The 253,565-nt window shown below is 37.5% G+C and overlaps 3 protein-coding genes across 3 annotated transcripts; all 3 read right to left on the reverse strand.

Moving 5' to 3' along the window:
• Positions 1-3,768: 3,768 nt before the first annotated feature.
• Positions 3,769-31,046, reverse strand: lzts1 (leucine zipper, putative tumor suppressor 1). Its single transcript, XM_087794706.1, has 9 exons — positions 30,882-31,046; positions 14,298-14,603; positions 14,083-14,220; positions 8,963-9,113; positions 7,539-7,927; positions 6,054-6,227; positions 5,854-5,985; positions 4,545-4,739; positions 3,769-4,474 (listed from the first exon to the last, which is right to left on the reverse strand). The coding sequence occupies exons 2-9, from the start codon at positions 14,565-14,567 to the stop codon at positions 3,932-3,934; spliced, it is 1,992 nt and encodes a 663-aa protein (XP_087650832.1). The 5' UTR covers positions 14,568-14,603; positions 30,882-31,046; the 3' UTR covers positions 3,769-3,931.
• Positions 31,047-81,546: 50,500 nt separating this feature from the next.
• Positions 81,547-185,561, reverse strand: LOC148088158 (GDNF family receptor alpha-2-like). The gene is made up of 8 exons (XM_087794717.1): positions 184,964-185,561; positions 183,716-184,039; positions 157,691-157,774; positions 126,781-127,159; positions 103,374-103,486; positions 101,953-102,093; positions 93,253-93,389; positions 81,547-82,630 (listed from the first exon to the last, which is right to left on the reverse strand). The coding sequence occupies exons 1-8, from the start codon at positions 185,013-185,015 to the stop codon at positions 82,493-82,495; spliced, it is 1,368 nt and encodes a 455-aa protein (XP_087650843.1). The 5' UTR covers positions 185,016-185,561; the 3' UTR covers positions 81,547-82,492.
• A 12,714-nt stretch (positions 185,562-198,275) lies between these two features.
• Positions 198,276-218,440, reverse strand: bco2l (beta-carotene 15, 15-dioxygenase 2, like). The gene is made up of 12 exons (XM_087794718.1): positions 218,272-218,440; positions 214,173-214,350; positions 213,015-213,226; positions 212,537-212,652; positions 212,370-212,472; positions 208,327-208,467; positions 203,992-204,152; positions 203,565-203,735; positions 201,846-201,983; positions 199,088-199,270; positions 198,806-198,916; positions 198,276-198,598 (listed from the first exon to the last, which is right to left on the reverse strand). The coding sequence occupies exons 1-12, from the start codon at positions 218,297-218,299 to the stop codon at positions 198,482-198,484; spliced, it is 1,659 nt and encodes a 552-aa protein (XP_087650844.1). The 5' UTR covers positions 218,300-218,440; the 3' UTR covers positions 198,276-198,481.
• Positions 218,441-253,565: the final 35,125 nt, after the last annotated feature.

Here is a 253,565-nt window from a genome sequence, read left to right on the forward strand (position 1 = left end):
TGTAGCTTTTATTCTGTGCGCCTTATAATCCCGATGCGCCCTATTTATGAAAACTGTTCGAAAATAGGCCAATCATCGAAGGTGTGCCTTATAATCTGGTGCGCCTAACAGTGCGGATAATACTGTAGTAATGATGGGTCAGTAAAGCAGTGTCATGTTGTTTAAGGCTCAGTAGGTGGCGCCATTAGTTAAAGATTACATGATTTTCTACTAGAAAAGTTGTTTAAAACAAAGGGAGTGCAGAGACCGCTATCTAGTGGACTCTGAAAATAATGACACTGCTTCATGAAGCATCATAAGACCATAACTATTATTTAGGAAAACTCTGTTGTTACAGTAAAAAAGAAATCATAAACGAGAATTTGTTTCTCCCAAATTCAAACACTTAAATCTAAACTTTATTTGCCTCCGATTTATTAATCTTGTTGTATATATTCTCCCCCTCGGCTTCTGTTCAAAGCACCAAAAGTTAAATTTCTTCTTCCCTTTTTCTATTATTGGACATTGACTTAAAGCTGTTAAAGTCTTATCACTTGCCAGAGTTGAAGCACATCGGCTGAGTGTTCTATTCCGACTGCCCGACCAATCTCTCCTGACCTGTTTTGCCAGGGTAATAGAATAGTAGGTGGCTGAGCAATCTCGGCCTCATCACAAAGTTTGCCACACATTCTTGACCAAGGGTAGTGTGTGTGTCACGCTGACAGAGTGTTGTGTAGGTGGAATAGTCAAACCTTTGCTTCATAAACTCCTCTGCCCTTGTGGGTGGTGCTGCTCGAACTGCAAGGAAAGGGTCATTTGTTTCAACTTGTTTTTCACCGAACAGGAAGTTGGATGAACGATTTTCACAAAGTTTAAAGAGTTACCGGCTTGAAAATACCTCCTTTTCTTTGAACTCATTTGAAACCCTATTTGAGTATGCCGGCTGAACACTTTCTAACAAACGCATCGCAGTGTGAGGCTCTGAATTTACATTTACCCTTGCTGGCCGGCCGAGGTTTGACGTCACAATGCTTGCAGTTAAAAGAATCTGCGTGATACATTGAAAGGAAAAGGAAAACGTGGCTTGTATCAGGTAATTACAGCATTTGAATTATGATGTGCAAATTCTGAAATTGACTTTATATTTCAAATAATAGCAGCCAAAGTGAGTATTGTTAGACATTTAATTCGATAAGTGACAGAAATTCAAGAACAAGTTGATGTATTCCCTGCACATTTGTGGTTTCTTTTGGTGTCATTTATAGCATTAACACATACACCTGTGAATAAAGTGATAGAGAAATCCCTTTGATGCACTAAATATTGAGCTTTAGATGATTTTGGTGAAAAACAAAGAAAGTTCACCAGGAGTTGATGATGGTGTGTAATTCTGAGTAGTTGTCAAAAATAGAGATGATTTTCGTCAACAGTTAGTATATGTTTGCAGCTGCTGGGTTCATTTTCAGATGTTCTTGTATTTTAAATATATATATATATATATATATAAAAAACAAAAACAATCACATTTTCAAATCAATACCAGTCTTTAAAAGGCAAAACAAAAATGTATTAATTGTAATCTAATTTTTGTAACCAAATTCATATGAGACTAGCTGAGATACCTATCATCACCTTGGTAGATCAGGTACTTAGGTTTGATTTAGAAAGGGTATGAAGAGAACTAAAAAAGGAGATAATAAAATTAAATAATTATTTAAAAAGGAAATATTTTAAGAGGCAGGAAAGAAGAGCGTACATTCTGGAGGATTAACATTTGCTGGAAGGAGATGGAATTATGGAAATCATTGTTGTTTCCTACGTATTAATCATGGTATACATTTGATTTTGTTGGACTTTTTTAAATTTTCATTTTAGTCGTCTGTCCGCTCTTCCACTTACAATTAACAAAATAAGCATACAATTCTAAATGATATCTTATGGATGATGTAATACAGATGGTCTTTATTTTATTTTGGACCTCTTTGTTTAAATTTGGGTCTTCTGCCCCCCTTGTCTGAGCTATACTCTCCCCTGAAACCTTCACTGAGACGTCAATAGTCTACATGATCATTTTGTCAAGCAGTTTGAAAGTCTATTAGACATTAAGATCAGGCAAAGTCACACAGACAGATAGACCTGCTATCATAGTATGTGTTCAGTCGATTATAATTTTACTCGGATGATGCTGAATAAATACCGTTAAATTAATGCGGGAAAGGCTGCTGAGAAATCTTCTTATCATTCATGTGCTGTTATTACAAATTTGTCTGGTCTTTCTCAGAGGCTGCGAGAAAACTGGGAAAACTCTTTTCACATGTCACATTTCTGATCTTTAGCATTTGTCTTAGATTGGAATTTTCGGTGCGTGTACGTATTAACGTAAGTATTCACAAAAATCTTATACTTATTTCTTAGCTGTATAGATTATCTGGGTGGAAAGGTCTACTCAAGGAATTTCACTGTCTAGTTTCTAAATTTGGTTTATGTCTGGTTTCAAGTATGCAATGAGTTACAGCCTACTCTGAATACTTTTAGTGATGAGAGTTGCCGGACACCCTGGACAGCTTCCGAAAATGTATAGTATATTTGTATTTAGACTGCAGGAAGAAGCAAACATGTCGAGAACATACCAAATTTGAACTGAAAAGTACGATGGTCGCGGAAGATCACAACAAATGCATTTGCCACAACACAATTGAAAAATCAGCAACACAATTAAATTTTAGTCACAATGGAAATAACCTGACTCAGACTCGAGAGACTCATTTTGCTGACATAAAAATAGTTGTGAAAGTTGATTAAAATTGTCACATAAATCATAAAAATCCAGAAACTTTGTGCTGCATACATTATTTTTAGATCATTTTGTTGACTTGTTCATTTGTATGTCGGGTTTAACCTATACTGCTTATCATAACTTTTATCCGTTAAATAACTTTTACAACTTCGTTTCTTCAAATTATTCCGCTAGCATAGTCCCCAGACTTGAAGTCTGTTAGTCACGTTGTTGCTTAAGGGTGTGTTTTCGCAGGGATGTGATACGATACGTGACAGAAACAAGGAAAACGAACGACAGCTTTAAAATTTGCCGGAGTGGACTGTATCCTCTCATCCTTAGACATCACTGGTATCTGTATTTCCATGTTCCTTTAGCAACGGTGGATGTATTGATTGCTGCCATATAGTGATTGTAAATTAAATTACAACACAAAAATGAACTCAAGCCGTAAATGCTGTATCAATATTATTATTATTTATATTATTTTCCCTATTTCTGAATGTTGTTCAGTTGTTTCTTTTGCAATTTTGTAATGACATCTGTTGTTGTGTGGCTTGGATTTGTTTAGAGTTCTCTCGGCCACCATTAAAATAGCCCAGAGTTGAAACAAGGTTTGAATCTTCTGGTTTTGTGTCAGAAGTCACTTTTCATGCCCCTCATATTGATCTCATGTAATTTTGTATTTTCTTAATCATTAATATATGGATTAAAATATTGGAACAATTTCAAAACTAAGTGAAGATAAAGCAGAAAGAACAATATTGAACTGTTGCAAACCACAGAAATGAAGATATATAAACGGTATGATTTTAACTGAAATGAATAAAAATACATTAAAATTCAAGTTCAATCTTTAAATCCTATAGTTGTCCATGAGTATATCAAAGTAGCGATGACATGTCATGTCCATCTCAAAGTTTGAGAGTTTTCGTCTTGAATCATCGCTTGTTGAACATCATAAAAGTTATAAAAAATACAATTTTCTCGTAAAATAAGTTAATACTATAACCCAGCAGTGACAGTGTTTTTATTACATTTGGCACAAAATTCTACTTAAATAATCACATAAATACAAAATTGATCAATAAGGGTTTTTCCAGTCGACAGTCTGTGGTGTGTTCTGTGCAAAAATATATAAATATTGGTGGGTGAAAAGAGTCTAAAGAAGCAGAGTCAAATCTCTGTGGCAATAACGTCATCATAGGTTTGTAACCCAGAGCTGTAATTGATGTCCAAGCCCAGCTTCGCCCGAGACTCCAGTTCAGCGGTCAACCCCTTCAAGATCTTCTCCAGGTCCTGATTCTTCTTATGCATCTGCAGGTAGTTGATCTGGAGCTGCTTCTGGTACTTGATCACCTTCTCCTTCTCTTTGTTCCACGTCAGCCGCTCCCGCTCGAACCTGTTCTCCAGCTTCTCCTTGGCATCCTTTTCCTCCGTGAGCTCCTTCTTCAGAGCTTCTACCTTCTTAAGGAGAGACTCTGCGGAGTCCGACGCCTGGTCCTCTTGTTCCTTGACTGGAGACTCTAAGCTCTGGGTCAGTCTTTCCAGGGCACGAGTGTGGGCGTAGACCTCCAGCTGCAATCCTTGTTGAAGCCTCTGTTCTTCAGCGACAGTCAGATCCCTTTTCAGCTTCTCCATCTCCATCTCCAGTTTAACAACTTTTTCTCTCAGGAGATCCGCTTCGTTCTTCTTGCGCTGGAGTTCATTCTGGCAAACCTGAGTGACAAAATGCATTAGAGGAAGACCACGATGATTCTAAACCGTCTATAGATGCACCACAACTGACCTCCACCTCCCTGGTGCGAGTGTAAAGCTTGTCGCCCTGCTCTTTGTTCTGCTTCTCCAGCGTCCCCGTCTTCGCTGTGATTTCCTTCAGTGTCGCCCGCAGGCTGACTATTTCATTCAGCTTGTGGCTGACGTCCACCTGGCAGTCCTTCAGTTGCTTCTTAAGCAGCGAGATCTCACCGGTTTTCTGGCAGACCTGCATTTCACAGAGAGGGGGAAAAAAAAAATCACGATAACGGACCGATATCAAGTTTTCTCACAAAATGAAACATTGAATGTTCGTCGGTTATTCTGCTCCTTTAAAGTCAATCCGTTTTTAAACCTAGCAATACCATCTTGCTGCAGGCGGACCTTTTTCTTTTTTTCTTTTTTTTTTTTAACAATTAACACCATCTGCTCTTGCTGTTAGTCGATAGCGAACAACCCAAAAGCAGCACAAAAAGGCAGGTGGTTACAAAAAAAAGTAAATAATGAATCAACATTCAAGCCAGGCAACAGCTGACTGGAATAAACTCAACATACTGCAACAAAGTAACTTGTCACAAAAGGAATTTAGTTGAATTAATTAATGCCAATGCTCGAAAAAATGAAATGTATTTGAACTAAAAGGGAGCAGCAATTTGTTAAATAAACATGTCCATTTAATGACCTTCATATAGATTTTTTTTTTTTTATCACGTCATAAGTATACAGTAATTCACAATATTAATGTGTTTCATTGACCAGCAGTCATCGATTGAACAAAAAGCACTTGAGAGCTTCTCAGACACGTCTGTCTCGTCGAGAAATCTCTTTTCTGTAACCAAAGTGTGATGGTCGTGTGCAGCTCTTATAAAACCATCTTCTTGCTTACAATAAAAAAAAAAAAGGTGTTTATAAATGAGCCGTGATTGGATCGATAAGCAGATAATGTAGCTTGTGGTTTCATGAATCCCCAGAAAAAATGAAAAAAATGATATAAATCAGATGCAAAAACAAGCATGAAGCAAAGAATCTAATGGTAAAAGTGTTTTTTTTATGAAGTCCAACAGGTTTGTTTTGATTGAATTGCAAGGTGAAATGCATTATGGGACTGAAGCGAAGTTCCATGGGCCATGAGATGATATTATGTGGCCCTCTAATAGGGGACCCAAATGTTCTCATTTATATAGCTTTGAGTATATAGTTAAGAGGGAACAAAAAACAACAACTATAAAACTGTTTAAAAAAAATAATAAATAAGCCAGTTATATTAATTAAAGGTATACAAATTCAAATTGACGATTTCCTCGGGTTGAAAAAAATGATTATATGTTGTAATAAAATCTCACCTCCCACTGCACGTCCTCCAGTGACGGAGCCAGTCGGTTGCTCTCAGTCTCACAGCACCTCAGTCGGAGCTCTGCCAGATCCTTCTCCCGGCTGAGCCTGGCCACGTCCTCCTGAAGCCTCTCCTTGTCCTCCTGTAGCAGTTTCCAAACATCAGTGAGTTGGCAGTCGTTCAGTGTGATGCCGTAGGAGCGGTACTGACCTGCAGCTGGTTGACCTGCAGCTGCAGCGCCTGCTGGCTTTTCGTGGTCGTCTGAGCGGTTTGTTGCAGTTTGCCGGAGCACCTCTGGTTCAACTCCTCCATCTTTACGGCGCAGTAGTTTTGTCTTTCGTCAAACTGCTGGCAGGTATCAGCCTCCTTTTCAACGAAGCTCACCTGTTGGAGAAAAAGCAAATTCCAAATTATTATCGCCAAAATTTGATGCTTTTTTTTAAACATTTGACATATTGGATTAGATTTTCATCAAAACTGTGGCACTCGTGTCACATATTCAGTGGACATAAATTTGATGTAGTAAAATCAGCTTAATTACTTATCATCAACATTTCCAAAAAAAAAGTAATCTATTTTTTCTGTTTTAGGGTTAATTTGCTAGCCTGCTTACCACTTCCTGACCTCCTTGGCGAGGGTAATTATCACTTCTGCTGCCACCATGTTTGTTGTTAGCTATGAGTCAATACCGCACTAATTTATCATTTATTAGGAATACAAGTTTTAGACCTACATTTTTACAAAGAGTAAAAAATGTGTTATTCGTGCAGACTTTTTCTTTATTGTCTTGAGGCTGTTATGTTTGTCACTGTGTTGTCTTGGCCTTTTAAAGTTTTTAAATTTGTATGTATTTTTAACTGTGGTTTGTTCTGTTCTTTAAGCCCATTGTTACCCTGGCCAGTACAAATAAAACGTACTTACTTACTTATTTTGTCAATATATCGATATAAGTTTATATATCTTGTTACGTTTGCGAGAGATTTTCCATTATTTAAGTCCTAAATTTGTGATAACACAGTTGATAAGCAACTAATAAGCTCCTCTGTATGGAAACTCTGACCTTATTAATCCTATAAAATGATATTTTTTTAGTAATTCTTTTTTAGCCCCAATTCTTAAAAAGACCATGTCGTCAAGTGGTCTCTAAACTGACTCATTAGTTTCACTAATAACTTCTTAGTTTTAATATTTACCCGTGTCACCGGTTACATTCTCAATTATCTCTGTGTAAATATTGTACATACATATCCCACTTCATATAAGTGTCAGAATAATGAGAGAAACATCTTGAGCCATTATAATTTGTGTAGGCTTTTCCTTGATTTTCTGGAACTCCTCTGTTTGTCTCGGTGTTATCTTGATCTTTTAAGCATATCTTTTATTGAGTATTGTTTTGATTGTTTAAGCCCTTTGTGACCCTGGTCTGGGAATGCACTCTACAAATATAAATGACTTACTTACATTGAATCTCGTCTTGAGATAACTTTTTTTTTTTACCATATGACACTTTAAATAATTTAGATTTCTTTTATACAGTATATACACCTAACTCTCCTCAGCTTAATAGATGTATTCCAAAGAGAACATAATAACACAAAGGGGTAAAAAAAGGGAAACAAATTGATGCAAGTCATTGAAATAAACAAACATGCTAGTGTTGCAGACCAGCTTTAGTTAAGATTTGTCAAAAAGTACCTGTAGCTCCTGCAGCTCCGTTTCTCTCTCCAGCAGCCTTTGTTCCAAATGTTCAATCAGTGACTCATCTGTTGTTATAGGAGATCGAATCCCACCCACATTCTCCGAGCGATGGCCCGGCTCATCCGAGGAAAATGGGGAGCCGCCATCCCCATTAGCCTTTGACGCCAACCCCTCGCTTTTTAAAGCGGCCCTGAAGCCGGAGTCGGTGTTGGAGCTACTCCCGCTGACCCACGGCGAGAAAGTGTGCTCCGCCTTATTGAGGCTGCTGGCCGGAGCCGAGCTGCCGTCCGAGCTACTGACGGGGCCCGTGGAGGCGTTTAGGCTGCCGCTGGTGCTGTGGGTGGGGAGGCTGGACATGGAGTTACGCCCGGAGTCGGAGAGAGTCCCTGTTGAGATAGAAGGATATTTCATTTAGTTTCAAAGGGTTAGTTCAACCAAAATTCTAAATTCACTCATTTTCTACTCACGCTCATGTCGACCAGGGGTTTGGATTATTTTCCGTTCATTCGTTATAGACGAAAATGTTTATTCATTTTGATGTAGCGACTAGAGCTCAGTGGTCCTTGTCGTAACGTCCATCTTGTATTGAAGCCTCGACGAGAAGGATTGTTCCGGTATAAATGAAATAACTATATTTTAAGCTTGTTTGTAGCAGAAGTTTAAAGAATAGAACACTCCGAAAGTACTGCGGGTAAATATCAACCCTGACCTTTAAGTCACCTTGAGCCGGACATTGAAATCTTATTGTCATACCCTACATTTCTGTTCGTTTGTTTGTTTGTATTCATATTAACACACTGAGGGGGTTAAGAATTAGGGGTGTAAGAAAATATCAATATAACGTTATATCGCAATATATTTTTTTCCTGATACTGTATCGATATTCAATAGCACTGTATCGATATTTTAAAAATAAAACTATATTTACGTTGACGTCACGCACCAGCTGTTGCTAACAACACCACTAACTTTATTAGGTATCTATAGAAGCATCACGACAAAGAATATGACGCTTCCAGAACGAATACAGTCTACTGTCTAGGCACTTGCGAAATTTTTCCAGGATTACTTCCTGTCTGTATCCCTTGTTCTTCTTTAAGATTTTGCTACAAACTATCCTAAAATATAGGCTAGTGTCACTTTTGTGTTGACGCTTCAATACGAAATGGACGTTACAGACGAGCAGTACGGAGGTATTTGGATGTTTTTAAGTGTCTTTTTGGACGAAGTTGAGGACGAAGACAACTGAGCTCCAGTCACTACATTAAAATGAACATACTTTTTTTTCTATAACTCTAAAAAAGGAACAGATTACTCTGAAAATAATCCCAAACTTTAGTCGACATGAGGGCGAGTAGAAAATGAGTTTGAATTTTGGGTGAACTATCGCGTGAAGGTAAGGGTGGTGATGTAAGACAGACCTAAGAGAGTGTTGTTTCTAATATCTGGAGTCCTGGTTTTCTCTCGAGGGCTGAGGAAGCTGTCCAAGCTGCTGTGCTCCATCTCCTTGGACAACCGGGCTATCCCGGGCTTGAAGGCAGCGGAACGCACCGATGGTTTGTCAGCAGTGGTCTAGAGGAGTTGAAGTGACACACAGTCAGAGCAGCTCTTCCTTATTTCCTTCTACATTCAGCGTCTCCTCCGAGCTGGCAGACCTGGAAGGACCGACTTCCCCTTGTAGCGAGTATAAAGAGCCGAGGATGAGTCACATTCTCAAATGGTAATGACTGGCTAGAGATAAGCATTGTCACGTGCTGGAAGTCTGTACAAATGAAATAGATTTTTTTTTTTTTTTCCTAATCATGTCTTTTTATATTAGAAATGGAAGCGGCGAAGCGTGCAGAATTGCCTCTCTACAAGCTGCTGATATTCAAATAGACACACAGCAGTAGATGCAAGGAAAATTTCCCCTGACTGTCATAAGAGAGAAAACTCATTTTAAAGATGAACTTATACTTTTTCCTTGGGCCCTTTTTCTGCACTGTCCAGGAGCATCACCAGCAGTACCAGACCGCCTCCCCCATCAGCACACCCCAAAGTGCTGTCTGAGGGAAGATGAATAGCCCTTTCCCACCATATTAATAATATCAGCTACTGCTGACGTTTAGGAGGAAAAGCTAGTGAGCTCAGCATTCCTTCTCACTGACTTCATGACTGGGGAGTGGGATAATTTAAACTTAAAAAAAAAACAAAAAAGAAAACGGTGAACTACCATGACCCTTAATCTATCCCACATAAACCATTTATTTTTGTTTGTCTTTCCATTCATCTTTTAGGAGTAAAGAAGAATCTTAAAAAGAAAAAAATTGGACTCTAAAATGTCAGAACAGATTAAGATTATCAAGGTCAACCATGCCAGGGAGGTTCATCAAAGGTTACGGGGAATGGACGGCTCCCATTATACGTCCTGCTGTGCTTCATCTGTCCTGAACTTGGCTGTGGAAGCTTGAAAGTCTGCTGCTATTATGGGCGATGACTTGCTAATAGTCTTTAGCTGAAGGGCTGTAACAGCTCAGTGGTGTCGATCATCACTTTTCACGAAGCTGTTCTGAGGATGGAAGTATCACAGGATTACTAGTTGGAAAAGAAATGCTCTCACTTTTGTCTGATTCTCATTAAATCATAGGAGATATAAATGAAGTTTTTGGTTATCCTGTATGCGCTGCTGGCGTGTTTGTGTGTGTGTGCTAATCCAAAGTGTGTTACCTTGTACAAGCACACAATTCAAATGTTGTAAATTAAAGTATATTAATCGGTATGACAGGAGATGCACTTAAATATGACAAGATACAACAAGAGAAAATGTGCAAAAATGTGCAGTAAGAAAAGTCAATGACCAGTGTTTGCACTGTTATTTACTTTGGAAGTTTTTTCTAATTTATTATTGACTTATAAATATAAATGTTTACATCACACTTCAAGCACTTTTTTAAAGTATTTAGAATAGATAAACTTTATTGGTCCCTCTGGAGATCTCCTTCGGGAATTTGTTTTTCCAGCACACATCAACAAAGACGATGGATTCATAAAACAAGAACATGAACAAAGTGCAATAAAAAGAAAGTGCAAGATGACACAAACTAAATCTAAAGATAAAGAACAAATATCAAAGGAAAAATAACAAAGAAAAGGATGAATGAGTCCCTGAGTCTATTAGTGTTTCTATCTGGGGAGGAGCTTTCATGCATTATTTGCAGTCAATATATTAAGTTTATTGAAGTGTAGTTAAAGCTACTAAATAAACCTTCTACCTTGATTTAAATGGATGCTTAATAACTTTATCTTAACAATCACAAGGAAATACATTTTACTGTGAAGTGAAAAAACATTTTATTAGAGAAAAATGCATAAGAAGAGAGGAAATTGAATTGCATATTTAGGAAAATAATCACAATTATATTATTTTCAATAACTGTTCAGCCCCAGTTAGCATCCGTTTTACTAGATTTCTCTTGATCAATATTAATAACAATTGCCTGCTTTTGTACCTGTGTTTTGTTCTACATAACTTCAAGTTAACACAATCACAAACTTGTAACTTGTAACAACGGCATTAAATCCTGTTGTTGTTTGGCAGCTGAGTTTTGGCTAACACATTGAACTGTCTTTACAAACTCGACTCACTCAGTCCTGCTCTGTCAGGATGAAAGGCTGCAGAGTTTGGTGAAAGCCTAGAGACTCACAATAGCAGCAGAGGAACACCAACAAAATAAAAAGATCTGAATCAATTGTGAGGAGAAAAGGAGTATTTTAAAACCGGCTCAGAATCTGACATGATTGGTGTACCTTCTCTTTGTGGTTGTGCTTTTTTTTCTTCTTTTTACTCTCTCTGCCAGCTATTTCCATCCTCAAAGTTAATCCACAAGTGTGTGAAGTTTCCTTTCTTCTTTTTGGCCTCACAGGGTTTATTTGGACTTGTTTATTTGAAGTGACTAAACACCTGCCTTCTGAACAGACAGTCAAATGAAGAGACCCATAAGGAAAATTCCTAAACGGAGCTATATTGTTTGGAAATGGAAGAACTTCATGGTTAGCATGAATGGAGGTTCAATAGTCAGTGTCGGTGTTGTGGTTCTCAAGACTTGGTCCTATTACAGCCTATTATTCTTTGTCTTCCCACAGTCCAAAAACATACAGAGGTTGAATGGGAACATGGGGAAATTGTCTGTTGGTATGAGGGTGTGTGTGAATGTTCGTCTGTCTTTGTGTTCCCTGCGACAAACTGACGTCCTGTCCATGAATGTATGACTGAATGTTCTTTGTCTTGATTCACAATGTTCTTGATCAATTGACCGTTATATATCAAATAGCTAAAGATAAATGTCTCCTCGCGTCACCTGACAAAACACCTGTAAATGTGTTTTGCACGTCCCTGGCTTAGCGCAAAAAAAACCCGCCTTTGCCAAAAAGTGACACAAACTGTCGACAAAACTAAATTTTTGATGATACATTCATTATTTATGGTTGAATGTGCCGCAGGCCAGTCAAAATTGCTTAAAGGGCCAAGACCAAGATAGACTGAATCAAAACCAAGACTTTTCCAGATCGTGACCAAAACAGAGACCATGAAAATAAATCAATCTGTAATAATAAATCAACAGTACACACATTATTTTCACCAGTTCTATTGAGGTTAAGTTCAGATGCATTCAGATCCATTGGTCTTGGTTTAGGTTTCTCTTCATCTCGCCCAAGATTAATTGACAGAATGTCGTAGAAATGGACTCCAATATGAGGCTCTTCTACAGTATGTGTGCACTCGTTCCTCAGTGAGTAAAAGTCTTGCCTCGGTCAAGCGAGCAACTTTACTCAGTATTTCTATCAACAGAGAGTGTTATGGTGGCACAAGGATGATGATTTTAGGTGCTGCCACAATTGTTGAATAATCCATAGTCATGACCAGCCTTTTTTTTCTTTAAAAAAAAAACTAAAAAAATCTAAAAAATGGACACACAAATGAACCATTTCCACCACCATCCAGCACACTTTGAGTTAAACTATAGAAACACATTTTTATGACGATACAATTTAATAGCTAATCTTAAATAAGGTCTCTTAATACTGGAAAACATTAATTCAAAGTTTTTTAGGTCAGATTTACAATAGATTGCTGAGTTTAAACAGAATCAAATTATCCTCCATGGTGACTTGCATTTATTCCAGCAGTGTCTTCACGCGTCCACTTTTACATTAAAGAAGCATGGAAATTATTCCACTGACTTCGCTGATTGTCCCCTTTTTTTTCTATAGCGAGGTTTCAGCCGGAATAATTAAAGTCCACTAAGTTGTAGCCAGTGTAAGCTGACCCATTTGTCTGTGACCGCAAAAAGTTCCTCAGAGTCATTAGGGTGATCCCGACCAAACAATAGTAGGAAACTAGATGTAAGACGAATCTAGCAACTGTAATTAAAACTGGTTATAATCGTTGTTCTAATTCACAGGTGTCCAACTGGTCCAGAAAAAGGTCGAGACGGTGCGGATTTTGCATCCAACCAGTCAAGCACATATATATGAACCAATACTGTGATCAGTTGATTGTCAGACACATAGACATAAAAACAATAGACACCCCATCAACTACAGTGAAAGAGGTACTTCTCAATCTTAAAATACAATTATTCACTGAATTCTGGACCGTTTTTCAAACGGTTTGGTCCGTTCAAATTGTCATACATGTACAGTAGCTATGATACAGGGTGCTTGGATATTTAAAAAAAGGTTTGGTTTTACTAGTAATTTTGTCAGCAGACGAGCAACTGTCAGAAGATCCCAGACTTCTGTACCACTTATGGATGCTCTATTGAGCGGATTATATACAAACTAGATCTGGTAAATTAAGGGATAACATAGTATGGGCAGGTTGTTATTAAATGATTATTTATTATTAAGGTTTAGCTCTTTTGTAATATATTGTTTTTGTAAATACATTGTCCCAATTCTAGTTGCATCAGAAGTAACTTCTCTCAAATGAGTTCAATTTCTAAGAGGGTTTTATTTAAAAATCTATTACTGAGGTCATATCAACAATCAACTGTCATTTGTACTCTGCACTTCTTATTACATTGCAGTGATCCTAATCATCATTTGATCCCACGTTTTCGCAATAGAATATTGCATTTTAAAACATTGCTATATTGTGACATTTTCCTCAGCATACCTTTCATATTTCACTTCAATGTTTTTTTTTTATATAGTAAAATATTCCTTCTAATAATGTCTATCTATCTGGTCTGAGGTTTGAAAAACAAACCCTGTGAAAAAAGCTTGACAAATGAGCGATTTATGATGAGTTTTATAGTGTAAACACATCATTGCTTTAAAGACGTAATGCACTGTAGGAGTGAGCGGCCCTGTACCAAGATGGCCGCCCTGTATACACACCGCTCTAGTGGACGGAGGCAGTTGATGCGGCATCTTTGTATATATGGTTTGAGCTAACACATGATCGTTAACTCATGTGTGTTTGACTGGTTGGAATAAAAACCTGAGGTTTTAAATAGTCTCACACATTCTTCTTATGTGATCAGAGGAGTTGACTTACCATCTCGTTGACACTTCCAGGCATGAAAAACAGCTTTTTCTGCTGCTTTCCATCGGCTTCCGAGTCTCGACTCCTACCACCTTCATGCTCCTGCATCGTCCCTTGGGTGTGGTACACTGACCTGGGTTTGTGGTTGACCTTCGATCACAGTTTAAGCCTTAAGTTTTCCTTTTCTCTTGTTAAAATACATTAAAAAAACAAAACATTTCTCCAACCTTGATGTAGAAGAAATCCTCACTGCGTCCGGATCTGGAGTGCGAGAGGCATTTAGGGGGGCGTATGGGGGAGGAAGATCCTTGAGTGAAACCACAATTGAGCAGGCCATCCAGGCTGCACCCGCCACTCTTCCTGTTGGTCGTTCCCTTTTTTAAACGATATTCCGAGGCCTTGCAGTGCTTGTTGTTGAGGGTGTTTCCGGGGACGATGCTGCTGACGCTGCCCATGGTGCCGCAGGTCATCCAGTCACGTAGATGAAGAGGACACATTTACGTCTTGGCCAACCTTGAAGTTCAGGGTTTTATCTGCAGGATACATACATTCGTATGAGTTCAGATGAATTAAGGAATTTTGCATTCAAATTATATTTATTTTGTTTTTATCATGGTTCTTTTTCGTTCATTTATCTTCAATAAAGTCTATATAAAATAAAATAATGAATTTCTTATTTCAGCGTTATGAAAATATTCACAGTTGATCTTTAAAGTATATACTTTTTTGAGTATTGTTTTGATTGTTAAAGCGCTTTGTGACCCTGGTCTGGAAAAGCGCTATATAAATAAATATTACTTACTTACTTACTTACAGTGTATTTTCATTTTTGTATTCATAATGTGTGCCGCAGCTACTGTAACAATGAAAATCCAGTAAAGACTGGGGATGAGAGGATACAGTGGGCACCAGGAGCTTTTAAAAGCTAATGATTGGGCGTATTTTGGCTTTCAAACAAAAGAGTATGGTAAAATCACAAGATACCACTTTAATTCAGTGTCCCTGGAAATCATTCAAGTTTATTGCAATATATATTACGTTTCTTAATGTGAGATTAGTACATCAGTACAGCTCTAGCTGGATCTACTGTTAAAGACAGACATCTGAAGTGACATATATATATTTTTTTATATTATATACGCGTATATATATACACTGTATGTCCTAAAATTTATCAGAAATACGCAATATGTTCTAAGTATTATATGTAAGAATGTTGCTTTTGGCTCCCCGAGTGTCAGAACAATATCAGAATCCCTTTATAATACCTTTATATAATATAATTACCCACGTGGTGGTTTTGTGTCACTTTCCTGTTTTAGGATAGTGAGAGAGAGAAAATTAACAAATATACAGAAAAGTATTTAAACAATATATAATAAATTGTCAAAATGTAATGCAGTGTTGCTTCAATATAAACCATAAATAATTTGGAAGAAACATACCTTAATGATATGAAGATAATTAATTCCAAAAAGTAGTTAAATTTTCTTCTAAATATTTTTTGAGAAATGAAAAAAGGGACAAAATAAACAAAAAAAAGAATTTATATTTAGAGTTGATCTGGATATGAATGATATAAATTACTAAATATAATGATGCTGTTGTAAAAACCTGTATAGTTGAATGGTACTATCCAGTTTTTCTAGATTTACTCTGATCCACGCTGTTGTACGAGTGAACGTCAAAGCTGCTGTTTACCACTTCAATCTCACGATAGACCTCAAACATAACTTATTCACTACAACGTATTACCGGGTCAGGGCCGGAGAACAAGTCCTCTGTCATGCCGTCACATTTGCAAAACAAACTGAGAGCCCGTCTTGGCTCCCCGCCTCGCTTTGTGTTTTTCCAGATTTATGATTGGACGGCTGGGGTTGACAAATAACCGCTTGGCCGCCCTACAGACTGGTAATTAGACGACTTACTGCCTACTCTACACCGGCTCAGCCATCCAAGTAACACCAGGAAATCATTTCCCCCTTTTAATATGTGCTCGACAATGGAAGAAAACATCTCTACTGTGGTATTGCTGTTTACACTCTTCTGTTCACTGTGCATTTTTACACAGCAATTTTATTATTACCATGTGATTCAAAAGTTAATGAGTCAAACACACAGATGACCTCGTAGTGCAGGTTGTTTGCCCGTCGCCTCTTTTTTTTGTTGTTGTGGCAGATTGCAGCGACAGATTGTTGAAGAAAAATCTAGCCTGGCGAAATTATGAAAAAAAAAAATGGGAGGGTGAGTTTAGTTACTGAAGCCTCACGCCCCCTTTAACAGGTCCAGTCATGTCGCGCTGCCAATGGAAGAACAAGCCAGGCAGGAGGCACCAGTCCCTCCGAAATACTCTTCGCCAGCTGCTCTAGTCCAGCAGATTGTTGGTTGAAAACTTTTTTTTTCCCCAAATATTTGATTTGAGTAGTTCTTCTGCTCGCTTTGGATTCAAGTGAAATATGTAGGTTATTTCTCTCTAAGGTTTAGGGATCAGCTGTTTATTTCTGAAGGACTTACTTGATTTATTCTCTTCTCTAAGGACTAAATTCTGTGACCTACTTTTTTATGTGTAGACATCTGCATATACTATTCTACTTTTTTTTTTTTATGGTTATATATTACGTGAAAGTAAATATGTTGAATTGCTTTTACTGTGAACCATCAAAGATGTGCTTGATATGAATGGATGACTTTCTAAATATATTTTTGGAAGATGATACTATTATACATATATTTAAAAAATATAAATACATAATCATTTGAGTAATTTCTTGATTTTTAAGAGTCACATCTTAGCAGTACAGCATTGCAATCTTTGTAGTTCAACCCTGAGAGAATAGAAGTTGAAATGAAAATTAATGTTTTTAATTCATGACATTTGACTAAGTTTCTACTTGATCCTTAAACTTAAGACTACACTAGTGACAAAATCGAAAGCATTTGGTTATTAAAGTGAATTAAATGTACGATTTTTGGGTCTTTTGAAAAATGAAATAAATAAATACATGGTAGTTATTTGAAGCTCAAAAAGCATAGTGTGTGTAAATGTAAACAAGAGGGAGGCTGGAGGAAGAGAAGCGGAAAAGAGTTCCAGTATTTAGGATCAGTCTTCCGGAGTGATGGACAAAGCTCAAGAGAGGTGAAGAGGAGAGTGCAGCCGAGGTGAAAGGGGCTAGACATGGCTGTTAAGGGTGATCTATAACAGGAGAGTTGCAGTCAGAGCGAGAGAGAGAAGCTTTTATAGGTCAGTGAGACCTGTTATGTGTTATGCTTTAGAGACATACAAGAGGAGAGTTAGAAGAGTCAGAGTTAAGGATGTTTAGGTTTTCATTGTGAGGACGAGATAAGGACTGAAAATATAGGCTCGTGTGGAGACAAAGACACGGTTCATGTGGGACAAAGGAAGTCAAGTGAAAGAAGACAGATGAGGTTCATAGATCTAATAAAGGCTGACTCAACCCCTGACAGGAAAATGTCACAAGACAAATAAGGATGTCAGAATTTATATCTTCTTTCTTTTTACTAAACAGTAGGTGATGTATGTCTTTTAAATGTATATTCCAGTTTAAATAACTTTGTAATTATGTAAGATAAAATCTAGAATAAAGACAGTTATTATTTACAAAATATTTGACGTTTTTAATTCTGTTTCACAATAGAAATAAAAGTATAATTGCAGCAAATAAAACGCTATAGCAAGGCTGTTTAAAAAAGACGCTACAAGCATAAAAGGTTGTAACATTTAAAGGACCCCAGATGTTCCCCGATCTGATCCCCATCCCACCAGGGACTTGTCGTCTCAGGAGTATCTCTGGAGGAGTATAGCCATCAGGCGTGTCCTAAGACCCCAAGGAAACACCCCCCCCCCCCCCACACACCACTAACACCACCACCTGGTCATTTAAGCACTTTGAGAAAATGACAAAAAAAAGGAAATCCAGCAGAAGTCATGAGATGAAACCCATTTTGGGGTATTAAGGAGTCCACTTGGGTACCTCTCAACTGGAGACACAGCTGATCTTCACGATGTAGACTTCAAAAATGTGGACGTCACAAGTGATGTAACAGGAACATTAGACAGTAAAAGAGTCTTAAAAAACGATTCATTTTTCAAAAAGCAAGTCCTCCGAGGAAACGATCTGCATATGTCGTGTCACGTGGTGCCGCAGAGTTTTGTCACTTTCACTAGAAGCACTGAAGCCACCCCTGCTGATGTAAACAGCATCTGACATAATCGTGTCTCGGCTTCACTCGCCCGCTCCGGAGTCTCCCGCCTTCACTCTCGCTCTCTCGCCCTCCAAATCGCATCAGGCTGGAACTAAAAAAAAAAAAAGAAAAAAAAAAAAGATTGTACTCACAGTTTGGTCGAGCATCCATCTCCCCGGCACGACTCCATCAGAGCTCTCACCGACTGAACCTAAACTCTCTTGTGTGGTTGGAGGGGGTGGGCCTTCTCGTCCCGGTGCCCAGCTTTTTTGCTTTATAACTGACATTGTATTTGGGGTGGGTGTGTGCACCGTGACCCCCCTACTCTCCCCCCCCCCAAGGGGGAGTGTACGACATGTGCACGCTTAGAAGCGACGTGTGCCGCTCAAGTGATTAACTCAAAACCTTCACAAAGGATCCCTGCACCCCCTCAACGTACCCCCTCCTCGCCTCACTATCACCCAGACACCTCCTGTTTCTGCATTCACTAAATGTGTAATAACCATTCATCCTTCCCTCCCTCCCTCCCTCCTCCCTCCATCCACCCTGCACCCACGCCGAACAAACAACACTTCATCTAAAGAAGAAGAAAAAAAGAAAAGGCTGCTTGCCCTTTTCTCTTTTCACTCTTTTGTCAGTTGAAGTGTGCCACTCTTTGTGTGGACGCTGGTTGATGCATGCTCCCCTCAAACAGACCGGCAGCGGTGTTTGAGCGCTAAATAAATGACTCGTCCTCACAATGAGGGCTGGAGAACTTCGGTTTGATTGTGATTTACCAGCGACTCTCCTCCGTGCTGCTGCACACAAACCTTTAGACGTCCACACAAGTAACACACACACACACACACAGTGTCAGCCCACAAGAATACACACCGCTGACATTAGCGGATGAAAAAAACCGCTACACATCATGACAACAGACAAAAAAAAAGAAAAAAAAAGGTGCTGTGTTCCAGTCGAACAGACAAAAACAATAGATAATACGCGAGCCTGCCGCTTGTCTAACAGACCATGATTGAAAGGGAAAGTGTTTTCTGTCCCTTCCGAAATATTTGTTGCTCAGCGAAAAGGACAAGCGTCATATTTTCATAGTAATGGAAAGAGAGGAACCGAAAAAAAACAAAAAAAAACATCTTCGTTTATAAGGAATGAATATTGGGGAGATTCTTAACCCTTGTGTAATCTATGGGTCAAGGTGACCCGAAGGCCAAAAGAACACATTTGTTTGAGGTCTCCTTTGTGTTGTCTCCGGGGTCAAGGTGAACGACCTCTCTGGCTTCGAGAAATACATATGCAGTGGTGGAGGTTGAAGGTTAAAATAGACCATACTGTATCAAAAAACACAAATTTTATGCCATTTTTTTCAACTGTTCTTATCTGAAGGTCGGTGCAGGAATATAATGCCAGCAATGAACTGGTCCCTGGTGCAAAGATAATGGGTACCCCTTCATAAACTATAGTTAAACCTTAATATAGCATTTGTCAAAATGTGTCAAAATATTTTTTAAATGTAAAAAGCTGTTCATTGAAGTACATTGTGTTCGTTTAAGTTTAATTATTTACATGAATCTAAGATTTTAAGTAAACTGTCAATTTCACCATGTCAATCTATCAATTAAAACCATTATATCAATCAAAATCTTCATTCTTTAACCAAGTTTTGCAAAGAAATTCAAGTTTTTATAGTCCCTATAAAATTATATTCAACAAAAGTGATCTGATTTAGTTGAGAGAGATTTATTTACTTTTGTAATAATAAATATGTCCTAATATATGCCCATAAATCATGATTATGAATCCTTTATCCCCAAAAATATCAGGATTAATCAGTTTCTAAGATGTTTGTTTATGTTCATTTTAATTTTGTCAATATATTTTTTTAGAAAAAAAAAAAGATTTAAGAATTTCCTTACTTGTAAGTAATTCATTATCGAAAAATAAAAATAATAATTCCATTCATTTATTCAAGAATTCTCTAAAATTAAACCAAATTGTTTAACCATTTCAACTTGCAATAGAAACATTATATCCATTCAAAATCCTCATTATTTAACCAAATTATGCAATTCAAGTTTCTAAAGTCTGTATAAAATTATGTTCAGCAGATGTTTCTTCTCCGTTGAATTGGATTGGCTGCATGTTTTCTCCGGTTGTGTCTGCACTTGTTTTGTCTGCAAAGCGGGCGGAGATATCTCTGTGAAGGCGGCGTCACCCCGGTCCTTAGGCCCCAGCTGACCTGCACAATACCCTGCAGGACGAGCTGACAAAGCAGCCACGCGCTCAGATAAACTTGCCCACGAACACGCTCTCCTGGAGCATGGCCAATCCATTACCACAGCCAAAAACCAAGGCATCAACGAGCTATAAAGCGCCGGGATTTATACCTGTTTGCAACAATGGTCGTGAAAAGTTTCTCTGTGTTCACAGTGTACGTCGCTGCCAGATGGCATCGCTTTCATTCTGGCTGTTTGTATGGTAATTTCCAACAGATGCACGTGTAATCTATCTAGTTCACCGTGTCTGTTTATTTAGGTCAGACCGGGATTGTGTATTGTTCTCGGACCATGTGAGGAGTCTTAGCTGAAGAGGGTCTCGCTCTCTTGGACCTGCACACTTGTGGTTGTGATCTAAAGGCTTGTGGTGATTATAGAGCGGTTGCCTGAAGGAGTTTGGAGTCAATCTCGGAGAGTATTTTATATTTGAGGTGTCAAGTACACACTAGAAATCAGGCTCCTGAAGCCACTAACTGAGGTACAGTACCCAACTGTTTTGGTACATCCCTGTCTGGTGAGGGGCGCAGTGGCAATGTATTGACGGGTCAAAAAAAGGACAAAAGACATAGAATTTAAAATCCTAAAGAGTTTAAAACAAACATATTCACGGAATGGATTTAATGACCTAAATATATGAACAAGAAACTGACTCTGTTGGTGAGTTCGCTGGATCAAGGTAGAGTGCCCTCTCTGTGTCGGGGACCAGATTGTTTCTCCAGTAGGGGGTCTTAATATCATTTTCTTGATCACAAGTGAAGAAAGAAATGGAAAGGATTAGTGTGGCGTCAGCAGTTATGCAGATGGTTCATTAATCTGTGTTAAGGGGAAGCTCTCGATGAAAAGTTTGATCTTCGTACTAACCCTCACCTTTGGTCACAAATGGACAGTATTGACTAAAAGAACGAGGTCGAGGGTACAAGCCAGGTGTGACAAAAATGTGTTCCATAAAGGACTGCAGTGGGTGCAGATTTTTTTTCCAACCAATCAAGAGGACACATTTTCACCAGTGTGTATTGAGTTGTCTGTCAGTCTGGTGTTGCTTGTTTTTCAGCTGAAAACACATTGAGTAAACTGTGTATGGAACAAAAACCTGCATCAACCTGTGAGGACCTGTTTGGCCACCTCTGGTGTTAGTGACACAAGACCATGGCTGTGTCCCAAATTTTGCACTTCTCCGAGTGCACAGGTTTACAGTACACTTTAGGACGTTAGCACTTACTTGCCCAGTGCACAAATTTCGACATGTAGTACTGTCTCAAATCATACAGTGCCGCTAGACACTTCACACTACTCAGCATCTTCTTCCACTACTTTTTAATGCTGATTGCTACCAGTTGTTGGAACTCTATGGCTGGCGCTTTTCACCAATTCAAACAAGTTATTAAGTTGTTTTTCATTGTGTTATTATTGTTGTTGTGTTGTTTCGTGGTATAAAGATTGTCTTCTCAGGACATTTACGTCGGTATCTGCTCAGAAGACCCGTCGTCAGGGATAAATTTTCCTTTTAGCCTCATTGACGTCCCTAAGATGAAAAGGAAAATGCGCCACATGTCTGGGAATGGCTTTGGGTCTCCTAGGAAGAGCTGGATGACTTAACCAAGGAAGAACTAAGAAGACGATGATGGCCAACACATATAACTTCAACTGCACCTTGGTCTCAGGCTCCTCTTTTAAAACACATACATTAACATGCATTAAAAAACCTATTAAAACTTTCACAAATGCCAAAATGTAATTCACAAATCATACACCGATGCTTATTACCCTTGTGTTATCGAAGGGACGAGGTGACCTAGAGGCCAAAAAACAAATGTGTTTGTGGTATCCCTTGTTTTGTCTCTGGGTCAAGGTGAACGACCTTCACCACTGCATATGTATTTATGGAAGCCAGGGAGGTCGTTACAGGGATACAGGGATTGTTTTCTGGCCTCCGGGTCACCTTGACCCTGAGATAACACAAGGGTTAAAATATACTGTACTTTCCTGTTTATTCTATTCTATTAGAGCTAAAAGATGATTAAATCACCAGTTCATTGCACAGTTGAGATGTTTGCCACTGCTCTTGTACATCCTCCCAGTGCTACCATTGAAGGCCAAGAAAAACATACTTCCTAGATCAGCAATATTCTACTTCCTTCGGGATTCATGCTTCTTCATGGTATCAAAGGATTTCGATTGAAGTTGTGATTCCCCCCCGAGGTCTAGTGTTTGACTCTCAAACCGAAAATAAGAAAATCTTCATGTAATGAACAAACAAGCAAACAGCCTCTACTGGACTTTTTAAGTAAAACAATAAACTGTATGTTTATAACAGTAAATGATTTTTAGTTTTTTGTCGGCCCGGGGAATTTTATATGCTCAGTATTTGAAATCCTTTTTCCATTGACACACCAGACTTCATGGCCGTGAGGTAAGGATAAAAATGATGCAAGTTAACTCTTGACTCTCAGTCAATGATGCAACTGACTCCAGGCCCTCGGTCGATAATCAACTGGGATTGAAGGAGTTGAGGGCAAACAGTCCAGTCGGTCGGTGAGTTTCAATCCATCTTGCCGGTCTTGGTGAGAGTCGATCTATAGCTTTCACACGTTAACACATCCACCATTTCAATGCCCACGTGCACACGTGCGCACACACATAGACACACAGGGGCATCTAATTGGCTGCTGCTTCTCCGGCTTTGTAGCCGAGATTTTTCACGAGAAGGACTTCATTGAACATTAGGCTCTCATTATGGCAGGCAGCAGAGTCAAGGGGTTTGAAGAGGAAGAGCCAGAGAGAGGGAAAAAGGAATGCTTCCTTTCACACTTGTTGCTTATCATTTCTGCAGTTTTTAATGGTTTATTCTGACCTGTTCAGTTCTTGAATTTGACTCTTCATATTTGTTAAAATCTCAAAATCAAAACCAAGATGGATTTAGTTTTCTAGGAATAAATATGTCTTCATGGAATCTTTCTTTCAAAAAAATATCAGAATGTGCATTCATTCAAATTTTCTCAATAGATTTTGAGAAAAAATAAGATTTTTAAGAAATTCATTTGTGAAAACTAAGAATAAAAGAAAGGCATTCATTTCTAAAAACTCAACCAATTTATTGCTCACGATGTCATGGTGATGAATTCATGGTCTCCATCATTGTTGGTGAAGTTCACTTTCTATGTGAACTAGTTCAAAGCTCAGTTTGCCTATTTTTTAAAATGAACTAGTTCAGTACCTCGTTCATAATTGAAACTTTTAAAAAGTTCACCGCTCTGAGAATAAACTAGTTTACAGTTAATATGTATACAGTTAATATAAACTCTTCTTTTTACAATTTGTAAATATAACAAAACATCAATTATTATATTTGTCTTAACATTAAAACTATGCATTCGATTTCATTGTCATTTCATTATTAGAAACAATAAGAGTACACGGAAATAAAACAACACAGACATTTTACGTGTTGTTGTGGAAATACAGTTAATAATAGATTAAATGAAATAAATACAATAAAATAAGATGAATTAAATACAATAAAATAAGTGACTCTTATACTAAAGTGGGCATATGAAGATGAAATAACTGAGGGTTTACAGCTGGCGAAGAGAGTCTGACGTTTACAGACATGCGTTCTTTAGGTAAAATGTTCAGTTCACGTTCCAAAATATGAACTAGTTCAATGAACTTGTTCAGGCACAACAGTGCTCTCCTTGTTAGGACTTAACAACAACATTAAATAAATAACAATCGCTTCATCTTTTCACTTAATTTAAATCACGGAGCTGATTGTTAAAAGGCTTTTGACAAAAGACGTCATCATGAAGTCATCTGGGAGATGATGGTTGCCGGGTCAGGATCCGCATCAGACAACAGGTCACGGCAACAATCAGCCGCCACTCGTTTTCAACAGCCAAGAGGCTGTTAGCGCCGGGGTTTGTTCGGCTCGACGACTCCTACTGCTCTACAGCCATTTGCATAACCTTGGCAGCTTGAGCAAAATGTATTTTTAATGGAGTCTAAATGAAAGCCTCTAGAGCCGCGACGGGGAATTGATGGCCATGAATGGAAGGAGTTTTAAAATTAAATTTGAGCAATTTCCTTTTATATTTCTTCATCGAGCAGCATCCGAGAAAAAAGAAACTAAAAAAAAACAAAACGATTTATTGTTACCCGACAACATGTGTCTCTGCTTTTTATGGAATCTGTTCTGAAGTACTTTTTAAGAGTTATACGTCTTCTATTAGAGGGGGCAGCGCTTTAGTCATAAAATATTTAACTCTAAAGCTTTTATCCTACTTTGAAAAGAGCATTTCTTAGAGCCTTGGAAGATTATATTTTTAGAGACCGAATTATCTTCCTCCATTACCCATCAATCCCAATGACATAAGACTTGACTCTTTTAGTACTTTGTGTCATGCTTAACAATTTAAAACCAATATAATACACTTAATCATGAGGCTGCTGGCCAACATGTCCTTGATCCTTTACAATATATAGAGCAATTATCATAGAGGTGAACAGACCAAGACATAAAATATACAGTTAATAAAACTTAATAAACTCACCAATACAAGTCATATACATTCGGAAAAAACCTTCTGAACTTCATTTCTTGTTGGAAATTATTATTTGTTATTTTAGTGGTGTGGATGATTTTTATATCACAAAATAAGCCATTAAATTAATGTTTCACAGCATATATAGTAAAATCCTAAGACACTAATAGTGATAAAAGATTAAAAAAAACAACTCATTAGGTAAAATTATGACCAGGGGACCAACGTAGCTTTTATAGTTCATTTGTCCAGTATCTTGTGCTTATTTAGGGATGCTTCATTAAATATAGGATGTTCTGCTTTTCCCCTGACTTTTTGTCATCAGGACCCCTTTAATATCAACTGTTGTGAGCTTGACAACATACTTTGCTCACAGGTTTGACAAACAAAGATACACACATGAATACACAAAGTATTATTACGAGAATAAAATGATAGACTCCCAAACACTCAATAAAACTGTCTGTAAATGTGCATTTTTGCCACTGGAGGTTTCAGGGGGAAGGGTAACTTAATCAGATCAGAGGAAAAGGGGTAAAAGGAAGGCAGAGGACCCCCATTAAAATTAATAGTCATTCAGTTTTGATGATATTTATACCATATTATTGTAAATGTTTTTTCTTAAATGCTCTGATAGTAGTCCCATAGCGCGACTTTAAAATACAAATCTAGTCTTAAAAATCAAGACATAATGTAGACGCGTGGAGAGAATATCACATTTACAGTTTACTCATTATCAAACAATAATCAATATAAGAATAGTATAAAAATAGCTGCAGTCAGATTTATGTCACATTATCTCACCGCAAAAGTCTGAAAAATGATATTAGAGCAGTGTGACACGCAAAGGTAGGTGGTAAAGAATGAGGTCTTTCCTGGAACTGGGGCCCATTGACCCTGCAAGCTGAAGCCTCGGTGATAAGACTGTCATTCCCGAAGCATAACCATCCTCCCGTCTGCCTAATCTGCCGTGGCCGTGAGTGTGAATGGTGTAATGTGGGAGTGAGAGACGGCACAATGAGCTCACTTTCGGGGGTCTGTAATATTGTGAAAGCCGGAGATATGTTGCCGCGGGCGATACTTGTGCCGGGCTCCAAAAACAAAAAGCCCTTTCACCTTGTTATCCAAAATTGATGATTGTTTGGGAAGACAGTAAGAGATAAAAATGACCAACACGCTCATGGTGGAGCTTTTTTTTTTTTTTTTTTCCTGCCTCGCTCAGCTGCTCAGGTGATCGAATGCAGATGTTGTCTCCGTGTCTTACAGAATATATTTTATACGCCCGTAAAGTTTAAGAAAAGCTTGTCTATCCAGCAGGACGGAACCATAAAAACCAATCAGGTGGTGTGGATGAGGTCACCTCTGGATCTGAGGCCAAGTTTCCCAGGAAGTATCGGATAAACTGCTGACTGAACAGCAGTGTGTCATCAGCCTAAAAAGAATACATCATATGAAAGGATGGCATGAAAATGACTTCATGCATCTTCCACAGATGCTAGCAGGCCATTTTTGTCTATCAATAATTCGCTGTATTAAAGCAGCTTTATGCGATTTTTAGTCAAGCGACGTAGACTAAAGTGGTAGTTTTTAGCCTGACGGGAGACCACATTTCCCATGAACACTCGCCAAACGTCGCAAAAAATGCCATGCCACCCCCCACCCCCAGCGCGATATGTAGCATGTTCACACCATCCCCAAGAACTTTTACAGTGAAAATAAAAAGTTTAGTAGAAAAATATTAAGGTACCCAAAACTACTCAGTGCTGCTTTAACATCTGATATTGCTGGACTACCAGATGAAGAAAGATGGAGAGTCATTAAAGTGTCAAAATCAGCTAAAATAAAATTGATTCTCGAAGACTGGAGTGCATGTTTTCACTAAATGAAGTGATTTTTTATTTTCAAAGTACTATTACTATTTTAAAAAAGACAAACCTTCCTCCAAGAAAATGAATGTCTTGAACATGTTTACGATTTCTTCAAAATGATACCGTAAATAATAGGAAGAAGACACAGTCTTTGGTAGAGTGATATTCATTTTATAAAATAAAATGTATTTATTTCAACTAAACTCAACCAAGCACCCTTCTTTTATATTTAATGGTCTTAGTATGAAGAAAATGCTCGAAGGGATTTCCTGATTTGGATCGTGGGTCTGTAGCATATCCCAGCTGTTAGGGGGGAGAGGCAAGGGACACCCTGGAGAGGTTGCTAGCATTTTGCAGGAGACATAGACAAACAACAAATGATGCAAACACTCACACTTATAGACCATTTTGATATAAAGTAACCTTCTCATAGGAAGGTGGGCTTGCTATGCCATGTGCTCTATCGTCAAAACAAGTTTTTTTGGCCCAAAACGAAATAGTCAGACCTTTTAACAGCGCTCAACTTCTATTGACTTGTTTGGAAGGATCTGATCAGATACTTTAAAAAGTGACAGCGATGTGGACGTGCAAAAAGTTCATTGAGTGTCCACTTGAGACAGGAAGTCACATACACACCCACTAGACATTTACAACCTGGTTTAAAAACAATATGTATATCAAAAACTAGTTTCACCATCGTCACACACTATACGGGGGGGAATTTCCTTCTTAGACTCTTGACCTCTGGCACAAACCAGAAGACTGCATTTCCAAGATGGATCGTCGCAGACTGGCTTAAAAACCGAGCTTTAATAACAGGATGATGTCAGAAAGACTACCTATAATTAATGACCCCTTATTAATAATAACTCATAATAGGTTTAAACAAAAATAATAACAACTGACTTACAGTGGCCACTATAGGATCCAGTCAGTCAGTCAAGTACCAAATTACAAATGACCTTCTCAGTAAATTGACTCCTGAGCGATCTGTTAAAAATGTTTCCAATAAGCCGGGAAACTGGCATCACAATATGTTCCAAAGCAATCAAATACTCTCTAGATTTTGAACAAATAAACTGCTGCACAAGATCCGAAAAATGTGGGCTTATGAATAAGTTAAACATTTTTTAAAAACCTTACCAATGTAAAGGATCCTCATAGCCAGAAGAAGTCTGGATACCAACATAGAGCAGTAAGACCATGAAACAGCTCACATGTACTGTAGCCTATGGTCACATTACTGCTTATATCTCTATTTACCCCTCAGTGTGTAACTTCTATCTTTCCTTTACTCCCCGCTGGTCCTCAAACCATCAGATCTACTGCTAATATCTGCTACCAGTCTCTTCTTCCCCCCGTGTCTTCTCCCTGTTATTTTCCTTAGCCTTTCAAGGGAAAAACAACTTTTCTAAGTTTCCATTGCTACTATTTTTCTGGTGTATAAAAAAGTGATGAAAACAGAGGTTATTGGTTGTTGGATTTCGAAGTTCACTCTCTGAGATCTACTTATGTAATCCTCGACTGTTACATTTTTTTTTTTTTTTAAGTCTCTGACTGGACGTTGGCCAGTTTAAAAAATATAACTTTCTTTCCTGGAAGAGTTTTTTTTTTTGATAGAAGTTACATGTCCTCAGGGTATAAAACAAATGTCCTTCTCCGATGGAAGAGCGTCGGACAAGACTCTCAAGCATCGTGGGATGAGAGCGGCTGAGCTTCAGAGCGGCAGAGCCTTCAGTCATAGAAGCCGTGTTTGGGTATTTGGGGCAGTTATTTTCAGAAGCGTCTACTTTAACAGGTCACAGCATCCGATGGGATGTTGCGCGCCGAAGATATGGATTTGTTCTGGCACCCGCATCCTCGGAGATGCAGATTGACCTGGGAAAGCATTTGTCGGAGAAATCTACGGCCACACCCTGGACGGTACCGTACGCTCATCTCATTCAAGACACATTAGAGGATTAGGAATTTCAAACTAGAAACTGCCTGACGACTGACAAAGCTTAAACATTTTTCACTTCAATTTCAACCAACTACACGTACTGAGTGTTTGTGGGCCATATGCAATGACTTGGTGGGCTGTATTTGGCCTGGAACCTAGAGTTTGAGGCAGCTGAAATTAGGCAAAAAACATTTTTCAACAATAATAAAGATATAATTAAGTTTTTAGGGTCACTTTAATTAAATAGGTTTAATTCCTGTACTTTTTACTGGAGTTCTTCTGGCATAAAAATAGAACATTTCCAGATAATTAAAAATTGAGGACACAGATACAACCCGTTATTATTTTTTAAAAACATCTTTATTTTTGGTAAAATAATTGGACAAAACTGCATTAATAAGTCCAGCATAAAAATCATTGCCTGCCACCGTAATTACAAACATCTACTTATCTTATTTTAGGTAAATGGTTATTAGGGAACATTTGTTTTTTTTAACTTTCCCAGCATGCTTTACAGGACCAAAAGGTTTGTGAGTTGTTGTTTCAACTTGTCAATAGATTATGTAACTGTGTATCCATCGTGTGATTTTTAGGGCAAATATAGTCTTCAATATTGGCTTAATGCATTGAAACACTACTGTATTATACTGTACTGTAAATCTTTATAATATTATTATTGCTTATACAAATGGTTCACATTTATGTGATTAAATTGACGACTCCTTCACTAAAAACACAGACTCAGATACATGAATCACAAGTTGCAAACAAGAAAAACAGAAGTCACGTCAGGAGAAACCTTGCATCCATCAATATAGATAGGCCCGGTCTTCTCAGGAACCTCCTCCGACTTTCCCAGGTCAGGGCAACCGGGAGAGATAATCCCTCCGGCGTACGAGGTCGATAAGTGGACCAAATGTGTCATGAACTTCACATGTTTCAGCTGAGAGGAGACTCCAGGTGAAGACCAAGATAGCGATGAAAGATAACACCATCACTCTGACGACCAGAGGCAGAACCTAATGAGCCAATGTAGCTGTTGGAGGTTTGTGGAATGTTATTCTTGTTTACTCTCCAGTGGGATTGATATAATGTTGCAAATGACTTCTACTTAAAATCTCATTAATATGATTGAAAGCCAAGCAAAGATAAAAAGGCAAAAGAAACAGCAGGAAATCCGATAGAAATAAGAAATAGAGTGGTACAATAAAGTATTGAGGTGAAATCCATCCCTTTAGGAAACTTGACATTCGCTCTTTTTATAATTTCCTCAATGCATCGTTGTTTCCTTCTGTTTTTTTTTTTTTAATCTCTCCTCAGGCAGCAACAACTTCAGCCACATTACACAACACTCAAATATTTCCAAAGCGATTACGACTGACACAAAACTGCATCGTATCGTAAAAAAAACAACTCGAAAAACAAGAGGATTTTTATCATCCTAATGAATGCATTCATGACTTTATTAACATGGGGTCGAGGCGAAGTCATAGAACTGCGACATGGCGTGAAGCTTCCTTCTATAATATATTAAACAAGTGAACATTGCTGAACAAGCCTGAACAGGCACCTTCACAAAGAGCTGTAATTCGTGATTTCTAAAGGCCTGAACCGCACGCTTGAGCGCACAGGTGTGTCCGTTTATTCTGGGGTGTAGTGCAGAGCGATGGTTGTTAGCTTATATTTTAAATGCTGGTACTGTCGAGGTGAAGTCAATCCGACGGCGAGAAGCTCGAGATGACAATTGAGGAGAAGGAGGATAAGAATAATAACGTGACTGATGACGCTGCTATTTTAATTCATTAGAACTTTACCTACAAAATAAACTACACTTTAAAATAGTCTTTCGGTGCTTGCATTCTATAATTACAAGTCAAGTGCTACTAAAGAAAGAATTCTTCATGACAAGCTCTCAAGTTCAAAGTTCAAGAGTGGCCGAGTGTCTCGTCCCAGCCTAAACTTCACCTTCGAACTGGAAGCGACTCACCTCCTTAAGCCTCTTCGTCACATCCCGTGCTGCCGGCGCTCCGTCATGACTGTTGACCCGCGGTGGAACGAACCACTTCACAGCCCCGACGCCGGTTAGTCCTGCTGCTGTGAAGAGAAAAGAGACTTTTTTTCTTTTTTCTTGCTGATGTTTGCTCCCTCTCTCACCTCTCGTCACCCCCCCTCCTCCCCCACCCAACCCCAGGCCCGGCCCAATCAGTCCGCCCCATCGCTCGTACGCCGAGCGCTCGCATTCCTCCATAAACACTCTCTCTTTTTTTTTTTTCTCTCTCCCTGCCTGGTCGTCCTCCCTCCTCTCCTCTCCTCTCCTCCCACTATCTCCTTCACTCAACATCCAACCCTGTCCCAACCTTCCCCTCTGTTGACACACAAACATCATCGCTGTGGTCTTACAGCGTTTCCCTCGACAAACCCCCCGTGATTTGTTGCAAAAGTAGACAATAGGGAGGGAGATAACACATATTTACATCCTGTTTTAGGGAGTTATCGTCGAGTTAGAGGGATGATGTGGATGTGTAGCACGTTTTCGACCGTCCTAGTGTGGCAGAGGAGATATGAGAAAACGTTTTTTATAATAAAAATATCATAGGTCATTTTGTCAAGAAGCTTATATGATCACATGCCGATATCGGAAAAAAAAAAAGTCAAGATTTCTTTGACACTTTTAGGAAATTTTGCAGAGACAATTTGGGTGTTGTTCTGAATTACCATCTGGATCCAAAGATCCTTTGAAGGATTTGTCACTCTGAAAGATTTTTATCTTCCTTCTTAAATATGTTGTACACATTCCTAAAAGTTTGTTTGGGACCAGTACTAATATCTTCTAGGGTTTTGAGCTCACTGCTATTAACATTTAAAAGGCTTAAAAATATATTCAGTTTTATGGATTAAATAGAATAAAGAATAATAATTATGCGAGCTTTAGTTGTTTTGATTTGATGAACTGGAAGTTCCTTTTAAGAGATCGAGAGGGTTTGTGTCTGTTTATTTTTGTTGTCATTTATTTTTGTGTGTGTTATATATGGACTAGTACACAAAATCTTTAATTTCCTTTTAACCAGAACATACCGGTCTAAGGATTCTTTCTCTTCTTCTGCTGTTCGGATCATAAACATTGTTTAATTAAATCTAATGTATTTTATTTTATCGATATATGAATCTCTTTTTATTTCATTCGTATTATTTCCCTGTTTTATATTCTGTAATGCCACCACACCAAATTCCTATGTTGTGTTTACAACACTGGCCAGTTCTGAAATATGGTTTTATTCAATATAAAGATGATTGAGTCATGAAAAGCAACAGATTATAAAAAAGTTGAGTTTTTATTAAAAAGCATTTCATCAACAACAAAGCAATAGTTGCACAATGACACCGAGGCTTTATGACACACACCAGAGACTGACAGTCCAACACTCTGCCTCTGTTTTCTATCAACGCGAGATTGTAGGAGAAACGCACGCTCAGCAGTTTCTTTCATTGATGCATGTTTTATATAAACACTCGCCAACATTTAGAAATTGCTAAAGAAAGACCAAACTTTCACTTTTCCTGTTTTTTATATCTCGCCTGTTAATACACATAAACATGTCAACACGAATGAAAGATGAATTTTAGGTCAATTTTGAGAAACACATTTTAGTACCACAATGAGAAATGTATTATCTAGATTCTTTATTTAATGTTTCCAGTCGAAGAAACCTGAAACAAATCAGAAAAGGTCAACATGGCACAGCAACACCACAGCAGCATTATAATAATTATAATTATATTGTTACTTACATCGTCTGGCCTGTGGGCCGTGTAACTGTTATGACCCATTTTACTATATATTTTTTTTAACAAAATATTTGCATGTTTTACTCTAGAAGTATTACTTAAGATATGATGTTTTTACTCATATGTTAAAAACCTTTTTTTTTTTTAGCTTTTCTGGGTCACATTTGAAGCGACAACAGTGTTTAAGGTAAGGTAAGGTAAGGTAAAACTTTATTGATTGATTGAAAATTGTTTTTTACCAATAGCCAGCAATTTTTCATAAACAATAAAAAATAATACATAAAAAATAAAATAAGAAGAAGAACATAAAGAGGAAGAACAAGATGACACAATCTAAGTCTAAAGATAAAGACAAAGAAAATGCCCCCGAACTCAGAATTGTACAATTTAATAGCCCGAGGGATGAATGAGTCCCTGAGTCTATTTGTTTTGCACCTGGGTAGGAGTATTTGTGCACTCATTCTGCTTCTCTGCTCACTGATGACAGTGTTCAGAGGATGACTGTCATCATCCATGATGGACAGCATTTTGTTCAATGATCTCCTCTCAGCAACTGTCACCAGTGAGTCCAGCTTCAATCCAACCACAGAGCCAGCCCTCCTGATCAACCTGTCCAACCTGTTGACTCTCCTCTTGGACACATTTCCACCCCAACACACCACAGCATAGAACATGACACTGGCCACCACAGACTGGTAGAACATGCAGAGGAGCTTCCAGCAGATGTTAAATGATCGAAGCCTCCTCAGAAAGTACAGTCTACTCTGAACTTTCTTATATACATGGTCTATATTGCAGGACCAGTACAGTTTACTGTCCATCCACACACCGAGGTACTTATAGTTGTCCACTATCTCCACCTCGTCGTTTATTGGTCTGATGAAGCTTCATGAAGCAGTGTCATTATTTTCCACTAGATGGCGGTCTCTGCCCTTTTTTCATTTGTTTTGAACAACTGTTTCTAATGAAACATCACATCGTTTTTTGATGGCGCCACCTACTAACCTCTAAACAACATGACACTTCTTCATGTACGTTCATCCAATCATATTTGAGTTGTCACATGTTGCCAGAAGAAATCTACCCGAGGCCATCAGTCGTTTCAGAGGTGGCACTTGTACAATGAAATCATCATTAATGACAGCCGAAGGATTGTGTTAACCAATCAGATTCCACTTGGCAAAATCCATGTCAGCGTTTCGACAGCTTCTGTTCTGATAGCTTCCGTGACGCTGAACGCATTAAACATGTGACACGTTCATGTCCTCTGATTGGATAGCACTCAAGTCAATCTAGTCAAATGGAGCTAAAAAGTTGATTTGGGTTAATTTCACCGTTTGTTTTTCAACACAATGGCTGAAGAGCTTGATCTGGTCGCGGATATACTTGCAAAGCAATTTTCAGGAAGGACTTTTCAAGAAAAGCTGGACGTTGTTAAGAAAGTGATGCTAACTCCGAGACAAGTCTTTCACAAGCTTCAAAGGATTTATTTATTTCCTCCATTGACTACGTGAGTAAATTCATTTTTTCTGCTTGTGTGTGTGTGTGTGTCCCTTCAGTGTGTGTACAGTTGTCGCTGCAGCACGCAGTGTGTAGTGTGTGTGTGTGTGTGTGTGTGTGTGTCGCTTCAGTATGTGTGTGTGTTGTGTCGATCATAACATGACTCTCAACTTGACGTGGCTGCTGATTAAATTCTAACTGTTGTTGTTCCTCCTTGTGTTGTTGTGTTACCAAGTTTTCAATGCAGAGCGTGTGTCTTGTGGCCATGGAAACCACACAGACTGTAGTGGGAGTGATATTTTGATATAATGCACTGATGTTGGGTTCATTTGATGATGATCTAAACCTCTTATTGACCTATAACAGTACACGTTATATAGAACCATAAAGTAGTTATTGAGAGGTGGATTCATTCAAATGTGCGGCACTGAAGGCCTATGTGTGAAATGCACGGCCCGCCACTGCAATTGTTGAGAGAAAGAACGTAGCTTGACAATTCCTCTTTATCAATAAACCCAGGCTACATTCCTGCTCCATGACACGAACAATTGCGCGGCGCTGTCAGAGAAGTGTAGGATTGGACTTTCTCACGCTGAACCGTTTGGCCGAAGCATGTTGGAGATCAAGCCGGCTCTGTATATTCTCTCTGGGTGTTCCTGTGTCGGGCGGCGAGAGGCAATCTGATTCACTCCGGCGCTGTAGATTTAACCCGCTCCCCCGGCGAACCGGCCGGCGCTCACACATAGAGAGGAACCGGGGTCACACCTCTTGTCTTTTGGTTTATTTATGCAGCATGTGAGTTGAATAAAGCATCTGGACGGGCGCTGCGGTTCTAACCCCAGCCGCTGAGTGCTGGCAGAGAAGCTATTTGACGCGTTGGTACATCCTGTTATCTCTGTGCTCTCAGCACCTGTTTTGTCTTTCCGTGTCCATCATTTTACTGTTCGCCTGTCTGCGTGTCTCTCTGTTTATTTTATCTCCCCCTTTGTTCTCCTGCCTCATCCTTTGTGCGCTCCCTCCTTTTCCCCAGCTCTTAAACTCAACAAGCGCAGAATTACAACGACCCGTCCTTCAACCAATTAACGCAATAAAGTTTGCAGTCTGAAGTTTCCTGGCAGCTGTTGAAACGTGCAAACCTCCTCCTCGCTGTGTGGCGGAGATAAAATGAGTGTGACAAACTTCTGTTCCGGCAGCGCCAGTTTTTCTTCCTCGGCGATACCACGGGCTCTCATCTGGGTGCTGGTGATGAGCGGCTCCCACTCCAGGGTTCCTTCAAATGTGTGGCTTTCGTGACCTGTTGACCTCCGGTTAGTTTTGATGGACTCCCGGTTTCCCGCCGCGTTCTTCTGCTCAGGGTCGCAGAGGCAGCGGTCTCGATAAAGATGCCTGGATTTACATGTCTTTGGAAGGCCTTCCAGCTTTTCTGAGGTCATTTTCCCAGACATTGGAGCATCTTCTGAAGTGATAAGCAAGATCAGGAGAGTCAAGGCCAAACAAAATGTACATTTAAGTATAAATATGATTGCGATACTTTTTGGAGTCTCAATATATATTAAATATCTGTCTTGGTCCTCATTTATCAAACACTCACCAAGCTTATTCATTTTCAACATCAATTTCACTGTTATTGGAAGTCTCTGTATGATTGTTGACATAAATAATCCATGTTTCTTATCTTATCTTAAACACTCACGCCGGATAGTTGTGATATTTCCGTGATATTTGTTAACTGGGTCGGAAAGAAAGAAAAAATTATAATTATCTGTTCTATTGGATATTACTGGCTGAAAGATGTTTCGTTTTATCCCTTGTCTTGTCTCTGTGTCAATCTGACCCGAAGGTCCGAAAACAAATGTGTTTGTGGTATCCCTTGTGTTGTCTCTGGGTCAAGGTGACCCGAAGGTCCGAAAACAAATGTGTTTGTGGTATCCCTTGTGTTGTCTCTGGGTCAAAGCGACCCAAAGGTCCGAAAACAAATGTCTTTGTGGTATCCTTTGTGTTTTCTCTGGGTCAAGGTGATCGAAGGTCCAAAAACAAATGTGTTTGTGATATCTCTTGTGTCATCTCAGTGTCAGGATGACCCGGAAGTCCAAAAATAAGAGATAACACAAGGGTTAAAAAAAATAACAACCAATTTTTTCATTTAATTTTAAATAACATTAGCATTTGACTCTTGACTAGTGAAAATGAGTAAAACAAACTCTTTAGAAATACGACTTCCGTTTCAGAGTCCTTATTCCATATAAATAATGCTTGAACACAAAAATGCTCACACATTGGCACAAAGACACACATACATAGAGGCATATACATCTTGTTGTAACCAGTCCAGAGCTTTTGCTGATTTAGCGTTATGATGAAATGCATTTTAAATGCACGTAAATGTAGTTTTTTCAGACACAGTCCTGACATTTTACCGGTCCACGGTACAAAAAATGTTGTGTACCCTAATGCTAGCTACCTCATTGAGAATAGCCTTGCATAAATATGGAAATAAAAGTGTGAAAATTTGTTTACATAGAATAGATTTTCATTTTTCTCCTTAAGTTTGTTCCATCATTGCTACATATTTATTCACCTAATTTCCCGCTTGTACAACTTATAATATTCCATTTAGACACCGAGCTCTGTATATCCTTCTTTTCTGCATTACATTCATCACCTGTGCAGTTTAAACCCACACCTTTCTATTTTCTCTCCCGGAGCCCCAGGGCTCCACCTCCAGAGCTGCTGCTGATCCAGGATCTTCACCACGTCATCAGATCCTGAGTTCTATCCAGCACCTTCATGGACTCTCCTACACTCTCCTTTTTTTTTCTCTCACTATAATTTCCCTCACTCCACTCCTTATCCATCTGTCCTTATCCAAGCGGCAGGCCGTCAACAATGAGTCAGGTTCCGCTCGAGGTTTCTGCCTTCTAAAAGGAAGTTTTTCCTCGCCATAGCTCACTGTACAGTGTTTCGCTTCTTGCTCTTTGTTGAATTTGCAGGGATCTATTTTTCCTTAATCAACTGTAGTCTTATTTCAACTGTATAGTGTCTTGAGATAACTTTGTTATGATAAGACACTTTAAATAAAATTGAATTGAAAATTGAATTGAATGTATTGTTTTGTTGTTAAAGTGCTTCGTAACCCTGGTCTGTGGAAGGGGCTTCACAAATAATAAAAAAAAATACTTAAGTACTTACTTAACACTGGTTGGCCTGTGGAATAATTCTCGCTATGGAAAAATCCAGCAATGATATTGTAAAAAATACCCCCATTTATTTTTTTTTAAACCATTTGCACTTAATTTCTACTTAAATATATACATGGAATTCTATTGATCACTTTAGAATATTACTTAAATATATTATAATCACTGAACATCTTCAAAAATCGAAACTTTGTCTTGAAAAACATGTAACAAAAATCAAGAAAAATGCAAATGTGCAAACTAAATAATTCATGCCCAGGTGCAGAGGAAGTGACTTTAACAATCAGTTTAGTTTTAACGTTGAATATTCATCAAGTTAACAAGTGAAGCAGCAGAGAAGAAGCAAATGAAGCCACACGTACAGGTGGGACGTTGTCCAAGTGTAATTATCCCCAAGAATATTTGTCTCACATTGTTGACGAACGGAAGAAAAAAGCAGTGGGCTCTGCCTGCGGGGTCTGCACTAGCAATAACAACACATACAAAATGATTAAGCCGAGTAAGAAATGTATGTCTTCACAGCTAATGCTGACAACGTGAGATGTCTGTGTTTAGCTCATGTGTGTGTAGCGTTGGATCAGTTGAGGGAAAGCATTTGTTCTTGCTTCTGAAGATGGTCTTTGGCCTGTTTAAATAAGTGAATGTAGATAAACAATCAAATATTGATACTGGTGCTGAAGATAGTTGCACATCCTTTGAATGACTTGGGAGGTCTTAAAGGTCAAACGGACAGAAAGGTTTGTTGTTCTTCTCCTTCTTGGTTTCAGAGAAGTTTGCTATTAAAACCAATTATTATGGGAAAGAAAATAATTATAAAATAAAATAATAAAAAATAATAAGCGAACAATATTCTATTGGTAGGAAGTTATGAAAAAGCCAAATAAAAATAAGTGACAAAGTTTAAAGAAAAAATGATCCTTTTGTAATGTGTATATTTATATATAGATTCGTTTCATGTTCCATATATATATATATATACAGTATATTTATTTCATATTTACAAAGTCTTTTTATATATTTATTTGTACTCGTTTATGTTTTAAACATTTCAAATTAATTGACTTTTCAAAAAATTGAAATATCAGGGTAAAACAGGGTAAACATATGGAAAAGAAAATACTTCAAAGGTGTTTACAAATGAGTTGACTTTGAAAACTGAAAGTTTTATTAAGAATAGTTAGAATAGTAAATACCACTAAAAAGGTAATAAATAACTATAACAACAAAGGTTTGCTCTCAAAAAATGAATCAGAACCAGAATCAAAATTGGACAAGGTCCGCAAGGAGAGGTCATATATGGGTGATTTGTGGCACCCAGGCCCCGCTTTTTTTTCTTTTAAACTGACATTATATTACATTCTGAAAGATATTTAAATAAACTGAATACATTTGTAATTATAATGTAGAAGCAAATTGAAAAGTATTAGATTCTGAAAAAGACCTTCAAAATCTGCTAATACAGTTATTTTTAATTTCATTGTAATTATAAATGACAAAATATTATATTGTTAAAAATAAATAAAAAGCAGTGTTATTTTTCAATGCAATATAATAACACTTAACAACATATTACTGAACCTAAACATATCTTTCAATCCATCTAATACAGTATAAAAGTATTTTTTTAAGAATAATGTAATTACAAATAATAAAAAATCAACTGAATAAATTACAAGACACTTCATTTAAAGCTTACACCAATGACTATAATTTCATTGACCTATAATAGCATTCTAATCTATTGTGAATGTGTGATACAAATGAGACCTTTAAAGAAAGATATTCTTTGTGCCACTGAAAAATTCCAAACAGAAAGGGGAGCATTATTATTATTTTATCAAGATAAACAATGAATGCTAACATTTTTGTTGCAATTTTATAAATCTTTTGTCATTTATTTGTCAATAAACAATAGATTTTCTTTTTTAAAAAAACGGTGTGTTGTTGATTGTAAATGTCTAATAATAGAGCATATAATGATTAATGCCAGCACATCATTAATAATCATGTCACAGCTAAGACAATACAGAGTGTCTGCCAATACGAATGAATCCGCAGCGACGTTGGTGTGAGCTCAGCCTTCTGTGGACTTGAGGGAGCCGCTCGGTTGTCACGCCGGGAACGGACCGCAGCAATTGATTGGATTTTATGTCAAATTTGCTCATCCAGAACGTGCCTCCTTTTACCGGACTGGCACCACCAACCCACCCCCCCCTCTGTTTATCTTCAGTGGCCGGCCCCCCCGACGCAGGCACATATTCAAATAAACACAGCGAGAGGAAGATCAATACCTCATTGAATAAAAAGACAGCAGCATAATGCTGTTGACCCAGCTGGACCCGGAAAATGACCCCCAGTCGGTGTCAGGTGGCTGGAGGATGGACACAAAGAGAATAAACAATCTTTCACAGACACACACAATTCAACACATTTTGCTATCTGGGTCACATTTAAAATTGGAATACCTATCGCCTTTAATACACACATTTACTGGCACACACACGCACACACACACACACACGAAGAAAAATCCAATATCCTATGTGAGCCATTTCTGTGTTTGCACATATGCAATATATTTTGGCAGACTACTGCATGTAGGCAGATGAACACGAATCCAGTTTTGAATCAATATTACGCTGAGATTTAAACAGTCACTGTCAGTTTACCTTATTATATCACCAGGCAAATGTGGAGTAACTGCAAGATTTACGCTCCTATTTTTGGACGCATGAAATTGTATTTAAGGAGTTCAGGTCATAATTGAGCGCTTGCTTTGAGCTTGTCTGGTTAAATTACCAGTTCGTTTATCTCATTCCTTTGTGTATGTAGGAAGAGGAAGATAAAAAGGATTCATGGTTTAAGGCTGTTTGAATCAGAATTCATGTAGTTATCATGGAATAAATCTGAGATGCTTTTTTTACTCCCTGATACATGAAATATACATGTTAAAGTATTGTGATTTTGCCATTTTTACGGCAGTTGTACATTTTCCAGTCACCATTGCACATGTCCATGTGCGTCATTCATGTATGATGCCTGTTGTTGTTTGTGTGAAGGGTCTGTTACTTCCGCTATTATCTCTGCTGTAAACCGTAGTATGATGTAGTATGCATGACCCACCCTACCCTCCGTCTCATTGGCCGGTTCTCCTCAAAAACATTTATTAACAGCCTGGTTAGATGAAGATATATATTGGAATCAGATTTTTTTTTTTAAGGTTATAGTGAAAATCTGTTTAGCTGATCACTGGCTACTCGGCTGATGCTAGCCACTAGCTTCGTTAGCCAGAACTCCAGGGATTTCTTCGCCAACATCTATAGATGATGATGTAGGTACAGTATTGGTCTAACTCCGGGCACTTCCATACACTGCAATCATGAATGACCTTTAAAAAGCTACTTTGTGAAATTTAAACTGAACAATTTCAAGGCACCTTGTACAAAATACAAATGAATAAAGAGCAAAAAATGTAAAAACCCAACTCTACTTGTTTATAAAACAATTCCCTTGGAGGTTGAGACATCCTGATGACGCGTGGTGACAAACCTCCCTGTTTGACCTATCACAGGAGCGTGGGTGTGGTTATGGTAAACAAGATTTCATCTCTAGACAAACAAAAGTGTTTTAGTGGGCGGGGCTTAAGCACATTTTCTAATGTTAATATTTCAATGAAAAGAGAGTTTTATAGAAACAGACATATACTGATGAGTACAATAGAGTCCAACATCTATTTAAGACACACTTAAATCAACGCATTAGTTGCCCTTTAATAGTAACAATGACGTCGCTGATTGGCTGAAATGTGTCCAACATCAATACATGACAACATTTTTGTTTTTCAAACAGTTATTTCTTTGGTGATCCCTGTTTGTCCCTTGAAGGTTTGTTTTGCATACACTGGCGTCGTCAGGTAGCCCGGACCTTCTGTTGAGATGAAAGTCATGCGTGTCGTCAGACCAGGAAGTGACAGAGCGGTTGATTCTTGGAAAGTATCAGGTTAACAAAGATTTTGTTTTATTTGGTTGTGGTAAAAAGTTGTGCATGTGATGTCATTGCGTAGGAAGTACCTGAATCAAAATGGCAAAGCAGCCCAAAATGGCACTTGCACTGGTAAAGACCTCAACTACAGTTGGTGTGTTTTCTTTTTTCTCTTTGTTTTTTCCTGCATCTTTAAAACACGGCACTGATTGAGAAAATGACTCTAATTGTGATCACCATCAATCTTGATCCATATTACAACAATAAATGTTTTATTTTCTGTCCTTCTTTTACAGCAACGGTTGCCGGTTTGCTTCCAGGTTGACCTGTGATCTGTGTGGAGTGTGAATGTTCTCCCTGTGTTGTGTGGGTTTTCTCCAGGCACTCCGGTTTCCTCCCACAGTCCAAAAACATACAGAGATTGATTGGGAACTTAGGGAAATAGTCCATAGGTATGAATGCGTGAAGGTATGGGTAGTTTAGTTTAGTTTCGTTTATTTATTTAAAAGGACAATGTGCAGTAACATTAAAAAGATGACTCCACCAGATTTAGCAAAATGCTACTTTCCATCTGTAGTCCTCAACAAAGATGCAGACAGTTTACATAATACATCACATACAAAAAAAGCAAAAACACAATAATATAAAAGAAATAAATATAAAGGGCAGAAAATGAACAAAATATTATTTAAAGTGTTTTAAGTGCAGCTCACCCCAAACACATTATTTATTATCCACAGTTTATTCCCGCATGATATTTGGATCATAATTGATTCCATCATGGATTAAAGACATGCTGTCCAATTATTTTTTCCCTTGGATATTGTAAATATAACAATTAAGTAATCTTCTTTGACTCATCGAGCCACGAGCGCCGTCGACATGTACAAATGAAAGCCGCCTCTGTTCGCGGCAGGAAGCCTCTGACTCTTCTGGGTCGTAAACAGGTAGCAGTGACATTGACGCTGCAGTTTAATTACCGCAAACAACTCTCCAGTGCTACTTCTATCTCTCTAATAGCCTTTTCCACCGCTGTCTGGAATGGTTTGTGGATATTACACGAGGCCCTCTATCATCCAAACTGTCTGTTTGGGAAACATTCACTCGACTAAATCTTGAATCGCTCAGCCCCTCTGAAGAAATTAAACATGCATTTGTGTGATGTAGATACCGCCGCACTAACAAGCCGGATGGCCTTCGGTAATCCTCAGGCCTTGCTTTTTTTTTCACTCCGCCTGCACTCCGTTTTCCCCTCGTCTTCTTTCAAGGCTGACGGATCCGGCATGTATCAGCATGTTCACCTGGGGCCCGGCAAGAAGGGCAGATAGAGATAATATTGACAGAAGTTGTTGTTGGACACAGATAAATGATGTCGCACTGGAACAAGGAACTTGAGTGAGAAAGAAGGCTAAAGGTGGGAGTGCAAAGAAGTACCTGAGCTAAGATGGTATTGATTTTTTTTTGGCTTTGTCTGCCCCCAGAGGACACTGCTGGCCTATGATGCATGGTTGCTGCAGCGAGAGGCTCCAGTCGGGGACTCGACCGCCACAGGGACCTTCTGTTATTCAGTTTCGACGTCCGGCCGAGGCGTTCACTCCCCTACAATTCCTCTTGGACCTGTCGCGATCTGGGAAAGAGCCTAATAAGAAAGATGTTCTTCTTAAAACAGAATACACTTTAAGCTAAGCAGTCACGTCGACTTTTTCAACCCAAAGTCTGGTTCAGTGCCAAAGTAGTAGCAGATGGTGTTGGGTTCGCCTCTCGAGGGCGACATCGCATCGTTAGGGCTCATGGGCAAATGTAAGATAAATTGTTTGAAGCGGAGTTTTTGACTTACCCTTACAGGTTTACTTGAATCAGTTCATGTACATCAACATTCAGACAGAAAACAAAGCTCGAAAAAGTCCGTAAAAAATGTTACAAGATAATAACATGAACATGATCATGTATCACGATACAGTGACTTTATTTTCTAAGTCCACGGGATGGCATTGAATTAATCGATCAGAGCCAAATAATTATAAAGCGGAGACTTCCATCTAGTGGCCTTTTGAAATTAAGACAGCGTATTATGATACCTGATCAACTGTTTCATTAGGCCTCATCAACCCGTCAACAACACCGTCGCTACTAAAAACAAATTTGACTTGTCACTCATGAGGTCAGGAAAAATCTTTAACACAAATAATTTATTAGCATTTCAATTGGGAACCACCATTTTAATCTGATGCTCATTTTTTTTTCTTTCCTTAATCTCTTAATACAACTTTTTTTTCAATGTTTAAAGATCTTTTGTTTGTTTTTTCAGAATGTTTTTTAAATGAATTATCTTGATATTCCCAGCAAATTCAGACCAGTTGAACTAAATCCAACACAAATATGTTAGAAACCAATGAAAGAGAAGCTGGAGAACACATGCTTGCCTGACATTTCAGCACCCACAGAAGCTTTTTATTTTCATTTGTCTTCTCAGTCATGTTTAACCCTTGTGGTGTCTCGGGGTCAAAGTGAACGACCTCCACCACTGCATATGTATTTATGAAAGCCAGGGAGGTCGTTCACCTTGACCCAGAGATAACACTCAAACAAGAACATTTCTATCGTTACATAACAAAATCTGGACGAGGTCTTTGAAGCCATGAAACCAATGAGCAGGTGGATGATGATGATTATGATATTAAAGTACTAATATTTTAAAATCCTCAGGCATCATAATCGTAATTTGTCCTGGTCACGGTTTAAGATAAAAAAAACACAACATCCGCTCTGAAGTCACGACGTTTGTCACTTTCCCTGCGAAGCGATTTGCTTTCTCCAAGATCTGTCACGCAGCATATAAACAAGGCAGGAGTCGAGGACAAAGACGAAGTCCCACGCAGAGATTTAACTTTTGTGAATGTTATACATCACAGAACACTAACACACAAGCGCTGCGAGATACTCGCCTCAGGGGCTCGGCTGTTCTGGAGTCTGTCTTGATGATTTATTGACAATATATCTACTGTATTGTATATATGTCAGTTAAATAAGTGACAACAGCAGGATGGAAAACGTTGTGTCACAAAGATAGCTTAGGTGGATCTCAAGAAGCACGAACAAATGTACTTAAGGTGGGTAGATCACGACAGAAGTGCTGTTCGAGTTCAAGCTTATTCTGCTCATTAAAAACATTGAAGAAATATGAAGTAAGTGCCCTTTTTTTTTAACCTTTTTTAGCATTTAAAATGGCATTTATAGAAAGGCTCGCCCTACCTCTCGGGCTTTTGGCTCGATCTAAATGGCTAGCGAAAGTTACGCAAATGCATAAAGACATGACCGTTCGGGAATAAATACTGCTCATAAACCATCTGACTTTGACAAAATGCCTCGTAGTTGTGTGGCCGAGGACCTAGAAATGAAGATTACAAGATGGAGCTCAGTGTACTCAGATGACATAACACTGCTTACACTGACGTCTAGTTAATGTGATCATGATTATGAAATAATTACCAATACAAATAATTTAGTGTGTGTAGTTCATTGTGTTTGTATGTTGTTCTTTTGTGTGAAGGGTCTGTTACTTCCGCTATAATCTCTGCTGTAAACTCAACTTTTATATCACCCTAAAGTTAATTAAAGGCTTTTCTATTCACTACACCAAGTCTTAGTTAAGCTTGTATCTATATCTAGGTATGTTTTATTGTTATTTAAGCTAAGATTATGTTTATATTGTCCTTTTATTTGCTTTTATTTTCAGTATAATTAAGCACCGGTGAATATAATGAAGCTCAATGATAATGATGAGACCAATATCTTGCTCTGATTTATTTTGATTTATTTTTGACATTTATTTATACAACAGTCCTCTACATGTCAGTTATATTAATTGAGTATTAAAATAGTAAGAGCTGGACCAGTTCAAAATTGTGCAGGACTTTACTTTGTTGTATTAAAACAGATCTAAATGTGTCCTCACTTCCCGTGTGTTTCCACAACCATGATTTATGAAGATTACAAAACTAGATTTAAAGACCTGATCGTATATTTTTTAGTCGGATTCTCATCAACATTACAGCTGCAAATCCCTCCGATCATCTTTTGGTTTCATATTTCTCCACTTATATGCAAATCTATATCTAAATTAGTTTTTAAACAACCAATAACAACAAAATTAATTTTAAAAAGGGGGCATTTTAAATAATACCGTCTAAATGAATGATTACGAGGAAGACACATGGCGTTTCCGGAATTTACCCAAGATTAGCAGACTCTCGATATGTGCGGCACATTACTGGAGAAACACAAATAACTTATATCTGTACGATGTCAGAGCTGTTGTGTTTAAACGATACGATGACCCAACCCTTCGATGTTGTCTCTGTCTCTCTTGACCAAGATGTAATAATACGTTTTTTTTGTCCGCTCATCGACATTTTTGGTAACTTTTTCTCACATACATTCATCCATTTCTGAGTGTATTTGCTAAAAGACAAACTTAAACGCTGACAAATCCTTTTTCATCACTATGAGAGCCAATAAGGTTTCTTTGTGAATGTTAAAAACATCCATCTTCAACAACCACCTGCTGAAATATTCATTTCAATCACACATTACCTGAACCCTCATACCTCCCAAATATCAAAATCAGGTTATATCCGCCTTGATACATATCCAGAGATCTGAACTAAAGCAGCTCTTGTACGTTAATCTCCGGCTGGCCTCGGGCGATCCACACTGCCCGGGGGCTTCTGCCCGGACAAAAAAGGAAATAAAACACAAAACCATACAACATTAAATCTCTTGTTCTCAAATCTTTGCACTGATATTCGGTGTGAAGGAATCTTTCTTGAAAATGTCATTGGCTGTCCACAAACCGCTGTATCCAAACACCAATCCTGACCCTTGCAGCTGCCTTTTGATATTTTTTTTTATTCCCACTGCTGCGACTGGTTTTTGCCTTTAGTATGAAATGTTCTCTTCAAATAAAAACTGCCTTCCTTCTCTCTTCATACTAGATTTTCCCATAATCCTATTAAGTCTAGAGGTTGATGGAGGAAGTGTTGTTGATGATTTACGTGTTTGATGCCGAGGCACAGAGGCGAGGGGTGTTTTTCTTCCTTTTTTTTCTTCCCTTCTTTCTTTCTGCGTGTGTGGTGCTGATTGAACGCTGCCAAAGTCACCCTGATCTTTCCCTGCCTTCAGGTGTTATTTGCATGAGATAAATCTCACAAATAAAGTCATTCATCTCGCGCAGGGCTCAGACTAACTCCGTCTGCTAATAGGGAATAAATTGAGTGTAACCGAGCCGTGAAACGCGTGCGGTCGTGTTGTATGAACACAAAAGTAGACACCTGAAAACAACATCTTTTCCCCCCTGGGAGGTGTAGAAGTAGATCATCAGTAATGGATGGAGACTCTTATTGATTCTCCGGCTTTGACCGGAGGATTGATTGTGTAATGTATGTAAAATATGTGGAGCCTTCGTTTCCCCACAAGTGTCTGGTGAAATCATGGAAGTGGATTTAAGCTTCTATTAAATGTCTTGCCATATAATTAAACCGGCAGAGCCCTAAACAAACGTGTTAATACCAACCTTAATGCACTTTCCTCAAATGGTTATTTTAGTTCTCTGACTCCACTCTGTTCTAGCCAACACCTCATCCTGACTATAAAAAGTAAATACCATGTATTCTTTAGAGACAAATCTGTAGGAATGTAAAGAAGTTGCTAATCACTTTCACAAGGGGGCACTGTTGTCATTCACTTCATCACCCCCCCCCCTCCATCCTCCCACCTCTTCTTCCAACCATTCTTCCTTCCGTCTACCTTAAACATGATATCATATATGATTCTGTGGTGGTGAAGTTTAAACACCCAGCATCCTTTTTTTTTCTTCTACTCCCAAATAAGCAGGACTCCCAGGCAGCGTGGGGCTCTCCACTCACAGGGCCTGCTGTTCTTTTCCTTGCTCAGTGGCATGGCAGTCATTATCTGAGGATGGGCATCTACAACAGATAATTATCCTGGGAAAAAAAGGATTTCAAACTGTGAAGGAAATACGGCTTTCAGCGAGGGTGGGGGGGCCTGGTTGCAGTAGACCCTGAATGGTAGTTAGTATCTGCCACAGCAATTCTCCGTCTGCTGCCGTCTTTCTTCTCTCCCAGAACTCACCGTTATAATTTTGGACCAACCTCTGACAAAACAATTAAAATAAAGATTGTCTTTTCGCACAATTCCAAGTTTTTTTTTTGTTGCGGGTGAGAATCTAAATTTTAAATGAGCCTGCTGGCTGGATATGCAAGATAATAGAGCGTATAATCTTGGTGGACAGGAGTGCAGACACGCACAAACACACACACACACACACACACACACACACACACACACACACACACACACACACACACAGTCAATAAGATATTCTCTTAACCATCCTTTTAAATCTTTTATAATAAATTAAATCTGATTTAAAATGTTACATTATCAACCGTATTCACTTTTATTTCATTAGTACTACTTTGTTTATTGTGATTTTATAATAATTAAAGTGTAATAATGAAATTAAACAAAACATTTTTCTAAAGGAAATTATGTATAAAAAAATATAGATTTTTAATAATAATATTTTCTTTTTTTTCCTTTTTCTAATAAAAGAAATTGCACGATGTAACAAATAAAGAAGATATGAGCAACAGGTAAGCATTTGGGAACAGAAAAGCATAATATAAAATGACAATGGGAACTTATTGAAAAAGAAAATCTACAAATTATGCTAAATAATACGTATAATAATAAAAATAAACATAAGAAAAGTGACTAACAAATAAAAAATTAAAATATTTATGCCAATATGTCGTTTGTTAAATAATGAATCGAAGTTACATATATCTACTGATAATATAGTATTATGAACATTTCCAGGCACGTGGAGTCACAGGTCTTTATGGGGCTCACGGGCCACATAACATCCATATCTGATTTTGCATGAAGAAACAAAAAAAAAAATCCAAAGACTGAACTCTTTGCTGTCTCGTCTGATTGCTCAAATGAAGACAGTGTCGTTGAGAAGCAGACGCTCTAACTCATCTCTCTGCACAATGGATGACCTCCTCATTATTACACATAAGGCAGACACACACAAAACTATTTCAGCAGCTTGTTTATGTCATTTTGATATATGAAATGGTAGGAGTTATAAAAGTTTTCTTTTAATCTAATTTTCATTCTCATCTCGCTAAATGTTTGTTGATTAGTTTCATTCCCTTATCTTAATTAACAAGTCAAATCTACCAGTATTTTCTCATGGAAAAATGAATAAACACGATTTAATTATATTAAAGAAAAAAGAATCCATATAAATGGTGTAAAAAATAAGCAGTTTCTACTTTACACAACAGTAATTATCGCTCATCTTTGTTTTTAAGATGTGAAAGCAAAATAAATGGAAACTGTTGTGGTACAATGATATTATTGACGTCCACAGATTATAATGATCCAAAACAAATCAGAAAACACTGTTAATTTCATTAAGTTTAACATCATCGCTTCATTTAGTTTATTTTATTTTGTCTGTATCGAAAAGCAAAGTGCTGAGCAAGAATCTTCATCAAGCACTGGTTTGGAGTTATGTGAAAAGGAATTTTGACTTAACCCTTGTGTTATCTCAGGTTCAAGGTGAGCAGAAATCTTAAAAACAAATTTGTTTGTGGTATCTCTTGTGTTATCCTAGGTTCAAGGTGAGCAGAAATCTTAATAACAAAGTTGTTTGTGGTATCTCTTGCGTTATCCTAGGGTCAAGGTGAGCAGAAAGCCTGAAAACAAATGTGTTTGTGGTATCCCTTGTGTTGTCTCTGGGTCAAGGTGGACGACCTCCACTACTGCATTCACTGAGGTTGTTCACCTTGACCCAATGGCAATACAATGACAAAGGATACCACAAACACATTCTTTTTCTGGCCTTCGGGTTATCTCGACCCTGATGTTGAGGATGATACCAGTGTTGATCTCTATTGATATTTTATTTTTGGGGAACTCTGCCCTCTGGACTAAAAAAGATCTCTAGGTAGAGTCCAACAAAAAAACAACATTATCAGGCTCAGTAACATAATAGGTCATGTAGGAGTATCTTTTTCTGCTTTTCTCATTAATTTAACACTTTTAAAAATATATTTTAACTTAATATTAAATTGTTTTTTAGATTTGTACCTTAGTAGAGTCACTGGGCCAGCAACGTTGTTTACATATTTACTTTTATTTTGTAAAAACAGTGAATGAAACTCACCTAAACGGTTTTTCAGTTATTTAACAGCCGTGTCGTGAAGCACATTTTCAGTCTGTAAAAACCAATAAAACAGAAAAAAAAAGATGTGAATTAATCATTCTTTCTGTGCAGCCTCGTAAGAAATGCCTCACCGACTAGTACTGGAAACAATCCTTTTTACAACATAAAGATGTTGGTAAAATGTATTATTTTTCAGTTTGATTTATTACAAAAATTCCTTCAATATAACTTCTCTTAGTAACATTTGTATCTTGACATCGTCCCTGAAAAAAGCTTTTGACCTTTCCCTCTCGCCTTGAAGATGCCGTCTGTAATTATTGTCTTTGGATTACAGCCGTAACAGCCTTTTCTTTCAAGAGGCGCCGCCATGGCCGACATCAAACGCCCTGAGAGAGGCCACTTATCAGCCCAGACTCTCACTTTCATGCCTCTCCGATAATTTTGATGAATTGGTGGAAGCCTCTCGACCTCGATAAGGGGGCCATAATGCTGTCAATCATTTTTCTTCTTCTTTTGAGGAGGGACTGGGCAGCCTTAATGCCATCAGGGGCTCTTATATCGCTCCTACATCAAGATCGATACAAAAGTCCATTTCCATGAGCGTCCATCGTTGACGGTCAGAGCTGAAGGCCAAAAGTTGATACAGTAGGAGCGGTTTGACCCGTTCGTGGTTCACTTCCCTCGTTCGCCCTGCGAAAAAAAAAGTACTATTTCGTCCCTCTATGGACTTCGTATCTTAATGCCGCGAAACATGCTGCAAACCCAATTACATGGAACCAACATGGACTTTTATTAAAGACAAAGCGCAGATTCAGATGGATCCACAAACACTTTGCTCAATATTTTCCTATTTCCAGACTCTGTGGTGTTTGACCCTGGAGGGCGAGCGCCGAGGGGGGAAAAAGTCTCCCGCTAACTGGGTTATGCCGTATGAGGAGGCAAAGCCGAAATAGATAACAGAGTTTGTTTTAGATCCGGTCTAAGCAGATGACAGCAGCGTTCTGATGTGTTCCTGCTATACTGGTCCAGCTCAATATAATTGGCTCTGCAGAAGAACGGTGATTCAGGAGATAAGTGGGTCTGCACGGGGGTCTGGTCAGAGCTAACGCTCAGCCACTAACATGAGCGCTCGGTTTACTTCTTGTTTCATCTCATTAGACCTGCTGGCAGCCGATAATTCCTTCAATGAAACAGAGTCAAAACTTCAAAAAAGGTCTCGACTGTTATTCTGGCTGCGAGGGAAGATTGAGCAAAGCGGGGAATAAATAAAATAAGAAACTTAACGCTCAGTCACGCTCAACCTATGCCTGTCGTTTTTTTGCTCTGGATATTTCTTCCACCTCTTTACCTCCTCACTGTTTCGATCCCCCAAAGTCACATCACCATTCCGGCATCAGTCGATTCAACGCCCCACTTGGCACCAGATTAAAGGTAAGAGCCCCACACTGTTTCGCAATTTGATTATACAGTTAAGGAAAACGTAAAATGGCATTCAGCGCCGCCAAACCTGGGTCGCTCTATAAATACGCCACATACAGTTCAATTTGTGTCTCATTCACAGAGCGTTAGTCACATGGGTGACTCACCCGGGTCCTTATGCCAACCGAGAAGGGTTACGAATGTCACGGCCTTGGTGATTACATCATCAATCAAAATTACCCTGGAATTACAAGTCAGATTGTGGACCACAATAGGATTGAAAATATTGAGAAAAAAGAGATCGAGACCTGTGGTCACTTCTGCTTTTTCATTTATTTTTCAAATCTGGGAAAGAAAGTGTGATTCAGTGAGAGTTTGTTGTGGGGTCAGATGGTTCAGTTGGACCTCCGGCTCGCCCAACAGACTGCAGTTTTGTTCCGTTTAAAAAAAATGTACAGTTCGAGGTGAGCAATGGTGGGAGAACCTCAGGGCACTGTTCCCTTCCCTTTTTACCGCTCTTATTTCAGACACAACTGCAGCCGTTCTCCTACGACCCTACCGCTGTGAGTTCATTCACATTTTTTGGGGCACTGAGAAGCAAAAGTCACGAGGTGCCACACATAATTGGTCAAAATATGCGCCCACACTGAGCATAAGTGGGGGGGAGAAGTTACATGCCACACAAAGAACAGCAGGAACACACACACGAGAGAGACACAACAACAGATTGAGAGTCAAAACACTGAAAAGGTGAAAACAATATGTTAACACAATGTCTGGACACACAAATATCTACATTCCAGTGAGAAATAAAGGTATTTTTCAAATACTTATTTTTTACAGTTAATAATGTTAATTTAATCTTGTCCCATCATAAATAAGTTAAAAAAAGCCCTTAAAAAGTGTTTCCTGATCTATCTTTTTTTGCATTAGCCACTCATTTAACAAGTAATTGAGACGATTAAAATATTTAAGTTTTTTTAATTCTCAAGCCACTCTGCAAACAAAAAAACAAACAACCGTTTTCAGAAAAGTCTACTGTGACTGGTGGTGGACTTTGGCCAAAAAGAGAGCTCGAACAACTGTCTCTACGTGGCAGTCCATCACAACTGTGAAGTCCTGTGGACCAAACAAGACAGTTCAGACAGTTCTTTGTAAAATATGTCGAGGTCCTTCAATCAACTTCTGCCACTCTGTCGACTGAAAACCTTAAAAAACTTTGGCAGTAAAACACGACTAGCTAAAAGTTACTCGCTCACAATCCTGGAGACACATTTGCACATCAGATGTTACAGTTACAGCATGTTAATGTTGCTAAAATGGACTTGAGATTTGTATTCGTGGCCAAAAACGAACATTTTGTACTCGCCCTTTTAAATCACTCGAACAATTTACCTCACTGCCTTCTCTGAAAGGCATTTCCTGTGAATAAGATAAAAATTCCCCCCTCTTGTAGAGCATGAGGTTATAAAATGTCTTGTCAGCTTTCTATCCCATATTTTTGACGGTATCAAGATAGACACAGTCACCAAGACATGTTACTTTAAATCAGATTGAACCCTTCAGCATATAATCATAAATTGAGGTAAAACTAACGTGATCCTTTTGTGAGGAAACAAGTTAAGAATATTAACGGGAATATGAGTTCTACATTCATAAATGAACACTCTGGAATTATTTCTCGCAGATGGTATATTTGTTTCAAATGGCAAAATTTTCAATCATTTTCACTTTAATGTAATGAAATCTTGAGTTTGCTTACCCCCCTCATTTGTCCAAGCTTGATTAATTATTTATTTTAATCTTGAAGAACAGTGTAACATAAGGCATCATAAACCGTGTAATACCAATGAAATTGTGGCAAAATACTTCGTAGGAGTGTTTCCGTTGTCTGGCATAATCACACAAGAAGTTCACTTTCAGACACTGCAAGTTTACTGAACTCAAGCTGACAAAAGTTTACACATTTCCATGAAGATTTTTCTTAGGATTGCTCGCCAAATTCTCAATGGAGAAAACAATTTTGAAAGCAAATTCCATTCCTAGAATAAAAAGCAGTATTTCCGAGGCTTCTATTACATGTGAGGAGATTGGCATGAGCATGAAAAAGCCTCAAACATAAAGACCACCTTCAAATCCAAGTCGGACCAAACTGTAGTTGGGCTTGTAACGGTAGATAGTGATGGCCTGATGAAGCTTCATGAAGCAGTGTCATGTTGTTTAGACGTCAGTAGGTGGCGCCATCAGATTAAAATTGATGGGATATTTCATTAGAAAGGAAAATAATGCAGAGACCGCCATCTAGTGGACTCTGAAAATAATGACACTGCTTAATGAAGCTTCATTAGACCATCACTAGCAGTAAATCTCTAGATCTCCTCGATATTATTTGACTCAAGCTGATTATGTTTCTCTGTTTAGATTGTCTGAACTTGTTTAGGTACATCTTTTGTGTATATAAATATTAATTTAATTTCACCAATTATCCTGTGAATGAGTAATCAAACTGGATGTGACTCTCTTCATTCAGCACACACCAGTAGATGTCACTATTTACCTCACGCTGTAACATCCAAACAATGAGCTGCAAAGGCTTTCAGACAGCAGGCTTTACGAGAAGCATTCTGTTTGTCCATTACTATCTTAGTGTTTTCCTCCATTAGCTGCAACAGTCAACACACTGCCGGCATTTTCTTTCATTGTACTTGACCATCTATTAATCCCCCCTTCTTTCTTTTCCATCACATCTGCTCCTATTCTTCCATCCCCGTGTTTCTTTCCATCTCCTGGACTTTCCAACGATGCCTTTTTCAGAAGAAGCACTTATCATGTTTGTCAAAGGTAAGTGCATATTTGGACCTATTTTAATTTTTAGTACGGCGGTTTTGCGCATTTACGACATGCATGGTCTGTTTCAATGATGGACAGAGCTAGATTCATTAAGTTTGAAAGAAAAACAAGCACCTAACATTAAGCTTATGGTTGATTGATAGAAAAATAATTCAATTTCAATCTATTTGTCTTGCATGATATGAAAGCTGGCCTAATCAATCACTAACACTAAAAAAGACCAGATGTAAAAACACTTCTTCCAGTCAGTGTCGATCTGTGATTTTTAAGAGAACTTAATGGTGGATGGAAAGTGTGTGTTTTCACCTATTATAGATACAAAATGTACACTGTTGAGCTCAACATGACAGTTTCAGAGTGAAAACAAGTCTTGCCATCCATCCATCCATCCATCCATCCATCCATCCATCCATCCATCCATCCATCCATCCATCCATCCATCCATCCATCCATCCATCCATCCATCCATCCATCCATCCATCCATCCATCCATCCATCCATCCATCCATCCATCCATCCATCCATCCATCCATCCATCCATCCATCCATCCATCCATCCATCCATCCATCCATCCATCCATCCATCCATCCATCCATCCATCCATCAAGCCAGCCACCTACCCATCCGTCCGTCCATCCATCCATCCATCCAGCCATCCATCCATCCATCCATCCATCCATCCATCCATCCATCCATCCATCCATCCATCCATCCATCCATCCATCCATCCATCCATCCATCCATCCATCCATCCATCCATCCATCATCCATCCATCCATCCATCCATCCATCCATCCATCCATCCATCCATCCATCCATCCATCCATCCATCCATCATCCATCCATCCATCCATCCATCCATCCATCCATCAAGCCAGCCACCTACCCGTCCATTCATCTATCCATCATCCATATAACCCTTTAACCACCCATCCTTCTATTCATCCATCCATCCATTTACTTTGGGTCTGCCATCCATCCATCCATCCATCCATCCATCCATCCATCCATCCATCCATCCATCCATCCATCCATCCATCCATCCATCCATCCATCCATCCATCCATCCATCCATCCATCCATCCATCCATCCATCCATCCATCCATCCATCCATCCATCCATCCATCCATCCATCCATCCATCCATCCATCCATCCATCCATCCATCCATCCATCCGTCCGTCCGTCCGTCCATCCATCCATCCATCCATCAAGCCAGCCACCTACCCGTCCATTCATCTATCCATCATCCATATAACCCTTTAACCACCAATCCTTCTATTCATCCATCCATCCATTTACTTTGGGTCTGCCATCCATCCATCCATCCATCCATCCATCCATCCATCCATCCATCCATCCATCCATCCATCCATCCATCCATCCATCCATCCATCCATCCATCCATCCATCCATCCATCCATCCATCCATCCATCCATCCATCCATCCATTTACACATTTCTAGTAATCTTGTGTATCTTAATCTACACGTGGCAACACAGCAATGATAGCTTAATAGAACTACTTACCATTTGTCACAATCTATAATGCATTCAAGTATTTTCCTTCCGCCCGACTTCTTTCTAATCAGACTGATTGCTTCCCGCGGGGTTACTCACCACACTGCTGCTTAGATCCAGTCCCCGAAATCAGATCAGAGACAAACTCTTTGAGCCACTTCTCTGACTCTGCATTTTGATCCTTGACCTCTGCCTTACCCCATGAACTGAACCTATCTTGAACTTCATCCTGTCCTTATATTCACATCAGCCACCACAGTTTAAAGTAGCCTTCCTCTTCCTATGCGTCACCCAATGAGCGTTTGATGACCCAATGATTTCTGATCTGTGGTACACATGAAAACAATCTCTTTGTATTCATTTTGTGGGTATACAGTATGTATTGATCATTTTCAAGGTGTTTCTTTAACAATTTTTTATGTATCATAAGAAAGTGTTACAATAGTTACACTATCTTTCTGTCGTCTGTGTCTGACACACATGACCATCACTGACCAAAAGAAATATCTCTTTCTCTCATTGGATTTTTCTACATTTCAGTACTTGACGTATTTTTTCTTCCACTTTGAAGTACTTTGCTGCAGTGCAAGTGATAAAAGACTTTCTTATCTTCTCTACACATTTCTTCTTGAAATATAATCTAATCTTAAGAAGTCCAGGGTCTGATCCTGACTCGTGATTTTATCAAAGTGGTTATTATATTTAAAAAAAAACTAATTTCAACATTGTGTGCTAGTTTCTACTCAATATATTGTCTTATGGGCCCTTGTCCATATTACCCTTTATCTATGGTTCATTTTTACATGTAAGTGTCAGTGTCTTGACTGACAGACCTCTACCAAAATCTGTTTAATATCCATTTTGCGTTAACCTTGGTAGTTTATTCAGTTTACAAAAAAACATTTACAACTTTATTTTCATGGCAAAGCCTCGGAAGTGATGTCAGTGCAGACCTCTACCAGTTTAAAAAAAAAAAGACAAATTCTTTCTAATAGGGTTTGCCCTAAACTATTTTATTGGGTCGTATGTCAATTACAATTGCTGCTTTGCTATTTTGACCATCACTGGATTGCATGTCTGAAATGTACTGATTGCATTGACCCAGATGGTTCTACTGATTGCAATAATACATCCCACTCCGAGAGATGTATTATTGAATTCCAACGTTTGCAAATAGCCTGGATTGTACTTTAGTTCTATCAACTGATTGCCTCCATTAGAAACCTTCTCAGCAGACAAGTTAACAAGCCGCGGCAAATACATTTAAGACAAAAATAGATATCAAATCCAATTCTATTTAGGCCTGGTTCTGTGCATTTGAAGAACCGCACTATGTGAGTCCACTAATCAAAACAAACAAACTAAAAAAAAACACAACAACGCACTCTACCAAAATTAGGTGTGGTGTGAGTCTGTTTTGTACCGGCTTCTGCCATGATGTGATCAAGCATTTTGTGAAATCACTGCAATCTGATTGGCCAACTTTGCATCATTTCAGAGACAGGAAATAGACTGATACTGGTCTGTTTGGCTGGATTGTTGAAGCACAAAAACACAGACGTGAAGGTGCCAAAACAATGTTTCCTATGGGAAATGGGGAAGTAAAGAGTTGGGGGAAAATACTGGGATACAGTATATAATACAGATCAGACTGGATAACTAAGCAATGTTGGTTGAAATAAAGGAAATGAAGTATGACTACAGATATATATCATGAGTAAACTAACACCGACCTATTGGATTAAACCAGGGATCGGCAGAACAGGCAAATGTCTCCTAGAATTTCTCTCTTCTTCACCTTAAACTTTTTTGCGTCTTTTCAAGTCATCGTTTCCGTCCAGACTTAGTATTATTACAGAAAAGTATTGATTTTGAAGAGCAATGTAAGACCTCAGGGGAGTAACCTTATATGGCTTCAAGAAAAATCTGTGGATGCGGTGTCTCCATTTTTGTCCTGCCCTCTCTTCACCCTCAAATCCTGCTCCCATTTGTTTCGACCCTTAATACCTGACAAGACACATGTTATATGTGTCCCCATGCGCTCTCCTCACTACGTACAAGACCCCCACCCCCCTACCACATCCACTTCCCTTTTTTCATTTCCTCTCTTTTTTTTTCTTCTAACTCTCCCTCTCCATCTTTCTTCCTTTGCGTCACACTCTTTTTTCCGAGCCGAGTCTGATGTGTGGTTGAGAGAAAAGTTGTTCTGACCTAACATTGAGGTTGGCCGTCTGTTCTCAACTGCTCCCGGCCCTCTGGGATCCACTGGGGTCAGGGGTTTGTTGCTCGCGGTGAGCAGTTCCTCACCCGCTGTTCATAATTCAAACGAGGAGATGCGGGGGAAATGGGAGGCAGGAGTAGAGAAGCGGCTGCAGGGTAGATAGAGGGAAATCCTACACCTCTGTTTCCGTGCATTCCTTCTGTAAGTTATGTCTCTTTTTCTTCCTCATTCAACCTTCAGTCTTTCCTTCTGTTCATGCACCGTTCTTACAGAGGAACAAACCAGATTCTTGCAATCATCCTGCAATCCTCCAACACACCGATCGTCAGATGGAAACTTTTATAGGTATTTGGAGTCAATATTTTTGATAACCTGTGGCTATTTACCCATGTTAAGGGATCCCTATGAAAGGTGTGTGCTGTAGATGCATAAACACAACAGTATCTTTGCTTCCCAACACTGTTAAACTTTACTGCTGCTCAAGACTGAATAAAAAAAACCTCCCGCACGGAAGTCCACATGGATTAGCTTGTCCAAGTGTAGCTTATCCTTAACCTCCGTGCTACAGACATTTGGGAAATTGCCTAGAACTCACGTCCAAGGATTGAGCAGATCCACACTGTCTGCATTTTCAGACAGAAAAAGACAAATCACACCAATACAGAGTTAATTAAGGACTAACAACAATTTACTTTTATTGAGACCGAAGGTATTTGGCTTGTCCTACTAAACATATCTCAATGATCTAAATTGGTTTCTTTAGTACTCCATTAAAAAGGCATTGTTTTAGTTTATTTGTCCAGAATTGTGGATGCCAACAGATCATGATTTTGGACTTAATGGGGTTACAGGGATCAGAGTGTGGTGGAGAAAAAAAGATGTTTCTGGTGAGAATGTTTTGATTTAAATAGTTAAATTAATGAATTTAAAAATATGTTGTAGTGATGGTCTGATTAGGCTTCATGAAGCAGTGTCAATATTTTCAGAATCCACTAGATGGCAGTTTCCGCACTGTTTTTTTTTTTTTCAACTGTTCTAGTGAAACATCCCATAATTTTAAACTGATGGCGCCACCTGCTGACCTCTAAACAACATGACACTGTTTCATTAAGCTTCATCATCCCATCACTAGTTTCTACCTAAAAAGAAAAGAGCAGTTATACCAGACAAGTTTGGGTTTCTCTTAGTCTTTCCCTTAATCACCACTAGATGTCCCTGGACTTAAAAATCTGCTGATGTTGACTGAAACCTTCATATTTACAATGTGTTCCTCATCAATATTGTTTTTTGCTGACGAGTGAACTTCCTTCAGACTAAAACTTTTTCCCCCAGCCTTCCACTTTGCATGACGTTTTCTGATTTGCAAATATTATTTGTGGCCAGTTATGATTTGACTGTTAACACCAGTGAATAAATAAGAGCTCCGGTGGAGGCAGATCTGCTGGGGCAGCAGAAATATTTAGTATTACAGTAATTGACGAAGCACTCGTCCACTGTATTTCATACGCTGGGTAATTTCCTAATTGCTTAAGAGTTTTCAAGTCATGCAGCTACAGAGGAGCAGATCAACGTCGGAAGAAGAAAACACAAATAATTTGTACACCTTTTTATTATATGAAACGTGAAGCAGGGTTATTAATATTTGATGAGCGCATTTTTTTTGCCGACATGTTTGCCGCAGGGATGCTCAGTTCGGCTCTTTTCTTTAACTTTGCACACGCAGTTCCCCGGAGATTCCAAGATTATTCAGATGTGTCTATGTCAAGGTAAGACCCGGAGGGTATTGAAATTGGATTCAATGATTTTGGGATTCTGTGGGAGTAAGCTGTGGCGAAAACTGTCTTCTATAGCGGTGGTTCTCAACTGGTCTGGCCTACATTCATGCCATCACCCCTTATTGACATTTAGGTATTACCATAAACCATTATTCATTGCATAGATTTTGTGCATTTCCACGGATGATGGAAATAAACTAGCGCGTATTCCCTTATCACCCGTTGTAGGGGGTGGAGTCCATCCTGGTCTTCGGGCGAGGGACACTTTTAACAGGTCCCTAGTCCAGAGTAAACACACACCCCAACCATCAACCATTTTTCAAATAGGTAAAGCGATAGTTCACCCAAATTTCAAATTTCACTCATTTTCTTCTCACCCTAATGTAGAAATAAGGTTTCTTGTTCTTATTTTATTTTTATGAACAATTGCTGTATTGCTGTGTCTAATTGAAAAAAAAAAAACAATTTCCCTAAGGAGACCTCCTGAGGGATCAATAAAGTTCTACCTAAGAGTATCTGTGTCTTTTGGGAGTTACAAGCGATATTGAATGTCCATGTGACTCTTGTGAACTGTGCCCATGTTTCTTCAGTAGTGACTGAAGACACTCGCAGCATGTGCAATATTTACACTGTTTAAAGTCTGCTTAGCATGTTAGCCTTTTTAGCTTGTGCTTCAAATACAATTAAAATATAGATTTGTTTTGGTTTTTTTCTGAATGATTCCCAATGTCAAGGCTTCAGCGCAAGATGGACGTTACAGACGAGCACCATGGAAGTATTTGAATGTTTTTGGTGTGTCTATAAGAACGAAGAAGAAGAAAATAAGGGCCTTCTTGAACATCTGACGGATTTACATTTTTGCCTATAACCCCAAAGAGGAACGGATTACTCCTAATCCAAACAGGTCGACATGAGGGTGAGTAGAAAGTTTTGGGTGAACCATCTCTATAATGACTGAGATCAACATTCAATTAAGCACAATTTCTTTGACAATGCAGCGGGATACCACACGTTGATGCAGGAGAATGAAAACTACGGTTCATATTCTGGTATGTTTTGGATTTAAGGAATTCTGTATTTACAGATTTAATTACTTTTTTTTTTTACACTTATATTGCTATTACATGTTACAAAAAAAAAAAAAAATCACTGGCATACGTTGTAATCATTACTCCATCTGACCCATGGTCTCCTCCCAAGTGGATGTCTGAAAGGAAACTTGAAAGGGATGTTAAGGACAGTTGGTACAGTCTTTGGAGACAGATATGGAACTGCAAAATACATTTTTGCTATGGACCAAAAACAATAAACAAAAGAAAAACATTTTCATCCAAGAAATAACATTAAATTTGTCTGCTTTAGTGAATAAAGCCAAAAGCCAAAATGCTTTGTTACTCTTAACTCAGTATCCGTCTGACCTTGGAATAACCTCTAAAACGAATGAATGGATGGACAACAAATAGTTATGAGGAATCTTTGTTTTTCTTTTTAGCAAACTATCATCATTATGAGTTTTTTTCATCCACGTTACAGTTACTGCCAACATATCTTGTGAAAGAAGTGAATGTTCTGAACAATAAAAGAAGAGAAAAAATTCAATTATGCCTCATTAAATTTGACCTTCAAAAGTGTCCATCCGACAGGTAGAAAATGTGATTACGCGACAGAAAGACACTCGAGTCAGGTGGCGTTCAGCCTCGGAAAAACATTGCTGCTTTCCCGGGTGTTGCGAAGATCTGTGTGAGAAAAAAATTAGCATAACAGATGCTCGCACCTTACAGTTTGTTGTCTGAATCCCTTCTGACATTTGAGATCGAGGACGATTGAAGATGTGAGAGTTGTGTTTTGAAATGCAATAAATATAGTGTTTTCGTCCAACATGATCCAATTTCAACATTTCAATAGCCTTTGAGGACCCTTTTTTTGAAAAGTTCTTCTACTTAATCGATGCGCAGTGTCAGTGTTCTTTTAGCATAAATACAAGTAGTCCAGTCCTGTCGAATAAAAACAGGGTTTGTGTAATCCACCCCACCAAAAAAAAAAAATCCAGTGGTACAATTTAAAATCACAACAGGCAGCGAGAATAATGAATCTTTCTCTATGTGTACATCATAAACATGTAAATGCACTGGGCCAGGAGGCGCAAGAGTAATGAGAACAGCTTTAAACAGTCTGTCATCATCTGTGCCTTTAGAGTGGCTCCTTCACCAACTCCCTGCTGAGTATATAGCTAGCATTATAGCATAGCAGTGCTCAATTTATCAATAAAAGAACCAATGTGTTACTCCAGCAAACACACAGCTAGCATTTGCATTCAAGATAAGCAGACCTGTCATGTGAATTTTATACTTGGTCTTCTCGCTCTGTTTGTACCATCCCTCCTTTTCCTCCCTCCCGTTCGCCTTTCATTTTCTCTTCTGTTAAAGAAATTTCGGATGAAAGCGCCTCCCCGAGCCTGAAGTCCAGTGTTCTATTGTGCCTACATCCAGCAGTGATAACAATGGAAAACAAACTCATATATGGAGCTTTTTGCCAAAACTATCATGCAATTGTTATGAAATATTCTGAGGAGGAGACCCAGGAGCGGAAGTCAACAACCAGAGGCGGAATAAAAATTTAAAAATGCAGGGTTATAAACAAAGTAAAAAGAAACACGTTTTAAGTAAGTAAAAAAAACAATAGTGTGGTCAATTAAAAACAGAAAAGATTTAGTTGATTACGAGTTACCGCATTTAAAAAATACTAGTATTGACTTTTAAAAATGCGTTGAAATAAGTGCATTTTTGGAGATAGTTATTTGAATTTTATAATCTTAAATATTAGATATTAACTTAGTTTGTTTACTCTTTGTCTATGTTGATAGAGTTGAGTAGGTAGAGTATGATTGCTCGCCGAAGTGAAGAGTCCTCCAGTAAACGCAATAAAAGCACCGTCCACCATCTGCATGACGTAAGTGTTGTTACACTTGTATCCCCTTCAACTAATGTGAAAACAAAACTCTCCTAACTCACTCACATGTTTCAAATGTTCAATTTTCCTCTCCAAGTCACTAACATTACCATGTTTTGAAGTTATTACTTTATAAAGTTCCCCTCCGTCTGAATTCTTGGCGAACGAAAGGTTACGAGAGGGGAGTCCATTATTACGTGATAATGGCTTCACTCCTCCTCCAGCCAGCGGTAATCACGCCCGCTTTGTTTACACAATGAGTCTCTTGGAGGTGTAGCAATTAAGGACAAATTGCGCGTGGTGACGGACGTTAATGTTTGACAAATCACAGCAGAGTGGGCGTGGTTATGGTGACAAGATTTAATCTCCAGAAAAACAAAGCATTTTCAGGTTGAGTACATGTAAATATATTTTAATTTTAAGAGAGTTTTGCACAAACACTCACATACTGATTAGTACAATAGAGGTGCAAGATCAATGAAAGATACACTTAAATCAACACATTAGTTGCCCTTTAATAGTAATCAATTTGTGTTTAAATACATTGAAATCAAGAACATTTTGACATGAAATTATAAACTTTGATACAAAACCATTTTAATGCAACTTGACAATGTGATTATTTGGTTAATACATATTTGATGTAAATGAAACACAGCAGAGGAAGACCACATATTTAGTAGTGATGGTCTGATGAAGCTTCATGAAGCAGTGTCATTATTTTCAGTCCACTAGATGGCGGTCTCTGCACAATTATCCTATGTTTTGAACAACTGTTCGGTCGCCTGGATAAAGCGGTTGTCAATGAGTTAATTGAACAATTGTTCTAATGAAACATCACATCATTTTTAAACTGATGGCGCCACCTACTGACCATGACCCTGTTTCATGAAGCTTCATCAGACCATCACTAATATTTGGTGCAACACGAGCAGGCTATGTCAGTTTTCCACAGATCGAGGTGAAGGTTTTGTAGCTCTCCAACAGAGCATCACATATACATCTTAGGAAATTCTACCCTTTTAGGCTGGTTCAGAATAAAAAAAAAACAAATACACAAGACAGAAAAATGGAACCTTAAGAAAGTCTGAACAGAAGCTCCTAAATTGTCACCGGCTGCTCTGGGAGAACAAAATAAGAAAACACACGTGGGCGTGAAAATCTAACTCACTCAGAGAATGAGGCAAACGGTGTAGAGCAAAAGTAAGGGAGAGGAAAAACTTTTGTATTGCAAAAAGGGAGAAATAGCAAATATGAAAAAAAAGTACATCCAACTCAAAAGAATTCAGGGTTAAATCAAGTTGAGCAAAAATAAAAGTAAACATAAAGAAACCAAGCGATAACACAATCACAGAGATTCATGACTTTAAAATATGAAAGTAAATAAATATGGCTCGAATAAGGATTTGAACTTTGTTTAAACTAGTGTTCAGTGCCAGGAAAAATATGCCCCTCCCACTCTTGGAAATCCTGACCAATCGGATTCATGTACAGGTGGCGATTTGTCTAAACAGGAAGTGATGATTTTAGCTGTAGCTTTTACTTATAGTTGCTAATGCTACTATGCTAACAGTTTCAGTGGCTCTCCTCTCTGGGGCCTGGACTGTTTCCACTGCAGAACTTTGAATTCAGACTGAAATATAGTGGGACTGTCAGTCATTTATATGGAAGTTTCTGAAAGCAAACATGGATACAAGTGTTCGACCAAGGCCGATCACCAGGTAGGTTGTTTAAAGAACTATTTATAAGCTCACTTTGTGTGTTTGTCTATCATGCTCCAGACATGACAAGGTAAAAAAACAAAAACTATTTGTGGCCATGAAGTACTAGGTTTGATTCTCAACTAAATACAATGTATCCTCTTTCTTTTAGATTGTCTTATAAATAGTGGAAATACTAAAGTAGTAGATTCTCCAGAATAAACTCTCGGGTGTCAATTATGTGAGAATCTAAATAACTTTTAAACAGATGTAAGCATATTCTTCAACGTTTAGTTATTCGTCAAAATAATGTCTTTTATCGTGACTGATGCTAAAAAAGATAAATGGCTGCATCACAATAATAATCACGTACAAAAAGGCATTATAAAGACAGGGATCGAACTGAGAAGTATTAGGTCAAGAGCCTTGAGCTATACGGGCTGAAGGTGTCAATAGGGTCAACTTCCATTGATCAATTAAAAGGTTTAAATCAGGGGCCACAAATAACTGTTTTTGTTTACCATGTCACTTCTGGGAGTCTGTATTTCCGGCTCTTGATAATGTAAAAGGATTTCTCGGCTAAGTTTTTGCTTCTCTGCTGAAAAATAACAATTCCCTTATATGTATATATTTTTAAATAATGATGAATCATGACATTTAATTTATATATTTTCATCATATATGTGAATTCAGAAATGGAAAATTCAGTAAATAATTGATCATACTATAACTTTTCAAAATCCCAGTTGGATGTGAGATGAACTCTAGAAATATTAAACTGGGAGAAATATAACTCTGCGAAGGAAAACATTCAAAGATTGAATCAAATATTGACCAACTGTGGCCGTAGATAAACAACACAGTGGACGTCGGGGGGTTCGAGTCCAAACGCGGGGCCTCCACCGGACGACTGCAGCCGTGCAATAAACGCCCAGACTACAACTGTGCGAGAGACACAGATCCCATCTCCAAATCCAATAATGGGAGTAGAATTTCATTACAGATGTTCAGCCGGGATATGACGGCTCCATCAATAACCAGTGTACATGTGAGAGGCAGAGGCATGACGCAGGCAAAGTTGCCGCCGCGCTCCCATCCTTCTGGGGTTGTTTCACAGTTCCAGCAGCTTGAGCTCTTCCCCGACGCCTCTCCGTTCCAGCCGCTGTCCTTCTTTTATTTTCCTTCTTCTTTTTTTTTCCCCACCATCAATTGTCCCTCCGCCCTTCCTCCTTCCCGCTCCCTTCAATAGAAATGTCCAGTTGTTCTTCATTGGAGCAAGGAATTACATCTCAAGTCGTCTGGTTCAATACCGCTGTCCACTGCTAGCCGCTGACAGGCGCGGTGTTTACTAAAAAATATGAGGCTCTTGTTTTGATTTCCAATTACGCTCTCCCTTGTCATCACCGTTGTCTCTGCGCTTGCCTCGCTGCACTGGACCCAATTTTACTGAGCTAACTGTGTGTCATGAGCCACGGGGGTGCGTGTTTAGCACGAGCAGCTCGGGGGAAATGTAAGTTGAAATGCACTTAACAACGATATTTTGTTTTGCTTCTTCTTCTTCTTCGGTTCTCAAACCTTCCGGCTTTTCACGGACGGCCATACATTAACATATATTACTTTAATATGAAGACGATCGAGAATTTAAGAATCATAAATGACAAGAAGAATTGTTACTTTTTGTGTTGTTTGTTGAGATTGGCTTCAGCTCCCTATGACTGAGCTGTGAAGAATCATACAATAAATCAAGAAACATTTTTATTAATATTTCTCAGTTTTTTTTTTTTTTGTTGTTGCTTTTATTCAACCTCCAAGTCGATTATTTATTTAAATATGATGTTGATGATGACAAGAATTGTGAGAGAATTCATCTTTTTTTTATTTTGCCAATAAAACAAAATCAATTCCAGGAGAAGAAAATAGGAGCCTCCTGCTGTTTGAAATGATTGTTGAAGAGTAGAAAAAAAAAAGATATTTTTTATGGAGACGGCAGAACAGCTTCTTGTTAATACAGAGGTGCTGCTGGCTCCATCAGTCTGTTGTGAGAATATCACTGGCAGCCATGAGATCATTGTTGTAGTTATCAACATTTCAAAGGGTTGTAAGACAACCATGGATGTAGAACACAGAAGAGAAGAATTCATCAGTTTGTCTATCACTCAGTCCTTTACTCGTGCCGTCAATCTGTCTTTCTGTTAGTCTTACATCCATCCATCTATTTGTCCATTCGTCAGTCTATCCCTACATCCTATTGTCCCTCTTTTATCCTTCGATCTATCCATCTATCTGTCCATCCATCCTGCCATCTTTCTGTCCATCTGTCCCTTATTTGTCTGTTTGTCCCTCAATCTCTCTGTCCTTCTCCCTTGAACTATTTTATATCTTTCCCTTGATCTTGCTGTACGTCTGTCCCTTAATCTATCAGTCCGTCTGTCCCTTGATCTTTCTGTTGATCCGTCCCTCAATCCGTCTGTCTATCCATCTGTCTCGCGATCTACCTGTCCGTCTGTCTCTCGATCTACCTGTTCATCTGTCTCTCGATCTACCTGTTCATCTGTCCCTCGATCTACCTGTCCATCTGTCCCTCGATCTACCTTTCCATCGGTCTCTCGATCTACCTGTCCATCTGTCCCTCGATCTACCTCTCCAATGCTCTCTCGATCTACCTGTCCATCTGTCCCTCGATCTACCTGTCCATCTGTCCCTCGATCTACCTGTCCATCTGTCTCTCAATCTATATGTCCATCTGTCCCTCGATCTACCTATCCATCTGTCCCTAAATCTATCCATGTGTCTCTCGATCTACCTGTCCATAAGTACCTTGATCTACCTGTCCATCTGTCCTTTGATCTATCTGTCCAGCTGTTCCTTCATCTATCTGTCCATCTGTCCCTCGATCTACCTGTCCATCTGTCTCTCGATCAACCTGTCCGTCTGTCCCTCAATCTATCTATCTGTCTCTCAATCTACCTGTCCATCTGTCCCTCAATCTATTTATCTGTCTCTCGATTTACCTGTCCATCTGTCTCTCAATCAACCTGTCCATCTGTCCCTCAATCTATCTATCTGTCTCTCAATCTACCTGTCCATCTGTCCCTCAATCTATTTATCTGTCTCTCGATTTACCTGTCCATCTGTCTCTCAATCAACCTGTCCATCTGTCCCTCAATCTATCTATCTGTCTCTCAATCTACCTGTCCACCTGTCCCTCAATCTATTTATCTGTCTCTCGATCTACCTGTCCATCTGTTCTTTGATCTATCTGTCAATCTGTTCCTTCATCTATCTGTCGATCTGTCCCTTGATCTATCTGTCCGTCTGTTTCTTAATCTATTTATCTGTCTCTTGATCTAACTGTCCATATGTCCCTCGATCTATCTTTCTATCTGATCCTCTATCTTTCTGTCTCTCCCTCGATCTATCTGTCCGACTCTCCATGGTCTATCCATCCGTCTGTCCCTAAATCATTTTCTATGTCCCTTTCTGGGTCCCGTAGAGATGGAATGAATCATTTAGGAACATTATTTAAGATCTCAGCATCACACATGAATTTATTAAACTTTGAGCAAACGTTGAATTCATCTGTTGCATTTTAGTTTGCAAAGAGATATTGAAGCACTATTCAAAGAGTGTCTGGGCTTCAGTGAATCGTCCTTCACATACCTTTACAGACCCAAACAGCTCATGTATTTTATCTTCCTGCTGAGAGATTGAGGCTGTAAAAATGGTCTTCATGATGTCAAATTACAAATAATAAAATCTGTCGTCACCATGTCTTGTTTTTGGATGATCTCATACATGTCCTCTCGGCGAACACAATGAATGGTAGTTTGATTAAAATGTTGCTCACACGCGACAAGGACAACTGGACCAGAAGGTTGGCGGATGACGTATCGCAGGGGAACCTGCCTTGTTGTTATGCAGACCAAAAATTAGCGCAAACACACCATGAATGTCTCATTTAAATTGATCAAATGTTATCATGCACCAAATTATCAAGAGAGGCAAGAATAATTGTGTACAGCCAGTGCTTTGCTCGTATGAATTGCAGGGAAGTGGAGTTCACATTTTTCAATTACCTCTCGCTGCCATCTGGAACCAGCACCCCCGGGGTGCAGCTTCAGCCAACCTTTGTTTCATTTCACATGTGTTTGAAACACACCTATATTGGAAAGCATTTTAGAAAAGGGAGAAAGTGAATCAGGAATGTTGCGTGTCTCACTGCGATTTTCCTCTTTAAAATACCAGACAAACAACCTACAAAGGCGAGATATAGTCGAGCGGGTGTAGACGACCAAGGTGGATTTTCGAGACCAGGAGATGCAATCTGAACGTAAATCTTTGTTGTGTAACTGTACATGGCTTTGCTTGGGAATTGGGTGGAAAAAAACTGATGTGGCTGAACCTTCTTGTGTCTCTGTTCACCTTTTGTTCTAGTTGTTGTCTTCTTGTAGTTAAGATCAGCAATTTTTCATTTTTTTTGGCAATACATAGTAAATAAATTAAATTGATACAATATATAATAAAATAAATCAATTTCATGTGATGCTCTTGTTGTTGCCAAGATGGCCCAAGATATACAGGAAGTGGATGTTGTGTTGAGCATTGTGGGCTTTTTAGCTACACAATCTGGACAATCTGTGGAAACAATGGCCAAGTCACCATTTTTTTTTCATGGCAACCCAAAAACAGAATATGTTTTATGTTGTTTTATTAACACAATCTGAGAATCAGCTATTTGCGCATGCATGTTCCTTAAAAAACACAATGTTATTTGTGTAGCCAATAATGTAACGTCTCCTGTAGTCTCAATTCGATAATATTAATAATAATAATGATAATATATTTTATTTATATTGCACTTTATATTTGAAAACAAATCTCAAAGTGCAACACACTAGAACAAGATTAAGAGATTTAAAAACACAATAGTACAAGGCAAGACGGTAACTTTAAAAATGAAGTCTCAAAACAAATTTCAATTTGATGAAAGATGACATTGAGTCTGTCGTAGAGTAGGTTCGTTTCCCATCTATTGGTTAAAATCAAGATAACTACCGAGAAGTTCTAGAAAAATATTGTTGCTGGCTAGCATTTCAGTTTAGAGAAAAACATGTGGCGATTACTGAGTTTTTGTCGAACAGTTTGTCCCTCCAAAGCTGTGGTTCTTCTTGGAAGCTCTCAATGTTATATAATTGTCATTTTTCATCTAATTGTACACAGAAGACAAAAATTCCCCGATGTTTAGACAGCTTTTTCCTCATTTATCTATCATCAAATATATCATGAAAATTAATGCTTTTTTTAAGGCACAGGCCGCTGATTTCCAGGATCATGCAGTGCCAAAAACTACTAAAACCCTCCAAATCGGGTGTTAGTCATTTTTCACAGTAAAACAACTATTTAAAGCCGTGAAAACAGGGCGAAAAGAGCCAGGCCATTGCACATGCGACCACGGATTCACGCAGATTTCCAAGGTTTTTTACTGATAGCCTTGTTTTTTTTTTTTACTGGCTGTTAAATATTGTCATCAGCTTAGGTGGACTGGTTATCAGAGTTTTGGTGCAATCAGACCAATTCATTCATTTAATTGGAAGGTCCTTGAAATGCCAAAACCATGCTCTTATCTCTTGGTTCCTTTTGTCAATGGACGGCCCATTGGTTTATTTTCTAACTGGGCTGGTCACTTGGACCCACCGAGACCATGAAGCATCAAAGAACTTGTACATCTACTTTAAAAAATATACAATACACAGCTAAAGTCAAATATAACCGTTGGGCTGAAAAATGGTAGGACATGATTATCATTTATGACGGGGCACCACAACCCAAAAAACCAACAGCAATTTTCTCGCCCCAGTCCAGCTCTGACCATCAGCTCTAACAATCTTTTACTGTGAGGATTTCAGTTAAGCAAGTATAGCATACCTTCCTGAATTTTCTTTCATGGTGGTCGCCCCAGAAACCTGATTTCCTAAAATCTACAATTTTCATGCACTAAATGGCAACCAGGCCAGAACTTAACCGGAGATTGTGTGTGTGAGTGTGTACTATTTAAAAAAGATGCAATGTGAAGATGTATTAAAATCAAATATTTAATATAGAATTTGCGACTTAAGATCTGAGCGATCAACTTCAGTCCGCATCATCCATCCTTATTATACCAGACTGAGGTGAATCCAATCCGAAGTAGTAGTACTACTAATGATGGATTGATGAAGCTTCATGAAGCAGTGTCATTATTGTCAGAGTCCACTAGATGGCAGTCTCTGCACTATTAGCCTTTCTTTTGAACAACTGTTCTAATGAAACATGGCATCCTTTTTCAGCACCGATGGCGCCACCTACTGACCTCTAAACAACAGGACACTGCTTCATGAAGCTTCATCAGACCATGACTAATAGTTACTTACTTACTAATATTTCCTTTCCTTGATTACTTTGAGCCTTTAATTAAATATGTCATACCTGCATCTTCTTTATTTGATACTTTATTCTTTGTTAACACAAGAAAGTGAACTTCATTGAAACTAATCTTGATAAGATGGTCTTACCTATATACCCTGTCTTGAAACTATGAAAGAATATTTTTCCTCAATTTTGAACTTTTTTGGAGGGAAAAGTATTAACAAATACCTGCCTTAATCAGAATCAGAATCATAATATTCTATTGACTCTATCTGTCTGCTGTCTGGATCATTAATAGTATTCCATTAAACTAAATGTTATTTGATTTATTTTCAATAATTATTCATTATTTATACATACTTTAAAATGAATGTCTCTTATCTCTTTCTAATTTCTTGTATTTTTATTTGTCTCTTTTTATTTCATTCCTTCATTATTTTCCTCGCGTGTTGTGTTTACTGGCAATAAAAGTTTCTTGATTCCAATCCCATTGTAAATGAAGTCTGTAGATATGAAGTCGATATTAAACTGGTGAATTTGGGATCCATCTCAGAAGATTGAAAGAATTTTTACGTTCCGGATGAACACTCATTAAAATCTGAATGAAAAAAAACAAACAACCTCTGATCATCAGTTGTTTTTACACCCAATTACAGACTCCACACTGCGGCTGTCGGTCTTCCTGCTCTAACTTAAAGAGGGAAAAAAAAACTCATTTTAATATTTGCTTGTGAGGCAATCAACGATATTGGCTTTTCGGGCTTTAATCATTTTTAATTCCCACAATTGCCATTAACATCACACGCTAAACCAATCAACCAGAAACAATTAGACCCATCAGCGGAAACACGGGACATGATTTTACTCCACAAGATGGGGAATATTTCATTTGATTCTTTTTGTCTTGTTTACGCTTGATCGAGAAGTTTTTTCGGGTTGTGGGTCACAGAGAGGAGGAACCTTGAGGGTTGCAAGTGCAGGCCTCGCCTATTTCGTATAGATAAGCTCCTGTTTTGGAATGATGCAGGTATATCTGAATATAGACTTTATATAAAGCTTTTCCTGCCCTCTTACGCATGACGACACCGTCCACGTGAAGTCATTACAGGCTTTTACATCAGTTTCTGTGTTAATCTCTGAACAAAGACCGAGATACTCTTCGCGGAAGTATCGCAATTTACCCCGGCTAAACTCTCTGGTACCACACTGAGCAGCGTCTTTAGAAAAAGGGCTACAATTGCATCAGCAACAAACTGCAATGGGGACGAGGAAAGAGAGAAGTTCACAAAAACAGGTGAGTGAGCTCAGAATTGAATGATGGGACGGCGTTGGGAACCGTCTTGTGATTGTAGCATTCCTAGCTTCGGTAAAGCTTTCTTCTCTCGCCGCCATGTGCAGAATGTTGATAAGAGACATCATCCCACTGACTCATTAATCAATTGTGAAATGTACAGCTACCTGCAGCTTTCTTATTCCCTTTCCCCTGCTTTCCCCATCCTCCCCCCACCGCTCTCTTCTCTACTCGCCTCCTCCGCTTTCCCTCCTCTGTAAATAGAAGAAACAAACTGGACCCCACAAGGATTCCTTTTTGAGAGGAAAGAGAAAATGCTCTCCTTGCAAAAAATTCCATGTTTCAAGATATAATTTCTACTCAATCATATCCACAGGCGAGCAGCCGTCTTTCTACACGCGCTCAGGTGTTTAAACACAGGCGTTCGAGGACAGCCCGGACAAAAAGTCGCACCCGGAACCGGGTCGAGACTTTTAAAAGTCGCACGTCCTTCACGTTTTCCCGTCTCTGTGGATTTAATTAAAAGAGCAGAGAAAACGACATTATCCGGCGCCAGATTGAACATAATTCCTCCATAAAAAACATGTTTCTCGGTGCTTTATGCTTTTCACCACTGGGCTGGGGAGCCGGTCATCTGCATACACTTCCCAAAATCTGCTGATCTGGTCGGTTCTCTAAACACACGAGGGGGAGGGGGAAATAAAATGAGCGAAGGCTTTGAATTCTTGATCAGTTTTGTAGCATTTTTTTTTTTTTAACTCCTCGTCCCAACTTTTTATTACTTTAAATGTGAAGTTCTTGAGTTGATCCTGAGTGTGTTTGGATGAAACTGTGAAGCCGGTCAGCTATGCATGGTTGTCGTGGTGACAGCTGGATCAACGGAGAGAAGAGCCCGGAGAGAATTTCTTTTTTTTTTTTTTTTTATTCCCGTAAAATATGTATAACAGGGCAGAAGTTCACTGCCGTGTTATATATTGATATGGAAGCAAAATGTTGCAGAAAGATAAATGGAGTCATTTACATTTATGGTGAGGATGCGTGACGAGCCGCTGAAGAACTCCTCCACAGCCGCTCACGAGGGAATGCCAGGAATCATTTTTGAGTTGTCAAAAGGCCTGAAAATAATTTGTCAGTCTTTTTGACATCCTACACTTCGTAACCTAGAAACATCACCGCGTTCCACCGTGTTATTTCATTTTATTTTATTCCGCCGCACATTCGTGAGATTCTGTATTATTGATGCACTCAGATGCACCACGGCTTACACCTTCTTTCATTCATTTTCTGCGGCTACTGAGACGTTGTCTGGAGTATTTTTCGCCACATTTTACTTCTTTTTCCTAAGACCCATAGCTCCAACCGAGGAAGGGGAATCACTAAATGAAGTTGAATCTGTCCAACTGCTTCTTTGCCTCTACTGGGTTTACCTACTAACTAGTCCAGTTTTAGTAAGACTCTTATTTTCTACTCACCCTCATGTAGACTCGGAGTTGGGATTATTGTATTGAAGCCTTGCCATGAGGAATTATTCAGAAAAAAACTAAATAAATCTATATTTTAAGCTTGTTTTTAGCGGATCAACGTGAATCTTGCGCACTGGCAATGTTGTTTCAATGAGGATAAACCTGCAGCTGAAAGACCTGGACTTATGCTACAAACAAGCCTAAAATATACATTTTAATATAGAAAATTCCTCATGTTTAGCTTCAATACAAGATTGACATTATAGAAGAGCAATATGGAGGTATTTGGATGTTTTAAAATCGTCTTTTACGACGAAGATTAGGATGAAGACAACGGAGCTCCAGTCACGACATTAAAATGACCAAACAATTTTGTCTATAACTCTAAAAATGAACAAATAACACTAAAAAAATCATCCTAAACCTTAGTCGACATGAGGTTGAGTAGAAAAGGAGTGAAGTTTGAATTTTGGATGAACTGTCAATTTAAGATGGAGCGTAACATTTAAATGGACTTTATTCAAGAATAAAGTTAAAGTCACCCTGTATATGACAGGGATTCATATACATTTCATAATTTTTCCGACGAGGTGAACAGAAAAGTTTCAAGAATTAAAGAAATTTGACGTATAAAAAAGTGATTTTGTTTAACCTCAGGAAGTCTAAATTACAGACATAAATGTATCTTTGTTTGTAGTAACGTATATATTTGTGACCAGCTGTATCAAAAAAGAAACATAAAAGGAAATGAACTCATGTTATATTCTATATATTTTTTGATGGACCAATAAAATTCTCCAGCACAGGACTATCTTAAATTGTTTATTTATTTTAATGATTTTACAATTTCTGTTGTGTTTTTGCTGCTGCCTGTCTGAGCCAGGTCTCCCTTTTAAATAGTTTTTGGTTTAATCCTCGTTTAATAAAGGGTTATAAAAAAAAAAATCTAAATAAAATTAAAGCAACCATTCTGAAGCAATATGTAAAACGTTTTTTTGTAATAACAATATGATATAAGGTAGTGTGTAAGAAGTTTCCAAAATATTATTTTGTGTAACTGCTTACAGGATATAATGTAATACTAAAGGGATAAGAGTAACATTTGGACAATTTTTTTTTAAAAACTAGTGACAGATGTGGTTGTTATCTAAATGGTTCACGATGAAGGACACCGATAAAAGAAGGCGCTTGATAAGAAGCAATGATCCACTCTGTCCACGTGATTACAGTCGATCACGACCAAAAAGATCAATACTGCAATCCACGCCTGACAAGAATAAGTGTTGCAACTAGTTTCCATTTTGACAAAGACCTTGATGGTGAAGCGAGTAAGTGTTATATTCTGGACCAATCAGAACGTTGTATTTCAGGGCTTTTGGCACCTTTTATTACGTTTATTCCAGGGAGAGAAATGTAATGCATAATTGGATCGCTACACCGCAGAAACTCTTGTTTTACCTAAAACCTGTATTTTTTCAAGATATTTAAGATAAAAATTACACCTTTATCACTTGTAAAGCGTAAAAATCTGCCGATAGAGTGAGAGGAACTCGCTGGTATTAAGACTTTACTGTTCTTTTATTAACTTAGGAAAATGTTTCTTACTCCAATAGCAGGATATTGAACCGATATAAAAGTAATCCAGGCGTCATTTATTTCTGGACTCGTCAGGGGGTTGTGGATCATTTTTTACGTTATATAAAACTAAGACACTCTTTCCTTTGCAAAGATACAGCAGGGTTTCTTTGTTTTTGCTTTCTTCGCTTGTTTTCTGAAGCCTCCTTGTTTATAATAGAACCATATTCTTATTTAATGATAACTCTAGCTGCATGTCCCGGTATTTGGTTTTTGTAATATTATCTATTCCTTATATGTTTTCTAGACTTGGAGAAGCAATGAAAATGAAAATCATGAATCAAAAGATAGTGATTGAAGATATGTCAGATTGAATGTTGACTCTACTTTATATATTTATTAACTGACATACCCGGCCTATTTCAGATACCTAGATTTGCTTTTGTATGATTCTGAAGAAAAGTTAAACTATAATGGTAATAATCTTTATTTTAATAGTGAATATTTTAATTTTCATGGGATTCTTCTGCGCACCTTTCTCCCTAGAATGAATAATAGAAGCCGAATTTCGGGAGAGCTCTCTCCTTGTATGTAATATATGCATAATTTAATTTTCATTACAATTGGAAGGTATTGAAATTTTCATGGAACTTCAGTGAGTGGTCCGTGTTCTAGATCAGAGGTCCCCAACCTTTTTTTGCGGTAAATAGTTAGGATTATATTCACTAGTCGACGTTAAGATAGAAAAAAGTAAAAATACAATAGCATGACCTGCAAAAAAATGACGATCAAATGCATGAAAATAACATCCCACCATAACGCTGAATCAGCAAGAGATCTGGACTGGTTGCAACTAGATGTTTGTGTATTTACACCTATGCATATTTGATTGTATGTTGACGATGCTGTTTCTGTATTTGTGTGTCTCCTCACTTTTTGAGAATCCCTGTCAATGTGTGAGTTTGTGTTTAAGCATTATTTATTTTTATTGAGGAAGCAGAAGCTTTGTTTTCTAGAGTGTTAACATGTTGACCACTGTTCTAGATAGTGACGGTCTGATGAAGCTTCATGAAGCAGTGTCATGTTGTTTAGAGGTCAGTAGGTGGCGCCATTAGGTTAAAAGTGATGTAAAGTTTCATTAGAACAGTTATTCAAAACATAGCGAAGTAGTGCAGAGACCGCCATCTAGTGGACTCTGAGAACAATGAAACTGCTTCATGAAGCTTCATCATACCATCACTAGTTCTAGATGACAAGTTTTAATCAACTCTTTGTCGTTTAGTGGTTTGAAAGTCTATAAATGATTAATATCAAGCAAAAGAACACACTATTTTATATATAAATATAATTATGTTGCTGGATTGGATTGAGCTGATGTGCCAGTATATCAACATGAAAGAGTAATTAATCTTCAGCGTGCTAATGAGTTTTTAATTTTTTACAAAATACACATAATGGTGACATTAAAACAACAACAGTGCGGTGATGAATAAATTAAAAGCCAACACTGATGACAAGTTATTGATTTTACATCCTGATGTAAAGAATCTCTGAAATGATCCAGGCGTCTCTTTTGATAACAGAAAAAAAAATCTTTCTTTCATCTCCAGACAGTGCTGTGATGTTTACAAAAGTGGAACTGGCGATACAAATATCTAAAGTGTTTTTAAAGTGTTTGACAGAATGAGTGGCAGTTCAAGTGCGTCCAAGGCCTTAAATCCAACGTTTGAAGGATGGGCCAGACTGCGACCGCACTCGGCGTTACACTTAAAGTTGAAATGTTTGACAGTTATACGAGCGGTGACCGTCGACCGCGTTGACTTAAGACAAATACAGACTTCGCCTCACTCCACAAGACGTACCACCCCCTGTGTATAAATATTTGGAGGAAAGTGTAGATCACTTTCATGCTCCTGGGAAATGGAAACGTAAACATACGACCTCCAAGCGTAATTGTGGAAAGGCTTTTATCTGAATAGAAGCTCGACTTCTGCATTAGGATCAAGTTCGTTTTCTGAACAGTGAAGGAAAAAAAAGCTTCGTGTACATCTGGTCACCAAGTAACGATTGATTTATACCAATGCTGATTTCATCTGAGCCTCGTGATGAATCGATTACTTTTATTTTTTTGACTCTCTCTAGTTCAGGGATTATTTGTGAGGGAGGATCGCAGCTGCGACGAAAGCTTCAACTGCTCCCGGGGCCAATACAATATGTGTCTCAATAAACCGATGATCCGAGACAGCAACTGTTGAAGCCGAGTGATTGATCACCGCTCGCCACCGTCACACGAAGCTCAACGGATCCTTATAGAAAAAGTGTTTGACGAAACCAAAACCTGAATTTAAGGGCAACAAATGTGTTGAGTTAAGTGTGTCTTAAATAGATCCTTGACCTCTATTGTACTCATCAGTATGTGTCTGTTTGTACAAAACTCTTTTCATTGAAATATTTACATTAGTAAATGATCTTAAGCCTCGGACACTGAAAATACTTGTTTTTCTTGAGATTAAATCTTGTTTAACCATAACCACACCTACTGCTGTGATTGGTCAAGCATCAAGGTTAGTCACCGTGCGTCACCAATCCCGGACGTCTCCATCTCCACTGGACTCATTGTATAAACAAAGCTGGGCATGATTACAGCTGGCTGAAGGTGGAATGAAGACCATTATTACGTCATAATTGACTCTGCTCTCGTAACCTCTCTTTCGCTGAGATTTCAGACGGGGGAGAACTTTATAAAGTAATACGTTCAAAACATGGTCATGGTGAGGCACTTACTCACATGTTTATGTCTCCAAGATGCAGTGAGTCAAGAGAGTTGGGTTTTCACATTAGTCTACCTTTAAACATGCAACTAATGGAGAGCGTGACAAGTCCAAGAATCTATTAGGAAACATAAATATGTGTCGAGTCATTTCGTGAAGAATATCTGATGCTTTTATCGCTGACATGTCGGAGCACCAATCACTTAACATTTAACCGTTTGAAAAAGGTGAAATTAATTTGTCAGCGAGCGTGTGTCGAGAAGATCGCCTTCATTAAATACACAAACATGAATTACAGCCTCAGATTTCTCACCAACGTAGTTGATCTTTAGATATTGGAGAGGATTCTTGTTGGGGAAACTCCTGGAATAAACTTTAATGATAGCGATGCACGGACAATGACATTGAATTAAAGATGAGCACGGCTTCATTCACGTTGTGATATATTTACACGCCGCATTTCCACAAGCGATCGGGATGCGTTTAATGTACATGTGCATGCAGGAAATATGTGGCTTCATTGACTAAACATGAGCTTCGCATCTCGAGTGCGTCTGCTTTCTCAACTTGAAGAGCTCGGGCTCCCCGGGTCAACAGCTCCACCACAAAATCACCCTGAATGGCTGATTCCCTGCGATGAATCACAATGATTTGTTTTGGCACCGACCGCCGTCTTCCTCCTAAAATCCTCAAGTATGATGATCAAATTCGAATGCCCCGCATTTTTCCTGGAAAGTTTTCACTTGATGCGTTCAAAATAGGGTAAATGTTTTTAGAGTTTAGAGCGGGTCACTTAATTTATGACCATTCAAGCGCACGGAAATGTTTATTTCTGATTTTAATGCAGCAAATTATTACGGCTCTCCTCAGTTGTGTGCGAGCACCGTGGTATAGTGTTTGATGGTGCGGCCTCGAAATGGAGAATATTGGCCATTTAAATCCATTTTTTTCAATGAGATGTTTGATTCTTCTCTCTATACTTTAAGGGCATCTGATCTTGGACATTCCTGTAGATGAAGAGATCAAGGTCAAGGGTCAAGGGATGCCACAAACAAATCTGTTTTTGAGCCTTCGGGTCACCTTGACCTTAAGGTAACACAAGGGTTAAATAGTATAAAAATAGATTTAAGAAAGGATTGATGAATAAATAGCGTATGTGAATGTATGAATAAAAGGTATTTTCAATACATTTTAAAATATTTAACGGTTATGTCTCATAAAAAGGAAAATAAAAAGATGATTACTTTCTATAATTATAAAATAGTTAATGTTTTAGTCTGTGTTAATCCGTCTATCTGTATGAAATAGATCATCATTTTATTCAAATGTTGTTTTTTTTAACAAAATATTTACAATGGGACAAAACACCTACGACTTATTTTCTTCTGTAGTTCCATTTGGGTTTAATAAGGTAATAAAAGACTCATATTTCATTTATATGGATTTTAAATACTGCTGCCGCATCCAAACAAGAACGTATAAATTCAAATCTCTAAAATATATAAATTTCCCTGTGACTGTAGAGACAAATGTGTTGTTCAAGACATTTTTATTCATGCAGGCTTTTCCTTGATTTTCTGGAACTCCTGTGTTGTTCTCGGTGTGATCTTGACCTTTTTAGTATATATTTTATTAGGTATTGTTTTGATTGTTTAAGCGCTTTGTGACCCAGGTCTGGAAAAGTGCTATATAAATATAAATTACTTACTTACTTTGCTAGGTGAGACATGGTCGTGATTTAATGGTTTCGAGTCCTACTTTTTCCACTCTGAACGAACCCAACTCTTGAATCAAGGAATCTGTATTAACTGCTTGATTATATGCTGTTTTTTTTAAAGTTGTGTGAAATTAGATACTTGGCAGGGGTATGCGTTTTTTTTACTTCATCATCTGAGATTTATTACAAAAGAAAAACACATATTTACAATGAAGCGCCTGACAGTTCAGAGGAAAAACCTGGGGTGTAATATCGGCAGTAAGGAGAGAATAAAACGTGGGGATCTGGAGATCTGGGAGCGGAAATATGCGCCCCTGCGTGCAGTCGGTGAAATACTGTCTGCTGACATATCGGAGCGGCTCTTCAATCTGCTGTGCGACCACGTGGCTCTCGGGGGAACACTCGCAGGTCCGTCAAACGTTGGCTTGTTATTCTGAGACATGGCATGCGGGTGAGTGATCAACTTTGTGACCTCGAACTGTCTCTCTATTGTCAACCCCTTCAGCGTACTCTTTCTTCTGAATTAATCACCCATTTGTTTCTTTTATATTGTATGTGTTTAGATATTTATTGTACTTTAGTTTATTTTAGATGAATGAGAAGATTTCATTGGGACAGTATGTTTCAGTACAGGTGCTGTAAATAATGTTTCTCAAAAAAAAAAGTTAAGTATATATATATATATATATATATACATATATATATATATATATATAGTATATTATAATTCCCATGACCTCCATCATGTTCATTTATATAATGATAAGATTAATACATAGTGATGTGCTGATAAAGCTTCACGAAACAGTGTCATGTTGTTTAGAGGTCAGTAGGTGGCGCCATCAGTTTAAAAATGATGTGATGTTTCATTAGTTGTTCAACAGTTGTTCAAAACAAAATAAAGTAGTGCAGAGACCACCAACTAGTGAAAATAATGACACTGCTTCATGAAGCTTCATCAGATCATCACTTATAATAAGCGTTGCCTAGAAGATTTTGTAAGATATAAAACTGCAAAAAATATTGCAAATGAAAAATGCAAAGGTCCTATAGCTTATTTTTTTAATATTTTATTTACCCTTTAAAATGTACGCATGGACCTTAAAAGGCCATTCGCGACAGATTTCGAAAAACAGGGCAGAAACTGCAAAGGTTTGACTTGCGACTTTTAAAATGCTGTAACTTTTTCAATATTTTCTTTGAAATGAGATGAAGAAATTGACTCTAATAAAAACGGGAGTAGTTATCGCACAAGCGCAAGGAAATATAAAGTTATTCAAACAACCAAACATTTTTTTGTTCAATATTTCAAACTGTTTTATTGTAAAACCTAATTTATGTTGAACAACGCTGACCAAGTTTTGTTTGAAATTAAAAAGTTATCATGATCTTATACAGATAAATATATATCATAAATATGTTTATTATAATTATTTAAAAAAATATTCAGAATTATAGCAGGCCACTCAATGTAAACCCTAAACACAGTAAATATCTCTACAATATATAATATTTTACATTGAAACCCCTTTCACGAGGGAGAAACCCAACAGAACATTTAATTTTTTCATCTAAAAAAGCAAGTTAAATTGGACAGCAGACCTCGAATGCTTGTTTGACAACAATATCATACCATATATTTACCTTCACACTTATTTTATTTTTATTTTGGTCAATCCATAAGTATATATAAAATATATATATATATATATATATATATATATATATATATATATATATATATATATATATATAATATAGTTTATCAGTTAATAAACAGCTTTTTATTTGTCTTCTTGAAACATCTTTTACAAACAAATCCCAGAGTGTTTTTTTTTTTTTTTTAATCACGCTGATGCAACCTTTAAGTGAAGTACTTGTGGTCTTATCATTTCCTCGGGTTGAGTTGTGTGATCTCCAGTTTTGGATTTGTAGCTGAAGAGGCCGGCGTCTCAGCAGAAAATCTGTCGCCTGCGGGGGTCAGGGGTCAAGGAAGGGCATTAATTTGATTGCAATCTGCTGAAATAGCTGCCAATGGATTTCACACAGTGGTGACTTTAATAAATGATCGTAATCTATTTCTCAGCTTTTAGCGCCGTATATTCCAGAGAAGAGAAGATCGATGAAATCGAAACATTAAGTTCCAATTTCCGCGAGAAGATAATTAAACTGTGAACCAATGAACACGGTGGGAAGAATATTTCTCTTTTTTTTTTTTTTTGGTACAGCAACCGTCAACACCGACAACACACCATGATTCTGAGACAACATTATGGCTTTCCAAGCAAATAAAGCTCATTTAATCTCATCCCTCTATACATTCTTTGTCATCAATCCAAATTCAAATGCAGATAATGAAGGCTCTTCCGGTACCAAATGGTTTTTTCCACACTTGATACAGCGTCATGATCGTATCATGGTTCTATAGATATTTAGGTTGAAAGTAAAGTATTCTATATACATAGACAGAACTATACACATGTGCAGGTGGATGTATGGCGGACACCCACGGACATCAACAACAACATCTCAAAAGTACTGTTTTAATGCTTCACGTCGCCGTCTGAAGTACTTCACGCCGTCTGCTGATCGCCGTGGCAGCCAAATGAAGGGGCTGTACAGCAGATTGATAATGGTCACGGATACTATACCAACACTTAGAACACTGATAGGCTTTACAGTTTACACTAGAGTGCGGAAAGAGACAGAACCATCCCCGCCCTTAACTTTGTGGTCTCCTCACCAGAGAAAAAAGATTAAGTCAAGAACCAATTAGAGACAAAAATAAGTGTGACTGAAGTACGAGTTTTAGCTTCACTTCACTTTCTCTCAGCGGCAATTTATGTCCTGTCATTCCTCTTTCCCCCCCCCCCCCCTCCCAGTTGTTCATTTCCTCTGTTCAGAGAGAGCCGTGATGATGATTTTGAGAGTCTCAGAGCTCCTGAATGGCTTCCTCCTAACAAGGGTCCTTGTTTTTCTTCCCAAAAACAAACCAAAAAAAAAAAAAAAGAAAAAGCCATCCCAGTCGAGGTCATCATGGAATTACATCAAATGAACAACAAGGTTTTTTCACAATTTTCTTTCCCCCTCTCATGAATGCCATTTACACGGAACGCCCAGAGATTCAGTCGTCTTAATATCAGTCTCAGAAATAACACCTTTTGCTTTTGGGATAAGCTCGTGGGTGGATGACCTCTTTTTCTACTCCTGGCACTTCTATAAGGCGTGTGGAGCCAGGACCAGAGCCAGAGCCAGGCCGAGCAGCAGAGCCCAGACGTTGGCGCTCAGACAAGCGGAGTGATCCTCTGGTAAGCCCTGAGGTTTGTTCAGGCCACCGTCTCTGGGTTCAGGGTACTGCGCAGATAGGACACAAGCAAAAGAGAGAGAGAGAGGAGAAAAGGTTAGACATGAGTCAGAGATTTCTGCTTCACTTTTCTGGCATTTGATGAGAGGGAGAGGGAGGGAGGGGGGGATAGTAGGGGGTCCGAGACGAGCGAGGGAACTACATGCAACCATACGAGACCTTTTTTTTTTTTTTTCTGGCAACAACATCAAGTGTTTGATCCGGCAAATATTTTGATATGTGAAGTGTATTTCAAGCCGCAGCTGTTTGGTTTAGTATGTCCTTCACTTATTTAACAACTTGGCAACAAAAGGGGGGAGCTTCTTGTGAGGACTTTCATTTCCTGTCTTAGCTTGTGCCAGCATGTCTGTGAACGGTGTTTAAGCTATCATTACACACTCTATTTACGAGCAAAACATCCCTGATGATGAGCTTGTTTTTTTGAGGACAGGAAGTTAAACAACATCCATTTGTTTTGTTTGACTGTTTAAAAAATAACTAGTGTACTTTTTATGGCCTGGAAATATTATATTTGTACGATATAAGTGGCCTTAAGCTACTGATAAGAAGTTTTAGTTAATACTTATTTAACTTAAATAAAATGAACAGAAAATCACTTTGATACTAAATTGAGAATTCTATTAGTATTGTATTTTATTCAATTATTTTCTTCTGTGCTCTTGCTTATTGTATTTTCTTCCCCTGATGCTGCTGTAACCAGAATTTCCCCAAGTGGGACTAATAAAGGAAAATCTAATCCGATCTAATCTAATCATACAATAATAAATGATGTTTGGTATCGTCGCCATGTAGCACTTAGGTGGTAGCAGCGGAAGGGTTCGACAAATTTGAAAAAGTCAAAATGAATTTCTTATTAAGTTGAAAATAAAGGGTAAATATATGTTTATCCATTAGACCAAACATTTTGAACCTTTTCAAAGACAGACATGATTTTTTATATTTAGGGGAATATAGAGTATTTAGGGAAAAGCAACGACAATTAGCAGCTTAGATTTGTGGTGTCTTCCTGTCTGTCGTGTAACATTTAAAAAGCTTTATTTCAACAACAACAATAATGGAGGCAGCAGGCCTCTTGGAATATGCTCTAGGGCCACAATTAGCCGTAAAACCAGGTGTTAGGACGTTGTGCCATATTAGCATTAGCTGCACAAAACGTGCCCTTATTGCCACAAATGTATATAATTGAGTCGTTGTGGGATTTCCCTTATGTCCCACTGTGGCCGCTGTTGTTCGGAGAACTGTTCCTGGTGGTGAGCCAAGGGGGAAAAGAATATGTAAACTTGAATAAATCTGTATATTTAAGCGTGCTTTAGTATTTGTACATCGAAAAACATAGCAAGTGTCAATTCCAAGATTTACGCTGATAGCCCCGGATTTTCCGCTAAAAATAATCTTTAAATATAGACTTGTATACTTTCTCATGTCGCGGCTTCATCACAAGATAGACGTTACAGACGAGAAGTTTTGAGGTATTTGGATGTTTTTAAGTACATTATTTTGGACGAAGACGAAGAGGAATAAGATTGAGCTCTGATCGCTACCTCCTTTTTTTGCCTTTAACTCTAAAAAGGAACCGATTACTCTGAAAATAATTCCAACCCTTATTCGACATGAGGGTGAGAAGAAAATGAGCGAAATTTGGGCGAACTATCAGTAAAAAAAAGGCAGAAAAAGGTATTTGTGATGCAAAACATGGATGTACTTCAGCTACTGCTAATGACCCACACATTTTATTGAAATACAATAAATAACCTACATTTTCATGGTCAACAACTCTTAGCTCATTACCACCATAATGGTGTCAATTTTATGTTTTATGATTCACTAAATAAAATTAGTTAATGTAGACCCATTTAACTCAAATCAATGTTCACCAAAAAAAAAACATGGCCTGTGTTGTTCCACACATTCGTGCCAACAATCGGCCAATCTCTTTTTTCTACACTCCATTTGCAAAAGCATCATTTTGTGTACAGTGCCACGATGCACAAGATACATTTCATCCTGCTTCTCCATCATCACCACCATTCGCCTGCACTCATTTTCTCCAGGGTAACCTCAGCAAGAGCCCATTTCCCTGTATGCAGACACGGTGAAAAAAAAAACATCTCCTCAGATGTTATCTACCTGCACCTCATTTCAACCAGAACAAGCAGAGGAGAAATAAATAACGACGAGCGAAAACAGTTGAATTACATTAACAAGGCGGGGGCGCGGAGAGGCAGACTGACATGAAATGGTTAAAACAGACAGTTGCCAGAGGAATGGGAAGAAAAAGCTACGGGAAGCTTGACAATGAACCAAACACATCTGCGACTAAAAGCCAATTAATTAGCGGGGGCAGTGATGTGTGGCAGCAGCCTGTTGACATGGGTCCAGATCTCTGGCTGCAGCCAATACTCGCACACACTCTGGCGTCTGAGGACGTCACAACGCTCGCACACACAAAATATGCACACGGTGTGACAAGGGGCCGGAGAGAGGAGATGGAAAACCTTCCACTTTTATTCATGAGTTGTAGTCTCGTCTGTGAGAAAAGCTAACCGCGTGTGTTATCATCCCTTGTTTCACGATTGATCGCAGCATTTCCAGCACAAACAGGCTGCATCTTCCGAGGCCGGCTATCGAATAACCTGGAATTACACACTTTCTGTCCGCAATCAATTCCTAGCGGAGCTGAAAATCAACATCGGCATCGCTACATGGGAACACAGGAAACATCGACTTCTCACTCACGGAAGCTTTGAGCAGGAATTTTACCCTTTTTTTAATTTTTTAACCAAGCTGAGTTTTCTATTTGTCTGACTTTTCCAACTTACTTGGAACGTTTTACCAAATATTTGCAGTTGATTATGGGATATGAAAGGATGATGAGATTTTGGTGTGGACATTTGGATCTAGGAGTTTTACCTTTTATTTTACTCGGGAGTTTTTCATACATTATAATGTAGTGACTGGAGGACTGAACAAACTTTAAAAAACGTCCCAATACCTTCCTTCTGGATGTTTTAAGTGTCTTTTTGGAGGAAGTTTGTTCACTGAGCTCAAGTCGCTACATTAAAATGAACATACATTTTTAACTATAACTTCATAAAGGAAAAGATTATTCTGAATAAGATCCCAACCCTTAGTTGACATGAGAGTGAGTAAAAATAGAGTGAAGTTTAAATTTTGGGTGAACTAACGCTTTAAAACATTAGAAAAGGTAGTTTGCTTTTTTTTGACTGTTGGAAAACTTGGAAGTTAAAGTTTTCACAAAGATTCTCAGTTGATTATTAGGAAAAAAAACAACAATAAGACTTGACTTAGATCTAGGAATGTTAATAACGAGTGATGTGTACTTAAAAATTCAATACCTACCATTCCTGACCTTTATTCTAAAAAGATTATTATCGAATATACAGTAAATATTGATGCTTTGGCACTTCATTCATCTGAGGTAATATGTTGTAAACCAATTTTTTTGTACTTTGTTGCTGTGTTTCTACTGAGTTGTGCATGTTTTCAAGCGTACCTGTACCTGAATTTGACTATAAATCGTAAAGATATATCAATATTATTATTCCTTGCAGTCTTATTCCTCTTTCTTTCTCAAAGCTATGAATCTTATGAACAATATGGATGAAAATGAGCTGCTTGGTGGGGGTCTGCGCTCGATGCCCATCACCAAAAGTTTTTTATTTTTTTATTTGGTTAATTATAAAGGATTTATTTGTTTTTTTCTAATGTTTGAGAAAATCAATCTCAATCTGGATACAAAATGAGAAGAAAAAGAAAATTCTAAATCAAGTTCAGACGAATGCAGGTTGCAATTGAAGGGACCAGAAATAATTCAACAATAAAATACAAACCGATTAAAAACTTAAAGTCAATAGACTCTCTTTGGTGAGTGCGCACCGTTGGAGCTTCAACTCTGCACAATAAAGCCGTCTACTCGACGCTGCGATCAAAGTCGAAAATTCATTGTCTTTAATTGTGTTTCTATTGTATTCATCATCACTCATTGGCAAATAACTGCCTATGAAAAACGCATTAATGTAACTGCCACAGGTTATTAAATTTCCTTATTGAGATTTTAAATATTAATAGAACTCGCGCAGCTGTGAGTGTTTTTCAAGACACTGCTAATATATTAACATGATGAAAGACGTTAAAGACATTAATCAATCTCTGTTAGCACGTGCTAAATAGACTAGAAGCTAATATGTCTAAAGATCGTGCTGCGTTTAAAATAGATGACAGATATGAAACCTAAAAGTTAACAACCCTTGAGATCCACATGTTTGCACATATATTTTAAACATGCTCGATATAAAAGCAATTGCACAGTACAAATACAGTAGGTTATAAATAAACTCAAGTGTATTTATTAACCTTAAAAAATGCTTAGTTGAATGAGAACACCTAAAATTGTATTGAATGTAATGTGATGTATTTATTGTATTAAAGTAAATTAAAGATGATTTGTAAAGCGCCTTTCTAGACCAGTGTCAGAAAGAGCCTCAACGATCAAAAACTATACACGGTTAAAATATATACTATAAAATCGAGGAAAACCGTGCTCAAATAAAGATGTCTTAAGTTGTTTCTTGAAGGAGTCAGTAGATCCATCAAACACAGAGGGAGAGGAAGATCATTCCAAAGCTTATGAGCAACGTGTGAGGAAACATCGGTAGATTCTGATCCACAGACCTCAGAGCCCGAGCTGGGGTGTAAGTCTGGATCAGATCCCTGATGTAAGGGGGGAGTCTGACCATGAATAGATCTGAAAGTAAGAACCAGAATTGTAAAGTTGATCCTGAGAAAAACTGGCAGCCAGTGAAGAGTTTTAAGGATCGGGGAAATGTGAGTTCTTCTACTAGAGCAAGTCAGAATCCTTGCTGCAGAGTTTTGTATTAACTGCAGGCGAGACAGATCCTTCTTGTTTAGACAAGTGAAAATACTAACCTGAGAAAACCTGTACTGAACCAATAATGAATAATGAATGCCTATTTTGTTACGAAAATTAAATTAAATTGCATCAACATCAACAGTGAAACCTGGACGAGACATCAGAAAACAAAGAAAAAAAAAGACTAAAAAGTCACCTCTAAAAGACTTGGCTGTGTTTGCAGAAGGGAATCACGCAAACATATAAAGCGTCATTTAGCCCCAAATCCTGATCAAAGTGTGCTTGTTGTTGATGATAAGCCTCGCAGGATGAGAAATGCGACTGTATGTTTTGGTTGTTAACTTTGCTCCCACTGCATTAACACAAGCGTCGCCCGTAGGAGTCGACTTCTTTTCTCATCAGGAAACGCAGAAACATCAGTGTACGTTTTTTTTTTTTTTTTTTTTTTCCATCATAAAAAGCTTGTTTGTTGTTTGATGGGTTCTGCTTCCGATGCTTTAAGGACGAAGCACCGGCCCACGTGTTTACTCACAGAGTTTTGGGATGAAGCCCAAAACCAATGGCAGTGACATTTTGAATAATTCTGCGTCTAAATTAGCAGAAGGGTTGAGTATGACTGACGTGAACAGACTTAGTCAGACAGCAGATCCTCCTCAGGAGCCACTTCTCATTAGCTGAGCTTCATTTTACAGGTTACTCTTCTGCTGTGGTTCACAAACTCAAGCAGCAATTGGTAAACCTGTGTATTTATTATTCAATAAAATATTTCAGTAACAATTTAATAGTATACTAACATGCTTAAATTATAGTTTTTTAATAAATAAAAAAAACAACATTATATGTGTACAGTATTGGGAACGAGATCAAAGTCCATTTTCTAAATTTTAAAATGAACCTGTTCCGTTCATGGTTCGTAATTTAACATTTTCAAATCTTCTACGCTCTGAAAAAATAAACTACCTATTTTTCTGTATAAGTTGCTTCCAGCTACTATTTTTCAAAATGATTGCCCCACTTCATATACAACCAAAGATTATTATTGTATCAGTTTTACATTATATGTACGCATCAGATTTCATCGATTTTTAGTATTAGAAAATTGTCAGTATTTTTCCCATCCTCTTACAACTTGTCATAAAACATAATAATATATATTAGATGTAGGATGAATCCTTGTTACATGTCATGTCTGTCGGCTTCGTTCTGCTGTAGCTTCCTGGCTGCTGCTCTTTATTTTTTAATGACGTAAACGGTTGTTGTTGTTTTAATTTTACAATATAAATCCATAGTTCTGGGCCGGTTGACGGACAGTTCCATGTGTGATGATGTCACATCCTGCATTTGCGAAAAGCATTTTTCAAAACTTTTCAAAATAATTAATTAAAAACTCTAAATGGAACCCAAAAAACGTAATTAAAAAAAAGAAAAAGTACACTATTTTTCAATTGAACATTTCCCAAGCCTTCTGGTCTGACGGCATCTGTGATTGGCTGACATGTGGGGGTTATTCCTTTTTAACTGTCATCACGCATGAAACAGAAACGTAGTTGTTTGGCACTATACAAGAATTTTGTGTTAAAATCAAAACATTTAACCAGTAAACTTGAGCAACTCTAAAGTATGACAGTTGGATAAAAAACATTGTGGTCAATTGTAAAAGTGTGTAAAGCTTCTATCAAATACAGCAGTAACAGGACTAATCTGAGAACTAACCTGTTGAGACGGCTTAGAGACCCCAATGCAGGTGAGAAGGAATTTTATACTTTTCTGTATCTTGATCTTATCTTACTGTCGTATTCAAACACCTCTAGCTCTTCTTGATGGACAGCTTGTTAGTGTTCTCTTGTTTCTACTTGAACACTGTGTTTAGTTTTCATTGTATTTACTGTTTATTTATTCCATCCCATTTTAATAGTCAGGTATTTAAATAATTGTGTATAGTTGTTATTTTGGTGATAAATGATAAATAATAAAGAAAATGAATAATTAGGTAGTTGAAAAAAGTTGATGCATATTTAAATTATGCACTTTTTCACATTTAGTGTTCTTTTAACATAATATATAAGAGTTATCCGGCTCTCTTGGTTGTTTGTGTTACATGCTTGTCATTATATCTTACTTTGTTCCTAATTTCCTCTGAACAGACTACCCTCTAATTTATATAGGTGTGCGACGGCATAGCATTTCATTCGCTTTTTTAAGGTTCGTGCAATTTTTGACCAATCATGAGCAGCCGTGATACATTTGAAAAAACGGTAAATAAAATTGGCTCCTAATAGGGTGTTGGTAAAATTGCATGATTGGTGTTATCTCTTACGTGTGAGATGTGAAAGTGCAACCGTGTCACACTAAAGGTATTTAAGGTAAGGAAGGTATTTAACTTTGCATGCTAGAATCTAAAAGGCTAAAATGTTACACAGACAGGAAACGCTGCTTCCTATATAGCATGTTAGCCTTTTAGCTTCTGCTACAAACAAGCTTAAAATATAGACTTCTTTAGTTTTCTTCCGAATAATTTATTTTGTCATGGCTTCAATACAAGATGGACATTACAAACAAGTGAACTAGAGGTATTTTGATTGTTTTTTGGACATAGAAAAGTGAGCTAGGTCATGACCGTCACATGTACGTACATTTTTTTCCTCAAAAAAGACACAGATTAATTCTCCCAATACTTAGTCGACATGAGGGTGAGTAGAAAATGAGTAAAACTGTATTATCTCAACTGGAAATCATTCTTAATTTTAATAAATAAGAGGGGGTTACTTTCAGATTATTTTTTTTTCCCCCCAGACCTATCCATAACCAATTATGAATCCGGAATTCTATTACAGTGGCTGCTGAGAGAATTACTGTGTTGGGACAGTTAGTCTTCTGCCAAAAGGACTCATGGTACAACAGCACTCCCCCAATTTATCTACCATGGAACTTTGACAAGTTTTAATTGCCAGGCTTAGTTGTCAGAGTGTGCAGGACCGCCCAAAATGTCCAGACCAGCTCCCTCTCTAATTATAAACTTCCTGCTTGAGTAATCACACGTCTTATTGTTTCCTAATTACCATTTTTACAATAAATTAAACACCAGGCTGCGGCGAGACGGACGCGGCGCGGTGCATCAATACCGACGCGTGAACACCCACCTCCCATCTCTCTTTAGCACCTTTCACATATTTTCCACTTATCAATGCAGGTCGTTCATTAGTTCTTTGGGGTTTTTTTTGTATGTTGTCTGGGCGAGTTTGTGTGGGAGACAATACTGCAGGTGCAGACAATTTACTCGCTGTGAAAGCCCCTAAAATAGCTCCAATAAGCGTCTTAATGAGAGACGCAAATATTCATTTATAAGCATTGCCCAATAATTGTATTTTCCTTTTACAGCTATTGTAGCCACCGACAACAATGTATTAAGAATTAAATTGACAACAACAGCCAGCCCCGGTTTGCAGATTTATACTACGGGGGGAAGAATCCAGCCGAGCTCGACAACAGCGTCTCGGGCTAAGGTGAAAAACATCATTAGTCTTTCACCAGCAGGCTGCACGACACATCAAAAATTCATCTGTGAAACAGAACAATATTTCATTTGGAAACTAGTCAAACTCCAACAGTAAAACAAAACAATAAAAAAAAAACAAGAGAAAATTGAAAACACTTTTTTTTTTTTCGCCTCGTAAAAACTCTGGCTTGTTTATCCTTAAAAGGCAACAAATGTTTGGATTTAAGTGTCTCTTAAATAGATCTTGGACCATCTTTTGTAATCAGTATGTGTCTTTTTGTACAAAACTCTCTTTCAATAAAGATATTTACATTATAAAATGTACTTAAGCGCCGCCGACTTAAAAAAAAAGAGTTGTTTTTCTGGAGATAAAATCTTGTTTACCATAACCATACGTACTATGCTGTGATTTTTTAAGCATTTAGGTTAGTCCCCGCGGGTCATCAATCTCGGATGTCTCCAAGGGATGCTTTGTATAAACAAAGCGGGTGCGTGATTACAGCTAGCCAAAGATTTTAGATGGGGGAGAACTTTATAAAGTAACCAGTTCAAAACATGGTCATGAGACTGACTTCAACTTGGAGAGGAAGACTTCAATAATTGAAACATGTGAGTAAGTTTGCCATTAGTTTCCCTTTAAATAAGACAGATCTTGGCACCTACTGAAAACGGGGTCTACTTCCTGTTGTCAAACTGTTGTTTACAGAATGTATTCAGCAGAGAACAGGCCCTGGGCCAGTGCTTTAGACTAATCCAGATTAAAATCCCGCCACCTCCCATTTTCTTTTTTTGAGGATTTCATTGTGTGAGGAATTTCAAATTTCAACCAAATGTCATCATCCTGGGCGTAGCGTAAACTGTCTTATCACATGTGCTGATGTGCCAGTGGCTTTATCATGCGTGCAAGCGTGGAGATGGAAAGTGATGTGAATGGTGTTGGGTGTTAAGCTTTCACTCTTGTGCCACTGTACAAAATCCGTCTTTTATGGCAGCAGAGTGGAGGAGGGTTTTTGTAACTCTTCATGTAAAGAGTCCACTTTAACAAATGTATGCAAAGAAGTTGCTGGAGTGTGCTTGTCTGTGATCCACGGTTCTAAAATGGTTCGCTGTAGTAGTGTGATCAGCTAGAAAAAAAAGCAGTGTAGCCAGGAATAAAGACCTTTATAAATACCTCACAAATCAAAGGTCCTGTCCAAGAAGAGGACCTTACGTTAACCAGTTAAGCCAGAAATGTCTTAAAGATTCAGTTCAGCTTCATTAACGGCCAAAAAACGATTAAAAAAGAAAGGAAATCTCTATAAAACAAATCCAAAGATCTTCCACTACTGCCAAAATGTGTTTTTTTTTTTTACCTACACTGTGAATAATCGACCTGTTTTGCTATGGTTATTCTGATCTGGTGAATCTTATATAGTGTATAATCGCATCTTAAGTGTCGCCTTTTAGAACATGTTGCTATTATATTTTTGCTAGTGTCGATTTAAAAAAATTAAAAAAAGACCAGATAGGATGAGGTGTAAAAGCATAAGCTTACATTTAGCCAGCATTTATGATGAGCAAACTATATACAGCGATATCTTATTTGTTCTGAAATCGCAGACACTGTTCAGATGAAGATTTGATTTTTGTTTATGTCATAAGAAAGTATTCTTCATGACTGATTCGCGACCTACTGCCGTCGGTGACGTCTTTTTGAACAGCTTGTTGTTGTTGGATAATCACAGGAAAGTGCTGAATAATTCAAACCTATTTACCATTTACCATTTTGAAAATCACCGACATAAAGGACCCCCTTTTGTTGGATTCACTAAAATTGGTTCAACATATGGCCAATCCACCCTTTAGCGAAAATCAGGTTTGGGTCAAAACTAGAGCATATCCATTAGTTCCTACTGTAACTTTCGTAACTGTGATAAAAAGATGGCCGACCGATTTTAAACTTATAAGCAATTTTAATGGTTGATGGTACTGGTGAGCCATAAGAACCTTTGATGAAAGAGGCTGTGGGTCGAAAATGTCCCTTAGGCCATACGTAGGACATGTCTTAGCAAGATATAGGTTCTACAGTATTGTATATTACAGTAGATTAATTAGGTTGACTGAGAATTGTATTTCTTAACTATTGCTACTTAACTGTTTTGCCAGTATTTCAAGATTTTTTATTTATGTCAAAAATATAATTGTTTATCTGGTGATACTGTTATGTTCTCAATACAAACCCTCACCATGGTCACAAATGGAGGCTCCGAGGTTCCAGTTGACCTGTCCAAAGCCCCCTTCGTCGTCATGGTCGGTCCCGGGAACGATGCGTTCTTAGCCTGCATGTAGTCTATTCCGTACCCGAAGGCCTGGATGGCGTTTCCTGCGGAGAGAAAGCGAAATCACATGTTAAGATCCACAAAAACCTTGGCACAGGAAGCTTTAAGTCAACATCTTGGCTCATTGCCGACTCTCTGGCAAACGGGGGACTAGGGGAAGGTATGGATCGACGGAGTGAGGAAGGATGAAAGAATAATATGGGGAGCTATTTTGCTTCATCAGTAGGCTTTGGGGTTGCATGCCAAACTAATCAAAAAGACCAATCTGAGATTTGTTTATGCAATCTGTCACCGGGAAGGCCACTCCGGATTTTACTGCCTGACTAAATACCGTTGTGCCTCTCTGTTCAATATTTTAGATTTGTCTTGCTTTTAAAATGTCTTACATGCTTTATGAAATTCGCATAGCAGTTCAATATTGTTCTGTCATCGGATCCTGCGGGTACGCGACGGAAACCTTCGTCGAATATTCCCAGTCATCTCACAAGTTCCCTCTTGTGCTTCAACAGATGTTCTCCGACTGACAAATAGAGTCAGGGTGTCCCTTCTTGAGAGGATGACCCCTCGGTGTTACTCGGTGAATAATGGGATTTTTTCGAAAAGGTCCAAATCAATCAGGTTCAAAGAGAGACATGACGGCGGTCTAGTCAGTTCACCTTCAGACGTACTGTATGTTTTTGTGCGTGAGTTCGTGAGTGCTCGCATCCACTTCTCTGCGAGAATGTGATAAATCCCCCCTTTTTGTCGGCTTCTCGGCCAGATATGGTAAAAATACCGGCTGAGTACCTTTTCACCGCTCATCCGTATAAAACACAAGGCTTGTTTCTCTTTGTTCGGCGGGAGAGAATGCAAGGCATGTAATTGCCTGGCAACCACCTCCATTATAAGGTCAGTGTGCAGAGATGCTTTGAATAGATTTATGTGACTGATCAAATTCAAAACATTCCCCAAGCAAGGAGACATGGCATTTCGCTAGACACCATAAAGGACAAATAAGAAAGTTGTCGACACACTAAGTGCTCACAGCGACTGCCCTTGTAAACAGACTCGAAACTTGGAGAAAAGAAAAAACTTTCTGTTGTCTTTTAATACATCACAAAACATCATTATAATCTGAATACATTCTTAATGTCCACAATAAGTCCGAACCGGTGACAGCCCTCACCTCTTTTATTATTAAAGGATTAAAGCATTTCTTATATTTATATCATACAACCTGGCCATGCCTGGGTTGGAACAATTACATCTAAAAAACCAAACCTTGAACCTTGAAGGAACTGAAATGACAAAACTCATACAAATACAATTATTAAATGTGGTATTTCTATTTAAATTCTCACGCTGCCCTAATATTTAAAAAGGAGATTAATTACTGTGGAATACATATCATTTCATTCTCGTAATAACTTGATGTATTTGAATTCTCATAGGGGGTCAGGAGTCTACATGCTAGATCTTAAGCCACTCCTTCAAGGGGCTTTACATACCATAGTATACTCACTTTCACACAAATCTATACTAGTATACATGTTTGTAAGAGTGAGTATATATGTAAGTAAGTAAGTAAGTCATTTTTATTTATATAGGGCTTTTCCAGACCAGGGTCACAAAGCGCTTAAACAATCAAAACAATATTCAATAAAGTATATACTTTAAAGGGCAAGTTAAACTTATGTACTGTATATGTCTGACTAGTTCAAGTATTTAAACGGGGCTGTTACGAAATTGTACAGATGAGTCTTGCTATTTTTAGTAAGTAAGTAAGTAATATTTATTGTTAAAGCGCCTTTCCAGACCAGGGTCACAAAGCGCTTTAATAATCAAAAACAATACACAGTTAAAATATATACTTTAAAAGGCCAAGACAACATAAGGCAAACACAGGAGTCCCAGAAAATCAAGGAAAAGCCTGAACAAATAAAAATGTCTTAAGATGTTTCTTGAAGGAGTCAGTAGATCATCAAACACAGAGGGAGAGGAAGATCGTTCCAAAGTTTAGGAGCAACAGCCTGGAAGGATTTCTCTCCTCTGGTCCTGAAGCATGTTCAGGAACCATCAGTAGATTCTGATCCATAGACCTCAGAGCCCGAGCTGGGGTGTAAGGCTGGATCAGATCACTGATGTAAGGAGGAGCCTGACCATGAATAGCTCTGAAAGTAAGAAAGAGCGAGTATATATTTGTGCAAGAGGTCTAGAATGAATTTTGTCCGTGTACGGCCCCTCATATTGGTACTAGTGTCAGGTTCTCTTAGTCTTGCCCGCTCGTATTATCCGTCTTAAAGCATAATGGACCATTATTATTTTTACGCTCCTTTTGGATATTAGCTCAAACACTGACTCGCCTCCTTAAAGTTCAAAGATCAACTGGCAGAAACTTGACTGTCTTCAAAACTTTGCATTCCTTAGTGGGGTTTTTTTATCGGTTAGCAAATTGTAAGAATAAAAAGGAATAATAAAAAATGTTTAAGTTAAGTTCAGCTGAGCTAAAATCAATCCATCCAGGACTACATCAATATACAGTATCGTAGGCAAGAATTTCTCTACGCTAATCCTTGCAAAAATGAATAGCTAGCAATAGGATCCCCAGTAATTACATAAATGTTGTTTGTAGGTTATTAACTGGTGAAGATTTGAATGTCATCTTTATGAGATGAGTGACTGGGCGATAAAAGTGAGTAAACTTTATCCTGCAGTATGTCTTTTAATCTTGAACTTTCACATCTTTAAATAATATAATGTACTGCTGATCTTTTAGGTGTATCTAGAGGGAGTTACAATCAGTTCCAGGTTATAATCCAATTTCCTTGACTCACTTCGCAATCGCATATGTTCCCTTTTGATACAAATTTCATTGATAATTTGATTATTTTTTAAATATATATATTTTTACTGAATGAAAGAATGAAATGAAAGAGACGGGAGGGACAGATAGAAAAGTGATCACATTATCGCCCCTTTGGACATTACTAATGTTCATTTGGCTGATAATTCACGAGTATGACTATCATTTAGAAATTCCATAGTTATCATCGCTTTAGTGAGGAAATAAGGATGCTGCTTATAAGCATCAAAACACTTCAACGTGCATTTAGAATCGTTTTTGGAGAGTAAGTTGTTGCAATTTGCTAGCTAACTGTGAACAAATGCTGCTGGATTTTGTAACAAACTCATAAATTAATCTAGTTTGCTGGAAGGGCTGGATTATTTTTATTGTACGCAAACGTTCCACTGATCTTTTTGCAAAAATCTCCTTCTGTTGATAAACCCTTAGGTCACACATCTGACAAGCTTTTTTTTTAAAAAACAAAAAACTTTTTTATTTATTCGCTTGAACTTGGAACGTAAACCCGATGTGCTTGTGTATCTCCTCGTCCCTTGTGTGTCCAAGTTTATCGCCTCACTTTAACGGCCGTGAGGCGATGCTGCATTCTGTGTTATTTTTCAGGTCGCCTCCTCAGCTCAAAGCCTCATCCCTCATCCTGCGCACTCAGCTAAAACGCACCCTAGCAATCTATTGAAATAGTCTCAAAGCATTATTCACACAATGGAACATGTTGAAGGGGATGGTGTCTTGTAGCACGGATCGCTCTGGCATGGCAAGGAGGAAGCCACGTTTTACTACTAAGTGAAAAGGAATCGAAAAGATGTTTGAGGAAACCACTTTGTCACAGCTCTGCCGTGTGTAACGCATGAGTTGTATGGATGATATGTATTTTAGACTCGTTCATTATTTCATTTTTATGAGATCTGATTCCTTTTTTTTGGGGGGGTGGGGGGCGTTTTTCTCCTGTACCGGATAAGCCTCTGAGATGGAATGCTCAAAATGGCTTGCAAATGATTTCTTTTGTATTAAAGTCGTGGCAGATCTGCCCCCGAGGAAAGATGACAAGAAGAGTGAAATTACTCATTTCCTCACAAAATAAGAACTTTTAATTCCAATTAAACCAGCGGGCAAAGGGACATCCATGGATAAGTTGTTAAAATTATACAGATAAGAATTTTTGATTTGGACTTGAAAGCGCTGCACATATCCAGAAATATCTCCATTGAATCCATTGACTCTTTTTCTTCTGTTTCATGTCATTATGGGATGTAACCATATTTTTATCAGCAGATACAATTATTTAATCAAAACTATAATGAAGTTCCTTTTTTTTTTTTTCTGCCGTTTGAGCTTCAAGACTTGAGGCTTCTAATTTCTCGCACCGCCACATATGGTGTCAAATGTGCGCCGGCTGAGTATGAGAGGCAGATCCAGACGGCATTACTCAAGGATAGATGAGTGTTGAAGAACAAAGGTTCATAAAGAGGGAGGCCCGAGATGAAAGAGCCTAGAGTATGCATTAGACATAGCAAGTGCTTTCAACCCATTATAAAGAAGTCTGTCTCTTTCTTTTGTTAAACCTAAACCCCTTGAATATTATTTGAGCCATTGGGTATGAAGGCTGAAGAAAAACTCTGGAAAGCCGATCGATGGTGTTGTAGCTAGTGTCCTACTTTTAAGAATAGTCTAAAGACCGTAAAAGTATAGCATGTACCTGGGGCGGGCAATTATATTTACTCGGGGGGCCACATTATATACCGTGGCTATTATGAATTAGGAAGGTTCAAATGAAGAATTTTATATGATGGGACATTTAGAAAAATAAGTTTACGTTCTTATTTGATTGCAAATAATTTTATTATAATTCATTTTATTTTAAGATTATACAAAATATTTCACATTTCATATATTTTACCATTTAAAATAAAATGCATCAAATGCAAAACAAGTGTTCTCATGCCATAATTTAATTTTATTTAACTTTTATAAACATTTTATTTAAATTTATTTTAAGCACTACCAAACCCAAACGTATAAAAAAAAAATCATAAAAAGGACAAATAAAAAGCAAAAAAGAGGAGAAAAATATATTCAAACAGAGATCTTTAGGAAAATATATGTACAAAAGTGCACGATAAAGAAACCGGCGGTAAATAAATTGTGTTATAATTAATTTTATATACAATTCATTTTTATTTAAAAGCAATATGAGGAAAAAGATTTTCAAACAAAGATATTTAGAAAAATATATGTAGGGTTTAACTGGTAATAGTAGTGATTGAAACCGATTTAAAACTTTTCTAAAAGGCCAGTTATATAGTATTATTTTACGTTTTTAAGATGGAGTCAGGCACTTTGCCCAGGTCTTTATTGGATAATTTAAACTTTTTTAACAAATAAAAAACTGAAAAGTGGGGCGTGCAATATTATTCGGCCCCTTTACTTTCAGTGCAGCAAACTCACTCCAGAAGTTCAGTGAGGATCTTTGAATGATCCAATGACTGATGATGATAAATAGAATGCACCTGTGTGTAATCAAGTCTCCGTATAAATGCACCTGCTCTTTGATAGTCTCAGGGTTCTGTTTAAAGCGCAGAGAGAACCATGAAGACAAAGGAACACACCAGGCAGGTCCGAGATACTGTTGTGGAGAAGTTTAAAGCCGGATTTGGATACAAAAAGATTTCCCAAGCTTTAAACATCTCAAGGAGCACTGTGCAAGCAATTATATTGAAATGGAAGGAGTATCAGACCACTGCAAATCTACCAAGACCCGGCCGTCCCTCCAAACTTTCATCTCAAACAAGGAGAAGGCTGATCAGAGATACAGCCAAGAGGCCCATGATCACTCTGGATGAACTGCAGATAACTACAGCTGCACAAATCTGGCCTTTATGGAAGAGTGGCAAGAAGAAAGCCATTTCTCAAAGATATCCATAAAAAGTCTCGTTTAAAGTTTGCCACAAGCCACCTGGGAGACACACCAAACATGTGGAAGAAGGTGCTCTGGTCAGATGAAACCAAAATCTAACTTTTTGGCCACAATGCAAAACGATATGTTTGGCGTAAAAGCAACACAGCTCATCACCCTGAACACACCATCCCCACTGTCAAACATGGTGGTGGCAGCATCATGGTTTGGGCCTGCTTTTCTTCAGCAGGGACAGGGAAGATGGCTAAAATTGATGGGAAGATGGATGGAGCCAAATACAGGACCATTCTGGAAGAAAACCTGTTGGAGTCTGCAAAAGACCTGAGACTGGGACGGAGATTTATCTTCCAACAGGACAATGATCCAAAACATAAAGCCAAATCTACAATGGAATGGTTCACAAATGGACGTATCCAGGTGTTAGAATGGCCAAGTCAAAGTCCAGACCTGAATCCAATCGAGAATCTGTGGAAAGAGCTGAAGACTGCTGTTCACAAACGCTCTCCATCCAAACTCACTGAGCTCGAGCTGTTTTGCAAGGAAGAATGGGCAAGAATTCCAGTCTCTCGATGTGCAAAACTGATAGAGACATACCCCAAGCGACTTGCAGCTGTAATTGCAGCAAAAGGTGGCGATACAAAGTATTAGCGCAAGGGGGCCGAATAATATTGCACGCCCCACTTTTGAGTTTTTTATTTGTTAAAAAAGTTTAAATTATCCAATAAATTTCGTTCCACCTAACGATTGTGTCCCACTTGTTGTTGATTCATGACAAAAAATTAAAATTTTATATCTTTATGTTTGAAGCCTGAAATGTGGCGAAATGTTGAAAGGTTCAAGGGGGCCGAATACTTTCGCAAGGCACTGTATATATACTGAGAGTAAGCTACATTTTAAACCAAAAACGACCAACCAACTTTCTTCAGACTCTCCCGTAACAATCTGATAATTTGATGGGTGGATTAATTGGATCAAGTGGTGCTTTATTAGTTCTGTCCATTCTACAAAAAAAAAAAAGAAGCATATAATTCATTGGCTGTTTGTTACTTCATACCCTGCCTTTTTCTTTAGTTCTTTGTGTACTGGCTTGACAGAATTTGGTTGTTTTTCATTTTGAAATTGAGGATTGACAAACATATAGCTTCAGGAAGACATTTTCTACTCCTATCCTTCCCAATATTACCTTGAATCGACAATGGAGGCTTGAGATGCTAAAAAATCATTTGTCTTTTTTTCTAAATGTGGTACAATAACAGTATATACTACTGAATCTTAAAATTGTGGGCTTTTATGGACGTATAGCTTCAGGAAAACATCTTCTTCTCAACCTTGGTGGGTTGTTAAGAGACTCAAACCAAATCTATGCCTTGAGTCGACAATGGTAACTTGAGAATCTAAAAAAATGAATTGTCTTTTTTTCCTTGTTTAATCTATCAACGTACACTACATGAATAAAAAAAACTAACAAAAACAAAGTCATGACATTGGAACACCATAGTATTCATCCTGTACTCAGTCCATATGAAAGACTAAGCCTGGGGTTTACCTCTCTCTCTAAAAAGGAAGTATTCATGAGGGTAGCAACAAATTCCTCGCACATGCATTGATACTTTACTAAAAATCAAAACCTCTATGTTGTTAACTTGGTTCAGACTTTATATCAGTCCTAAAATAGCTAAGTAAGTATGTGTTAATCTGCTATGTAGCGTGGATAGAGATAACAAGAACTAACCTTAGTCCTGGTCTGCAAAGTGTTTTTCGAATAACTCAGTGAAGTGCTTCAATAAACCAGTGAAACCATCTCACTGCCATATTGAATGGAATCCTACTGGAGTTTCTACCATCAGAACACTGATGCACAAGCTTTAGAGTCTCTTGTGGCTTGAGAATCCGCTGGATAAATCCTCTTCACAAAAAAACAGAGACCTTAGAGAAGTCGATGGCCACTTAAAGTCCCGTCTCCGATCAGCCAAGACTAAAGGGACAGTTTCTTTTAGTGGTTATGGGCCACAACGCCTTAACCCGGTTGGGCAGAATCACATGCTTTAGGAGTATATAAAGACCAGCATTTGTTTGGGTAAATCATTTCCTTACTTAAACCCTGGTGTAAACCAAATAACCCTTATATTGTAGTATTACAGACACGACTGAAGAACTACTGTGCGATCACTAATTATCTGGGACTTTAATCCCACTTGAATTATGTAATGCTGGATGTTTTAGGGTATGTTTTCTTCACTTTAATTGTGTTGTCATGGATGATTATAGAGATTGAAGTTGAGTCTCAGTGATGTAAGCAGTTTGGCCCTTAAGTGAGTTTCGCTCCAAACGAGACGTCAAACTCGATTAGAACTTAGGACGTTCAAGCTATACGGTTGCAGTACTAAATACTTGTAGTTCTCCATGTCCTGTCTAGGTCTTGTGGTCTAAGATCTTGTCTTTGTCTATGGATTTCCATGTTGGCTGTGTGGTACAAATCAGGAAAAAAACCCACCAATAGTGAATTTACAAAAAAATGAAATATGTAGTACATTCTTACTTATTTGTAATTACATTCTTGGCTGACTTTGCTCGCGGGTCTAACAACACCGTTGTTATGTACTCTGACATCAACTATTAAATACCTTCACATCAGCAAACTGACAGCAACAGAAAAATGGAAAGAAAACATTAAAATTGCATCGGATCGAAGTCCGAGGTTCACTCAGGCTCTGGCTCTGGCGGCGGCCAGATCAAACCACAACCACTTCACACACACTCGTGCCCCGGATCGATGGGACGTAAGTGATGGCCACTATTAGTTAGAGGAGACACTGAACATGCATGAGAGGTATTTAAGTGTTGCGCTCACTAAGGCATGTGTTTTCCGTGAAGCTCCGCAGAAGGTTGAGACATTCCTCCTCCTGGTTCCCGCTCCCTTTGCAAGTGCACCAGGGCGAGATGGTCCAGTTGGAGAAGCTGCTGTCCACGTAGTTCGGAGTCATTTCCGTTCCTGTCGAGGCAACGCAGTCAGACACGGACGTGAAGAAAGCTTTAAAGGTCACTAATGTACATGAGTCTATATGAGCAGACAACACTGTATTAGTCATTTTGCAGCATTCAGTTATGCTTCGCTTAAATGTTAAGAGGCCATTACATTATGCATGTTTAGAAAATAAAGTGCTTTAGGATCTGTGTGTTCGAATATAGCACACGCTACTGTGCTGGAACATTTTTATTTTCTAAAGGTCTCTTACGTGTCAACATATTCCATCCACTTTGTCTAATTTTATATTTTTTTCTGAGAAAACCAGGACGCTCTGACGCCTCTTTTTACACAATCTATGAAACGTGGTCGTCGATAATGTAACGCTGAACAGATATTGTGTTGTTTTAATGGTCAAAACCATTTGTTCATTTAAGCATTTTAGCAAGAGCCTAAATGGAGCTCAGGTAATGCTGGATATAGTGAATCATCGACCGTGCATGGTGAGTATTTAACGTCTTTAAATGGTTTGAAATTGTCTGATTTCATTCAGTGAATATTTATACTTAACAGACTCTTGATCTCAATTGAACAACATTAAAGCAACTCAATTATCTTTCTGTTCTCCTATTTGAAGCTTCTGCTGCTGCTACTACTACTAATAACAATTCAAATAATTATAATTATAATAGCAATTATTATTACAATAATAATAATAATATTAATAAAATATGGAAACAATTAATAACAATCGTGATAATAATATAATTTAATATGATAAAAAGGATTTCAATCAAAATTATATTTATTGCCAGTAGACTAAAACCAAACATCAGGATTTTTTTGTGGTGGAAAAGCGTCAGTAATACGTGGCCCCATTTTTGAAAAAGGGAAGTTATTTTAGGTTGAATATAGTTTTGTGGAGTCTGGGGAAAATGTGAAAAAAAAATGATTTAGAATAAAATGTGGTTTGCCAAAATGACATGATTAAATATATATTAATGAAAATAGGGAAAAGTCACATACAATTAACAATAGCGGGATCAAGTGTAATATTATGAAATATTTTTACTATAAAAAAGTGCTTTGGGAAAATAACAAATTAAATCTAAATAATATTCATCGAAGATATTTTTTCAGGCCCGAGCTTCTTAAATGATGAAAACTTTTCTCTTTATTTTACTATTAATTGAATCCATGTTATAACAGAGAAGTATGTCAACAACTAATTGGGTCCATCGGATCGTCTCTTTATAAAACTTTGATGTATTTCTGCAGACTTTTCCGACACTGGTTTCATTTCTCACCGATGAGTCTTGTGTAGGACGCCAGGCAGGCCTGATGATTGTCTTGGTTGGGACACGTGTTCAGAGTCGGAGGAGTCCCTCTGCAGTTCGCCATGAAGTCAGCCAGTCTGGACCTGACCCATGAACAATAAATAGAAAGAGAATATTGAGAGGAGGAAAAAAATAAATAAATCATGCATCACACACTTGACAGAAGACACACACACAAACACACACATATCGAAGCAGATTTTCTGGCACCATTTTCCATTCGAGCGCCAATTGTGACCCGCATCAAACGGGTGAAACATCTGTTTGGAGGGCAGTGCAACAGGTGTCCTGAATAACAACCAGCTCACCTCAGCGTCAACACGCTGTTCTCACAACCAACCCACCGGTGTTGGATCCACACAACGGCGATATCGTTCGCCTCGTTAGGTTTGCTTATCATCGACATCTCTATTGTGGCCCCAACTGTCCCTTTTCTCCCCCCCCCAAAAAAAAAACTGTGGCAACAGATAAAAAAAAGTGTTTTTTGTTTCGGTGAGTGTCACTGATAAGGAGCTTTAAGTCTGCAGAGGCCCTCGGGGTGGCATTGCTAATCCACTTAAGTAGGTTTATTTGGAGTAGCGTGTGCAAAGTTGCTCCGTTTGTATTGCTCACAGCACCACTAAGTGAATCACAGACCGTTGCGCACTTCCTTCTCCGTCACCACGTCATGACTAATTCACTCTGACGCACTCTCGCCACTTTTTTCTTTTTCTCGAGTCTTGAGTTCAAAATAATGGACCTTAAAAATGATTTGTCCTTTTACACATCACCAGTCGCACACCTACACACACACAAACACTCACCACAGCAGTTGTGCTCTCTGGCTGGCATTTAATTTCAGACAACTTATAAACAGAAGTTGACCTTTATGGTTTTAAATTGAACCATATGTTTAAAGGTTTTTATTTTGATTATTAAAATGGAGTGTTCGTATCGATCCAGCAGAAAAAGGCTAAACTGTATCCAACAATGCTGATTTTTAAAAGCATTTTTTTTTCGTTTTATTAGGCTGTTAAAAATCATAAAATTAATGAACTGAAGACGAACTTTACCCCTCTGGTGAGACCTGCAGCAAACCCTGCGAGTCCATGTTGTGAGCTCGCGGCGACAGATTTGGAAAAAGAAATCTGCTCAAAACTCTCGGAAATCAAGTTCATTCAAGGCAAACACTGATCCTAACATTGAGGACAGGTGTGGCAACTTGTGATGTTTGTTCTTGGGGGTGAAAAGTAACAAAAGCATAATGGAAAAAGATCATGACAATGATAAAATTAACAGGAAATACTGATTAGAATTAATATATTATAACGTATAATAACATGTAACCAATGTATGAATGTAAAAAGAATTACAATTATTATTATTTTTTAATGAAGTTTCTTTTATACCTGACTTAAAAAATAAATAAAGATATAAATACACACGTTTTATATTTATTTATATCAGCATCTATCACCAACATACATCACAGATCTCATCCAAATATAAAAATATATATATATACTGTATAATGCAAGGTCTGCATCAATAAGTCTAGGTCAAAATCGAATAGTTTTTAAACTGAAATGATCACTACTTTTTGACCATTGTACCTTAACAATTTGATGGATCCTAATATTTTGGTTTAATATTTTCTGTTGTTAGTCTGTTTGTTTTCAATTAAGTCGCTAAGCATTTCAAAATTCAACCAGAATGTAATTAAAAGCTCAATCCAACATATTGGGTTTTTTTGTCTTTCTACATATCTTGTACGTAGACTTCACCTTCCTTAACAGAAACATAATAATAAAACACCTGATATTCCAAACCAAGCACGCAGAGCTCACGCTGTCCATCCAGTGCTATAGGAAAATAATTAAAAACTTTTCTATGCACCAGGACATCAAATAAAATTTATACCAACTAATCATTATCACACACAAAGACACTGCAAAATAAAAATTAAATCGAAAAAAAACCCATCTTTTGGGAGCGGGGATCGAACCCATGTCCTTAGGTTCTTAAGACCATCGACCATAAAGACCATAAAATCATACTCGGAGATGGCACTTCTCTGTCACTTTTTCCACAATGTATGATTTGCTGAGTAACATAAATGTGATGTTAATGATGGGCTATCCTCAAAGCGACACCCCAGAGAGAGAGGATATGACGAATGACGACGCAAACCAAGATTATTAGCAGAACGTGAATCAATGCAAATATAGTTTACCAGCGTGAAGACTTCTACGAATATTGTTTTGATTGTTTAAGCGCTTTGTGACCCTGGTCTGGAAAAGCGCTATACAAATAAAAATGACTTACTTACTTACTCATCAGCTGTTGATGATTAATTTCAAACTAAAGAAGAATAATTAATAATAAATAAAATAAAATATGAAAGAGATTAAAAAATAAACAACAGCCAAATCGGCGGAAGGGCAGCCGCCACTGAAAACCGTGGCGAATAGAAAACCGTTGTATACTCGTGCATTTCTGACTTAAACTCCAAAAAGAAACCTATTACTCTCATACATTTCCATCAACTTTATTGAAACGAGGGTGAGAAGAACATGTCCCTTTAAAGTCAAATAAAATGTTAAATAAAAAGAGTTTAAATGATGCGACCATGACTGTCGGAAAAGTGCGTCATTTACGGCGTTATTGTGAAAAGCAGCCACGTCTCTGATACAAAGTCCAATATTTAAGTTGGATTTCACTTGAACTTCATCAACTCTGAAACAACTGCTCCATATGTGCGGCTTCACTTTAAGTTTAAGTTATTATTCTGCATCCCGTGCTCAATTGTGAGTTCGTTAATATTTAATAAAATTTCCCATATGCGTGTTATTATCGTAACAAAAGCCTCTTTGCTCTACAACCGTAGGGAGATAAAAACACATAGCTCAGCAGTGTTGTGTGCAATCTCTCGCTAAACTTCTAAAAACATCTTTGTTGTCTGACACCGTTATTCTCTCGATGCCACGGGATCTTTCTTCTTCCCTGAGTGAGTACATCTGTTTTCTTTAAACCCTTCTTGCTTTTAAAATTATCCTTTTTTTTTGCTTTTGCACGGAGCAGAAATGTGCTTACGTGGGCACCAGCAGTGACTTTACTCGTTCAGATAATTGCCAATTTGTGTAAAAGGAACACGTTGATTTATAAATCTTCCCTTAGAAATTAAGAAATAAGCATTTTTTTTAATGATAATAAAAAACGAGGAGGACGCAATCATAATATTCATACACAGCTGTCGGAGTGTAACGCAAACGCCTCCTAGAGCGCTACAAACGTATGCAAATGTTTCTGTTTTTCACATGCATTTTCGCCATCACATGACTTAGTAGAGCGGTGAATTAATTACCTCTGACTTTCTGGATCGGGTTCATGGTAACATACATGGGAAAGACTGACAGGTGCTTGGACCGAATGGTATCCAAGTGCTGGATCAGATATTGTACATGAATAAACAACAGAGTGTGGCTGATGTCTAAACAGGTGGAAATGTGGAATTCCTGGGTCTGGTTAAATATGCATGGCAGACGTGCAGCAGCTCCATTTCATCCATAGATTTTGAGTCGAAACCTGTTTATGCACAAACACTACAAACATGGCGATTGCCAAACGTGTTATGTTTCCACCGACAATGAGCTTCAACAAGTCCATTCATGATGTGAATATGTTTATAGGTTTCAATTTTGTACCAGATTAGCATCGCAGGCATATTCATGCAGATTTCATGCGGCAGGCAGAGAATGTAAAAAAAACAGTTTTAATTGTAAAAAATTGAACTTTTTAAATGTCACACAAGTTTGCTTTCCTTGACAAGATCACAAGTCAAACGAAAACACTACGAAGCAAAGCTGTTAATTCCTGAATACTGATCATGTTTGTTTTTCCTTTCTGTTCATAAAAAGTGCATAATTTTGTGTTGAACTGGTTGATGAGACAAGTTTTTTTTAACTTCTTAACGAAATAACACTTGGTATCATGTCCCTGTCAACAGTTTGCAACTACTTTTGAATTTAATTAAGTATTACCGCCCTTAAAAAAGAAAAGACACACACTGGTGTGTCAAACTCAATCAGAAAAAAGGGCAAAAATATTATAACGGTGTAAGTTACGTGTCAAACACATTGTATGCTTAACCCTTGTGTTATCTTAGGGTCAATTTGACCCGAAAACAAATGTGTTTGTGATATCCCTTGTGTTGTCTCTTGGTCAAGGTGAATGACCTCCCTGGCTTCCAGAAATACATATGCAGTGGTGGAGGTTGTTCACCTTGACCCAGAGACAACACAAGGGATATCACAAGCACATTTGTTTTTAGTGCCACTGGCTCACCTTGACCTTGAGATAAGACAAGGGTTAACAAACTGAAAGAATGAACCTGAATTTCCATTTTTGGAGGCTCAATCTATCCTGACTGTCTTTTTGTTTGTTATTTTTTTCCCCAAAACATTTCCTCCCTTCGACAATAGTTCAACTATTATTGTTAGTCTCTGTATAATTAAAGACATCAACGATATATTCTCCTTATCTTATCTTGAACATCTTTATAAACAAGTTTATAACCCCCAAACCTCACTTCTGTACTTCTTTAGCGTGTGCACTTGTAGTACTCTTCATTATATTACATATTGATATGCATCATTATTTTTCTTTATTCATGTGTTCTTTTTTAATGATTTTATATCTTGATTGTTTAATTAGAATTGTTACTTATTATTTTATGATGGTTTGATTTGATGATATTTGGTCATTTTTTTCAATATGTGTAATGGCTTTCTTAATATGTATGTATATTTAATCTTTTTTTTTTCTTTTTTTCTTTTTAACTGCTGCGACTACTCAAATTCTACTCTAATGTGGGATGAATGATATCAATCAATCAAATTAATCGGTCAATCAATCAAGCATACGCTGTGTATAAAAATGTTAAAATGTCATGAATTTGTAATTATTTCTCTTCATCTCTGATTGTTCTTCTACCTTCTACTATATCATTTGTTGATTTTTCTTTTTCTTTCATTCTTTAAAATACCCTCATCATGGTTGCAGAATAGAACCTGGTTCTTGGGTAAACATGTAGCAAAGAGATGTCGACTTAAAACACTGTTTGTAACTTGAGTCTCTAGTAAATCTAGCTTGATCTCCACAGTGTGAGGAGACACTAATAAGCCGGCGTGAGCTAATGAGGTTGTGATCTTCCCCGCATGTGTTCGTCCTTCCCTCCTTGTGTCAGCAGAGAATCGGCCGGTGCTGTGAACGACTCTCGGCCTGCAGCACAACACTCATCTCAGACGCCACTTCATTATCGGAGCTTCAACTCCATCTTCCTTTCCGACCAATCGGTCGTAGGTACCAAGATGTCGCTGACGTCTAATCTAGAGTCTTGTTTCAGAAAACGGGGAATCGGAATCGATGCAGAAAGTATCTGAATATAATCGATACAATGTCTAGAAAAATAAAGGTAGTCGAGACATCTGGATTGTAGTGACTTCAGTTTCAAATCAAACCTGGTTTAAGGATTGACTGTCCATGCACATCACTTGACTGTTCGCACCTCTTGCATGAGTGAGTTTGCTCACTTTCTGCCTTGAAGAAAATAATCTAATGCCTTCCTTTCCTCCCACCAGCCTCCACACATAAATGCAAAAAAAAGTTTAAGTATATTTTTGAATTGCTGTTCTTTCTGAACTTGTGTCTTTTGTTACAGCTTTCAGTAAATGGAACTGCTCTCTGTGTCATTGTTTTCATCTTTGTTCCTACCTCCGTTGAATTGTAAATATTTTTAAACTTCCGTTTATCAGTCCCGTTTTTTTTTTTTTATTGCCACTCCCATCTGGCTATTTTACGGCTCTGCCTGTTTTCCTTGGGAGGTGAAGTCATAACCACATTTTGCAATCTCAGTAACCAGGCGTCTCATCTCTTCCTGAAGTGTTCCATGCTCAGTTAACCATTTCAAATTCTGTTTGGTTCTCTCAATATTTAGTGCTTCATACAGAAATTCTTATTTTTTATTGGTTCTAATAGAATAAAAAAATTATAATATTATTATAATGGTAATAATAATACATTAAAACAAAAATTTAAATGACAAAATAAGACATTTCCTAGTCGTTTTATTTGTCCAGCAAATACAATAAATACAGGATACAAATCCAATTTTAACCTGTATGTAAAAGTTGACAAAACAAGTTTATGATAGTGAAGTTGAGGCTAAAGTATTTGGTGCTTCATTAGTCTCCCCAATGAAGCCCTTATCCCTTATTTTCTATCATGAAATTGATTTTTGTTTGTTTGTTTAAATCATTAAAATAGAATTATTCCGAATAGTAATAGTTTAGGGATTGATTAACTGGCTTTGTCTGTCTGGTGCTGTGGTTCAACTCTCCATTTCAAGCAATATTTGTGTTAAAAAAAGAGAAACTCTAATGAAAGAACTGCTTTAAGAGACCAATATATTCATTTTGCTGGACTTAAGCAGAGTTCTGACTCTGATGAATCGCAACAAATGAGGCGTGGTGGGAACCACCTGGAAACATTTGTACTGAACATATTTGAGATTTATAGATGACATTAACCTTATATAAGAGATTCTATCTATAATTCATGTTGTCCCAGTGTCTTGTCCAAAAGTACCTGAGACATGTACATTAAGACAAATAAGCTCTATACTTTAATATGTACATGATGTTCTTACTATCAAATGTTTTTTTCTGGTAAAATTGTCTCCACATTTATTTGAATGATAAAACCAACAATTACTGATGGGCTGATGAAGCTTCATAAAACTGTCAGTGATATTATTTTCTTTATTAAAATTGAAATTTAATTTACTTTCTTATTGCTTGTCAGTTCTTTTAACAATTCAATGTTCAACATGTACACAGACCATTCAGTTTTCAATACAAATAAGGACCTGGTTATTAAATGGTACTTTTATTTGTAATTGTGTTTCTATAAATGCTAAATCAGAGAATTTTCAGTTAATTTGTCTCTCGGTTTCAAATGTGGAAAAAAACGATAGCTAAATATTTGATACTTATATCTAGAACCTCAAAACAAACATTTTTAAAATAAATTGATTACAATGATGAACACAAAAAGTCTCTGTTGCTCATGTGGGTTTGATACATTTTTCTTTCTCTAGTGAGCCTGGTGTTACAACATACACTTACATCTCCTGGTCAGTACCAAGCTGTGTTTGGACTAAGGAAGCCGTTCTCTCCCCTGGTGATCAAAAGATTCAATTGAAAAAAATGGCAACCCAAAGACCTCCATTGAGACTTCAAAAGAGTTCAGATTCATGCTTTTTCTCTGGTTCTTTCTGGTTTGATTTTCGTGCTCGCAAAAAGAATGCCCCCACCTTCCATCTCTTTCCTTTTTGGACGTGTAACTCTTTCAGACAATGACGGCTTAAAAACAGTAATTTAAAGTTTAGAGAGGTCTCCTGAATGTTCAGACAATGGTGTTCCAACACTGGGATGCAGCACATTTCACAGCTTCCACAGGTTTTCCATTATACGGCGATGAAGCGCCACTCGTAGCTAAAATTACATGCTGTCGAGCTCAAAAGAGTTTTATGGTCATTTCAGCCACTCAGCCCCCGGGGAAGTGGTGGGGGAGCCCCCTCGGAGGTAGACTTCTCTCAACAAACCTGACACTTTAAACACAGTGGTTCGGCTTTTTCGCCGAGTGCCTGTCCATCCAGTTTGGCAGTAATAGAAAGCTAATGGCTTTTTATATAGATTCTTATTCCAATCACTTGATGCCCCCGACAAACAATACCACTCAAATCAGATGATTGTCAGTCCTGGAAACCCATTTTTGCATGAAGGAGGAGACGCAGAAGAGAAAACAGTTATCAGCGTGCAAAGTCATCTAATAGCTTCCCTATCTGCGTCAGAAACACAACAGTCCATTGAGACTGTGCTGGCTTAGAAACTTCCCTCGTCATGCTTCATCTCCAAATATGAGTTCTTCAATGGATGATAATTTCTGTTAAATGTGAAATTACTGCTCTCCTCGCTTATCAGCGCCTCAGTCGTCAGCCCGGAGAGGCTTCAGAGATGCTATCGCTCCCTCATCTACTGAAAGCCATGATAATAACCGTGGCACAATAGCTGGCAACATAATAGCGGCTACATGAGAGCAAATGAGAAAAATAAAAGATGTGGCTCTCAACTCGGCTTTTATCTTTTATTCTCTTTTTCCTTTGTGCCACTCTGACCTTATCTTTTCTTTCCACCATCTCCCCCCCCCACACACACTCTCTTCTTCTTGCTCCTCACCTCCTTGCATCATTAACGTTTGTCTTCATACTCTCAAGTGCTCGTGTGCAAACTCCCTGCGATGGAATTTGACCCTGGTTAAATCAATAGGACTCGGCAGCCTTGCGTGTCCTTTGTCACTTGCTGTTAAATGCCAAAGCAAACAATGAACCTTGGCAACATGGAATTTGACTGTTTTCTCTCTCACAACAGACAATTTCCTACAGCATTAAAAAAAATGACTCAATATGTCATAACATTATCATAAAAATAAAATGGACAAGTGACCTTGCTAGCTGAGTGCTATTACTGTACGTCCCTAAAGTTATGTTTCACTTCCAAGATTCATTTTATTATTCATTGTTTTTGACAAGTTCTCCTTCCCTGCTGATTGACCATGGAAATCTCTGGAAGATATTTATCTGCTCACCTGTTCATGGTCTTCTTCACATTGACCCTAACCAGAACCCTAACCCTTACACAAACCCTACCCCTAACACTAACCCTTACACTACCCCTACTCCTACCCCTTACACTACCCCTTACACTACCCCTACTCCTACCCCTAACACTACCCCTGACACTACCCCTACTCCTACCCCTAACACTAACCCTTACACTACCCCTACTCCTACCCCTTACACTACCCCTTACACTACCCCTACTCCTACCCCTAACACTACCCCTGACACTACCCCTACTCCTACCCCTTACACTACCCCTACTCCTACCCCTAACACTACCCCTGACACTACCCCTACTCCTACCCCTAACACTAACCCTTACACTACCCCTACTCCTACCCCTAACACTACCCCTGACACTACCCCTACTCCTACCCCTAACACTAACCCTTACACTACCCCTACTCCTACCCCTAACACTACCCCTGACACTACCCCTACTCCTACCCCTAACACTAACCCTTACACTACTCCTACCCCTAACACTACCCCTGACACTACCCCTACTCCTACCCCTTACACTAACCCTTACACTACCCCTACTCCTACCCCTAACACTACCCCTTACACTACCCCTACTCCTACCCCTAACACTAACCCTTGCACGAACCCTTACCCTAACACTAACCCTTACACTAACCCTAACTCTACCCCTAACTCCAACCCCGACACTAACACTAACCATTCCCCTAACACTAACCCCTATAATAACACTTACCCTAAACCTAACATTAACCCTAACCCTTCCTAACTTTATACCAAACCTTTTTCTACCATTTCCTGTACATCTGATACATCGGTTACTATCCAGCACTTTGTAGCGGCTTACAAAGAAAACCTCTTTAACCCTGACTGTTCTGAAGTTATTTTCAAACTGCAGCAAAACTGAAGTAGGTCATAAGAGTTGTTTCATGCGGTATACATGGTTTTACCGGTGTTTGGTCCAAGTAAAAAAAAACAACTTGACTAACCTACTTATTAATCGGCTCTGGACACCCTCAATCTGATGGTCCTTATGCATCTTTGGAAGGTATACCGGTGACACTGTCTTACGTCACTAGAAAGCACTACTACTACTACTACTCATTGTTTCGTCAACAACCAAGATTCAGCCACAATCCAACGAAGAAGTGCCTGATATCTGTGGATGTGCGAGGTATGATTATATTTCAATCTGTGCCCAGATGCTTGAAGAGAGGAGCATATAACAGATGTAGATTAATGTATTTAATGAGATTAACAACGCTTTATATATATATAAAATATATATATTTAAGGAATTAAATGTAGTTTAAATTTGTCACAGTTGAGTAATTCCAGGATCAAAATAAGGTGGTGACCGGATTTGTTTGGTTTTAAATAAGTGGATCCTCTCCTTCCTTCCTTGTGTCAAAGCCTACTTTCTCTAGACCATGCATCGACCCAGAAGTGCAACAACCACACGGACCAGGCAACAGTTTCACATTATGGCCGCCGTCTTTCTTTGAACATCAAGACCCAGGATCCTCCCACCAACACACAGATGCTAGTCATTAATATAATACAACAACGATACAAACGTTTTGATCTTAGGTGGGTTGAAAGTGTGAACAACACTAGTGGCTTCAAAGATGAACCGGACTCTGTTTCACATCAGTATTCACTCCTCAACACTAGATAAAAGATCATTAATTTATTTCCTCCATTACAATTCTTCCGTTGCAAGGCCATTACATTTCTTGAAATATGATGTTTCGCCACCAGGTTTGCGAGCGCTTGTTAGAGGTGGACCAGATAATTCAAGGTTATCAGAATTCCCTAAATGCACCGAAAACAAGGCAAACACTGCTCCTCCTCGCACAGTATACGCGTCAAACAGATGGAGAAACCGTCCCTCGGAACAAAAGTTGGCAGAGCGCTGCAGCGCAGTTCATTAAAAACACCATCAGCCGACTAAATATTTGAAGAAGTTTAAAGAAAATACTGCGGTTGTCGCTGAGGTTGGTGGTTACTGCCTTAATTGAAACACTGAAAGCCACGCAGACAACGGTGTAGTTAAATCTAATGTCCTATTGATAATGTTAGCATAAATAATAAATACCTGAGCAGGAAGGGATTGTTAGAGAAAGGATGGAGCCTCTTCAGTAATGACTGCAGTTTTCCGCTATACCATACCCCCTTAGAGAATTCTGTTGGGAAAATAAATGGACATATACTGATCCATGTATTGGAATTGAACGCCAGCCTCTTATTTTTTTTCAGTTCCTGCTACATCTCTCTCGTCTCCCCCTCGCCTCCTCGCACTCGTGTTCGCTGCTCTTATGTGCAGCCAGAAAGCCGAGCACGTCTCAGCCGGAGCGCTCGGCTGATTACTGCAGAAAACTGTACTATGAATGAGGAAAAGGTCAGAAATTGACACATGCTTTGCTTGCAAAATCAGTGCTTTACACCGTCAGAAAAGACACTTCACTTTGATGGCTTGTGGTGCAGGTGGAAGCTGCTTTTTTTCTGTAAAGGTTCATGGGAGGAAATGCTGATGCGTTGTGCGATTATATACTTTTGGCCGGGAGACCTTGAGAGTTCAGAACGGAATCGGATTCTTTGTTTGCGTCTTCAGATTTTTCCTGGACCTTAGGGAAATGCTTTTCCTTTTTTTTTTTCTCTTCCCTGCTAATATTCCTCTCTGCAATATCTTATTTAAACTCTGGTCCGGGTACACAACACTTACCCTGCAATATTATTCCACTGAACTGACATTTAATTTGCCAACTGAAGTGTAAAAAGATGTTCAGAGATGTTTGCCAAGTTTCTTTTACACAACACTATATTACATATTAGTAATATCTATACTAAACTCCTGCTAAACACGATTTTTGGTCATGTCTTAAATACCTGATTTAATAAACATCCACTGTCCTGTGTGTAATCCTGCCTTACAATTGTCTCAGTTACAAACTTTGTACTATTTTTTGTTTGTTTGATAGTTCACCCAAAATTCAGATTTACAGAGACAAGAAACATCAATATATATATAACAAATATCATGAGAGCCTTCAGTCTACCGTCAACACTGTTTATGTAGCTTGTAATTCTTTCCGGAACAATCTCTGATGTCGAGGCTTCAAAACAAGATGGACGTTACAGACGAGCAATTTGGAGGTATTTGGAAGTTTTTAAGTGTATTTTTTTGGACAAAATTAAGGATTCAGTTCCAGTTGCTGCATTCAAATGGAAGTACATTTTGTCTACAACTCTTAAAAAGGTCCAAATTACTCCCAACCCTTCAAATGAAGGTGAGTAGAAAATGAGTGAAATTTGAATTTTGGGTGAACTATCACTTTAATTGTTATAATGCATTTGTAATTGTGTCCATGAAAAAGGTCAGTTTTACAGAATGTATTTTTTGTCTAAATAACTAGAAACTGATCTAATGAGCATTACTTATCTGTCGATGGCTATTGCCGGAAGGTTCTAGTCAAAAAACAAAACCTAAATAAAACACAAACATAACTTAATTATTCTAATAATAGTCATCTTTATAAGCATGATTTTTTTTGTCTTGTCTTTCACTATTAGTCAACAGTGATCATCTGGTAGGATTCATTTTAAAATGTGGCTTAGCTGCAAACTAATCAAACACTAGGCATTAACCAGCATTCAGCCGACCACTAGGGGGCACCACATGTTCAATAGTTCATTGAAATAACGAGCAAGAAGCAGAGCGAAGTTTCGGTGTTAACCTTAAGCCATGAAAGATACAGAACTATATCAGAAAAACATTGAAAAGGAACAAATAGACATGCACTTTTTGTGTATTATTTTACTTTTTAAAATATTTATTATGTAATTTAATGTAATGTAAGTGTCAAATTTTATTGTAATTTCCTAATAATGTCTAAAAATTCTTACCACACACCATTTTGATATTATCTAGTAGAACAAGTATTTAACATTGAATTCCGGCTTGTGAGCTTGAAAAACGAGAGTAAATCTTCATTAGGAGAGAAAACTGGGATTTTATTCTTGTTTTCTTTCTTCGCTGTTTTTTTGTTTTGTTTTTACATCTGTTTTGTCGCGATAATTTTCCATTTTCAATTTTCATTCATCCGTCTTTTCTTTGATGACTTGATTACTGCTCCTTCTCTCTGGATTCCTGTGGAATTTTAACAAGTTTGCAGCTTTTCGAGTCATTTCTGATTGAATTATTCTCCAATTGGTAATTGGTATTTTCTCTTTACTCATGGTTTTTCTATCCTTGTTTGCTTTATTTTGTCATCTTGTGTGGCACGTGTTCCCCGAATACTTTTGAACTTGTTTAAAAAGATATAATTGAGAGCGTGTTCTTTATAAATCTTCTAATTGGCAACATGTCCCTGCCAAGAAATTTCACTTCTATACGAGCGTCTGTCAGTCTGTCTGTTTGCAAAATAACTCCAAAAGTTCTGATCAGATTTCCAAGATCACAGATGATTATATTCAATTGTTTTTTTTTAATATTACCATCTGGATCTTCGAATCTTTTGAACAATCTTTCACCGACCGTCTGTGCTGGCTCTAGAACAATGAGCAGAGAAAACTTTATGAAACACATCTTACAAACATTATGACTAAAACATTGTGGCTGTGATGCCACGATGAATTAGGTTTTATTCTACATTATTTTAGGGTTGCAGTGTCCCTGGCAATGTATATCTTTTTTATTTAACCTCAAATGACTTAAACATGTTATCGTCTGAGTCGCGTTATGTCTCTTTTATTTCAAGTTCTTTTTTTTTTTTTCTATTGTAACCGACCGTTCTGTCAGTCTAATTTTGGGGCATAAGTGGACATGCATGGGGGGCTTTTGCCAGGCGGGTTCCTATATAGAGTACTGTGAATCACTGATATGACTTTATTTTTAAGCATATGTTGAACGTTTGTAATTTATACGAATCATATGATCATGAATCATCATCACAGGGAAAATTACACACAAGCGTAACTAAGGAACCCACTTCTGCGTAACTTTTTGGTCTGACTACGACTTACAGTTGCTGTTCATAATTTCAGTTCTCACCCCTCATTTTGAGATAAGAAAATATTAAACATAGGAAAACATCTCAGTATTAAAAAAGTAAAGGTTTTGATGGACATCTCATATAAATTTGGCTGAGTTAGCTAGCTCTGTGAGCTACTGGTAAATCAACTTATTGGCCATTTAAACATACTATATTTTTGGAATTCAAAGTATTATGTAAGGTAAAGATAAGAAGTGCCCTCGAACACTGGTCATCAAACTGGTGCCTGTGTAACAGATACAATGATGTATAGTACTCCACCTGTACAGAAATATAATAAAGGAAGGACATGTTGCAAGAGCGCCCTCTATGGAGCAGGCCTACCTACTTATTTATTGTGTTATAGTCATGTATAGAGGTGTGCTGCGGAGGAACTACTTCCTGTCCTGAACTTTTGTATTTCTACGTGCAGGTTTCTTATGTTTTTTTGTGTTTATTATCCGTTTCATTAATTACTTGTATTACTTGTAGTGTTTTGTGTTAAATTTATGTATGTATTTTCTGTGTAAACTACTGTGTAATTGTCCGACGACATGTGGCGTACAAGAGTAAAGCGTAGAGGTGAACATTTACACGTGCAGGAATAAAGGAAACCTACCAAAGACCAGAGTGTTCAACAAGTCTTTGGAGAAGCCCGTAGCTGTAAAGTGGTGCATGGTTACACCTGTATAAAAATATATTTTATTAGTTTCTTATATATTTTTGTTTGATTTTGGGGTTTCCTTCCTTGTTGCCTCAACAGTAATGTTATTAGTGTATTAAATAATATCTTGAGCTATTAGTTAGTGAGGGTCACATTACGCACTCGAAGTAGCTCAAAAACATTGATGATCCCTGCCCTAAAGTTTTCCCTGTTCCTGATAAAAACAAAAAGTAATTGAAGACAGTTGATAAAACAGCATTCGTTCCTGGTCCATAAATCTGGGTCATCTGTTCTTTCTCCCGCTCCCTCTCAGCTCCGTCAGATACGACACATGCTGATTTACTGTTGCTTAAGTTTGCAGTGATTCACTATCTCCTTCCCTTTAAAGACTTCTGGCCAAAACCCCGACATAAGAGGGTTTGAAGTAGGAAATAAAAGTTTTTGTTTGTCAACATACAAGACTTGTTTGTTTTTTTTTCCCTCTCACAATGCCCACTCTCACTGTTGTGACCAGATAGATAAATATTAGCAAGGAGACAGCGTGGGAACACAAGATGAACAAACAAGAAGAAGTGCCGTCTGAAACAGGATGTCTGCGCTCGTCTGTCGGTGGAGGATTAAGAGATAAAAACTGCAGTACGACCAAGTGTAACAAATAAAAGCTGCTCCGTGTAATACTCTCTCTCTCTCTCTCTCTCTCTGTGTCCGGTGGCCGTCCCTCCAGATCTCGCCAGAATGTCAACAATTTTTCTACCGCGGGGACAAAGAAGACAATAAATCTTCTGACACAACATTCCACCTAATCCAGGGACAGAATTACATTCGCCAGTTTTTTTTCTCATCCCTGAAACAATTTCTTCCAAAAGTCCAGCTATGCTTTATTTTGTTATGTTTTAAGAGGAAATCGGGCGTTTTTTTCGATGCTGTCGGTTCCCGAGAAGTTCTTCCTCTATGGGCGGGTCAGCAGCTCCGGAGATCCATACCGTCGTGACCAGGAGCTGACCTCCTTTCTGCAGTAGTAGCTTCGATCGATGACTCTTCCCTCCTTCTTTTATCCCCCCTTTTTTTCGCTTTCTGGGGGTGAATGCTCGTCCACAGAGTCTATCCACACATCTCCATCCAGCTGAGACTCCCTTCTGGGGCTCAGATTGGATTTCTTAGAAAGTCAACTCTTTACTATCATGTTTAAAACGTTACATGATGAGGTGGTGTCAATTGTGAGAAACACCTTTTAGGAAGTAGTTCTTTGTGCGACTTGTTTGTGTCACGCGTGTATACCACCTCTTCTTGCAATGATCTCACCAACCAGAAGAAGCCAATTATAGACTTACAATTTGCTTTATTATTTGCCCACTCAGCATCTTTTATCTTCCAGACCTGCTCCTCTATAAGTCCTCCCTGTCTAGCAGCTGCACAACCACGCAATTAACACATACAACCAGACAATCGACACCTGAACCAACGCACACATCATGAAAATGAAAATATGAAAAAAAAAAAAAAACTGGTTGTGTTTTTTTTCCTTGATAGAAGTTAAAGTGGGTTAAATTGCCAACTACGTCTGCCTTTGAAGAATCGTACACACGATAACTGATTAGACCCACGGGGGGGAAATTCCACTTACAGCAGCAAAAAAACAGAAACACAATAGACAAAGGATACAAATATAAAGTAGCGTCGTCGGCACTTATAAATGCAAAAATATGAAAATTAAAAATCGTATCCTGCATACTAAATGTTGTTTTTCCCATACTGGTGGCAAACTGGTAATAAAGGTTTACATAATAAGATTTAGTTATGTTCTATCAGTATTATAAGACTGAGTTGCAATATTTCAGTATTATTCTGATTATTCTATTATTCTATTATTCTCTTTAATTTTCTTAAATTTAACAGAGTGAGTTCAAATCTTTCAGTTTTATTTTGAGGCTTAGTTTTGTCAAAAGTTACCCACTGAATTATTTTCTGTCAGTATTATTTTGAGGTTTAGTTTTGTCAAATGTAACTCACAGAATTATTTTCTGTGAGCATAGCTTTGATAGTTAAATTATGAAAATTGCAACAGACGGAGTAACATTCTGTTAGTATTATTTTGAGGTTTATTTTTGTCAAATGTAACACACTCATTTGGATTCCATCAGCATAACTTTGACAGTTAAATTATGTAAAATGCAATATACTAAGTGACATTCTGTCAGTATTATTTTCAGGTTTAGTTTTGTCAAAGGTAACGCACTGAATTCTTTTCTCACACTATTATTTTGCTGCTTAAATTATGTCAAATGTAACCGACTTGCGTTGTGTTCTGTCATAATTATTTAGGGGGTTAAATTATCTTTAATGTATAACGAGTTAAGTTCTGTCAGTATTATTTTGGGGCTAAAAATACACCACCCACCGCATGATGGGCTTCAATAGGTGAGTTCTGATGCTGAGTGAAAGTGCTGCGAATCACTGTCACAATAATAGTTAATTAGATTGTATACATTTATTTATATATATATATATATATATATATATATATATATATATATATATATGTGTGTGTTTGTATGTGTTTTCCAGGGAAAATAATACTATAAACAAAAAAAAGGATTGTTGGCCATAATGTATCGGTGCCCATCCCCACAAGCATGTTGAGGTTTCATTATGAGATATTGGTGTCAGATTTAGGTAGTGCTTACCTTACACACAGCTAATGTGAGCTTTTGTTCCAGAAGAGTTAAAATTGGAGGGTGAAGCTCAACCCTGACAAGCATGATGACAACATGTTGCAGAGATGACAACCATCATGGTGGTTACCACCCACTGTGAGTCTTTGATGTTCCGTGCTCGGTCAATATTTCATTTATTTTATCATTTATTATTTTCTGGCTGCACCAGCTACTACCTCGACTGTATTCCTACCAATCTTGGAATATACGTTCAGTCCAGCCACAGGATCTGTACCTCCAAGTCGGAGGCTGTGGTGCCTTACCGAGTGAGAATCTCTCTGCTGCCTCCTGGGAAACAGCAGGTGTTATCTGCTCCTCCAAGTTGTTGTGATAAAAAGATGAGGAAGAAAACAAAGCTCTCGGTTATCTGTCCTTTTTCATGAACTGTGTCATCAACACTGGGCTGTTAAAGTATAGTAATGATAATGCGATACAAATGGGTTCCCTCGGGTAGGTTTTGAGGAAATGACAAAAAAACAAAGATAATTTTACAATAAAATTCATAAAAAGATTGAAATAAGACGATATGAATTCTACAACAAGCGTCATCAGCGTCTTGCACTTTGACAAAACTGATATTCTGAAGGTTCAGCTATGCTTGGATGAACAGGCTTCAAGATTCTCCTGGCTGAAGGAGGCGTCAACAAACCTAGATGTTTGACATCAGATGTATCTATAAGGTGAACAGGAAATAATTAACTTTATGGAATAAACCTTGTGAGGACAACATTAATTATTTTTGAAGAGGAAACTGTATTAAGGTGTTGATATAAGTACTAAATTGATTTTTGATCCTATTGTACTCATCAGTACGTGTCTGTTTATACAAAACTCTCTTTTAATTAATTATTTACATTAGAAAATGTGGTTTAGTCCCGCCCACTGAAAACACTTCATTTTACTGGAGATGAAAATATGTTGACCATAATCACGTCCACTCCTCTGTGATGGGTGTAAGCATCAAGGTGTGTCACCGCGCATAATCAATCCTGACAGGAGGTGGAGTGAAAACAATTATTATATCATAATGGACCCCGCTCTCGTAACCTCTCATTCGCCCAAATTTGATATTCTTCTCCAAATGGAGGACAAGTTTATAAAGTAATAAGTTCAAAAAATGGTCTTACTGCATCTTGGAGAGGAAGACATCAACATTTAAAAACATGTGAGTCAGGAGAGTTGGTTTTCACATTAGTTGCCCTTTAACAAACACCACTACAAGTCATATTAAGTAATCAAGAATATTATATCATAGCCAGCACTTTGTAACACACTTGTGTGTGTTTATGTGTATTTTGCCCCTAGTTTTTGTTTTGTACACCACTTATAGTTACGTTTTTATTTGTCATTACCATCATTACAGGTTTTAAATCTGACTTGAAGAGAAGCTTAAAAGAGCTCAGAGCTGGTTGGAAGTCAGTTTTACTTGTACAAGGAGAGAGAACATTTACATGCCTGTTCGACCTCTCTTTCAAACAAACAACTGTATGCCCCAACACTAATACACAAGCAGTTAATTAATATCAAGGAAACACACAATGGGTTATTGTTGTATTATTGTTCAAGGTTGATTTGCACCTGGTATGAAGTCATCCAGAGACATGCCCTGTACTCCATACGCTTACGTTCCCAGCTCAAGCAGTGATTTGATTTAGTAATATATAAGGTCGGTAAATACAACAACATTTATCTCAGCACGATCCCATCATTTATCTCCTCTTTTATCACTTCAAAACGGTTTGTTGGTGCAAATATTTCAGTATAATTCTGCCAACAATTGTGGTGGAGGGAGATCATTTAGATAGTTGGATCACGGTGAGCAGCCATGGTCTCATTAATGTATAGGAAACACTGGACTGTATTCACTTAGAATCGCCCCACCAGGGATGGCTACAGTAACCGAGGCGAGTGCTGTTTTGAAACTGCTTACCTTGCAAAAAAAAAAACAGTTCTGTCTAGAAATTACATTCTGGTTTCCAATAATTGTTGGAGCCAGAACAGTTGCAGGGAACAATAGGCCCTATAATACTCCACACAGGCTTATTGTTTTGTGTAAATAGATACTTTCTTTTTCTTTTTTATTTATACATGTTTTAGATTTTTATGCAGTGATCAGGGCGTTATAAAATGGTAAAAATGAAGATGTATTATGATCCAAACGATGATGGAAGAACTCATAAAAAAACGGTTGGATTAAGACTTATATATAAAACGGCTTCCAAGGTCGCGGTGCTGACAGATGAATGATGGAGGACATCAAACTAAAGACATAAGAAATACTTCACAGGATGGTGGGCGATAGTCACCTGGAGGCAGCAGGAAATCACCAGAGACCCCTTGTCAGCGCGGCAGTAACCGATGACATCTGTGTTTGGTTGAAATGTGGCTGCCGTTGTCCGTCAGGATCAGGCAGACATGTTCGTCTGTGGCTCGACGCACACGAGCGTCACATGAAACTGGTGACCTGCACGACATGTGGTTCCGGCCACAGATAATAAGCTTTATTGTTTTGCTTCATCTCGCTCAATGAGCTGCCAGCACCCGGTGGCCTAAAGGTCAAAGATAGCAGTCCTTCCCCCCGCGCCTGAATACAAATCATGCGACGCCGATGGGAATGTTATTATCAAGACAATCATGAATCGAACGCGCAGCAATAGTTTCCCTTCTTTAATCGCACAGTGGATGGACCCGGGTTGCGACGGAGGAATTGGACTTCGGCTATTAACGGCCGGTCATAAAAGCGGTTCACCTGGATGGGAAAGTGGTCGAATGTGAAGTGCAGTCGATATGTTTTTCAAAGTCGATTTTCATGCATCACTATCAAGACTAATTACCAGCCAGGACAACATGGGCCGCGTCTGAAATTGCTTTCACCTTGTTTGTATGAGCTCTGGTGTGACTGTGTGTGTTACGGCAGAGCGAGGGTCTGAAAACAGCAACGGGAGCTGGAACAAGCACAAAAAAAAAGGGTTCTGGATGATTTGAGGCTTATTTATGTGTCTGCCAGTTTCTGATGAATTCTTTCTTTTTGATAAATGACCTGCCTTGCATGACGCACCCTTGAAGCAGAAATTACAGTGAGTTTAAGGGCCTCGAACATTTCACTGTTTGGTTACATAAAAAGCAACGTATTCATCATCTGTTAGACTGACATTTAGTCATAGATTACATTACATACATTACATTTTCCCCTTAGTTACGGTGGTTTAACATACACAATCAACCATCAACATGTTACGTGCTATTATTTTAAACTACAGAACACATTTTAATCTACTGGGACCAGATTTTATAACGATTCTTTTAGATAGTAGTCTTTTTCTGAATGACCAAATAAGGCTTTAGGTTCAAATAATTATATTGTGTAAAATTGATATTCAGATTCTATATATTCATATTTAATGGTTCACTTTTAATTAAGTCTTGACATTATTGATTAAAAAAAAAACATAAGGTTCTTTAATGTCATGCGATGTTAGTTAGCATAAAGCTAACGCTCACCCGAACTGTCTTATACTTTCCTTAAACATTCAATAAAGTTTTTAATTCTGCACTTTACATTTTAAAGCAGGAAATTGAACTAACTGAAGGAGATCAAATCAAAAACGGCTGCAGATTCAGGTAAATCATTGGGAACAGCAACTCTGAGGAAAGGTTTGTGTCTTTAGTATGAACAAAAACTATTTATTGTTCAAGGTAACCAGATAGTTAATTTTGAAAGAAAAGGTGAATAAGTAGAAAGTTATCCAGTATTGTTATTCCTATATTTTTAAATTGTTTTGTCTCATGGTCAAGATGACCCAAAGGCACAAAAACAAATGTATTTGTGATATCTCTTGTGTTGTCATTGGGTCAAGTTAAATGGCATCCTTGGCTTACAGAAGACTAATTATATAATATTTAATGGATTATCAAGGTGTTATAGGCTTAGAGAAATTTCAAAGACTAAGGTGTTAACATAACTTTAAAAGTCAGATCTCAGCCAGACCAATACTGTAATTCAGTTTTCTCAGCGGCCATGCTAACCTTGACAAAACAAGCCTCCCAAAAATAATTTACTAACCTGAAGCAGGTCAACCAAAAGACTGCTTCGAGTAGATTATTTGCTTTCCTACCCACTGAGTCCTATTCGTCAAGTCAGTTTTTTCCTTTCATTCCACCATCCCTTTAGCCATCAAGACTAAAGCTATACGTTTGTGTTTGTGTTGTGCAAGGGGACCTTAAGTGCCAACATTGGTTACTCTCTTTACGAGAACAAACGGCTTTACCTTCACCCTGACCTCCTGGGCCATGGTCACCTCTCCAGCTACTTATAGAGGCACATTAAGTCACAGTGGTGAGTCGATTTAAAGATAACAAGTTAAGCAAACGCAGCACAGAAGAGAGGACAGAGCAGACAGAGATATTAGTTGTAAACATCAATTTCAAATCAGCATTTTGTTATCAAAACTTTGCCAACAAATTGCAGAAGAACAAAACAAATCTTCTGTCACTGATGATCAGCAAAGTGTGTAAATTGCTTAATCATCCATCTTCCTGGGACATATAAATATAGACAAAGGTTTTCCCTCCTGATTGTACATCCGATTGCACATCACGGCTAATATTACCGCAGCTGAACTTTCACACAACGCTTAACTCCATTAGGCTCATAAATGAGCTTTTAAATGCTGATAATTATTCAAATGTCTCGCTTTTTTTTTCTTATGCTATTAAGCTAATGTATGCCATCAAGCGGGTGTATTATTGATGGCCTGACATATCTCATCCTACCGGAAGGTAAAAAGATAATGACAGGCGATAGAGTGGACAGTGCGACTGCTGTGTTCCACCTGCTTGCAGCAGCACTAACATGGGGAAACATGTCACGGCTGGCTAGCCGTGAATTGAATCCGGCTGCTGGAATCCAATGGAGGCGCCTTGCAGCCAGTGTGATCCGCTAATGTTTTGTTCGGCTTAATTGAGCGTCCTTTCAACTTAGTCTCACGTCTTCATCCTATATTTAATAGCCGAGTCCTCCCAGAACGTCTAATTACTTCTGTGGCAAAGCTACAGCAACAGAATGACACTTTAATAGCCGAAGATGAAGGAAACGTGCAAACGTAGACCCAGGCTTTTCCTTTCCTGAATATAATCAGGTATTAATTAACGCTCGCCGCATGTGGAAGTTGCAGCGTCAGACAGTTTTTAGAGTTTTGCTTGTGAAAAAGTGGAACCAACTTAGGGGGAGCCATTCGGATCCTGTCATAGCCACAAAGCTCAGCCAGGAGGTATACAAGAAACAACTGAAGACCTTGGGTTTCCTGAGAAGTTGTTTAGCATCTCAATTACAGATGGAAATGTGAGGTGTCAGTCTTGACCAAAGGTTATCAAGGGACACTTTTATCTCATGGTTTGTTCAGGAGGTCTTGGATAGAAGGTAGTATTGTAAATGGATCGCAGATGAGATGATGGGGCTTTAAAATTACTTAAATTTAAGTTACGTCGTACTTTTAACCAGAGTGGTCCCAGACTTTCCTCTCCCCGTTTCCTCTGGGGACACCATTCGGCGTTCCAAGGCCACCTAAGAGGCTAGCCCTACTCTGCTTGACTCTACCTGTTATTGATGCATTTCCACCAGGACGGTACGTCAAAACAGATACTATTTTTAGTACCTGCTCCAGTGTTTCCAACTGAGCCGAGCCGGTACAAAAAAGGTGATGACTACCAACTTCCGGGCCATTTATGTCTGAGAGTAACGTCACTGAAGAGATACTCAACGAGAGTCCAAAACAAGCCAAACCAAAAAAGCCACTTAAAAAAAAAAACTATGGGAGAAGGGTTAGGGTATGTCACCCGAAAAATTCTTCTGTGGTCGGTGAACCTTTTTGTTTCTTGTAAGTACACGATTGCCTTACTAAGTTTCGCAGTGCTATGTCATGACAGCCCGGCTCACCATTGGTAGGTAGCATGGCTATTTGAAATGCAATGTTGCTCCAACGTGTCCTAGATATCCCTTAGCGGTCTATTGGTGTTACATGCCTCACTAGCGACGCGTCCAGGAGGCATCCTAATCCCCAAGCCACCTTAAAAGACTCAATATACGGGAGTGGGTCTATTCCAAGCCTCTCCCGGATGACCACCCGTCTCAACCACAATCTTTTTCTTTCCGTCACTACCAACTCCTGCGACAATAGGTAAGGGTAGGGAAGAACTTTAAGTGTGTTAGCCGTCTTTGTTTGGCTTGAATAGAAATCACATTGAAAAGATAACCAACCAAAGTTACCTGCAGAGAGAATCCAGGCGGCAGATCCTCCGAACCTCCAAACAGTTTGGTTTTTCTTTCTCTCTGTAGGAGCAATCCGGCACAATAGTCTGTCTGCGACGCTCGGCACAGCCCTCCGTCTGACAGGGGCAGAAAAGCAGCCGGTGGCTGAACTCGGAGGGCACCCGGTCCAGGAACAACCTCAGCGCTTTGTGGCATCGCTTCTTGCTGCAAGTCTCGCCCTTGTTGGGATCCTCCTTGCTGCAGGTTGCGATGTATGTGGAGCGGTGCCTCTTGCAGGTGCCGTTGAGGTTGCAGGCTTTGGCAGCGTCCAGGCAGGGGTTGCAGGTTCTCTCGGCGTCAGCACAGTGGAAGCCTTTCGGGGCCACTGTGAGCATCCCTGAGCAGAGAAAGACAGAGGGGTGGTCAGACCAGCACTAGCGTACACAGTGGGGGTGCTACGACGGATATTTTTTTAATTTAAAAATATTGATCACATATATAAGAAAGTGGTGAAAGCAATAAAAACAATAGTACATAGTTTATAATCCACCGCAGATTAACCAACCGAACAATAACTGCGGTACTTGAGTCCGAGGGGAAGCTCTTGGTAAGCGCTACGTTCAATTCCTTCAATATTTCTGTTTCTCCAGCCAATATGCAGCCATTAGAGAGAAGCCTGCAGCGAACATTAATCCACTCTAACTGAATTATTGATCCGCTATCTTTTAGACCTTGAGTGAAATATAAATGAATTAAGCAACAATTGTAAATTGGATATAAATATATCATTAACGTTTCAGGTACAGCTGTAATAATATCCTGCAAGCATTTTTTTTCTTATTAGCAAATCAACAGGAAAAATCAACGAAAAGAACCTCACGCTGCTTTTTCTCTAGAAAAAAAAAGGTGATTTAACATTTATATCCCGGGCAAATAGCGGCCACTGAATAATATGCTCTCGAGGTGAAAGGCTGCAGATGATAACAGAAGAACATATGTTTGGAATATTCTCATATCATGTGACGTGACCTCTAAATCTGTGTCAGAATAATATATAAATATTTGATTCCTGGGGTTATATATACATATATATATATATATATATATATATATATATATATATATATATATATATATATGACATGTCCAGTGCTGGGAAATGTACTATTGTTAATGAAAGATGAATTTGTAAGAAAAATTGTGAATAATTCTAAGTGTACAATTGCATACTTTTTACAGGTATAGTATAATTGTCAATAAAAGTAAAGAGGAAATTAAAATACACAACAATAATTTTAAGAGGGATAAATATATAGTCTTTTCTGGTTGTTAAGGACAAATTGTCATTATAAGAGATTTGTTTGTCTATACAATGAACTCTTCATGATTGTTTGAAATTGACAAAATAGTTAAAGAATCAATACTTGATGCTGAAAAAAAGTGTGACATTTAAAAAAAATATATAATTATAAAACACATTTTTTGTTTAAAACATTTTGGATTTATTTGTTACCATAGTTCAAATGCTATCTCATTATAATGACAAAAAAAACAAAAACAAATAAATGTGTCATGATTTAATAAAATACAAACACATGTATATAAAATAAAAAAATTTTGGTTCACAATTTAACCATAACATTTATTTTGTGAACTGTTGTGTGCTTCTTTTCTGTGTCGGCTAACAGAGATGGCATACGCAGAAGCATAATCCTGTTAGGACTCAAGCAAACTGAATTACTTTGAGGACTATCAAGCACCACTTGTTGTGATTTCAAGGTCGAACCCTTGTTCCTGATGATCATTCATGAACTGAAACCATCAGGTTCGCCCCTGAGCTCGTCCAGGTTTAAGGAAAGTAAACATTTATTTATTTATTATCACTCGTTCATCCGCCGGTAAGAAGAAGCGCAACTTGAACACCTCCTGGATCAGTAGGCTGCCCCCTGCTGTTGTATCCAGGCTATATTAGAGAAGTTAACCTTCCTTCCCTGTAGATAATGATATTTCAGAGGTCGTGGCGGCACGCTGGCACCCAGAGAGATTCATCTCTTATTCAACATAACCAATCTCACTCTGTGTCTATCAGACAGCCGCGAGCAGAAAGAAGGCCATTTATTTTAGACGGGTGTGCCAGCCACACTCCCTCCAAGAGGCGCATAGCACGATATCAATCCTAGAAATGGGGAGACATAGAGCACAACACATTGCAACTGAAGGGGGGAAAAATAAGCAGTCCGGCGAAATTAATGATTTTTTGGTCTCAGATGCCGTCAGATAAAACAAAACTCACAGGCCCTGAAAAATAGCGCAAGTAGAATCTCAGGAGTTTATCACGGAGGGGAAGAAAGCCCAGTAAATCTAGCTTTCCATTAACGCGGCTTTCATTTAGATGTAGCAAGGTTAAATGAAGCACTTGCTCGGAAAAACAAGGAAGGGCGTCGGAGACACGAGTGAAAGTTATTGGGTCATTTCAGGGAAAAAAAAAAGGTCCTGCCTGAGTTGGCTCTGGTTAATAAGTCATTGTAAAGGCTGAGATATTGAAGGTTTCGGAATCGATATATCAAGTTTTCACCTGAAACACGACTCGATGCTCGCCTCGGATTAGAGAATCTGTAGACAAGAAATTCACTTGAACTCTGTTTTTATTATTAATATTTACGAAAACCATGTCTTTTTGAATACAAAAACAAAAATGTTAAATAATATAATCAATTTACAGAGTGTGGAGCTTGGTTGACCAGTAGAGGCTCAAAATAGAGATACATATGAAAGTATACCAGTATCATCAAGGTTTAGTATTCTTTAATATTGAAATTAAAAGGCTTCGAATTTTTAAATATCGGATTCAAAATGCTTCTAATTGTTTAATATTAAATTCATAGGGCTTCGATTTTTTTAAATGTTGAACTCAAAAGGCTTTGTTTTTTTTAATGTTGAATTCAAAAGGCCTCGATTTTTTTCTTATTGAATTTGAAAGGCTTCACATTTTTTATATTGAATTTGAAAAGTTTCACATTTTTTAATATTGAATTTAAAAGGCTTTGCATATTTTTATATTGAATTTAAAAGGCTACAAATTTAAATAATATTGAATAATTGAAGTGGAAATTCAACCTTTCAATATTTGAAATATTAAATTCAACCTTTCAATATTTGAAATATTAAATTCAACCATCCAACATTATGATGGCACTGATATACTTCCATAGCTACACTTCCTATAATAGGGACCAATAAAAAACAATAATTGATGAATAAAGAAAATCCACAAATATTAAATAGTCATCACAAATAATCATTCTGCGATGAACCAAATAAGAAATACTTTCATTAAAACATCGCTAAATATCCTGAACAAAGACGGGTTAGCTAGAGTACTCGGTGTATAAGCCAGGGAGCAACATTTTAACCCTTGTGTTGTCTCTGGGTCAAAGGGGACGACCCTGACCTCTGCATATGTATTTATGGAAGCCAGGCAGGTCGTTGACCTTGACCCAGAGACAACACAAGGGTTAAAAAGGAATACTGAAGTGCAGTTCCAGTGTCCACTTGAGGCTGACTTCAGAAGGAAGTTGCATACACAGCCAGAGGAAAAAAAAACAAACGTACTACTGACAGCATTAAAAACATATTTACTGCCTGCTTGAAAACACGGCTTCAGTCGATGACATATGAGGTCCAGGGGAAAAGCTCTGAGTGTTTGGTCTTCAACAATTTTCAATATGTGCTGATACCGTGACCCACCATGATTACAGTGTTTGAGCTTTGAACTGTAAATATAAGCTAGGAGGGTCTATAATGGCAGCAAATGATCTGGAAACTGACACTGATGGGAGGAAATGTAAGGTTAGCAGGTATAAAAAGGAGAATAACTGGTTTCTTGCTGTGTATTACAGCAGAAAACAGTAGTAACGAGGTGTAGCATATGTAATATAGTAGTAGCTAAACATATTTGTAGGTTCAGTATGTTATGCTCATATGGAAGCATTATAAAATTGAATTGTTTAAACTTTTATTTTATTGTTGGAATGTTGTTGTTATTTAAATCAACCATTTCTACATCAAAAGGTTCTATTTGTTTTTATTGGATAATTTACTGAATAAATTTATATTGGAATGCAAAAGGTTCCCTTTTCTTTGAGCTAACAATCATGTTTAAAAGTAGAATATTTTCAAAACGTTTGATTTTTTTTTATCAACATAGTTCGTTTTTTGAATTCACAGAATTAACAAGTTTCTAAAGTGTACTATCTTTTGATTAATTGCCTTTAAAAATAAATAATTTAAAGGGCTACAAATAAAATAACATGTTGAATATAGAACTTTTATTTTGGATTTATTGGATTTGTAATATCAAACTCAAAAAAAAAATCATTTTGGTAATATTCATATCCTTTTAATTTAAATGTAAAATATTGGTACTTTACCAACATTTTTATATTTAAAAGGATATAAAATAAAATAATAATATTTAATAATTCAAACAAAACAAATTGAGCCTTTAAATATACTAATATTTGAATCGAACTATTCAAGAACATCATTTAATGCTTTAAAACAATATTTAAAAAACAGTTTAACATTTGAAATAATACATTTTAAAACATTCAAATTTTTGATGGCACGGATTTACTTCCATAAACCAGGTCTTTTATTATTAAATAAATATAAAGATATAATGTTTATTTTGTGTTCAGAATTTTGGAGCCTTTTCTAGTTGAGTTTGACCTCCAGGTCATCTGCTAATACACTAGATTCATGTTTCTTCAAAATCATGAAGACCAAAGACTCTGGTCGTGGAAGTTCAGAGCTCCAGTCCGGCCGAAGTTGGTCTACAGTTGACCACACTGGGGAGGGAAAGGTCAGAGGGGCCGTTTGTCCAGTATCTCCGGCTCTACATTACATTGATGGATGACGTCTCCAGAATCTCCCCTGGCCATCTGCGGGCTCTAATGTGGGCCACTGAGGGGGTCCAGGAAGAGAAGAAAATAAGGAAAGGATGAGCTTTCGCGGATTTATCTGCCCAAGCAGCTTCTGACTTCCAGCGATGGATGGCCTTTTACTTACTCTGATTGGGGAGCACAAAAAGATACCCTGAGGCGAATATAAGTATACAAAGCCACTTGATAACTCTGACATACTCGCTGAAAAACCACGCGATTGATAGAAGATGCAGAAGGACGGAAGAAGTTTTAAGTGGCGCGGCCTGATTGCAGATGCTGATCGGGACGTAGAGTCCAAATGAGAGGCGGAAGATTGGACAACCACTTACAGAGTCTGCTGGAGAGCTTTCAATTAATCCCGACTAATTCGGGAGAGACGGACGACTCCGGCTCAAAATAATTAACCCGACACATCAGCAACGCAATCAACACCTCGGTGCATCACAATAGACGCCGCACGTCTATTAACCAACCCTGTTGGTTAAAGTAGAAAACGGAGATGAGCCGATAAGCAGCGGTGAGGACGCAGGCCTGGATGGATGGATTGTTAAAATCTATAAAACGTGAAGAGCTTCAGGACCGTTTCTCATTATATCTCGAAAACCTCTCGGCTGTCGGAGTCAAATGTCGCGCTTGTAGGAGCCGTGCTATGTCGCATTGAAACTGTGACATGTTTTTGGGTGGAAAACTTTCCCTTTAATCTGTACGACCGGACTTGTTGCATCCCTCGCTCCAGATTATGACGGTTGTGATCTGTGATCTTCATGAGCTCGACTTCACGGCTGATTATGAAATCTATTTTATCCCGAGGAACAACATTCACTAGAGGTGTATGGAAATATCGATACACTTAAATAATGCAATATTTTTCACGTCACTGTATTGAACGTCATTGTATAGATGTTTTTTTTTTACGTTTAATTAGAAATTTAATATTTTTCAAGGCTTTCAAATTGTATTTTATTTTTCTACATAGTTTTTTTATAGATCTAATTCAATAAAGTGTGTATTTAAAAAAAGAAAATATTCACAGCGTTTGGTGCGTTTTCGTGTAGCAATTGATCTTCAGGCCGCCAGACGGCAGCAGTGATTATGTCTAAGGAATCTTAAGGACCAATAAAATCCCGCAAGATCCAAGCGATGACTGAGGACGAGAGGATACAGTCCACACAAGACACTTTTAAAGCTAGTGTTTGGACATGTTTTGGCCATCTGGTCTGTAAATTTGAGTCAAGACAATAATACAAATATATATCCTTATTTCTCAAGTAGCGCAATACATCGTATTGTTGCCTCTGTATCGTATCGTCTTTCATTACACACCCCTAACACTCACAGGGTCATATATGGTGGTCAAAGAAGATAGATGTTTTTACAGGAAAAAGTGGACTAAAGTAGAGTTACACCTGGTCTTTGTGCTGTATGAACACTCTAATTTTGATGCGTTTAAATCCGATATATTCAACTAAATAACATAAGTATACGCAGTATTGTCAGAGATGTATATTTACTTACTTATTTCAGGGTTAATAAAAGCCCCCAAAAAAGAGTCTGACATCAGAAACTTGTCATAGAACTTTAGAATCAAGCATTTAACCTTCACTTTTTCACATCAATTTAAGATCTCCGCTCGCTAGAAAACAGTTTGTCAGACGGCTAAGCTTCACAATGATCTTCCAAAAGGTCATGATGTCAACACGCATAAGAGATCCTCTATTTTTTTTTTGTTATTTTTCAGTCAACTATATGTTGCTTTTTTTTTTTTTTTTAATAAATGACTTTGTTCCTCAGGCTTTGAGTTCGACAAATTGTTCCTTTTTTCTGTAAGTTTTGGAATAAGAACAACATTTCAACCCATTTGATAGACAATGAATTAAAAGTATCTCAGAAACACATAAAGTCGTTGTTATTGGCATCATAGCCTCAAAAACACTTCCACATCTAACTCAACAATGATATTAAAATAAATATCGGACCTGTTATTCTCGTCTCTTAAAAAGTGTTTTAAACTGCGATGTTTTGAGATACCTTATAATTTGGCATTTTTAGTCAAATTGAAGTGAATTGTATTGTATTGTGGAAACGTTCAGGTCATAAATATGAGATAAAATAGGAAGAATTGTTAAGTGGGACAAACTAGAAGCAGGTGAGAATGTATCACCGTCAGTGCAGCGCAGAGACAGAGGGTCGAGTCAATGTATGATTACACACCCTGGGGCTGCATGTAGACCTTGTATTTATCCACCCCTCTTGAGGTGGGAAACATTCCATTGTTTTGTGCTCCACTTCCTATTTCCTTGGAATAGTATCTTCTTTTTCTAATGGATATTATGAGTTGCAGTGAAAAGGTTCAGTTTAAGATATTTTAAATAACTTAATAAATAAGGTTGTTTGTTGGTTTGTCCTGATTAAATTGTGTGACAGTTTTTAACGGTTATCACTCTGTTAATAGAGCTCAAGTTCTTAAGGTTCTTCTTCTTATAACTTCTGTAAAAATACCTGCATCTGCTTTTCAATGGAGCCACTTAATATCAATAATATTTAGATGCAAAACAAGTGTTTGATTATACTGAGCTAATGGATGAAGGGCTATAATATCTTAAAAAGGAGAAAATAGTTGTACTTATTTAATCATGTTTTACATGTATCAGAAAAAACTATTTTGCTTTCCTTTGATTTCCTTTAATTAAGACGTAGACATACACCCATATTCAAAGATTTTAAAGAAGTATAACTAAGGTATTTATTTAATCTGAGGGATAGGCTCCCCATAAGGGATTTAGCGGCACAGAAAATGAATGAAGATGTTGTGTCTGACTATTATGCCACAAGTAAGTCGCCTAATGTCAAGGATGACGATGAAGGGAGGTGAAGAAGAGAGTGCAGACAAGGTGCCAGTGATGTGACCTCTGACTGAAGAGTCACAGTTAGATTTGTCATGATGTACGGTTTTATACTCCGATTCAGAGTTAAGGATCATTTCAGGTGTGTCAACAAGATCAGAAGTTAGTCGGAGAAGTGTGTACAGCCTAAAGAAGAAGAAGAAGACGAATGAGATCCATGGATGCAGTATTAAACGTGACATCGTAGAAAATGGCCGATAGTCGTCATGATTCATATCTGGAGAATACGTCGAGATGACTTTGACATATGACTTTTTACATATTTGGAAGCACATCTTGTCTCACATGCCAAAACACGGTTCATCTTTTCATTACCCTGACCTTACTAAGTCGCCAGAGCTGACGTACAGGCGAGGTGAGGCATCTACTTGTCATTCATGTATTTGAGCTTCAGCACACATCTGACATATAACGAGTGACATTTAGATCCGGAGCTTCAGAGGGAACACATCTGCGGGCGTGTCTTTGGACTTTTGAGATATTGTGAGTCAACGGCGCCGAGCTACTTCCAGTTGTGTCTCAGTTTTGTGACGCGGTGACACCAATAGAGAGATATATTTCTCATTCCTTTCGTCCTTGCTGCGTTCCTAGAGGCTCTATCCGTCACGAAAGAAAGTGTGATTTTGAAATGGTGCAACGCTGCGACAAAGGGCCCCTGAGCTTGGATACTCCTTTGACCTGCTAACGTGGGGACCGAAATAGAAAAACACATCGGTGGCATGTAAACGCACCCAGGCAGCTGGATGTTCCCATTGCTGTGGCCGGTCCTGCTGTTTGACCATAAAGTCGGCGTTCAATTGGAGTCTTCGCTCCGCAGGATCTATAAATTAAGACCAGGCCACCTGAAGTAACCATCTAGCCTCGGTGCAGGCCACCTGTGATACAAGCTTCCTATAAGGAAAAGGGGAAATTACCTAAGACCTGTGCTCCCGGTGCGAGAAGATGAAGAAAAAGCAGGAGAGGCGGAGGAGGATCCAGAGGTGAGTGAGGGAGCGATGGCGATGTAAATGAGAGGAAGCGGATAAAACGCTCACGTATTTATTCAGAATCTGGATTCTGATGCTTTTCTTTGGAAAGAGTAAGGGAAGTTCTTTCTCCCATAATTGCCCTCCGTCAGCCTAATTTGAATTCTGCATTTCATATATCATCCTTTACTCAAGGGACGCTGCGCTGCAGAGGGGAGTTCAGCCTGGGTTAGGAAGAGGCTCTCGGCTCCGGCTATGTTCTCAGTAATTAGGAAAGGTGCCAAAGTTTGGATTTAATACGCCCCTGGGTTAGTTTGCAAGAGCTTGTTAGGAAAGTCTTTAGTCTGGACCCCGAGGAGCATGTCAAGCATGGAGGTGTCAAAGGCCTCATCACTCATTTGCTCGCTGTAACTGTGGGGAAGTGCTCATCGTGAGGCATCGTTTCCTGGAGCATCAACGCACAATTATTCAGAAAGACGTCATCAGTCCTTTATTTAAAAAAAAAAAGTGTCAGTCGACTCAATCCGTTGTAGCTTAGAGCCGTCGCCGTGGAAGGAGGCTGAATGATAACGTGACGGGCGGACGGGCCGACGATAAAGAAAATGATTAGTTGTCATAATCATAGATCAGTTGTTTATAATTATGCCAAGAGCTTTACATTTGGAATCTTGACAATTAAAAACAATTATATAAAGGTCAACTAATGTGAAAAATCAACTCTCCTGACTCACTCACATGTTTCAAATGTTGAAATCTTGCTCTCCAAGTTGCAGAAAGTCTCTCATCATGACCATGTTTAGAAGTTATTACTCTTTAAAGTTCTCCTCCGTCTGAAATATCGGTGAACAAGAGTTTACGAGAGCTGATCCCCTCCTCCTCCAGCCAGCTGTAATCTTGCCCTGCTTTGTTTATACAACGTGTCCCTTGGAGGTGGAGACTTCTGGGATTGATGATGCGCGGTGACAAACCCCGATGCTTAACCAACCACAGCATATTGGTATGGTTATGGTAAACAAGATTGTATCTCCAGAAAAGTGTTTTCAGTGGGCAGGGCTTAAAAATTATAATCTAAATATACGAAAAGAGAGTTTTTTACAAATGCATACTGATGAGTACAATAAAGGTACAAGATATTTCTTAGACAAGCTTAAGTCAACACATTAGTTGAACTTAAAGATTCATCTGAGTAACTTTATTTTCAATCCTCTGCTCACTCATAATGTCGGGTCAAACTAGTGAAAATCGTGAGATACCTTATTGCTAAATAAATAGTATTTCTGATTTATACAAATCATTAAAACGAGTAAACCAGATTACGTAAAATTTGCTCTATGTATATACATCACTCTTTTTCTGAAATGTCGTAGCTTCTGTTGCACAGTTAGCAAATACTGCACGTGTTTTTTTTTGTTTTTTTTACAAAATGAGAAAAAAGGCTCTCTTTGAGTCTGTTTCCGATTGTATCTTCCTTGTGACTTAAAAGGTAACATGACCCCCTGCTGTGAAGCAGTTTTGTGTTCAAACGGTCACTCACATCGTGAGTCATGACTGTTCAAAATAAAACCACAATCCTAAGGGAAAATATGAAAAAGTTAAACTTCAAAAAATCATTTAATGTCGAACAATTTGGAAAAAAATAAAAATTCTCGAAGATTTTGACCCCACCAGATTACTATAATCGTAACTCACCCCCTTAAAATCCCAGCAAATAAACTGCAAAATTGCCAGTAGTCAAGGGATGTGATCTAAATTTCTCATGTAACAAACCCTGCCAGGTTTTATGAACTGTACATTGTTGTTTTCGTGTTTCATATCAATGCATAAAGAATGAGGTGCGTCTCTGTAGTCCCATGTGTGTCGCTAATGGATGGTGAATTATGGGATGCCCGGTTATGTTGAATAAAGTCGATCTGAACCAGTGAAGCGATAACATGCCATGATTTAACACACTTTTGACAACTGGATCAATTTATTAAGCTTCAGATAAAAAACATTTCCGCAATCAAATGTGGAACCTCGACTTTTGAAAGGAAAGTTCCTGAACAAACTTCCCGAACTACAGTAGATAAAACATATTTCTCTGAAGATATTGATTAAGTGTCAGATAAACGTGTCCAGTAACTTTAAATCACTTTTTTTTTCGGATCAATTAAATAGCAGCAATCTCTTGTGAGACGGATTTTAGACACAAGTTCTCGGTGTAATCTGATCTACTTGTTAAGTGCTGTTCTTTAGAATGCTGCTCTGGCAATTTCTGCTCCCTACTTACTGATGAATGTACTTTAATGATACATCCATCTGCTGTACTTTGGATAATTGAAAGTCAAGTAATGACTCTGAATCTTTTTCCAAGTTTTTCAAGTGGCTTTTAGCACAGATTAGAAAACAAAAGTATCATAGTCAACTCTTTTTATAATGCCGCAGCTTGCTCCTTTGGTTGGAGACCTCTTCTTATTCAAAAGATAATTGCTATACACTTTTTTCAGTGCGCTCATAATTGTCAATAATCAAGCAGCTTTTTTGATATAGTTAATGGACGTAAAGTTTGCTCTTAACAAACAAAGTGTAGACTTCATTATAGCACAGGTTTTAAAGGCTGCAAGGTGACTTCATGTTGAGCTTATTGCAACTACTGAGTGTTTAACTTCTTCAAGTGTTTATTCAGGCGAAAGTCAAGTTTTCACTTTCATGGTCGTATCATACAGTTTTCCCTGCTTTAGATACTGCATACTATCTGACAGGAAGTCATCTGCAGTGAGGGTAACCAGCCTCTACCCTCCAGATTAGAATCTTTGAGGCTGATCATTTATTTCTATTATTAACAAGGCCACAAACAAGAGTGAAGTTAATGCGTTTAAAAGCTCATTGTGACCATAATTTGGGCAATTTGTTTCCCTTTTTGGAAGTTGAAATTACCAGTGGAGTACAGCTCCACATCTGACTAGTTACAAATTAATTACTACCATTGATAGTTGTAATTCTTAAATGACTGCTATTATACACGAGTGGCCTGGGTTTATTTGAATTGTTTGGCTGTGGATTTTTTTACTGTGAAATTTCTGATAGATGTTCCAAAATTACTGAATAGGGATAATTAAAGCAAAACAAGGAACAACAGAATTTATTTAGTTTAATGAAATGCTAGGTAGTCTTATATCAAACATAATTTAAAGTATTTACATGTTTAAAATACCTTTTTAAGGGTCATTTTTAGCATGTGTGGTGGGACTGAGAAGTCACTTTTGTCTTCTTCTTTCTACTGTAGCACTATGGTTTTGAATGGAACTTAAAAGACACAACCCCGTTATCCTTCGGATTAAAATCAAAGTCAATTTTCTAGATTAGTGAACACACAACTCTTACTCGCAACAGTCCTCTTTTTTTCATCCTGCTCCCTCTTAGCAAACTGAAGGCTACAGCTTCACAAATCCATCATTATGCATGAACACTGCATACTTTGTAAAAACATCTCCCGTTATCTTTTTAAGAAACTATTTATCGTATTTTTTCCCGCGGGCAATTATAGATTTTTAAACACCACAGGGAACTTTCTAGCAGGAAATGCAAAAGTGAGACAGACGTGTGGAAGGATTATGCACTGAAGAAGACACTAGTTTTTATTTTGAGCGCTGATGTTGCACATGATATACACCCTCACCATGGAAAACACTCATAGAAATGAATAGATGTTAAGCTAAGAGAAACTTTTGCGTAAGTTAGCGAGTAGATCGTGAAGGATTGGAGCAGCGTAAAAAAAGGTCCACCATCACCAGCAGGTTCTGAAAGGCTGGACGTCTGTGCGATGCTGAGGACGTGTTTAAATTGCATTCCTTTAAATTAAAACAACAATGGGAATTTTCTGTGGAATGTCATTCTATCTTTATATGACATGTTATGAACATACGTGCAGGTGAATCTGCTCTGGGTTTGGGCAATGGAGTGATTTTCTGGAACTCCTGTGTTGTTCTCAGTGTTATCTTGACCTTTAAAGTATATACTTTATTGAATATTGTTTTGATTGTTTAAGCGCTTTGTGACCCTGGTCTGGAAAAGCGCTATATAAATGCAAATTACTTACTTACTTACATACTGTAGTTAATACTTTACGGAGTTGTGGATATAATGAACTCTTCAGGAATTACATCAATTTAAAATGTTCATGTCAAAAATACTTTTGGCAGTAACTGACAACCATAAGCTCAACAAAGCTACACACGAAATTGAGCATAAACAAAGAAAAATGGCGCATCCGTTCGGGCAAATAATCGTAATTGTTAGGAAGTGAAAGTGTCAAACACCTCAACATAATGCTGTGCACGGAGGTTGCCGCGGCCCCCTTTTCCCCAGCAGTAGAAGAACCTTCCTTAATTGGATTGTGGGCTCACAGAGCTGGGAGGAGAGACGCGGCGTGCAGAGAGGGTCTAAGTAAAGGATGTTAAACTTAATTCCTAGTGGGAACTCTGAATTCCAGATTCTGTGCTGCCCTCTGCTCCTGATAAGTTAATTAGCTCGGCTCCGGGTCAAAAGAACAGAATTCATGTCTTGTGCAGCATATTAACAATTACAGCCGGTGATGTTTTGCCATGCTGCTTGTAATATGCTATTCATTTGTGCTTTGATTGGCCGGGTGCATTGGGAAGGTGGGACTCTCTCCCACGTCCTTCATGAATATCACTCTCACTCACTCTGGTGGTCTGCTGGCGACTTTTTTCAGAAGTCTGCCACCAACACTGTACCTAAACCAAGACATATACCGACAAGCTCTTTCACTTGATCCCGTCTCAACCTTTTCTGTTGATTATGTGATGCTGCCCCTGTTGCCAGGAGTACTTTGGCAGCGTGTTTACCGATGATGGAAGGCTGGAGCGTGACATGGGTGAATAAACTTAAGTCATGGGGATCCTGTGTCATGGCAGAGGTAGACCTACAGCCAAAAGACTCTTGCTTTACTGAAAGAACAAGGAGAGACTCAGCCACTGCTCCTCTAAATCCAGAGTTACCCCAACAGATCCCTTGTGTCTCTAATGGTTTTGTTTACATCTAATGCTATGTGTGCGTTATAAGCACTTGACTCCAAAGTTAATGTACTGGCGTGAGACAAACTGTTGCAATGACTAGTGCTGGTGAAAAATATTCTACGTAGGCTCTTTTCCAGCCTATCATTTATATTACATGTAGAAATCAACACTTTAATCTAATCACTTTAAGCTAATGATGGTTAATAATGTTTATTATGCTCCTTGTTTTGATATAAATGAAAACATGTTTTTAATTTTACTTTGACATACTTCATACAGAATAAACTCAATTATTAAAAATGTAAAGGAAAGCTTTGAACAACCTGTCTTCTGCACCAGAACATCAAAGATATTTTCTAACAATTTATCACAAACACACACAAATACACTGCAAAGAAAAATATTATAATAAAAAATATATATATATTAAAATGTCGAACGGGAATCCAACCGGCGAAACTTCATGTACTAAAACTTACCCAAATATGTGTGTTGTGCTACCAATTGAGCTAACTGACCTGATGTGTAGATGCGAATGTTTACTATGATGCGTGACAATCATCAGGGTCACTTTGTTCAGCGGCCCTAAATTATAGTCAGACAACACTTCTCCACTACTTTCGCGGCGTGTATGAGCTACAGGTACATGACGTCACTGACGGGCTCTTCAAAATGCGACCCCTAGATAGACCGGATATAACGAATGACAACACAAACCAAGATTATAATCAGAATGCTAGTCAATGAAAATATAGTTTTCAGTGTGAAGAGATCGACGGACATACAAAATGATCAATGTTGATGACTATAAATAACTAAAAAAGAATAAATAATAATGATTAATACCATTTAAAAAGATAAATCATTTTTTTAAACGGCCAAATTGGTGGGATGACGGTGCTAAGCCTCATTCATTGACATGGAGAAAAAGAAACTCATGAAGCTGAAGCCCCTTATGGAGGAACTGATTGACAACGTCCAACTCATTTTTGGCTTTTTTTTCATACTCACATAAATATAAAGATAAAGAGCTGTACATCTCTTTGATCCTTCATTTTTACTACTTTAACTAACTATAGCCTACTGACTTTTCTAGATGCAAGAAGTTTTTTTCAAGTGTTGCTGGATCTTGTTTAGTGTGAAGGTACCTTACTATATACCCTTTGATATTACTTGGATAACTGAAAGAAACTAGATACCTGGGTGGATCTATACTTGATACAAATATATTTTAGTTTTATACATAAGAGCCCAGGAGTCAGAATCGAAGACTAACCCACTCTTAATTCCCTTGTCCTTGAGCAAACAGAAGCAGGGGTTTAAAAAAGAGTGTTTGCAAAGGTGACTGTGTTTGAATCTTGATTTAAATCACAACCAAAGTGTAGATAAGTTGTTCCAAATGAATTGTTTTAAACTGTAACGCTCAAGGCACCAGCCTTGCCTTAATTTCCCTCGTGAATAAAACCCTACAAATCTTCTCGCTGTAAAGGAAAAAGTAAATCCTCGGTATATAACTGGACTCAAAGGTCTTCGACGAGTGCTATGGTTTTTCATCGGTATATGATCCCGGGCAAAAATGGTCCCTATTGTTCTGTTTGTTGGCCAGTGTCTTTGAACAATAAGGTTGATTAATGCACAGCTGAAGTGAACTTGGGGTAGTAAGAGTGTACGAATACACTCCTCCTCCTTGTTATCCTGACACAAATGTAACTCTTGTCTACTGAGTGGGTGCTTCTCTCAATGTCAAGTTATGAATTGATTGCTTTTAATACTCGGTGTGGTAAAAAAAAGGCGAGTAGAAGGTTAAAAAGGCAGGTTTATAAATGTGTCTCCCAAGTGAGTCTGCGTTGTTGATTTACATTCAACTGTGAAGCGTCCATGTACAGCTTAGATATATGTGTGTTTCTATGATATTGTTTACGATACATTCAAGGACTCAAGGACTTTTTTTTTATTTTCATTCTATTCAGTAGGAATGAAAAAAATGTTTCTAAGGCCTGGAGGGAACATTTTCAAAACACACACATTATAGTAACAACGAAGTTACAATTATGGTAATAAATACTGTGTCTACAGAGCAGGGCAAGAAGGAATAAAGCTTTAGGTTCTACTCCCTTCCAGCCCTCTTCCCAGAAGAAATAAATGATGGGAGTTCAGAGTAGGAAAAGTCTTTATAGAATTGGTTCTCTACATTTGGAGCTGTATATATTAATAATGACAAGAACTTGTAAAAAAAACAACAACAATGTTTTTATTTATTTAAACATCATTTATAATAATAAACTGAGGTAAGGTAACTGGAGAAAAGAAGAAGATGAAGACATCTAATGGGTTGCTGAACATTTATTTGAAGTAAAATGTAAATTATAATATTCAATTTAAAATGTTTGATGTAGTTGAAATGTGTAAAGGGCAATTACTGTGTTGATTTAAGTCAGTCTTAAATAGATTTAATGATTTATTGAACCTCTATTGTACTCATCAGTATGTTTCTGTTTGTACAAAACTCTCTTTTCATTGAAATATATTATTAGAAAATGATCTTAAGCCTTGCCCACCCAAAAACACTTTGTTTCTCTGGAGATGAAATGTTGTTTACCATAACCACGCCCACTCTGCTGTGATTGGTCAAACATCAAGGTTTGCCACTGCATGTCTCCACCTCCAAGAAACTTGTTGTATAAACAAAGCGGGGCATGATTACAGCTGGCTGGAGGAGTGAAGATCATTATTACGTCATAATGGACTCCGCTCTCGTAACCTCTCGTTCGCCGAGATTTCATTTTAATGCACACAATATACAGAGTCCATTACCACGTTATAATGGCCTTTACTCCTCCAGCCAGCTGTGATCACACCCGCTTTGTTTATAAAACGATTCCCTTGAAGGTGTAGACTTCTGGGATTGATGACGCACGTCAACTTGTCAAACCAAGTGTTAGTTAATTACTTAATATCTCTGCCATCTTGTATTGAAGGTCAAATAAAAATCTCTGCTTCAATTTAAACGTTCTAAAAGTTCTTCTTTAAGCTTCAGAGCTTAAACGCATGAAAAGGATCGTTCAAGATATTTAGTGGAAGTACTGTATGTGCCGTCGTACGGCAGTCAATCATTCGGAACACCATACAAGCTTCAAGGACGAACTGAAAGAAAAAGAAGTGGTTCTGCAGTCAACGTCGTGACTTGGTATTATAAAGCTTTTTGTATTAAGCATTCAATGGTTGCGTGTGATGGTGAGATCAGGTTGCTGTCGGTCACGGTAGAAATAATAAATCGTTGAAACAAACAGTCTAAACATTTATTATAGAATTAAAACCAATTGTTGATCACCTCTTTACCATCTCTTAAATGTATTTTAAAGGGCAGAATTAAAACTATACATCTGAAGAATATGGAATCAGTTCCCAAACATGAGTGAAACTGTATGTAAGTGTGTGTGGAATCAAATGTCACTTGTATATGCATCTGTTAAGTTAGACTACATGTGAATTCCATGCATCATTACAACAATATCTTTGACTCCCTGTGTTACTTTCTAATCAGCGCACCATCGCTCATCCTGAAATGTTGATGAAAAATGTGACTGTGATCAAATATTCTCTTTTTGACTCCCTCTGAGGTGCCGAGCAGGTGCTCTTGTAGCGGCAATAAATCTTTTTCCGAGGGTGTCTGAGTTGACAGAATTAGGGTTACAGCGTCTAACCATCCTCATTATTCACGCTCAAACGTGGTGTCGGTGGACCCCAGCGCCGCGGCCGGACTGGGCACGCTGGAGATGTCGCCTGCTTGTCCTCGGGGACGACAACTCTGCCTCTCCATTGTTGCCGACGGCTTTATATCCATCTGCGCTGGATGTGCTAAGGTATTAAAAAGTCAACTGGAAATGTTTTATTTGAGTCTTAATTTGGTTCCTGAAGGTGACCTGAATCCATACAAGATACGCACCTGAAAGTGATATAGCCAGACAATGACCATAACTGCATTAGAAAATGTTAATACCTGCTACTTCAACGTCATTTGTCACAACAACATGCAAGAATAGGAAGGTAAACTAGGATAGGCATTAACTTTTATCGGCACATATAAATATATCTATTCCAAAGCCTGCTTGAATAATCAATGCAATCTGGTATTCAACAGTATTTCTTCAGAGGTTTGCTTTACCCTCCATCGTCTTACCTGAAACTAAAACACTCTCGCCACTCCACTGGTGCACAGTGTGGAAACCATAACTGACCAAAAACCTTAATTTTGTTGATTAAAAATGATACTAAATGTTTCAAATTGCAATGCGAGATAAATATAGTCCCACTTAAAAAACTTTGTCTTACGCGTCATTAACTTTTGTGGGAAAGTTGATGGGGAAAAACAGGAACAGACGATGACATTATATATGTATATTATTATATATGTATATTATTATATATATATATATTTTGAAGGATTCATTAGTGATGGTCTGATGAAGCTTCATGAAGCAGTGTCATTATTTCGAGAGTCCACTAGATGGCGGTCTATGCACTATTTTCCTTTGTTTTAAACAACTGTTCTAATGAAACATCACATCATTTTTAAACTAGAACTGTGTCCCAGATAACGCAGTTCTGCACTTACACTTAGCACAGGTGCATCCCAATTAGCAGTGTACTAACTGTAGTGCACAAAGAGCACCAAATTGGCGCACTTAAATGGCCAGAACATTGAGTGTGCTGTCACTGGCTAGTGGCTGTTAAGTGAGCCCACTACGCACGACCGATATTAACACATATCAGTGACGCAACACTAAACCCCCATAGACACTGCAGCGACAACATGTTTGGAAACCCCCCTTAAGGGGCCCCCCACTTGCCTGCTTTCGACTGGCAGTACTACTAGATTCACCAAAAAAAAGGGCCCGCAAAAAGAAAAAAAAAAAACAAGAGGATGAAGACAAAAGTAAATGAGAAGTTCAAACATCATCTGATATAATCCAAGAAAAAGTTGTTATGCCTTTGTTCCGGTCTCACCAAGCACACGCTTACCGCACATGAATAGCCAATTTAATCAGTAATTAACAGTACGCTAGCTCGTAACTCATTTGTAATCGGAAGAGGAAAAGATTATACTGTACATCGATTTGGATTTGTGGTATAGCCTAAATGTTACTTTAATCAAAAAATATTAACTATTACAGTGATTCACTCTTCAATGTAAATCTATCATGAGATTATATGATTTAATACAATAACACAACAAATTGAACCAATTATAGTACATGTGTATATTTGTTTATACACTGTGAGTATTTTTTCTATAACACTATCCACCACAGGTCTTGAGGGGGACCACTCCAAATCAAAGACATGGACTTCCCTCAAAATTCAGAAACCAAAGACCACTTACTTTTTTTTTGTTTGTTTGGTTGTGTTTTTGCAGTTTTCATATTTCACTTGTGTTTGTTATGTTGGATAGTTTATTGCGAATAGTTATTGTAAAAGTTTTATATAGTTTAGAGTAGTTATATGATTGTGCACTTCTGTAATTCAAAATAAACATTTCTGTATTTAATGATTATATTGGTGTCTTTGGGGTCGGGAGTGCCCCCATACCCACTCTTTCCTAGGGTCCCCAAAGGTGACTAGAAACACCCATGGTACTATTATCCAGTGCACTCTGAGAAGTTGCATATTTTCTTCTTTACTCCTGATATTTTTGTCATTGAGTTCCACAAACCACTGCCACCTGCTGTCAGGTTGAGTAATTGCAACTCAATGATGTTGATAAAGGTTAAAAACTCATTGGACTATGTAGGTAAAATAAATGTAGGCCAAAATATTTAGAATCACCATAAGAATGATTTCATATCCATGATGCATGTTGGATTAAGACACAAAAAAACTATTTTGATACATTTCACCCCCTTCCAATATCTTCCGCTTGTATAAAATGGCTACTTGGGGTGAAGAGCTGTTTACCAAATTTCAGTTCTTTTTTGGCGCTGACCGAAATGTCTCTGCAGTATCGAGTATCGAAACATGCTTCATTTTTGAAGTTTCAATAAGTGTGATCAAAACTTGATAAAAAAAAAAATCAAATTTTTTTTGAAGAAAAAATAATAATGTGATAATACTTTGAACTGGAAATTATTTGTTAATTATTTTATCTTCAAGATTAGAGCTTGAAATCGAAATCTACTGATGCTGAAAAATTAAACCCAAGATTTGTATTATGTGTAATATCCTTTTTATTTTTGTTAGACCTCACCTTAAGAAAATGGTAACTGTAAAAATAACGTATCAGCAATCCGTATTAAAGTCAAGGTCAAGGTTTGATCAATACACAGACCTACAAATGGTCTGATGAAGGTTCATGAAGCAGTGTCATTATTTTCAGAGTCCACTAGATGGCGGTCTCTGCACTATTTTCCTTTGTTTTGAACAACTGTTCTAATGAAACATCCCCTCATTTTTTTTAACTAATGGCGCCACCTACTGACCTCTAGACAACATGACACTGCTTAATGAAGTTTCATCAGACAATCAATACCTAGACCTATTGGGGTGAGACGTGGGACACCTTTGACCCTTTGACTGTATTTATGTGGCCCGTATAAGGTCGGAGTAAAAGTGTTTTTTATTGTGTACTTTTGTTTCATTACTAGTTCATCACTTAATTTAACTTCCTCATTTTACCTTAAATTTATATTGACAACAGTTGTTTAGAGGAGTTCTAAGACCTTATTTCATCATCTGTTGTCTTTGATGTACAGACAACTTAAAGTAAAAATAGGAGCTGCAGTTGTAAGTAAGTAAGTAAGTAATATTTATTTATATAGCGCTTTTCGAGACCAGGGTCACAAAGCGCTTAAACAATCAAAACAAAACTCAAAAAAAGTACATACTTTAAAGATCAAGATAATACTGAGAACAACACAGGAGTTCGAGAAATTCAAGGAAAAGCCTGAACAAATAGAAACGTCTTAAGATGTTTCTTAAAGGAGTCAGTAGACTCCATCAAGCGCAAAGAGAGAGGAAGATCGTTCCAAAGCTTAGGAGCAACAGCCGGAAAAGATTTCTCTCCTCTGGTCCTGAACCGTGTGCGTGGAACCATAAGTAGATTCTGATCCACAGACCTCAGAGCCCGAGCTGGGGTGTAAGGCTGGATCAGATCAGTGATGTAAGGAGGAGCCTGACCATGAATAGCTCTGAAAGTAAGAACCAGTATTTTAAAGTTGATCCTGAAAGAAACTGGAAGCCAGTGAAGAGTTTTAAGGACCGGAGAGATGTGAGTTCTTCTACTAGAGCGGGTCAGAATTCTCGCTGCAGAGTTCTGAATCAACTGCAGGCGAGACAGATCCTTCTTGTTAAGACATGAAAACAAACTGTTACAATAGTCCAGACGAGAAGAAACAAACGCATGGATTACAAGCTCCAGATCATGTTCCGACAACATTTTCCTAAGTTTAGAGATATTTCTCAGTTGAAGGAAACAGTTTCTGGTCAGTTTTCTGCAATGTGTTTTCAAAAAAAGAAAAGAACACGTTTGTCGTTGTTTTGTTTTTTTTTCAAAAATTGCCTTGTGATTTCACGCATTGGAATAGAACCATATCTCCTCGCCGTCGCTACTCCAATGCTCTCTAGAGATTCTCATTGATCCTCATTGTGAGCGACAGCGAAGGGCATCATCCCACCGGTGAGCGGAGGTGTGGCCAGAGTGGGAAGGGGATCGAAAGGCCACAACACTGTTATCACAGAGAAGAGAAGGAGGTCCACGCCTGTTAACAAGGGGCGCTCGTACGCCGAGGCGCAAGTGTGCTGAGTACTAAAGAGCAGAAAAGTCGCTGATGCAGGCGTCGGTGCTGCCAGACAAGTGAGCGAGGGATGAACTTAAATCTTTACGCCCGCTTCAGGCGAAGCCCTCCTTAGTTATGTTGTTGTCAATGCTGCGGAGGAAAGTCAATGAGTGCACAAGTTTAAGAGTCACATCGTAATTGAAGATGCTAATACACAGGAAAGAAATGGAGTCGTTTGTCTTCGGTACAAACATCATTTCTCGTGAATGCTTTTCTCCACAAGGTCAAACCTTCCACGACGACTTGTATCGGTGTCAGAAGGGAAACAGTGAACAGAGAGGTGGAGGAGGGCAGGCCAAGAGCTGCCGGAGCTGAGAGAAAATGAAAAAAGATGCTCCCCAGTGTGAGAACAGCTTAGCCGCCGCTGTGTGACATTACCTTTTTCTCTCGCACCTCCAGGAACCACACTGTGGAAGTATGTTTCTTTTCTGATTCTACAGAGATTAAAGTCAGTGTTTGGCCTTTAATCTAATCCCCGGCCCCCCCTGCCTTTCCCCTACTGCCGCAGCTAATGGAAAACAATAACGGGGGGGTGTTTACATCCCAGCACAGAAAAACATGTCCATCCATCATGCCAATAGTTAAGTGGAACTTCAGTTCTTCAACTGTCGACATAATAAGGTGTTTACAAAGTGCCGTAGATCAAGTGATTCAAAGTAAGATTGGAGAAAATAATCACATATGGCAAAAACTCCACATTAAATCGACAAAAAACATTTGGTTTTTTTCTCGACAGCCATGCATTTAAGCAGCGCTAAACTAAGTTCTTTCACTTTGTAATCATTTGCATGGTTACCATGTAGCCACAAACAACTGCTAGTATAGTTGGTGCCATTCATTTCTATCATGGCTGATGTACAGACGGTACTTTTTAAAGCTTCTAGGAAACTGGAGTCTTGAGACATCTTAAATTAAAGAAGAAATAAATGCATTTGTTATTTACTAAAAAGGTGGCAAAACATAAAAGGTGACATTTACTTATATTATAAAACGGTTAAAACGTTTCAATAGCATGACCTTTTCATATGAAAAATGTGCTGTGTGAGGTAAACCTGTTTTTTAATCTCATGTTTACAGTCGAGGGAGCCAGAAACATATATTATCAATTTTAGGCTGTGGAGTACTTTTGACACTGTATTCAAAGTAGAACATTATGTTGTGTTTTTTATTGTACGAACTCTAAATAAGAATTAGCCGTTAACCCTTGTGTTATCTCTGGGTCAAGCTGACCCGGACACCCAAAATTAAATGGGTTTGAGGTATCCCTTGTGGGTTAAGATGAGGAAAATTAAATTAAACAGTGGCTTGGTATTATTGCTACATTTGTAAATGCTCAAAGTGTTAAAAAAACAACTCTTAATGGATCCACAGTAATTGAAAAAATAAAAAATGCAATGGAAGCACTTTTTTTCATAAATAGGCACATAACTGATCACATGACCAGTTTATTCAGAGAAAACACGACGCACAACTTTTCTTTGCAATATACTACCATGATGAGTATTTTTTTTTTAAATCAGGAGTTTTACAGAACCATATTTAAAAAGAGTTACGAGGCTCATGTCCAAAACAACCAATAGAAACAACATCAAACGTGATATTCAAAGCTAGTTTTGTTCTTTGTCAAGGCTTGTTTTCGTTGAATCGTGTCGGAAACTTTAATTCAATGTGATATACACACAACTTGGTATGATCCTCAGATGTGAAATCAATCCATGGGGCGTCTAAACTGATCTATACTATTAAGCTGCTGTATTTACTGTGGTCCAGTTATTTTCTGAGAAAAACCACTGCATCATGAAAATCAATAATGATTGACACGTTACCTCGCAATTCATGTTTTTTTAATGGTTAGCCGCTGGTTGGCCTTTATTATGCTGCCGCTGCAAACGCGTCCATCCAGGCGTTTTCCCACAAACTACAACAGCAGTTTTGTCATCGCTCCGAACAACTATATATGTCCGCACACGTGTTCCCGTTAAGACGTATCCTGGATCGACAGTTGAGCGTGAGGAGGGTTTGACAGAAGATGAACCTGTTATCATCAGAGGAGCCGCTATCTCGGCATCGGCCAATAATTAACTGAATCCTGCCGATAAAGTCATTGAGTACGACTTTTCTCATCTTCTCCACGGGCTGTTTAATTTTAACTCCAGAGTATTACACAATAGTATTGAATTCTTTTTCATTTCTATCACAAGTTCTCCTCCTTATCTCCCTCCCGGACAAAAACTTATAAAATAGGAGAGATTATTTTTCAATTTCCTACCTTTTCCTCCAGGAGAGTACACAATCCCCCGTCCTCATCAGCCCACCATTTATCACGCCGGTCCCCTCTGCCTCCGTACGCTTCAGCGTTTATAGACGTGATTATGAATCTACTTGTGTGAGGTTCAGTAATCCAAGTGAGCAACATTTCCATAAAACAAGTGTGTAATTACTTATCTGTTCACCTGTGGTTTTCTCTTTGCACCATAATCAATTACTCTGTCCTCAGAAATGATAGATAATGAGGAAAAGCTCGAGGCAAAACAGATTTCGAAGGCAAATTCAATATTTCAACACGGAGAAAGTGAAGGATGAGGTAAAAAAAAAATGGATGCAGTAATGAGTCTCACTCGTGTCTTAATACATCCAGATTAGAGCTGCGCAGTCGCACATTTAGAGATTGATGAAAACATCGTGAAACACCTGGTCATTGAGATTTTAAATTCATTTTCGAGATCTGATGACTTCGTTCTGTTACTTAGTGCAGTTTAAACGACAAACTAAATTAATTCAAACTAAAAAGCCTGGATTCCAAAATGATTTCTTAAAGGTATCGTGCCGCAGACTTTCATCATAACCTTTTCGAAACAATTTAATGATGTTAAATATATGTTTTTGGTATAATATCTGTCCGTCTATGTCGATCTGATCGTGAAGTTTAATAGACTCCCAAACCCCTCAACAAAATGTCTTGAAAATGATCATCCAGACTATTGACCTCTAAAGAGGATGGTTACCCAATAAGGTCAAGAAAAAGTGGGGTGAAAAGGGGATGAAAGACGCCACTTAAAAGCATCTAATATGTTAGGAATTGGACCAATTTCAATTAAATGTATACAATATATATAGAGGAATGAAAAAAAGAATCAATTGAAAGGCCAATAAACCTCCTGCAAGAACCCTCCTGTCTTTCAATTTTTATTTTTTAACATCGTCATGTTTCTATTTCAACCTTTTCTATATTTTTTCCTTTTCTTCAAGTTGCAATTTCACCTGATTTACTGGAGCAGATCCATGTACTTCAGATAGCTCTAACATCATTTTCTATTATTTATTTGCAGTATCTTTGAAATGGTCAACTATCTATCTATTTAAACACGACTGAGATGCAAACTGTTTATTATTCCCTTTCAGAAAGGGATGGCAGCATTTTCTCTTTTTTAACGTCCGTTATTAAGGATGATTCAATATTTAACTTGATCTTTCTGACCTTGTTGGAGCAGCGGTTATGATCTCTGTGCAGGATGAATGTATTATTCATTATAATTTGATTTTCAAGGTTGACCATTTTGTTATTTAAGAAGCATCAAACTCGTTGACGTCCTCCTGATCCCTCAGGGTCCCTCGAAAAAGACTCCTGGTGTCAAAGAGGTTGGTGACCCCTGGTCAACACAGTTCAGGTCGTGCCTGTCCAGCCACGATGAACTCCAATGCTCTTGAGTTGTTTTTTTCACACCTTAGGGCTTGTCAATCTCAAAGCTCACAGATGATGAATATTTATAGATCATTGTATTATTAACTGCAAATCACATATTTTACAACAACAGTGGAAGAACAGAACAGTAAGCAGAAGAAAATGTTTATTTCCTAGTAATATAAATATTAAATAAAAGTGACATTTTGTCCATAAACCTACTGCATCATTAGCAACACAACTGTATCACTGAATCACACAGGAAACTTAAAACCACAGTATACACCATTTTCTATTGTTTTTTCTTTTTTTCTAGATTTATTTTCAAGACCTGGACAGGCCTGAAAAAAGACATAGTTTGCCTGGAACAAAGGTTCTTTGTAGGACCTAAACTGTCAGGAAGAGGCAGCAGCACGATTCAGAAAATTGCTGTTGTGTAATGATGATCAATAGGAAAATGTATCCCCCCCCCCGATCAAGTAAATACATGTTGCCCACATTTACCCGTCTGAGTAGATGGTAGAATTTGAATTGCTGCAGTGAGCCTCTTGATCTGCCATTTCTTTTGTGCCACCTCCGGCAGAACACATTTGTTTGAACTTCTCCGGCAGCTTGATTGTAATTCACTCAATCTGTTTTGAATCGTTTGTTCTAGTTGGTTATGATTTTAAGATGTTCATGTTTGTATTCAGAAAGAGTTGAGAAATGTTTTACTTGTAATTATGTCGAGCATCTTTTTCTCTTTTTAAGCATCATGACCACATTACTTATTTTTTTTAATGCATTTAATTGATGCAATACAAATATTAAACTATGAGGACATAAAATGATTTTTATTCATAAACATTTAAGTCAGATAAAAGCCAACCCTTTGGTCAACAACACTTAAATTGTACATTATCATAAAGTTCTTTGTGGTGAGTCTAATTTGTAAGAGAAATTACTTTTTATTATTATATTTTAAATTATTTTCTATGTATAAAGTACATACAGTATATACAAAAAAAACATACAGGATAAATTACATATTTTATTAAAATGGTCAAAAAGAACAACATTATAATAAAAATTTGTATGATGATATCTTATTTTATGTAATAAATAATTAACAACAACTTGCATATGATTGATATTGTTTGGGTTTAATAGTGTTTTATCGTGTTGATATTTTAGATATCCCTTGTGTTATTTCAGGATCAAGGTAAACCACCACCACATGTATTTCAGGAAGCCACGAAAGTCATTGACCTTGACACAGAGACAACACAAGGGATACCACAAACACATTTGTTATTTGGGCCTTCAGGTCACATTGACCCTGAACTAACACAAGGGTTGAGTAGGAGAAACTCAAAAATGTAGAGACAAATCAAATGATTTAGGAGAATAAATAATATTTAAATGTACATATATGCTACAAAACTAATGACAATCGAAAAAAATTAACATCAAAATAGAATTATTTGAAAATAAAAGATGTCAATAACAATTCTACGGTTTGACCCCGTGACGGTCTGATCAATGGGGGCCCGAGGCTGAGCCAAGCTTTAGAGCCATTGTCACTGGCGAGTTCGTTTCTCAGGGGACTGTTCTGCACATTAGTGTCCTTCTAAATCACTTCTGGGAATAAAGAGGAAGGGAAATGAATGTTAATTCATCATCATCTTCTAACCGAAGAGACCAAAATGATTCCTGACTAATTTGGCCGACTAAATATTTCCAAAATACATCCACACTGGAATAAAAGTAAACAGCGAAGCATTGGTCATATGCCCTGAGAGAAGTGTTGCTCTGGATATTTATATAACAGCTTGCACTCAAATTAAATATGAAAACATATTTTTCCAAGTTGAAATTGGATAACTTCTGTCCCACTCTGCCTTTTGGCAACTTCACTTCACAACAGTTATATCTCCTGTTGCCGGCATCAGTTTCTTTCTGCTGTTTTCTTCTTTTTTTTTGCTGGTTATGATTAATTCCTCTTAGAATCAAAAAAGCCAAGATGCCAAATTTGCACACTGAACTAATTCAATAAGTGATGCTGTTTCTCTCTACTGCATCATTACAGAACTATTGTAATATATAAATAACCCCTTTTTTGTGCCTACCTCTCTCGAGATTTGCCCTTGCATATGTCCTGAATTGAAACAATAATCGTCAGTCTTGTGTATATTTCCAGTCAGGCTTTTGCCCCAAATGCAAATTCTGCCCATTCGTTCCATTAAAAACAATCAATTGAGAATAGCTGGATTTGTTCTATTTCAGTTCTCATAACATTCACGAAAAATGAATTAGTCTCTGTGGAAAAAAAAATTATATTCTTTTTATATGACTTAACATCATTTACATCTTGGACAGTAAATAGAAAACCGGCTGTAAATGTGCTTTAAATTGACAACTCTGCTCTTAATGGAGTCACAAGCCTTAACGGTAGCAGATTGAAACTTTGGACGTCCACCAAGAACCTAATGCAGCTTTTAATAGAAGAAACAATTAAGGATAACTAGAAGGATTGATGGTTGCGAAAAATATGAGGTCATTAATACTGGAAACACACTGTGACGTACAGACCAATTTTCGAATATTTTGGTCTGTTTCATTATCAGTAAGCTATTGTGACATAGTATCAAGACATGTGAGAAGTAGACTTATAGTCAGGACCGCCTCATCTGAGACTGAGACACTACAGAGACCACAGAGGTTAAGACCAAGACTTTTCAAGACAGAGACAGGACAGAGACATTCCAAAACCAGACCAAGACTGACGGTAAGTAAGTAAGTAAGTAAGTAATGTTTATTTGAAAAGCACCATTCTAGACCAGGATCACAAAGCGCTTGAACAATCAAAAGCAATAAGGGTGTGGAGACCAAGACCTCTTCTTTTAGAGACAAGACCAAGTCAGACTAAGTCAAAGACTGAGACAAAGATTCCGTCCAAATCAAGACCAAGACAGACTGTGTCAAGATTTAGATTTGCCCAGAACGAGACAAGACATGGATAGACTGAGTCAAGGTTAAGACTTGTCCAGATCAAGACAAGACCTGGATGGACTCAGTCAAGATTAAGACTTGCCCAGATCAAGACAAGAACTGGACAGACTGAGTCAATAACTGAGACCAGGATTGAGATAGACCAAATCAAGACCAAGACTTTTCCAGATTGAGAAAAGACGAAGTCAGACCCAGTCAAGACCAAGGTTTTTCCAGATAGAGGCAAGACAAATCTTGATCTTGATATCTGTGAAGTGGACTATACAAAGGTGTGTTTATGTCAGGGTCATGTGTATCATTAAAAGAGCGGTAGAATAATCAAGGTCCATTGATATATGATACCACCATTAAGCCAAGACAAGACCAGAGCAGGGCTCGGATAGAGACGAGACCATGGATATGTGGTCTTGTTATTTACATGAAGATCTAAAACACTAGTGAGAAGAACACATTATACATGACATAAATTCTTCTAAACTGTCCAATATATTTCTTAATGTGTCTCTCAAGAATGAACGGCTGTTTTAATTACTTAAGGTGAAACTTAAGCTTCAGTTAAATATCAATTCAAGCCAGAAGTTGTGGGATCACCATCAATACTGAACGTGTATTGATCGTGTATTGACATCAGCTCAATAGCTATTTTACAGAATCGACCACCATTAGTCATCTTAATTGTCATGTTTGGTCGAGATCTTTATGTAACATTTAACATAGAAGCAGATTGTAGCAACGTCTGAGCTCGAAGATTAATGTATGAAAGAGAAACCGTTGACCTATACTCACACCTACGGGCAGTTTAGAGACAGAAATTAACCTCTGTATGTTTTTGGACCGCGCGAGGAAAACTACAGAGCCAGGCAAGAAACCCACTCAAGCAGTGAGAGAACATCCACAACTCCAGAGGGAAGGGACCCGGGTCCACTCCAAAATCCAGAGTTGCCTGAAGCTGAATTCCGGTGTAACTGCGAACCACAACATCACCATTTAAAAGAAGTCTTCTAAAAGCAGAAGTACTAGCAGAAAACAACACAAACTGTAAGTGAATTATAGATACAAAACTCAAAAAAACTTTTGTCTTGTGTCTCGATCAGATACATTTTGGATTTTTCTCTCCGGTATAAAGTCTCTAGGTTTGCTTATGAAGAAGACATTGTATAAACAAATAAATCGAAATAATTAAAGTCAGAAGTTTTTCTCTCTTTATCTGGTAACATTTTCTATCCCCAATATGTCGAGGGAAGAACATTTAAAAGAAGTGATACAAGCTGAGTTTAAGAGACGGGGATTATGCAAAAAAGTCTGTCGTTCTGGTCTTAAGACAAAGACATAAACAAACAAGTTTAAAAAAAAAAAAGAAGGACATTTTCCGCCGCTGGCCTTTGTAGATTGCTTGTGGCTGAAATAAATGAGAATAAAGTAAAAGCACATCCCCTGAAAATCTCTGCCAGAGCGGGATGAAGGGAAAGTATTTTGGAATGATTGCACCCTGACGCGGTAAAGTGGACAGACACTGTTTTCGTACCCGAACCATTTCTCTTTTGTGCGTCTGACGTTGTTGTGTTTTGTACTCGGATGAACATTGATTAGCGTTCGCATGATGGTAATAACACGCAGATTCAACTGCAGGTCGTAGCTCCCTGGGCGAGACTGAGGCTGTTTAATTAGTAAAAAAAAGAAAAAGAAATCAAACAGAAAATCGATAGTCACTGGACAAAATGTGCGGTTGTTTCCCGAGAGGATCGCTTTAGTTATAATTTCACCGGCACATTCCATACGTCTCAGGACACACCAGGACTCTTCGGTACCATAAGAGGTTTAGTTTTATAAAAAATGTCCTGACATTTGCATCCATCTTTAGCCGAGGAGAAGCAACATCATACTGAAACATTTACCCGATTCTTTTGGAAGAATAAATCATGACCTTTAATGACCTTTAATGATCTTTAAATTAAATAACTTTAATTTCAATAATGAAATTCCAAGTGCAAAAACTTTTACATTTTTAGTCTTTGTTAAAATACAAATTTGTTTGTGTCTCTGGTTCAAGGTGCACAACTTCACTGGCTTCCATAAATACCTATGCACTGGTAGATGTTGTTTACCTTGACCCAGAGACAACAAGGGATACCACAAACACATTTGTATTCGGGCCTCCAGGTCACCTTGAACATGAGATAACGCAAAAGTTCACCCAAAATTTAAACTTCACTCGTTTTCTACTCGACTAAGGCTTGGGATTATTTTCGGAGTTATAGACAAAACAGTATAATGATGTATTATTATGTTACATTTAAATTATGCATTAATTCTGACTTCATGTGAACTTTTTCTCATAAAGCAAAATAAAAAATCATATCAGTTTCCTTTAAATAATTCCAGAATATCTACAGAGTTCTTGTCGCTGTTGTTTTTAAATGGGTCAAGTTTGAAAAAAATGTGCGTATATTATTTGTAAGTGAGTTACAATTCTGGGAGAAACCAAAAAACGCGTCCTGGACGTCCAGCTTTCGAAAACCCGCCCCTATGAGATTAATTTAAGTGCATTGGTTCTGAGTCACTTGGGCTGAAACAGGATCAAAACCAGGTACCTGATGAAATTGAAGCCAGGCCGAAAGTGTCAGAGTGCCTGCTCGGGGCCACCGGTTCATAAGGGGACACGTCGTCGTCTCCACCTGAAAGAGAATGCATTCAAGTTAGAGTTGTTTGAGTCATATGTCTCTCATCTGAAGCGATAAAAATAAGAAAATAAAAAAAATGCAGAAACACTCGTTAATCTTAAACAATGCTTTGAAAACACCAGGAAGTCCCGGTAGCATTCCTCAGTCAGAATGCAAATATAATTGCTCCGTCCACTCAGTGGTGTCCTCTCAGCCGAAATCCCTCCAAAGTAAGACGCCTGAGTGACATCTTCTGAATGAAATGAATCCCAACAAAACCCTATAGTGGCTCTTTCTTGCACCGGAAAAAAAAAAACAGCTGACTCAGTTACGAATGACTGAGCTTCTTAGTGGATCACTGAGGGAGACACCGGTTGAAAAGCCCAAGGCGGCTCTGAGCTTGTATCCTTGCTGCCGCTTCTGGTTACGTCGGTCAGTTAAATAAATAACTTTAAATCATAAAATCAATTACGTTTCCTTTTTCAACATCGCTTTTCTCCGCAAGTAAGGTTATACGCAATATTTATATATATTAGACGCCGAGATAACTAGAAGTAGAAAACGGTTGTTGAATCTCGGAGGTCTTGTTTAGGCGAGGAAAGGATGGAGAGTGAGATCAGTGTCTTCCGTAACGAGGAGAAAAAGCTTAACTTTCATTTCCTGGTTGACCTCCTGCATTCAGTCCCTCACCTACGGTCAGGAGGATGTGGACACGAGAGGGAGGAGCTTGGTCGTCCAGTAGAGATTATGAGTAGAACCACTTACAAGAAAGATAGATGGATGGATTGACTTTATTAATCCGTCTGGAGATCTCCTTTGGGAAATTGGGTTTCCAGTTCGGTACAGTGTCATAAAACAAGAACTAAGAGCAAATTCAAGGGATGACAATTAACGTATAATAGAATACATACTCCTTTCACTCCACTCCTGCCCCCAAATACAGAATTTTAAAGTCTAATAGCATGAGGAATGAATGAGTCCCTGAGTCTAACAAGTGTTGCATCATGGGAGGAGCATTCATGCACTCCAACTGCTTCTCTGCTCACTAATAACAGGATGACTGTCATCATCCATGATGGACAGTAGTTTGTCCAGAGATATCTGTACTGGTAGGAAAGTCTTCTTTCTTTGGGTTCTGGTCCCGGTGACCTCAAGATTCTTCAAATATTTGGAAGTTTATTGTTTAAAGACTCCAATAATCAACCCAAAACTTGGCATTACAAGGCAAAAGAAGGTCCACTGTGTTCATTCATAGCATCCGACTCATTTTCTCGTCAAGTCAAAGTTTCACCCCCATTTGTAAACTTGTGTATCTGAGTCTTAAAAAACCCTAAAATGATGGTAAAGTGGTTGCTGCTGAAAGATGGATGAGTGCTAGATACACTATCAGCCCAGGGAGCGAAGTGGCGTGGTGGGTGCGACTGCAATCTGATTTCAACGAGGTGTTAATTTCCCAGGAGGCTTTCTAGGTGACGTTTGCATGTTCCTCTATTTTTGTTGAAATTTTCCACCAGCCAACACACTTGTATCTACACACGCATGTGAAGAAGTCCATCCCTTGTTATAACTGTGAAGTGTCATCGAGTGATTATCGATCAATCCTGATAAATCATTTGGTCCATGTATCGATACCATCTTAACCTCCGACTGTAATAATCAGTAATATCATGACTTGTAGTCCAGCATTAAAATGAAACTACTATGTTGACTTGAGTGTATCTTATATTGTACTCAGCAGTATGTGTCTGTTTCTACAAAACTTTAATTCAAATATTTACATGATGTTTAAACACTGTCTACTGAAAACACTTATTTTCTGGAGATCAAATCTTGTTTACCATAACCAGCTCTTGTGATTGGTCGGACAAGGTTTGTGTCCACCTCCAAGGGACTCGCTGTATAAACAAAGCGAGGCATGATTACATTCACTGAGGAGTGAAGCCGAGATTTCAGAAGGGGGAGATCTTTATAAAGTAATAACTTCAAAACATGGTCATGATGAGAGACTTACTCCATCTTTCAGTTTGAAATGTGAGAGGCAGAACTTGGTAGTTTGTATCCGTGTACACGTTTCATGACAAAATGGAAAAGGTTTGACTTGTTTAGTTGCAAAAGTGACTTCTTTATTGTTTTAAAAGCCTCTCCCCACACTCCAGAGTCATTGACCTTTGTTGCAGTTTGGTTTTCCTCTCCATTTCACTTTTTGGTGATGCCCTTTAAGTCCTGCTGTAAATAAAAATGCAAACCTCAGAATAGAAAAGTCGTAAAAGTGAACATCTCAAGACATTTTGTTTTTCCTTTTCTTCACTCTCCAGAATATTTACTACCACCTGACTGGCTGACCCCCAAGTGACGCCAACTGAGACAGATTTTCCTTTTTTGAATCTTCTAAACATCCTATTCATCACATGTGAATACATGTATTCATCAGTGAGTTGATTTGTGGATCCTTCTGCTTAAGCGCCTTTGTTTCCCCCCTTAAAAAAAACGTGTTGCCAGAGACGTTTAAAAAGAAGAGGCAAGTCAAAAAAAAAAAAAAAATCGAATTAGCACTCAGCTGAGTCTCTCCCAATGTGCCGCTCCTCTGTGGGCTTAATCCCACATTTAAAATTCATAGCCATTCGGTGTGATTGAGACAAACCCTCCAGTGTGTAATAGCTTTGCATCCCAACAGAAACACAGAGATGGTTCGCTGAGGACGAATGCTACAGATGTGGGAATTAAAAAAAACGTGTTGTTGCGAGTGTGCGCGTCCTCTGGCACACACATCAGCAGATGTGATCAATATATGGAGTGGATTGTGTTTATCAGCGCCTCTAGATCCTATTAAATAAGACATGGAACCGATAAATTGAACACAACGGCCACTGTTTTATGTAAGCTACTAAATTAGTTAATTCAAATTGTTTATACATTTAAACACAACGTGCACACACGCTGGCCTGGTGAAAATAAAGGGAATAACGAGTGATCTAAATTGATATAAAGAAAGAGAGAACTTTCAATTAATTGTCTGGAAGGAGAGCAAAGAAAATGTTTCTTCAGCAGTGACAGTCAAGACTGACAATCAAAGCAAGGCAGAGGCTCAGCTGGTTGTTTTCTGAGCTCATATCGCAATTGATGTTTGGGACTTCGCACATCATGTGTGCTCAGGCGGGAGGAAAATGGAAGATGGACTGTTTCGCTCAAATTACTGGAAAGAAAGGAGCAGAGAATGTGGCCATAACCAGGGCAGAGAGAGGAGAGATGGGATATGAAATAGTTGAAAAGCATTTGATCCGAGAAAATATTTGATTTTATGGGGAAAAAAAATCACAAGATTAAAAAAAAGATAAACACAGGTGTGTTTTTACAGATGTCAATATTTATCACTTATTGCGATTATCACATTCATCTTTTATGTATCTTTAAGTTTCTGTTGCCTTTTTATAGAATTGTTAATTTTTTTCTGTGTCATATTTTCCTGTTTTGCTTGAGTTGGGTGAAAACAATGGTCAAACCCTGGATTGCCACTAACCCTTGCGTTATCTCAGGGTGAAGATCCGAAAAAATCCACAAACACATTTTTTTCGGGAACGTGAGATAACACAAGGGTTAATCTGGTGATATATATTTACATGTGTTAACCTTTATATAGACCTTAACACTTGAAACTCAAACACAGTAGAACGTATTTAAATGACTAGAACTGCATCTGTTCAAAACAATAAATGACTATATATTTTTTTCTTATACGTCAATCTTTAATCTACCTCAAAAATGAATTTAAATACTTTGAAAGAAAAATCTTTTTAATTTTTTTTTCTAAGTACTTACTTGTAAGCCCCGCCCACTAAAAAAAGCTAAGTTTTTTTAGGGAGACAAAATCTTATTTAACATAACCACACCCACTCTGCTGTGATTGATCAATCATCAAGGTTTGTCACCGAGCGTCATGAATCATGGGAGTCTGCCAAGTGACTCATTGTGTAAACAAAGCGGGGCATGATTACAGCTGGCTGGAAGAGGATCAAAACGACTATATGTCATGATGGACTCTGCTCCTTTAACCTTTCGTTCGCTGAAATTTCAGACATGGGAGAACTTTAAAAAGTCATAACTTCAAAAAATGGTCATGATGAGGGACTTACTGCATCCTGGAGAGGAAGACTTCAGCGAGAAAGAAACAAGAACAGTAGATGCATGTCTGGAAGCATTCTGAGTGCAGAGATGTTGGATTTGATACAACAATAACTACCGTAAATTCCGGACTACAGAGCGCACCCGATTAAAAGCCGCATGCTCAAATTTTAGGAAGAAAATCAATTTTGTAATTATACAAGCCGCACCGGATTTTAAGCCGCAGGTTTAAACAGCCAAAAAAAATGAACTACCGGTAATTCACGTCCATTTCTTACACTTAAATAAATAAAGCACTGTGTTATTCTTCTTAAGCATTGTTCAGATATTTACAGTCCGAGAAACCAGCGACAAACGCACGAGGCAGGTGGACAAACTGTCCGTGTCCTTCAACCGGGGAATTATTTCTTCATCACGCCGGCAACACGGATGAGTAGTTTGCCTTTTTCCACCTGATCGTAACGCAGTGATTGCGCGGATAAACGCGACTTCACGGCGGGCCGTCCTGCGTCTCTGCGCCTCACCTAGGATTCACTTAACGCAGCCTTTTTTCTGGACAATAATGGACTTGAACATTGGACACTGATCGCGGGGATTTGACTGTGGGGTGTCGTGGGTGTTCGTTGTTTTGTTCATGTTTGATTGATACTCCTTTTAAGGAGCGGTTTTTGTTAAATGTTATTAAGTAAATATATTTTGATTAACTTCTATAACGGCTTCATGTGTGGTCAGAGTTATTATAATTATTGCTGTCACTCTGGAGCGTCACCAAGTCCGCACCAGAGCTCCGCCCCATGAAGAATGTGTGTGTGACGATCTCTCGAGGAGTTATGTGAGAAGGTCCGTTACAAAACGTCAGAGGTACTTCATCCATATTTATGATTTCATCTGGCCCGATGGAATTCTCCGCTATCTTTGTTTGAGTGAATGTGCGGAATGAAGTAAGTTTCTCCTCGTAGTCGGGAGGGAGCTGCTGACACAAAGTTACTCATTCATTCTATTGGTCTACTGTTGCTGAGCAAAATGTTTTTCCCGCCACGAAAAAAAAAAGAATAAGCCGCACCGTAGTATAAACCGCAGTGTTTAAAGTGTAGGAAAAAAGTAGCGGCTTGGAGTCCGGAATTTACGGTATATCATATGTGATTAAGTAAGTTTGATAAACATACATTTGTTCATGACTTTCCCATCATCTTTTATTCACAGCCCTAATACATTGATTACTTTTTAAATCAATGTTGCTTTTGTGATACTGAGTTATGTTGAGAAAAAGAAATAAAGATGATTTCCCATGCATTTTAAAGTTGCTACCAACTTTAAACAGGTCGCTGGTTTAAGGTTAATTCCATATCTTGTTTGTTCACTCTGCTTTCTCGCTCCTGTCCATCATTCGCTCCGACGTACACCGGCTGTCACCGGCGGAGAATCTTAACAGGTGACGGGCCTCCAAATCTCCGACGAAGTCTAATTACAACAATTACCTTCTGCAGCTCTCGTGCTTGTAGAAACTTCGCCGAAGTCAAGACCACCACTTACTCCTCTAACCACTACCTCAGCCCTCCTCCTTTGCCTTTTTTCAGCAGCACCTATTGTGCGTTTCAAGACGTTCCCGAGAGAAGCAGAAAAAAGTGCAATTCCTCTTCCATTACCCCGAGAACACTTTGTGCCAAACTGAGCAACACAGAGGTTCTATCTTCCTGCCAAAAAGCAAAACATCATGTTATAAGGTTGCATACTATTTTGCTCATGCGGCGTCTCGCAATTGTAATGTAGCGACGCCTCGCTGCACAATCACCCACGGAACCCAAAGTGTGAAGCCATATTCAATTCCCTTCAATTTCACGAGCCGAGTGCACATGATGTGCAGTGGTGATGCAGTAAACCACAACACTTATTTACATGTGTATCAGTGGACGGTGGGAAAAAAAAAGAAGAAAAAAGGGGGGCCCCTCAGCTGGAAGGTTTTTGTTGTGTTTAAAATCTCCTACAGTCACCCTAGACCCAATTATGCATTCATCATCAACTAATAGAAAAATTCTCGCCGGCTCATTTCTGATAAGATGTTTTTCGGCTTCGGGGCAACAACTTATCGCTGTAATTAAGCCTCCGTTTGACTTCATTTGCTCCGACAGCGCGGAGCATGACCGTCACAGCTCAGACAGACGTTCGTGCTCCGCTCCTTAGTTACAGCGTGAGAGAGACGACGTTGCCACCGAACCGCGATGGAAATCGCTGTCGTCTCCCTTTTGCCACGAGGGCTTTTTTTTTTTTTTCATGAAGCTGTTAGGCGCCATCACTCATCCTTTTCACATGCATTATCAATGAGGCTAAACTCCGGAGGTGACGGAAACTGTCACATGGATTTGAGGGGGACATTCTTGGCAGCCTCTTTTATAGCTGCGAGCAAAGTCCATTTTAATAACTTTCATTCACAGGTATGCCCCCCCCCCACCCCCCAGACACACACCCCACCATCACCACCCCCTTCTCTTGCTCTTTAATATTGATTTGATATTGTCCTCCCGCTGCAGGCGGACGCAGGGGCATCAGCGAATGTTGTTTACGTACAATTTTAAATGTTAGAATTACATAAGATAAGCACCGTTTTTTAATGACGCACACAAAAGGCAGCGACTAGCCTCCAGCGCAGCCGGGGGTCCTCCGTGCTTGTTGCACGCTCGCGAAAAATGTCAACGAAAAGGTGATCAAAAATATGCAGCCACAGAGTTTTTAAATGAGCTGTCAACACATGGCATGGATTTTTTTTTCTTTTTTTTAAATAAACTTTATTCAAAATACTAGTTCTGAGTGGTGTCCCAAATCGAGTGGTTCTGCATTTACGCTTCATATTTTGTGCGTCCTGATGTGCGCGGAAATGTAGTGCGCAATGAACACTCAAATGGCGCACTCAAATGGCAAGAACATTGAGTGTAAATGTATGGACACTTTCCACCCTTAACGGCCGCTATCTTAGTGACGTACATGACGCTAAACGGAAGCTACGTCACTGACGACGCGTCCTCTGAGCAGATACCTGCGTGAATGTCTCGAGAAAACACTCATTTTTACCACAAAACAACAATAATAACACAATAAAAAATAACTTAATAACTTGGGATAGGATTCCAAAGGCTGGTTACGATCAGTGTAAAAAAGTAGTAAAAGAGGAAGATGTCGAGTCATTTCTGAAAAGGTGTGTAGTGGCGGTGTTTGATTTGAGACTGTACTTAACTGTCGAAATTTGTGCACTGCACAAGTAAGTGCACTGACTTGAGGTGCACTGTCTTACAGAGAAGTTTGTGATTTGAGACAGAGCACTGGTGAAATCAATAAATCATGTCTGTTTATCAACTGTATACATTTGATCACATTGTACTGCAAATACCTGTTTTTTAAACACCATTCTCACTTCAATAATAGTGTTTTTCCAACAATGACACATTTCCTGAAGTCCCGTAAAAGGAGTTTTTTAGATTTATTTCAATCTCACCACAGGAGAATGTAATAGAAGCTCCTCATTCAATTACCGCTGCATTTTAATATCTGCGAAATCTGCAGGTATAAAATATTTAACAACACGTTAATGTGCAATAAATGTCACCGTTGAAAAGTCATATAAGGGGGGAACGACTCCATTTCATTATTTGGTAGTACATTTAAGTTAAATAGAGCCGTTGAAGTTTCATCGGCATTTAAAAGGAAACAGTTGTGAGCCGCTTCCCCTCATTGGCTTCCCGTCCGTTCAACAATAGATTCCATCGAGAGGTTTGGCTCCGTCTGCTGCGCTCGGATGCTGAGCAGGACCACAGCCAGAGTCTCCACTTGAATCACAGGGTTATTTTTCTAATCAGGTCACCTTGGAACAGCTTGCTTGGAGAGATAAGACGTTCAGATTCATTTTCATCTTAAAATCAGTTTTTATAAATCTTCTCTCCACTGTATGTTGTTAGCGTTGACCTTTTACCTTCAACCTTTTTACCAGTTTTATTTATCTGTTTATTGCAAACACTCTCTTATTATTATTATTATTATCATTGTTATATTTTTTCTTGATTTATATACAAAATATATACAGGAAATGAAGATTGACCAGAGGAATATAAGATTAATTTCATTCTACTTTGGAGATACATTTGTATTTCTTTAACCCTTGTGTTATATCAGGGTCAAGGTGACCCACAGGTCTGAAAACAAAAGTGTTTGTGGTATACCTTGTGTTGCCTCTGGGTCAAGCTGACTTCCATAAATACACAGCAGTGCTGGAGGTCGTTCATCTTGACCCTCATATTACACAAGGGTTTAACATATCTGATTATGAGGGAAAATTATTTGTCTATTTATATTTTATAATAGTCATTTTTGTTGTTTAAAAAGCAACATTAGATTCAAGATAATAGGCAAAAACGATTTTGTTGTAATAAGGTAAAAGGACTTTAAAAAAAAATCTAAATTGAGACATATGCAGGACAAGAATTCTAATAGTTATATGAATATACATATATATATATATGTATATTCATATGTATATATATATAAATTACTTGAATTATTTTTAAGATATAACTGTATTTCTTTTCAACATATGGGATAAGTGTAGAGTGATAGTTGTACAATCTATATTATACACATACAGAGTACATTCAATATTTCATATTTTAAAGGAGTGTGCTCTTTATAAAATCCTGCTTGTTTTTAATAGATATATACATATATTAAAAAAAATTAAAACACAAAAAAGGTTTATGAAGAAATATTTGTGCATTTAGTTCTTAACCCTTGTGTTAGCTCTGGGTCAAGGTGACCCGGAGGCCCTTAAACAAATGTGTTTGTCTTTTTTTTCAACATTACTCAGTAACACAAAAGCAACATTGATTTAAAATGTAATAGATGTATTAGGCCTGCGGAAATAAGATTATAGGCAAGTATGATTCAAGATAAAAAGCAAACAATTTCATACATAATGAGATAAAAGGACCTACTTTTAAAAGAAATCTAACTCAATACATCTGCAGGTGTTGGAAGTTGAATGAGTGTTTGATTCGTTTCAAGAGCAATACGAACAATATAAATATAATAGATGTGCTCACACATTAGCTCCAGTATTTTTTGAAAAGCTGATCCTTTGTTGCATTAAAGTTGAGGTAAGTCGACTGAAACACTTGCTATTGACACAGGAATGTTTGAAAATCGGTATGTTGGAAATCTTAAATCCAACCTTGACTGGTGCATGAATGCGATCCTGCCGCTGTTATGATTAAAAAAAAAAAGAAGAAAAAAAACATTTTCTTTGGAATGAATGAAATGGATATTTTTGTTAATTAACTGCGAGAGGAATCAAGAGCGCTGGTTAATTGAATCTGGTCTGCAGCTTAATAGAGTGCAGACGTGTCTATCTGCGGTCAATGTTAATTAATAATGCAGGGGGAGAGAGACGGACTCGGATTAAGAGCCGTCGCTTGTTCACCGACGACAGCCTGTTGACTCCCCGTGATTCAGCTCCGGGCCTCGCCCGGGAATCTTCCCTGCCAGGAAAAATAGGTCTTAATGTCCACATCATGACAGCATCCACTCAGCTGAAGGGCCTGTCAATCACTCCGGCCGCGCTCGGTTAATCCCGGCGCCTTCTACTTAGCCCTCATTCCGGGGCCCGGCGTGTGGGAGTCTTTCCCCGGGAAAAATCATTAGGGTGATTTAGCAGGACAAACTGTGTCTGTTTGGTCATCATATTTCACTGATCCTTTACACATTCTGGGATCAGACCAAGGGAGGGAGAGAGAGATAAGAGCGGGGTCGGACGGGGGATACTCTGGAACAGCTTATTGATCACATCCACAAGCTATTGGCGAGTCTTTTCCCTTCTGATGATGAAGCTCTTGTGGGAAGTGAGGAAGGGGAGAGGACGCACTCAGCATGCAGGTGGCGGCTTCTTCCGTCTCCTGACAAGCGGGGCAGCCGGGAAAAAATGTTCTGCTTATGACAGTGGATGGCTCAGGTAATGGCCGGTGACTGCTACCATTGCTCACAGTAATGATGGTTTCACCCAGGAATACTGTGTACCTTTGTAACCCCCACCAACGTTTACCCCGTGACTTGCCTCCCTTTTTTTGCCTCTTCCTTTTCCACTTTCTGTCTCTTTTAAACCCCCCCCCTCCTCCCTGCTATCCCCCTCATTATTCATCTCGCCCCCCGGTCCACACCTCCTGCGCCCGTTCTCGCCAATGCCAAGTCGATCGCAGTTTTCGTAACACCGTCTCTTTTAGGAAACTTTGCACGAGCAGCTGCCGATGCTAGCGTGACTTGTTACCACCTTGTTTCCTGTGTTGTGCTAATCACAGGTTTAAGAACACACTTAAACACTTGTTGTACAACAGCTTAACCATGATTCTGGATCGAGATTGATTTTCTTTCTTACATCTTTTGTGGGTTTAAATCATATTTTATTTTCATCATATTATTTTATAGTCCATATTATCATAAATCATATATTATTGTGTATTGATTGAATGTATAATACCTATTTTAAATTAATAAATAATTATTCTTATTTTAAATTGCAATTCATATATTTCCACGGCGCTTATTCATTTTTGTGTTGCATTTTAACTTCCAACCACTAGACGGAAGCAGTTATAAAGTCCTTCGCAGAAGAAGAAACGATAAGATCGTGGGAGATCCTGGCAAAGACTGAGGACGAGAGGATACCGTGACGGATAAAAATAAATAAAAGCAGTTAGTGTGTACATTAAGTAGCTCACCTTATTTTGTTCATACTACAATGGGGCGCTGCACAGGATAGGCGTTGTAATTGCATTTAACTTTTCTTTGGTTCTGTTTGTTTTTCTCTTCTAGTTAATTGATGTATTTTGTTGGGTCTGTGGTTCACGCTCTCTTTTTTCCTGTTATTAAATTAATTGCACGGATGAGTTCTGCCCGGCACGATTTCCTGACAGTTAAAAGTCCTGTTTGTGGAAACACCTCAGCAGTTCAATGTCAACACTGGGTCGATGAGTGTAAGATGGTCAACTTTACAACCATTGGTTAATCATGAAGTCATCATGGCTCGACAGACACATTAAAACATGTTTATCTTCAGTTTCTGAAGCGTCGTTGTCTCCAACACTATCAAAGGCTGTTATATAAATGTATTGTGTTCACCGCTGTAGGTTACGTTCGACATTAAGTGCAATATTAATGTGTTCCCACCACATATGTATGAGGCACAATGTGTCGGTGGTTTCAGGTGTGAACTCGATGGGTAATTGACCAATTAAATGGCAAGCCAATGAGGCCTGAGGAACAATTGAAGGGAAAAGGCTGAGCTCCAACTGTATCCTTAGGTATTGTGCCCGGTGGCTCCATATTCATAATTGCCTCTTTTAACGATTTAAGCCGCTCGACTTCATTGCCTGACACCAGCCGTTGAGAGCAGAACCCCGTGATTAACCATCTAGAACGACCACATTCATGTGATGGACTCGCAATTGCTTTCTGATGGAACTCACAATGAACAGGTCACCATTAAAGCCACCGCTAATGGCTAAAATGGCCATTACGCAGGTTTTCCACCCCGCCCTCCATCCCTGGATCTACTCTACAAACCAGGTAATGTTTCCAAAAGGTGACAATTAGAACACGTTTCCGATTGATGGCCTTTATTTCAAAGAAATCATTTATTTCAAAGAAATCATTAAATGTATTATAATGGCAATAGAAAAGTGCCAACTATTAAAATAATTTTATTACGTTTACGTAGGTTCTTGTGGTCCAACCATTTTTTTCTGAAATTATATTGTCCTTTATTTAAAAAAAAAGTACATTTTTCAAATAAAGTTATCACAGTGATAACGTTTTCACATACTAGACTATAATGAATCTTTTTAAATGCAGTATTTTATCAATTCAAAATAAAATTGAAGAACACATTTGTACACAAAAGCAACATTGAATCGATATATTAATTATATTAATAAATATATCGAAAAAAATACCTTTGAATATTGTTTAAACAATAAGTACATGCATTTTTAATACATGCAAAATCCGACTAAGCGACTGAAAAACTTTTCTTCTCTCTGCTCCTTTTCCATCTTTTTAAAATTGTATTTTATTATTTAATATTCTACAAGGTCATGTTTGTCCAAGATAAACTGTAAACCGACAAAATGACATGGAAATAAACAAAAGTGGAAATTAAAGTTACTTAAAATTAGAAACATTCTAAATATATTTAAGATGCTTTAAACATAAGTTTAAATAAATAAGCAACACATCAATGAATTGTGAATCGGCAACAGAAATAAGGATCAAACATCCTCAAAGAAATTGGAAACTCTTGAACATGTTCGTACACGGTCACTTTCAGAGCTACTTTCCCAGAGGGCCAGACAAATGGTAAAGGGGCCACAATGTAGAAATAAACTACACAGCAATGTGATAGAAGTGAAAAATGATTCCTCAAATAACACGAAGGATTTCACGATCAACAGATTGTATATAATTCTGTCATGGAATATTGTAACACACGGACTATTTTTCAACAGCATGCTGAGAATTTGTCAAAATGCTTTCCCCACAACTCAAACACTCTGACGGCGGTCGCTGAGTCACAAAGTGGCACTTAGTCACCGTAGAAAGTGTTTTTTTCAAGCAGCAGTTTTCTGTTTCATCACACAGATTGTCAACTTTAAAAGACCTTTCACAAAGTCAGACGTCTTGCTCAACTTTGACGACTGCAGAATCTTAGCGTGCACGTCAGAATCTGGACTTTTTTAAGACGAGTTCTCAAATAAGCCTTTGCGTAGAAGTTATGACTTGCATTGGTTCAATATCTCAAAAACCTTTGTCAAAAAACAAAAGATGCTTAAACACTTTAGTATGAGACAAAGTATTGCAGCTTCTCCTGACATCTAGATGATACCAAGCAACCTGAGTGAAGCTTTAATTTATTCATTCAGCATAATTTTCTGTCACCTCTCATGTCGCAGTGTGAAATATAAATATACTGTAGAAAGGTACGACCACACTTCCTCCATCATATCAACCTTTTTTTGTGTACTATTCAGACTAGTACTCATATTATCCTTTTATTTGTGTCATGTTTCATATTATGCCTTTTAGGGATTTCGTTACTTGCTTAAACACTTGTCAGGAAATGTACTTTATTATTTATTTTCTTTTTGGAGTGAGCCGAGCAATTACCAAATCAGTGGTATTTTTTTATTGATTTCAAAGTACTTTTTCACACCTTTTTTTCCATTGATGTAAATTCATATTTATTTACTCTTGTTTTTGGATCATGATATTTTCAATATTATGTTTATTTTGAATGAAGCTGACAGCAAGGTCACATTTATTTGTTAAACCTCTCTCTATTTCTGTCGTGTCCTATTTTTTTACCTTTAAAATCCATTACTCATGATATTGTCAACACTGTGATATGTTTTCCCTTCATATCAACTCATGCCCACCTAAATGTTTGTAAAAGAAATAATGTAAAAATAAGAAAATTCCGCCCGTTTCTTTTATACATTTCTCCTTAATGTTACATACCACGCTGATGTCATGACGCTTGTGAGTATTTTTTAATGTTGCTTATTGCCTAAAACAAAACAGAACCACTTAGTTAGGTTGAATAATTCGCCCTCACTGAGCACTGTGCATCTTCTGAACCTGCTGAATCAGCAGATTTAATTGTCATTTCTATGGTGGATATTCGGTAATGTCATAAAAAAGAAATCTTTGTTAGTTTCAACATTGAAAAAGTAGAATAAACTCTAGTCTACAGTGCAAAGGTTTATAGATTTATTTATTTTCTTAACATATATAACACATTTTGACTTTTCTTAGAAGTCTAGATGTTTTACCAGACTGAAGACAACTTACATTTTTTATTTTTATTTTTACTATGTACTTTTAGATGTAGTCTAGGGAAGTATATCAGTTCCATTACAATATTAAATGGTTGAATTTAACATTTCTTATTTTTGAAAGGTTGTCATTATTTTAACCATTGAATTATTTTTCAATTAAAAAAAAATATATATATATAAATTACTTTTTCACATACTGATTGATATTCTTATTCCAATACTTAAAAAAAAATTAGGGACTCACTTATTTTTAAATTCATAAACTTTAAAATGTAAAATAAAAAAATATAATATTCTAAAGTAATCACTTTTTTTGGGGGGATATTCAAAAGTAAAAAAAATTAATTGAATATTTCAATAACAATAAATGCAACCTTTCAATATACAAATTATTGAATTCAATCATTCAATAAAACAAATTCATCGTTAAAACATTTTAGGTGTAAAATTCAACAGTTGAATACTCTGATGATACTAATATACTTCTATTGTACTGTGACGTTCGTTAATAGATGTATTAATTATAAAAGTCTCAATTTATTGAAGCCTCAACGTGCTTGCAAGAATAAATAAATCAACTAATATTTATTTTGCTTCTTGCATCATGACTCTTGTTTTACCAGCTGCAAACTATTCACTCTGAGATGAGAAGTTTCTCTCACGGTTAAATACTGACGCAAGGTCTTTCTTTAAGCGCGTACGACGCTCTTTCATCATCAGCTAACTGTGAGTTGTGGAGCAATTTTCTCGGCGCGCATAACTTTTCCCTTAAAATGAAAATGAAACTGACAATTAAACCAGGATAGAGAACAAATGAGGCAGTCGGGCATTTTTTCCAAACTCAGGAAACATAACTCAAACAAACGCATGTTTCTAACAAAACATGAAAATTACAAGTTAGCAACTGGTGCCAGCATTAACTAAAACATGGAGGCTATAAGGGCTGCTGCATTGTTAAATGTTGCTCATTATCTGCACAAACCCTGACACATAAAATCACCACGTAAACACATCTTCCAAACAAACTTTTAAAATAGAGTTAATGGTGGCGGGCTTATTCTGAGACGTGCTTGTGACTTAGTAATGGAGCCACACAATGGTCGCGTCAATTAAGAATCGCCCTTTAATTGCTGGCAGCGCTGCGGAAACAGGCTTCGGCCGAAAGATGGATGAAGTGTGTTGAACCATAAACAAGAGAATAAATGTCACAATAGCCATTTACATAATGGATATTTTCCCTTCCCACTCCAGGATTGACAAACAACAATGACGGCGAATGATTCAATACGTCAAACCTGTGACTTGATTGTGTTAAGATAATAAAAGAACCATGAATTATCTTTATTGTGTGCACTCCACAGTTGCAACAGCCACTCTGTCGTGTTGACAACCCAGTCCGACTAAAGTGCTGCCGGCTGTTTTTGATGCTTATTTATGCCCCTGTTTCTTAGTTGTTTTGCTGTTGTTGTTTTTTTTATATGGAAACAATAAACAAGTGAAAAGAAGTGCAGGAAACCAAACTAATCCTCTTGACTTTATTAAAATTATATTTGGTTTAGTTTTTTTTTGCTGTAAATAGTAATATATAAATAGTGTTATGCAGCAATTGCATCAGGTAATCACTGTAATAAGGTAATCTAATGAAAAAAACAACCTTTTTTATTCATTCAAGATCATTCATTCCGCTCAGGTTTCGGTTAAAACTATTAAGCACTATGAGTTGCTATTAGAAAAAAACACAAAAAGTAAAAACAAGTTAAATAAGTTTGTTCAGGAAATAGTTCTTGACAAGATGCTCAACTTATCAATTGGTCGTTTGGAGCATTAAACATTTCATCAATGACGCAAAAAAAATAATATTTTTAATGGACCTGAAGACTGTCAGCATTATACTACAAACATTTTTTTTTTCTTCCTTCTCCATTATTTTTTTAGCGTTTGCATTTGTTTTTTGCTCAAATAGATTTTTATTTGTAATTATTTTGTAAATAAAAAATATATATATTATAAATGTTCGAATTTAACTTCTCTGATTCATTAACTTGTGACTTGTTGTTTCAAATGTTAAAGTCTTTCTCTCTAAGATGCAGTAAGTTCCTTATCATGATGATGTTTTGAACTTATTACTTTATAAAATTCTGAGATCTCAGCGAATGAGAGGTTACGAGAGCGAAGACTATTATTACAAAGTAATGGCTTTACTCCTCCTCCAGCCAGCTGTAATTAAGCCTTTAAGCCCTGAGTGCCTTGGAGGTTGAGACTTGATGCGAGGTGACGAACTTGGATGTTCGACCAATCACAGCAGAGTTGGTGTGGTTATGGTAAAAAACATTTTGACAACATAGCGGAGCTAAAGTACATTTTCTAACGTAAATATTTCAATGAAAAGAGAGTTTAGTACAAACAGACACATACTTATGAATACAATAGAGGTCCAAGATAAACTTTAATCAAGACATTAGTTGACCTTCAACATAAATATCACAAGCATCAGCTACTTCCTCCTCCAAACAACTCTCTTAAAGTTATTCACTGTACCACAACTAGCTTTAAAACGGCCAGATTAGCTTTCACTTGTCTGTTCCAAGCTAACCAATGATTGTAATAGTAATTGATAGAAAAGTTTGGAGGTTGTGGAGCTTTCAAAGTTATAGTGTGTCAAATTGCTTTTGAGTCTTTCCCTCCAGGTCCCTAGTTGCAATACCATGCAATTATCTACAGGAGTTCCACAAGGTTCAATCCTAGGTCCCATACTCTTTTTTTTTTCTCTTTCCTTTTTTCTTAGGCCATGTAGGTTCTTCCTCTCACAGCTACACTTCTGACACAACTCAGAGAAGACAACGTTACAAAACAAACCTCAGATTTCACAGACATTGGAGCATCGAGGGAACATCTCTTCTCTGCATGCTCTCAGCTCCCCCATCGAAACTTGTGTGATATTTGACGACACGTTCTGAAAAGTTGCCAACATTCCCAACCAGTCAATCATGCGGATTTCTAGTGAATCAGGAGGATCGTGGTCTTGTCATGTTTAGACTCCCACGAATCCCTTCTGGCTGATTCGTGCTATTAGATTTCTGCAGCTCATCTAGAATGTAGACGCTTGATTGGTCCTTCTCAGCTCGCGGGCTTCCGGTCGCTGTGTTCTCCTGATTCAAGACTCTGGATTAAACACTGTGATCACTTTAAAAAGTAATTATATGGTTTTGTAAATTACTTTAAAAATGAAAGAAAACTAAAAAGCGCCAATTCCCACACCTTATAATTTATTTTATACAATTTTATTGCCCAACCAGCGATTTGTCCGATTAACTTTCTTAGCATTTCATGCATGTGTCAGCTCATCACCATTAAAAGTAATATAACCTTCAAATTTTTTGTTGACTTCAGTTTCTTGTCCCATTATCAATCTTTTCTTGAATTTGACCTCCTTGAATACTTTATGAACAGAGACGATCTTGTTTGAAACCTCTTGAGAAACTGCAAATCACCTTCAAACCTGTTGAAAAGTTCAGTTTTATAATCTGTTCATTCTTGATACATATGGACGTTGAAATGTATAACTACGTTCGCTCTCATAGTACATGAGGCTCTGGGGTTCCGACCTGCCACTTTTAAAGATACTACCTTTTTTTTTTTAACAGAACCAGCAAGGGAGTCAGTCTCACCAGATATGAGATCATTCTAAAACATGACATATCTTGAAAAAAGTTCTAGACCAGGTTTCAACTTGCGACTCCAAAAGATGTGACATCACATTAACTCGCTGAGCTAAACGGACGTTGTGGATAAACGATGTGACCATGATTTTAAAACATCATTCCTGTTTAAATCCTTTGACATCGGAATCTACTGATTGATCGTGAGATGTATTTTAAGATGTTTAAACTCCAGACTTTAAAACAAAGTTGATACTTTGTCATGTAAATATCTAAACTGATGCAGCAGTGATGAAGTCACCTGATCGTTTATGCATGAAGTAACTCGTTTGGTTTTGGCTGGTGTTTTTTTTTATATTGAAGTTAAAATGCTTCTAATTATTTAATATTGAATTTAAAATTCTTCAAATTTTTTAATAATTAATTTAAAAGGCTTATAATTGTGTATATTGAATTTAGAATGCTTCAAATGTTTTAATATTGAATTTAAAAGGCTTCTAATTGTTTTATATTTAATTTAAAATGCTTCAATTTCTTTTAATATTGAATTAAAAAGGCTACGAATTAAAAAATATTGAATAATTGAAATGAAAATTAACAAATATGTAATATTTTAAATGATTTCAACCTTTCAATATTTGAAAGAATAAATTCAACCATTCAATATTCTGATAGCACTGATTTACTTCCATAGAGGTAGTAGTTAAAGTAGGATTTATGTGACTTTAATGTTCCCTTGGTTGTTCAGATTAATAATAAAACGCCCCCATACAGTTATTTAAAATCTCAAATAAAAGTCTTTTATCTTTCCTACAATTCAATTACATGTTTTCACATATTATATATCTCTGAGCACAGAAATAGAATCCCACATTAATGCACTACATGAACCATCTTGTAAGCTAATAAATTCTCCTCGTTTGTCCTGGTAATTGACTATTTTTGCCTGAATCTCTTTTCGAGATCAGAGGCAATATTATGAAAGTTATGATTATACGGTTTAAGGCGGTGATCTACCTGCGAGGCTGTGATTTGACGGGAGAAAATACTTTCCACTTATCTCTAGATAATAATGTTTTATGCCTGCAGCCACAAGAAACACTGTTTGCTACCCGGTGACAGAGACAAGTTAATACTTGAACAAGTATTTTATCAAAGAATAAACTTTGAATACATGCACTTTTATTGGTGTTACTCTTTGAAATATATAATGAATGGCAAAAAAAAAGTACTGGTTTGTTGTTTTGCTCTTATGGAACACTTGAATGGATCATTTTAACTCCAGGTGCTTTGAACATTCCTATTCCTAAACCATTTAATTTATCATAAATATATACCATCTCATTTTGATTCTGCTTTCATTTAATTCAGACCTGAGGAATCTGTGGCCCAACATGTTGTGCCTTCTTTTCATCTGACTCTCTCAAGGTCGGACTGTAACTGTGGAACGAAAAAATGTTTTGTGCCCTGAAGCTTTAACATTTAAAAGCCCCTTTTGTGAATGATTTCCTATTTTTACTTGTAATTTTATCATTTATATTATTAAGTACTCATATTTACTGTAGAGTGCATTAATACATCGTATTAACCATATTAATACACCGTATTAATGCATCGTTTTAATTGATCCCTCTTTTAACATGTGATTTCTTACTTCCTATTTGATTATATCATTACAAAGGTTTTTAAAAAAATATATATATATATATTTTTAGAATGAACACAATCATTTTTGTCTTGCAAATAAACTTCTGGCTGCTTGATGGCAGCAGCTAAAAGAACAATTAAATTCCGAGAGATCACGACAAAGGCTGAGGGCGAGAGGATACAGTCGCACCTTTTGAGGCTGATGTTTGGACACGTTTTGGTTTCAAAACAAATGACGACTTCGTCAAGAGTCATGTGGTCTGTAAATTCTGCAACGCCAGAGTCAAGTACTCGGGGATACTATGAAAATGTCCTTGTTCCTACAGTATACACAAATAGTATATAGTATAGTTTCCCAGGTATTATAGTGAAATATATCATGTTGCTAATAAACAACCCTTATTTTCACATTATAAATGTATTTTAAATAGTTATTATATTTTAATTATAACTCTGTACTCTGTACCTTGTGGAATTTGGAGTCTACCTGGTTGAATGTTCAAACCTTCAAAATACAGACTAATCTACAAAAGTACAGCCCGCGCAGTATATATTCATGAAGCTTCATCAGACCATCACTAGTTTCTGATTCTATCTACGTGGTGACCTCAAAAAGTTGCTCAACACTGTCTCTGACCCACTGCTGTAAGATGTTTTGACACTCAAAGACTGTAAAAATGTAAATATTATCTTTATTATTATATTTATTTACTAATAATTTTTTTAACCACATTTCTAAACCAAAAAAACAACAACTTTAGATTAGATTACCTTTATAAATGTTAGGTTTATTGAGCTTTAAATACCTCTTAAAGATTATTTTTTTTATATGGAACAGGATATTTAATCATTTCAATATTTTTTATATTTTTCTTTTTTATTCTACATTTTATGCTTGCTTCCTATTTGCAAAATGTATTCATAGTTTTTGGGAGATAAACTGCCTTCAAATCATACTTATTTACTGTTTGATTACATTTATGAACATCTTTGCCTCATTTCCATTCAAAGTCGTAAATGCTGATCACACTGACAACTAGTCAGATAAAAGTCAAACTTCTTGTCATTAAACAGAATTGTTTCTTACTGGGTCGACAGACTCTGAGGATTCAGTTTTCTGTAATCAGACAACTGAGTCAAACCACATAAGAGAGGATGATGTGTAGTGGATACATGTTGTCTGTAAAGGTTCCCACGTGGAATGTGTTGCGGCCCACAAACGCTGTCATGTCTGACTATAAAGCGAGTTCCCTTTAAAGCCTGGAGCTTAAAATAAAAAAGGGAAGAAAAGACATGCCACATGGGAGATTTGGCAAAGTGGGAAATGAACAGAAGCTTCTTTTTTTTTTTAAACATACGAGATGAGAAGTGGATTTTTAGCGATTGACCACCATCAGGTACGAAGGCAGATCTCTTTATTTTCTTACGGACAATTATCAAGTTAAAGGATTTTGAAAATCAATCTACTAAAAGTTTAAATTACTGCTGCATCATTGATATATTCATTATTACTCGATTGACGTGTTAATATTAACATTACAAATGGCCACAAGTTGAAGACAAGTTTGAGATTCATGAATCCCAGAAATAAATGGGGCTCAATGAAGAGATACATCCAGAATAAAACCATCAAAATTCTATCAGAAGTGCGTCTTAAACCATTGAATAACCCTTAAAACATGTATATCAGCATCGTACTTCAAGGGCTTCCTTTGATGACGCTACATGCTTGGAATACTGACTGCTCTTCTACACACTCGGGGAGCCGTTTGTCAAAAACTATTCCGTAGTTGCGCGTGATTTGTCGTGAGCTCAGCAGAAGATGCTAACGTGTTTATGAATAATTGCAGGAAAGAAATAAGTGTTTGGGAGAATCAACTTAACTAATGCTCGAGTCGTACCAGTGAAGCTAAGAACTCTTATTTTTCATCTAAACGGTCTGTTTACTCTATTCTTCTTCGACTCAAACACTCACTGCACCTTTATTCAGGTAAACACATCTCTTCCAGATGAATTACTTGCTTTATACCCCATAACAGGCACTCCAGAAGCCTTCTGTTACGTCCACAAATTATATTTAAAATGGTTTAGCGGCGTGTCTGGTGGGTCCGCTGAGATCCTGCCTTTGGTGTTTGTTTCCAAAAGATGGATGTTGTACATAGATTGTTTCCAGTTAACAAAAGCCTGCTTGACTGCACAATGGATTGTGATTAGATTAAAGCGCTACTGTAAGAGCCTTTTTTCGTTTGTGTTTAGGAAGGTTTTATCTCAAGAGGGCCGGGGCAGGACACCGGTGCTAAATATTCTCTGAACAGGAGCCGAGCACTGGACGACGATGACGGCGCTCAGGGAGATGATCGTTATAAAATCATCATCAGTGGAAATTATTTTAGATTTCAATTGAAAATTACCCTGAATAAAGACTAAAGACAATAAACTGATTGGGCAAATCTTTAAAAAAATATATAGTTTTTCATGTGTGAACAGACAAATTTCAGTACGGTTTAGAAGTTGAAAGTGGCAGAGACTAATGGAATCAGGTTTTATTCAGGAGTGACGAGAAAAGAGAAAAGAACAGAAACGAGTATATAAAGAAGGGGAAAGATTCTAAATAAAAAATGTACTAGGCCGGATGTAGAAGAGAGAGAAAGGACTAATTGGTAGAAATGAAAGCATTTCATATTCCTTTAATGTGTACTGGTTAGTTCAGTTTTTTAAAACTTATTTATCAAACTAAATTTCATTTTTTTTAGCTTATATTACAAGCAACTTCGTTAAAATAAATTGTTTTTATTTCACTATTAAGTTAATATAATTGTTGTTTTCGACTTAAGGAATAGTCCAAACAAGCCAAGTACAGCTGGTAGAGTGAAACTACATGGCTCTTCCAACATTTACCTTTTCCTATTTGCACTATATAGATTATATGATTAACATTAAAGCAACAGTTTGTTTATTTGCAATATCGTTTCTGGCGCCCCCACAAGTTAGAACAATATCAATGCAACAACTTTTATCACACACTTGCATTCATATTGGATTACAAATCTATCTTAATGTTTTTCAACTCTTATTGTATCTTCCTGGCAACTTCTAATTAGTCTATTAATACTACATATTAAAATGGCGTCTCTGACCAACTGTTGTGAAGATGTTCGGTGGTCACATGACACTCAAAGACTCTCAAAGAAAGTTATGCACTGAATAGCATCATTAAATGTTATCTTCTTTTTTTTTTAATAAAAAAATTCATTACAGAAACTCAAAAAATAATAATAAAGTCTAAATATGACATATTGTTGCTTTATGATGTATATTTATTAATCACTGAAACCATCTGCACTGCTTCCGCAGTAACTGTGAAATGCAAACTAATATAATTTAAATTTTTTAAGCATTTATTGACATTTTAAAACTTTTTTGGGTAGAATATGATATTTTCTCATAAATCCTTCCAGGCTGTTTCTCCTAAGCTTTGGAACGATCTTCCTCTCTCTTTGCGCTTGATGGAGTCTACTGACTCCTTCAAGAAACATCTTAAGATGTTTTTATTTGTTCAGGCTTTTCCTTGATTTTCTGGAACTCCTGTTGTGTTATCAGTTTTATCTTGATCTATATACTTTATTGAATATTGTTTTGATTGTTTAAGCGCTTTGTGACCCTGGTCTGGAAAAGCACTATATATATATATAAATATATATATATATTTTTTTAATTACTTACTTTTACTGTAATAAATAACATTTCCTCTTCATAAATATGGATCATAGGATCATGGACACTTTTTTAAAGACATTTACTCGATTTATGTAGGATGATCGAGATATGTTGAAGAGACGGCAATAAATGACATTTTGTAAAAAACTTTTCAAAACCTCTAAGATATCTATTTTCTCAAACTTTCAATGAATTAAAACAAAATCTTAACCTTTACTTTCCTTCAGTTACTTCGGTGCTTAATTGCCAGATGTTGTCTTCATCTGTTCTTGAACTCTGATGGTGCAAAAAGTGTTGGACTGTCGCGTTGATGTCGTGAAACTGCTTGAAACTTTAGGGACATGCATATCCAGTGTGTTCATTATTCCATGTCTCGCCTCAGACAGTCTATCTTTCCTCAGTACTAATATTTAGTCTGACCCCGTTGTGTGCGGCCCCTGACAGCGAGATAAGGGGAATCCAAACTTCTACACTTTGTCTGATGCAGCTGTTCCTGTCAGAGGAGCCGGAAAGATATGTGCGGTGCAGAAAGAGATCGGGAAAAAAAAAAGGGGGGGAAACAGGACAGAGCGAGAAGGCCTGAGGAGGATCCATGTCATTACATTTCCCTTGAACTCGTGTCAGGGACCCTCTGCTGCCATCAGCCTGATGAAGTGTAGCTGGTGCTACGAGCAGTCACACTGGCCATTCACTTCGCGGATCAGCGCACAATCAGCCAGAATCCCCAGAGCTCTGAGACTTTGCAACATTTCCTCTATTAGCCCACGTGTCAAAACAGCAGAGTACATCATGTTCTCTGTGACTACACGGCGACTTGTGACTCGGTGACATCAGCCGCGGTCTCTGCCACGTGAACCGGCTTTGAAAAGAAAAAGTCAGAGAGAGGTTAAGATCTCCTTTTAGCTCCATCCCTCGGGCGCCGCAACTTCAGCGCCACTGATTCATTCCTATTTGTCTTGGCATGATAAAGTGTGTGTTTTATACCTTTAAGGACGGACGACAGAAGTGGGAGTCACTTTGTTCTCCCTCGCCTCTAAATGGATGGTGGTGTAAAAAATCGAGGTTTCCAAAGTTACAACAAGAGTGGTGTTTTATGTCCTGAAGTGGACACCGAAGGGCCACTGAGGTGAACGGCCCTAACCTAATTACGAAGTAAAATGGAACACTTTAGGTGGAAACCGATAAGTCTAGCATAACAGGTCGACCTAATGTAATCCCATTATTGTTCCATTACCTCCGAGTGGGTGAGGAAAGCAGTGGGCGAATATATGTTTCATCAGGGTTTTTCTGGGCATTACAACAACAGGGCTTGAGGGAATAAGGGCATCAACGAGAGGGCGTGGTGACCATCTGTCTCTGCTTGGAGAGTGCTCTTTAACAACATACTTTTTGGAAGGTGAAGAGGTGCGTTATTATCGATTGACGTCCTGCAACTAGGCGACCGGACAATTAACATGATTTCTAGTGGATTTAAGCCTCAACAGTGACTAGGAAAATTCCATGTGCATTACGCAGCAGTCGTCGGGAATCAGGGTTTGCTTCGACGCCTTTTTCAACTTCAACCTCAGGCGAGAAACTGATGTAATTATTAGGCCATTAGATTATTACAAGAAAGTTCAAAAGCCGACCCCGGCTGCCAATAGTGACCCGTATTGAGCCAAAATGTGGCCCTAGGCCTATGTTATCATTTTAGTTGTGGCTCACCAGCCCCGTTGACAATAAAATGCACTTTAAACTCTTAAAATTGCTTCTTAAATGGAGAGTTAAGTATTTTTGGCCCTCCAAGTCATTTTATGTGGCCCAATGGTAGATTAATGTTCAAGTTAACATCATGACGATATGCTGGTGATGAAGATAAGACGAGGATTATTGATATGAACAATTATACAGAGACTTACAACAAGAGTAAAATTGGTGTTGAAAGAAAGGAACACAAAGATATTTAAGATAGATTAATAAACCTAAAATATTGCAATCCGACTCACACCCTGAAGTCATTTTTTTTGATTTCGTAGCCCTGCTGTTCAAAGATTTTGGCTCCTAGCATTATTAAGATTGACAAACATGTTCTATGGACAAAGTTTAGTCACCCATTGATTAGGTTTTTTAATTGTATCCAATTTTCATTTTCATTAATCAAACCCAATAATATGATTTGATCTCAAGCGTAGCCATTAGCATTCTAATCCGCTCAATTCTAAATTGAGGAAAAAAAACTAAACTTTTAGTTTTACCTTGGGGCTGCAGGCTATCGAATATTTTCATAATCAAGTATTACGAATAATTTGTAACAATGAATCGAGTTATTGGATAGCACATATTTTGAGATAGTTAAAGGAAAAATAAAGGCAACTTTTTTCTTTATACAGATAAAAAGTTTTAGTTTACAAAACATGCAACCAATAAAAAATTAAAAACAAATAACTCAACAGAGTTCAAGTATTTTTCAGCATGAAATTTGTATTTATTTAAACTAAGTTTGAGAATAAAGTCTTTGTTTCAATAGTGCTTCACTTGTTGCAGTGCATAATGGGAAATGAGGTGTGAGGGGCAGAAGGCGTGCTGTCTAATCATATTGGCGTGCTTATTTATGACCACATCTTCCACGTGGTCGGCACACAAGGACGCGTCTAAACACGCAGGAGGTGATTAGTGGGTGAACGGCGTCGATCACATGACCGTGGCCGCTGTCCATTCGTCGTAACACTTCACTGGCCAGATTTCTATACGTTTCTTCTGAGGCGTACAAATATAATGGTGTTGTGTAACTGTTAGCCCACGAAGGACGAGCTGAACTCTCCGACAGCTTTAATTCAAATGTATGAAAACGAGCCGCGAACATTGATTAATTTGGGAGGAAATCAGTGTCACTTCCCACCTACTGGAAGCCCTGGATTTAAATAGACAGGAACCAGTTGCTTTATGAACTCTTGACGAAGACAGCGTACCTTCTGTGAGTCCCATGTGGATGGTCCAGTAGTTCTGCAGACACTGCAGCTCCTTCTTCATGCCCCTCTTGCAGCGGCAGTCGTACAGCGGACTGCCGATCAGCACCTCCAGGGCGGCCTGGCACTCCCTGTTGTTGTCCAGCATGGCCTCTTTCTCCTTGCCCACCAGGCACTGCCGCATCACGCGGTACCTGGAGCTACAGTGCGGGTTCTGGTTGCACATGTCGCTGGCCTGAATGCAGTCCACCCATTCGGACGCAGCCCCGGGTCCAGGAGCGTTGATGGACAGGGCTGAGGAACCGTCCAGGGCACCTGCTGCTTCATCTGAATTAGACAGGTGGAGGAGGGAAGAAAAAAGAGGATTATAAAAAACGTGCCTGAATGTGGGAGATATATGTGTAGCTGCTCCAAGTATTTTAAAAACAGCTTCAATCCCTGAAGTGCTGACGTGGGAGTAGTAAATAGGTTTGATGGCCTGTGACAACACGCCCGTGCATGTGGAACCATCTTTAACGAGACATTTAATGATTGGCGCTTCACTGGAGTTGTAATGTAGCTGTTGAGGGGGGAGATTTTTTATGTGATGCCCTGAAAAAAAATGTGTTTATTCCAGAAAAAAAAGAAATACTTAGTAGACTCTTACGCTGTCTTTCTCCTGACATGACGAAGCAACACACCTTGAAAAGATACTTTCAATTGTTTCACTCCCAGGTAAAAAAAAAGAGAAGAGATCAGGCACAGATGTGAGGAACACTCAGGTGTCAAGAGTGAACGTTCCGACGCTCACTTCTGCACGAGCGAGGGGGAGAGGATGGAAATGGCAAGAGAGACCCTCTGTGGTGGCTTTGGGAACTGAGCAGAGGAGAGGATGAAGGGATGCTGCATCGGTCGAGAAACGAAGTTGAATATATATTGGATTATTTGAAATGTTTGCTTTTCCAAGAGAGGATGCTTATGAAAATATATGGGTTATTTTCTTTTTAAAAAATCGCGTCGATCATTTTTAAATACATATTAATTACAGCAAAATCTGACTTTTTTTGTTTAAGAATAAACATAAGAAATTATACATGCAGCGTTATAAACTGCGGTTTACTGAAAATAATTTATAGCGATAATAATAATAAAAAAAAAGGAGCTTTAACAAAGTAACTCCTCTTTCTCGATCCCGTTCATATAAACATTTCCACAAGACAAACATGTTTTTTCTTTTATAATTTATAGACACGCATTTTTTTGGATTCTCACCCCAGAGCAGCAGAAGCGAGTAGACACACATCCACGCAGTGGCACACTTCATTTTTGGACTCAGTGGGAACAACAACAAAAAATAAAAAATACAAATTAGTTTCAGTTCCAGTCGAAGTGATATTCCCAGTTTATGAACGGTTTACTCCTTCCCAGATGCCCTTCATCATGAAAAGAATAATGAACATCCAACTCCAAAAATTCAAGTCAAAAAATTTAAAATCCTCGAATTTTGCGACAGTGTTAATCCAGATGTCGTTTTTTTTTATTTATTATTTTACTCTGCAACACGATGTAGAGGAATCCGATTTTAAGGTTGGGAAAAGTCCAGAAAAAAAATGTGTTCAGTCAATCCATGTGAGCAGTTTGTGGAGGTCCTGGTGCGACGCGTTCATGCCGACGAACAGACTTGATCTCTCCGCAGAGCAGTGGCGCTGCCCTCGCTGGTTCTCTGACCCTGTGGTGCGTCTCGAACCTGACACTGGAGGAAAAAAAGGATCGATTCGCAGCAGTAGTTGCGTGGAAGTGCTGTCAAGACTGGACTTCTTCCTCCGCTGGATCCTGACTATCGGCGCTCCTGTGAAGGAGTGAAGCTTCTTTGCTCTGCATGCGAGTCCAGGCTTCACACTTTACCCAAGATGAGTTTGTTTCGGCCGCTAGTGGGCGACCGAGAGGCTCGCAGTCACACATAGTAAGCTAGATAACAAACATACGATGGACTGATACACTGGTTCAATTCGACTTTAAAAAAAAAAAATCTCACCTTATCTTCTACCATCGTTCTGCAGCAGACAATCTTTTACCAGCCATTGTCCAGAACTCGGGAATCCACAGATAATCCCAGGAAACAATGGAGCCGGAATGACCTGATTCTGATCTAACTATCAGATTATCCGGTGGAGATCCATTAAATGAAGGCGCCTCGGTGGTCTCCTGGTGAAAGCCTTTACCATCGTGAGTAACTTTTGCAATAAGCTCTACTCCAGGTCTCTGAGTTATGCTCTAGCTCATCATCCAAATGAACATATGTGAGTTTAGGAATGAGATGGAGGAAATCTTCCTGTTTTCACACTGAATATATTGATGTTTTGTCAGAACTTTTCCATCTGATGATCATTCTAAACAAAGATATCTATCTTCTTTTATTCAACTGTTTCATTTGAAGACTGGGCTAATGATAAATAAATAAACTAATAAACCAATACATGTTTAAAATAATAGTTCAAACTAAATTAAAAATTCAGTCATTTTCTACTGGCCCTCAAATCAACTGAGGGTTGGGATTATTTTCAGAGTAATTTGTGTTTTTTAGAGTTACAGGTAAAAATGTTTGTTCATTTTAATGTAGCACCTGGAGCTCTGTTGTCCTCGTATCTATCTCTGACCAACAATTACACAATTAAAAACTTAAAATTGATCCCAAAAATACTTGAATAAGTCTGTTTATTTTAACTTTGTTTGTAGCGGAAGTTATCCGTTTTTCAGTTCCTGCCCGATGTCTTCCCTCATTCAAACACATTACAAGTGTCAGTGCGCAACATTTAGACTGCTAGCCTAGCAGCGTCTGCTTAAAACAAGCTTAAAATATAGACTTGTTTAATATTTTCAGGAACAATTCCTCTTGTTGAGGCTTGAATATAAGAAGGATGTTATATACAAGCAGTATGGAGGTATTTGGATGATTTTTAGTGTGTCATTTTGGAGCAAGATGAAGACAATTGAGCTCCAGTCACTACATTAAATTGAAAATACACTTTGTCTATAACTCTAAAAAGGAACATAACTCTGAAAATAATCCCAACCTTTAGTCGACATGAGGGTGAGTAGAAAACGAGTGAACTTCGAATTTGGTTGAACTAACCCTTTAAGTTTTTAAGTTCAACGACACTGCAATACATTTAGTTTTCTTTTGAATTACGACCAACTCTTGATTAATTGACTGAAGGGAAAGTTAGTCGATGTTCATCAAAATTATCAAAACTATGCCTTTATAAAATAAATTTTAATTTCTATGGCGATATGTTTCAAGTGGGCTACATGGTGCCTTCAGGGAGCATGCAAACAGCCAAATGTCCCTCCTATGATGATTGATTCAGTTTTCCATAAGGCAAAATATATTGTAAACAATGTCACTTTCGTTGCTTCCAAAATGAGTAAAAAAAAAAACAAGTAGCATCTCCTCAGATTAATCTGTGCATTTTTAGTGACCCCTGGTGCAGGGTGTCCCCCACATGACGGAGTAAATATTGTTTGATTGGAAATTTTAGGGATCTGACCCATATGAAACTATTTTTATTTATTTATTTTATTTTTTCCAGTGGTCTTGTCAGGATCGACTAGTGGCAGAGTTTCTTGATAACAATACATCACACAAATAATACTGCCAGCTACACCTTGGGTCTAGATATTAGTACAGTGGACGTGAAGCTTTTGGTCGCAGTAACGATACTTTCTATCCGTAAACAAAGAAAGTAAATGTTACAACGTATTCTCAAAAAGTTTCTCAATATAACATTTCTATTTCTGTTATTAATGCCAATATTGTTTAGTGTTTCGGTTCATTTATTGATTCACAACAAATTAAAGATGATGACAGTTGATATAAAGTCACACAAACTCCACTCAGAAAGATTCCCAAGAACACCCTAAGACTTCCAGCAGCGTCGTAACCACTGCCTCACCGTGCTGCCCTATTAACATTTATTATTTTACATTTGCATTACATTACCTCCATGAATATTTCATCAAACCTCCTTTTGTCTTCCCGCCCCTCTACAAGCACTCATATTTCTGCCCTTAAAGTGTATCCACAGTTATTTAGTGGAACCACTCTAGCGTTTCAGAGACGCCTCTTGAGTGGCAGATTTAGCAACAGCGCGACAGAATCCTCGATTACAAGTCAAAGTTGTGTCTTCTGGACGACAAATGAGTTCGGTTGGGATGATGGGAAACATGAATAGTGGACACTGTGCTACTTTGAAACAAAGAAATAATATGAAAGCTTGACAATTCTTCTTTTAAACATCACAAATCTGATGGCTTCCTTGTGCAGCTGCTGATCAAAATTCACAGAATCATGCGGAGAGCAGGGTTCAATAGTAGACCCAACAATCCTGATGAAAATGTCATAATTCATTGCAGAAATGTCCCAAGCCGTGACATCTGGGTTTCCTTTGATTGAAAGAGAGATTTAATAAACGCCACAAAGCCATGTATTATATATGTGCTCGCCCCGAAACCCCCAGAGAATGTGCCATTTCTCAATGTGGGCGCACATTAAACAAAATGACTTTGTTGTGCATCATCGCTTAAAAAGTGCCCTGGTGTGTCATAAATCTTAACAAATCTTGAAAACAAAGTCTCTATTTAGAAGCTGTGACAGTGACAGAGTGCAAAGCCACTGGCTCATAATGGTGTTTGACTGTCAGCACTGGCCTTTTTCCAACGGTGGTGGGGAGAGGAGGGGAGAAAAAAATGGCCTCACTTTGCTTATACTGGCTCACCCCGAGTTAAAGTCTCTGTCATTATGAGGTCACGGTATAACAGCACTATCTACTAATATAGCTGCATCCTGCGTCAGCTGCTGCACACACAAACTCTGCACCTTTCTGCGGAAAAAATCTCCACGAGCAGCTTCTTACAAGACTCACTTTATTGCTACTTTACAAAGGCTAATGCCTCCATTACTTACCCAAAACGGACGTGAGATGTACACTGTGGAGGAGTAAATATATATATTTTTTTCACACAGATTATCAATGCATTTATTTCACTATATTTATATTTAGGTTTTAGGATGTGAACATTAAAAAAATGTGATTAAAACAAGTAAAAGGCAGGTTTTTTCACCTTAAAAAAAAGTTGAAAAGTCCACATTTTTCAGACAAATCAAAACAAATCCAAAGAATCCTGAACCTTTCAACAAGAACCATCCATCCATTGTTCCATTTCCATTATGGGCTCGCGGGGGCTGGGGGAGCTGTAGCCTATCCCAGTTTCATCCGACAAGAGGCGGGGCACACCCTGGACAGGACGCCAGTATGTCACTATGGGATACAAAGACACACAACCATTCACATATGCACACACACTCATACCTATGGACAATTTCCCCAATTACCAAATCAACCTCCGATTATTTTAGACTGTGGGAGGAAAATGTAGTGTCTGGATTACACCCACGCAACACAGGTAGAACATACAAACTCAGAAAGGTCACATGCTGCCTCGCCCCCAACTAGAAACCTGCAACCTTCTTCCTGTGAGGCGATCGCGCTAACCACTACACCCCGTGCGTCCTCAACATGAAAAAATTAAATATTTCTGACCTGAAGAGGACCTGATAAATACAAGGAACTGTATGTGACATGCCACAAGATAAAGAAGCCAGCCATGCCTGTCTCCTTTGGCAGGTCAATATAGATTAAAAAGGAAATGTCTGAACTGTGTGGACTCTTGGCAGCTCTGATGGGGTCAGTATATGAATGTGAGCACTGGAATAGGAGGTAAGAGTCACATATAGACATTCTTTCGTTTAGTGCAAGCTGATCTTTCCATTTATCATGAAAACCATTTTAAAGAAGAGGACTGATGTAAGGAGGAGCATGACCATGAATAGATCTGAAAGTAAGAACCAGAATATTAAAATGGATACTGAAAGAAACTGGCAACCAGTGAAGAGTTTAAGGATCAGCAAAATGTGAGTTCTTCTACTAGAGCAGATCAGAATTCCCGCTGCAGAGTTTTGTATTAACTGCAGGTGAGACAGCTCCTTCATGTGTAGACACCAAAATATAAACTGTTACAATAGTCTAAACAAGAAGACACAAACACATGGATTACAAGCTCCAGACCGTGTTGTGACATAATTTTCCTGAGTTGAGAGATTTTTCTCAGTTTTTTGAAGTGTTGAACTAGAGACATGTCTTTGTCAAATACAACACCCAGGTTTCTCAGGCTCAGGTTGACAGACTGGCCTAAGTCACCCAAGTACTGACTCAAGCCTAGAGCTTTATCATCAGAGGAGAAACTATCTCAAAGAACATTATGTTTAGATGCATTTTTCTTTGCAACACATTCATTTTTGCTTTTTAACAATCATGCTATTTCATTTTTCTGCTAGCAGTCTTAGCAAACTTGCCATGGACTTTTAGGTTGAAATGCATAGAATAATATATGTATGACAAATACACATTTGTCTTTTAATGTCTCTTCATGTGTGTCAATGTTTCCATCATTATACCCTTTACTTCTTTTTGTAGCAGTAAAAAGTTGCATTAATTTGACTTTTTTTTTTTAGAATACAAATTCCCATACAGTATGTTTAAATAAATGACGCCTGGGTAATATATATAATATATATTATTGATTAAGTAGCAACAGAGTCTTTCATTAAAAATGTCCTGTGGTCTGATTTCATTAACTTGTTTATTCATTAGTCCATTTAATGTTTTAATTAAGAAATCTCTGTGAGTTGGAGAAGGATTTCTTTGTTGTGCTCTTTCATTTGTCGACAGCCCTTTGAGCTGCTCTCACACATGAAAAGTGCCCTATAATTAAAGATTGAGTGGAAAATAACAGAAACACAAATATTAACTTTTTTTTAATCTTAAGTAATGTTTTTTGCTTCAATTAAATTTTAATTAAAATATCATTTTTGGACTGTATGCTTGACTAAACTGCCCAAATTGAACTGAAAATCAGATTAGAATCACTATTTCATGTCTTATTGTGGACATTAGTGTGATATTTTTCATCCTTTTTTTCATTTTCATTTTCCATTGTATTGAAACTATGGAACTATTTCAGCACTTAATGTTTTTGTCCATTATCTTTTGAGCCTTCCACCCTCTTTAGTGGATGTAAAAATATTTATAGGCAACACATGAAGGGACAATTTGGCTTCTGCCACTTGTTTAGTAAATATATGCACTAGAGTACACAAACATATATATAGTCCGAGTTCATACAGTGTGTTTCCGTGTGGAATACCATGAAGATAAGACAAACCTGAATAAAGAAGACATAGAGGGGGAATCAGGTCGCTCCTCTGAGGAAGTGTGGCTAATACGGTGAATATGGATGATACCATTATGAATTCATGGGCTATGAAATAATGACATAGATAATAGTCACCGTTAAATCCGAAGCAGTGAGCAGGGAGAGCAGGAGTGACCTCACGTAGCTGCAAATAAAAAAGCTGCAACCATCTGAATATGTCTCCTTCAAGAGTCGAGCATTTGTTTTGGCATGTATCCGAATATGTATTCGAAATCCAACATTTGAAACATGTAATTTGTCAATTCTAAGGCCTCAAGTGTTGAGCTTCACCTCCCTTTGCAACAGTTGAGCTGAAAACTTATCTGAGGTCAGAGGTCGCTGTATCTCTCCAGGCAGGTCGTATATGCGAGAGGAGTGCTAATGGATAGCAACATACAATACCCACACACACTAACGCACATGAACACACAATCCGAGGTTAAGCATGGTTGATTAGATTAGGAATTATAATCGAATTAATGTGCGTCTTGGGAGACCTGAACAGCATATTTATGAGCAGACACATCCTGAACCTGACAAAAACATTTATAATTTCCAGACAAATGATGATTTCAATGGCGCAGTACGGCTCTGCTCGAGAGTTTGATCTACACAAGTCCCTCGACCAGGCTTAACAAATGTTTAATCAAAACAATAAATTCTTCAGTGGAATTAAATTATGAACACGCTCTTTTTTCCTCAGACGCGAGTGCGAGTTGAAGTTATTTTCTCTCTGCCGCCGTCACTTTCACAAACTATTGACTGATTTAGATCCTTGCTCAAGGACGGCAGAACGTCACTCTGCAGGTGCGAGGAATTCAATTTGCTACCATCCAACAGCGAGACAATTACTTAACCCACTGAGCAATGCAGTGGAAGCCACGACAAATATTCAGGTATTGTCGTCAACACCGAGCGGCTCGTTCAGAATGTTGCTCGGTGTTTCGTTGTCGTTCAAATATTGTCGTTCATTAACTACGCAGCTTGTGCAATTAATTTCCTTATCGCCCCGAGCGTGCGTCTTCTTGGGAAAAGCACTTAGAGAGCACATTGCTCTGCCAAGGAGCTCATTTGACATGATTTGATGAAACACAACACATTAACTTTCATTTTTCAAGATTACAGAATTGTCATCATGCTCAAATACAAATAAATTTTTGTGTTGGCTCACAGCAAAGTGTGACGAAAGTTCTGGAAAAGCAAATAAGCTATTTTCAATTAATCTTTTATTTGTTTACCAGCATATCTTATTTACCATGTTATATATCAGGGAGATTCTGTTTTTATTCGCTTGAAAACAAGCCCGTTTGATGTACTTTTCAAACACACACATTTCTTTCCACTGTGGTATGATGTTGCGAAACGACATGCCATCAAAATTGTATCATGAGGTGTTGAAATACCAACCTCGACAATGTTCCACAGAAAAGAAAGCCAAGAGCAAGAGAATCTTTTAGACATCTAACAGGATTAATGATAAGGGAATGGTTTTTCCGTTTTTTTTCGAACACAGTCCTATGTACGGGCCAAGAAAAAGGTTTATATTATAAACTGTGATAGGTAGTATGAGTTTGAACGTGAAAGTGTTTTCAAAACTTTTCTTTTTTTTTTTTTACAACACTTCCTATTTTGTTCCTTGTTTCCTTATGTCTGTCTGAAATTGAGAAGGTTGTTTTCAGATGGTGTGTGCTATGACTCCTGATGACACATGGATGTCTGAGAGTCTATCAATCAGGATCCCTTTAAATGCCAGACTTCTGAAGACCGGCGTCGGCTCGTTCACCGATCTGCCTGATATGATGTTGACTATACTTTAGCCTTTAACGTATTTTGGACTCCTGGCTCTTTTTTAATAGCGCTTTATGTGACTGAGTATTCTTTGTTAATTGACTGTATTTTCTATCCTCTTTTACTGGTTCGTGCTCCCACACTGTTCTGGATTATGACTCTTTTTGTTTGGGCTTATTGAACATTTGGATTTTGGAATGAAATCACAAATCTTCATTCCTTTTGCCAGAGATTTTTATTAAGTATTTTGGTTATTAAATTAGATTTGATTATTCTACCATGTGTCAGTTGCTAATTGTCGTCATCTACGGTATAATATCTGTCCCATAGCTTATAATTTTTATCAGACATAAAATCCATGTTTGACACGTGATAAAAGCATAAAAAAATATAGACGAATTATGAGATAAAAAAAAAATGCTACAGGAAAACATCTGGACATTTTAATTATTTAAAAACACTGTGATGCTTATTTAGAACTTTTAAACTATCATTTGCAGAGAACCCAAATCTCCTTCTGTTCTCCACCATCATTGTATCTAGAGAGACTGTCGTGCAGTCTCCTGTCAACCTCATTAAAAAAGGAATATTTGACTTAACAACATGAAACCTAGATTTGCCCACTAATTGCCAATTAAGATATTTAATTTACCTGGTTCATGTGATTTTTGCCCCTGAACCTCGGCGCACAATCAGGGTTGTACGCTGTCATTGAGGCGTGACCAATGTTTGTTTTCACTGCGGTTCATATCAGGAAGACCTGCTCGTGTTCGTATGCAAATCCCTAAATCTGCGGGAGTCCATGTATGCATATCGTCAAATAAAATGCGAGTGTACCTGGACGGTGGAGATAAACGCATCAGAGTTTTGCTGTTCGGTTCGAGTGCGTTTCCAGGTTATATTTCTTTAAACCAGTTTTTACTCATCGAGAAACACATCATTTTACTGTCAGAAATAATATTGTGTCCATTTTATTATGTTTACAGCCAAAAATGCTGCTTGTTTGAATGCAAGCGTTTGCTTCACGATAATCTAACTCGTCGTTGCCCCCTGCAGGAGTGGAGGAAGCAACACGTAAACAAATGCTTCAATTAGTTAGATTAATAATGTACTACTTATGATCAGGGTGATGCTTGATATCTTGAAATCTAAATCAAATAATCTTTTTATCGACCGATGTCATCTTATGCCAAGTCGTTAAAGCAGCTCTGGGTAGATTTGGGTACCTCAATATTTTATTACTAAAATAACTTGCGATTACACATCAACTTAAAACTAGTTGAATGACTCATAAACCGTGACTTGAGGTGTTTTGTGTGATTTTTATTTTCACTGTAAAAGTTATTGAGGATGGTGTGAACATGTTACATATCGCGGTGTTTTTTTTTTACGATTACATTAAACATATCCAATTTACTAGGTGTAAACAGAGTAGGACCAGTGAGCAGCAGCAGGCCATACAAGTTAACTAAATATCTTTCGGGACCTTCCTGGATCCCGATGCACCACAATATCACATTATCTAAACTTGTTTAAAAAGTATTTCTATCCAAAATAGGTCATCGCGGTGAATATAGGACATTATCACCTAAAGAGTAATACTTTTGTAAAATAGAGGAACTTGTTTTTAGACGTCACTTATTCTAACCATAATAATTTTGTTATTTTGTATTAATTTTTTAAAACTTGTTTATGTAGTGGATTCTTTTGGAACTATAGATTAATTCAATTCAATTTTTTTTATTTAAAGTGTCTTATCATAACAAAGTTATCTCAAGACACTTTACAGTTGAAGTAAGACTAAAGTGGAGAAAGGAAAAAACAGATCCCAGCAAGTCAACAATGCCAGCCAAAATCTATCTTTTGTTCATTTGTGTGTTCAATTATCAACATTTTCAAGATTTATTTTACAATATCTTCAGAACCAACTATCACAAAACGGTGATATACTGTTTTATCATATGTTTTTGTTTTGATCTATCTTGACATAAAGAATGACCAAAGATACTGACAGGCTGAGGGAAGTACACAGCCGGCAACAGCTATTCATTTCATCTGAGCAGTAACAATCAAAAGACAGCACTTGAACATGAACTCATCACTGCCTGAAGCTCGCGGAACTTCCAAGAGGTCTCCATGACACGAGCAACCAAGGTGCACTATATGAGTTAAATATATCAGACTGCTGCGGTTTAAGCCAGACTGAAGTGATTGGACGAGCACCGAGGCATCGGCGGGGGTAAAATCAGCAGGTTCCCTCCACATCTGTGGGACTCCTGGTAGCTTCTGAGTGCCTCGGGCCTTTTACTGCAGGGTAATGACTGGCACACAGAAGGGACGGCTTTATTTATTTATCGCGATCCAACATCTCATCACCTTGATTGTAGTGTTGCGTGAGAGGACATCTCAGAGTCCTGGCTGTGGAGACGATAGAAGGCTACCACTAGGTTTTGTTTGCTCCTACCATAGTTACCACAGATATAGAGTAGGTGTTTATATATAAGACTAGAGCAAAATAAGAACCTTATGTGCTCAAATCTTCCTGAAGAGCCCCTGGATCTATTCTGATGAGTCAATAAACTCAGATAGTCAATAGCAGACGGGTACAGCCACGGGCGACTTCTATCGGCCAAAAAAAAGAATTCACTTCTAGTGAGTTCATATCTTTCAACTTTCTTTGAAATATCTGCTCATCACCGAAATCCTGATGTGTGACCTCTGCGAGTTCCTCTGGAGGCTATCGATCAGCTCCATCCATTTGCTTTCCAAGCATTTCAGACATTGTCCATTTCTATCACGTTACTTTGACAGAAATTGAATTTCCTCTGATGCATTTTTTTTCGTATTTCCTAAGTGCTGTGCCGTCCTCATGGGGAGGATAGTGTTTCCACTCACATGGTGATGCTCGAACACTCTTGAAAAACAGGGCGAAATGGATTGTAATGTGTGTGAACTTTAAAATGTTTTCCAGTTAAAACAATTAGAGAGCGTCCACATGAAACTCAAATGCAGGTCAAACCCCAAATGACGTTACAAATGTAGCAAAAACAAAACAAATGCTGGATTCAATTTGTTGACTGTAATGACTTTTTATAGCCGACAGAATTAGTTTGGACAATATACGGTTATAACAGTTTAGTGTATTTCAAGATCTAATATTGAGACACTAATTATGGTTTTATTGATAGTAAAAACTTGATTTTTATATCAACAGCTATGAACGATGATCTGACAGAATATTGCTTTTTCTGTGTTGTCTTTTCTCTCCGTTAGTCACGTGATACACAAATGAGTTGGTACTTCATTTTTTAACCATTATTTGAAGATAATAGGGGTGGTCTGAAAATGTTTCATGGGTGTCACAATAATTGAACATCTGACACCCAATTTAAGAAACACAAATGCATTTTTGATGTGAAACATTTGTTATAATCATTTATGACTCTGTGAAAGGTGTACGGAAGCATATCTGTGTCATCAGAGTATTGACTGGTTGATCTAAGGGTTGGGATTATTTTCAGAGTAATCCATTCATTATTAGAGTTAAAACAAAAATGTATGTCCATTAATGTAGCGACAGGAGGTCATTCGTCTTCGTCCAAAAAGACACTTAAAAACATCCAAAAATACAAATAATAAACGGTGCTCGTCTGTAAAGTCCATATTATATTGAAGTTGCGACATGAGGAATTGTTCCTGAAAAAACTTAAAGAAGTCTGTATAGAAATATATATATATATACATTTTTATAATTAAAATCTTATTATACTGAGAAATGTAGGTGTTCATCATTTTTATATTGAAAGGTTCTCATTTTTTGAATAATTTAATTAAAAAAGTTTCCTTTTTTTCAATATGAATGATTTTTTTTTTAACTTCTAACTAAAATAATTAAATAAATTATTTTATTGCTTCTTTACTCTTTGCCATTTAATCTAAACACTACTTACTCGTTTGTAGTTGTAGAGAAACCAGCCCATGTTTTTTTTGCTGGATATTATATTTTTGTTGTCCTTATTTGAAGGCCGGTGCATGAAAAAAAAAATGCCATTACTCTCCACAGAGGAACGCTGGAATGCTCTCACATAACGATGGGATTGTTGGTCACCTCACTGACTGAGGCTCGGCTCCCTCTCTTGTTCACTTTAAACGCCAGCCAGCTCCACAAAAAGGTCCTGGCAATTTCCAAATCCCCCTTTTTTATGAATGATGGATGCCAGAGTGCTCATTCGAATCTTCAAAGCAGCAGCTTTTTTTTATCTACCTTGTCCCAGATTTGTGCCTAAAAACAATCCTGTCTCAGCCGTGTACGAACAATTATACCTTTTACTTCATGCTTGGTTGGCGCTTTGACGTGCGCTGTCAAGTGAGGACCTTATGTAGCCTTTTCAAAACCATGTCCAGTCAACTGGATTCACCTCAGGTGGATCTCAGGGTTGAGCAGAGACGCATTTGAATCATGATTTTTACAGAAAGCCCGGGTGGTGTAATCCAGAGCAGAGGGTTTCGTATGTAAGTATTTAAGTAAGTAATAATTATTTGAGAAGCTCCTTTTGCAGACCGGGGTCACAAGTCGCTTAAACAATAAAACAATACACCGTTTAAAATACATACACATTGAAAAACTTTTAAAGGCCAAGACAAACACAGCAGCCCCAATATAATTTAGCAAAAGCGTGTAAGATGTTTCTTGAAAGAGTCGTAAACTCAATCAGATGAAGAGGGAACGTGTGTGCGGAACCATCAGTGGATTCTGATCCACAGACCTAAGTGCCCGAGCTGGCATGTAAGGCTGGATCAGATCACAGATGTAAGGAGGAGGCTGACTATGAATAGATCTGAAAGTAAGAACCAGAATTTTAAAATTGATCCTGAAAGAAACTGGCAGCCAATGCAGAGTTTGAAGGATCAGGATAAATGAGATGCAAGTTCTCCTACTAGAGCAGATCAGAATTCTGCAGAGTTTTGTATTAACTGCAGATGAGACAGCTCCTTCTTGTTTAGACACCAAAATAAACTGTTACAATAGTCTAAACGAGAAGACATAAACGCATGGATTATAAACCTCAGAACATGTTGTGACACCATTTTTTCTTTTACAGATTACTACTAGTTTACATATTTTTCACAGTTGAAAGAAACAGTTTTTTGCAATGTCTTTGTCAAATACAATACCCAGGTTTTTCTTAGGCTTAGTTAGATGGACTGGCAACTAAAATGACCGTACATGTTAGTCTATAACTCTAAAAAGAAACTGATTATTCTGAAAATAATCCCAATCCTTAGTCGACATAAGGGTGAGTAGTCAAATTTGAATTTTGGGTGAACAAACCACTCAACAAATTTAATCGTTACTTTCCTCTTCTTGAAAGGATTGATGCTAAATTGTGTGTACTTATTCCAACCTTTTTCTGTGATAATGTTTATGTTTTCTTCCTTAATGGGTGAAAAAACTCTCGATATTTTTCTTTACGAACCAAATATATCTCTGTCATCTTTTTATTTAAACGGTTTTCTTGTACAAAGGTTTCAGGGATTAATAAAGAGTCTACAATAAAGAAAATGGATTTCAAGCCAACAGTCTGTATTTGAGGCTCCCGGAGGGTTACATAAAAAGAACACAGTGTGCAAGATTTGCCCACGAGCCTTATGTTCAACACATAGAATGATTTAAACGAAGCCTCTTGACATCTATCCCATTGCATTGAAGACTCCGTGGGTTCCGTACGGGACGTTCACGGGGACCTCGGCTCGACCCAGTTCAGTGAAAGTCTTTGCGTCCAGAACAAGCAGGAAGGTACTTTTCTCCTGCGAAGAGGAAATAAAGCTTCAGTGTTTAAGGCGGAAGAGAAAAAAGAATCAAACCTCCTTCTCATAATAATGACAAAGATAACATCAAACCATTTGTCTTCCCCGTCTCCAGCGTTCCAGGCACAGTTCTGGGTTAACAGACTGCAAATCACCCCAATTTAACAATCCCTAGATTGCCTTTGTCGGCTGTTTTTTGTCACTCACTTTTCTAGGTGTGATGATGACTGACAAGACCACTCCATCATCTTCCTCTGTGGCTCCGGGGGAGGCTACAAAGACAGGCTCAGACGGGTACAAGCCCGGGTAACGCCACACCTAGACAGGAAAGATTACACGTACGTTTCCCTTATTCGGAGCCGTTTCATGTTTAAAACCTTGGTATAATCTGTTGCTGCGAGTGGCATGCAAAATAACTTTGATGTGATAATAAGCCGCGCGGTTCAGAGCGAGGTCTCCCTCCGAACTCTCTTTGAAAAGATAGAAAACCTTAAGCTCCTTAGTGTGGACGTCCATCTTAAGCAGAGAGTCGCTGAAGACGTGTCCGAAGCCACAGGAGTAGAAGTAACGGTAAGGTCTGCCATTGTGTTTGTCGTAGTTGATCTGCGGGAACTCCAGACCGCCGTACTGCAGCAGCTCGTCACTGTGGAGCTCCTCGTGGGTCAGGAAAATCTGCCGGCAAGAAAAACAGAATTCTGAGCAGACTGCTGAGAAAATACACCTGGTTAATAATGCATTGGGTTAAGTTATTGAAGAATGTATTGCTGGATTTACCTGAGCTCAGTGTTTATGATCAATACGGAATCAGTTCGATATTTTAACGAGAACTTTTTCCCCACAATAGTACAACTTGATTCAGGAGCAAGTCATCCATTCATCCTAGACGCTGCCTTCATGTGCTCATGATGGTTTTTAACAACTGAGAATCAAGATAACAATGAAAAGCATCTGTCATAATCGTAAGATTTATGGTTCCAGTGCGTCGCTACACTATTTTTGTTTGATTTCGGATCAAGGTGCTCCATCAAAAAGACTGGCACTCCACAGGGATTTGTCTTCACCCCTTCAACGTTCACTTCACACAACTATGAGTAAAAATCCTTTTGAAATTTCATCAACTGCGATTCCTGAATGTGCTTTGAGATGCATGAGATCAGAGGGACAAACGGCAGTGGACTTTTATTCAGGTAGCACTATCCAATCATTTATGAACGCACATACGATAAATAAAAAAATCTTTAACATTAAACTCTAGTTTACACTGAGGTGGCAGCAACCTCAGCTACACAATCCTAAGTGGATTCAGGCAGGAAGTGAGACCGGAGTAGTTTGGATATATTTTGCAAACTTTGGTCCACAGTTTAGGCCGAAACAATACGTCCAGCCAGTAAGACAACCATTCAGGGATCGGCGGTTAGGGTTGGCAGGTGAGGTAGTTCCCCTCAATGTGCAGTCCATCACAAACTGTGTTGTTACATGCATTTGACGCGCGCTGGTTTCTGTATCTCTGAATGTCGCCAATATAATGCTCACAAATCCTTTAAAGTTTAATATTTGTAAGGGTCTTTTTTAGTTTCGCTGATCAGAAATACAACCGCAGTGAAAAAGCAAAGTTGGAGGTACACGCTAATGAGCCTCCAAAAACTCTCACATCTCCTTTGAGGCGGAGAGACTTTTAAAACTAAAGGAAATAAGGTGGAATTTTACAACAAAGTACCGGAGGTTTGTGTGGCAAAGGAAAGGCGTATAGACCATATTTACAGCTAAAGGTAAGACCAGAAACGTTTTTTATTTCAATCATCTAAAAAAGATAAGACTTAGAAAAATACTAAAGAATATTTAAAAACTACATTTTGACCTTAAAAAAAAATTTCTTTATCTCACGCTTATATTGACCAGTTTAATACTCAATATTTATATTTTCATTATAATAAACTTTAGTCCTTTTGAATAGATCTAGCCAATCACAGAAGGTCTGGTCTTTCCTGACAGCAATTCGTCTATTAACGTGTGAACTTTTTTTCCGTAGCATTTTAATACAAATACAGTGCTGACATCTTAATGCTGTCAGGCTATCTATCGCTCGGGATTCCTCACTCTTGAGCCAAATTTAAATCTGGAGAGCTCTCGCTCAAATTTACGGTAACTTCCTCTCAGTAGGAGGAAATAAACGTGTGGCTTTCAAATTAAGAGCATTGAAACAGCTGCGTTTTCCTCGTAATCCTTTATTATCACGGTCGTACTCTATACTGTTTAAAATCCAAGTTATCTAATCCTTTTATTTATTTAATCCTTTTAATTATTTATCAGTTCATTATATTTTTTTTCTATATCTATTGATTGTTCAAAACAAATCTAGATTTAGATTTTCAGCCAATTGAAAGGTCTCAGATCATTAAATATGGCAGGTATACAGTATTCTAAATATAAATACAACATAATATTACTACTAAGACTCTTATGTCAATGTCAAATATGACAGGTTTATGATGCTATTAATAAATTTGTATCCATAATCAAATACTGCCAATGATCTGGAGAATGTAGACTAATATTCCACAATTCAATTCAATATAGACTTTTGGAGAAATGATTAATTCAATAATCAACTGGCATGGAAGTGAGAGCATCAGTCTAATAAATAACAGATTTCAAAAAATGTAACTGCTGCCAATGAGTTTGACACATGTGATGTACATCATTACTCACCAGGTATGTCCTTTTCATTTGAATCGGTGAGAACATATTAGACTCATATTGACAGAATGAATACTAGGATGAGTTCCACAAAAAAAGATTTCGATAAAGGAAACGAGTCTCGACGGTTTTAGCTGCAACAATAGACGCAGACAGCCGAGATTGTGTGGCTGAAGTTGTTGCGACAGCCGGAACTACATCTTTTCCTTTTAACTTTTCACCTGCGCGTGTGCATGTCAGCACACGTGTGTATGTATGCGTGTGTCTGTCCGTCAAGTTATGAGTCAGCTCGCAGAGTAATTTGCAAAATTGGAATTGTTCACTTCGGTGGAGAAAATTCATTTTGACATAGCTTTTATCTGCACGAATGTCGTGAAATTACCGCGCCGCAGAAATTACACTCCAGCTGGATAATTGCACGGGTACGTAGGAGTGGACCGACAGTATTTACCATGATTACAATCCTTACTTTTTTTTGTAACTTTCTTCAAGTCTTTCTGAAGCGGCCACGGCTCGCCTTTTAATCACTTGCAGCCATGTTTGATCCTACCTCTCCTGTGTGGGTCTTCACGGCTGTGGCTTTGCAGTCTTGCAGATACACCAGGTTTTTATCCAGAGGAGTTTGATCGTCGACTGTCAGGGGGAGGACGTATCTCCGCGGCAGGTTTCTGCACATGGAGTTGTAAAACTGACAGAAGCAATCAGAGACAGATGATGTATCGTCAGTGGGTGTCGATGTAGAACACCCGGAGACATCTTTGTGTTCCGGTCACAGTTACAAAGTGACATTGGATTAAGGACAATATCAAAAGCCTCTTTCATAAATTTGCCAATTTGTCTTTCAGAGAGCAAACAGGACGCCGGAGGAGAAGGAGGCAACAGAGGTCACATGACGAGACAGAAGAAGATAAAGCACAGACAGAAATATGGAGGAATTACAGGATTGATGTCTGCTTTTGATTCTGGATGTTCCGCCGCAGAAGTTGATACGTTTATGTCTTTTATTATTGCATATTCATCCAAATTTGATCTGAATGTTATAAAATGTTCTTCATTAGCTGCATTAATGAATCAATACTCTGGACTTTTGATGTTATTGGATTAGAAATTGAAGTCTGAATTCAAGTTTTGGTATCTGTCAAAAACGTAATGTCTATATAGGAAAGTAACATGAAATGAAATGGGACAAAAACATCTTCATTTTTTGCAAAACATCTGCTCTCTCAAGTCCCTACTTTGCAGACTCTCCTTTAGGCCCCTATATACTGTACATATACACACACATATACTGTATATGTATACGTATATATACAATAGAAGGTGTTTCTACTTGGTTTTGTATGGTGTACAAAGGGAGACCTTCAAAAATCAAAAATTAAACTTCCAACTTAGATTAAATTTAACACTTGTGTTATCTCAGGGTCAACGTGACCCAAAGGCCAAAATACAAATGTAATGTTCGTCTTGACCCAGAGGCAACACAAGGGATAAAACAATTACATTTGTTTTCAAGCCTCTGGGTCACCTTGACCCTTAAAAAACACAAGTTTTAAAACATGTTTATTACATACTTTGCAAAAAAGGATTAGCTGAATCTGATCTTTGTTTGGAAAATAACGTAATTTCTTGGTCCTTGGAGAGGCAGGTGGAGGTCTGCAGCAAGACCCCCTTGTCTTTTGGTGGTTTTCTGTATGAATTTTCTCAAGCACTCAGTTCTATTTAGTGCCATCAAAAACCCAAAGTATCTAGAAAGAAATATTGAGTGACAAAATGTGTTTTTTCAATATATCTTTAGAGGTGCATTTGCAACGAATTGGGCATGAGTTTCATTCTTCTGTCTGGTGAACTTGATTTTTCTTGCCTTGAGCCAAAACAAATCTTGATTCCTTAGTGAGAGTTATTTTAATTGTCACCAGAAATGCGCTCCTTGGAGGAGGTATCCATCGTCTTACTCCTTTTCTTCTCTATGTTTTTGGTTGGACATATTCAAAGAATTTATAGCATTGATTTTATTGCTTTTGGCTCTCTTGGAATTTTCAAACCTCAATAAATATTTGTCCATAATAAATTATTTGTGGGTTTAAAGTTCACTCAATTCAAGGTTTATTATTTAGTTGTTGTTTTTTATTGCCTTTTTGATTTAAATAAGAATGGGAAAGAATTCAAAATTAACACTTTTTTCACCAATCTTAATGAATGTGTTTTTTGCATCTTTTGTTTTTTAGTTTTCGTGCCTTGCAGATGATTGTTGTTTTTCTTCCATTAGTACCTTGTCCACCTCCTCTCCTGAGCTCCTTTGCAGGTTTTCCAAAGTGAATTCAGCGATGGCGTCGCCGTCGTCTCCACAGCACATGTCCATCACCAGGTAGCCGTTGTCTTCGTAGGCGTTAATCTGGTGCAGAGTGAACATCGGCCCCGCCAGGTATTTCACTTTACTCACCTGTCGGAGGAGCACGTGTTTAATAGGACGGTTGGTGATATCATTGAGATGCTCAGCACTTATTATGGTGCTGAACCAGATTGTTTATTTGTTAATGTGTTTTCAGGGTAATGAGAAAATACGCCATCAGAGTGTGACTTCATCTAGAGGACGGAATGTCATCACGCGTTTCAGATTTACCTCATTTCTTTTGTTTCCATTCTAATAATTCTGCGGCTAGATTCGTCTTAAACCACGAGAATCGTTCGCAGATTACCTTGCCGGAGTGTCTGTCCACCAGGTGGAAGACAACATTCTGTTTGGGATCCCAGGTCATGACCTTGTGAAAACTCTTTCCCTGAACTCTGTAGAGCATGAACTTCAGCAGGTCCAGCTTGAGGGGCTGCTCGACGAAGACAATGTAGTTCTCCGACATCACTAGAAACACAAGACGACAACAAAAAGAGAGTGTTTTTAAAGAGACAAAACAGACTTTACCCCTGACTGTGAATCTACAGCCCTATCTGACTCTTTAAATATAGTTTTTAATCATGAAACAACAAAATCAATTCAAAAATATTTCATCATGTTTGTGTCATTTTAACAAATTTTAATTTGCATTCATGAATGAAGAAATGATCAATTACAGTGGAAATAATTCAGGTGATTATAAGATCCTTATTTTATTTATTTTTTAAAAACATACTGGTTCTGTTTTTTATTAATCACTTATTTTGCGTGTTACGTTTTCATTTTATTTCGTTCTTTTATTCTGTTCAGCCACCACAAAAAAAATCCCATGTTGTGTTTACAACACTGGCAATAAAAATAGAATATATACAGTATATATAATATTTTTAATTAAAAAAAACTATATATCTTGTAAAAAAAACTAAAGAGATATTAAAATGATTAAAATTGGACAATTTATATCTAATTTTAAAGTAAAATGTATATTTCAAGAAACTACTAATTAAAAGGTAAGTATTTAAAATTTAAAAAAAAAAAATGGAGGAAAAAGCAAATTTAAATACACCAAATATATTTTGGAGCATTTTATCAAATATATAGGATTAACTTTATCAATATAAGTTAAAATGTACCTTTGCCAAGGAGGTATATACTTCTAGGGGCATTTGTTTTGACTGTTAAATGAAATTTTTAACTGGACATCTAATTAAAAGTGATGGTCTGATGAAGCTTCATGAAGCAGTCATGTTATTTAGAGGTCAGTAGGTGGCGCCATCAGTTAAAATATCATGTGATGTTTCATTAGAACCGTTGTTCAAAAACAAAGAAAAATAGTATCCATTTGGTGGAGTCTGAGAATAATGACACCGCTTCATGAAGTTTCATCAGACCATCACTACTAATAATCCTAATAATAGTTCGTCAATAACCAATGTAATTTTGTTGACTTGTGTTCTTTATCTGGAAGTACAGTCCATTTTATGAATTGTCATTGGCTTTTCTGGCTTTTAATGTGTCACATTTAGTGTGTCACTCTAGCGCTATTAACACTATAATGATAAATAATTCAATCGATAATACAGAAATGAATCTAGGACAATAATTATGGTAAAATAAACCGACAATATAGGGTACGCGTCTCAATGGCCACACAACCCCAACCCCTGATAAAAGTATTTTTTTGTATTTTCAACTAATTATTCAGGAGAACTTTTATTATTTTATTGACTGAAACTTTTTTTGTGACAGCTGTGAGTAGAACATGAAACAATATTTAATTCATTGTGACCCACAGTTATTTTTCCTTATATAAACCAACACATTCTACTTTATATTGGAGACAGAAAATACAGCAAAGTCAATAAGGCAGTAACGGAGGCTGAAACTCAAAGAAAAAGGAGAAATCTGTGTACCGGCCTGACTCAGTGGCTGCTGGATTCATAAGGCTGCGTGTTTGAAATTACTTTTGTAGTTTGAATTATTTGATGTTTCACAGTGATAGTAAAGCTGCTGATTCTGTTTCAAAAGTTTTACGGGAAAACTGGGTCTGATTATTAAAAAGAAGGAACATTAACAGTCATGAAACGACTGAAAGTTGCTGACTTCGTGCTTCTATTCCCTTTGTTTCCACAGCTTTCTGGATGTGTAATCTATGACTGGTCAATTAAAACTGATGGCCACATTATTTCATTTATTTGTCTTTTTCTGACTGATAATTAGAGTGTGGTCGACGTCAGTGTCTTCTCTTTGGATGTCTGGGATGTTTTTCTACTCAAAAAGATTTACTTGAGAAAGAGTGCTTTGTGAGGATCAAACCCTAGTCATGAAGATAGAAAGGCAGTCGTGTTGTTCCTAGGAGGCCAATTTGGGAGGTAACTACACGATCAGTCACGTAGGTTTATCTTAAAAAAGTTTGGGTTTTGTCCAGTCTCCAACATCACAGGGATACATCATCATATTAAGGCATTTTGGTGACACTTTCTTGTCGTAATTCAGACCATTCTTTGCTACCAAAACATGTCAATGAGGCTATTATAATTCAGTCAAAATTTTAACTTTACTCATTTGTCTACTCGCCCTCATGTCGACTAAGAGTAATGCCTTCATTTTTAGAGGCAAACATGTTTGTTCATTTTAATGTAGTGACTGGAGCTCAGTTGTCGTTGTCGTCGTCCTCATTTTCTTCCAAATAGAGATACTTAAAAACATCCAAATGCCTCCATCGTGCTCGTCAGTAATGTCCATCTTGTATTAAAGCCTCGACATTAGTAATTGTTCCGAAAAACTTCAATAAGTCTTAATTTTAAGTTTGTTTGCAGCAGAAGTTATGAGTCTCTCAATTCCTGCCTGACGTCTTTCTTCATAGAAACACATTAGAGTGTCAGTGAGCAAGATTTACGCTGGTATCCTTAGCTAAAGACAATCTTAAAATATTGATTTGTTTATGTTTTTCCGAAACAATTTCTCATCTTGAGGCTTCAATACAAGATGGACGTTGCAGGTGAGCACTTCAGAGGTATTTGGATGTTTTTTAAGTGTCTTTTTGGACAAAGATGAAGGAAAAGACTACTGAGCTCCAGTCGCTACATTAGCATGGACATGCATTTTTGTCTTTAATTCTGAAAAGGAACAGATTACTCTGAAAATAATCCCAACCCTTAGTGGACATGAGGGTGAGTAGAAAAGAGTGAAATTTGAATTTGGGGTGAACTATTTCTTTAAGGGTGTCATGTCTATTCAGCATATCCATGCGTCTGTGTATTCTTGCCTGGACTATTGTAACAGTTTTTTTTCATGTCTTAACAACAAGGATCTGTCTCGCCTGCAGTTGATTCAGAACTCTGCAGCGAGTATTCTGACCCGCTATAGTAGAAGAACTCACATTTCTCCGATCCTTAAAACTCTTCACTGGCTTCCAGTTTTTTTCAGGATCAACTTTAAAATTCTGGTTCTTATTTTCAGATCTATTCATGGTCAGGCTCCTCCTTACATCAGTGATCTGATCCAGCCTTACATCCCAGCTCGGGCTCTGAGGTCTGTGGAACAGAATCTACTTATGGTTCCACGCACACGGTTCAGGACTAGAGGAGAGAAATACTTTCAGGCTGTTGCTCCTATGCTTTGGAACGATCTTCCTCTCTCTTTGCGCTTGATGGATCTACTGACACTTTCAAGAAACATCTAAAGACGTTTTTATTTGTGCAGGCTTTTCTTGATTTTCTGGAACTCCTGTGTTGTTCTCAGTATTATCTTGACTTTTAAAGTATATACTTTATTTAATATTGTTTTGATTGTTTAAGCGCTTTGTGACCCTGGTCTGGAAAAGAACCTTATAAATACACATTACTTACTTACTGACTTACATGGGTCAAGGTTAGATTCCTGCTAAAATTGCTTCTATCTAAAGCTTAAGAATAATTTCTCCTGCGACTTAAAATCATGAAAAATTAACCAGTCAAATAAATATAACTTAAGAAAGTTTCTTTGAAGTGTGTTCCTCAGACTTCTTTATCCTCGCCTTTGTGCAGAGTGGATGTAAAGATTTGTGTGACTTCTCAAATGCGGGGTTTGAGTCCCGCGATCATGAAATGGCGAGTGCGGAGTAAACACTGTAGCCACGCTGACAGAAATATGGCTCGGGTAGCGCGGCTTGATTCTGAGGTGCCAGCGAGTCTGTGAGAGCGAGTTTGGTCTGCTGGAAATGCAAACCATGACATAATTAGGAGCGTGGTCCACTTCACTGGCATTATGAAGTCAGATTTGTCTCGGTTGATCGGCATCATCTTCACACTTCATTGTCTGCGCGGCTAACCGCCGACTGTCAATGTCAATTAGAGTGAGGTCTGCGTCACGTGCCGATTATTCATCTGTACTGCCTCGCCGTGGAGTTGTTGCCACAATAACCCTCGTCAATCTTCGTCGCCAAGGTTTTCTATTCAGGTTCATCGGTGAGGTGATGACAATCTTTTCTTTTTTTTTTGAAAAGGGATGGTGTCAGAGCAGGGAATTGTTACCTGTCCGTCTGAGACAAAAGCAGCTGCTCTTCACACTCAGGATTGTGCGAGAAAAAAAACATGTGCTCCTTCTGTCAAGTACACTCATCCAGTCAGCGCCACCTCAGAATACATGCAAACCGTCTCACCGAAGCTGTGATAGTACGAGGGTTTCCTGGTATCCGAGGCACGGATGGAGCAGATGACTTTAGCTCCCGTCAGGTCTGCGGAGTCCTCCCCTGACCTCATTTCCTCTGGAGGAGGAACGCGGATCACATTGTAGAAGAATCCTGAAGAGACCCGGGTGTGTGTCAGTGCATATTAAGGCGAATAACAGAAAGGAAATGCAACAATCACGTATAAATATCAGCACCCGAAGGCAGTGAGTAAGTCCTCAGAGCGGGACGTTGTTTACGTAACGGAGGGCCGACGTGCCCGAGAGTCTGACGGCGAACTCGTTAGTGTAGTTTGCCTTGACAAGTTTAGTCGGGACTAACTGAGCCCAGAGACATGAGGGGACAGGTGAGGGAGCAGACATATTAAAAATAATTAACATTTAAATTAACAATAGCCAGAAGCTGTTTCCTCAGCTTGTTTGGAAGCTTCCGGTAGACCAGGGGTTGAAAAGTAGTAGATGCTGTACCGAGACTATAACCCTGGCTATAGAAAAAATAAATATATTTGGGAGGACAGAACAATATTAATTTCTTTATAGTATTTGAATACACTTGAAAAGTATTTAATGAATTTAACACTTATTTCAAGTAATACATTAAATAATTTTCTACTCTCGCATGTCAACTAAGGATTGGCATTATTTTCAGAGTAATCTGTTCCGTTTTAGTGTTTTAGTCAAAAATGTTATTTCATTTTAATGTAGTGACTGAAGCTCAGTTGTCTGTTGTCTAAATCTTCGTCCAGGACACACAAACATCCAAATAACTATGTTGTGCTCGTCTGTAATGTAAGTCTTGTATTGAAGCCTCGACAAGAATTGTTCGAAAAATAATTAAACAAGTCTATATTTTACAGAAGCTGAGAAACCTGGAGGTTCTGCTACAAACTATCTTAAAATACAGAATTATTATATTTGTTTGGCAAAATTTTCTAATGTCAAGGCTTCAATACAAGATGGACGTTACAGATGAGCAGTATGGAGGTATTTGTATGTTTGTAAGCATCTTTTTGGACGAAGATGAAGACAAAGACAACTGATCTTCAGTCACTACATTAAAATGAAATAACATTTTTACTCTGGAAATAATCCCAACCCTTAGTCAATGTGAGGGTGTGAACTATTACTCTAATATGGATTTCATAGAAGAGAAAGAAAACTAAAAATAAACGTAAAAAAAAAACATGCTAAACAAGAGCTATTATTACCGTCCTTTAGCGAAATAACTCAAGTTAAATTTAAGGGAATGTTGGAAGTCGATTTCTGGATTACAATCTGGTACCATGAATCGTTGAAGAATGTGTTACTGTTTGTGAAGAAAGCTGCAGAGTTTTTAGTGTTTGTTGTTCTAGTGGGAGGATACTGCCACCTGTTGCCCAACTCTGCTCATTCGGAGTAGAGTTTCATTGACTAGCGATGCTAACTAAATGCTAACATATAGACATATGAAGGTCAGTAATATTGGTTGAAACTATCATATTGGTGGGGATTAAAGGCGTTTAAATAATTTAATTGTTTGTATAAAAACTGCAAACCCACTTAATACCATTGTTAATAGAGTAAACTATATAAGGACAACAAAATACTTGACATGAAAAAGGCAAAACATTTTTGAATAAAGGAAAACCTGTGGATAAAAGAACGAGAAATGAATGAATGAATGGTGGTGGTGTTGCACAAAGAGATAAAAGACGGCTAGTCCTTTTTTTGTACAGTACTGTTGAAATGAATTCTTGCCGGACCTTTTTTTTATCTACATTTTAGGAACACGACCAGTACATTTTTTCATCTGTTCCTTTTTTAAATGTATTGAGATCCGTTCAAACTGTAAATAGTTGTTTTTTCAATAGTTTGTCTTACAGAGAGATGAGTGGGATATATCAATAAGGGTGGTTTCAATGGTCCTTGTTCAACGCTGGTTTTTGTTCTCTTTTTAAGTCTGTACTTTGGTTATTTATGGCTGGTGTATTCACACTAAAATCAGCTACATTTATCTGAATTAAATATCCAAGCTCTGAATTCATCTCGCCCTGGCTCCTCCTTTCAGTCTAGCTTCCATTTGACTAAAGGGCCCTTGAGCGATTTCACCTAGCATTTCATAATACATTCTGACATAACGTTGTCTGTCTGTAAATCACAGAAGAAAAAAAAAGTACAGATGATGAGAGATCCTGATGTGGATAATGAACTGACATATATATTTACATCTGAAATGCCTCAGGAGGTTCTGAGAGAAATGTATTTTTCTCCTTGAGGATGTTTTGAGGACATTTTTGTTTGGAATGTTGTCGCAGGAGACGAAAGTATGGATGGATTAGATGAGTTTTTACAACTTACTGTCGAGCAAATTAAATGTAAGATTATGACCCCCAGACGAATATTCTTTAGGACCTAATTAAGGAGTAATATCTTCAAACACTTATTGCTAAATGAGTATATTAGTTACGATGTTTAAGAAGGTTTAAGAAGACATGGCGTGACAGTTTTATTCATGGTACATCATGAGCACAGAGGAATCAGGTCATCCATGGTCCTTTTATTAAAACAATTCATTAAGACTTGCATTATAGTTATTGTGTTCACTCTCTATGCGGAAAAGTTCAAAGTTCAGTTCCCGAAATTTAAAATAGTTCAGTTCATGATTTATTTTTTACATTTTAAACTAAATTCACACTAACTAGTTTTTCCATATGTTGAGGTGAGCTACATTTTTAAAACATTTTAAACAAGTTATTGCCACATTATAAAACATTTTTAACTGTTAACTTTTATTAATAGTGACGTAAATACAGTGTACTTACAGGCAGGTATTAAATGAATCTTTTCACGGGTAAAATGTATGAAACTTTGCTTGAAGAGCAGTGTCCTGTCTTAAGTTTTATTTTATTCAGAAAATAATTAAACTTCTAAACATATAACTATATAAATCAGCAAATATATTTTTTATTTGTTTTACTTTCTTCAGCCACAAACACGTCTGCTTGTCTCTGCATCTCAGCATACAGTGAAGAATGTCAAAATAATCAACAACGCAGAAGTAGCTCCATAATAATGTTACATTTTAATGAAAATATATAGTTTGTGTGACCCAAATTCTGCCTCTCTAGATTTTATTTTTATTTTTATATTCAACAGATGCTCAACAGCAGTCTTATAACCACCAGAAACTTTCAATTATTTAATTAGTTTGAACATTTAAATTAAGTTTAAAACGTTTAAAATAACTGACGTTTTAATAACACAAGCACTTAAGTTTCCAGATTGGCTCTTTTTCTGCAATACATTAAGAACTTTTTAGAGTGTGTTTTTAGACGGTAAGAAATCTTGCTACCTATTGAAAAACATGACATGAGAGAGTTTAAAGTTCACAGAAGTTACACTACATTCAGTTCACGTTCGTCCAAAATGTGAACTAGTTCATGAACTATCTTTCAATAAACGTATTACGGCAGAACAATGGCTATAGGCGAAGTTATGGTTACACAGGCCAAAACTGAGCCATTAATCGTAATACCCATTTAAAATATTCAGTTTTTAAGTTCCATGTTTGAACATGTACTGAAACAATCTCAGTCAGAATCATCTTGGTAATGCAGTCTTCTGGTTGAGCCAAACTGTGGTTGCTGGTCTTAATTGTGATTGGCAGATGAAACTGTGCCCACTCTGTTGAGGCTACGTCAGCTAATAACAGGCTCACATGTCTGTCAAGTCAATCTTGTCCCTTATTATGAAACTTCAGGAAAACTGACAAATGGAAATATAATCAAAAGGAAAATGTCAGGGAAAAGAAATCTCCTTTTTTACCGTTTGGGCCAATAGTGATATTAGCCTTAGAGACCCAATATTGTAAACCAGACTGTACTAATAATTTTGGATGCGCTTTGGCTGGGTGTGTACGTGACTGTCGATACTCTGTAGCAACCCTTCAACTGACTTTGGCTTTTATGTATACAGGATGTGTTGGAATAACAATAACTTTTTTAAAGATTGTTTAATAGAAAAGACAAGAATAGTCACCATTTTTGCCGTGGGAGTTGCCCATGTTGTAAGTGGCGCCCTCTTGGTCGTAATGAGGATGAGCTGTCGCCGAGTTCACGGCAATGAAATCGTTCCAGTTCACCTAAGATTTCACACAGTAAGCACAGCAGGAGTTCCAAGATAACATATTTTTAACCAGTACTTGCCTTCTCCTTCGTGTCAAGGCTCTGTGGATCTATTTTCCTCATGTAGTTGGTTTCTGTGCTGACGTAGTAGTCGCCGTTGTACTTGACAAAGTTGACGCTTGCGTTGTCCGTTGCCTCTGTTCAAAGAAAAAACTTCACTGACGCAGCACTTTATCATATTTTCATAGTCATATTTGGCTGAAAACAGAGGGGGTTTTGGCATGAACATGTAGCTACAACTTTCATTAGAATGTAAAGTGATGTATAATAGCGGCGACAAACAGACGCTCCAGGCGCTGCATTGAAAAGTATAGAATGAATAAAATATCCTCTCTCTTACTTGTTTGATTTTCTTAGCCTGCAGTGATCCGCTTGTTACTTATGTACACAAATATATGCAATGCTATTGTAATGCATTCAACACCGGGAGCCGTATTACGCTCTTAAGTGCATTACACATGAGATTATACTAAATTGTGGAGACAGGAAAACAACGTACTGGGCATCTGGAAGCGTGAAAAGAATCTGGCAAATATGTTCTTGCACGGATCCGGCATGGCTAATGTGCCGAATTCCGACACCACAATGCGGTTCTTCTCTGAGTTTTGGACGTATGAATCACTTCGCAGGAAGCGGCTGCTGTAGGTGACCTTCCCCTCGCTAATGTGGAATCTGTGCATCAGGGCCATTCCATCGAACCAGTGGGTGTACCTGAGTGAGAGGAATCATTTTAAGAGACAAAACAAGGCGGCGAGGCACGGATGTGACAAATGAAAGGTAATGAGGTCTGAAATATTCCCGGAACTGAATCATCACAGAGGTGAAAATCTTAAACACTGCTGAATTTTAGACAACAGCCGCCGGGATTGGGAGCATCCAACGCAGACTGAGAAATGAAACAGCAGTTTTCACATCATTTTAGTGGAAGATATTACAGAACCAAAATGATAGATTTATTAATAACATCAACAATGCTGCAGATCTGTGAGCCCCAGGACATAAACTGCTGTTTTTTTATTTTTATTTTTCATATGTTTTTTTTATGTCAGCAACCAGACCTTTACTTGAAAATCTTTCATAAAGATCTTTCATATATGCTGAGCGGGAATGCTTTTTATTAGATACAGGAATCCTCTTAACAGCTGCAGCTTTTATTATTATTATTGTTCTTTCTTTGTAAATATCATGAATTTTATTTTATTTCTCAAAGGTAACAATTTAAAATATGGTAAACAAATGCATATTTGGGGATTGACAAAATTTAGTCATCAGTATTATTACCGATGACTAAATGCGGAAAATAGGAATATTAGCAGAAGTTAAAAGGTGGTACAGAAATGCTGAAAACAAAACAAAATGTATAAGAAGTATATTTAGCAGGGTGGTGTTGAAGTATTGAAATATAATGTTTTTTAAGGTTTCAAATTAAGAATACTTTGCTAAAGCATTAGCATGGAAAAAGCGTCTTCCTTTTAAGCCAAGGAGTGACTTAACCCTCGGCTCTCTGTATAATAATACACATTTAAAGAAGTAATCTTGATAAATACACTGATTAGATTTTTAATATTAAACAAGATCATTGATGATTTGATGATAGCTGGGACAAATTCCTAATAAAAAAAATATACAAATACATGCTGTGTTGCTCATGTCTTACTTGTTGTCTCCGAATTCAAACTTCCCAGGTCCATTCCTCAGGAGACTTCCATTGATCCAAGACGGAATACTTCCCTGGATGGTGGTGTGAATCGGCTCTGGCGTTTCTTCCACAGTAGTCACCAGGGCAGAAAGACTTTCCAGGCCTTTGGCTGCTGGACATCTGTCCCTGCTGGGAACTGGGAGGTAGGGAATAACAATTTTATATATATATATATATATATATATATATATATATATATATATATATATATATATATATATATATATATATATATATATATATATATATATAAATTAGTTCTGTCGTTTAATGATTCTTAATTCACCAATAATTGACTTTATTAAACTTGAATAAAGACTCTAAGCCGAGTAAGAATCATTTATTCATCCTATTTTTACTGTAGTTTACAAACAAATGTTGATCACATATTACATCAAAGGCAAGATAAAGCTTACAGTTGATAACACAAGGAGCTACAATGAATTAATACCTGTTTAAATATCCATAATTTTGTGTGTGGTTTTTGTTTGGGTACTACAGTTTCCTGAGGGCATTTTATATTTGAATTATTGAAGTATATACTATACTTTGAATAGCCATTGACAAAAAAATTGTCATTGGACAATGAATACATCACCCCAGGGCAGATCCAATACTATGTGGTTGTCTTTTCTTCGCTATTTTTGTAACCTGGTGAAGATATGTAAATAAAAATGAACATATAAAACAAGGAAAATTTGATCATTTTGACTACTGCAGGTCACCTGGGTTTATTTTCAATGCATTGCTGTAGTAATATTAAATCACTTTTCTTTAATTAATCTTTCTGTAAAGATTTTCCCAGAACAAGTTGAATTTTCAATTTGTATTAAGAGGTTCAACATTAAAAAGACAACTTTATAACATGTTAAATATCTTCGGATGAGATAATAAAGGTTTACTATTTAAGATCTTACAATGAAAAGCTTTCATTCCTGGACTTTTATTCATCTTTTTTTCTGTAAATTGTGCAGTTTCAGTTAGGTTTATTTTGTGTGTGAAAGAACTTGAAACATTTCCTAAATATAAATTTAGATTACAAAGTGTATGGTTTTAAGAAAAGACACTAAAAAAAACAACACAAACACACAAATACAACCCATATACAGCTAAAATAAAATATCCTTCTGGTTTAGGTTTAAACTCAATAAACACGCTCCAACTCATCCTGCAACCAAACAATGCTCCCTCTTCATCATGCTCCCTCTCAGTGAACTCATCAAGGTAACAAGCGATGAATACCAACCTTCACTGTTCATGACAATGGTTTCATTTCTACTTTCACAAATTGTTTCTTAATCGTATCAAGTGTTCAGGATTTGTTGGTTTGAGAACCTTGTGTAACACTTGATGCATACTTCTGCTTTCAGTTTGAATGTCCTTAATCTAGAAGAGCTACTTTACTGTATTTCGCAAAGTCGAACAAAAAAAAATGGTTGCAGTTCACTTTTCTGACACTTGGATATTAGTGTAAGCAATTATAAGCAAAGAAAGAGCTTGTCCAAAAATATTTCTAATCTGATTAACGTTTGCTTTGAGTCGCTCTTTTGGTCAAATCTCCCGCCAAAGTGTCCCCAGGGTTGTGCCCTCTGAGTGACTGCAGCGATATCTAGTGCCTTATCTGTTATCCAATAACCAAATACAGATCATTGCCTCATATCTGCACTCACAAGTGGAGCTGTAAAAATATGAATGACACTGGCAGAAGTCAATCATTGCCGCTCAATAACACGTCACATGACGAGCTCGGGTTACAAAATCTGCTTCTTTACAAAGAGAGCTGATATCAGCGCGGAAAATAAATAAATAAAACACTGATGCTGATTTCCTATATGGCGGAAAGAGGGGAAAATGGAAATCGTGTGATAACTGCTGACGCTGGTGGCGAGACTTATTACTCGTGTTGACAATGAGTGTTTACCGGGATGACAACTATATATAGAGACATGTAATTATTGACCTTCCATTGAATATTCCAGAATATCTGGTGAATTCATTTGAATAAACCGCAATGACTCTTCCGACCGCCTTTAACACGACGGTTATTTCGGAAGAAAGTGTCGATTGACTGAATGTGTAACTGCAGGTTTTAACAGCTCAACGAGACACCTTAGAAAAGAACAATAAAAAGTCTATATAGCTACAGCTGTTAAGAACGAAACATGGGAAGAAGTTGCTGAGCATTTCTTATCATATCATTGAAGAATATATTTCTTGCAACATTGAAATCAAGCTAAATTGTAACTCTTTATGATGAGACCAGCCTGTTTTCCTTCAATAGAATCCAATTTTTTTGAACAGAAACAAACATCTCACCAAACTGTTAAGGATTATGGGATGGTCTATACAACAGCAGACGATTCTGTTGCATGATATGTTGCGTCATTGTCCCGGTGAATGTATTCTATTTACGTATACGAGACCCTCATTTTGCTCTGCTGGAGGCTCTATCATGGCATATTTAAAATGTGCAACACAATGTGTTTGGACCACGTCGTGGAGAGAAGAGTTTTCATTTCTTTTATTGCGCTCATATATTCTTAAAATGGCAACCAAGCAAGAGAATTAGAGAGATCTTCAACTTGGCACGTTAAAATAGGCTTCATAACTACGGATGATTAAATAAACATTCAAGTCAATGTTGCCTTATATATGTTCTGCACCCTCTGTTTTCAATACTTTTTTTAATCATTTGGATTGTGCTTAAATTACTGCATTAATCCATAAAACAAGCTAGTCTCTTGCACAGTGCTTTTCTCTGCACAAAGATCCCACCCAATCATGGCTCCTTCACCTGGAGGTGTCATGAATACCAGTGGTCAGGGCCTGGTATTGGGCATCATGTTTACCTTCATCATAGTTCTTCAATAGTTTACAGTTTAACAAAACTGTTTTAAAAAACAATCTTCTCCGCAGCTAAAGGAACAAGAAAATCCTGATGCACTCGACTCCATCAGCTTTTAAAGCGGATGTTTGGACATAAGAAAACAATGAAAGCATTGATGACTTCATCAAGACTCGTATGGTCTGTAAATTCTGTGACATCAGTATCAAGTGCTCAATACTACAATACTACAAATATATCCTTGTTACTAAAGTATCACAATATATCGTATTGTTGTTCCTGTATCATTATCGCAAGATACGTATTTGTCAATACACACCCCTACTTACTATTAGTGTCTGAATAGTGACTTATTTAAAAAGAAACTCTTGTTTGGTCAGGTTGCTAAAATAATATACATGTTTTAACTTGTGAAAATGAGTTGATCACAAACTCTAAAAGGATGTTTTTGTAACGGTTAAGCCAGGCCAGAACCACTGCTGATCTTATGGTGAGATTTTCCAGCACTTGAGATTTTTTGTTTTGGTCATTCATGCAAAAAAAAGGTTCGCGACCACTGACGCATAAAATCACCTTATCACCCTCCATGGTTTGGACCCGTGGAGGGGAGAGATAATACATGATAGATGAAAGATGTCGGAGATGGACGTACCAGGTGAAAGATGAAGAGTTATTGTAGCCACCCATCTCAAAAGCAAATGTTTTCAATGCAGAAAAAGTCATATTCCGCAATAGAAGTTCTGATGACGCACAAACTGGCTTAAATTTCTCCAAAAAACGTTGTGCCAAATTTCTTCCCATCCTTTATTTGGACCGCACTTAATATCTTGGAACATTTACAAGCAGGAAATATCCATAGTCTCAGGAGAGCAACTCAAATTTGTACCTGCATCCAACAGCTGACAGATGCAAGGATATTATCAGTGTCATTTGCTTCAGCAGCGGTGATGACTGCACAGTTACGTATCGCCTCATATCATAAACCAATAAGCTGTAAAATAAAACATATTTTCTTGCAGAGAAAGTTGCTGATTGTGAGTATTTGCCAGTCAAACAGTCGTCCTTCAAATGAGCTCCATGACAGAATAGCAAACAGCTGGTGCCTGTAGGGTTTAAAAATGTCTGTTGACTCCCCAGATTCTGGAGTGTAACGTGTAGTATCTCACCAAGGTCACGAGTCTGGCTAAAGATTTAAAAGTGTTGTGTACTCACTGCTCTGTGTCTGGGCCGTCGTCGACATTGCTGTTGGTTGCACGGATCTGATCAGACCAACATAGAGGATTTATAGACGGCCGGAGGGAAGCCTTTGAACTTCTGCTCCACTGCCAAATCCAGGAAGTGAACTCTGGCACCAAACAGCAGCAGGGCGCGGTATTGACAACATCAGCACGGAAACGACTCCACACAGGCCAGAGAGAGGTGGTTGTTTACATGTGTCACTTTGTTTATGCGGGTACTTATATTGTGTTTTTGGTAATAACAATAAGCCTTGAAAGTTTCCTTTTGCTTCCTCTTCACTATTTTCATGAAAGGTTCAGCTGCTTCTCAAGTCCTTAATGAGCATGTTTTTAAAAGCCATTGTTCTTGAGCTGGTGGGATAATTAAACCGTTTGGCTGCAAGTTATTAAATGAAACTTCAATTTCTTTTTTTTTCTCCACAAGTCGCCACGATCACATTAATGGTTTTCAGTTCAGCATCTGACACTAATTTAGAGTATTATAGCTTCCACTTAGAGGAAATGACTCGGTGGAGACAGAAGGTTCAATTAGCAGGAATCTTACATTCTCTGGTGGGGAAAGAATGTGTGACACGCACCTCGCAGGTGACAGTCGAGGTGGCAAGATCAAAATGTAGCAGGTGACGATAAAAGATTTCTTTAAGGACCTGCCAGCACCAGTCCAGGTCAGATCACAACATGGACACAGAGAATTCCAAATTCCAGCAAAACCATTTCCTTTATCGAACCAATACATGGATGCACCTCATGATGCAGAGACCAAAGGTCAGCATGGAGGATCAATCTCCAGAAAGAGAATGATGCATTTAATTAGTTTTTTATCAGATCATTTAAAGAATCATATCCTGGTGAGGTCAGTTCAGGGGCCATAAAGAATTACCTTTATATGAGAGGAAGGTTAAAGTCATACAAGCTTCTTTTTTTTTAGCTACAAGAAATACTGACAAAAAAAGAACTTTATAAATATTCTTAAAACAAAGAACCTTAAACACGTTATTTTAAAAAGGAATCCACTAACCTTTAACATTATAGCAATTGAAAGTTTAATTCTACTTCATGCGTGCTCTGCCCTTTAATGGCTTCACTATTGGTTACAGCCGACCTGGGCAAAGTGCAAGTTGGGGCCACATGGGCCATCTGACTTAATCTTTGCTAATAGATATATTTTATATGAAATAAAATACTAGACAATTTAATTTTTGGTGTAATACAACTTTAATTGCATTTGTCGTTTTATTTATTGTAAAATAAATGACATGGAATTTTTCATTCAAAAAAATGTTTTAAACAAAATGAATAAAAAAAAACACCATACAATCATATGTCCTTTTATGTATTTAAGTAAGTAAGTAAGTAATTAAGCAATATTTGCAAAGCGCTTTTTAGACCAGGGTCACAGAGCTCTTAAACAATCAAAACAATACTCAATAAAATATATGCTTAAAAGGTCAAGACACCACCGAGACAAACACTCAGAGGTATTTAAACATTTTCCCATCATATTAAATTCTGTATTGGTCCATTCTTTTGCCTCAATGGCCCCGTATAACAGTTAAAGTATATAATGTGGCCCCCAAGTCAATTTCCTTGCCCACCCCTAGGTTAGAGGGTGGTAATCCATAGCAAAGCCTTTAGAAGGCAAAGTACAGTTCCGTAGAACCATCGTTACTATAATATTCATATGTTTTCTTTAGGTTTATAATTTTAAAAATATATATACGTCAGACTCAAGGCCGGAGGGTCAAATATCATTCTGCTGGGTAATTTTGTGTGCGAAAGCTTTCAATACTTAAAGTTCATTTGAAATAACATTCCATACTAATTAAAAAAACAGGAAAAACTGATTCTTTTTTACAGTTCAATTTGTGACCTTTCAACGAAATGACTGTTCAATAATGAATGATTTGAGTTTCGCACCATCGACCTCCCTTATATTTCAACTCCTGCTTTGATCCACTTTAAACAAACAAAGCTGTTTCCCTGACGGGATGAGTAGAGTGAAGCCACCTTGACCTCAGACTTTTCGGGATGTTTATGGAAATGTCTAGTGCATGTTTAAAACCACATAATGTGCTTATTTGAGCATATATCAATATCAAAAGACCCTAAAAGTGGTCACTACTTCGTTACTATGTCAAATAAACTAAAACCCACAAACTTTTAAAATCATAGCTAAAAGCTATCACGAATCTGAAATCCCATAAACGTGCTAAAAGAATTAGCATCAGTGATCACAAATGTGTGTAGTCGCTCATTTAACAAAACAAACATATATTTACAGACTAAAAATTGCTGACGTGAATGAAAGCATGAGGTGGAAAATGGCGTTTGTTTTTTTTTACCGCCGACAGTGATTTTGACAGATTAATGAGCGGCCTAACAATGTTTATCACCCGTTATATAAACTGCGCTCTCTGTTTTAATGAGCTCAGCACATATACAAACGCTTAGGCAGTGAAAACAGATATAAAAGTGAAAGCGTCTGTGGCCTTGGTGAATGTCTGCTCTCTCCACAGCTCTCTGTGTTGCAATTGTTGCTAATGGCTTTCACTGTAATTACAAGGCGGCGAACGACCTTTAGGTTCCCTCTCCATATAGAAGCGTCCACGTGTAATTTTGCTGCTTTTTATCTTATCTGTCTTTATACTGTCTCGGGGCTGCCTCATAGCCGCACGTGTCATGCAGAGTTCATGCCCATCTTGTGTAAAATAGGATATAATGTCCATCATTTTATGGTAAACGTCGTCTGCCGCGTTTCATCGTCTTTCTCCAAAGTCTCTTGGAGAGATCTGTGAGATTGAGCTGGATTTTTGGCCTCGAGCGGTCAGGAACTGCAGATCTTGTAATTCAATATTTCTGTTTATTAACAGAAATATTATCTTGGATCTCATCCGCAGGTCGCAAATAGCATGGAACGACAGAACATTCCGAGCTTCAGAGAATCCAAACAGAATTTACCAGCAAATTAAGTGAACTTTAATATAGGGATTGATGTCTTTTTTTTGGTTATTCAATTTTGCAACCAACAAATGTTTAATGTTAAGAATTCTGGGCGTTCAGCAGGCGCAATACAACTTCTAAACCAATTATATATCACTATTTATTTATTATATTTATTTCTATTTGTAGACTTCCTTTTTTATAAACACTGTAAAATATATATAGGTATATTTCGTGTTTACATTTGCGTATAAATACATTTTTTTTTTTAATTTAATAATACATTTATTGATAAAACTATTTGGTATCAAAACCAAGCTCCTGATTATGAAACTATGTTTTTCTGTGTAATGTTGATTTTTGTATGTTTCAATAAAAACAGTGAACGATTGCGATAAATCAACTATAATTTTATTTTTTTCTTAAGCAGTTTAGACATATTTGAGAAGGCGATAGAGGATTCACCCTTTGAGAGATAGTTTGGTGTCGAGGGCAGGTTTGAGCTTGTTAGATTAGCTAATCACTCAGAGTTTGCAAACTTTTAAGCAACAATCCTGATACCTTATCATCTTGTTTGTTGTTTCTTTTGCTTGCACAGGTGTTGTGTATTTTGTCAGAAGACTCAACATATTTATAAGATCTGTTTGGGGGTCACATGATTATGAATATTATTTTTTCCTCATTTATTACTATTTTATTATCCGGAGCGGGAGTCAAAATCAAAATAAAATAAATTGAACCTATTTTACACATTTTAAATGAGCTTTTTTGTTTATTGACAGGAACTTGGTTTTAGATAATGATTATGTTATTATATCATAGCCTGGATGTGAACTTGAGATTTTTTCATCTGTGTTTTTAGGACACACTTGAACGCAGCAGTCTTCCTGTCTTGTTTACTAATGTCCGTCTCTTGAGAAACAAACAGCTAATAAAGCCTCGACTATCTTGGATGGATTTCAGTGGCCAGCAAACATGATAGAGATCCTGATCAGAGGACAGACAGAAGGGGGGGATAAACAAGAAGCCAAATGTAATGAGCCGTAAATTGTGAAGCTTTCACAGTCCGCAGACCTCTGCCAAGCAGCTTTTTATCATCAAATCTCCCTTTAATAGATTTATTTTATCTATATTATGATAATTTTTTTTGGCCTTTGAAATACATTATAAATACATAGTGATGGTCGGATGAAGCTTCATGAAGCAGTGTCATTTTGTTCAGAGTCCACTGGATGGCGGTCTCTGCATTTTCCTTTGTTTTGAACAACTATTCCAACGAAACATCAATTCAATTCAATTCAATTCAATTTTATTTAAAGCGTCTTATCATAACAAAGTTATCTCAAGACACAACACGTCCTCACACCCGAGGCGTCACACCGTCCGATGCCGTGCAATTTCCCCCTGGCGTCACTAGGGTGACGTTAGAGGGGGGACAAAAACGTTGGTTTTAGCCTACCTGAGTCACCCAGTAATATACAGAGAACTCCCCGACGTCGGATTCAAACGACCTGGGTTACATTTGATGCGTCGCCCACCTCTTCATTGCCATGGTAACGTGACGTGACGTGTCGTTGTTGTCATTTGGCTACCGTAATTCTAAAACTATGAAGCGCACTTGAAATGTACCCCTGATTGTGCTATTTATTGATTTATTATATTTAAAAGGGAGCACTAGTATGTTTTTGTTTTGTTTTTGCATGGAAGTGACCTGCAAGAACTGCCCAGAACTCCAGACCTGCTTGACATGAAACCTTTCTCTCTGTGGTTCATGCCAAATGATTTCAAATGTGAAGTAAGTGAGTAAGTAATATTTGTAAGATAGTGAACACAAACTTGTAAATCTAAAAGTCTTTTTCAATAGATTTTACACTTCAAATGATCAGAATCATACCACTTCATTAATACAATGTTTTTCTGGTTCTGTTAACTTTCGGACAAAGAGGACTCAACGTTGTTATGGCAGTAAGGAGACGGCAGGAAGTGAAAGATTCTTGAGAAAGAGATGAACCACCTCTGGAAGTCCCTGTCAAGTCGTTGTGATTCCCTGAAAGAGTTTTCTCACATGGCAACATCACAGCAAGGTAAGAGTTTATTAAGCAAGTGAAGAACGGAAGTGCAGCTGCTCATTCTTATTGTGTTATTCTTTTAAGATGCACCATGGGCTTGACTGGTGAGGCTTTGAGGGATCTTCAGAGCATTTGAGGAGCAGCAGCAAGTCAGCATTACGTCACTCGAACCATGACTCGGACCAGAAACTACTACACACAAGTCTTCGCTGAAGATGAGACCATCAACATTGTGCAGATTCACTCTGATGGTTACTTGTGACATTTGTGACGATCTGTGAACATTTATTTGATATGAAACCTGTAATAAAGCACAATTTGATTTCATTTTGAATAATGCTCCCATAGTATTAATCCCAATATGATCAATGCAGTTGTAACTTCAGAGATGCCTATAATTGATACCAATGAATGCTTAAAAAATTAAAATAAAGTTTTTATGATAACAGTTCATATCTTTTATTATGACAGGTTGATAAGAAGCAGCTCATTTACAATAACAATTGGAGTTAATAGCTTATCCAGTGTTAAGTTAAGTTAAAAAGTTTACTACTATTGGAATAATTACATCTATAATCACACGTAATCAATAATATGTATTGCATAAGTAAAAACATAATCATACATTAGTAATCAATAACATGTACATTAATTAACAGAGGCTTGATATTGAGGCTAGTGTGAACAATCATGCTCATTTTCAGACCCCCAGGGGCCGCTGGGAATGAACTGGGGCCAAAAACGTGTTTTTCATGACTCTTTTGCTCTTATGTGACCTCTGTGACCCTCATACATATTAAACTTGGTCTGTGTGACCTCTGACACCTGTAAAATCATATGCTGGTGGAACCATAATGATAGCCCCTCCCAAACCAGAAGTAGCTTAATATCTCCACTGCGTTTTGCTGAATGCTTGTTTGTTTATGTTTGTATTTTGTTGATGTACTTTGGGTGTTGATGGTTAATAATTGAGTAGTGAAGGGGTAGGTATAGACGAACTTATACTTCATCTTTCTTACTTTGGACATGTTGGGTTAATATTATTGTTTTGACTATAATTATTGTTTGACTAATGTCATTGGTTTTGTTTGTTTGTCTTAAGTTTACTTTCTTATGTAACATGTTCGAAATAAAGCATTCATTTATTCATGATTCATTAACATATGATGTCTGCTTTGCCTGAATATTGTTCATGTTGAACTCTATGTCGATCTCAAACTGGGGTAAACAGAGACCTTTTTACAACTTTTAAATCACCAATAGTCATTTTCACACACATTACCTGCACTGATGATGAATACTATGGGAGCATTATTCAAAATTATATCAAATTATGCTTTATTACAGGTTTCATATCAAACAATTGTTCACAGATCATCACAAATGTCACGAGTAACCATCAGAGTCAATCTGCACGACGTTGATGGTCTCGTCCTCAGCGAAGACTTGCGTGTAGTAGGTTCTGGTCCGAGTCATGGTTCGAGTGACGTCATGCTGACTTGCTCCTGCTCCTAAAATGCTCTGAAGACCCTTCAAAGCCTCACCAGTCAAGCCCATGGTGCATCTTAAAAGAATAACACAATAACAATTATCAGCTGTACTTGTACTAGTTCTTTTCTTCACTTGCTAAATAAACTCTTACCTTGCTGTGACGCTGCCATGCAAGACAACTCTTTCAGGGAATACAAAACATGACTATTTTAATGACCAAAATGTGTATGATGTAACCATCTCACCTGCTTTGGACATGTTGACCCCTTCCACCTCCGATGGTTAGTCCAGCACCTGATATGCAGCACTCCATCTCACCTAGAAAATAACATAGAATTGCATTTTAGATTATTTCCATGATGGGATGTGCTGTAGGTTTACAAGTTTGTGTTCACTATGTTACAAATATTACTCACTTACTTCACATTTGAAATCATTTGGCATGAACCACAGAGAGAAAGGTTTCATGTCAAGCAGGTCTGGAGTTCTGGGCAGTTCTTGCAGGTTACTTCCATGCAAAAACAAAACAAAAACATACTAGTGCTCCCTTTTAAATATAATACATCAATAAATACAAGCAAGTATAGTAGATCATGCATTCAGAGATAAGCTCTCCATGTTTCCTTCATCCATTGTTTGATGGTGTTTCCATCTGGTTTACCTCTTTATGCTGCAATTTAAAATACTTTTCATCATTTTATATATATTCTTTCATTTAAAGAAAACTACAACAGATCAAATCCCTCATCCAAAAGGGTTAAAATAAACGTATACTTATATAATTAAATACGATAAATATGTTATCTGTATTAATATGCGGAAGTGATAAATGAAATAAATATCTTGAATATTAATAAAATAAATCGCCTACCATGACCTACCAATAAAGCAAACTTTTTATTGGAATATAAATATATTTTTGTCCTTTCAAAATAACAAACAAAATACGTGTGTGAGTTACATTATAATTTAAAAAGCTAAGTTTTAGCGAACTATCTCTCGTGTTAACGCACCACAGAAAGTTACATTACACGCAATGAAACCTTATTTCTGAGTCGACTTAAAGCAATAATTATATCTTACCTCAATAGACGAGTGACGCGCACCTGGTTCCATCAAGTTACTGCACAAACGTGAGGACAAAAACGCATGTTCTGGGACGAGTAACAACAAGTCTGACGTCAACATCCGGAGGTTTGGCGGAAGTTGCGTGCGCGGCAGTTTGAAAACTTGTTAGCTGACGCTGAAATACAAAACTTAACTCGGTCTTTATACAAGCACACATCTACAATTGTATTCCATGGCGCTTTTAAACAAACAAGCACAATATCTCATTTTATTCCTGAGGTGTGACGGCTCTACATTGCTGCACAATCAGTTTATTAGCGTGTGTAATGTCACCTCTGCAGGATCGCAATTACTTTTGACAAATGTCACATAGATCGCTCATAATCGCATATAAATAAAAAGAAAACATATGTCCATAAACGCAATCTCAATGAAAGGTTCTATTTTCATAGAAAAGCGCACCGGATTATAAAGACGATCAAGCGAAATAGCACATCCAGACTTTATTTTACTCATTCATAAAACAATGTCAGCATTATGGAGTTGTAACACCTAAAAATATACAATATAGTCACTTTTACAGGACCTTTTAAGCATGTATTAATCCGCGAGAGCCTCTTGACTTCCGCTATGCGTGAACAATCAAAGCTTCAAAAAATAAAAAACCTAAGCATTTTTTACCAATTTATGGTCGTCATGTATGACCTCAAAGTGGTTCGAGGTCGTTAAGCACGATCGGGGGTAGAATCGCAGTGTTGACATTAAACATTTCAAGTGCGCTTCATAGTTTTAGAATTACGGTAGCCAAATGACAACAGCGACACGTCATGTCACGTTACCATGGCAACAACGAGTTAGGCGACACGTCAAATGTAACCCAGGTCGTTGGAATCCGACATCGGGGAGTGCTCTGTTTATCACTGGGTGACCCGGGTAGGCTAAAACCGACGTTTCTGTCCCCCCTGTAACGTCACCTTAGGGACGCCAGGGGGAAATTGCACGTCGTAGGGCGGTATGACGCCTCGGGTGTGAGGACGTGTTGCATACTAAAGTATTCCGACCGTTTTTTCTATTATCGGACACGTCGATTTTTGCCCATTTTTTAAAGTTTGAGTGAAAAAAATCGGTCGAAATATACTTTATTTCGAGCCTTCAAAAAACAACATTTTAAGCATTTGGGAAACATTTTTTTGCGCTCACATGGTCCGTCTGATATTATACTTATGTATTCCGACCTTTTTTTCCATTTTAGGACGTGTCGATTTTGGGCCATTTTTTAAAGTTTGAGAAAAAAAAATCGGTCGAAATAGACCTTTTTTCGAGCCTTCAAAAAACGACATTTTACGCATTTTCGTAACAATCTTTTGCGCTCACATGGTGCGTCTGATATCATACTTAAGTATTCCCACCTTTTTTTCAATTTTCGGACACGTCGATTTTGGGCCATTTTTTAAAGTTTGAGAAAAAAAAATCGGTCGAAATAGACCTTTTTTCGAGCCTTCAAAAAACGACATTTTACGCATTTTCGTAACAATCTTTTGCGCTCACATGGTGCGTCTGATATCATACTTAAGTATTCCCACCTTTTTTTCCATTTTTGGACACGTCGATTTTGGGCCATTTTTTAAAGTTTGAGAAAAAAAAATCACTCGAAATAGACCTTTTTTCGAGCCTTCAAAAAACGTCATTTTACGCATTTTCGTAACAATCTTTTGCGCTCACATGGTGCGTCTGATATCATACATAAGTATTCCGACCTTTTTTTCCATTTTCGGACACGTCGATTTTGGGCCATTTTTTAAAGTTTGAGAAAAAAAAATAGCTCGAAATAGACCTTTTTTCGAGCCTTCAAAAAACGACATTTTAAGCATTTTCGTAACGATATTTTGCGCTCACATGGTGCGTCTGATATCATGCTTAAGTATTCCCACCTTTTTTTCCATTTTTGGACACGTCGATTTTGGGCCATTTTTTAAAGTTTGAGAAAAAAAAATCACTCGAAATAAACCTCTTTTTTTCTAGCCTTAAAAAAACGACATTTTACGCATTTTTGTAACAATCTTTTGCACGCACATGGTGCGTCTGATATCATACTTAAGTATTCCGACCTTTTTTTCCATTTTCGGACACGTCGATTTTGGGCCATTTTTTAAAGTTTGAGGAAAAAAAATCGGTCGAAATAGACCTTTTTTCGAGCCTTCAAAAAACGACATTTTACGCATTTTCGTAACAATCTTTTGCGCTCACATGGTGCGTCTGATATCATACTTAAGTATTCCCACCTTTTTTTCCATTTTTGGACACGTCGATTTTGGGCCATTTTTTAAAGTTTGAGAAAAAAAAATCACTCGAAATAGACCTCTTTTTTTCTAGCCTTAAAAAAACGTCATTTTACGCATTTTCGTAACAATCTTTTGCGCTCACATGGTGCGTCTGATATCATACTTAAGTATTCCCACCTTTTTTTCCATTTTCGGACACGTCGATTTTGGGCCATTTTTTAAGGTTTGAGAAAAAAAAATCGGTCGAAAAAGACCTTTTTTCGAGCCTTCAAAAAACGACATTTTACGCATTTTCGTAACAATCTTTTGCGCTCACATGGTGCGTCTGATATCATACTTAAGTATTCCCACCTTTTTTTCCATTTTCGGACACGTCGATTTTGGGCCATTTTTTAAAGTTTGAGAAAAAAAAATCGGTCGAAATAGACCTTTTTTCGAGCCTTCAAAAAACGACATTTTACGCATTTTCGTAACAATCTTTTGCGCTCACATGGTGCGTCTGATATCATACTTAAGTATTCCGATCTTTTTTTCCATTTTCGGACACGTCGATTTTGGGCCATTTTTTAAAGTTTGAGAAAAATAAATCGGTCGAAATAGACATTTTTTCGAGCCTTCAAAAAACGACATTTTACGCATTTTCGTAACAATCTTTTGCGCTCACATGGTGCATCTGATATCATACTTAAGTATTCCGATCTTTTTTTCCATTTTCGGACATGTCGATTTTGGGCCATTTTTTAAAGTTTGAGAAAAATAAATCGGTCGAAATAGACCTTTTTTCGAGCCTTCAAAAAACGACATTTTAAGCATTTTCGTAACGATATTTTGCGCTCACATGGTGCGTCTGATATCATACTTAAGTATTCCCACCTTTTTTTCCATTTTTGGACACGTCGATTTTGGGACATTTTTTAAAGTTTAAGAAAAAAAAATCACTCTAAATAAACCTCTTTTTTTCTAGCCTTAAAAAAACGACATTTTACGCATTTTTGTAACAATCTTTTGCACTCACATGGTGCGTCTGATATCATACTTAAGTATTCCCACCTTTTTTTCCATTTTCGGACACGTCGATTTTGGGCCATTTTTTAAAGTTTGAGGAAAAAAAATCGGTCGAAATAGACCTTTTTTCGAGCCTTCAAAAAACGACATTTTACGCATTTTCGTAACAATCTTTTGCGCTCACATGGTGCGTCTGATATCATACTTAAGTATTCCCACCTTTTTTTCCATTTTTGGACACGTCGATTTTGGGCCATTTTTTAAAGTTTGAGAAAAAAAATCACTCGAAATAGACCTCTTTTTTTCTAGCCTTAAAAAACGACATTTTACGCATTTTCGTAACAATCTTTTGCGCTCACATGGTGCGTCTGATATCATACTTAAGTATTCCCACCTTTTTTTCCATTTTCGGACACGTCGATTTTGGGCCATTTTTTAAAGTTTGAGAAAAAAAAATCGGTCGAAATAGACCTTTTTTCGAGCCTTCAAAAAACAACATTTTACGCATTTTCGTAACAATCTTTTGCGCTCACATGTAGCGTCTGATATCATACTTAAGTATTCCGATCTTTTTTTCCATTTTCGGACACGTCGATTTTGGGCCATTTTTTAAAGTTTGAGAAAAAAAATCGGTCGAAATAGACCTTTTTTCGAGCCTTCAAAAAACGACATTTTACGCATTTTCGTAACAATCTTTTGCGCTCACATGGTGCGTCTGATATCATACTTAAGTATTCCGATCTTTTTTTCCATTTTCGGACACGCCGATTTTGGGCCATTTTTTAAAGTTTGAGAAAAAAAATCGGTCGAAATAGACCTTTTTTCGAGCCTTCAAAAAACGACATTTTACGCATTTTCGTAACAATCTTTTGCGCTCACATGGTGCATCTGATATCATACTTAAGTATTCCGATCTTTTTTTCCATTTTCGGACACGTCGATTTTGGGCCATTTTTTAAAGTTTGAGAAAAAAAATCGGTCGAAATAGACCTTTTTTCGAGGCTTCAAAAAACGACATTTTATGCATTTTCGTAACAATCTTTTGCGCTCACATGGTGCGTCTGATATCAAACTTAAGTATTCCGATCTTTTTTTCCATTTTCGGACACGTCGATTTTGGGCCATTTTTTAAAGTTTGAGAAAAAAAAATCGGTCGAAAAAGACCTTTTTTCGAGCCTTCAAAAAACGACATTTTAAGCATTTTCGTAACAATCTTTTGCGCTCACATGGTGCGTCTGATATCATACTTAAGTATTCCCACCTTTTTTTCCATTTTCGGACACGTCGATTTTGGGCCATTTTTTAAAGTTTGAGAAAAAAAAATCGGTCGAAAAAGACCTTTTTTCGAGCCTTCAAAAAACGACATTTTACGCATTTTCGTAACAATCTTTTGCGCTCACATGGTGCGTCTGATATCATACTTAAGTATTCCGATCTTTTTTTCCATTTTCGGACACGTCGATTTTGGGCCATTTTTTAAAGTTTGAGAAAAAAAATCGGTCGAAATAGACCTTTTTTCGAGCCTTCAAAAAACGACATTTTACGCATTTTCGTAAAAATCTTTTGCGCTCACATGGTGCGTCTGATATCATACTTAAGTATTCCGATCTTTTTTTCCATTTTCGGACACGTCGATTTTGGGCCATTTTTTAATGTTTGACAAAAAAAAATCAGTCGAAAAAGACCTTTTTTCGAGCCTTCAAAAAACGACATTTTACGCATTTTCGTAACAATCTTTTGCGCTCACATGGTGCGTCTGATATCATACTTAAGTATTCCGATCTTTTTTTCCATTTTCGGACACGTCGATTTTGGGCCATTTTTTAAAGTTTGAGAAAAAAAAATCGGTCGAAAAAGACCTTTTTTCGAGCCTTCAAAAAACGACATTTTAAGCATTTTCTTAACAATCTTTTGCGTACACATGGTGCGTCTGATATCATACTTAAGTATTCCCACCTTTTTTCCATTTTCGGACACGTCGATTTTGGGCCATTTTTTAAAGTTTGAGAAAAAAAAATCGGTCGAAAAATACCTTTTTTCGAGCCTTCAAAAAACGACATTTTACGCATTTTCGTAACAATCTTTTGCGCTCACATGGTGCGTCTGATATCATACTTAAGTATTCCGATCTTTTTTTCCATTTTCGGACACGTCGATTTTGGGCCATTTTTTAAAGTTTGAGAAAAAAAATCGGTCGAAATAGACCTTTTTTCGAGCCTTCAAAAAACGACATTTTACGCATTTTCGTAACAATCTTTTGCGCTCACATGGTGCGTCTGATATCATACTTAAGTATTCCCACCTTTTTTTCCATTTTTGGACACGTCGATTTTGGGCCATTTTTTAAAGTTTGAGAAAAAAAAATCACTCGAAATAGACCTCTTTTTTTCTAGCCTTAAAAAACGACATTTTACGCATTTTCGTAACAATCTTTTGCGCTCACATGGTGCGTCTGATATCATACTTAAGTATTCCCACCTTTTTTTCCATTTTCGGACACGTCGATTTTGGGCCATTTTTTAAAGTTTGAGAAAAAAAAATCGGTCGAAATAGACCTTTTTTCGAGCCTTCAAAAAACAACATTTTACGCATTTTCGTAACAATCTTTTGCGCTCACATGTAGCGTCTGATATCATACTTAAGTATTCCGATCTTTTTTTCCATTTTCGGACACGTCGATTTTGGGCCATTTTTTAAAGTTTGAGAAAAAAAATCGGTCGAAATAGACCTTTTTTCGAGCCTTCAAAAAACGACATTTTACGCATTTTCGTAACAATCTTTTGCGCTCACATGGTGCATCTGATATCATACTTAAGTATTCCGATCTTTTTTTCCATTTTCGGACACGTCGATTTTGGGCCATTTTTTAAAGTTTGAGAAAAATAAATCGGTCGAAATAGACCTTTTTCGAGCCTTCAAAAAACAACATTTTACGCATTTTCGTAACAATCTTTTGCGCTCACATGGTGCGTCTGATATCATACTTAAGTATTCCGATCTTTTTTTCCATTTTCGGACACGTCGATTTTGGGCCATTTTTTAAAGTTTGAGAAAAAAAATCGGTCGAAATAGACCTTTTTTCGAGCCTTCAAAAAACGACATTTTACGCATTTTCGTAACAATCTTTTGCGCTCACATGGTGCGTCTGATATCATACTTAAGTATTCCGATCTTTTTTTCCATTTTCGGACACGCCGATTTTGGGCCATTTTTTAAAGTTTGAGAAAAAAAATCGGTCGAAATAGACCTTTTTTCGAGCCTTCAAAAAACGACATTTTACGCATTTTCGTAACAATCTTTTGCGCTCACATGGTGCGTCTGATATCATACTTAAGTATTCCGATCTTTTTTTCCATTTTCGGACACGCCGATTTTGGGCCATTTTTTAAAGTTTGAGAAAAAAAATCGGTCGAAATAGACCTTTTTTCGAGCCTTCAAAAAACGACATTTTACGCATTTTCGTAACAATCTTTTGCGCTCACATGGTGCATCTGATATCATACTTAAGTATTCCGATCTTTTTTTCCATTTTCGGACACGTCGATTTTGGGCCATTTTTTAAAGTTTGAGAAAAAAAATCGGTCGAAATAGACCTTTTTTCGAGCCTTCAAAAAACGACATTTTATGCATTTTCGTAACAATCTTTTGCGCTCACATGGTGCGTCTGATATCATACTTAAGTATTCCGATCTTTTTTTCCATTTTCGGACACGTCGATTTTGGGCCATTTTTTAAAGTTTGAGAAAAAAAAATCGGTCGAAAAAGACCTTTTTTCGAGCCTTCAAAAAACGACATTTTAAGCATTTTCGTAACAATCTTTTGCGCTCACATGGTGCGTCTGATATCATACTTAAGTATTCCCACCTTTTTTTCCATTTTCGGACACGTCGATTTTGGGCCATTTTTTAAAGTTTGAGAAAAAAAAATCGGTCGAAAAAGACCTTTTTTCGAGCCTTCAAAAAACGACATTTTACGCATTTTCGTAACAATCTTTTGCGCTCACATGGTGCGTCTGATATCATACTTAAGTATTCCAATCTTTTTTTCCATTTTCGGACACGTCGATTTTGGGCCATTTTTTAAAGTTTGAGAAAAAAAATCGGTCGAAATAGACCTTTTTTCGAGCCTTCAAAAAACGACATTTTACGCATTTTCGTAAAAATCTTTTGCGCTCACATGGTGCGTCTGATATCATACTTAAGTATTCCGATCTTTTTTTCCATTTTCGGACACGTCGATTTTGGGCCATTTTTTAATGTTTGACAAAAAAAAATCAGTCGAAAAAGACCTTTTTTCGAGCCTTCAAAAAACGACATTTTACGCATTTTCGTAACAATCTTTTGCGCTCACATGGTGCGTCTGATATCATACTTAAGTATTCCGATCTTTTTTTCCATTTTCGGACACGTCGATTTTGGGCCATTTTTTAAAGTTTGAGAAAAAAAAATCGGTCGAAAAAGACCTTTTTTCGAGCCTTCAAAAAACGACATTTTAAGCATTTTCTTAACAATCTTTTGCGCACACATGGTGCGTCTGATATCATACTTAAGTATTCCCACCTTTTTTCCATTTTCGGACACGTCGATTTTGGGCCATTTTTTAAAGTTTGAGAAAAAAAAATCGGTCGAAAAATACCTTTTTTCGAGCCTTCAAAAAACGACATTTTACGCATTTTCGTAACAATCTTTTGCGCTCACATGGTGCGTCTGATATCATACTTAAGTATTCCGATCTTTTTTTCCATTTTCGGACACGTCGATTTTGGGCCATTTTTTAAAGTTTGAGAAAAAAAATCGGTCGAAATAGACCTTTTTTCGAGCCTTCAAAAAACGACATTTTACGCATTTTCGTAACAATCTTTTGCGCTCACATGGTGCGTCTGATATCATACTTAAGTATTCCCACCTTTTTTTCCATTTTTGGACACGTCGATTTTGGGCCATTTTTTAAAGTTTGAGAAAAAAAAATCACTCGAAATAGACCTCTTTTTTTCTAGCCTTAAAAAACGACATTTTACGCATTTTCGTAACAATCTTTTGCGCTCACATGGTGCGTCTGATATCATACTTAAGTATTCCCACCTTTTTTTCCATTTTCGGACACGTCGATTTTGGGCCATTTTTTAAAGTTTGAGAAAAAAAAATCGGTCGAAATAGACCTTTTTTCGAGCCTTCAAAAAACAACATTTTACGCATTTTCGTAACAATCTTTTGCGCTCACATGTAGCGTCTGATATCATACTTAAGTATTCCGATCTTTTTTTCCATTTTCGGACACGTCGATTTTGGGCCATTTTTTAAAGTTTGAGAAAAAAAATCGGTCGAAATAGACCTTTTTTCGAGCCTTCAAAAAACGACATTTTACGCATTTTCGTAACAATCTTTTGCGCTCACATGGTGCATCTGATATCATACTTAAGTATTCCGATCTTTTTTTCCATTTTCGGACACGTCGATTTTGGGCCATTTTTTAAAGTTTGAGAAAAATAAATCGGTCGAAATAGACCTTTTTCGAGCCTTCAAAAAACAACATTTTACGCATTTTCGTAACAATCTTTTGCGCTCACATGGTGCGTCTGATATCATACTTAAGTATTCCGATCTTTTTTTCCATTTTCGGACACGTCGATTTTGGGCCATTTTTTAAAGTTTGAGAAAAAAAATCGGTCGAAATAGACCTTTTTTCGAGCCTTCAAAAAACGACATTTTACGCATTTTCGTAACAATCTTTTGCGCTCACATGGTGCGTCTGATATCATACTTAAGTATTCCGATCTTTTTTTCCATTTTCGGACACGCCGATTTTGGGCCATTTTTTAAAGTTTGAGAAAAAAAATCGGTCGAAATAGACCTTTTTTCGAGCCTTCAAAAAACGACATTTTACGCATTTTCGTAACAATCTTTTGCGCTCACATGGTGCATCTGATATCATACTTAAGTATTCCGATCTTTTTTTCCATTTTCGGACACGTCGATTTTGGGCCATTTTTTAAAGTTTGAGAAAAAAAATCGGTCGAAATAGACCTTTTTTCGAGCCTTCAAAAAACGACATTTTATGCATTTTCGTAACAATCTTTTGCGCTCACATGGTGCGTCTGATATCATACTTAAGTATTCCGATCTTTTTTTCCATTTTCGGACACGTCGATTTTGGGCCATTTTTTAAAGTTTGAGAAAAAAAAATCGGTCGAAAAAGACCTTTTTTCGAGCCTTCAAAAAACGACATTTTAAGCATTTTCGTAACAATCTTTTGCGCTCACATGGTGCGTCTGATATCATACTTAAGTATTCCCACCTTTTTTTCCATTTTCGGACACGTCGATTTTGGGCCATTTTTTAAAGTTTGAGAAAAAAAAATCGGTCGAAAAAGACCTTTTTTCGAGCCTTCAAAAAACGACATTTTACACATTTTCGTAACAATCTTTTGCGCTCACATGGTGCGTCTGATATCATACTTAAGTATTCCGATCTTTTTTTCCATTTTCGGACACGTCGATTTTGGGCCATTTTTTAAAGTTTGAGAAAAAAAATCGGTCGAAATAGACCTTTTTTCGAGCCTTCAAAAAACGACATTTTACGCATTTTCGTAAAAATCTTTTGCGCTCACATGGTGCGTCTGATATCATACTTAAGTATTCCGATCTTTTTTTCCATTTTCGGACACGTCGATTTTGGGCCATTTTTTAATGTTTGACAAAAAAAAATCAGTCGAAAAAGACCTTTTTTCGAGCCTTCAAAAAACGACATTTTACGCATTTTCGTAACAATCTTTTGCGCTCACATGGTGCGTCTGATATCATACTTAAGTATTCCGATCTTTTTTTCCATTTTCGGACACGTCGATTTTGGGCCATTTTTTAAAGTTTGAGAAAAAAAAATCGGTCGAAAAAGACCTTTTTTCGAGCCTTCAAAAAACGACATTTTAAGCATTTTCTTAACAATCTTTTGCGCACACATGGTGCGTCTGATATCATACTTAAGTATTCCCACCTTTTTTCCATTTTCGGACACGTCGATTTTGGGCCATTTTTTAAAGTTTGAGAAAAAAAAATCGGTCGAAAAAGACCTTTTTTCGAGCCTTCAAAAAACGACATTTTACGCATTTTCGTAACAATCTTTTGCGCTCACATGGTGCGTCTGATATCATACTTAAGTATTCCGATCTTTTTTTCCATTTTCGGACACGTCGATTTTGGGCCATTTTTTAAAGTTTGAGAAAAAAAATCGGTCGAAATAGACCTTTTTTCGAGCCTTCAAAAAACGACATTTTACGCATTTTCGTAACAATCTTTTGCGCTCACATGGTGCGTCTGATATCATACTTAAGTATTCCGATCTTTTTTTCCATTTTCGGACACGTCGATTTTGGGCCATTTTTTAAAGTTTGAGAAAAAAAATCGGTCGAAAAAGACCTTTTTTCGAGCCTTCAAAAAACGACATTTTACGCATTTTCGTAACAATCTTTTGCGCTCACATGGTGCGTCTGATATCATACTTAAGTATTCCGATCTTTTTTTCCATTTTCGGACACGTCGATTTTGGGCCATTTTTTAAAGTTTGAGAAAAAAAAATCGGTCGAAAAAGACATTTTTTCGAGCCTTCAAAAAACGACATTTTAAGCATTTTCTTAACAATCTTTTGCGCACACATGGTGCGTCTGATATCATACTTAAGTATTCCCACCTTTTTTCCATTTTCGGACACGTCGATTTTGGGCCATTTTTTAAAGTTTGAGAAAAAAAAATCGGTCGAAAAAGACCTTTTTTCGAGCCTTCAAAAAACGACATTTTACGCATTTTCGTAACAATCTTTTGCGCTCACATGGTGCGTCTGATATCATACTTAAGTATTCCGATCTTTTTTTCCATTTTCGGACACGTCGATTTTGGGCCATTTTTTAAAGTTTGAGAAAAAAAATCGGTCGAAATAGACCTTTTTTCGAGCCTTCAAAAAACGACATTTTACGCATTTTCGTAACAATCTTTTGCGCTCACATGGTGCGTCTGATATCATACTTAAGTATTCCGATCTTTTTTTCCATTTTCGGACACGTCGATTTTGGGCCATTTTTTAAAGTTTGAGAAAAAAAAATCGGTCGAAAAAGACCTTTTTTCGAGCCTTCAAAAAACGACATTTTAAGCATTTTCGTAACAATCTTTTGCGCTCACATGGTGCGTCTGATATCATACTTAAGTATTCCCACCTTTTTTTCCATTTTCGGACACGTCGATTTTGGGCCATTTTTTAAAGTTTGAGAAAAAAAAATCGGTCGAAAAAGACCTTTTTTCGAGCCTTCAAAAAACGACATTTTACGCATTTTCGTAACAATCTTTTGCGCTCACATGGTGCGTCTGATATCATACTTAAGTATTCCGATCTTTTTTTCCATTTTCGGACACGTCGATTTTGGGCCATTTTTTAAAGTTTGAGAAAAAAAATCGGTCGAAATAGACCTTTTTTCGAGCCTTCAAAAAACGACATTTTACGCATTTTCGTAACAATCTTTTGCGCTCACATGGTGCGTCTGATATCATACTTAAGTATTCCGATCTTTTTTTCCATTTTCGGACACGTCGATTTTGGGCCATTTTTTAAAGTTTGAGAAAAAAAATCGGTCGAAAAAGACCTTTTTTCGAGCCTTCAAAAAACGACATTTTACGCATTTTCGTAACAATCTTTTGCGCTCACATGGTGCGTCTGATATCATACTTAAGTATTCCGATCTTTTTTTCCATTTTCGGACACGTCGATTTTGGGCCATTTTTTAAAGTTTGAGAAAAAAAAATCGGTCGAAAAAGACCTTTTTTCGAGCCTTCAAAAAACGACATTTTAAGCATTTTCGTAACAATCTTTTGCGCTCACATGGTGCGTCTGATATCATACTTAAGTATTCCCACCTTTTTTTCCATTTTCGGACACGTCGATTTTGGGCCATTTTTTAAAGTTTGAGAAAAAAAAATCGGTCGAAAAAGACCTTTTTTCGAGCCTTCAAAAAACGACATTTTACGCATTTTCGTAACAATCTTTTGCGCTCACATGGTGCGTCTGATATCATACTTAAGTATTCCGATCTTTTTTTCCATTTTCGGACACGTCGATTTTGGGCCATTTTTTAAAGTTTGAGAAAAAAATCGGTCGAAATAGACCTTTTTTCGAGCCTTCAAAAAACGACATTTTACGCATTTTCGTAACAATCTTTTGCGCTCACATGGTGCGTCTGATATCATACTTAAGTATTCCGATCTTTTTTTCCATTTTCGGACACGTCGATTTTGGGCCATTTTTTAAAGTTTGAGAAAAAAAATCGGTCGAAATAGACCTTTTTTCGAGCCTTCAAAAAACGACATTTTACGCATTTTCGTAACAATCTTTTGCGCTCACATGGTGCGTCTGATATCATACTTAAGTATTCCGATCTTTTTTTCCATTTTCGGACACGTCGATTTTGGGCCATTTTTTAAAGTTTGAGAAAAAAAAATCGGTCGAAAAAGACCTTTTTTCGAGCCTTCAAAAAACGACATTTTAAGCATTTTCGTAACAATCTTTTGCGCACACATGGTGCGTCTGATATCATACTTAAGTATTCCCACCTTTTTTTCCATTTTCGGACACGTCGATTTTGGGCCATTTTTTAAAGTTTGAGAAAAAAAATCGGTCGAAATAGACCTTTTTTCGAGCCTTCAAAAAACGACATTTTACGCATTTTCGTAACAATCTTTTACGCTCACATGGTGCATCTGATATCATACTTAAGTATTCCGATCTTTTTTCCCATTTTCGGACACGTCGATTTTGGGCCATTTTTTAAAGTTTGAGAAAAAAAATCGGTCGAAATAGACCTTTTTTCGAGCCTTCAAAAAACGACATTTTACGCATTTTCGTAACAATCTTTTGCGCTCACATGGTGCGTCTGATATCATACTTAAGTATTCCGATCTTTTTTTCCATTTTCGGACACGTCGATTTTGGGCCATTTTTTAAAGTTTGAGAAAAAAAAATCGGTCGAAAAAGACCTTTTTTCGAGCCTTCAAAAAACGACATTTTAAGCATTTTCTTAACAATCTTTTGCGCACACATGGTGCGTCTGATATCATACTTAAGTATTCCCACCTTTTTTCCATTTTCGGACACGTCGATTTTGGGCCATTTTTTAAAGTTTGAGAAAAAAAAATCGGTCGAAAAAGACCTTTTTTCGAGCCTTCAAAAAACGACATTTTACGCATTTTCGTAACAATCTTTTGCGCTCACATGGTGCGTCTGATATCATACTTAAGTATTCCGATCTTTTTTTCCATTTTCGGACACGTCGATTTTGGGCCATTTTTTAAAGTTTGAGAAAAAAAAATCGGTCGAAAAAGACCTTTTTTCGAGCCTTCAAAAAACGACATTTTAAGCATTTTCGTAACAATCTTTTGCGCTCACATGGTGCGTCTGATATCATACTTAAGTATTCCCACCTTTTTTTCCATTTTCGGACACGTCGATTTTGGGCCATTTTTTAAAGTTTGAGAAAAAAAATCGGTCGAAAAAGACCTTTTTTCGAGCCTTCAAAAAACGACATTTTACGCATTTTCGTAACAATCTTTTGCGCTCACATGGTGCATCTGATATCATACTTAAGTATTCCGATCTTTTTTTCCATTTTCGGACACGTCGATTTTGGGCCATTTTTTAAAGTTTGAGAAAAAAAATCGGTCGAAATAGACCTTTTTTCGAGCCTTCAAAAAACGTCATTTTAAGCATTTTCGTAACAATCTTTTGCGCTCACATGGTGCGTCTGATATCATACTTAAGTATTCCCACCTTTTTTTCCATTTTCGGACACGTCGATTTTGGGCCATTTTTTAAAGTTTGAGAAAAAAAAATCGGTCGAAAAAGACCTTTTTTCGAGCCTTCAAAAAACGACATTTTACGCATTTTCGTAACAATCTTTTGCGCTCACATGGTGCGTCTGATATCATACTTAAGTATTCCGATCTTTTTTTCCATTTTCGGACACGTTGATTTTGGGCCATTTTTTAAAGTTTGAGAAAAAAAAATCGGTCGAAAAAGACCTTTTTTCGAGCCTTCAAAAAACGACATTTTACGCATTTTCGTAACAATCTTTTGCGCTCACATGGTGCGTCTGATATCATACTTAAGTATTCCGATCTTTTTTTCCATTTTCGGACACGTCGATTTTGGGCCATTTTTTAAAGTTTGAGAAAAAAAAATCGGTCGAAATAGACCTTTTTTCGAGCCTTCAAAAAACAACATTTTACGCATTTTCGTAACAATCTTTTGCGCTCACATGGTGCGTCTGATATCATACTTAAGTATTCCCACCTTTTTTTCCATTTTCGGACACGTCGATTTTGGGCCATTTTTTAAAGTTTGAGAAAAAAAAATCGGTCGAAAAAGACCTTTTTTCGAGCCTTCAAAAAACGACATTTTACGCATTTTCGTAACAATCTTTTGCGCTCACATGGTGCGTCTGATATCATACTTAAGTATTCCGATCTTTTTTTCCATTTTCGGACACGTCGATTTTGGGCCATTTTTTAAAGTTTGAGAAAAAAAAATCGGTCGAAAAAGACCTTTTTTCGAGCCTTCAAAAAACGACATTTTAAGCATTTTCGTAACAATCTTTTGCGCTCACATGGTGCGTCTGATATCATACTTAAGTATTCCCACCTTTTTTTCCATTTTCGGACACGTCGATTTTGGGCCATTTTTTAAAGTTTGAGAGAAAAAAATCGGTCGAAAAAGACCTTTTTTCGAGCCTTCAAAAAACGACATTTTACGCATTTTCGTAACAATCTTTTGCGCTCACATGGTGCGTCTGATATCATACTTAAGTATTCCGATCTTTTTTTCCATTTTCGGACACGTCGATTTTGGGCCATTTTTTAAAGTTTGAGAAAAAAAAATCGGTCGAAAAAGACCTTTTTTCGAGCCTTCAAAAAACGACATTTTAAGCATTTTCGTAACAATCTTTTGCGCTCACATGGTGCGTCTGATATCATACTTAAGTATTCCCACCTTTTTTTCCATTTTCGGACACGTCGATTTTGGGCCATTTTTTAAAGTTTGAGAGAAAAAAATCGGTCGAAAAAGACCTTTTTTCGAGCCTTCAAAAAACGACATTTTACGCATTTTCGTAACAATCTTTTGCGCTCACATGGTGCGTCTGATATCATACTTAAGTATTCCGATCTTTTTTTCCATTTTCGGACACGTCGATTTTGGGCCATTTTTTAAAGTTTGAGAAAAAAAAATCGGTCGAAAAAGACCTTTTTTCGAGCCTTCAAAAAACGACATTTTAAGCATTTTCGTAACAATCTTTTGCGCTCACATGGTGCGTCTGATATCATACTTAAGTATTCCGATCTTTTTTTCCATTTTCGGACACGTCGATTTTGGGCCATTTTTTAAAGTTTGAGAAAAAAAAATCGGTCGAAAAAGACCTTTTTTCGAGCCTTCAAAAAACGACATTTTAAGCATTTTCGTAACAATCTTTTGCGCTCACATGGTGCGTCTGATATCATACTTAAGTATTCCCACCTTTTTTTCCATTTTCGGACACGTCGATTTTGGGCCATTTTTTAAAGTTTGAGAGAAAAAAATCGGTCGAAAAAGACCTTTTTTCGAGCCTTCAAAAAACGACATTTTACGCATTTTCGTAACAATCTTTTGCGCTCACATGGTGCGTCTGATATCATACTTAAGTATTCCGATCTTTTTTTCCATTTTCGGACACGTCGATTTTGGGCCATTTTTTAAAGTTTGAGAAAAAAAAATCGGTCGAAAAAGACCTTTTTTCGAGCCTTCAAAAAACGACATTTTAAGCATTTTCGTAACAATCTTTTGCGCTCACATGGTGCGTCTGATATCATACTTAAGTATTCCCACCTTTTTTTCCATTTTCGGACACGTCGATTTTGGGCCATTTTTTAAAGTTTGAGAGAAAAAAATCGGTCGAAAAAGACCTTTTTTCGAGCCTTCAAAAAACGACATTTTACGCATTTTCGTAACAATCTTTTGCGCTCACATGGTGCGTCTGATATCATACTTAAGTATTCCGATCTTTTTTTCCATTTTCGGACACGTCGATTTTGGGCCATTTTTTAAAGTTTGAGAAAAAAAAATCGGTCGAAAAAGACCTTTTTTCGAGCCTTCAAAAAACGACATTTTATGCATTTTCGTAACAATCTTTTGCGCTCACATGGTGCGTCTGATATCATACTTAAGTATTCCGATCTTTTTTTCCATTTTCGGACACGTCGATTTTGGGCCATTTTTTAAAGTTTGAGAAAAAAAAATCGGTCGAAAAAGACCTTTTTTCGAGCCTTCAAAAAACGACATTTTAAGCATTTTCGTAACAATCTTTTGCGCTCACATGGTGCGTCTGATATCATACTTAAGTATTCCCACCTTTTTTTCCATTTTCGGACACGTCGATTTTGGGCCATTTTTTAAAGTTTGAGAAAAAAAAATCGGTCGAAAAAGACCTTTTTTCGAGCCTTCAAAAATCGACATTTTACGCATTTTCGTAACAATCTTTTGCGCTCACATGGTGCGTCTGATATCATACTTAAGTATTCCGATCTTTTTTTCCATTTTCGGACACGTCGATTTTGGGCCATTTTTAAAAGTTTGAGAAAAAAAATCGGTCGAAATAGACCTTTTTTCGAGCCTTCAAAAAACGACATTTTACGCATTTTCGTAACAATCTTTTGCGCTCGCATGGTGCGTCTGATATCATACTTAAGTATTCCGATCTTTTTTTCCATTTTCGGACACGTCGATTTTGGGCCATTTTTTAAAGTTTGAGAAAAAAAAATCGGTCGAAAAAGACCTTTTTTCGAGCCTTCAAAAAACGACATTTTAAGCATTTTCGTAACAATCTTTTGCGCTCACATGGTGCGTCTGATATCATACTTAAGTATTCCCACCTTTTTTTCCATTTTCGGACACGTCGATTTTGGGCCATTTTTTAAAGTTTGAGAAAAAAAAATCGGTCGAAAAAGACCTTTTTTCGAGCCTTCAAAAAACGACATTTTACGCATTTTCGTAACAATCTTTTGCGCTCACATGGTGCGTCTGATATCATACTTAAGTATTCCGATCTTTTTTTCCATTTTCGGACACGTCGATTTTGGGCCATTTTTTAAAGTTTGAGAAAAAAAAATCGGTCGAAAAAGACCTTTTTTCGAGCCTTCAAAAAACGACATTTTACGCATTTTCGTAACAATCTTTTGCGCTCACATGGTGCGTCTGATATCATACTTAAGTATTCCGATCTTTTTTTCCATTTTCGGACACGTCGATTTTGGGCCATTTTTTAAAGTTTGAGAAAAAAAATCGGTCGAAATAGACCTTTTTTCGAGCCTTCAAAAAACGACATTTTACGCATTTTCGTAACAATCTTTTGCGCTCACATGGTGCGTCTGATATCATACTTAAGTATTCCGATCTTTTTTTCCATTTTCGGACACGTCGATTTTGGGCCATTTTTTAAAGTTTGAGAAAAAAAAATCGGTCGAAAAAGACCTTTTTTCGAGCCTTCAAAAAACGACATTTTAAGCATTTTCTTAACAATCTTTTGCGCACACATGGTGCGTCTGATATCATACTTAAGTATTCCCACCTTTTTTCCATTTTCGGACACGTCGATTTTGGGCCATTTTTTAAAGTTTGAGAAAAAAAAATCGGTCGAAAAATACCTTTTTTCGAGCCTTCAAAAAACGACATTTTACGCATTTTCGTAACAATCTTTTGCGCTCACATGGTGCGTCTGATATCATACTTAAGTATTCCGATCTTTTTTTCCATTTTCGGACACGTCGATTTTGGGCCATTTTTTAAAGTTTGAGAAAAAAAATCGGTCGAAATAGACCTTTTTTCGAGCCTTCAAAAAACGACATTTTACGCATTTTCGTAACAATCTTTTGCGCTCACATGGTGCGTCTGATATCATACTTAAGTATTCCCACCTTTTTTTCCATTTTTGGACACGTCGATTTTGGGCCATTTTTTAAAGTTTGAGAAAAAAAAATCACTCGAAATAGACCTCTTTTTTTCTAGCCTTAAAAAACGACATTTTACGCATTTTCGTAACAATCTTTTGCGCTCACATGGTGCGTCTGATATCATACTTAAGTATTCCCACCTTTTTTTCCATTTTCGGACACGTCGATTTTGGGCCATTTTTTAAAGTTTGAGAAAAAAAAATCGGTCGAAATAGACCTTTTTTCGAGCCTTCAAAAAACAACATTTTACGCATTTTCGTAACAATCTTTTGCGCTCACATGTAGCGTCTGATATCATACTTAAGTATTCCGATCTTTTTTTCCATTTTCGGACACGTCGATTTTGGGCCATTTTTTAAAGTTTGAGAAAAAAAATCGGTCGAAATAGACCTTTTTTCGAGCCTTCAAAAAACGACATTTTACGCATTTTCGTAACAATCTTTTGCGCTCACATGGTGCATCTGATATCATACTTAAGTATTCCGATCTTTTTTTCCATTTTCGGACACGTCGATTTTGGGCCATTTTTTAAAGTTTGAGAAAAATAAATCGGTCGAAATAGACCTTTTTCGAGCCTTCAAAAAACAACATTTTACGCATTTTCGTAACAATCTTTTGCGCTCACATGGTGCGTCTGATATCATACTTAAGTATTCCGATCTTTTTTTCCATTTTCGGACACGTCGATTTTGGGCCATTTTTTAAAGTTTGAGAAAAAAAATCGGTCGAAATAGACCTTTTTTCGAGCCTTCAAAAAACGACATTTTATGCATTTTCGTAACAATCTTTTGCGCTCACATGGTGCGTCTGATATCATACTTAAGTATTCCGATCTTTTTTTCCATTTTCGGACACGCCGATTTTGGGCCATTTTTTAAAGTTTGAGAAAAAAAATCGGTCGAAATAGACCTTTTTTCGAGCCTTCAAAAAACGACATTTTACGCATTTTCGTAACAATCTTTTGCGCTCACATGGTGCGTCTGATATCATACTTAAGTATTCCGATCTTTTTTTCCATTTTCGGACACGCCGATTTTGGGCCATTTTTTAAAGTTTGAGAAAAAAAATCGGTCGAAATAGACCTTTTTTCGAGCCTTCAAAAAACGACATTTTACGCATTTTCGTAACAATCTTTTGCGCTCACATGGTGCATCTGATATCATACTTAAGTATTCCGATCTTTTTTTCCATTTTCGGACACGTCGATTTTGGGCCATTTTTTAAAGTTTGAGAAAAAAAATCGGTCGAAATAGACCTTTTTTCGAGCCTTCAAAAAACGACATTTTATGCATTTTCGTAACAATCTTTTGCGCTCACATGGTGCGTCTGATATCATACTTAAGTATTCCGATCTTTTTTTCCATTTTCGGACACGTCGATTTTGGGCCATTTTTTAAAGTTTGAGAAAAAAAAATCGGTCGAAAAAGACCTTTTTTCGAGCCTTCAAAAAACGACATTTTAAGCATTTTCGTAACAATCTTTTGCGCTCACATGGTGCGTCTGATATCATACTTAAGTATTCCCACCTTTTTTTCCATTTTCGGACACGTCGATTTTGTGCCATTTTTTAAAGTTTGAGAAAAAAAAATCGGTCGAAAAAGACCTTTTTTCGAGCCTTCAAAAAACGACATTTTACGCATTTTCGTAACAATCTTTTGCGCTCACATGGTGCGTCTGATATCATACTTAAGTATTCCGATCTTTTTTTCCATTTTCGGACACGTCGATTTTGGGCCATTTTTTAAAGTTTGAGAAAAAAAATCGGTCGAAATAGACCTTTTTTCGAGCCTTCAAAAAACGACATTTTACGCATTTTCGTAAAAATCTTTTGCGCTCACATGGTGCGTCTGATATCATACTTAAGTATTCCGATCTTTTTTTCCATTTTCGGACACGTCGATTTTGGGCCATTTTTTAATGTTTGACAAAAAAAAATCAGTCGAAAAAGACCTTTTTTCGAGCCTTCAAAAAACGACATTTTACGCATTTTCGTAACAATCTTTTGCGCTCACATGGTGCGTCTGATATCATACTTAAGTATTCCGATCTTTTTTTCCATTTTCGGACACGTCGATTTTGGGCCATTTTTTAAAGTTTGAGAAAAAAAAATCGGTCGAAAAAGACCTTTTTTCGAGCCTTCAAAAAACGACATTTTAAGCATTTTCTTAACAATCTTTTGCGCACACATGGTGCGTCTGATATCATACTTAAGTATTCCCACCTTTTTTCCATTTTCGGACACGTCGATTTTGGGCCATTTTTTAAAGTTTGAGAAAAAAAAATCGGTCGAAAAATACCTTTTTTCGAGCCTTCAAAAAACGACATTTTACGCATTTTCGTAACAATCTTTTGCGCTCACATGGTGCGTCTGATATCATACTTAAGTATTCCGATCTTTTTTTCCATTTTCGGACACGTCGATTTTGGGCCATTTTTTAAAGTTTGAGAAAAAAAAATCACTCGAAATAGACCTCTTTTTTTCTAGCCTTAAAAAACGACATTTTACGCATTTTCGTAACAATCTTTTGCGCTCACATGGTGCGTCTGATATCATACTTAAGTATTCCCACCTTTTTTTCCATTTTCGGACACGTCGATTTTGGGCCATTTTTTAAAGTTTGAGAAAAAAAAATCGGTCGAAATAGACCTTTTTTCGAGCCTTCAAAAAACAACATTTTACGCATTTTCGTAACAATCTTTTGCGCTCACATGTAGCGTCTGATATCATACTTAAGTATTCCGATCTTTTTTTCCATTTTCGGACACGTCGATTTTGGGCCATTTTTTAAAGTTTGAGAAAAAAAATCGGTCGAAATAGACCTTTTTTCGAGCCTTCAAAAAACGACATTTTACGCATTTTCGTAACAATCTTTTGCGCTCACATGGTGCATCTGATATCATACTTAAGTATTCCGATCTTTTTTTCCATTTTCGGACACGTCGATTTTGGGCCATTTTTTAAAGTTTGAGAAAAATAAATCGGTCGAAATAGACCTTTTTCGAGCCTTCAAAAAACAACATTTTACGCATTTTCGTAACAATCTTTTGCGCTCACATGGTGCGTCTGATATCATACTTAAGTATTCCGATCTTTTTTTCCATTTTCGGACACGTCGATTTTGGGCCATTTTTTAAAGTTTGAGAAAAAAAATCGGTCGAAATAGACCTTTTTTCGAGCCTTCAAAAAACGACATTTTACGCATTTTCGTAACAATCTTTTGCGCTCACATGGTGCGTCTGATATCATACTTAAGTATTCCGATCTTTTTTTCCATTTTCGGACACGCCGATTTTGGGCCATTTTTTAAAGTTTGAGAAAAAAAATCGGTCGAAATAGACCTTTTTTCGAGCCTTCAAAAAACGACATTTTACGCATTTTCGTAACAATCTTTTGCGCTCACATGGTGCATCTGATATCATACTTAAGTATTCCGATCTTTTTTTCCATTTTCGGACACGTCGATTTTGGGCCATTTTTTAAAGTTTGAGAAAAAAAATCGGTCGAAATAGACCTTTTTTCGAGCCTTCAAAAAACGACATTTTATGCATTTTCGTAACAATCTTTTGCGCTCACATGGTGCGTCTGATATCATACTTAAGTATTCCCACCTTTTTTTCCATTTTCGGACACGTCGATTTTGGGCCATTTTTTAAAGTTTGAGAAAAAAAAATCGGTCGAAAAAGACCTTTTTTCGAGCCTTCAAAAAACGACATTTTACACATTTTCGTAACAATCTTTTGCGCTCACATGGTGCGTCTGATATCATACTTAAGTATTCCGATCTTTTTTTCCATTTTCGGACACGTCGATTTTGGGCCATTTTTTAAAGTTTGAGAAAAAAAATCGGTCGAAATAGACCTTTTTTCGAGCCTTCAAAAAACGACATTTTACGCATTTTCGTAAAAATCTTTTGCGCTCACATGGTGCGTCTGATATCATACTTAAGTATTCCGATCTTTTTTTCCATTTTCGGACACGTCGATTTTGGGCCATTTTTTAATGTTTGACAAAAAAAAATCAGTCGAAAAAGACCTTTTTTCGAGCCTTCAAAAAACGACATTTTACGCATTTTCGTAACAATCTTTTGCGCTCACATGGTGCGTCTGATATCATACTTAAGTATTCCGATCTTTTTTTCCATTTTCGGACACGTCGATTTTGGGCCATTTTTTAAAGTTTGAGAAAAAAAAATCGGTCGAAAAAGACCTTTTTTCGAGCCTTCAAAAAACGACATTTTAAGCATTTTCTTAACAATCTTTTGCGCACACATGGTGCGTCTGATATCATACTTAAGTATTCCCACCTTTTTTCCATTTTCGGACACGTCGATTTTGGGCCATTTTTTAAAGTTTGAGAAAAAAAAATCGGTCGAAAAAGACCTTTTTTCGAGCCTTCAAAAAACGACATTTTACGCATTTTCGTAACAATCTTTTGCGCTCACATGGTGCGTCTGATATCATACTTAAGTATTCCGATCTTTTTTTCCATTTTCGGACACGTCGATTTTGGGCCATTTTTTAAAGTTTGAGAAAAAAAATCGGTCGAAATAGACCTTTTTTCGAGCCTTCAAAAAACGACATTTTACGCATTTTCGTAACAATCTTTTGCGCTCACATGGTGCGTCTGATATCATACTTAAGTATTCCGATCTTTTTTTCCATTTTTGGACACGTCGATTTTGGGCCATTTTTTAAAGTTTGAGAAAAAAAAATCGGTCGAAAAAGACCTTTTTTCGAGCCTTCAAAAAACGACATTTTAAGCATTTTCGTAACAATCTTTTGCGCTCACATGGTGCGTCTGATATCATACTTAAGTATTCCCACCTTTTTTTCCATTTTCTGACACGTCGATTTTGGGCCATTTTTTAAAGTTTGAGAAAAAAAAATCGGTCGAAAAAGACCTTTTTTCGAGCCTTCAAAAAACGACATTTTACGCATTTTCGTAACAATCTTTTGCGCTCACATGGTGCGTCTGATATCATACTTAAGTATTCCGATCTTTTTTTCCATTTTCGGACACGTCGATTTTGGGCCATTTTTTAAAGTTTGAGAAAAAAAATCGGTCGAAATAGACCTTTTTTCGAGCCTTCAAAAAACGACATTTTACGCATTTTCGTAACAATCTTTTGCGCTCACATGGTGCGTCTGATATCATACTTAAGTATTCCGATCTTTTTTTCCATTTTCGGACACGTCGATTTTGGGCCATTTTTTAAAGTTTGAGAAAAAAAAATCGGTCGAAAAAGACCTTTTTTCGAGCCTTCAAAAAACGACATTTTAAGCATTTTCTTAACAATCTTTTGCGCACACATGGTGCGTCTGATATCATACTTAAGTATTCCCACCTTTTTTCCATTTTCGGACACGTCGATTTTGGGCCATTTTTTAAAGTTTGAGAAAAAAAAATCGGTCGAAAAAGACCTTTTTTCGAGCCTTCAAAAAACGACATTTTACGCATTTTCGTAACAATCTTTTGCGCTCACATGGTGCGTCTGATATCATACTTAAGTATTCCGATCTTTTTTTCCATTTTCGGACACGTCGATTTTGGGCCATTTTTTAAAGTTTGAGAAAAAAAATCGGTCGAAATAGACCTTTTTTCGAGCCTTCAAAAAACGACATTTTACGCATTTTCGTAACAATCTTTTGCGCTCACATGGTGCGTCTGATATCATACTTAAGTATTCCGATCTTTTTTTCCATTTTCGGACACGTCGATTTTGGGCCATTTTTTAAAGTTTGAGAAAAAAAAATCGGTCGAAAAAGACCTTTTTTCGAGCCTTCAAAAAACGACATTTTAAGCATTTTCGTAACAATCTTTTGCGCTCACATGGTGCGTCTGATATCATACTTAAGTATTCCCACCTTTTTTTCCATTTTCGGACACGTCGATTTTGGGCCATTTTTTAAAGTTTGAGAAAAAAAAATCGGTCGAAAAAGACCTTTTTTCGAGCCTTCAAAAAACGACATTTTACGCATTTTCGTAACAATCTTTTGCGCTCACATGGTGCGTCTGATATCATACTTAAGTATTCCGATCTTTTTTTCCATTTTCGGACACGTCGATTTTGGGCCATTTTTTAAAGTTTGAGAAAAAAAATCGGTCGAAAAAGACCTTTTTTCGAGCCTTCAAAAAACGACATTTTACGCATTTTCGTAACAATCTTTTGCGCTCACATGGTGCGTCTGATATCATACTTAAGTATTCCGATCTTTTTTTCCATTTTCGGACACGTCGATTTTGGGCCATTTTTTAAAGTTTGAGAAAAAAAAATCGGTCGAAAAAGACCTTTTTTCGAGCCTTCAAAAAACGACATTTTAAGCATTTTCGTAACAATCTTTTGCGCTCACATGGTGCGTCTGATATCATACTTAAGTATTCCCACCTTTTTTTCCATTTTCGGACACGTCGATTTTGGGCCATTTTTTAAAGTTTGAGAAAAAAAAATCGGTCGAAAAAGACCTTTTTTCGAGCCTTCAAAAAACGACATTTTACGCATTTTCGTAACAATCTTTTGCGCTCACATGGTGCGTCTGATATCATACTTAAGTATTCCGATCTTTTTTTCCATTTTCGGACACGTCGATTTTGGGCCATTTTTTAAAGTTTGAGAAAAAAATCGGTCGAAATAGACCTTTTTTCGAGCCTTCAAAAAACGACATTTTACGCATTTTCGTAACAATCTTTTGCGCTCACATGGTGCGTCTGATATCATACTTAAGTATTCCGATCTTTTTTTCCATTTTCGGACACGTCGATTTTGGGCCATTTTTTAAAGTTTGAGAAAAAAAATCGGTCGAAATAGACCTTTTTTCGAGCCTTCAAAAAACGACATTTTACGCATTTTCGTAACAATCTTTTGCGCTCACATGGTGCGTCTGATATCATACTTAAGTATTCCGATCTTTTTTTCCATTTTCGGACACGTCGATTTTGGGCCATTTTTTAAAGTTTGAGAAAAAAAAATCGGTCGAAAAAGACCTTTTTTCGAGCCTTCAAAAAACGACATTTTAAGCATTTTCGTAACAATCTTTTGCGCACACATGGTGCGTCTGATATCATACTTAAGTATTCCCACCTTTTTTTCCATTTTCGGACACGTCGATTTTGGGCCATTTTTTAAAGTTTGAGAAAAAAAATCGGTCGAAATAGACCTTTTTTCGAGCCTTCAAAAAACGACATTTTACGCATTTTCGTAACAATCTTTTACGCTCACATGGTGCATCTGATATCATACTTAAGTATTCCGATCTTTTTTCCCATTTTCGGACACGTCGATTTTGGGCCATTTTTTAAAGTTTGAGAAAAAAAATCGGTCGAAATAGACCTTTTTTCGAGCCTTCAAAAAACGACATTTTACGCATTTTCGTAACAATCTTTTGCGCTCACATGGTGCGTCTGATATCATACTTAAGTATTCCGATCTTTTTTTCCATTTTCGGACACGTCGATTTTGGGCCATTTTTTAAAGTTTGAGAAAAAAAAATCGGTCGAAAAAGACCTTTTTTCGAGCCTTCAAAAAACGACATTTTAAGCATTTTCTTAACAATCTTTTGCGCACACATGGTGCGTCTGATATCATACTTAAGTATTCCCACCTTTTTTCCATTTTCGGACACGTCGATTTTGGGCCATTTTTTAAAGTTTGAGAAAAAAAAATCGGTCGAAAAAGACCTTTTTTCGAGCCTTCAAAAAACGACATTTTACGCATTTTCGTAACAATCTTTTGCGCTCACATGGTGCGTCTGATATCATACTTAAGTATTCCGATCTTTTTTTCCATTTTCGGACACGTCGATTTTGGGCCATTTTTTAAAGTTTGAGAAAAAAAAATCGGTCGAAAAAGACCTTTTTTCGAGCCTTCAAAAAACGACATTTTAAGCATTTTCGTAACAATCTTTTGCGCTCACATGGTGCGTCTGATATCATACTTAAGTATTCCCACCTTTTTTTCCATTTTCGGACACGTCGATTTTGGGCCATTTTTTAAAGTTTGAGAAAAAAAATCGGTCGAAAAAGACCTTTTTTCGAGCCTTCAAAAAACGACATTTTACGCATTTTCGTAACAATCTTTTGCGCTCACATGGTGCATCTGATATCATACTTAAGTATTCCGATCTTTTTTTCCATTTTCGGACACGTCGATTTTGGGCCATTTTTTAAAGTTTGAGAAAAAAAATCGGTCGAAATAGACCTTTTTTCGAGCCTTCAAAAAACGTCATTTTAAGCATTTTCGTAACAATCTTTTGCGCTCACATGGTGCGTCTGATATCATACTTAAGTATTCCCACCTTTTTTTCCATTTTCGGACACGTCGATTTTGGGCCATTTTTTAAAGTTTGAGAAAAAAAAATCGGTCGAAAAAGACCTTTTTTCGAGCCTTCAAAAAACGACATTTTACGCATTTTCGTAACAATCTTTTGCGCTCACATGGTGCGTCTGATATCATACTTAAGTATTCCGATCTTTTTTTCCATTTTCGGACACGTCGATTTTGGGCCATTTTTTAAAGTTTGAGAAAAAAAAATCGGTCGAAAAAGACCTTTTTTCGAGCCTTCAAAAAACGACATTTTACGCATTTTCGTAACAATCTTTTGCGCTCACATGGTGCGTCTGATATCATACTTAAGTATTCCGATCTTTTTTTCCATTTTCGGACACGTCGATTTTGGGCCATTTTTTAAAGTTTGAGAAAAAAAAATCGGTCGAAAAAGACCTTTTTTCGAGCCTTCAAAAAACAACATTTTACGCATTTTCGTAACAATCTTTTGCGCTCACATGGTGCGTCTGATATCATACTTAAGTATTCCCACCGTTTTTTCCATTTTCGGACACGTCGATTTTGGGCCATTTTTTAAAGTTTGAGAAAAAAAAATCGGTCGAAAAAGACCTTTTTTCGAGCCTTCAAAAAACGACATTTTACGCATTTTCGTAACAATCTTTTGCGCTCACATGGTGCGTCTGATATCATACTTAAGTATTCCCACCTTTTTTTCCATTTTCGGACACGTCGATTTTGGGCCATTTTTTAAAGTTTGAGAGAAAAAAATCGGTCGAAAAAGACCTTTTTTCGAGCCTTCAAAAAACGACATTTTACGCATTTTCGTAACAATCTTTTGCGCTCACATGGTGCGTCTGATATCATACTTAAGTATTCCGATCTTTTTTTCCATTTTCGGACACGTCGATTTTGGGCCATTTTTTAAAGTTTGAGAAAAAAAAATCGGTCGAAAAAGACCTTTTTTCGAGCCTTCAAAAAACGACATTTTAAGCATTTTCGTAACAATCTTTTGCGCTCACATGGTGCGTCTGATATCATACTTAAGTATTCCCACCTTTTTTTCCATTTTCGGACACGTCGATTTTGGGCCATTTTTTAAAGTTTGAGAGAAAAAAATCGGT

This window comes from Callionymus lyra, chromosome 1 (assembly GCF_982586985.1).
Source record: "Callionymus lyra chromosome 1, fCalLyr1.hap1.1, whole genome shotgun sequence".
Classification (NCBI taxonomy): Eukaryota; Metazoa; Chordata; class Actinopteri; order Syngnathiformes; family Callionymidae; genus Callionymus; species Callionymus lyra.

Coding starts and splice junctions, on each gene's coding strand:
- lzts1 (XM_087794706.1), bottom strand. CDS start 14,567: ATGTGTCCTCTTCATCTACGTGACTGGATGACCTGCGGCACCATGGGC. Junction 9,114..14,082: donor CTGGAAGTGTCAACGAGATG/GTAAGTCAACTC, acceptor CAACTCCTCTAG/ACCACTGCTGACAAACCATC. Junction 7,928..8,962: donor TAGAAACAACACTCTCTTAG/GTCTGTCTTACA, acceptor CTATCTCAACAG/GGACTCTCTCCGACTCCGGG.
- LOC148088158 (XM_087794717.1), bottom strand. CDS start 185,015: ATGAAGTGTGCCACTGCGTGGATGTGTGTCTACTCGCTTCTGCTGCTC. Junction 103,487..126,780: donor CGCCTGGATTCTCTCTGCAG/GTAACTTTGGTT, acceptor TTCATGGGTCAG/GTCCAGACTGGCTGACTTCA. Junction 93,390..101,952: donor CACGGAAAACACATGCCTTA/GTGAGCGCAACA, acceptor TTCTCTCCGCAG/GAAACGCCATCCAGGCCTTC.
- bco2l (XM_087794718.1), bottom strand. CDS start 218,299: ATGTCGACGACGGCCCAGACACAGAGCA. Junction 204,153..208,326: donor CTCGTACTATCACAGCTTCG/GTGAGACGGTTT, acceptor TTGTGTTTCTAG/TGATGTCGGAGAACTACATT. Junction 203,736..203,991: donor TGGACAGACACTCCGGCAAG/GTAATCTGCGAA, acceptor CTCCTCCGACAG/GTGAGTAAAGTGAAATACCT.